General features: G+C 47.4%; 6 protein-coding genes, 3 long non-coding RNA genes and 1 pseudogene across 37 annotated transcripts; 4 read left to right on the top strand and 6 right to left on the bottom strand.

Annotated features, from left to right (window-relative positions):
* The first annotated feature begins 10,453 nt into the window (after positions 1–10,453).
* Bin3 (bridging integrator 3) lies at positions 10,454–50,371 on the top strand. Of its 3 annotated transcripts, none has more exons than XM_013114048.3 (10): positions 10,502–10,578; positions 13,522–13,601; positions 29,860–29,908; positions 35,601–35,641; positions 36,030–36,091; positions 41,293–41,429; positions 41,908–41,948; positions 46,921–47,062; positions 47,212–47,346; positions 49,608–50,371. In XM_013114048.3, exons 5-10 carry the CDS (start codon positions 36,064–36,066, stop codon positions 49,752–49,754), a joined length of 630 nt encoding a protein of 209 aa, XP_012969502.1. In that variant the 5' UTR covers positions 10,502–10,578; positions 13,522–13,601; positions 29,860–29,908; positions 35,601–35,641; positions 36,030–36,063; the 3' UTR covers positions 49,755–50,371. The 3 variants fall into 3 exon arrangements, with proteins under 3 accessions (XP_005071069.1, XP_012969502.1, XP_021083377.1); XM_021227718.2 differs by lacking the exon at positions 13,522–13,601 and adding an exon at positions 27,885–28,134 and having other exon boundaries at positions 10,527–10,578; XM_005071012.4 differs by lacking the exon at positions 13,522–13,601 and having other exon boundaries at positions 10,454–10,578.
* A 214-nt stretch (positions 50,372–50,585) lies between these two features.
* Positions 50,586–65,439, bottom strand: Ccar2 (cell cycle and apoptosis regulator 2). Of its 2 annotated transcripts, none has more exons than XM_005071011.4 (21): positions 65,394–65,439; positions 64,459–64,549; positions 64,178–64,269; positions 63,693–63,784; positions 63,378–63,492; positions 63,090–63,219; positions 62,813–62,909; positions 58,381–58,500; positions 55,951–56,173; positions 55,763–55,876; positions 55,295–55,458; positions 54,738–54,909; positions 54,296–54,523; positions 53,987–54,205; positions 53,257–53,401; positions 52,844–52,926; positions 52,367–52,513; positions 52,146–52,257; positions 51,880–52,068; positions 51,553–51,758; positions 50,586–51,366 (listed from the first exon to the last, which is right to left on the bottom strand). In XM_005071011.4, exons 2-21 carry the CDS (start codon positions 64,514–64,516, stop codon positions 51,322–51,324), a joined length of 2,751 nt encoding a protein of 916 aa, XP_005071068.1. In that variant the 5' UTR covers positions 64,517–64,549; positions 65,394–65,439; the 3' UTR covers positions 50,586–51,321. The 2 variants fall into 2 exon arrangements, with proteins under 2 accessions (XP_005071068.1, XP_012969501.1); XM_013114047.3 differs by having other exon boundaries at positions 52,844–52,923.
* CUNH8orf58 (chromosome unknown C8orf58 homolog) lies at positions 64,512–74,387 on the bottom strand. Of its 7 annotated transcripts, XR_005873402.1 has the most exons (8): positions 70,625–74,387; positions 68,773–69,221; positions 68,282–68,422; positions 68,034–68,139; positions 67,814–67,925; positions 67,499–67,605; positions 66,773–67,003; positions 64,512–64,549 (listed from the first exon to the last, which is right to left on the bottom strand). XR_005873402.1 is itself a non-coding variant. In XM_040736601.1 (7 exons), exons 2-7 carry the CDS (start codon positions 69,106–69,108, stop codon positions 66,849–66,851), a joined length of 957 nt encoding a protein of 318 aa, XP_040592535.1. In that variant the 5' UTR covers positions 69,109–70,267; positions 70,625–74,387; the 3' UTR covers positions 66,161–66,848. The 7 variants fall into 7 exon arrangements, 6 of the variants coding, with proteins under 6 accessions (XP_040592535.1, XP_021083374.1, XP_021083375.1 ...); XM_040736601.1 differs by lacking the exon at positions 64,512–64,549 and having other exon boundaries at positions 66,161–67,003; positions 68,773–70,267; XM_021227715.2 differs by lacking the exon at positions 64,512–64,549 and having other exon boundaries at positions 66,161–67,003.
* Positions 74,388–75,039: 652 nt separating this feature from the next.
* On the bottom strand, positions 75,040–88,381 carry Pdlim2 (PDZ and LIM domain 2). 11 transcript variants are annotated; one of them, XR_005873302.1, is made up of 11 exons: positions 87,341–87,491; positions 85,894–85,988; positions 84,977–85,128; positions 82,998–83,067; positions 82,741–82,892; positions 82,497–82,575; positions 80,564–80,645; positions 78,586–78,693; positions 78,314–78,441; positions 76,736–76,841; positions 75,458–75,599 (listed from the first exon to the last, which is right to left on the bottom strand). XR_005873302.1 is itself a non-coding variant. In XM_040735905.1 (10 exons), exons 2-10 carry the CDS (start codon positions 85,984–85,986, stop codon positions 75,422–75,424), a joined length of 1,158 nt encoding a protein of 385 aa, XP_040591839.1. In that variant the 5' UTR covers positions 85,987–85,988; positions 88,232–88,381; the 3' UTR covers positions 75,040–75,421. The 11 variants fall into 11 exon arrangements, 7 of the variants coding, with proteins under 7 accessions (XP_040591839.1, XP_040591658.1, XP_040591696.1 ...); XR_005873304.1 differs by having other exon boundaries at positions 78,314–78,438; XM_040735905.1 differs by lacking the exons at positions 80,564–80,645; positions 87,341–87,491 and adding an exon at positions 88,232–88,381 and having other exon boundaries at positions 75,040–75,599; positions 78,611–78,693; positions 82,380–82,575.
* Positions 88,382–91,075: 2,694 nt separating this feature from the next.
* Positions 91,076–123,662, bottom strand: Sorbs3 (sorbin and SH3 domain containing 3). Of its 6 annotated transcripts, XM_040735226.1 has the most exons (23): positions 123,508–123,662; positions 122,865–122,948; positions 118,713–118,862; positions 114,526–114,670; positions 114,180–114,297; positions 112,654–112,847; positions 110,108–110,171; positions 106,414–106,452; positions 105,904–105,997; positions 103,610–103,700; positions 103,364–103,450; positions 103,213–103,266; positions 102,511–102,597; positions 101,987–102,048; positions 101,334–101,476; positions 101,064–101,116; positions 100,921–100,967; positions 100,631–100,745; positions 96,761–96,886; positions 94,443–94,751; positions 93,594–93,697; positions 93,310–93,416; positions 91,076–91,809 (listed from the first exon to the last, which is right to left on the bottom strand). In XM_040735226.1, the coding sequence occupies exons 3-23, from the start codon at positions 118,817–118,819 to the stop codon at positions 91,748–91,750; spliced, it is 2,208 nt and encodes a 735-aa protein (XP_040591160.1). In that variant the 5' UTR covers positions 118,820–118,862; positions 122,865–122,948; positions 123,508–123,662; the 3' UTR covers positions 91,076–91,747. The 6 variants fall into 6 exon arrangements, with proteins under 6 accessions (XP_040591160.1, XP_040591201.1, XP_040591225.1 ...); XM_040735267.1 differs by having other exon boundaries at positions 100,921–100,964; positions 122,865–123,662; XM_040735291.1 differs by having other exon boundaries at positions 114,180–114,252; positions 122,865–123,662.
* LOC121136205 lies at positions 118,806–121,076 on the top strand. Its single transcript, XR_005873346.1, has 3 exons — positions 118,806–118,944; positions 119,924–120,090; positions 120,919–121,076. It is a non-coding gene; the product is annotated as an uncharacterized LOC121136205 (long non-coding RNA).
* On the top strand, positions 123,654–133,195 carry LOC121136195. Its single transcript, XR_005873332.1, has 4 exons — positions 123,654–124,275; positions 124,348–124,627; positions 128,011–128,125; positions 132,647–133,195. It is a non-coding gene; the product is annotated as an uncharacterized LOC121136195 (long non-coding RNA).
* On the bottom strand, positions 128,136–198,312 carry Ppp3cc (protein phosphatase 3 catalytic subunit gamma). Of its 5 annotated transcripts, none has more exons than XR_005873160.1 (15): positions 197,966–198,267; positions 173,970–174,167; positions 173,278–173,402; positions 164,150–164,261; positions 156,803–156,948; positions 154,676–154,815; positions 149,304–149,381; positions 148,955–149,049; positions 146,172–146,297; positions 144,728–144,799; positions 134,204–134,285; positions 133,551–133,648; positions 130,334–130,363; positions 128,940–129,255; positions 128,136–128,243 (listed from the first exon to the last, which is right to left on the bottom strand). XR_005873160.1 is itself a non-coding variant. In XM_013114098.3 (14 exons), exons 1-14 carry the CDS (start codon positions 198,012–198,014, stop codon positions 129,086–129,088), a joined length of 1,521 nt encoding a protein of 506 aa, XP_012969552.1. In that variant the 5' UTR covers positions 198,015–198,267; the 3' UTR covers positions 128,732–129,085. The 5 variants fall into 5 exon arrangements, 3 of the variants coding, with proteins under 3 accessions (XP_012969552.1, XP_012969554.1, XP_012969555.1); XR_001196532.3 differs by lacking the exon at positions 128,136–128,243 and adding an exon at positions 128,300–128,593; XM_013114098.3 differs by lacking the exon at positions 128,136–128,243 and having other exon boundaries at positions 128,732–129,255.
* LOC101842063 lies at positions 183,715–185,747 on the bottom strand (annotated as a pseudogene).
* Positions 191,938–192,807, top strand: LOC110341043. The gene is made up of 2 exons (XR_002382929.2): positions 191,938–192,174; positions 192,482–192,807. It is a non-coding gene; the product is annotated as an uncharacterized LOC110341043 (long non-coding RNA).
* Positions 198,313–203,754: the final 5,442 nt, after the last annotated feature.

The raw sequence follows: 203,754 nt of genomic DNA, 5'->3' as shown, positions 1-203,754 counted from the left end.
TGGTAACAATCCTGCTTATCTGTGGAAATGCATCTTCTGGGTTTTAGGGCACCGAAATTTCCAACCAATGAGAAGATGTCTCATGTGACAGGTCTGTGCCCCTGTGCTCTACTGCCTCAGGAGTTGGGAAACCTGCCTTCTCCTCCTGGCTCAGACACTGGGACAAAGATGTATGACATTTTCAGAGTCACTGTCCTTCTCTGGGTCTTGAAGTTCCCATCAGAAAAGCTACCATAGCAATTAACCCATTGAGCCCCATCTTCAGAAGTCCTAGGACTATCGCACCATACCCAAAACCCACCATCCTATCTCTTATCTAGAGCTAAGCCCAGGCTCAGAAAAATCAGACAATGCCCAAACTTAAGCATCCCTCTTCCTGCTGTTCAGGATGGGTGGCTCAGGGACTCCCCTGGCTTCCTGGGGCTCTGAGTCCTGGGGCCTGGCTACCTGACTTTGGATCCTTTTGGCCTAAGGCAGTGTTCTGGTCTGTGCTTGCTTCTTGGAATATGTTTATAATCTTATTTTTTCTCTTACATCTTCTTGAAAATATATAGAAACGGACATGGAATATAGTGTCTAATCTAAGGTCCCTTTCACACTCAGGCCAGAAATATCCAATAGCGTGCCCCGTTCAAACCAGCCTCATATCCCTGGACCAGAGGGCCCAAGTGGGAACATCTACCCTGATGAGGGAACAGCAAAGACCCTCTGTCTCAGGGCCATCCTCCACCCCCTGCTGCTGAGAACGCTCTGATTTGGTTGTGAACCCCAAAGCAACCATCAGAGACTCTGCCTCTCACAAAGGTCTGGGAACCTCGATGCTTCTCATCCCCAAAGTCCAAGTGTGCTCCTCCCAAAGGCAGCTGCCAGGAACCAGTGCTCCCTCCCTGCTGGCACACCCTCATGCCCTTATCTCCAGCATCAGCCACTCATTCCATCCTTACTCTGCTGTGGCGTCTGCTAGGTTACCCAACCTCCCTAGGTCAAGCCAGTGTCGGACAGGTTGAGTCATTATCTCCTCCTCCTCCCAGCCCTTCCAGGTTCTAGGGTTGGGCTGGTTCAGCAGGCTTCAACCTTCTGTGTCTCCAGCTTCCAAGCCTGGGAGCCTCCCAGGACCAGTCTTCCTGACAGTCAGCCTCATTTGGTTTTTCCCTGGAACAGCCCCTTTCACCATTCAGACCATCCAAAAACACACCTAAATTTGTTCACTATCTCCTCACCCACCCCTTTCTTTGATAAGTCATGGAAACTTGGACCTGTCCATAAACCTCAGCCTCGGATGACACATCTATAAAATGGGGATAATTGCACTTCTGCCTCAGGGCAGGACACTGGGTCAGCTAAGTTCCCAGGATCTTCTTGCACTCTTATATGGATACTAGTCTGTGCACCCCACCCCCCTTGAATATTTTAATCCATGAACACTTAGGAGTCCTAATTCAATGCATCTTTTTGTTTTTGTTTTTTGTTTTGCCTTTTGAGACGGGGTTTATCTGTGTAGCCCTGGCTGTCCTGGAACTCAAAAGATCTGCCTACTTCTGCCTTCCTAGTGCTGGGATTAAAGGCGTGTGCCCTCCCTGCCTAGCTTCGATGTGTCTTTATTATCCATGCTGCAAGCTGCTCCTTTCCATGCACATCCTATTCTCAGGGCGCCTGTGGGAACCTCAGCAAGTGTGACACCCACCAAATAGGCCTTCAAACAAAACTCCCACAAATCCAGGGCCCTGCTTCCTTCTCCACCAGCCCTGTCCTGCCTAGGGAAAGGCACACATTAGACAGTGAAGCCCAAGTCCTCTCTGGGGACAAGACACTGGACTTTGCCTGTGCTCACACAGAACCCTGGAGATGGCGAGGCCCTCCGCAATCCCCTCTGTGTGCATCCCGGGCTATGTGTGCATCTCAGCCCTGCGCATACATGCACTCAGCAGCTCCTGCTCTTCCTCCCCCTCTCGCCTCTCTCTGCACTGTGCCTCTAAGACACACCCTCCCAACCCACCAATCCCACCCCTGCCACTGTGCTCTTACAGGCCTAGGCTCCAGAACCTGCATTGACTTCCCCCGCCCCAAAGGGTGGGCCCCTGGAGAACCACAAAACAGAAATGCCTCTTTCTCTGACACCCCTTATACATAGGGTCTTTGCTGGCTTTTCCCTCATCCGTCTACTGCCGCCCCCCACCTCCCTTTCCTTGGATGGGGGGAGGGGAGCAGCCTAAAACCCCCACAACCCAACCACCTCTCCCCAGCATCTGCTGAGAGGGACAAGAAGGAAGAACTGTGGGTTCTTTTCCATGCGACTCCTAGATTCTGTACCAAAATGCAGGGTGTGCTCCTGTTTGCATTTTTTTCTTTCCTTTCTGAAAATAACCATGAAACTATCATTTCCTCCCACTGCCTTTTTTTCCTATCTTATTTGGATTAGCAGGGCTGCTAGGAGAGGTGGTTGGGAGCCACTGACAGCCTCCTGCTTCGGCCTTGGTCTCCAAAACTTTTTGGTGGCACTTGGGGAGGTACACCTGTTGGGCAGAGTCGCTGGAGTGGAAGAGATAAGAGTATCGATGCCAGTCACCGTGGGTCTCTGCTACCCTCTCAATGATGTTTGGGGAACCACAGTCAGTCCTGCCTGGTCTCCAACTTGTCAAGTATAGGGACAGCCCCTAGCCTGCTTGCCTGCAGCCAGTCTCAAGTCATAGGGTCCAAGAGTTGAGGCCCTCCCTTAGATCACAGGCAGGGAAGCCACCATGGGTGCAGACTCTTCAAATAGGAAGGGTCAATACGTGGGAACCTGTGCTTACACGGGGAGAAATGGAGGGCATGTTATGAGGGGACTTCTCTTCTTCATTTTTGTCTCTCCCAGTGTCCCCTGTCTAATGCCATTCTAGTGATCCATGCTGCTCACCAAGAAGCAGGTCTGAAGAGAAACCAGCTTCGGGACAGGTCCCCCAAAGGAACCTCTCCAGCCTCACCTGATGGCCATCAGGGCCGTTCTACTAATGCTCACAGGGTTCTCCCAACTCCCCTGTCCTCCATGCGGAGGTGCCAACCTGGCAGAATCCCAGGCCTCTCTGACAGCTTAGGGAAACACGGTGTAAGGACAAGGAGCAAGAACATTTTGCAGAAGGCAGAACAAATGAAAACTGGGGGGGGTGGCGCCGGGCGGTGGTGGCGCACGCCATTAATCCCAGCACTCGGGAGGCAGAGGCAGGCGGATCTCTGTGAGTTCGAGGCCAGGCTGGACCGACAGCCTCCAAAACAATACAGAGAAACCCTGTCTCGAAAAACCAAAAAAAAAAAAAAAAAGAAAGAAAGAAAACTGGTGGGGGGGGGGTGGCATGCCAGACCTCCCTGAGATAAGCCCAGTCCTACAAGATGCTCCATGCAGCCACTGTCCCATCCCCCAGTACCCTGGATGCTGTGGCTTTGTGACTTTGCCTCTGACTGAAAGGTGCCCCGGAACTGGGCAGTTAGGGTCCCACACAAGATAAAGGAGGGTCCAGGCCAAAAGAGGACTTATTGGGGACTGGGGTGTCTTGGCTTGGCCCTCCCAAAGTGGGAGACTGCGAGTCCTCAGCACCCTCCTCACCCTGGCTTTGACTTTCTTCCTCCATGCTGGACATCGCCCATGGCGACCCCTTCCTGATCAGTGCGGTGGGTGAGCCAGACAGGTAACAGCTGGCCGGGCTCAGCGGTACGACTGGCTACTGATCTCCCGGAGTGGGACCTTTTCCACCTGTCTCTCAGCCAAGGCACCACTCCTCCACCTTGACCACACTGGTTGGCATGTGCCTTGTCTGGTTGCTTAGGACCAGTGAGTCTCATTGACAGCTCCTCCCTTTCTCTGATTGTTCTAGACCACCCAAAAGGACAGAGGCCTGGAGATGGAACACACCCCCCACCTCCACAACCCTTCCCGACACATCTACACCCCATGCCCTATAGCCCTGCCCCTTCCTTTCCTGTAGGACCCTTCTCCTCCCCCACTCCCAGCACCAGACTGGGTTGCTGGGCTATTTGAGGCACTGCTGGCCCTGTGGTGTAATCAGTACCCAGGGATAATTGCCACCTGTCCTGCCAGTGTCTGGGGGCTGTCTCGTCCACGGCAACAGCAGGCAGACATGGGGCAGTCAAGCCTGGAGCAAGGTCAGGTTAGGGCAGTCCTGCCCACATCCTGGTCAGCTTGCCACTCAGGGGGCCTGCAAGGATTCCCTAGGAAACCCATATGCCTCTGGGAGCTGTGCTCACCTGGGACTCTCAATGGCTTCATCTAAGAGGAAATGGTGCCCCCGGCAGAGACAAAAGTCTCAGAATTAATTCGTTCTACCACTATCAGCCCAAGCCATGAGCTGTCTTCGGTTATCCACAATCTGACCAATGGGAGGTACAGACACCAAGCAAGAAAAACTCTACCCTGCCTCTCAGCTTTCTTTCTTCAGGATGTCAGCAAGGCTTAGTGAGATGGTGTTTGCAAGCGAATCTTCCATAAATGCTACTTGCTATTTTTTTATCAAAAGGTGATTTAGACAGCCTAGGTTTAAATGCATGCCCTTCTCATGGTCAAAGTCTATAACCTTGGGATAACTAGTTCAACCTCAGTTTCTCCATCTATAAAAAAGAACATAGAGAATTGCCTTGCTGAACTGCTAGGCAGGGTACATTATCTAATACATGCAAATGCATTCTTTACCTGGTTCTACCAAGACTCTCCACTAGAACTTATGGCTTTTGGAAACTACAGAGGGCACAGCAGCGGTGGGAAGCCTCTTAAACCAATCAAAAGCTACACAGAAAACTCAGAAAAGCAAAACCAAGAGAGATTCCTGGACACTGCCTGGCAGCTGTGGCCCAGGAGTTGATTGACAGTTTACAGGCCTCTTCCCTCCAGGACGCAGATCTCAACCTGTGGGTCAAGACCCCTTTGCAGGTCAAATGACCCTTTCAACGAGGGCTGCATATCAGATATCCTGCATAGCAGAATACATTACAATTCATAACAGTAGCAAAATTACAGTTATGAAGTAGCAATGAAATGATTTTATGGCTGGGGTCACCACAACATGAGGAACTGTATTAAAGGGTTGCAGTATTCGGAAGGTTGAGAGCCACTGGTCTAAGTGAACCCTATTCACTCCAAAAAGTGAGCACCTAACACTTGTGAATGTGAAATGTGCAAAAACCGATCCATACTAACAGTGAGGCGTAGCTGAAACCCCCGCTCCTGGGAGGAATGGAACTAAGGTCCTGTCTGTGCCTTTTTCAGTATGTTTAGCATTTCAAATGGTGTATATCCCGGGACTTGAAATTCTTCACACAAATATCCACAGCCCTACTGTGCGAAAGGCCACTCAGAACAGTTTCTCTTCAGAATAGGAGGAATGAGCTACAAATCTATGCCAAGAGGCCAGGATCCCTAGAGTCAGCCCATCCCTGACAAAAGGCCCTCCCTGAAAAGCCCAAAGATGCTCCCCTGGGCCAATAGGCCAGAGCAGGAGAACGTGCTAGCCCTCCAACTTCACAGCACCCACATTCAGGTAAGACCAGCCCAACACAGCATATCCCACTCCTTGGGGACAGAGAAGGGATATGGGTGCTGGCACTAATATGGTGAACCCCAAATTCCAAACTCTTCAGGGACTCCACCCAGGGACAGTTGTTAGCCTCACTATGTATGGCCTTAACAGCATCCCCACTAGGGTCCCCACCGGAGGAGCCATGTCTTTAGTGGTTTACCTACACCTCCCCTTCCCAGCGTACTCAGGACCTACGGGGAAACAGGTCACCCAAGGCCAGCTGGCCATGGCTTAATGCCCTCTGCTAAGCTGTCTCCAGTGAGCACCTGCTACCCTGGGGTGGGATCTACCGCGGGGGTCTCCCCAGCCCTCCTCCAGCACCTCACACCCCAACGCCTGGGCAGTGCACAGGCCAGAGGGGATTGTTTTGCATCCTGTTATACTCTCTCTCACACTCACTCATCTCTTCCACGGGCCTGTGAGCTAATTGGAGAGAAGGAGGGGGAGGAGGGGGACGCTGCTCGCCTTCCCCGTTATCTGCAGCAATCCTGGGTGACTAATGCTCCCAGTTGGTGAAAAGGCAGTGTAATCAAAACATTTTTTTTTTAGTCCTTAAAGTTAGTCATTCTTCCAGAGTGGAGGAGAGGGTGGGGGGAGCGCACAGCCATCGCCATGAAATGCAAGCTGAGAGATGGGACCAAAGCCATGTGCTCTGGCGGCTCCCTGCAGACCTAGGGTCTGGGGCCTCCTCCTTGGGGCCCTAGGCTAAGCTTCCTTCACACTCTTGCTTGCCTGTCTCCTTGACATCTGGATTATGCCCCCCCCCCCCCAGGTCTTCCAGGCTGAGTCAGGAGGTGCCCTTTGCTCTCCCCTGCCAGGTGCTGCCATCTGCTGGTGCCAGCTTTCCAAAGGGCAGGAAGCATACATGTTAAAGTGTCCTTTGTCGGGCCTGTCTGGTCACGTGCTGTCCCTTCCGAACTGGTGCTGCTTCTGGCCCATTTGCTGGCTTGAGATCCCACTGCACCCCGACAGAACTAAAGACAGAGGTGGCAGGAACTATGGCAGTCAATGAGGAGAGGTGATGTACTCCAGTGATTGAAAAAGAGAATCAGAGCTAGGTTGCCCTGGTTGGGATCTCTCTCTCCTTCATCACGACATGGCTGCACTTCATACCTATATGCATGACATACAAAAAATGAAAACAGTGACAGTACCACCTACCTTATAGGGTTGTTGTTGCCACCTACCTTATAGGGTTGTTGTAAGGATTAAATATTAATTGCCTAGAATAGTGCAAGGCATGGTGTGCACAGTTGACTATTGACTATTTGTCAAAATAACAAATAAGATGGCACACATACCATCTTATCCCCTTTGCTCATTCATGGCAGGCATTACTAATCAATCACAGAATGCCTTCACAAATGGAAGAGTGAGTCCCCAGATTCCTCAATATAGTATTCTAGATAGCTAATAGGCAGTCTAAATTGACATCCTTGATTTAGTCTGGACGCTTCACATTGTACCCAACACCCTTGACTGTTGCCAAGATAATAATAGGTTGCTCTTTACAAATGGACAGCAAAGCATTGTCAAGGAAATGAAGCCTGTAGGAAGAAACAAGTAACTCTCAACCCACTTGGAGGCAGAACCAAGGCCCAGCAGGTGTTCCTAGTCCTGACTGCTGCTTGCTATCCTAGCTTCAGATATGACACTTCACCCTGACCTCTAAGAAGTCCACGTGGGCTTCCCACCCTCCACAAACTCTTACTTTGACATCTTCCTCTTCTGCCACTCTGACTTGGCATCCCATGTCATTGACTCTTGATTTCTCAGGGAACTCTGACTTGGTGGTACCCCCTAGGCAGGTGCAAAGCTGGGAGAGTACTAGCTGGCATTGGTGGCACACGCCTTTAATCCCAGCACTCCGGAGGCAGAGGCAGGCAGATCTCTTTGAGTTCAAGGCCAGCCTGGTCTACTGATCGAGTTCCGGGACAGCCTCCAAAACAACACAGAGAAACCCTGTTTAAAAAAAAAAAACACTGGGAGAGCCCGGCAGGCCTGGGTACTGGTCTGCTTCTGGGACCTCCTTGAGGCTGACATAGTAAAAGAGTTGGGCCAGCCATAAACTTCGAATGGAAAAGGCCGGGACAAAGCAGGATGTAACATGTCCCGAGACAAGGCCCCATAGAGAGCATTTGTATGTTCTGAGTTAAAGACTCCTGGTAGATATAAATCAGCTCTTCTATAGCTTTGTTCATTAAATAGACCTGTGCCACCTGACATCTGGGGAAGAAGCAATAATTACAAGGCTTGCAACCAGGGGCATCGCCTCTCCACTCTGAGTTTCTACTTATAAGCCCACTCTCCTCCTTCCCCCCTCCTCTGAATAGGCAGGATCAACCCATATTGTATTGTCCTTTGGTTCTAGAAAGGCAAGACATAGGTTCGAACCCTGCAGGCCAAGCTTTCCTCCACAGTGTATGCACGCATTCTGATGCACAGCTAACCAAGGATAACCACTCACAGGCATGTCCACAGAAGGAAGCTTCAAGACGTCCAGACAGGAAGAAGTCTCAATGTCCACCCTTAGCCCTGCTTGCTGAGAAGAAAGAAGGCCATGTTAAGCTCAGAGACTTCCAGATAATTTCCTCCTGGGAAGCCAGCATTATCCGCAGTAACCTAGAAGGCCTTGCTGATTATGCTAGAACTCCTAGGCTGGTGGTAAACAAACAACCCCAGTTAGGTCACAGGCTGAATCCTTTTCTCCCAGAAGATCCGTATTTAGCTTCAATCTTAGGCATCAATGACTGCTCAGTGCCACTCATTTCTCTGGGCTTGCCTCTCTGTTCAGATACTGTCTCCTCTGTCCTATTTGCCAAGAGTCTCTAGAACAATGATTCTCAACCTTCTGGGGGTGGAGGGGTGAACAGATCCTTTCATAGAGGTCATATACCCTGGGTATCAGATATTTATGTTATGATTCAAACAGTAGCAAAATTATAGTTAGTGAAGTTGTAACTAAAATAACTTTGTGGTTCGGGGTCACCGTAACATGAGAAACTGTACTAAGGGGTCACAGTATTAGGGAGGTTGAGAACCACTGCTCTAGAATCAATGTAACAGTGAACTTGGAAACTGATTGAGGGAGACTTAAGCAGCGTTCTCCGTCTACCCCTCCTGTAGATGAGGGGCTAACGACCAGGGAGTGAATGCGACTTTTGTGAAATTGGTCATGATGCCAAAGAGGGAAATAGAGCCTTAGATTCTCCTGGCTCTCTGAGTTCAGATCTCATCCATTCTTATCCTGCAAAATGTGTCTGCTACTCCAACCCACATCCCCCCAACATACTTCCCTTGGTATACAGCAGTGGCCTAGGCTAAAACTTTGGAAAATACTTATCACTATGGGCAATGTCTGAGGGAGGCTGAGTATGCGGAAGGGAGGAAATGCGGCTGAACCATCCATATGCGCTGGAACGTCATAAACCCATACTACCCCCTCCCATTCATCTCCCACTGTACAAAAGGCACTAAGGAACAAGACTTCCCCCACCCAAGCTCTCTGCCCGAGATGCTCTTCAAGGAATCCTGGCCTCCTCTTCAAGACTGTTCCTGCACTCATGCTTGCTCATTTCCTGAAAATGGCATGGTGATGGAGCTGATCTGTGTGATGCTTCTTGGGACCCACCTCCCACTGGGAAGCCTTTTAAAACTAATCTATGAACCATCCTTGGTCCTCCTACCCTGGGGCTCTGTGTCCTAGGAATTTGGAACACATTGTGTATACTTTTAAGTCACAGGAGCTTAGCTGCTCCCCCGGCTGCACCTGCAACCATTAAGGTCCATTTGAAGAAAGCGAATTCCTAGAGAGAAGGTCAGGGGGTAGGATTAAACATGGCTCTCTCTCTCTCTCTCTCTCACTGCTTGCTTTTCTCTCTTCTAAAACAGGTACTTGGGCAGAGAAATACAGTTCAGTGCAGAGCTCCAGGCAGTTTGTGTTACTCTGAATTCTGAGGCCAAAGACAAACCAACTGCTTGCTTAGCTCTTATTCTTGTACAAACCCATGTACAAGATACTGTACATGGGTTTGTACAAGATAGGGAGTTTTAGGGCTCCCTAACAGGCTGCCCAGAATCTTTTTCTAGCTCTATCTATTGTTGTTGTTGTTACCTCTCTCGGTAACCAGTAGCTCCAAAAGGGCAGGGGACAAGGTCAATACTACTTTTGCAAGGTTGTATTCCCCAGGTTAGCACCGTATTTGGCACATTTTTGTTAAACGAAGGAATAGAATTTAGGACCTTTCCTAACATTGTTGCAGAGTTCTCCACACCCTCCTCTTTTGTTGTTGTTTTGTTTGGTGGGTTTTAGTGTATTGTTTTGTCTTGAGACAAGGACTGATTATGAAGCCTAGATGGGCCTTGCATTTGCTACGTGCGTAGCTTAGACTAGCCTCGAACTCATGACCCCTCTCTGCCTCAACCTCCACAGTGTTGTGAATAAAAGTACATTTCATCACACTGGTGCTCTCTGCGTTTTCCCTTATTGAATAACTTCGTAGAACTGTCCACTCTCGAAAGCACCTACTCTGCTTCTATTTGAGCCCTGAACCATCTTGGGGGGGAGTGGGGCGGGGACCTGCTTGTTATTGTTACAGGTGATGCATATGAGATATGCAATATTTATTTTATAGATGCGAAAGAATATAAAGAGCAAACGCAAGCTTCTCTCTCACTGTGTCTCCTCAATCTCCTTACACAATAGTTTCTGCTTGTGTCTCTGGGTAAGAAACCCCATTTCAGACAGAGAAACTGCGAGGACTAGCCGGTGAAGGCTCTACATAGACAGCCTCACGGCACGACCAGGGCGCAACAGTATCCTGCAAAGGAAACTCCGCCTAAAACAGTAAACAAAGGGTTAACCCTTAGGCCCGGCTCCTTCCCGCCTCTTCCGGACAGAGGGGGCGGGTCCTACATCACTTCCTGGAGACTGACCGAATCCGGAAGTGATCCTGGAGTACGGAGTTTCTGCAGAGGACCCCGACCGCAGGCGTGGGTTTGGGACCATGAGCTGGTGAGTGAGGCCGGGAGGCGTCGGCTGGAGCCAGGGCGGCCCGACAGCCCCGCTCCTTAGAGGTTCCGGGAACCTCCTCGATTGTCCTCCCGGAGTCTCCATCTCTCGGCCGAACTCCGGGAAGGCAGGCTGGAGTTTCTCCTAGCCTGGGACCCTCGCGTCTGGTCCTGTTGCCTGCTCTCTCTCCTTCCAGCTCCTTGGTGTGAGCTGTCTCTCTTCCCTCTTCCCTCACTTAGCCATTGAGTTGGAGTCAGTGTCTTCCTTCGCTCCCGTGAGCATCTCTCCACCGCGACTGCCCGCTCCAGAGTTGTGTCCCTCACTGAGGCTATCGAGGCACAGTTTTCTGATCAAAGGGGGGAAAAAATCCATCTGCTTTCAGACAACTGAAATAGTACCACCATAACTGTCCTCAAAAGACAAAATTCTTTTTAAGAATTTAAAAGTTGGTTCTCACATGGAAGGGGCCAGAATCAACCACGCACGCCCCCTTAATGTGTGATTGGAGTGTTTAAATCTTTCCAGGGTTATGACCGACTTGCCGGCCCTCTAAAACAGACATAGTTCGCTTAAATTTTATGGGGATCATCAAACCAAGGGGCTTAGAGCTAAAGTATCATAGTAGCAAGTGGTGAGGGGCTCGCGGTGGTTACTTCCCAATGCTTGTTGTAGAAGGTTCTCTTTTCCCAAAAGCCTTATTTATTTGTTGCTCTGGGGTTTTTTTTTATGTTCACAAGAAAAAAAGCTATGGATTTTCTGTCTTCCTAGGGCTTCTTTAATGGCTGTCCACGTCAAGGACTTTACCATTAGCCCAAGAGCCTGTGTGTCCACAGTACTCCGTCCGTCCCGCAAACTCCAACTGCTTATAATGCATTGGTATGACTAAAGTGGCTCTCCGAGAAGTACGAGATGAATCAGCCCTCTTTAGAGCCCGAGGACCATTAATGTAGGGGCCAGACTTGCTCAGAACCCAGGCTGTTATGCAAAATAAGTGCATGATAATCAGCCATGAATGGATGAAATTAGCTAGTCACCCTCTGGGAAGGCTTTCACGCTTGGCCACAAGCAGCTCCTGTCAGTCAATGTCAAGGATAGCTCTGTATTGTACAGTATAGACCGTTTCTGCCCCTTCCTCCGCCTGCTTCTCAGACTGAGATTAATTAGTGGACAAATGTCAGGCAATTGGAGAAAGCAGGGAAGGGACACCCCCTGCAATGCTCCAATAAGCCCCAGCAGGAGCTGCTCATTTCCCCTCAACCTGTAATTCCAAGAAGCCAACAGAGGGCTAGGACCCCCAAAACCTAACTTCCCCATCTTGTTATAGCTTGGCTACTGACAGGTCAGGGAGCACTTCTGCAATTCCCTTTCCTAAAGGAATTGTTTCTCCGAAGCCTCAGTCTGAGCCCCCAGCCATCTTGTTTTGTGCACTTGAATCTTTGAATCTCTCTTGCTTAATTTCTTTCCTGAAGTAGAAAGCAGAAAGTACATGTGCTTTTTGTTGTTGTTGTTGTTTAGCCTGGCATGTATACCTTAAACACACACACACACACACACACACAGAATGAGTTGTTTTTGTTTTTGTTTTCCTCTTCACTAATTGGGAAGAGAATAGAGCAGAGACAACTAGCAGCCTAGATTCTCTGGATGAGTTGACACAAGTTGTTTTCACCTATCTTTCAGAATGTTTCTTTTTCTGAAAAAACAAACCAGCATCCTATTCCCTGAGTTCCATTAGGCTGGAGAGAATTGAAGCTGGCAGCAGCTAACAGGAGCTGAGGTTTTCATGAACTAATTCACCAGTACAGGCACATCTTAGTGCCTCGTCCGATTGAGGGTCACCACCAAAAGGGTGGCTTTGTCCCTGGAAGCTGAGATTCTTTTCTCTTCCTGTGTAGAAGGCTTCTACGTCATCTCTTGCGTGGACCCTGACCCCGTCTCCCAGAGAGGGGACCAACACCAGCGCCTGGGCACACAATCGCACTCAGTTCCTAGCTCAATGGCTGGCAGAGGAACGAGGGTTGGGTCCTTCTGATTCACTCCTAGCCTGGTTTCCCTGCTCCCAGAATGAATCCATCCATTCATCTGAGATTGGAATTTTCACTAGGGGAAGAGACCAGAGTGACGTAGAGTCATCATGGGAGGCCGATGCCCAAGGTCAAGTTCACCAAGTACAGGGACTCTGCCAAGCATCGTCAAATAAGGCCTAAGGCTACGATGGCCCATGGTACCCAAAGGGTATCCATTGTTCTGGGCTAGGCTGTCCTTTCAAAATGTCACAGTGAGAAATGTCTAATATTGATACCCTTTGCACACTGTGGACTTTGCATGAAGAGTAAGAGGCCTTTGTTTTCTGCTTCCTGTGTGCAGACAGCCTGCCTACCCCCTGTTTACTTAGTACCTGCACTACCACCCACCCACCCATTAGCCTCCCAGCAAGACTTAGGACCAGTGATCTGTCCTAGTAAGAAGAAAGTATTGGATATTTGCCTCTCAAGGGAAAATCAAATGCTGCCCCCCCCCCACTTCTTCCCCACCCCTGCTCCACCAGATTCTGTCTAAGTGTGTTCAGTATGGTATGCAGAGAAAATTAAGAACAATTAAGAGTAGTTGCCAGGCGTGGTGCCACATGGTCTTTAATCCAAGCACTAGGGAAGCAGAGGCAAGTGGATCTTTGTGAGTCCGAGGCCAGCCTGGTCTACATTGTAAATTCCAGGCCAACCAGGAATACACAGTGAGACCCTGTATCCAAAACAAATAAGAACAGTGGCTGTAATTAAGCTGTCTCCAGGAGTTGTAGCTCTCCCTGGATCCACATACCACGTTAATCTGGGGGGGGGGGGGGGGGGTGTTGCTGAAGGTATCTAGTCATTTGAGAAGGAAGTATAGAGGTTAAATTGGACTAGGAAGTTGAGTGCTGTGTTCAAGCCCAGGTTTCATTGTTCACAGGGTCTTTCCAGGTCCTGTTTACTCCCTCTGTGACTTGATATAGATCATCACAGAAGATGCTCTGCCGCAGGCGTCTGCTGGTAAGCATGAAGACTGTGCAGACACAACAGCTCCTGCTCGTTCGCCTTCCTCTTAGATATTGCTGTTCCTCAAACTCAGTCTCCCTCTCCAGGCAGGGAAGAGGGTCTCAGAGGTTAGGTGTCAGTAAACGTCTCTTCCTCTAAGACCTCTTCAGTTCTGGTGGGTCTATGCAGCTGTATAGTGTGATACACACAGATGGTACTCAGCTGATGTAAACACTGACAATGCACAAAGGTGCTGAACATTGAGGGGCATTTGGAAGACTAAGAGTCCGCACTTTCCTTCACCAAGCGCCTTGGAAATCCTAGAGAGCACATGTGAGGATGATGTCAGGAACGATTCTAAGCTGCTCTTAATTGAACTTTGACCTACCGAGTGCCTGCTGTTTCCATGGGGACCTGAGAACGAGATCCAGGTGACAAGAAGAGTGTGGGAAAGGTGATTGGCAAGGGTACATGGGGAGTGTTTGGTAGGGACAGTCAGTAGGGAGACCAATGCAGTCAAAAATGGCTGGGCAGAGACTTCTCTGGTGGGAATTGGCACTCTAGTTGGGAGACACATTTTGTACTCCTGTCAATGCCCTGCTGAGGAACTGAAATTGAGCCTGGCCTTTGGAAAATTGAAGGCTTTTAAGCAGGGAGGTAGTATAGCAAAAGCAATGATTCAAATTATCGTGGCTACAGCCTACAGGGTAGCTCAGAAAGGAGAAAGAATGAAGCCATGAAAGCCTCCTTGTATGATGTCTTCTCAACAGTTTTGTCACAATTTACAGTTAAAAATACACTCGTGTGTGTGTGTGTGTGTGCATGTGTGTGTGTGTGCATGTGTGTGTGTGCATGTGTGTGTGCATGTGTGTGTGTGCATGTGTGTGTGTGCATGTGTGTGTGCATGTGTGTGTGTGTGTGCGCGTGTGTGTGTGTGTGTGTGTGCATGTGTGTGTGTGTTGGCCAGAGGTCACTCTTGTATGTTGTTCCTCAGTTGCCCCTCCACCTTGTTTTTGTTTTTGTGAGACAAAGTCTCGCTGGCCTGGCAGTCACTGATAAGGCTAGGCTGACTGACCAGCAAGCCTCCAGGTTCCACCTCCACCTGTCTCCACCACACTGGATTCCCAGCACTGGTCACCTTACCTGGCATTTTATACGTGTGCTGGGATTTAAGCTCAGGTCCTCATGCTTGCAAGGCTATCTCCTGCACCCTAGAAATATCTTTGACCTCTTTTTTTGTCTCTCTCTCACACATACTTGCACACGCACATGCACACATATGTATGTGCACACATACATATACATTCATTCACAATAAAAGTTTCATATAGTATATGTGAACTCTATATATATGTATATGTGTGTATGTATATGTATATTATATATATACATATATATTATATATATTTCAGCATCTTTTTTTGTTTGTTTGCTTACTTTGTTTTGTTTCTTTTTTGGTTTTTGAAACAGGGTTTCTCTGTGTATCTTTGGAGCCTGTTCTGGAACTCTTTCTGTAGACAAGGCTGGCCTTAAACTCACAGAGAACCACCTGCCTCTGGCTCCCAAGTGCTGGGATTAAAGGTGTGCACCACCGCCCAGCCTTCTCTTTCATGTTTTAAAGAATGAGTCATCTCCACTGATACTTGTGGCTCCTTTTTATAAATATAAATATATATATGATGTATGTATACATGTATACATACATATATATGAGAGAGTGTGAGTCTATGTGTGTGTATGAAACAATGTGTCACAGTTCAAATTGATATGTGCCCTAGATTAGAAACCTAGCACCCCAAAAAGAAATTTGATAGGTATTTTACATGGATTCCAGTTTGAAAACTGACTGTGCAGCAATATGGCCACAAATATTCAGACTACTAACTAGCACTTGTGACTTCAGCAACCTAAATATAGGTGTTTATTTGACTGGTTTTGCTTGGTTATAAGACCTTAACTAAAAATAAAAATTTTAAAGGGGGGGGGTGGGTGGGGATGTAATTCAGTGGTGGAGCACTTGCCAAAGACTCTGGGTTCAGTCTCCAATGCCTAAAAAGAGACAGAGACAGGAGGAGGAGCGGGGAAAGAGGAGAGAGGAGAAATGCAGCAGGGCAGCTATAAAAAACACCTACTCATACTGTCACTTTCCAGAAGTGGGAGCCTCGCCAGATTCTGGCAAACAGGTTAGATCAACAGTGCCATCTCGCAGCCATCAGAGGGGCAAGAGGTATCTGAGGGTGAGGAGTCGTGGGAAATCACTGGGCTGTTGGGGGCTGGAGGGGTAAATTAGACTCTGTGGCATCTGGTACAATGGGAAGAGCCAGAGCAGCCTGGACCCCAGATGAAACACATACCAGAAGCCAGCTTTGTCACTATAGAGGACCAGCCACTTAAATATATGGACATAGTGGAGTCACATGTTGGATGAGCCAGGTAGCCAGGTGTAGTGTGGCACACACATGCAATCCCAGCACTTGGAACACTGAGGCATTGAGTTTGAGGCCACCCTGGGCTACAGATTGAGAGCAAGGTATAGGTCTCTATATGAACATGGATGTGTTTCAGAAATATACTGCAGAGTGTAAAAGCCGACAACTGAATGACATTTGCTGCTTATGTAAAGTTTAGACCAAGAAAAAGATACTAGGTTTTGCTTTTGGGCACATGTAGTGAAAATGTGAGAAAGAAAATAAGAAATCCTGGATTCAGAATGGTGGCTCTTCTAGGGTAACAAAACGGACAGTAATGAGGTGGGCTCCTTGGGAGCTCCCGTGGTGACTGTAGTTGGGCACCTGCCCTTTCCTACCCTTGTGCCTTGCCAATTAGAATGAGAAGAGGTGATAGCCTGTCTGTCAAACATTAGAAGCTTCGTAGACAGTCGTCACCAGATACCTTGAATCTTCTGTCTTCTCTTTTCCTGGCCTTTAAGCACCTCTTGACTGCTGGGACAAATCCTTTCACTGTTTAGGGAGACCTCTCCCTCCCCACTGGGTTATAAACTGAGGGATAACTTGGCTCTGGTTTTGGTACAGTCTGCTCCAGGACAGCTGCTTGCCTCAAGAACAACACAATTTTAAGTTTTCTGGCCCCTCCTTGGGTGTTTTTATTTCCGTGTGCAGCCCTCCCTCTAGGCCTCAGTTTATGCTTGATCACAGTAGCAAATCTCTCCACACCAATGACTGCGTGTCAGGAGCTGTTTCAAGCATTAAAAATCCTTAGCTCCCTCAGCAACCCTGGAGTAGATGCTTGCCCTATTTTATAGGTAAGGAAACTGAGGAAGTTGAGGTAACTTGTGTGAATGTCACAGCTGATGGACACAGCCAGGATTTGAACCCCAGGCCTCCTCCAGTGCTGTTCCTGTGAATTACAGGAGTAGAGAGCTTCATGTGAGTCGCTGTATCAGAAGCACCTAGAATCTGACCATAGTAGATGCTTAATAAACGCTCACTTTAACTAGCATTCATCCCTGTTTGCATGGCCTAACTCAATGTGATTCAGTCTCCTCTTTAGAAGGCAGCTTGGGAGTGACCGGAAGGAGGGATCACAGCTGAGCCCGTGAATTGTCCTGGTCCCAAGTCAGCCAAGTCACAGAGTCATGGTTTTTATCTTTAATTGTGCACATGCCCTCTTCGAATGAATAGCAGGTCAGGGGTCCTGTGCCATGTTCTCTAGTTTGGGATACAGCTGATTCATGTCAAGCTTACCAAGGGAGGAGGTTGTGGTCATAGACCCCAAGGTGGAGAATTTTAGCCCAGATTGTTACCCTCTGAGGGTGTCCTTCCTGCCCTTTCTCAGACTGACCTTTCTCTGGCCCTCAGCATAGTAACTAGAAAAGATAGATCCATTGAGCACCTGTCCCAACAGTGCCACGTGACCTGATAAACCCTGCCTGGCCCTGCCCCAGGCCCTGGTCCTCTACTTTTCTGAGTGTTAATGTGGCAGTAGCCTTGTGGGTCTCAAAACCAAAGCAGACAGGACTCCAGAAACAGCCTATGAAGGATGGGGGCAGGGCCAGGGCCTGAAGAAGCTGCTGCCTCACGCCCACCTTCCTCTCTTACTGAGACAGTGACTCAGGCCCAGACCACTCCCTGGGGAGCCAGGGTTTCAGCCACTATCAACCACCGCCCACTCTTGCTCAGCCCTCCTGTCTTCTCACCCCCACCCCCAGCTCTGTGTCTGTGTGTCTCTTGCCCAGCTGGACATCAAAAGGTACATAATGGGGGAGCCTGAATCATTCTGGGGGTTCTCTCCACCACCAGGCCTAGATTTCCATTTACTAGAAACAAATTTTGGAAAGCCAGGTGAAGCCAAGAGAGTTTGAACTCCCAGCTGTTGCGTACAATGAGCATAGGGGATGCGCCCAAGAAGGCAGGAATTGAGTGATATGCCGGGGTGCCCAGGGGATCCCCACCCAACCACCATCTGGGTCAGCCTGTTGTCTCTACCCCTGCAGTAGAGGCGGGTGAGGAAACAAGATTGAGAAACATAACAAATGGAGAATGCAAAAGAGCCGTTTTGTAAATAGATGTTACACAAGAGCAGGAACTTTTTTGGAAGGTTCCACTGAGACAGAATTAGCCAACTGGTATCATGCGGCTAATAGAGATATTTACTGTTTGAAAGAAGTATATTTGTAGCTTTGGAGAACATCCTGTTGACTTTTCTTTATTGTGAAAAAAAAATCCTTTCCCTCTGTACACAGGGAACTTTTTTTTGTTTTGCTTTTTGTTTTCTTTCTGAGGTGAAGCATGTTAGAGGTTGAGGACTGTCTTTTCCATTTTGTTAGTGAGACCAAAATATCCCTTCTCCTGGCCTCTGGTGCTTGTGTTTATAGAGTGGCTAGCAGAACTGAGAAGTGACTGTCATGCCAGAGAGAGAGCCACAAGCTTCTTGATTTCTCCCAGAGCATAGAGATTCCCTGGGGGAGGAGCCTTACTCTTCTCTCTGGGCTACTGCTTGCCCCTCTGGCCCCCAGGGGAGAACGTGGGAAAAGCTGGGACAAGAGGGACAAGAAGCCCCTTCGGCCTGCTGTGACCCAGCTGCACCCAGGCTGCCCCTCGCGTGCTGCCTCCCCAGAGCAGCCGTTTCTCTTAGCCTGACTCTGCCGCAGGGATGGAGAGGCAGAGAGCATGGTAAAATGTAGCTGGGCTGCAGTTTCCTTTCTCCTGTCCCCTCCTTGTCATCATCCACTGTCCACTGGGAGTGTGCCCCGTGTCACTGCCAAGGAATATCCTGTCTGCCCCGGTTCCTAGCCATTTCTTGGGCACAATGGGGTCATATCCAACAACCCAGGACACTCCTCTTCCTCTGTAGCATCCTCTACAGCTCTTTATGATGCCTTGCATTAGGGACTGGAGAGATGACTCAGTGGTTAAGAGCAGTTGCTGCTCTTGCAGAGGACCTGAGTTCAATTCCCAGCACTTAAATGGTGCCTAACCACAATCTGTAACTCCACTTCCAGGTATTTGACACCCTCTTCCGGCCTCTGCAGGCACATGGTGTTCATGCATACATGCAGGCATAACACTCATACATAAAATTATATATATATATATATGTGTGTGTATGTGTGTGTGTATAATATATATATATACATATATATATATATTTGACTCAAGCTCTGATAACTTCTCCAGGCTTTACTTCTGAGGCCAAAGGCCAACTCTCATCTGCAGCTGGCTGGTGGCATTCCTTGTCCATTTGGTTCTGGTCTCACATCATATTAGAAGCCCAAAGGGCACTATCTTTTTTGGTCTTTATATACCTTTGTCTAAGAGTGCGGTGGTGGGGGGAGTTGTTTGTGTGTTTTCAGGAACCCTAAATCACAGTGTAGTATTTTGCAGGACCCAAGCTTGGGACAGTACATTCCTTTTACTCATTCATTTAATCATTCATCACTATGGGATGAAATAAAGCTCCATGTGGTCACAGCATAGGTTTTCCTTTTTTGTCCTGATGTCCCCAGAACCTAGCACTGCACTTGGCATGAAAGGCAGTCCTTAGTAGCGATGCATTAAATGCCCACCAAAGGGCTGAGGATTTGCACTATGCCTAAAACAGTACTTGCCAGGGTTACAGAGGAGGAAAGCACTCAGTCCCTGTCCTTGATAAGCTATGTGTTATAATCAGAAAGCAAGTCATAGACACATAGAGGCTAATTAGCCTGTGCCCTTTACCAAGCGAACACTTCAGTAATGACAGGATGGTTCAGTATTAGGAAACATATTTGCTCATTTTATCACTTTGGTACGTCATAGGAGAGTAAACTGCTCACCCAGATGCATGCTGCCAAGACAGTGGCTTGCCAAAAATGTAATCTTTGTGCGTTCTGGTAATCTAGCAACAGAAAGCTATTTCCTTTTTTGCAGGCTTTCTGACTGAAAACAGTGACTCCCTTCAGATTTCATAGTGAAAGATCAAATGCAAAGCCATCTTATTCTTACAAAGAAAAAAAAGACCACTTCTAGCTAACATAGTAACTAGACATGAAGTAGGTATAAGTATTGGTAAAGAAAAGGAACATTTTATCATTATTTCCCTATATCTATTTAGAAAAACTAATTGGCTTCTTTTCCACAGTTGAGCCTCTTAGGCTATATGGGTTAAGTATGTAGGTATGGTGAGTGGTTACAACGTAAATTATACAGCAAGATAAAATTAAAAAAATCCTATGGGGGGCATTAACCACCATGAAACATACCTAATACATGTGGAATAAAAGTTTCACATTTAAATATTACTTAGGGTGCTTAATAGCCAAAGAAATAAATGTAGAAGCCCTATTTAAGGAAGAAAGGGAGGGGGAGAAAGAGAAAGGAAGGGAGGAAAGAAAAAGAAACAAAGAATTGAGTCTTAAGACTAAAGGGCTCAGTAAAATAACTTGAATGAGCAGGTGGAAATATTGCTGCGCTAAGTGTTAACTTAGTGTCTATGGATATAGGTTCTTCACACACTTAGAGTCCTGTGAGTGTGATGTATTTCTAATGATATTAAATATATTTATAGGGTATTTATAGGGTTTTAGTGTGGAGGGAGAGCATAGCAGATGATTCATCTTGAATAATAAAACAAAAATAGCCCTAAATATTACCTCGGAAAGACATGCAACAAGAAGAAAATAATTTTGCTTGATTTTTTTGTTGTTGTTTTTTGGGTTTTTTTGTTTGTTTGTTTTTTGTTTTTTTTTTCGAGACAGGGTTTCTCTGTATTGTTTTGGAGGCTGTCAGTCCAGCCCTGCCTCAAACTCACAGAGATTCGCCTGCCTCTGCCTCCCGAGTGCTGGGATTAAAGGCGTGCGCCACTACCGCCCGGCCAATTTTACTTGATGTTTAAGAGGTTTTTGTAACCGTAAATAGTTAAGCCCATGTTATTTGTCTGTAATATGGAATAGTAGAAATATTTAGCACGAATACATGATTTTTTTCAAGTCATGCATGGTGGTACATGCCTGTAATCCCAGGATTTAGGAGGCTGAAGCGGGAGATTGCTGTGAATTTAATATCAGCTTGTGCTATAGAATGAGTTCCAAGCTGTTGTGGGCTACAGAGTAAGAACCTATCTGGGAAAAAAAATCATACCAACACACACCAAAAAAAGATTATATAGTACATGTTCAAGAATGTGTGTCAGGGCCAGAGACCCTAGCTGTTGTCCCCAGGTGTCTGTGCCCTGTCTTTTGAGGAAGGTTCTCACCGGTCTGGAACTCCAAGTAGGCTGAGCTGATTGGCTAGCCCCACTGTCTCCATCTCTGGGGTTATAAATTATAAGTGTGTGCCAGCACAGCCAGTTTTATGAAAAGATAAATTTTAACTCCTGTTAAACCAACTGTCTAGTCACACACTTAAAATAAATTCTAAATGGATACAAGATTTAAGAGTGAAAAATAAGCCACTAAAATTCATATGGAAAGAAAAGGGACACAGAATAATTAAAATAATCTTGAGAAGAACAGAGTGGGAAGGCTCACATTTCCCACTCTTAAAGCTTACTCCAAAGCTGCAGTCAGTTGGGCCAATAGACTAATGGAGTGGAATTGAGGAATATACCTTTGCATTTGTGACCAGTTGGTATTTTCACAAGGATGTCAAGACAACAGAAAGATGAGTCTTTTCAACAAACCGCTGAGATAACGAGACAGCATTTGCAGAGGACGAGATGCATCATCCCATATACAAAAATAAACTCATAATTGATCAAAGACCTATAATGTGAGAGCCCAACTCTAAAACTTGCATATATTTATTTATTCCTATAAGAAAATGTAGGCCAGGCAGTGATGGCACACGCCTTAGGCAGGCGGATCTCTGTGAGTTCAAGGTCAGCCTGGTCTACAGAGCGAGTTCCAGGACAGTCTCCAAAACAATACAGAGAAACCCTGTCTTGAAAAACAAACAAACAAAAAAGAAAACGTAGGATTAAATTCTTTTTTTGGTTTTTTTGGGGGTTTTTTTTTTTTTTTTGGTTTTTTCGAGACAGGGTTTCTCTGTAGCTTTGGAGGCTATACTGGAACTCACTCTGTAGACCAGGCTGGCCTCGAACTCACAGAGATCCGCCTGCCTCTGCCTCCCGAGTGCTGGGATTAAAGGCGTGTGCCACCAACGCCCGGCTGTAGGATTAAATTCTTACAGTACTGAATTTGACAAAAGATTCTTAGACCTGACACCAAACAAGCGTGAACATCAGAAGAAGAAAAAAAAAAGAAAACATACAGAAAGATGTCTGGCATCTTGAGGGAGATGCAAATCACAGCCACAATGAAATACTGCCTCACACCCACCTGTACAGGTGGAAAAGAGCCAGACCTGAAACTAGTATTGGGCAATAATACCAAGAAACATGCCACCCTCCTTTACAGAGCCCCACCAGCTGAAACTGGCATTGGGCAATAATACCAAGAACCATGCCACCCTCCGTTACAGAACCCCAGCAGCTCAGAGCCTAGTAACTCTAAGTACCTGTGAAGTGGGGTGAAACTGGACCCAAGGCCAGGGTTGGATGAAGTATAGAGCCCAGTCATCTCCCTCCTTCCTTCCGCTTTATTCTCTCCTAGCAGAAGGACGAAGGGTCTGCCTCCGACAGAGAACTCTACATTAGGGGATGTAAAGGTGGATTACTCTGTAAAACTAACAAAACTTCACCTCAGTAACTCTCAATTGCCTGCCCTAGCCTTGTGGTCACGTGGGCCTGTTTTTCTAAACTGAAAGCATGTCTACCATAATTAATTTTTATTGTTTGTTGTTCGTATTTTTTATTATCCTTGATGTCACTCAGCTTTGGCATCACCTGGTCCTTTTTTAGGGTGGGACTGGGAGATGAGGTTATAATGTTTTACCCGCCATTTGTAAAGGCAGTTTGGGACATTTTTAATAAAACAAATGAGAAATGACTAGCTCTGACTTATACAAAAAGTACCTTTTAAATCACCTGTGGATTTATTTTTAAATTAAAGGAGAAACTGAGGATCATAGCTCACTGGTAGAATGCTTGCCTGGTAAGCTTGGGTTCAATTCCCAGCATTACAAAAAGTGAGGGGAAATTGGATTTAAAAATGAGTATGATAAAGGTAAGGTGAGCAATTACATCAATGGAAATCAAACACTATAACAAAGTATTTTCAGTTCGTACCCAATACTAGTCATCAGTAAGGAGACAAAGTCAGCTTTAAATATTAACGATAATTGTTTGAGAATCCATTTCATGAACAGGAGCAATTTACATGAACACGTCGATAAGACAGGAATTTCTGGTGGGTTTAATGTGAAAGACGCAACAAAGATAACAACTCATGACATGTCACCTACAAGGATATCAGTGACAAAATAGTTACTGTCACTAACTCAGAGAGCACTCAGATTAATATGGTATAATAAATCTTGAACTGTGCCCTGAAATCTTAGCTTATTTATAAAAGAAATAATGAGATTTTCCTAAATTTTACATAAGTCTTAAAATTTATATTTATGTGTTGCCAGTTAGCGGGGAAACATGATTTCTTCCTAAATTGTAAGTAGTAGGAAACAAATGTCAATCAGCTCTACTAGAGAAAAAACTGAATTCTCTTTTTCCTTTGAGGAAGTGATACTGATTCTTATGTGAAAAGACAAAGACCATGTAGCCAAAACAGTAGGAATAAAAATACAAAGGTGTATCAAGCTACACGGTTATTCTTCATGTCAAATAGCCTACATATCAGATATTTACATGAAATAATTTAAAGTGGGAGTCACCATAACACGAGGAACTATATTAAAGGGGCTCAGCATTAGAAAGGTTGAGAACCACTGTTCTACATGATCAACCAATGCCTTGTGTGCCAGAGTTTTCTTTTGTTCCCAAGTCATATATGTGAGACATCCAAGGAAAGCATTTTAAGCCAATGCTTTTAAGCCAAGGCATAAAGACTGGAAAGGAAGAACTTTAAGCTGTCATTACAATCCCCAGAGAGGAACCAGCTGGGAATCAGTGAACCACAAAGGACAGTCCAGAAAGTCAAACTCTGAATCAAAAGATGCACCAGTCAAGAAAAAACCAGGCTTCAGCCTCAGCCTGTAGTGCATTGAGGTATTAGTGACTAGGCACTTTTTAAGTTATTGTTAACTGTTGAATTTCTTTTGCAAAATTCACTAAATTAAAACCATCTCATTGGGATTAAAGTCGTGAAATTTAAGAAAAACCTGATAGCAAAAAGAAAAAAAATGCAGACAATTCTCTACAGGTATTAGAAGATAAAATTAAACCACACTACGCCTTTAATTCCAGCAGTCAGGAGGCAGAGGAAGATATAGATCTCTGTGAGTCAAGGCCAGGCTGGTCTACAAAGCAAGTTCCAGAACAGCCAGGACTGTTACACAGAGAAACCCTGTCTAAAACCAAAACTGAAGAAGAAGGAGGGGGAGGAAGAGGAGGAAGAAAAAGAAGAGAAGGAGGAGGAGGGAGAGGAAGGAGGATAAAATTAAAACAAAAAAGGTTGAAAAGCAAAAAAATCAGAGACCAAGAGTGGTAGATCAGCTGCAAGTTGCATCCACAGAGGTCAGAAGGAAACATAATGTGCAGGGGAATCGAGCCGATCAAGTCTTAGAGATTGCCAAACTGAGACTGCGCAGTGAGAAGCCAACGCGGTGGATGAAAACAAGCAGGAGGTACACTGTGATGAAACACCAAGACAAACCTACCATCCTTTGGACTTGCTTAAAGAAATGAAAAACGGACCATATAACAAGCGTAGAAATCAGGGTGGCTTCAGGCTTCATGGAGACTTCATACTGGGACATTAGAAGACAAAAAAGTAGTCCCTTTGAAATTCAAAGAAATTTTGACCAGGTATGTGACATTTGCCTGTAATCCCAGCCCCAAAGAATTCGACAAGAGGGTCATACCGGGAGAGTAGAGAAACCCTGACTGAAAGCACTGCTCACATGGCTCAGCAGGCACAGGCTCTTAGCCTCTATACCAGACAACCTAAGTTCAGTCCCTGGGACCCACACAGTAGAAAGAGAACTTTGGCAAGTTTTCCTCTGACCTCCACACGTGCACATATCCATAATAATTAATTAAATGCAACCGATGATGAAAACTATATTGGCATTTTACATGAAAACCAATTATAGTAAATGCTGGTGAGAGTGTAAGCTTGTGGAAGTCAGTATGGAGGCTCCACAAAAAACTGAAACTAGAACTACCACACCCGAGCCAGCTACCCCCCTCTTGGGTCACTGTACAAAAGTGATGCCTGCACACCCGTGTAAATAGCTGTCCTAGTCACAAAACCCAGGAAATGCAACCAACCTGTGATTCTACCAACAAATAAATGGATAATGAAAATGTGGGATATATACACAAAGGAATTTTTGCAGCCATGAAGAAAAATGAAATCATGACATTTGCAGGCAAAAAAAAAGTTGCAACTGGAAGTCATTATGTTAAGGAAAATAAGCCAGTCTCCAAAAGACAAATTCCATGTGTGTTTTTCCTCGTGCAGAAACTAAATTTGAAAGGATGAGTGTATGTGTAAGTATCACAAAATTAGAAAGGGATCATGGAAGAGAAAGGCGATAAGGGAAGTGGGGAGAGTGAATGGGGTGCTGGAGCCCACCTAACAGGATCGCTGAAGGAAAGACTGACTAGGTGAGGGCACAGTGGGGGTGAGCAAATGAAACCTAAGTATTTTGTCACAGATGTATGAAGATGCTGTAATGAAACCCATTACTTTGCTACTAACCTGATGATTTTTAAATACTAGATTTAAAAACTAGTATTTAAAAATCTAGTAGTATGTTCATGCTACATACTTCCTTTATTTAAAAGGTTATATCAGTGCACATGCATATGTACATATGTACATAGACAGTTAAAAGAAGCACTACATAACATATATACATATGCATGTCTGTGCAGATGTGTGTCCATATAGTAATTCAGCATCTTGCTGCCTGGTTTGGCCTTTGTAGTGAATTCAGGTGTTCCTCATCATTTGTATTTTTCCATGTCTTCCAAGTTTCTGATACTAATCAGGTGCTATTTTTGTAGTTAAGAAAAAAACTAAAGGGCTGGTGTTTGGGGTTTTTGGTTGCTGTTGTTTGGTTGCTCTTTTTTTTTCTTTTCTTAATTCTCCCTTATTTGAAGAATTACAGCAAGCACAAAGAAGAAAACAGTAGCCACGTTCTCATAACAAGGACTGAGGCTGCCAGCACTTGTTATTTGCCTCAGCTGTTTTTCTTTCAGCCATATATATATATATATATATATATATATATATAAACTAATATATATGTGTATATATATATGTGTGTGTGTGTATATATATATATATATATATATATCACCACTGAAACACTGGTCATAAAGATGGAGATGATGCCGGCAAGGAATCTTCTTCTCTCTCATCCTTCCTTGGATTTTCAGTGAACCTTTCTAAGTAAGCAAAGCTCTAGATTTAAGAGCTCCTCATCGTTAGCCAGGAGGTGGGAATGCTCAGTGGTGTGGCCATATGCCCATTTCCCTTATGATCCAAGTGATCCTGACAACGTAATTCCCAGTTTGGGATAGGAAATAAGGAGTATAGATTCAGAGAAACTAAGAAACAGCCATGTGTTGGCTGCATAGGAAAGAACAACAAAGAAAAGCCTAGAGTGCATTGTCGGGCACATTGGGATTGAAGTTTCTCCTCCAAGCCAGGGCCCAGAGCAGGAAAGGTACAAGATGAGCCAGAGTTCTCGTGTGTTTAGAGGAAGCACCACATGACTCAGGCATGTGCTCACACTGATGGGAATATGTCAGAGGGTCACAGGAACCAACTGCAAAGCTGTCGGTGGCCAGACTGAAGCAGCTCTTACTATCAAAAGAAAGCAGTGCTGGATTATGACCCCGAGTATAAAATATCCACGAGGCCATGCTGAATAGATGAGTAAAATAAATAGTGGCTCCCTAGTGGAAAGGAGGGGGCTGGGAGACCATAGTGGGAGGACCTTTGAAGTCCTTCCTTCCTTCCTCAGCCTGTGGCTCAGTCGGGGGCAGCAGGGGTATCATGTCTGCAGTGTGTCTGTGAGGAGATGTGACAATTATGGCTCTCTCCTTTTTTAGAGATTTGTTTTCATTTATGTTATGTGTTTGTATGGCACATGTGTGTGGGTGCCTGCCAGGGCCAGAGGAAGGCATCAGATCCCCAGAGCTGGAATTGTAGGTGGCAGTAAGCTGCCCCATGTGGGTGGTGGGAAACGAATTCAGTTCTTTGAAAGAGCCATCAGTACTCTTAACCCACCGAGCCATCTCTCCAGTCCCCAAAACCCAACGGGTGTGGGGGAGCCATTCCAGCTATAAAATGACTGACCAGTGCCCCTTAATAGGGGGGCATCAAAACCAAGGGGAGTGTAGACATTGTCACACCAAGAGGCAGTTAAGGCGTAATGTAGTGTGGTAACCCGCATGGGATCCTAGTTCTGGAAGGGCATTAAGGAGAAACTAAGGTAACTAAACAAAGCACAGACTTTGATATGCCATTCCGGGTTCATTAATCATGACTAATGTACCATACTGATAGAAGACGTTCGCAAGGGAGAACAGGGCAGGGGGCGTAGTAATTATGATACTTCACAATTTTTCTGAAAATACAGAATAAAATGTTTACATAAAGGTGTCGTAGCAGGTGGACGTGTCTTTGGAGCTAGGAAGTCGAAAAATAACGCGAATAGTCTGATGAAATCGTGTCTGACCATCAGTAACTGCAGAGGAGACTGGCTCATCTGTGAATAAACCCTTTGTGTTAAAACACCTGGCTCCACACAGGCTCTCCTGCATTTTCAGCCTCTTAGGAGCCATCAGCCCCAACTGATCCCACAGACTTTGAGACTCTGGGCATGAGTACCTAGAACAGTCCTGAAGAGAACACTGAACTGTGAGCAGCAGAGAGAAGCTCGGGCCCTGGTAAAGCAATACAAGGACGCTAGACCTGTCATTGAACCTTCCAAGATCCGTTTCCTCTGGCAGCATGAGAGGGTGAAAGGGGGAAAAACCCTTCTGATGCATCCTGCGCTAAAAGGCCTGTGGTTCCAAGGTGAGCGTTAGAGAGGCCGTGGCCTTGCAGATGACAGCCACCAACTCTTAGCTTCTCTGGCTGAGGTCTGTCATGCCAGTGGGGGCCAGTCTGAGGGTTCTTCAGGATCCTTAGCCCACTCCCCCACATTCTTGGGGTATAGCTGCCTTGTCGGTAAGCAAGAGGGCCATCTAGTCCAGCTGGTTTCAGAGAGACTTGTCTGTTCAATGGCAGAGCCTGCGTCTCCTTCCTGGTTATCGCTTGTCTCATTGCAGCTTCTTTCCCACAGAACCCGAGTGTGTGTGGCCTCCAGAGTAGTCCTCGGGGGAACTTGTTCCTCAGCCATCAACTCCAGTTCCCAGTCTTAGGGAAAGTGATGGCGACTGGGACACAAAACCCAGCTCCACCTGAGCTCTTTCCTCTTTAGGTCTGAGAAACTGAAATGACACCCTCAGCCCCCATCCCTCCCCCTACCCCCACCAGTTTTCAGTTCCACAACAAACCTCTTCCCATCTGACTATGACACAGCCCAAGACACGTTGCTTTCAGCCAGACCCCAAAGGGTTAACTCTCCAAATTATGGGGCTGGGTTAACAATAAACAGGATGTCCTCCAGAAATTAAATTTAAACCACCATGACTCAGGCCAGCCCATCCCCTCAACCAGATCGCTGTCTGGGGGTTATTATCGGTGGTTAATTATACCGTTGGGGTTAGCAGCAGTGTTGGTCAACTTGGGCCAGGTGGAGGCGAGTGCGGGAGAATGACTAAAAGGAAGGATGGGAACAGAGCCCAAGGGTTGTCAGAACAGCATTGGCACCATGGGCCCCGAAGCCTAGAGAGAGTACTGAGAGGCTGTCTTTGGGGTTCTTCCCAGAGCTGGTCCTAGATTCACTTCTGGCCTGGGGACAGGGCAGGTAGGAGAGACACATTATGATTTCCGTCACCACTGGGATGAACAGTGTTGATGTTCTCCCCTGGCCACTGACATGGACTAACAGGGTCCATGTTGTCAGGACCTGGAAGAATGCGTCAATCGATCCACTCACTACTGAGAGAGCAAGAAAGGGCGAGGGCAGCAGCCAGTGGCGTAGAGCAGCCTGCTGGAGTAGAAGCTGGGCTGCGCCTTCACTTCCCAGTCCCAGTCCCATGGTCTCCCTTGTGTCTTAACTTCTTCCAAATTAACGTGAGAACTGGTAAGCAAGCTTCTTAGCAAGTTCAAGGCAGGCTTGGGCAGAGTCTTTACCAAGCCCGCCACGTTTCATCCTGTCTGTTTTTTAACCAGTTAAAAATGCTCCTGGATTTGTCATTCTCGGCATCCCCAGAATCCCTACAAGATACGCCGTAGTCCCTGTGGGGAAGCTGAGTACCTCTTCCAGAAGAGGAGGGGTGTTTGTGGGCTTTCTTAAAGAACATGTTTCCAAGAATGATAGCCATTATAGGGAGCCATGGTTCTCACTTAGCAGTTTCTCAAAGCAAGATTTGCAGAGCCTCAAGGTGTCTCCCTTCCCCCACTTTTGTGGTGTGCTTAAGTGACAGACCACTAATAGGAATGACATTCTTGGCAGGCAGGAGTGACCAAGAGCCTACATGGAGCATGATCTCTCCCAGAACCAAACTGGGTACTAGTGGCTTACATGCTCCCACGAGGACTGGGGGACCAAGTGTTAATCCACTCCGTGCACCTTCTCCTGCCGCCCAGCCTTCCCCGTTTCTCACAGTATCCCTCTGTGTCTCCCTCTTACAGGATTCCGTTTAAGATCGGGCAGCCCAAGAAACAGATTATTCCCAAAACCGTGAGTAACTCAGTTCTTACGCCTGAGATTCGATTGTGCCTCATGTCACCTCTGCATGGAACCTCACCCTTCTGGGTTTTCTCTCTCTCAGTTCTGGAGATTGTGAACTAGGACTCATGCACACTAGACAAGTGCTCTGTCAGTAAGCTAATTCCCAGGCCAGGACCTAAGCATTGACCGTGCACATTAGGGAGCTGGAAGGTCAGCTCCCTGGATCTTGCTCTCAGTCATGTGGTTCTAGAACCAGAGGCCTCCTGTCCTGGGTCCTGTTGGTTGCTTCCCCAGCTTTGGACAGGTGTAAGTGCTCTGCATCTGAACAGTCCTATTCCTGGGAGAACTCTAGAGCATAGACTACTCCCCACATATACATACCATGATAGTGCCCGAGGCCGGCCTTTCTGGCCACCTCAACTACATAAAAGACGAGGCAGCTTCTCCAGGTGGCCCACACTGTTTGCACAGACTGATGTAGCTACCAGGATCCAGTCGTTCTGTGCAATGTTAACACCTACCCACCTCTGAACCCAAGATGTTTATCCCTGTTTTATGTCTAAAATGGGAAAGGAAAAGTCACAAATCCTGCAACATTAGAGCTAGAAGCCAGTAGACCTCATCTGGCCCACTGTCTGCTTTTTCTGTCTACAGTGGAGATGTTGCTAGATTTGAACCACCCCTCACCCCCAACTCCCCAACCCCTCACCCCCACCCCAAGAACTGCAGTTTGGGTCTATGGCTCTGGTCACTTCTCCATCTATACTTTGTGGACTCCTGCTATGCAGCCACATCCATCCAGAGTAGCCTCTTCAACCCCTCACACACAAGTAAGGCTTTGGGGGGGCTTTGGTTTTCTTTTTAAGTTTTACTTATTTTATGTTCATTGGTGTTTTCCATCATGTGTGTCTGTGTGAGTATGTCAGGTCCCCTGCAACTGGAGTCACAGACAGTTGTGAGCTGTCATGTGGGTGCTGGGTATTGAACCTGGATCCTCTGGAAGAGCAGCCAGTGCTCTTAACCCCTGAGCCATCTCTCCAGCCCCCAAGGCCTTGGTTTTTAGCATGAGTAAAGCCATATTCATCACGACGGCCAAGGTCCAGGACTATCTTTACATTAGAGTGTTGTGCCCCTCCCACACCCCACCTCACCCCCCCACCCCCACCCCCACGCATCATCTGAGCCCCTGCCAAGCTCTTTGTCACCCTCCTTCCCTCCCCTGCTCCGCCACCAGTACTAAAGGAAAGATCCCTCTTTGGCTTGGCAGGAAGTCCAGTTCATCTGACCCATGCCTCTGTCTTCGGGAAGTCCAAAGTTAGGTCACAGAAAAGGAGCTGGGCTCAACTTAAAAGAGTCACCCTCTGCCTCGTGCAAAGGCTGGCTATAGCAGACTCAGTGTCCCCTCCATGAAAGTCTAGATGAGCAGATGCTGCTCCAAGAAGCGCAGGGCGTGGCTGTGAGCCTCCAGAGAGTAATCCCAGCAGATCCAAAAGACAAGTCGTTTTGAAAAGGGTCTCTTTTTTTTTTTTATTCCCACTCTGTTCACCACTGCAAACAAGAAGACAAAAATCCCTCCCTACACCAGGACTTTCATCTTTCTTGGATGGGGCTTTGATCCCCAGAGCAGGATGGGCTACAATGCTCTTTCCAGCTCCTTGCCAGAGTCTGTTGGAGGAAGGGCCTTGGTTCCCAGGGGGAGGGGCTAAAGAGGAGGAATTCTTTGTCTTGGTTTATGGTTCCCGGGAGGTGGGTGTGTCAGGGTAGGGGATCCCAGACCGTTTCCTCTGAGGAATAGCAAAGATTCCCAGGAAGTACAGACCCGCCCCACCATAGCTTCCCTTGTCTCTTCCCTATGCTGCCTGTGTCCTTGCTGGGGACCTGTCATCCTTTAGTCTCTGGTGTCCCCTCCCCCAAATCGAGCAAGTATCCAGTAGTTGTTAAGGAGTCAGGCTAGAGACTGACTCCCTAGATTCCTGCCTGGCTCTACCCCTGTGTTTTCTGTGACTTTTGGCACATGCCTTAGCCTTGTCACGCCTTAGCTTTCACGTGTAAGGTAAGGGTATTCCCAGTACCTTTGCCACGTGCATAGGAAGAGCCTCACACAAGCCAGTGCATATAAGGGTCTGGTCTGTGAGGAACCCTTGCTGGCAGCTGGTTTGATTTCCTCCAAAGTCATCAAGAATTCAGCCTGTCCCAGCAGCTCCACTCCCCGGTGCAGTGAAGCTGTGGGCTAGGCCTTTGATCTTTCACCAACAATGAAAGCTGAGGGATGCCTCAGAATGGAGTTTTCATCTGCTCAGACTATTTCCCTCAGCTCCAGGGGTGCTTAGGACTGGGTAGCAAGACCCTGCTTTTTCTAGATCGGTTCTTGCTCACCTCTCTACCCCTAGCACAGGCCTGGGCTGTGCAGATGTCTCCAAATCTTTGGCAGCCGTCCCTGGACGTTGGTGACGCACTCTGGGATAGGAATAGATGTGGCCGCCCAGTTATTGAAAGTCATAGCACCCCTGTCATGGGAAGAAATGTTCATGTTATCTTTAGTGAGTTTCGGGAGGTTTTTGGCTCAGGGTGCCCAGCTGCCAGCCACAAAGAAAACTTTGTCCTTGCTCTCACTGCTTGCCTGTGTTCAGGTTACCAGCATGCAAACATGCATTCCGTGATTGTTGAGGCTGTGACAGGAATGGCGTGTTCTCTATAAGGACTGACCGTTAACACTGTGACAAGAACCACAATTCATACCTCCTGTTCCAACTTCTGTTAGTCTCCTCTGGAGCCTCAGAGTATCTTAGCATAGAGAAAGATAACAGACACAAAAATACACACATCACATACAGACACATGCACATACACACCACACACATACAGATACACACACACGCATACACATATAGTACCACATATATGTATGCACACACACCACATATAGACATATACACCAAAGACATACCTACAGACACACATACACACGCGCACACACACACACACACACACACTCCATCTTAGAGGACAGGGGAGTTCTTGGAGATAGTTTCCCATGCCCTCCATGCAAGGGTTCCCTAGGTCTTGTGCCCATAGGAAAACACAAGCCAAGGTTCCTAGCCAGGTAGGTACATAGCAAAACCAGGGCAAAGACAAGTAGCCACACTGAGCCTCTTCAATGGTACGACGATTTCAGACTTCATCCTCTCTAAACCCCCTTAGCCCTGGAGCATATTGACGGGGAGGTGCTGTCCACCCATAACATCCTTGTATGGATCTCAGAATTCTTTCTCTGCCTCACTTTGACCCGACATGCCTTCACCCTGGCATCAGAGCCCCAGCCCTGCCTGCGGCCTCCTTTTCCCCTTTACCAGGAATTTGAGTTTGGAAGGAACTCAGCTTGTTCACTCACTTAGCAAATGCTGAGCTCTTGCTGGGCAGGCTAGCCTAGGCATTGCCCTTGCACCCTGGGCCCAGGAGAATGTGGGGAGCATCATCTGGGGCTTGATTCTCCCTAGGCTACCCTTCAGCAGCCTGGCCCAGCCCGATCCCCTGACAGTCCATGCACATGTGTTTACACTTGCATTGTTGACTGGCCTCCAGTTGCCTTTTGGCAGAGGCATCAAGCATTCAAAAATGTTCAGATCTTTTCCACTTGGCTTTTTCCCTCAGAAGACATGCACCTTGGAATGTAACTCCAGTGTGTCCCTTTATTCTATCAGCCATAATGTGAGGGCCTGGAATTCTGGCCTGACCCCAAGTGGTTCTGTCTTCTGGGGAGAAAGATGAGAGGGACCCATGAACCTCACCCTGGCTCTTTGGAGAGGTGGTGTTTCCAAGTTCCTGTGGAGTGGCTTTGAGTGACATCTGCATGTGGCCACCCCAGCAACCTTCTGCTCCCAGAGACTGTGAGGCTCTGCTCCCCCTGAACAATCCCACCTGGCTGGGAACTTGAAGGCCTCTTTGTACAAGCCCAAGCAGTCCCCATCCAGGCAGACCAGGTGCTCTCTGACATCCCACACATCAGCACACTTAGGCATTGCAAAAGAGACGGCTGGGAGCCAAAAGCAGCAGCACAGGGGCTCAGCCCCCACCACCCCAGAAGAGCAAGCGGCTAGGTGTGTCTCCAGGAGAGTTTGATTCTGACCAAGAAATACTTAGTTTTCATTTTATCCTTTTGGAAGTAAATGCTAATCTGAAGAAAAATAAGACACTCAGGAGCCACATCCTTCGGGCTATGAAGGCACGGCTATGTGGTACTGCCCAGCATGAGATTCCATACTCAGCCACAGTGGGGCTTACTGGGCTGCCACTTCCCAAGTACTTTTGGCTGCTGCTCTCTGCATCTCTGTCTGCATCTCCAGGCTGCTGTGGCCCTCCCATGCCCAGCGAGCAGGAAAAAAACATGGATGTGCATTCTGTAATCGACACTATGGGCTGGGCACCTAGCAGTGTATTACCTTCCCCCAAGCAACTGAGCCACTGAGGCTAGAGTAATGACCAAGTTGAAGTCACTCTGCTCAAAGATACTAGAAGCTAGTGATTTCAGAGTTTATCTCTCACTTACCCCTGTTCACTCCTCTCAACCGCCTTCCTGCACCACATGCTAGAGAAATAACCAGGCTAATCCAACCTTTTGATCTTGTGACATGGCATTGCCATCTACAGAGTTCCCTTTCAAAAACCACACAATCAAGTCACTGTTCCCCATCTGAAGTGCAGGCCAGCATGATGGCTCGGTAAAAGCACTTGCTATGTAGGCTTGACAGCCTCCTATCAACAGAACCCACAGTGGAAAGAGAATCAATTCCTAAAAGTTGTCCTCTGACCTCCATGGACACACTATGCCTACGTAGGCCTCACATGTACATCATAAACACAGTAATGTCAGCAATAATAAATTGGGGGATGTGTTTGTTTGAGGCAGGGTTTTTCTATGTAACAGTCCTGGCTGTCCTGAAACTCGCTTTGCAGACCAGGCTGGCCTCACACTCACAGAGATCTGCCTGCCTCAGCCTCTCTGGTGCTGGGATGAAAAGCGTGCGCCACCACCACCTGGCTAAATTTTTTTAATTACAAACCGTTTCATAACTCTGTGCCAGGCTACATTCTTAGCTAACCTTGCATGTGGGCCATGGGTTGGACACCCCTGGAAATGCACACCTTGACGGCTCAGGGGTAGGGCCCCTTCATTCTAAAGCAAGCTCCCACCTGATAACCCACATAAGGTCTTTTTTGATATACCAGATACCCAACAGCAGATTAGCAGGGTCTATGAGAAACCCGTGGCTGAGAAGGGCAGTCACTTGCTCAGGCACACGGCAGAACCCTGCTACTTCAGACTCGCCTCTTCTTGGTGCTCTGTTGACTCCTAGGTGGGGTCTCGTCACGTCAGATCACCTTGACTGCCATCAGAGTTGGGATGAGGAAAGGGCACCAGCAGTATCTCACCCTGGGGTGACAGAGCCAGGCACAATCCGCTGAGACTTGCCAGCTTGCCTGGTTGGCCTGTCTGGGAGGAGAGGCCTTCTCCCTAAGTCAAACACTTCATTAGTTTGGGAACACAGGGACACTGTTGTTAATGATCTGCCGGAGCGTGTATGGACTGGACAGTGCTGTTGCTGCAGGCTGGGGGGAGGGTGTGGAGCGAGTTTCAGTAAGCTGGGAGGTTTTTTCCACCATGTTGTCATTGCCCCATTGATGGAGCTCTCTTTCCTTACAGGTGGAGAGAGATTTTGAGAGGGAGTATGGAAAGCTGCAACAGTGAGTGTCAAACTCCAGAAGGGTGAGATGGGAGATTGCTGGGGCATGTGCTTCCTGCCAGGTCTACTTGCCCTATCTCCTCCCGGCCGGGTCAGGCTCAGCCAGGGAGCCTGTGTGCCCTCTGCCCATACACAGCTACAAACCGAAGACAGCTCCAACAGGAGACAGGCCGTAGGAAGGTCATTAGTGCACAGGCTCTGGGTGGTCTGCGCCCTGCAGAGCCTCGGATGGCGAGGTGGTCTGTGATAGGTGTTGCCAGAGAGCGACTTCCTCCCCTGCTAGGCTCACCTGAGGCAGAGAAGTGGGGTGGCAGAGAGGTGAGGGGGCGGCAGAGAAGTGGGGCCCCAGTGCCGTGAGGCTAGCTGCCCACCTACTCCTTGCTTTTCAGGCTGGAAGAGCAAACCAAGCGCTTGCAGAAGGACATGAAGAAAAGCACCGATGCTGACCTGGGTAAGTGGCCCACCCTGTGTCTGTTGAGGCAGTGGAGCACAGATGCCCTGTTTCCTCAGGAGTCACTGTGCTCAGAAAACACCATGCCCTGAACCTAAGAAGAGACCTGAGAGACGCCATTCTCTCGGACCACATCGCCACTTCCCACAGGGTCCTGCCACTCTCCTGCTTAGTTGGGTGTGGGAACAGATGCTGTGTTAGGATGGTGTTGCAGCCAACAGAAGCCTCTTCGGCAAGTCCTTCCCCTGCCTCAGTGTCAGGGCCAGAGATAAAAGGCAGTGCGGCCTTCCTAGCAGAAGTGGACAGCATGGCCCTCCCCTGGCAACAGCAGCTGAGCAGCAGAGTCGGCACATAGAGCCAGGAAAACTTCACAGGAAGGCCTCTGGTGAGGGACCAGCAGGTGCCAGCAGACAGTCAGGACTAGGGAGGACTCTTGGCTGAAGAGACTTTGTTCAGGAAGAGCTAGGCCTAGGGGCCCAGTGACTAAGGCAGCTTGGGTCAGGGAACGTCAACAGGCTGTGTCACTGAGTGACAGAGAACATTCATTCCTCCTTACTGACCCCACCAAGCACCTGCCTAACAGTCTCTAACCCAACACTGCCTCAACCTCATCGTGCCTTGTCTGGGAAATACCCGCATTGCTGGTCCTCAGCCCCGTGGTTTGCCATGATGGTAGAGCTGTGTACCTGAGCCCTGAGAGCAGCATCATTGCTAGCATGCTCTATCAAGAGTAACGGTACTGCCGACAACAGCAACAGCAGAAGTAGCCACAGCAAGGCTTCTGCCGAGTGAACCTCGACAGCTTCTCCACATTCCAAGGAGAGGGATGTCTGCTTGTCAGTTTATGATAGGGACTTCAGAGAGACAGGTTTGATCAGGGCAACCCACCATCTCCCACTTGACAAATCCTGGTTGAGAACCTACTTGCTCCAGGCAGGCATCTCAGTGCTAGGGATTCAACAGAGTCAAGACAGGAGCATCCATGCTAGGAGAGAAGACATGCAAGAAATCAGTAACCGTGTAGTATAGCACCAGGCAACGACCAACGCAAAGAAGGACCATAAAGGGATGGGGAGTACCTGGTGCCGCTTTAGGTGGGCTGAGCAGGGAATCCCCTCTCAGGAGGTGCCCCTGTGCTAAAGGATGAGGGGGACTGCTCTGTCGATGTGCCTGGGAGAGCATCCTAGCAAAGGCCCTGGGTTGTGATCACTGACCCAAAGGCAGAAGTAGAACTGAGGACCCACCTGGCTTGTTCAGCTACATGGTATCATGGTGTCTTTGGTAGTCAGTGAGTGCTTGAAGAGCCTCAGAGGACGGCCACCTACTGCATGTCTTCATAACTTAAGACTGGCAAGGCATGTGAAATGTCCATCTTCTGTTTGTTTGTTTGTTTTTTGAGACAGGGATTCTCTGTGTAGCCCTGGCTGTCCTAGAACTCATTCTGCAGACAAGTCTAGCTATGAACTCACAGAAAGTTGCCTACCTCTGCCTCCCGAGTGCTGGGATTAAAGGCGTGCACCACCTCCACTTGGCTAAATGTCTTTAAAAGGAGGAAATCCCTTTGCCAGTCACCTGTCTTGAAGCAGAAGTTTTTTGTCTTTGTTTTTAAACCTCTTATTCTCTTATTTTTAAGTGGTTGTGTGTGTGTGTGTGTGTGTGTGTGTGTGTGTGTGTGTGTGTGTGTGTGTGTGTGTGTGTTCATGTGGGTATGTATGCACATTATTGCAGGTACCTTGGAGGCCAGAATAAGATGTCTGAACGCCTGGAGCTGGAGTTGCAGGCAGTTGTGAAGCCCCTTTGTGGGTGCTGGGAGCTGCACTTGGGTTCTCTGGAAGAGCAGCAGATGTTCTTAACCCGCTGAGCCATCTCTCCAGCCCACCTGCCCATTGGCTTGTTTTTCTGGCTGCTCTAAGCTAGGAAGCAGTCGTGTGGGGGGAAGGTCCTTCCCTGGAGCAGCCAGTCCTATCTCAGTGTCTGACTGGCTGCCCAGGAGTAGAACCCAGATTCGGGTAGCACAGCCGTGTCCAGATGTCATTTAAAAGAAAACCCTTGACAGACCCACAACCTTGGGGTTGCCCCATTTTCCAGGTACTAGGACCCAGCTGGTTACTTACCCCTTCTTCATTCCTTCAATAGACACTTTGAACAGCTTCTGATCAGAGAGAGAAATGTCTTCTGGGAGCAGCTGCCACTGCCAAAACCCTGGCAGAACCACCCTCCCATGTTTGGAAGGCCAGGCTTCTTGGTCTCTGCCTCAAAGCTTCCCTGCCAACCCCAAGGATGTGGGCTGGTCTGAACATGACTCCCACCTCACTTCTGACTCCCCCTGTCTCCAGAGTAGGCATGTCCTGAGCCAGCGGTCAGGTTTGGGAGCTGGTCTGTTCGATGTATTTTGGGTCTCACTTACATTGAGGGCCTTTGCATTACTCCCTACTGCCTCCCAGCAAGGGAGTCACTGGTACCTGCTTCCCAGACAGCTGAGGTATCAGAGTAGAAATGGAGTGCAAGATTTTGCTTTCATAGTGAGACATCACAACCAAGTGATGGCTTCAAGAGCCAGTGAGGAAGAGGCTTTGGCTGCAGTAAGTTTATTATCCAACAGTAAAATTGGGACTGAGGAGCAGTTCCTGAAGCCAAGAGTCACCAGTGGGCTGGTGATAGCATAGGATGCCAGGCCTGACCTTAGCATTCTGGGGCCCAGAACAAGGCCTGGAAATGTCTCTGATACATTGTGACACTGGTCCAGCGGGAGTAGGAGCATACTTAACCCCCACAGTTAAGGAGAATGAGCTGTGCCTTTTGTGACTTCAGATTCTCCCAAGTTCCCAGGATAGCTCCAAAATCCTCGCTGATGCTCTGAAAAGAGGATCTTAAAATTATGTGACTAAGGGGTTTCAGAGTGGTCAGTTTCTGAGACTCGAGGGACTTCATTCAGAAGCTGTATTGGGACCTCGAAATACAAGGGAAGGTACAAAAATCTTAAGATTTTCTCTAAGATTCAAAGGCTAGGTAGGTCACGTGGGCCATGGACCCACCACCACCGACTGTTAGCGAGAATGGGCCTGTGGGATTGGAGTTCAGGCCTGGTCGTGCCCATACAGTGGCCTAAGCTAGTGCAACACATTGGCTTTGTGTGGTTTCAGCAGGCAGGAGCCCAAGAATGTGAGGGTGTAGGTAGAGGAAAAGGTAGGAGGGAAGAAAGGCCACTATCTGGTGACTGTTGGGATTTTTGTTTTTCATCAAAAACTGGAGAAGACATTGTCAGAAATGTTTGCAGTTCTGTACAGATTTTTACCATCTTTTGACTGTGCTGTTTGAGATCACTTCATAAATGTTTCTTCCTCCTCCATTGCCTTAGCATTTCTGGCAAGTGTGCCTTTCCAGTCCCCTCCCACAAGTGGCCCTCTTCGCTCGGTGACTGGGCAGGCTAGTAGGCACAGCCTCTTATGGAAGGACCTGGGTACCACAGGGACCTCTGGCAGGGCCTGGGCTTCTGCTCTCTCATATTGGAATGACAAGGCCCTCTTCAGGGAGCCTGCATTGGACGTGGGCTGTCCATCCACTCATGGGATGGCAAGGAAGGTTCCACTTGTAATCAGCTGGGAGGTGGCCCCCCGTCAGCCATTCTAAGTTCTGTAACACTAATATGGTGGTTTGATGGTCAGCATCTTTGTTTTTCTTTCTTAGTGATTAGTACAGTTAAAATCAGTAGCATCCTAAAGCTGTAACACTCAAGTAATAATAAACAAAATAAATCCCAGCCAAGTATGGTAGTGCATGTCCGAGACAGAGGATCACTGCAGATTGGAGGCCCATCTGGGCTACATAGTACGGCCAGCCTAGCCTTGAGCACACTGTGCAGTCTAAAACAACGGTAACAAAGCACCATCTTCTATTGCTCCTCAGCCTTTTGGCCAAGATCATGTGCAAAATTTGTCTTCTGCTCTAATACTCAGCCAGGTGTGTTCAGAAACCAGTGTGGACAGTGTTGAGCCAGCCTGGTCCTTCTCTAGGCCCTCCCCTCTGCCTACCCCTCTACAATGTCATGTGCAAATAATGGAAAGCTAAAAATGAGCCCTAGATCATGAGCCTCAAAGGTAACAACAGGCTCCCATCCTCTTCGGTGTTGCCTGTGACTTCTGGACAGCCTGCAGCACCTCAAGCATTCACCTGCTGTCCAGTCCTGATAAGTGGGCTACCTTGGGGGTACGGTAGGGTTCATGAGAGAGTCCAAATGGGCTTCCCACCTACAATACAGGTTCTTGTATTCTGGGTGATACAGTACTTTATGGCTAAGAAGTGTGGGAAACACCAAGGAGCATGTCACGTGGCTTTTCAGAACCTCAATGTTCCGGCAGTCAGACCCCTAGGCCGGAGGAGGTCAAGGAACACTAAGGAGACCATCTGGAAACTCACAGAACTTTTATTTATTTATTTATTTATTTATTTATTTATTTATTTTTAATTTTAAATAGCTTGTTTTACATGTCAATCCCAGTTCCCTCTCCCTCCCCCTCCTCCCACACACCCCCACCAACCCCCCCATCCTCCCATCCTATTGCCAATTCCTTCCGCATAGGGGATATCTAGAGTCTGTCATTTCACTCAGGGTAGGGTCCAGGCACTTCCCTAAGAGTCCAGGCAGAGAGAGCAACCCTCTTTGTGTTATGGACACACGATGTCTGTTAGTATTCGAGGGATAAACACTGATCCACTGCTCAGGACCCCATAGGTAGCCCAGGCCTCCTCACTGACTCTCACATTCAGGGGGTCTGGATCGGTCCCATGCTGGCCTCCCAGCTGTCGGTCTGGGGTCCAAGAGCTCTCCCCTGTTCAGATCAGCTGTCTCTGCTGGTTTTGCCAGCCCATTCTTTGCCAATTTGCTCTTCACTCCTCTCTCTCTGTCGCTGGGTTCCTTGGGTTCTGTTCAGTATTTAACTGTGGGTGTTTGCCTCTGCTTCCATCAGTCACTGGATGAAGGCTCCAGGATGGTTATAGACATCAAGTTCACTATCAGGAATAGGCATTCGAGGTGGTCTCTCCACTATTGCTTAGCTTGCCAATTGGTGTCATCCGTTTAGATCACTAGAGGTCACAATGGTGCCTGATCTGTCTTCTAATCTATGATTCCCACTTCCCCCTATTCTACCACCCCCCCCCCCAGTCCACCTTCCTCACAGAACTTTTAACCTCTTTAACAGCCATGTCCAAATCTGCTGTGAAGATATCCCTGGACCTACTCTCCAACCCGCTGTGTGAACAGGACCAGGACTTTCTGGACATGGTGACAGCCCTAGACACAGCTATGAAGCGCATGGATGCCTTCAACCAGGAGAAGGTGATTAGGTCTTGCTGCCAGTTGCCAGTGCTCACCCCTTTCCCCGTGGCCCTACCTAGATAGGTGCAGTGCCCATAGGTTGTAAGTGGTGATGCTGGGCTCCAGCTTTCCCAAACCAGGCTGGTCAGTTGCCCACGTGTCCTCTGTGAGGCCTGCATTGGGGGCCACAGTGAAGCCAGGATGAGCTCATGGCAGCTGTGCTCTACAGGGCTCTCTGCCCACCCATCCCTCCACACTGAGTAAAAGCCATTACAAACCTATGCCAGTAGAGCTGACAGGAAAAGCCTGGCCTGAGACCAGACCCCGCCCTAGGCCTCTCCACCTCCTCTGGCCGCAGAATATGGATACTGTGTTTCCTCTCCCACCCCAACCCCCTCTTGTCCAGCTCTCGGGATTCTGGCTTCTGAGGAACCTGGGGCCTCCTCTTGGAGAAGAGTCTAGATCTCCCAGTTTAGATGTCATCTACTTCTTTTGACAGGTGAACCAGATCCAAAAGACAGTGATTGAACCCCTGAAAAAGTAAGTAAGTTTATCCAAGGAAATGGGCCTCAGGGCACTTGTGGGAAACACTGACCTGTGAGCCACTTGGAAACCAAGGAGCATGTCCCCAGCATGTCCCCAGCTTCCCATGACAAGGAACAGCAGGGACACCAGCCATGCATCATGTCCCATGGTTGAGGCTCCCAGCTGTTCCAGAACACCAGCACTGCCTCGTCAGTCTGAGAGGAAGGGAGCTTCTTATGTCTGGTGCCAGACACTGCCCTGGTGGTCTTTCGGCCCCTTCCTCTTTGCCTCTGGTTGTGTCCCGTGAGGCCCCATGCTGGCTGATTTCACCTAGCAGAGATCCCGGCCAGCACTCAGCAGACATGAGCAAGGCCTTTCATCTCACAGCCGGCCTGGGATGCAGCTGCCTGCAGTGCTCTGCTTTGGAAGCGTGGGGGTGGCCGCACATGGGGAAGGGCACAGCAGTAGCAGCAGCCACCGCATCCTGCTTGGGAAGGTCCCCTCACTCATGACCTGTGAGAGCAAGGAGTTCTGTGGGACTCCGCCTTTGGTCCTGCAGGCCCTGGTCAAGGGTCAGACAGGCTTGTCCTGTTGGTCCCCGGGGGAGGAGGTTGGCCCAAACCTTGCCTTGAAGCTCCTGAGTGCTTCCTCTCGGCTGGCCTCTCCCAGCCTGCGCTGACCTAGAAAGGCTGCTGCTCTGCACCAGCAGCTGTACTTTATTACCTCTTCTGCGGTGGTCCCTGGCAGTTGCCTTGCCAGGGCTGGGCAATGAGCCTCTGCTTCATGTTCATTACCGAGGTCAAGCTGGAGGGAGATGAAGAGCCGTTTTTGATCCTACAGTCTTTGGGTGTTGGGGAGTGCTGTTATTCCTTCCCCGTTCGGGTCTGGGTGTGGGCTTAGGAAAAGCCCTCCTAGCCTTGTCTGCACTTCCTCCCAAGCCTGGCCCTGCAGACCACCTGCAGCGGCCGTAAGGCCAAGCCTGGCCCGTGCCCACCACCCCAGCCTCATCAGCTTGGGCTCTCAAAACCCTGCCTCCTAGTCAGAGTCCATCCCCAAACCACAGGACCCGCATGGGGACCTGAGTACAGAAGGAGCCGTTCATTTGGTGTGGTCTCCAAGGCAGGTTCAGAGCTGGGTGGAAGGATCTCAGAGGGGCAAGCCTCTGGGCACAGAGAAGTCTGCTGTGCCAGAAATACAGGGGACCCAGAGGCAGCCACAGGCACCCAGGGTTGGCAGAGTTTGGCAGCACTGCCAGCTCAGAGAACTAGGGGGTTGACTACCTTCTCGATTTCACAACCAACGAGGCGGCATTGAAATCGGATCCCTGGCTTCTGCAGCCAAGTAGAGAGAAACCCCGGCTGCTTCCCACCATGCTAGCAGCCCACCACCTGCCAGGAAGGTGGGGGCGTGGTGGAGGGGGCGGCCACCATCTCCGCCATGGATCCGCTGACCTCTGTGTGAGCCTCAGGCCTGGCTGGCTCCTGCAGCCCACAACCAGCATACAATCCCCCACGACCACAGAAACCACCACTGCCTGTTCCCTCCTCCCCACTTGCTTCCATGTGCCAGGAGAGACGCTCCCAGGGACCCCAGCACCGGAAACAGGAAACTGCAGCTTTCCTGTCCTCTAATGAAGATCATGGTCACCCTGTGGCCCCCAGTACTCCCCCACAGGAGGGCTCGGTCTCTAATCCCCCAGTCCCCGGGTTGTTCACATGTCGGATAGGGATGCTTTCAATTTCCCTTTCCTGGTGGGTGGAAGATCCCGGCTGTGTGGGCACAGATGAAGAATGGCAGGCATTCCCCACCAGGCCGGCTGCTCCCAGCCCACCTCCCAGCCGGCCTCTTTCCCTCCCCACTCTCTCCTCACCCCACGCTTTACCTCCTTGGGGAGCAAGCTTGGTGTTGAACCCTATGCCAGGCAAGAAAAGGGTACCTCCTAAGTTGAGCTCCCTGAAGCCCTGGTGCAGACCTAGGCCCACCCCCCATCTTTGATGATCAGTATAAATCAGTCCTAGCACCTACAGACTGGGAACTGGGGCAAGTGAGCCCAGGGTATGTGTGCTGCCATATTGAGCAGGGGCAGTGTCCCAGCCACCCCCACTGGCCCAAGTAGGTCCAATTCCTTGGTGTGGTAGAGTCAATCCCTTGAAGCAGGGTTAGTTGAACTAAGTGTGTTTGAGGATGTAAGATTTGAGCAGGGCCAGGGAACGGAATATGGCCGGTCTCTTGCCACTAATTTATCAAGGGGCAGCTGAGACTAGCGGAGGACCTGGCTTCTCCATCATGTGTCTTTAGAGCAGACCAGAGAAGTATGTTTTGTGCCTTGAGAGCCAAGAGGTCAGCAGGAGTCCTGTGAGGTCCCGTGAGCATATCTGGGAAGGTCCCAGCACAGGGGACCAGCCTGTATCTGTCTCCACCAGCACCCTAGGTAGTTCACCTCTTGAGTAGATCCTGCTGTCTGGCCACTGGCAAGATCTGTCCTAGCCTGAAAAGTAGGAAATGCGAAAGTGAAGCTTGGTGGGACAGTGAGCAGGAATTCTGTCCTCCATCACCTTAGGCTAGGCACTCCTTCCTATGAGTGACATTAATAGCCCCCTCAGATGAGAAGAACATGACACCTGTCCCTTGTCTCAGGGACTCCCAGTCCTAGGTCCAAAGCTACCCAGATTTCCCCTTGTTGGTGACCCATGTACAATAGCCTGAGCTACTAATCAAGCTCGGGTTCTCAAAGTTGGACTGAGAAGCACTGCTGTAGGAGACAGATCTGAGGAAGACATGCAAGTCACCAGCGACGGGCGCCTCCAGCAGGGCAGCAGGATCAATTGCACCTGCAGAGGGCGGTGGTCTTGGTTCCTGCGGGCTCCTGAGGAGGAACCCATGCTATTAAGTAGTGATGTGTGGACACCACACACCCCTGGTCTGTGGTAGCCTTGGTCTCCCAGCTCTGCACTTTGACCTCTACTTGCAATGTGTGTCCTTCATGAGCTGGCCAGGTCTTGAAGTATTGGTATTAATCTTCCTGGTGTGTGGGACTTGGTCTTGAAGAGGACAGCAATGGAAAGGCACTGGCTGTGGGCTACTGTCCGAGTTGTGCCGAGACTAGCACGTATCCAGGGCCACACGACCAACTAGCATTGCACCGAAGTTATTTCACACCTGCAGGATGCCCCTCACACGTGCTTTGTCTCTTGTGATGCCTACCCCCTGCCCCCAGAGGAGAGTTCCAGTGAGCAAAGAGATTGTGTGGCCTGGGCAGGAAAGAACTCCACCTCTGCCTCCTGTCTGTCCCTCACTCTTACCCTGTCTCTGACCCTGGCCCTGGGGCCACCCAAGCAGCAGGCTACTTCTGACGGCCGGATCAGGCTGCTAGGGTGCTTTGTTCTCTTGGGATAGAGGGAGGGCAGGGTGGTAGGTTCTCAGGCCCAGGGCACCTGTTCCCTTGGGCCACACACTGCTCAGCTGCCCAGGAAGGGAGAGGGGCTCCGGAGCAGCTGAAAGGCCAGGCACAGCTGCCTTGACCTAGGCAATGTGACTGGCTCCTCCCGGTGGGACCTGGTGGTGCCTGGTCCCCACATCCGTGCTGCGCAGAGCCCCATGGGTTCACGTCTTCTCACCGTTAAGGCACCTTGTCAAGTCTTGGTTTGATTACTCTACAGAAGGCCCTGTGCCTGCAGCTTCAGAGAAATTTTGATAGCCTTGGCTCATTAGTGTTTTCAGGAAAGTGAGCCTGCTTAGAAGGTTAAGTCACAGGAACTGGTTTCAGCGGCCTTTGATGAAGCCCTTTGTTTCACCGTGACCTGCTCCCTGAGTCTGTTGCTTGTGTGGGGCACCCTGTTGCCTGGTCAGGCTTACACTCTCTCTTCTCCAGCAGGAGCATTCATTACTGTCATCAGTGTGTCCCTGACTTCTCAGCTCTGCTCTCGGCCACTGACTGGGGTCCCAGTGAGAAGATCCCCATCCCCCTGACTTCTGTTTGCCTGCTTTGTCACCCTCCCTGGGCTGCTCTCGGATAAACTGACTCTTCTGGTCCTGGGTCACCAGCTGTGTCTCTCCACTGAGTAACTTAGAGACACTGAATCTCTTGGTTGCTTGTTGATACCATACTAGGCTGTCAGAGCTCCTGGCTGGTACTGTGAGCACCTTGTGGTATGGTAGGAAAGCCTTGTACAGCGCCCACGTCAGCCACGGTCCCTCGAGGCTCTGCATACCCCATTTTCTCACTTGCAGGGTCCAACTCCATCTGTATCCACAACTAATGTTTACTCTTGCCTGGGCCCCCAAAAGTGGCTCTCTTGGGCCTGTCCAAGATAAAATAGGCCTTCATGGGGGAAAAGTGGCCCTAGTGGCAATAGTTACACTCAAATGCCAGAACATTTGAAGTTCATCCCTCTCTGAAGGACCAGTCCTGTGAGTGGTCACGCCATGCTCCTTTTCAGTCGTGTTGGGTAGGAGGGGCCTGGGCTATCTTCCTAAAATGTGGTTTTCCCTCTGTTTTTTTAGTGGGAGAACCATAGCATTTGTGTTTCTCCGCCGTGGGAAGGAACCCTTAGCCAGCATCTCATTTCGTCACCTGTCAGTGGCACTGTGCTGTGGTAGGGAAGGTACTGCTCGCCAGTACCTTGGACACTCATGGTCCCTTCTGGGTTGTCGATACCTGGTTGTGGCCTTGCCGCCTGTTTATTTCGTTTTCTCTTTTAGTCTATTCAGGAGTAACCCAGCCCTGCCATTCTCTGCGATGGGGCTCAGGCTGTGTAGGGAGACAGGACAAGAAGCATTCTTGTTCACAGGGCACCATTGGGGTCTAGGGAGAGCCCTCAGTGCTGTGTGCTGCCCCCATGTCATCCTCCCAGCCGAGGGCCCACGGCTTCAGAGCCCTTATGGATCTGGCACATAGTAGGTGTGTCATCCATGTTTTGGAGTAAGTCGTGACTGTCAGATACACCCCACGTGACAAGCCTGTTTCCAACCAGGCTGTGCCCAACAGGTTTGGCAGCGTGTTCCCGAGCCTCAACATGGCAGTGAAACGGCGGGAGCAGGCCTTGCAAGACTACAGGAGGCTGCAGGCCAAGGTGGAGAAGTACGAGGAAAAGGAGAAGACTGGCCCAGTGCTGGCCAAGCTCCACCAGGTACAGAGGGAGAAGGCAGGAGGGGAGCACCAGCAGTCACGGTAAACAGCCATTGGCCTCACTTGGGGACCAGCAGACCCAGGACACTAGCTGTTCCCACACCCTGCCCCCTTCAGTGACAGCCCTGACACCAGGGTCTTGTTCCCCAGGCCCGAGAAGAGCTTCGGCCTGTACGGGAAGACTTTGAGGCCAAGAACAAACAGCTCCTGGACGAGATGCCGCGGTTCTATGGCAGCCGACTTGACTACTTCCAGCCCAGCTTTGAGTCCCTGATCCGGGCACAGGTGAGGAGAGGCTTTCCCCTTGGGAAATAATCTTTGTAGGAACACAGACAGCAGCACCTCCCAGCGTGAGAATTCATGCAGTGCCCCAGTCAGCCCTGGTGCCCAGCACTGATATTGTGCTGGGATTTCTCTTGGGCATCCTCCACTGCCAAATTCACTTAATCCCAGCCCTGTGATGGGCAAGGTTCCTTTTTGTTTAACCCATAACCCCTTGAGTTCTTCTTCCTACATTCAAGCAGGCAGAGCCCAGGCTGCATCTTTAGCCACCACTTTAGCTGGGCAGGTCTTTTGCAGAGGTGGTTGGGAGGCCAGTAGAGTGAATGCCTAAGGACCCGACAGGAGACTTCCATTAGCAGGAGTCCACAGGAGCCCTAACTGAGCTTCCTAGGGAGGGTCCTGGACCAGCTCTGAGATGCTGGCCATGCGGTATAGTGCTCCCCCTAGTGGAAAGACAGTGAAGTGCAGGATGGTATGGGAGTGGCAGCCAGAGTTAGTACATAGGCCAGCGCCCAGTGTCTCCTGCCACTGCGATGGAGGACCCAACTGGAATGGTCCTCCTGCCTTCCCTTCCCCATTCATCTTTAGGCAGATTTTAGCTAGGATTGTTCTCCCCACTGGCAAGGTGGGAGAGGCAGTGGTACCGGAGCCAGGAGCAGGAAGGTCTTCTCCATATGGACTCCCCCTGATCACAGGTGCTGGCTCCCATTCAGGACCCCAGTACTCGCTGGTCCCCAAGCTAAAGGTTTCCTGTCCCCCAAGCTCTGCCTGCCCTGCTTGTCTTACCTGGGCCTCTGGTGCCCTCCAGTGGACATCATTTCCTTCTCGCTTCCTTAGTCACAAATGCCCTGAGTGACGCCCGATCCATACTTCCCATCCTTCATTTTTGAAAGACACCCAAAGCCATGGGCTAGAATGCTTGACATCAAGAATTCCAGGCAAGGTTTGTATTGGAGCCTAAGACTTGCCAATGGCCCATGTTTTCAGTCTGGTGCTCTCTAGGGAGTGAGACTGAGGCAACAAAAGGGGGCGAGGGTGTTCTACTGCTGTCCCTGCCGGCGAGGACCGCCTTCCAGCTGTTCATCCTTGGTTTGGATAAGGAGTGAATTTAGAGGGGAGATGTTAGCCATGGCACCTGTTTCCGCTTGCAGTGACACGTGTGTTCACTATCTCCACCCCAGAACCTTAGAAGAAGCCGCAGGGTGCCCAGGCAGTGGGGTAACCCTGTAACCAAGCAGCAGGGTATCCAGGGTTGTTTACCTCCTCCCCTGTGCCAGCATCCTCCTCACCCACCCGGCTGCTGCTCCTATTAGTCACTGGAGAAGTGAGCATCCCGGTGACTCACCAGGCGGCATGGCCCAGGCAAGAAATGGGGGCCCCCAGCACTTGGCCCAGTGGAACCCAGCTGCGGTTTCTGGAGAGACTTCCTGGAACCCCACTTCCCACTGGCTGCACAGCCACCCTCTGGGTCACCGTCTTCCAGTTTTTCAGATGGAAGGAGAATCCTAGAGACAGTCTCAAATTTGAGGTGCTTGAAGAATAGGATGTGGAACGCTTGGATGAGTGAGCTCTATCATGTCAAGAAGTGGAAACTGAGGCAGAAATGGCCTCTGTAGAAGTCATTATCTACCATCTGGAGGAACTCCTCCTCTCTCAGACCTGCCTCCAACCTGTCACCCTGTCACTCACACCGCATCACTGGTGCTTTTCATCTAGGCAGCCTAACCTGGTTGTGAGAATGAGCAGAAGTGGGAAGGGGTGGAGTCTGGGAAGCTATCACCTCCCTTGACTTCTATAACCAGCTCTCAAGGCTTGTGGAACCAATGTCTGCCATGTCCTTTTTCCATGACCAAAAGCCCCTGGCCCCTCCCAGCTTAGGAAAGCAGTAAACCCAGGCCTGCCCTTGGCCACCCTCAAATGCACAGTCCCCCTTCCATACTAGCTATTTTGGGGGAGCCAGGCGTTTAAAGGGCAGCACTTCCTTCATAACCATATCCCCCCTACTACAAACTTTTCTCTACAGTAGATGTTCTCCAAAGCCTCAGCTGTGGTTCGCCCATCCCTAGGCTGCAGGTGATAGGGTGAGATCTGGGAGGTGGTGATGGGGCAAATGAGGACCCCCGTTCCCACCCCCTTCATCAAGAAGCAACCCACAGACCCCGGAACATGGTCCTGCTTGCACTTCCTGGCTGCTTCACTGAGCGGGTGCTATGTAGCACTGAAATCCGGTTTCTTCCTGCAATTCTTGCCTCCTGTTCCCGCAGGTTGTATACTACTCAGAAATGCATAAGATCTTTGGAGACCTCACCCAGCAGCTTGACCAACCAGGCCACTCAGATGAGCAGCGAGAGCGGGAAAACGAGGCCAAACTAAGTGAGCTCCGCGCCCTCTCCATTGTGGCTGATGACTGAGCCTGTCCCTCAGGAGTCCTCAGACTCCTTGGGATACAGATGACATCTCTACCGTCTTTGCTCTTAGCAGGCATGGACTCATGGGCCTCCCAGTGGAGACAGGTGATCACTAGTCTGCCTTGCCAGTCCTCTGACTTAATGTCTCCATTGCCTTGGGTCGTCGCAGGCTGTTTCCCCTGCCCAATGCTAATAAGCAAGGTAGAAAAACCCAGGGGCCTTTTTACTCCCAGAACCGTCCAGAGTGTGCTACAGTGTCTGGCCAACAGGAGCCTCAGCCTTTAGAAGGAGGCCTTAGCTCTGACTACCTCCAGAGGACTCCCACCATCCCCTCCCCTTGTGATTCTTCAGACTGTTGGGTGAGACACTGCCCTGCGGAGCAGAACTCTGGTCCCTCTGCTGCAGCAGGCCACTCATGCCAACCCGACCAAAGCTGGTCCCCTGCAGGTCCAGCTAGGGACAAGCCCCCGGTATTTCGCTTTCCCTGGTAGATGGACTCTGTTCCTAGCTCTCCACTGTACAGAATGTCACCCGTTGATCCCCAGGCCTCAAAGCAAGGCTTACGTCTCACCTATGTTGTTGGAATTTTATTTTCAAGTAAAGTTTCCAGTAAAATATCAGTGTGCTGTAACTGATATCTTGGAGGAGTCACCACAGCTTTGCCAGAGCCCTGCCAACTTGGCAGAAGGCCTTCACTCAATCACAGCCTGTGGCAGCTCACTGCCTGCCTGCCTTCTAGAGCCTTCTGGAGCCTTCTGGAGAGAACTGAGGGTTGGCAAGCAGGGAGAACACAGGCAGCTTGGAAAAAGAGGAGAGTTACAAGGACACACTTGGTTTGTTTTTGACTTTGGTTTATTTAAAAAACAAAAAGCCAAAAAAAAAAAAAAAACCAACAAACAACTTTATATACAAAGTCAAACTGAAACCACGGATTATGGAAAGAGGCAAGAATTATGGGAAACGGAAGAGGGCTGGGCCAGAGCCAATACCACATTCTGAACACAAGAGCTAGAGAAAGAAGTGCTGGTTCTTCTGGCAAGTTGGGGGTGGCTGGAACACAGTGTTCTATTGGCACCCTTGACCCAACACCAAGTGGTTCCTAGCATGGGCTCCACCACCTAACGGATACTGGCACCTACAGGACTCGTGCTGTCTAGAAGGAGGACATTCTTGGCTGTGCCAGGCTCTACACCCGTTCCTTGCATTTGTTGGCATCAGACCTTATTCCGGGCTGGAAAAGCCTTTTCCTCCTGTCTTGCTCTAAAGTGGACGAGGACAGGAGACAGCACAAGACTACAAGGGCCCTGGGAGAAATTTCCAAGGTTGAGGGCAAAATGACATTCTAGGGGTGCAAAAGATGTTGTATTTAGTTGTAGCTGGAACTGGGGTTTCTTACACATCCATCCACATAGCACAAACCCCATTCTGATAGCTTGATCACCCCTGCAGAGGCCGAGCACAGAACTCAGCCACCTCTGCTGTGGCTCCCAGGCCCTGCTCCAGCTGCTTTCTGGTACCAAAAAGGCTCTAATGTCATCAGGCTCCATCGCAGACCTCACTAGACAGCCACTCAGTTGCTAGGTGCTGGCTCCTCTTTCTCTACCCAGCTGTCAGCCTGTGAGGATGTAACAACGGTGAGGATGAGGCTTCTCCCCACATCCTGTCAGTAGAGTACAGAGTCTCCTAACGTCCCAGTGGATGAGGGGCCACCACGGCGAGGAAGGACCAGCTACCTCCCAGGCCTCTCCACACAGAAGCTAGCTCTGCTCTGAACCAAAAGGAACTGGTTCAGCCATCCTACCTTTTCAACCATCCGCTGCATCTCAAGGTGCAGTGGGGTCAGGCGCCTGCGGAAGTCCTGCAGCTGCCGCTGAAGCTGGTTCTTCTGTCGTTCCGCTGTCCGGGCTGTCTCCTCTGCCTCCACCAGCCGGGTCCGCAACTCCTGCATCTCTGCCGCCAGTGTCTTATTCGTCACTTCAGTGGCTGAGAAACGGTTATGGCTCTCCTCTGAAAGGTAAGGGAGGCCATGGCCGAAAGGGTCTGCTCAGTTGACTGGAGCGTGAAACAAAAGCCGGAGGCCTAAGGGGTGGCGTCCCCTCAGTCCCTGTGCCACCTGCCCTGCACTCACCAAGCTTCAGTTCCAGTGTGTGAATCTTGTTCTCCAGGTATAGGCGGCCGCTGTCTTGCTGCTCTGCACGCTGTAGCAGACTCCCCACGTTGATGAGACTGCCATTGTGTGGCACCAGGCCTTTGTGCTCGGTGGGGGCAGCCCCTGGCTTTGTGTTCTTCCCCGAAGGGGGCAGTAGATCTAGGTTTCCTAGAGGAGACATCCATGATCTTAGGAGAGAGTAGCCCACCATGGACTCCCTACAGGCCACAGAGCCCAAGACATACCAAAGAGCACCTCTTCCGGAAGCCCGTCATCCAGCGCATCAGTGCGGCTATACTGAAGACTCCGGTACTGGCAGATGCTCTGTGTTACCACCCTACTAACCAGCTGCTTGGCCTACAGAAAACACAGCAGGTCACCTACTGGCCACACACTTGCCTCAGGGAGACCAGAAGCCAGCAAGAGCTCTGGAAAGGCCCTCCAGGACAGGTGGGTCAGTAACTACCTGCTCAGCACTGAGCCGGATCCCCAGTGTGAGGAGGGCCCGCTCCAAGTCTCGCCGGTGCAAGTAGCCACACCAGTTGGCATCAAAAAACACAAAAGCCAGAAGGCAGTCCAGGGGCAGCACAGCTGAGGGATCCAGCTCTTTAGGCTGCAAAGAAAGCAGAGAAACAGGCTTTACAGACAGTTCTCAAGGCTACAGGCACGGTACATACACAGCCTCTCATAGCCAGGAGCTAGGCTGGCAGCAACAGGTAGACCTCATAATAGAGACCAGGGCTGTGGGCACATTCCCAGAAGATGGTATGTTCCCTGATCAGACCCCTCTGTGACCCACCCTGACAGAGAGAGTGAAGTGCCCTCCCCTGAGTCAAGACCCACAGTTGGTCTCTTGTTTAGGGAAGAGGTCACTGGTAGGCATCCCTCACCCAACAAGAGCCAGACTTGCCAGCACAAGGCACGGAAGGAGATGGGGTCTCACCATGTCCTGAAGAGATGAATATTCCATCTCTGACTGGTTTGAGGCCACAGAGCGAACCTCCGTTTCCTCCAGCTTTGCTCCTGCTACAGAAATCCCAAGCTCAACATGTAGCAAGGATGATGGTCTACACTCCTAAGAGCAGTGGTTCTCAACCTGTGGGTCGCAACCCCTTTGGAGGGTTGAACGACCCTTTCACAGAGGTCGCCTAAGACCATTGGAAAACACAGATATTTACGATTCATAACAGTAGCAAAACTAGTTATGAAGTAGCAATGAAAATAATTTTATGGTTGGGGGGTCACCACAACATGAGGAACTGTATTAAAGGATCGTAGCATTAGGAGGCCTGAGAACCACTGCCTAAAAGGGAACTACCACAGCCAGCCCCAGAGAGCCACTGCCCCCAGACACACCAAACTCCTCCTCTCCATCATCCCTCAGAAGCAGCAGGTCTGGGTCCAAGGCCATCTCACAGAGGTCATCAGCTGCCTCACCCCGGGGCTTTTCCTCCTCTTCTCCCCCTGAAGAGGGCCGTTTGGGCAGAAGCCCATCCTCCTTCTAGAGAAGCAGACCAAGGTGATGAGGGAGAGGCAGGAATCTTGTGATGCTAACAGCAGCAGTTGCTAACACTCAGGCATCAACTGTATGCTGGGTGCTGTGTGATCCACCATGTGCTCATGGGTACTGAACCATGGCAGGATTCAGATCTCAGGGGCACATCTAGATCCCTGGGGCATTTCTCAGCAGTCAGCCTTTGTTCTGGAAGCAATTATCTGGATAAGAAGCCAAGCTACATTTTAGAGATGGTTAAAGACCAGTTTGTCCACCTAATCAGCCAACCCTAAGCAGTCTGGCTGGCATTTCTATGCTGCCATGGCTTATCAGCCACACTTCCCTCCCTCTTCTGGGCCACTTCCCTCACTCTGGTTATGCCACCACTTCCTAGCTCTGTGGCCACATGCAGGGTTTCACCTTTCTGAGCCTCAACCCATCCCCAACTTTCAAAGAATGGGTAACATAAAGGAGCAAAGCAACTGGAAGTGAGCAGTGCCCAGAATGATGCCTGACACACGAGGGGCCAAGTCACACTAAGCCTTGTAATGTGTGGGCCTCAGGCCACCCAAGGCTGAGAACGGTACTCACCAGGGGGTTGTCTGACTCGGCAGCTGTGCCCTCATTCTGTACCTCGTCCTTGGACGCCTTCGCCACCTCCTCTTTGACCACATCCTCCTTGGTTGCCTCCTCCTTCTCAGGTTCAGGGGGAGATACAACTTTTTCTGGAAGGCTCAGCAGCATCTTATAAATCCTATAGCCAAAGTCCCTCTGCAGCATTTCTAGAAACAGCTCGGCCAGCACCATTACCTGTTGGAAGAGGTGCAGGGACCATGGCGTCAGGGAAAGGACGAGGATGCGTGACCCTGTCATCACACTCATGGCCTCTCCTGCACTTGCCTCGAAAGAGATCCTTTCTTTTGGCCTCCGATCCTCCAGAATCCCATGGAGAGACAGGTTGACACAGCCAGGACGTGCCATCACAGCAGGCTCTAGAGGAGGTGGAGGAGCCTCTGGGACATCAGTGTCCACGTCTTGTTGTGCGGTGGCCTCTGAAGTCTCTATGTTCTGTTTAGAAGTGTCTGCTTGCTCTGATGCATCAGGGGCCTGTTCAGTGGGCTCTGTTTCCTGTGACAATAGCTCAGGTGTGAACTTCTGGACCCTGAGATCAAGGCGCCTACTTTTGAGATAGCTCATGTAGCTAAGGCTAACCTCAAATTCACTATAAAGATGAGAACAACTTTGTCCTCTGGATCTCCCTGCCTCCACCTCCCCAGTGCTAGAGTTAGAGGCTTATACCACCATGCCCAGCTTCCTGAATTTCCCTAAGGCCCAGCCTTACCCCCAATGTCTCCTGGGGTTGGGTCACTGCCTCTGTGGCTTTCTGCTGGCACAGTGCCTCCCATTCCTCCAAAGTGGGCATGATGCTCCACACGTCTGGCAGGTACACCACTACTGTGTGTAACCGCCGGGGTGGTCCCGGCTGTAAGTACTGAAACTCTGCAAATCGCCACCTGTTCACAGCAAAAGAAAAAGTCCCCAACTGTGACATTCACGGGGTCCCACTCACAGACAAATACCTCTGTTCCAATCAGCACTCCATGCGCACATGCTGCATGCCAAGCCATGAGTACAAACATAAAACCACATGCCAAGCCTTAGTGGTTAGGCAACAGGGAGGCGAGGTAAGCAGACAGCACATAGGAGCACTAGGCATTCAGGAGTACTGGGCGTGGCTTGGGGGTGAGCTGCCCTCAGCACTCTCAGCCTTGGGCACTCAGTCGTCTATGAGAAGTTAGGGGTAGGCAGGCATGAGCTTTGGCAGGAGAGAACCCAGAGGGCAGAAGCCAGACTCCTGACACCCCACAGCGAGCTGGCCACAAGGGGAAGGCCACTCACCATTTGGTGCAGGTGCTCAAGTCAATGCCAGTCTGGGCTTGTGCACAGCGGATGGCTGTGCGCACCAGCACCTGCGGGTCTGCCTGGGGGTCGAGGCCATCCAGGGAAGGAGACCACTCACCCCCAACCAGCACTGCCTCTTCTTCTTTCCGGCCCAGCAAAAACTGCAGAGAGATTGGGGATAACGAGAATGGCCTGGGTCTCCCATAGTGAGGCATGGCTACTGCCCATCAGGAATTTAGACAGCAAGGAGAAGTTAAGGCCACCACCTGGGGCTCTAAAGCCATTCACTCAAACCAGCCACCTCCCTTCTCTTCAGAGGGAGCATCTCTGAATGATCCTGTGTAAAGTGAGGGGCCCTTCAGCTCTGAAACACCGAGTTTCCATGTTAATGCTCAGAAGCCTAGCTGCTAAAAACGTGGAGACTGACCAGCCAGCACATCCTGCCTCATGTAAGCCGGTTCTTACCTTTAGCTGCTTCAGAGGATGCTCTGGCGTCTCCCGGGGCTCAGCCATGTCATCCACAAACAGCATGCAGCAACGATAGAACTCCTCCAGGCCCGGGGAGGAGAGCAGCAGCACCTATGCAGAGGACAAGGTGCTTAGCCACACTCTGTCCCAGCAAGGGGACGGTCACAGGAGCACAGGCAACTGACCTTGGAACTGTAAGTGGGGTCACTGTCCACAGGGCTGGGCTCAGCACCAGTGTCTGGAGCTGCCTCCTTCTCTGAAGAGACCTGAATCCGACTTGGGTGGTGGAGGGAAAAGGGCTGGCTCAGAGGGAAGGCTGACAGCCAACTCAAGTGAACGGAAAGAAAATCCGAGGGGACCAGGAGGCTGCGGTAACGTCGCTGGAGTTCTAGGAAGTCACAGACAGGACTGCAGGAAGATAGCAAGGGAATCCACTGAGCAAACATCAAAGAGAGACAGCTCAGGTTAGGTGCACCTGCTGTTCGTACAGTAGGTTTGGCTCCCAAAACCTAGAGGGAAGCTCACAACTGTAACTCCAATTCCAGGGGATCTGACCCCTCCTGACTTCCATGAGCACCAAGGACATATGTGGTACACTTACATACATGTAGGCAAAACACTCATACACATAAACATTTTTTTTTAAATTAACAAAACTGCAAGGCCAGCAGGATGGTTTAGGGTGGGTAAAGGCATGTGCTGTGCAAGCCTGTTCTTCCTTGAAAGCCACGGGAAGGTGGACGGAGAGAACCGACTTCACAAAGTTATCCTGATTCACACGTGTGCACTGGCAGGCATGTATGCCACTCCATCGTACATCGACACAATGAATGAATGAATGAATGAATGAATGAACGGACAATCGAACAAAACTGCAAAAGACTACAATAGCATTTTATTCTGTTTGATAAATGAAGACCCTAATAAGACAGCTCCCAAGGGGTAAGAATGGACCCTGTATGACCACCTGATTCATGAACTTCCTATAGCAGAGAAGTCAAACTGGGAAAGGAAAAAAAAAATCGCACTGCATGATACAGAGATGGTCATGGTCTTTTATTTTGTAAGGTTTTATTTTAATTATGTATATCTATGTATAGGTATGTACACATCTGCTTAGGCTCCCACAGAGGCCAGAGGCATCAGAGTAGAGTCTTCTAGAGCTGGAGGTACAAGCATACAAGCACTCACATGGGTACTGGGAGCTAAACTCATGTCCTCTGTGAGATGAGTATAGACTCTTAACCACTGGGCCATCGCTCAGTTATTAAGACATGGTAATGGTCTTAATAAACAATTCACTAATCAGTAATAAAAAGCTCACCTGCCTAGGAGAAAACTGTGAAACCTGACATGACAAGTCTGTCCCAGGAAAATAAACCCATGCAACATAAAAGCCTATGAAGAGGGTCCTGCAAGACAACTGGACAGGGAAAGACACAAAATCTGCCACCTGAGCTCAGCCCCTCAACCCTCTGACCTCTATAAAGAAGCCACACAATGAACACATACACAAAAAGTAATAAATGTAAAACATTTTTTTAAAGAGTGTCAAACTCTTTTCTAATTAGAAATGCAAATCAAAGTCAAGTGGTGGTGGTGCATGCCTTTAATCCCAGCACTTGGGAGGCAGAGACAGGTGGATCTCTGTGAGCTCGAGGCCAGCTTGGTCTACAAAGAGAGTTCCAGAATAGCCAGGGCTACACAGAGAAACTCTGTCTTGAGGGAAAAAGAAAGAAATGCATATCAGAACAGCATTTTTATCACTGAAATTATAAGGATATTATTACGAAGACTGGGCTGTGGTGGCACACAGCCTTAATCCCAGCTCTTAGGAGGCAGAAGCAGGCAGGTCTCTGAGTTCAAGGCCAGCCTGTTCTACAGAAAGAGTTCCAGGACAGTCAATGTTGTTACACAGAGAAACCCTGTCTTCAAAAACAAACAAACAAAAAAAAAAAATCAAACAAGCAAGCAAAAAAAGAAAGAAAGAAAAAGTATATGAAAACAGTGTTGGCGAAAGGCACAGGAAACAAGGGCTTTGTGCCCCACTGGTGACAGTGTAAGTGGACATAGCCTCTGAAAGAGAAGTGACGGTAGCTATGGAAGTTGAAAACCAGGCCATGAATGGTGCTATGTGCCTTTAATTCAAAAAGAACAAAAACAAAAGTGGTGGCATGGCGGCTCACATCTGCAGTGCCAGGGGAAACAGGCAGCTCCTGGACAACTGAGCCTGCCAGGAAAGTCCCAAGCCAGTGGCCCTGTGTCCAAAACAAAAGCTAGATAGCACCTGAGAAATGACATCTGAAGTGGTCCTCTGGCCTCCATCCATGCACCCAAACATGTATGTGCACCTACACACATGAGCAAATGTGCAGACACACAGGAACAAGACTGACTAATATGCATTAACCCAGAACCTTCTCAGAGATACATGAAGTGAAAGGCAAGCAGCAAGCCATGTGTGGCAGTTTCCCATGGGTTGGCTGGTTGGTTGGTTAGTTTTTGAAGAGACCACTGGACTACACATATTCTCATGCACCCTAGTAGACCACACCTCATTTACGCTGAAGCCATGGCTTGTGCAACTCTAAGGCCCTTCCCCAGCCTTCGCTCACCTGTCCACAGTATAAGCAGTGAGATGAACTCGGTAAGGAGGCAGCTCATGCCGAGGTTTCTTAGCACCCCAAGGCTCTCCACCAGCCCGCTGTTTGCGTTTCTTCGAGTCATAGTCATCGCTGGAGGTTGATCCATCACCAGAAACAAGAAACCGTTTTGTTACACATGTATTCAATTACATAAAGAACTAGAAAATACCTGACTCCTCAAGGTTAAGAAGTAAATATAACCAGCCTGGTCTATAGAGTGAGTGAGTTCTGGGACAGCCAGAGCTACACAGAGAAACCCTGTCTGGAGGGGGGGAGGTGGACTAGCAAAAATAGAAATGGATACAAGTAGTGTATAGCTCAGTGGCAGAACATTGAAGTTGAGCAAGTCCAGCACATGCATACAAGAAGCCATGCTAGCAAATATGTGACACATTACTAGAGACACTAAAAATAGGTATGAAAAAAAAACAGCTTTAAAATAATGAAAAGAAAACCAAGGAGAAGGACACTTGCCGAGGAGCTTGGTGACCTAAATTTGATCCCAGAACCCCCAGGGTGGGAGGAAAGACCCAATCTCTGCAAGTTGTCTGATCTCCACACATAAAAACTCAAAACGAATAAATAAATGGAAAAATTTTAACAGTTTAAATACTGGGGCTAGAGGCATGCTCCAGAACCCTTACCTGTTGAGCACCTATAGGCTCTGTGTTTTAGGGTTCTTACTACATTTTATGCATGTGCACACACAAGCATGCCACAATACACATGTTAGAACTGTTTCTCTCCTTCAACTATTTGGGTCCCAAGGATCAAATTCAGGTCATCAAGTTTGGTGACAGGTGGGTTTCCCTGCTGAGCAATCTCTCCAGACCATGTTTTAGGATTTTTAAGACAGTCTCCTACTCTGTAGCCCAGGCTGGTTTCAAACTTGATAGGTAGCCCAGGCTAGCCTTGAACTCATGGCCATCAGTTCTCTTACCTGTGCCTCCTAGATGTTGGGAATAAATGTATGTACCACCATACCTGACTTAAAATAATATTTTATTTTATTTTGGTTTGTCAACACAGGGTTTCTGTTTAGTCCTGGCTGTCCTGAAACTTACTTTGTAGGTCAGGATGGCCTCAAATTCACAGAGATTCACTTGTCTCTGCCTCCCAAGTGTTGATATTAAAGGTGGCACTATGACACCTAACTCTAATTTTTTATAATAAAAATAAGTATTTTTAATTGCATAAAAAGAAGAGGGAAAACCCACCTTTTGCTCCAGTAATTCCATCCTTAAAATACTATCCCAAGAAAATTTGGGGGGAAGGGTGCAATGTTATACAAAAATATCATGGAGTACATGCATTCCCACTGACAACTGAATTTAGTGGCTACAATAATGATTCAGTCACTAAGGCGGTCACAAAAATGCTGCTTCAAGAGTCCTAGATCTCAGTGCTGCAGGCACTAGTAAGCTACACTTGTTCAAGTAAACAATCCACCCACAGCACGTAAGCAATCCTAAGTAATGTAATAAGCCAAAGAAAGCTATAAAAGTAGAATCGGGATAGACAGTTATTTTTCTATGGGGGTGAAGCTCCCCAGTAGGTTGCCCATGCTCTAGTGGATAGTCTCACACTGGTAAGTAGTATGCTTGTGATACATTGTATGCATATATGAAACTGCCAGAAGAAATTTAGGATAGTCTAAAAAAAATGGGAAGTTAGGGTTCAGGGCAGGGAGCGGCTAATGGATGTGATCAATATGCATTTTAGCTATGTGAAGTGTGAAAGAACTAACTTTAAAGAAGATCATGCTAAGCCGGGCGTTGGTGGTGCACACCTTTAATCCCAGCACTTGGGAGGCAGAGGCAGGCAGATCTCTGTGAGTTCGAGACCAGCCTGGTCTAGAAGAGCTAGTTCCAGGACAGCCTCCAAAGCCGCAGAGAAACCCTGTCTCAAAAAAACCAAAGGAAAAAAAAAAAAAGATCATGCTACAATATGGGAAAATAGCTAGACACACACATACAAACACCTTGAACTCCGAGGTGAAAATCACAGACCATGCACTTGTGTGCAGAAACTAGAAGGAGTCCAGGGAAGGTGAAACAGGAACCATTTTCCCATGCAAAGATCACTTCAAACTCTCTAATATCTCCCTGTCAACAACAGGGAGGCTTCAAAGAAGGCTAGACCTGTACCTCAGTGCTACTAATGTACTTTTCTTTGGTTCTGAGACAAGGTTTTATGTAGCTGGGGCTGGCCTTGCACTCCTAACCATCTGTGACTGCAGAGCCAGCAGGAAACACATTAGTAGCGGAAGCTGCAGAATCCTGGCCTGTCTGGCCCTCAGCTGCTCATGAGAACAGTCCAATGGCAACATTATTCCCTGTATCCCAGAGCTGGGAGTTTAACATAAAGCCAGGCTTCTGGGCAAACCACCCATATGGTCAGATCCTTTATAAATTGGCCGTTTTCCTCAGTGACTAATTCCTGATGCCCCTCTTTCTACTTGGCACATTCTCACTTCTGACAGGCGGTGGAGTCCCCTCCCAGGAAGACACCTCCTTCTCCAAAATCTGCAACCCTGAAGCACCTTAGCCAAAGAAATGCCCTGCAGGTGGTGCACCAGGGCCTGGCAGTCAAATGCAATCGCCAGCACACAGCTGGAATTTAAACTGAAAGCAGCAAGCCCACAGTCATTGGTTTCCAACCAGGTCACACAAACCCTCAGAGTCCACACTACCATTCTGTACTAAAGGCTTTCATGAGCTCACAGAATGGCGAAGGGGAAGGTCCTTGCAAACTGAAGACCAGGAAGATGCACTAGACAAGCGATATAGTTGTACGTGATGGAGAAGGGAACAAAGGGTTTCAGTAGAGAAGATGATGTGGAGAACAATCCTAGACAACGCTGTATAGACTCCAGAGCAGCTTTTCCCAGAGAACAAATGCTGGCTTCCGCAGGGACTGGCTACATCACCTCCCGTGTCCTCAGCTATGCCATGTTTATTCCAGGTGTTTGCCACTCTGACTGCTTTTCAGCTCTTACCAGCATGAGAGGGACAGGGTGGTACCCTTCCTGTACTACCGTATTTCAAAGAAAATCACAGCATGAGGGAACTTTCTACAGTGATCTTACTGAGGACAGGATGCCATGAGATCAAAAATGAATAGTCAAATTCCAGGTAGTGGTGGCGGTGGCGCATACCTTTAATCCCAGCACTCAGGAGGCAGAGGCAGGTAGATCTCTGAGTTCGAGGCCAGCCTGGTCTACAGATTGAGTTCTAGGACAGCCTCCAAATCAATACAGAGAAACCCTGTCTCGAAAAACCAAAAAAAAAAAAAAAAAAAAGGAAGCTGAGCAAAAACTCTCAAGGACAGTAAAACACAAAGGCGATGTGAACTTAAGACACACTGAGCATGCTCCTGGAAACTCCCCAAACTTGCAGATGGTAAAAGGGACCACAGGACATCTCAAGTGCCTGAATCATCAGCGCTTGTTCCACCATAAGGCCAAGAAAGCTATACACCCAGGACAAAGCCTGAACTTCGGAATATGCTGCAGCCTGTATATTGTAACACTGTTACACAAAATATACTTCAAAGAAGCCATGTTTAAATTAGGAACTAAAACATTCTGCAACATTCCTTTCTTTGATGTTTCTATTTTCTTGTAACAATTCTTGCATCTCTATGTTAAAGACTGGAAACAAAAGGGAAATTATTTTTTTAAGTATCTGGAGCCAAGGCAATGGATCAGTGGGTAAAGTTGCTTGCTATATATGAGGATCCCCAACACCCATGTCAAAGCTGGGTAGTGGTGACACAGCCTGTAATTCCAGCACTGGAAAGGGCAGACAGGAGGATTGCTAGACCTTGCTGGTCAGTCAGCCTAGCCAAAATGGCAAGCTCCAGTGAGATGGTCTCTAACACAAACAAAAACCAACAGAGTACATTGACGGCCAGGCTCCTTACTCCACATATACCTGCCCACATCTTCATACAAATTCATAGAAAACACACGCACATAGTATGTCAAACCAAAAATACTTTTAAAACATGAATGCATAAGCAAGCTAGGTGGTGCACACCTACAAGGCCAGCACATAGGATGTAGAAGGAAGAGGATCAGGAGTTCAAGACCAGCCTGAGCTACATAAGACCTGTTTCAAAATAAGGCATCTCAGTCAGGCAGGTGTGGGTAAATACCCTATTATCCCAGCACTAGTCAGGCAAGCAAAACAATGAAAACAAAGTGGCAATTTGGAATATAAACTGCACTAAACTCAGCTTTGCTGAGGTAGTGTATAAAGTTGCTGCATGTGTGTATACGTTCCATTGTGTCTGCCTTCCAAAGAAAAGGGACTGTTAGGCTCTGTCTATGCACAGATAAAGGATGTTAGTGTCAACAGCTGTCAAGGTGGACCTCTCTCCCACCTGATCATCCTCTTACCTTCGGCTCTGGTCCAGTCTTCCGTGAGGACCCCGAGCAGGAAATCTGTTCAGGTGGCTCAGGTGAAGTGTATGGGATGTCTGGAAGAGACTCAGAGCTGAAGAAAGGAAATGGCCGGTGACTCAAAAGCCCTAAAACCCATGCAGCTTCCTCCTCCTCTTCCTGGGTCCAGAAGTACCCCTTTCTGTCCTGAGAGCATCTGTGTTAAAGTAACAAGTCCTTTCTTCCAAAATATCCCACAAAGCCACACCCCAGCATGCATGCCACCTGTACTCACGCTTCTGAGGGAAAAGCGGGGGAATTCGGTGAGGCTGAAAGATCAACTGGGGCTGAGCTCCCAGGATCCCCTGCTTCTGGCCCAGAGCTGCCACATGCAGAAGGGGGGGTGCTGGAGACTTCAGCAAGGGCTAAAGGAAAATAGCCAAGAAGTTTAGGGGATCCCAGCCTCGATACCATGGAGCCATCCTGTCCCCTCAACAAAAGGCAGGATTATGCCCAAAAGTCGGGGTACAGGACTCCCTTGTCTCCCGCCCCTTTTCAATGCACATGCAAAAGAGGTTAATACCTGGTTGGAGAGCGTCTGCACCTTGACAGCATTCCAGGGGACTGCCTGGCCTGGGTTATATGCAGCCTTCACCAGCACCTTCTCACCCAGCTGGGGTAGGCGGCCCTTCACCACACTGCCAGCACACAAACCAGGAGGCCCCGTCAGCAGGGCCCTGGGACAAGCCACCCTGACTGCCCCAGGAAGCCCTTCCCATCGAGATTTCTCACCTTGCCGTAAAATAACAAAGCAATGGCTCTAAAGAGGGGACCCACCAGCGTGGAGACAGAACTGAATCCAACAAACACTCCCAGAAGAGACGAGCCTCAAGCCTACCTTAGCTGAAAAAAGACTTCTTCGTCTACCACCCCGAAGTAGTCGTGCAAGCTGGTAACAATGCCGGTGAAGACCCGCTGCTTCTCCCCGCCCTGCAAGACAGGACAGTTGTTCAAAAGCACAGGGAGCCACAGCAATAAAACTGTTCTCTGCCATTAGGGCCTCGAGGCACAAGGGCCCTGGCTCATGGTGTTACAGGAAACTTCCCATAGGGAAAGAAGCTAATTCTTCATACTTCTGGGATATCCAGTTCTTTAATCCCAGAAGGCACCAGGAGATCTCTCTGGGGTCAGATACTAAAAACTCCCCAGTCTAAAAGATGTCTATGTTCCCCAACACTGGTTCACTATCAGGAAAAACAAAACAAAACAAAAAAACCCACAGATGCTGACCACTGTAACACAAGAAGCAACACACACCAGATAGCCAAACACACTAGGGTGGCCCCAAGGAGAAACTCACTCTAGAAAGGGGACCCAACATACCTGAAGGTGCCTGGCATTTTGGGACAGGTCCGTGGCTACAGGAGGAGTAAGCAAACCAGGAGGAGGACCCAAAAGAGATGTTGAAGCCGAGCCTAGGAGACAGAGAGCAACCTCCAGAAACTGCACCTCACCACCCTAAGCATTAGTGACAGCCAGAGGATCCTGTAAACCTAAAGGTCAAAGTGGCTCCAACCAGCTCCTCAGACATTCAGGGAAAACACCCAAGAACAATATTTTTGAAAACTGAGTCCAGAATACAGCCGGATAAGGAAGGTAAGCACCTGAGAAGTTTCGTCCCCCTGGAAGTGGGCTGATCCTCTGGCGCTTAAACTGGGACATTGGGAATGCTGTCCTTTCAAGGTCCTGGGAAACCTTCAATCAAAAAAAAAAATTAAGACGTTAACAGCTCAAATGGAAAGTTTCCATCAATTACCTGAAAAATCTTAATGAAGTAAAGCTTTTAAGGTGAGGAGGTGAGTCCTAAAATGGAGGAATGGGGAGGATGTAGAGGAAATGAAATGGGTAATTACGCTACTCCAGTTTGACCTCACAATAATGGTGGGTGCTAGGGACATGCTGGTCTACAGACAACGACACTGGAGCTTTGAGATCAGGAGACTTGCCCAAGGCAACAAAACCAGGTAGTGACAGAGCAGGACTCACACCCAAGTCTCCCAACAACTTAGCACTCTTTCACTATGCCACTGGCACCCTTAGGCTGGCGGAGTGAGGGGCTGGAAGAGCTCCGATGACATTCATTCATTCAAACACATCCGCCAAAACACTCCACGCAGGGCCCGGAAAAAATGGAGGTGCGAGTAGCGGGGAGATGATGCGGGCCCTCTCCCCGGAAGCCCGCCCGTCCTCTCCCACCGGCTGGTAGGAAGGGAGCTGTCCAGCCGGCCTTCGCCAAGCGGCCTGCAAGCCGCTCCCTCCTCCTAGGTCCCGACCCTCGGCTCCGGCCTCCGCAGCCACCTGCGCAGAGCCTTCCGGGCCGAGCCACCGAGAGGCCACCGTGGGAGGACCACGGCGCGTGGTTTCTCCTCCTCCCGCCCGCCCCCAGGGCCCAGGCCGTTGCCAGGGAGACGGAGCTTGCAGTCCGGAGGGGGGCTCGGCCCTTTCGGAGACTGGCACATCTCCGCCGATCGGACCCCTGCAGCCTCACCACCCAAGAGAGACGCAGAGGCTGAGGCTCAGCGGGAGGCCCCCAACCCACCTGCGGGCCAGGGCCACGACACCAGGGGGACAAAGACACCCGGAACCACCGCAGCCGCTGCTGCCACCACCACCGGAAACGCCTCTCCGGAAGAGCGACCACTGGTCGGAAGCTGCCACTCTCCCGGATATGGTACCTCCCTCTTCTCCATCGACCTCTCCCTTCCCCCACGCCAGCCAGCCATCCTGCTCCAACTGTGGAACGGAAGTGCGCCTTCCCAGATCTGATAATGCATTTGGAAGCCGAGCTCAGTGGTGTCCTCGCTCTAGTGTCCCATTAGAAAAGTAGGCTTCAGAACATTGGTTCCTGGATTCAAGGCGACTGGAACTGGACCCCTCCCTCAAATACAAGGAAGGGACTACTACTCACACACCTGCTGCACTCTGCCAATCCCCCAAACTACAGCAACAAAAGAAGCAGCGCCTCCATTAACTGGAGGAGGAGCGTGCCTACTCGGGGGCTATTTCTAGCAGGCATTCTTCTGTCTGACTTTAGCCAATGACCTACATCCCTATTCCTGTCCTTCTATTGACAGCACCACCAGCAAGGGGCAATCGGATCAGAAATCTATGCCCAATTTCTCAAATATGAAATGTGCTACATCTCAATGAAATGACTTAGCAAACTCTTGCTGGAAATCTCATTATTTACACACCAACTAGCAGTTGCCACCCTCCCTTAACCCCTGACCTTCCTCCCATCATTCCACTCCTGTCTGCCTCCAGCAGCACACTGTTTCTATTCATTTAACAGTCACAGCACACACAGAGAGTTTAATGTCACTTTATCCTCCTAACAAGCTCATGAGGTAGGTAAGGCAGGCATCATCCCCAGTAGGAAGCTATGGCTCACAAATTGAGAGACGTTGCCATGGTCTAGATTCCAGGAGAGAACACAGCAACTTAGAATTGACCTTGAAAGTTATTTGCTATTCTCTACATTGTGCTTTATCTTCTCCCACATTGCCCACTCAGTTTTCAGAGGCTGAGTCCCCAAGGCAGTGTCGTTCTCTGTCCCAGGGCTGCCGTCTCGGGTGTGAGGAAGAAATTAGAAATCCATACTGGAATGGAGATCAGTGCCATCCTTCCACAGTTACAAAGCACCAACCCTTTGGATGCATGATTCCATCAGATGACTGAATCCAGGCAGTCAGTAGTCCAACAAAGATTGCATGAACACACACCTGCAACACGCTGGCACATTACCTTACTAAGCATGTTCTGTGAGCACCTTATAAATGAGTCCATTCACACTGCCTGAGCCCAGAGATTTCTGACAAGGAGGAAGAACCCTGGAAGCTGACCGGAACTGCACTTGAGGGTCTCTCAGGGAACCAGGGCTCCTTGCCCATGCTGCTTAGAGAAGGGCTTGGCCCTCACCTTGAAGTGGAGTGAGCACAGATAGCTTTTCCTGGCAGTGCAGAGACACAGCAGTAAGCCAAAAGGTGATGGGGCTTCATGGCAAATCCCTTCCACCCAAAGTCACCAGGCATGCCAACAGGTCATACAGAAAGGTTTTTTGCTCGTGGTTTCTTAACCACCAGTGTTGGTATAAAGGTCTTCCGGTGGGAGTGGCATTGAATCCTTTCAGACAGGTTCCTGAACTCCATCCTACAAAAAGGCAAAGCAGAAGTTAGACTAGGAAGAAGCATCCAGGACTACAAGCATTGCTTACTTCCTGGGGAGAAGATAGGATTGTCAAAGTGGCACTTGTTCTGCCTAAAGAACAAGCCTCCAGACATGACACACTTCACAGAGTAAAATAATTTACCTCTGTGCCTACCTCAGCATCCCCTAATCTCAGTGTTAAGGAGTGAGGGCTTGGAGGTGAATATAAAGATATGCCCCATTAAAAAAAAAAGATGCCCTGTAATCTGGTTGTGGCTTTGGGAAAGCCAATGTCCCTAACTTCATCTAGTCTTCAGTCTTCTTACCGTCAAATGGGGCATCTTAACTACTTTTGTTATTTGGAGCAGCTTCTCCAACACTTTGTCTCACAAATTCCATAGGGACTAAGATGACAGCTGTCAGGACAGAACAACATCAACATTCTGGTCCATCAGACTCTCCCCCACTGCCTTAACCTGGACTAGGCACAAGGCTCACCTGGGTCCAGAACCATCAGGAGGAGCAGGAGGCTCAGGGAGTCGAGGGCTCCTCCAACGGATGCGGTTGAGCAGCACCTTGACCTTGTCCCAGTGGGAGAGATCCTGCTGAACAGAGAATAGGTCATCATACAAAGCATCTGAACACTATATATTCTTAACAATGCTCCCAGGGACTTCACTGCCAGAGCAAGTCACCTGCTCCAAACAGGAACCCTGCCATTTCCCTAGAGTTCTGATTTGGGGCACTTACCCATCCCCATGCTCATCTACCCTGCGCCATTCTACCTCCTGCTCCAAATATAGCCATCATTACCTTGTGTCCCTGCGAGCATGGAAGGGTGTGGGTTGAGTCCAGCAAGGCCTCTGGCACCCCCACCTCTGGGAGTGAAGCTGCCTCTGCACCTTCAGAAAGAGAACCACATCACCTGGGGCCAGAAACAAACAGGAAGCAATCCTGCTAAGCTACAGTTCAGCGGGTCTGCCGGCGGGACCCTGGGCAGGCAGAATGTGGAGAAAGACACATTACCCCTTACCTGGGTCCCTTGTCCGATTTGGCTGCTCTCTGTGCCCTTGCACCCTATTGTCCGGGGTATGTGAAGATGATGACAGAGCCAGAGCCAATTCTTCCTCCTCGGGATCCTGGGACGGGAGAGATGGGGCAATCCGAGACTCATTAGAAACCTGGGGCTGTTCAAAAGGCGTCCATGCTTCCCAGAGTTCCACCTTTTCCCCTGCCTCCCTCACTACCTGACCTGGCCACCTGCACCTGTCCACCACTCACCCTAGATGGTCTCTGGGTCTGCAACTGCAGGTACAGCTGCTGGAGCCTTGCCATCTGCTCCAGCACAAGGCACAGGTGTTCCAGGTAACGTAAACCCTGCCCTGGAAGGCAGGTCAATGCTCCAGACTCCATATCACCCACCTGTGGGACATGTTAACAGGAAGACTTCTAGAATCAGCCAAGACTCCCATTCTGGGGGTCAGGCTATGCTGAACCAACAAAATGGGATGGCATGCAAGCTGAGAAAGACACACTTGGCTGACTTCCCTGGTGCCCGGTTGAGCATAGCACCCATACCTGTCTGCTTCCTCTGTGGGGGTGGCTACATACCACCGGGTTCAGGGTGAGGCAAGGAGCAGTGACACAACCATCAATTAAGGGCAAGGAATGCCCCACCTCGAAAGAGCTCCAGGGGAGATGGGGTGAGGGTCCCCACAAGCCCCAAAGCAGGGCATTCTCCACCCCAGTCTTCAGCCAAGATGCATACTCACCACCTTTGCCTCTTCAAGCCCAGCCTCGAGCTCAGTGTCTGCCTCAGTGGACTCCAGTTCCCCTGCAAAGATGGGAACGCCACCTACAGGCTTGCTCAGCAGCTGCATGGGGCGCCGCTGTCCAGACAGGCTGGGAAACTCTAGAGACCTCTCCAGCACCTGGTCCAGCTTCCTTCGGGCCAGCAGCCTGTCTAGCTGGGCAGAAGGCAGCTCAGGGCTCCCCATGGGCTCAAGGTTCAGAGAATCTTGAGAAAGTCCTGATAAGGTAGCCAAAGGGCTATCCCCAACCACCATCTCCATGCCCGAGTCCTGGGAAGCCAATTTCAGAAGTGGCATCTGTCCCTCCCCAAAGTCCGGTGAGCATCCGTGGGTTTTATCTGGTATCCGTCTGTAGGTGCAGATGACTCCTGGCACCACACAACCTTGTGCCAGGTCTTCAAAGGCTCCATCTGTAGGGAGAGTCGGTATTAAGCTGGGCAAGCTGCCCTCATCACCCCCAGCATTCCTAGAAGTTGGCAGTATTTTTCTGAGGACTTGAGGTGTGTCCTGTACCAGTGGTGAGCAAGGACACAAACCATCCACAGTCCCATTGGGAAAAGGCTCTACCCCTGCTTGGAAGAGTGGGGTTCTTACAACAAGAGTTGTCAACAGACAGGAACCAACACTTTGGGCATCTGGGAGGCAAAGTTCTTGCAAGCTGTGACAATCAGCAATGCAGATGACTTAATAGGTCCTTAATTAGGATCTACCTGAAATGTCTTGGATATGAGAGGAAGAAAGAGCAAGGTGAAGGTGGGGGCCAGACAGTGCCATCTGGAGCTTAACCCATCAGGAAGCAGGATGAGTTGTCTCCTGGAGTTTATGGGGACAATGATAAAAATGACGGCAGCTAGGGCTAGGATGTGACACACTGACAGCTTTCAAAGCATGCACAAGGCACTGGGCTCCACACTGTACAACAAAAACAACAATGACAGCAACTATAATCACTTGGGACTTGTGTCTTTTTAGAAAGGAGGGTCGTGTGACAGAAAGGAAAAAACAGGGTTGGATCGTTGCTTCAGTATTTTAAGGCATTGCTTTTCCGAAGACGGGTGCTGGATTCCCAGCATCCACATGGACCTTCACAACTCCAGTTCCAAGGGATCTGGTTCCCTCTTCTGATCCCCCTGGCCATTCCACGCAGGTAAAACACACAAAAGTCCAAATTCTTTAAGAAAAAAAAACTTTTAAGATACAAATAAGTGAAAACAAGGAAGCCGACTTTTGTTTTGTTTTTGAAACAGTGTTTTACTCTGTAGCTCGAACCGCCGTAAAACCTCCTCCTGCCTCGGCCCCCCAAGTGCTAGGATTATAGACATGAGCCTCCACATTCTTCTGGCTGCCACCTATTTATCAGCATCTTTATACCTGGCCGCACTGTGGTCTGGGTGATCTCCTGGAATCCGGCAGAAGTTAGGGCTGCTTTGGCGGGAAAAGGATGCCAGCCCGTCCCCTGTGGGTCAGGAAGCGGACGAGGAAGCCTATACCATGCAACCTTCCCCAGGAAATGGGTTTGTGCCCGCTGAAGGGCTTCCAGAATTGCTGGTTGGGGCAACCGTATCGAAGTCACCCCACCTCGGGTAGGAGAAGTCTGCACACTGGAAATTAGGGGGGAAGGAGCCCATGGACCAGTAGGATGAGGGTAGTGAGTGATTAACCTGAAAGTCCAGGAGGAGCTGCACTGTCCCCAGCCTATTCACTGACTGGACTCCCTCAAAGCAAGGAAGCGAGGGGGCGCGGCCGGTGGGCACCGCCCGTGCGGGGCCAGAGAACAGGAGGCGACCCCAAGGTGGGAGACAACGCGACTCACCCCGGTTGCCAAGTCGTTCCACCGCAAAGACGCGGCGCCGGCTCAGCATGGTTCGTCCCCGACTAGACGTGGCAACCGCTGCAACACCCAAGCGATCCCGGGCGTCCCCAAATCCCTAGTTTCGCCGAGCGGCTCAGCCTGATGTCCCCGCCCAGTTGGGCGAGGTTCCGGGACACGCCCCGTGAGGGCGGGCCGGGGCGGGGCACGGCACGCAGGTGGAGGGCGCTGACCAGGACAACTTCAGTCCAGGGACTCCCTTCCCCCGCCATCGTGTCCGCACCCCTGGCTGCAGAATGACCCCAATCCAGTGCTCCTGGAGGAGCGCGTCCCCACTCGAGGGCTGCGCGGGATAACACCCCCACTCGTGCCGGCTGCGTTCCTGATGCAGCTTGAAAGCTGCTAGCGCGGGAGCTGCACTTGACAACAGCACGGAAGGAAACGGAACCCCACTGTGCTGGCGGGGGGGAAGAAAGCTGACTAGTACTGCATCCGGCCTCCCAGCTGTGTGGCTTGAGGGCAGGTCCCTCAGCCTGTCAGAAAGGGGGAAGGGTTCTGCGCCCTGGGAAAATTTACAGAGCACTCATTACAAGGCGCTCTGAGTTCAGAGCTACTTATGAGCTCTTAACCAGCTCAAGAGTCTGTCTTATCCGGGTGCTACTGCAAGGTTGCAGGGGTGTGGGGACTGGGTCTGCAGGGTGTGGGCAATAGGTGAGCCTGCAGCTGCCTGGAGGCTGACCCTAGCAGCCATCACCTTTGACCTGGTCCCATTCCACCCCAACCCCAAAGCCCAGGCAGCAGCTGATGGCCAACCACCAGGTGACCAGATGATGCTGGGGGCTTCTGGACACTGCCTTTCTCAGAAGCCAATAAGGGCTGGAAAATCACAGCTGGCTTCAAATCCCCTAGAGGCAGACAAGGGTGTACTTGGGAGGAGAGGCTAGAGAAGGCTGCCGGCCTCTTTCCTAGACCCCATCCTCAACTGCTCTCCACTGGTCCTTCATCAGACAGTCACCAACAATGGAAGTTCAGTACTATAAAGTCAGGAAACTGAGGCACCCAACATGCAAGAGGAGAGCCGGAATTGCAGTTTTCTGCCATCTTCAGGCCTTGATGTTTCAGCCAAGTCCTTTTCCTGCAGCCTGAGTTCCCAGGGCTGCTGGCTGCCCCACCCCCATACCCGGCCTTCAGATATAACGAGGGAAACAGGATGCTGGGCCAGGCAGTCCTGCTTTCTCCAGGTTCAAGAAGAGCTTGCCAAGCCAGGTGGCTTCCCCCTCCAAGGTGAAACTGTAGGGAAGAAGGGAGACCCTTTGCCTGATCTCGCCCTGAATTTGGAAAATGTGAGGCCCAGATTCCAAGCAGTCTCCCTGGCGACTAGGACAGGAATGCATCTAGAAACAGGAAGCCAAGCCAGCAGGAATGCAGCGTCTCAGCACAAAGAGCCCACACACACCCCACTAAGTACACTCCCCAACAAATACTTCCCTCCCAGATAGGGCCCCACCCCCTTGGGCAAGGCTGGGCCAGGTCTGAGCAGTCACAGCCTTCATGGGAACTGGGCCTATGTGGTGGGCTGGCTGTGGCTCCTCAAACTCAGAACCCTGCCAGTTCTTCGTTTTCCAAAGGGCTGTGCATCCCTGCATGACCCGCCCCAAGCTGTGTCTCTCTTCTCTGCCACCGCAACCTGGAAAATCATGTCCCTTGGAGTGAACCGCAAGAAGCATCCCAGCTCAACTGCTTGTGGCAGCAGGAAGCAAGCCGCCCATGGCCTTGGTCCTTCTGCCTTTGGTGGGGAAGCCCCAATTTCCAGAAGCTGGCTTCCCAAAAACTCAGCACTGAGCTTGACACAAAGTACAAGTGAAGCCGGGCATTGGTGGCTCACACCTTTAATCCCAGCACTCAGGAAGCAGAGGCAGGTGAATCTCTGGGAGTTCGAGGCCAGCCTAGTTTACAAAGCAAGTTCCAGGGCAGGCTCCAAAGCCACAGAGAAACCCTGTCTCCAAAAAAACAAAAAACAAACAAACAAAAAAAAAAGGATAAGGCCCCAAAGACAAGTTCTGGTTTGGTTCCGTTCCCAACTCCCTCCCCTTCCCACATTCAAACAACAGGTAACAGTGATAACTTGTCTCTGAGCTGTGAGAACACATCCTTAATGCATTCAGAAATACTACAGAGCAGTGGTTTTCAACCTGTGGGTCACAACCCCTCCGAGGGTCAAATGATCTTTTCACAGGGGTCACATATCAGGTATCCTGCACATCAGATATTTTCATAGCAGTAGGAAAATTAGTTATAAAGTAGCAACAATAATTCTATGGTTGGGGGTCACCACAACATGAGGGACTGTATTAAAGGGTCACAGTATCAGGAAGGTTGAGAACCGCTGACCTAGAGTCTTAACTATTATTATCCATCTGTGTGACTTTGAACTTTGATGTCTCTCCCAACTCTGTTTGAAGGGAGGCTCATTAGATGCTTGGGCCACTTCTAACAAATCAGAAATATGGAGTGCAGTTGAGCCAAGGGGGTGTGCAGGTCAGAGAGAATGGGAACTCACCACTAGTTGACTTAGGGTGAGGAGAAGAGAAGTAAACACCAGAACTGCCCTGGGTCCTCCTCCTCTCCTTGTGGCACATTTTGGCCCATGCTGGTTTGTTGCAGGTGGGGGTTTAACCATAGCAGTTACCCAACTCACCCTTCCCAACCTGTCACTCATTGAGCAGTTTCCAAGTCTCAAGGTGAAGTTCATACCACACCTGGTATCCAGACACTCTTGACCCTAGTGTGGTTCCCCAGTAGCCACTGCTCTAAGCTGAGCATTCTGCTGGCAGTCACCATCTCTCAACACATGTGGCCACAGCGGCCCCTTGTGTGTTTCAAGACAGCCTTAGCAGCTACTGTATTTCTTGATGCCAGCCCCATAGCTGCTGCTTCAACATTATCTCCAGAGAGTGGGAAAAAAAGTGTTTAATTCTCTGCCTGCCCGCTGTGCCAAAGCCCAAATTCTAACGAATTCCTTGTCTGTGAGCAGTTTCCTTGCTGTCGAATCATTGAACACTAGATGGCGCCAAAGAGATTACCACCTCTGTAACCAGCAGTTGAGCCGACCGACTCTGCCAGCCAGCCAGCCTTGATCTTTTCCATAAAAATATAGGCTCATCTTCAGGTAGCCATCCAGGCAAAAGGTGAGATGATTATATAAAGGTATAAATTATATCCACCGGTGTCTAAGAAGGCAACCCAATCTTTGCCAAGATTCCCTTCCCAAAGAGCCAGATAGCAGAGACTGCCGTCAAGACCCTCCACAGCCAGCTTTGATCCCCTTTGGAAAAAAAAAGGTCTAGATGCCTCCCCCAGAACACACACCACCACCTGAAGATGACCTGAAGTGTCTCCTGAGATTGAAATTAAAGGTGACTGATAGATGAGACCAAAAATTAAGGGCTTGCAGGGGACCACTGCTCCCCACCTCCTCTCTGCTCAAATGCACCCACACAGGGCAGATGTTGTGATCCAGGCACACCTGTTGTGCGGCCTTCAAGTCAATGAAGGCAGCAGAAGGGGTGCAGGTATGAGCAGAGCAGCCTTGCCCAAAGACTGCTGGTGGGTAGTACCTCCGGGGTGAGTCCTCTGTTAGATTGTGTCAAGTCACAGCCCTTCCCGGGCAGGGCCACCATGGAGGCCTGGTTCCAGGTTATCCCTCGTTGGTGGGCCACTGTTCCAAATGGAGCCAGCAGTCTAAGGGGTCAAGCTCCCCCCACCCCCTGCCGGCCCCCACCCCCGCCCGGCCTGCTCATCTGTGTATACTGGCAGTTAGTGAGGCTGGCGGCCCCAACACTGAGTGAAGATCAAGTTCCCAGCCCAGCTCCACCCACAGCTGAGTTTGCAGACTGTTCGACTGTCTTCTGTGTCTCTCCTAGCTTCTGAGAAGAAACCCCTTCCGGCCAAGCATGAGCAACCATCTTTGAAAGAGTTACGCTGCTGGGGAGTCACACCTTTAATCCCAGCACTTGGGAGGCAGAGGCAGAGGCAGGCGGATCTCTGTGAGTTCGAGACCAGCCTGGTCTACAAGAGCTAGGTTCAGGACAGGCTCCAAAGCTACACAGAGAAACCCTGTCTTGAAAAACTTTTTCAAAAAAAAGAGTTAAGGAAGCATACCGCCCCCAACTTGAGGAAGCAAGCCACCGAATGTGGTCGGGCACACACTGTAGTCCAAGTCCATTGTTGCTGGAAGACAGAACTGTACATTTGAGGTGCCTGGGAGACTGTCTCAAAGGTACAAAAAAAAGAAAAAGAAGCAGGCCTCTGCAATGGGGTGCATAGTAGATGGGACTTAAGGAAGGGGAAACAGGAAGGTACCCGTAAATACGGACTTTCTCCCTGGAACAGGGAAAGAAGGAAAATAAGGACACTGCTTCATTTTATCCACACGTATATAGAGTTCATATGTCAAAACTTTACACCGTGAGTATCATTAACCTCAGGCCCACCTTGCCCTTCCAGATACTTCTATCTGTGCCCAACCCTGTACGCAAACCTGTCAAACAGAGTGGCCACTTCAGACCGCAGTGCAGTACCTGGCCTGCAGGAGAAAGGCCAGAGAGAGTGGAACTGTCCCCAGCACTTGCAGTCTGAGACTAGTCCCAACCAACCCTTGGCTTCTCCCAGTGAGGACAGAGGGACCTCCCCACCCTTAGTTCGTATAAGCCGTCACCTGCCATCACCCCCTGCCATGCTTGCTCTCAGTCTGGTCATGTCTGCAGAGGCTGAGAGCGGACAGGCTGAGTGCCCAGAGGCTCAGGCCCGGGAACTGAGAGTGCCAGGCACGGAGTAGCGCTGGCGGGCGTGCTTCTCACAGTACAGCTCATTGCCCACCCAGAAGTGGCCCCGCATCTTCAGGTTCAGCCCACAGTCTGCACAGGTGTAGCAGCCAGGGTGTCGGTACCTCCCCTCCTGGATGCGGACAGCCTGGTTCCTGCGGAAAGGGGAAGCCATTAGAGTCAGAACACAGGCAGGATAGTTAGGAGGCCCTGGCATGAGGCCACCATTCCCAGGAAACCTGCCAGTCAGAACCTCAGACACAAATACCTCAGGCACCTGACTCGAAAGCCTCTCTCAAGTATTTCACTTTACCCCCAATCAAGAACTACAAAAAAAAAAAAAAAAGGGCCCGACTGATGGCTCATCAGGTGAAAACACTTGCCACAGAAGCCTGGCAACCTGAGTTATCACCTCATAATCGACAGTGGAAGGAGAGAACCAGCTCCCCAAAGCTGTCTTCTAACCTTGACATGTGTACCGTGGTTACTGCCACACTCGTACATACATTCATAATTTTTGACTAAAAGTAACATGAGCTAAACTCATGCCTGTGATCACAGTCTTAGGTAGGCAAGAGTATTTAGTTTGAGGCAGACCCTGTCTCACAGACTGACACACCCGCACACGCCCCCTGGGCAGTGGCTCTCAGAAACTGGCCCTGAATGTAGAACTCATAGCGTCAGCATTACGTCAGCATTACGTCAGCATTACAGCATTACGAGGCAGTGAGATCAGAACGGATACCCTGGGGCTGTTTGTGTGCTCTGTGCTTTACAAGCCCTCCAGGGACAGGGATGCAGGCTTCCGGGAGAGTTTCCCACCTACTTCCCTCAGAATACAGGACACCATCCTGTCCTGCAAATGAGAAAGCTGCAGCCAGCAAAGGCCAAGGAATTGGCCCAAAGTAAGTCACCTGACTAAGCGTTGGCAGTTATAGGGGGAGGCGTACCAGCATTTTTTTTAACCAGAGAGAAGGGCTGCATTATAATGCCACCCACTGAGAAATGAACCCAGGGGCAGGAGAGGGAGAGCTTTTCCAAGAGGAGGGTCGGACGAGCCTCATCCGGGGGCAAATCTCCAGAGGCTTGGGGAATATGTAGGAAAAACCAAAAGTGGTAACTTTTTCATTGCTCTGGGGAGAGGGGAGAAAGTGAGGGTGGGCAGGAAGCAACCAAGTATTCATTCTGAACACGAAGCCACTTGACCATGCTTCTCTCTATGGTCCCCAGCTTTGTCTGAAAGCCCCATGCTCCCCAAGGCACGCTCATCACCCAGCCCTCCGACACTCACGAGATGTTGGCACTGCACTTCTCACAGGTGTGGAGCTTGGGTGGGGTGGCTGAGCCCAAGGAGGCCTGGGGACTCAGCGAGCTGGGCACAAAGGCAGGTGTGCCACCTGGGAGGGGCAGGAGACAGACAGACGCATGAGAGCTGCTTGTCCACCCGCAGAGGTATCCAGCTGCGCTTGGTGGCATTTTATGACATTCCTCAGATCCTCCCTGGGTCACTCCCATACTTGTTGCAAAAGGCGCACTTTCACACGGCCCTCTAACGTACCAGTGGGTAGGCAAAAGGGTAAAGGAGGAAGGTGACCAGGGAAGACCCTGGGTAAAGGCTGATGAGGGGTATGAGCCCTGTCCTTCTAAAGCAACCTGGAAATGTCTGTGCCCAGTGTTTTTCATAAACAGGTAGGTGTTCTCTTTCTGTGAGCCAGTCATGATGATATAAACAGACAGTCCTAGGTCATAACAACATCACAGTGCCTTTGTACAGCCCTTTCAAAGGGCTTTTATTAAATGTGTCATTGCATCTGAGCCAGCTGAAACACAGGCACTGGGCAGCTGTTGTCCAAGCTTCAGCTGAGAGTCTGAGGCACCCATGAAGTGACCCTCTGTTGTACTCTCCCCACCCACCATGACTACCAAACTCCCTGTGGCCTCTCCCTTGGTCTGTGGTGACCTCAGAGTCAGGATGGGAAGGATCTGTCCAAAACTCTTACTCAGCCCCCTATGTTCCAGCAAACAGCTGTGTAGCACTACACATAGCATTTGGAACCGGCTACCAGGAACGGGCCATTCTGTAACTCTCAGCCCTATCCTGCCAGACTCATCCTCTCCATCCTCCCTGTGGGCCAGAGAGTGTTCCCGTCTGCTACTACAAACAAAGTGCCTCGCTCCTGGTTTCCTGAAGGACAGCATCCCTCTTCTCTATCCACTCCCGTGAGCCATATCCCCAATAATTGGAGCTCCTCAGGGGTTGAAGTCGGGTTATGCCTCGATCCATCTGCTCCACTGGATAAACACATCGGTGCGTTTCCAGCGAGCACATGGGCAGCTGGCAGGAGCCTGCTTTGTGTCGCTCAGCTCACAATGCTATCTTGCCTGGCATGATAGCTGATGGCAGAGCGTTCTTTGTTCTGGCTCCCAAGGCCCTTGCCTCAGCAACTTGCTCTCCGTGACACCACCCCATGCTGCCAGGCCAAGCCATTTTCTCTTAACCCAAAGCTCTTTGGTCGCTAGCCTCCACATTCCATAATGCTCCCAGCCAGGCCACTGCCTTAAGGATGTTGGAGTCTTGGATCTTGTTTCAAGGCCAAATCAAATCTCTCTTCTTCCAAGAAGTTGTCCCTGGAGACCCAGCCTAGAGTCACTCCCTTGTCCTGGCTCTGGCTGGTACCACGCAGCACCTTCTAGGGGTACCTTGTACACCCACGCAGAAAATAAACTTCTTTAAAGCAATGTGGGCCTGGCATCTGCTCCCTTAATCCCTAGTTCTGCTATGGGATCTTAAACTACTTCCTCAGTCTGTTTGGCCTCGCTGCAGGGAGTCCGAGGGGCCTTACTTCATCCCAGAGCGTAGAGGCCTCACCTCTCTCCTCAGCCTCCAGGGCTTCCTGCAAGAGCCGAAAGGAGCTGGACTGCCTCGGGGCAGCTCTTCTCTGGCGGTTCTCCTGCAGCATCTTGAACACTTCTGAGTCCTCTTCCAGGTCCAAGCTGCTGTAGAAGAGACAGCTAGGAATGAGGACCCTGTGCCAGAGGGTTGGGACACACCCCATGCAGAGGAGTGTGGAAGGATGCAGGCGCGGAGACTCCCATCCCTGTTAAGGAAGCCAGTCCCCTCCAAACCCTCCAGGAGCTCACCCAACTCTGTAAGACCTTCTGGTACCTGAACCTGGGGCTGGAGGACCGAGGTCCTGGGGAATGTAGCGGCACCCTCACTGCTGAGTTGCTTGGGCTTCTGTGGCCGGTCTGTGGGAGGAGAGCAGAGGGGAGGAGTCAGGCCTAGCCCGCAGTGGCCAGCACGTCCTGTGCATTACCAGATGCTGCTCCCATGATCAACGCTAGGGGGCGCTTGGCCTCCGGTGACCTTGCCTTCAGAGCCAGACACCACCAGGAAGGATGGGGAGAGAGACCACAGCCCAGATGCAGGGATGCTTCAGTTACCCTTGGGGATCCCACGAGGAACAGAACAAGGACATCAGATGGGACACTCCACATAGAGACCCTTTAGATACGTTCCTCACTCTCAGATCATGCTACCTGTCCACAGAGATGTGGCCCACCTCCTATTCCACAGAAGAAACAGAAAAGAAGCAAGCAAGCCTGGAAGCCAATCATTTCGCAATAAGGCCATGAAGATATAAATGTATAAAGGGTTAAGCCCTCCTGGAGCCAGGATGGAGCTGGGCAGGCTCTCAGTGCCCTTCATGTGGCTCTCCTAACAGGGACAGGCTCTAAGCTACCCGCTGCTCCTTCCTGCTACTTTTTAAGTCTGGGCCCACCCTAGCCCTACTGCTACCTCCCAAGCATTATGAGAAAGCTACACTCTACAAGTATTCTCGATTCGTGCATTTGCTATGGACACTGAAACCCCGGCTTCCAACTTCACTGTCCATTCTGAAAGCCTGTTTCCATCTTTGTTTGTTTGTTTGTGTTTGTTTGTTTTTTGGTTTTTTTTTGTTTTGTTTTTTGGTTTTATGAGACAGGGTTTCTCTATATTGTTTTGGAGGCTGTCGGTCCAGCCTGGCCTCGAACTCACAGAGATCCGCCTGCCTCTGCCTCCCGAGTGCTGGGATTAAAGCTTTTTTTGGGTTTTTTAAGATAGGGTTTTTCTGTGTCTTTGGAACTAGCTCTTGTAGACCAAGCTGGTCTTGAACTCAGAGATCCACCTGCCTCTGCTTCCCACATGCTGGGATTAAAGGCATGTACCACCACCGCCTGGCGGCCTGTTTCCATCTTGCCCCATTTTGATCCCCCAATGGGATCTGGAGGAGTCTGAGAAGGGAGCATTAGCAGCTCGTCAGGCTGGGGAACCTGGACTGGGTTAGAGATCCTGGAGTGTTCTTCTAACTGAAATATATCTCCAGTCTTTTGGGTTTCCTTCACTACCATGCTTTAGGACACAGGGCTGGCCCAAGCTTCCTGTGGGTCTGAGGCAAGACTCCATACCCAGGCTCCTAGATGGTTTTTCAGGGCTAAAGAAGGCTTGTGATTACTTTCTCGGAGCCTCAAGAGCAATGCTATGTCTCCAAGCAGGCCAGCATGCCCTGCATTGGACAACAGTCTAGGGGAACAGGAGAGGACTGAATCCTTCCTGCCTAGGCTTCTTCTGGGGCCAAATTCTCATTCCCAGCAAGAAGAGAAGTGTGTTTTTCTTTCTTTCTTTCTTTCTTTTGTTTTTTGTTTGTTTGTTTTTGTTTTTCGAGACAGGGTTTCTCTGTGGCTTTGGAGGCTGTCCTGGAACTCGCTTGGTAGTCCAGGCTGGTCTCAAACTTACAGAGATCCGCCTGCCTCTGCCTCCCGAGTTCTGGGATTAAAGGCATGCGCCACCAACCCCCGGCTGAGAAGTGTGTTTTTCACCTTGTGAACCTGCAGCTTCCAGAACGTCACCTGAGAGGCTAGAGGTATCCTACATCCCAGCTCTTGAGCCTCGGTCAGTCAAGAGCTCATGACCAAAATCAGAGTATCTCTGTTCCCTCCAGCCCACAGCTCTTTCTGGGCAGCCAATAGCATCACCTGCCTTTGCCTCCCCTGTCTCTCCTAGTCAAATGAGAACCCTACTTTCACAGAAGGGATATTTCCTCTCCAAATCTAACAAGCTACTTCCTCATTATCTTACCTTCATGGGTATGCCTCCAGTAAAGCCCTCCAGATGTGCCATGAGACACACAGCAATGTTCACGTGAGTACCAGAGGTGGGCCTGAGAACCGGGAGAAATTCTGTAGGAACCTAATCACAGCAAATGTGCTTCTAGCCTATGGAGCCGCTAAGAAGCTAAAGTGCAGTGTGAGACTAAAGCGCTGTGTGACTCAAGAGGGAAGTGTGGACCCCATGACTCCTGCATCTATCAGCACAGCCTGGGGGGCTAGGAGTTCTGGGTTTTTCCCATGAAGGCATCCCTGAGGGCCCCGAGGGTGCTTGACAAGCAGCAGCTGGCTGAGAGGGAAGGATGAGAGTTCCTCAGGGTCAATCCAGCCCGAGTCTGAAGACCAGAGAGGAAGAGGGCCCTGCTCTGAGTAACACAGCGGCAATGGGACCAGCCAGAGCCTGCCTACCACCTGACCCAGCTCCTTGTTTTAGCACACAAGCTTGTCAAAACACAAGGTCCTGTTCTGAACCCCCATTCCCTCTCTGCAGCAGGTCCAGACTGGGGCCTGGGAATCTGCATTTTCCCATAGGAATTCTCAGAGACTGCTGCTGGCTTGAGAATCACCTCCCAGACCACCAACTCCCATCCCTGGTGTAGGTGGGACCCTACAGGAAGACCTGCCCCTGAGCACCCATGGTCTGCTGGGCCGACAGCCCCTAGGAAATTCTATGGCTAGAAGGCAGGCTTCCACTAGCCCTAGAGTTCAAGGTCCTTTCCAGCTTGGCTCAAAACCTGCCAGGCCTTGCTGGGACCCGTCTCCCCTGCTCCTAGAATTTCAGGTCACTGTATTATCGCTCTCTAATCGAAACCCTACCCCCCAGCCTCCCTCCACTGTCCAGCAAAATTCCTAGCGGATCCTTCCCAGGCCACCCAACCTACTTTTCTCTCTCCCTTTCCAGAATGCCTCCTGCTTTTGTAATTAATCCCACACTGTTTCATACTTAATTGTTTCAAAATTGTTCGGCATGTTTGCCTTATCTCAACAGCCACATCTTAAATTCCTTAAAGATGGGTCTGTGGCCACAGCACCCACCCAGCTGGCCCTGGGGTAGGCATGCAGCCTATCACCACAAGCCCTGCCCCTTCCTTCTCCAGAACCCCCCACACACTTCCTTGTCATCTCCTTACCACCCCCAAAGACCCTGCTCTTTGGAATGCAGAACCCTCTACCCCCAAAAGCCTCGCTCTTTGGAATGTAGAACCAACCCAGAAGTAAGATTCCAGCAGCTGGGCCTTGTCCCCTTCACCCAAAAGGCAGGACATACCCCCTGGCCACTCTGTCCCCAGCAGCTGAGAGCCAGGACTGTTGTCCCTCTCACTATTTCACTGCCTTGCCCTGCCCTTGGGGAGGACAAATACCACCTGGGGGTTAAGCTGTCTACAGTGGTCACAGGGATGTTGGGGATGTGTGGGGGAGGGGTCCTGCAGAGGAAAAAGACTGAAGACTGGCCAAGGGTAGCAAGATGGGACAGAAACACAGTCCCTCAGAGGCTCTCTGGGCTGAGTGGAAGGAGATCAAGCACTGGGGGTGGTTGTTGGGGGCTTGTGACAGAGAGGAATGTCTTTCGGAGATGCAGCCAGCACCGAGAGGGACTCATCCCAACAACAGCAGCAAAACTATTTAAGCCACAGCCCAAGAGAAACACACCGAGAAGGGAGGAAGCCAGCTGGGAGGAGGGGGCTTGAGCGACAAGAGAAACTCCTTTACAAGAAGGGAAGGAAAGTCAAAGAATGCATAGTGGCCCCAGTGCTAGCTAGCCTCTCTGGCTCAGGAGTGCCATGTACCTGCCACAGGGGAATGCTCCCACAGGCTGTTCGGGTATTGCCAGCTGCTGTTAGTGCCAGAGGCGCCAATGGCAGCCGGTAGCATGGGCGCCATCTCCTTCCCTCAAGAAGCCTCACCTGTTGGCTGGTGGGGTGGCCCGGGTAGGGCAAGTGGTGAGGAGCATCAGGGCCTGGTGAATGTGTCAAACTCTGGAAACTGAAATGGGGGGAGGGAGTGATGTGGGTGTAGAACCCACACAGTCTGCCCCAGGGAGGAAGGCAGGTGTGTCCAGGGTTCCCTACACATAACAGCTGAGGCTCTGAAGGCCCAGGCCCACACCTGGTGGCCCATTTGGCCACCGCACCCAACCACTGAGCTCACCTACAGCCAGTCGCATCCTCTCCAGAAACAGCAAATGGACTGGTGGGGCGTGGTGTAGAGAAAGGGCTGCCTGGCCTGGGACTGAGGGAGGTCTGGCTGAAATAGCCAGGGGCCTTCGAGGACTGGCTGGCATGGTGTGTCCTCAGGGAGCCCTGTGGAGAAAGGGGCCAAGGGAAAGAGTTGGCATGACCCTGCTGCCTGTACCCCTCAGGGTACTTGGGGGTACTGGTAGCTCCAGGCTCGATGGACCAGCTTACCTGGAATCTAGCTGCCACCACTTCCAAGGAGCCCTCTCCATTGGTCTGCCCAGGAGAGGCAGGTTGGGACCTGAGGGACAAGAGAGACTGTGATAGAGTCCTAGACATTCCCGTCCTGAACACTGTTCCCAGGCCTGGTTCTCAAGACCAGCCAAGTATCCAGGACACTTGACATTGGACTCTTTGTTAAGTTCAAAACAAATGACTCCCACCAACCACCACAGTCCTCTCCTCAGCCCTGTAATGGAACGACAGTCTCAGCAAAATGCTTAACCTCAACCTATCAGACATGCCTGTGACCCATATCCCTAGTTTCTCCCATTTCATTTAGTCACCAGACAGCCACCTGCTTGAGATCAATTGTGAGGAAGATGGCTAATTCCATACAAACAACTCTTTGTCTTCTAAACTGTGGAGAAACTGAAGCCATAGAAGGAAAGTGAGTTGTCCCAAGTCCCAAAGCCCATCACTGGCTGTACCAGACACCTACTTTCCCCCCGCTGATAGGCTTGTCCCTACCAGCTGCTCTACTAAGGGCCAGGAGCCTTTGGGAAGGTCACTCGGAATCCCTTTCCCAGACTCCTCCCCCAGCAAAACAAGGGGTGGGATCAGGCTTCCCTTCCCTTCCAGACAGGCATCTGGAGGACTTGGAAACTAGGGATAGGAAAGCTCAGCATCCAACCTCCAACCAACAGCAGCAGCCAGAGAGGCTCCTCAGACCCAAGTGGAACTGGCAGGAGCCTAGAGTGGGAGGTCATTGGAGACCAGAGGTGAAGGTGAGGGAGAGGACCCCTTCATCATTACTGTATTCCTGGGCCTCTGATCACTTCTAGCAAGGTTGGCAAGCGGGAGCCTTTGTCTCCCAGGACCAGGGGCAGTGGTACAAGGTCAGGTTGAGGGTGTGCCTGCCTCACAACTTCTGATTGCTTCCTGGAGAGGTAGGAGGAGAGTTGAGGAGAGGTCTTGGCCAAAGAATGAAGACACTCGAGCCTTGGCTTGCCTGGTGCTGAGCTGTCCATGCCCACATCCCCAGTGGCCAGGTTCCTCCAAGAAGGACCTAACAGTAAGCAATGGTGTCAGCTGATCTCCCCCGATTGCAGCCTCCTGTGGATTTTGGTCCCATTCCCAGATGCCATGAAGCCCTCTCCACCCTCCTCCTCTGGGTCTCTCTCCTGCAAACACTCAGGGACAGAATGGCATGAAGAGGGACAGTATCATGCGAGCCTGCCTCTGCAGTATAACCTACCAGCAGGGCCCATGGGTGAGGAGGAGGGCGGGCAGTGGGGCAGAGGCAGAGAGAGAAGCAGAAGACATCCAACTCCTTTCCTGACCTGCCCAGAGAGCCTCGGTCCAAGGAATCTCCCATCATTCCTGAACTATGACTCACTGTGATGTTCCACCCTGAGTAGCCACCTGTCCGTCGTATTACCCCCCACCCCGTTCCCCACCACATATTCAATACTCCTCATGGGTGTAGGGACCTGTGTTCAATGGCAAAGCCCAAAACAGTGATGGGAAGCTCTGTTCCCATCTCTACGTGACTCTACAAAAAAGCCGTCTCTCAGAGACAAGGGCACTGGAGACTCAGCCTAGGGTACACCTTGCCCTGAAGTTTCCTCTCTTCAACCACTTCATGCCCACACCCTGCACCATTCCACACTCCTGGGAACCAGTCAAACCCGGGCTTCCAGGTAGCTGGTGCCAGCTTGCCCCACCTCGCCTGTGGCTGCATGCCCAGCCTGGCGCCCACCTTTACCAGATAGTCACCGGGACACCTTCCTTTTCCCTACCACAGGTCCAGAGCTGAGGACGTCCCACATGCCAAACTAGCCTTGGAAAGCTGGCGTGGGCTACACTTGGGCTGTAGGCTGGGTTGAGGGCAGCTGCCTGGCTGGCAGTGGACAAGAGGAGGAGGGAGAAAGGTGACAGAGGAGGAGGGAGCAAGGTGACAGGAGCAGCCAGTGGAGGTGAAGGCCTACCGGTCCAGCTGCAGTCGCAGGGGTGAGGCACTCTGGCGGATCTTGCTCTGAGCCTCAGCATGCAGCATGCTCTCTGCACTCTCTCCATTGATGGCCACAATGATGTCGCCAGGCCGGAGATCAGCTGCCTCAGCCTTGCCCCGCTCTGTTACCTAGAGGGGTGACAAGCCAGATGCTGGCTGATGAGTCTCTGGTACCCAGTCCCCACCCTGGATAGAAGTGGAGCACAAGGGGCCTCCTTCTGCTGCCCCCAAAATGCAAAAGCAGAACTATACGTCTACCAACTTGTCCTCTGCCTTTCCCATCTGCCAGCTTGCCAGCTGATCCTTCACAGGCTTGAGTGGCACCTCTCCCCTCCAACACACACACACACACACACACACACACACACACACACACACACGTATCCAAACACAGGCCTCCCAAGGAATGTGATGGCAGAATGTCAGGAGCTGGGCTTGGGAATACTTCTGGACAGAGAACTCTGCCCTGCAAATCACACCTTACAGGTGGCTGGCTAAATACTTCCCTGACTATGAATGTTCTCCATCCAGGACCTTGGCCTGAGCCTGGGTGGAAAAGAAACTACCAACCTTCTAAGAGCTTGCAGAAGCGTTCATCCTATATAACCACCCCAACTGGCTGCCAACAGCTGTGAGTTTCAAGACTGCAGGGCAAAGGGCAGGTCCTGTCCTTGCTCTCCTTTCTTTACTTCCTAATGGCCTTCCTGAAGGAGACCTCATATACCCATGGCAACAGGGCACAACTATCCCCCCCCCCCAGCCAACATTGGCCAGAGCAAGCCTAAGGCTCCAGAACAAATTGGGGAAAGTACCCGTGGGGAACAAGGTACCCCTCGTTTTCAGGGGGTAGCTAACTCCTTATCTCAAAAAACAACACAAAAAACCAGCCCATACCTTGGTCACAATGATGGGTGTGTGGAAATCTCTGCCTCCGCTAATGCGGAAGCCCCAAGGTGCCGGCCCCACCACATCCACAGTCAGCGGCATGCCTGGAGAGAAGAGCGGGAGGTGGGACCCACTTCCACGGCACACCCCAAAGAAAAGGGAGAAGCTGGGTGACAGGTCTCGGAGCTACCCAGCAGGGCCTGCGCCTGGGTGGTGGTGGTGGTAGAGGAAGTCACTAAGTCCCTCCCTCTCCGGAGAGTTTCACTTCCCCCACCCTGGGAGGCCTTGATTCTGAGTTCCCCCTTCTGGGGTCTTCGGATCTAGGAGATCCCTAAGAGAGGCAGCAGTCCCTGGCTCGCCGCCAGCCTTCCATACAAGTGCTTGGTGGAGAATGGTGGGAAGGAATTAGCAGGTGGTAGGAGTTATTTGCACCCCGACTCCCTTCACTACCTCAAGGGCTTGTTTCCTGTCCCCAAAACTAAGAGCACAGAGCTACTTCCTGCACGCTCTGTGTAGAGCAGGGCTTTCCACACAGGAGGATACCAAGCCTCGGGGTGGCCCCTCCAGACTGCAAGAAGTTGGCCAGGCCTGGGGCTGGCAGGTATCAGACCAAGAACTTCAGAGGGGCAATTTGGCTGCCTGCCCAGCCCTGACAAGTGGGTTCCGATGAGCAAGAGGAAGCTTGCTACCTCCTCTAGGGGCCTGCTGCCCTCTGAACAGCCTGAGCTAGGAGGCCAGAGCTCATCTGCCAAAGGAGGCACACCCACACCACCCTGGTCCTGGCCAGCAGGGCAAGTTCATGATGCTGCCAGTTTGGCCACAAGCTTCCCATCCACAGCCCCCTCTGCCCCACAAGGGAGTGTCCTTGTGGACCAGGCCCTCCTAGGATTTCCTGAACCTCTAGGTCTGGAGCCAGGAGCAAACCCAGGCAGGAAGCTGCAATGCCAGGCTGGGCACCACCCAGCCCAGCACCCATCCTGAGGCTGTCCCTGGGGAGATAGGGGAGTCAGCAAGTACTGTCCAGTATCTCAAGAACATCAAGGCCTAGTAAAGGGGGTTATCCAAACCAGTTCCACTGTCCTGTCCCCAGGCAACTGTCTTTCCCTTTCACCCAGGCCCTGCCACCTTGCCGCAGACTCATCGCTGAAGTCGGCAACCGCGCTGAGATTCTCAGACCTTTGAGCCGCCGGCCAGTGGACCCAGGGCTGGGAGTGCTGCGGTAATTGCCTAGCGCGTCAGCACAGTTCACAAGCCTTCTTCCCACCACGGCCAAAGTACCCCGGAGGCCCCGGACTGGAGGATGAGAGTCCGGGTCAAAGGCGAATCCAAGCCACCCGGTACCCAGGCCGAAGGGAGGCTTCAGGGAAGAGGAGCTTTGGACCGAGGGTAGGGTCCGCAGAGACGGAGATCCCCGAGGGCGGTGGCCCGCGGAGGGTGCAGGTGGGCGCGCGCTCACCTGGCTGCCGCCCGCCTGTCCGGCTGGGTGGCCAAGCCCGCCGGGAAAGGGAAGGAGGGAGGGGAAAAACGGAGGGAGTGAGGACGAGGAGCCGCCGCTGTTCCACCGCAGCCGTCTGTCCGACTCTAGGGAGAGCTCGCCCGGGGCTCCGGGACCTGCCTCCGCCCATGTGATCCCGGGGCCGCCCCTGCCGCCGCCCCTGGCCCGGGAAGCCGCCGCCTCTTTGCTGCCGAGCCGGGGCGCCGCCACCTGGCTCTTGCGGGGGAGCTGGGCGTGGGGGGGAGGGCAGTAGACTCTCCCTGAGCCGCCTCTAGGCTGAGACCCTTCCGAGGTGCCGGCATCTCCGGACTGTCCTTGAGTACAGGGAGCGATTCAAATAATAGACCCTCACCACCATAAACAGGCATTTCGTACCACCCCACAATAAGAAAGGGGACTGCGGCATCGAGGGCTCTATCAGGCGACCGCTGGCTTGGTGGATCTGTCTGTGGTCCGTCCAACTCCTCCGCCCACTCCTGGCTCCGATGTTGGCGCAACTGCCTACCCGATACCCACAAACTCCAAACCTGAGCCATCCCTCCACCCTCCTATCTGTTCCCGGGCAGACAGACGCCCCACCGATGGCTGTCTACTGCCAGGGTAGTGACTTAGCCTCAGATACCTCGCAAGCCAAGCCTGCCCTAAGCAGGAAGGCATGCCCAGACCCAGAGAAGAGCGCTTGGCAGGGTCACCAGGCTGTCATGGACTAGCTCCAACCATCACCAAGGACCCTGTCTGTCCCACCCCTTCCACCAGGCTCCAGGACTCAGAAAAACGGAGCAAGGGAGAAGGGGGCAGGTGCAGGTCCAGGAAAGAGGAGCCATCTGGCCAGAGGGGCCCCCAGAGCTATACCTTGCAACCCTTGCCCTGGGGAGTTCGGGGCCCACGCAGCTGCCTCCTGCCTCTTCAGTTGCTCTTACAACTTGGCACACCGAGGAGCACACCTGTGGACACAGCTGTAACCTGCCTGCCTCAGGTGTGAGTCATTCTCTCCGAGTTCCCCAAGAGGATTGCCCTCGCCACTCTCACCATCCTCCTCACCCACACAGCGCTCTGCGTGTGGGTCATAGTCCCCGCAGTGCCCATTCTGCCAGCCTGTCTCCAGTCACCTCCCGGGCCCCACCTCCTACAGCTACCTCTTGGGCAGGTAAATGGCTCTACCGCAGACGATCCAAGGGGCCATCTCTCTGCTGCACCTGCTCTCCCTCCCCAGCCTTTTATCTTTGTTTGTTTTGGTACTGGGGATTGAGCATGGGGCCCTAGCCCTGGATGTACCCCCCATTTAAGCTCCACCCTCAGCCCCTGGAAACCTCTTGAGCAGGTGGCCTCAGAGCAAGCCCTGCCTTGGGGTCACAGTGCCACAGCTGCCTTGAATTGTGTGATGTTGGGCAGTGCGCTGTTTAGGTTTTTGTTTTTGTTTTTTTTTTGTTTTTGTTTTTTTGTCAATGCGACACAAACTAGAGTTATCTATTAAGAGGGAACCTCAACCAGGAAATTGTTCCCCCAGACTGCCCTGTTAGCTTGTCTGTGAAGGCATTTTCTTGGTGACTGATTGATGCTGGAGGGCCCAGCCCAGTGTGAGTGGTTCCATACGGACTGAGCAGGTGGCCCTTCGTGGTGTAAGTAGAGCAGGCTGTGCAGGCCATGCAGCGCAAACCATTAAGCAGTGTTCCTCCATGACATCTGCTTCGGTTCCTGCCTCGAGCCCCTTTGATGATGGACTGTGATGTGGAACTATAGGCTGAAATAAACCCTTTCTCCCAGAGCTGCTTGTGCTCGAGTTCTATCACAGCAATAGAAACCTTATGACTGTTTCATCACAGCAACAGAGAAAGACAACCAGGACAGGCAGTTTCCACAGCTCGTTGGGGCTCCAGTTTCTCTGTCTTACCCCCTGCTATGCAGATGGTTTCCCATAGGAGAAGTTCAAGGATTACGAAGCATAAAAGTTGAAGGATGCGGTAGGGAGGGGAGTCAACAGAAAAGAATTCACTTCATTCCATCCAATCAATGATTCAAACAATATTCATCAGCAAGTCTTTATTGAGCGCAGGCTACACAGGTTCATCTGCAGGCCTCCCTGCTCCGGATGGAGTATCCACAAATCCACCTACCAAGTCAGCTGACCAAGGGGCATGGCCCTGGCATGCAGCAAGGACCTGCCCTGCTCTAGATGGTTCTGGGTACGGGGGGCAAGTCACATCCTTCACCTGTTGCATGGGTGGGCCACTCCAGGAGCTTCAGATTCTCTTCAGCAGGCCAAGGTGTCAAAGTGGCTGTCTCAAAGGCCTGCCTAGTGACTGTGAGAGCTTCCAGGGCCCTCATCAAAAAGAAGGTTTGTTTTCTGCCCAGGGAAAGAGTTTCAACCCTGAGATGTTTCACGACGGCAGCAAAGAACATAAAACAAGCTGGGATAAAGGATGAAAAGCAGGCTAGCTGAGCTCTAGAGAGTCATCATTTCTAGGCAATGGGCGGGACTTGCCAACCTAGACCCAGGACAAGATGAGCCCTGGGTGCAGCAACTGAATGGAGGAGGGCATAAGGGCACGCAGGTCTCGTTCTGCAAGCAGCTGTTTAACCACCCTGGCTAGAGTCCAAGCCACACCCAGGCTCAAGGAACCATCCAGGGCCAGGCGGCTGCCCTATGCACTTGGGCTTTCCCCTATCCTGACAAACCAGGCACATCACTCTTCATGTCAGTCACCAACTCTACCCACTTGCCCCGGGGAAGGACACCTCAAGTGACAGGCCAAGGAGATGGGAGTACCAGGGGGAGAGCCAGGAAGAACACAGAAGCAGCCCAACCCTAGGCCACCCCAAAGTCATCCCTACGTGACTGTCCTCCGCCGGGGGCCTGTGGACAGGGACTGCCACGGCACATGGTAGATCTGACGAGGGTCAGCTGACTCCAGCCTCCAGGAAGGAGGCGGCCTCTGAATTTCTGAGCTCCTCCCCTATCGAACAGGTGTACTGGTTAGGATGGGTGACACAGGCGACGTCTTACTGCCTGCTCAACAGTCAGCTACAGCCTAAGAATGGAACTTCCAATCAGTGGGTGTGGTTGGCTGTGGTGGAGGCTGAAGCAGGAGATTTACCTCCAATTCCAGGCCAACCTGGGTCACAGAGTCAGACTCTGACTCAGCGAGAAAGAGAATGGCGTTTTCCTTTTCTGGAGGAAAGGCCAGGTCCAAGCTGTGCTGATGTCCCCAGAGGCCACCAAGCCTTGGGTGAGAAGTTCCTTTGGCTACCTCTGCCACGCCCATTCCTGGCTTCTCTAAACCGAATGCTCAAAAACTTGAACCCAGAGAAGAAAAACATGAGAGTTTGGTGTGGAAACGGAGCATTAGTGGGGAACGGTTAGAAATGTCATCAAGTTCAGCAACCGCGTGGTAACAGCGCCAGCATCGAGAACACGTATCAGTCCCCAGCTCTGGACTCTCCCGTCAGGCCCTGCCCTGTCCCTGCTGCCCTAGCCCTCTGCCCCTTGGTCAGACACTTGGTCCTTGGAACTGTTGCACTCTGTCTGTCAGCTCTGCTGAGACAGGCGACAATGGTGACTTTACTCCTTTCCTCCATACAGGCGGCCCAGCTACCTCGGGGCACAACCCACGACAGACAGAAAACCCACAATCCTAAATGGGCAGAGTCCTCCCCATCCCCTTACACGCCCCCAAAGGAAAATGATTCAGACATGTCCCTGGTATCCATGTTTATTTTACATTCTCTTCCAGAGGGCACCTAGATACCGGGAAGAGCTGGAAATTAGGGCAGCAAGCATGTTTCCCTGTAGATCTGTCTTCTGATAGGTCAAGGGCAGTTGTGGGCCTTAGTCGGGAGGGCCCAGAGTGTATGTGGAGGCCCTACCCAGGGGCTCAGTAGCCCCTTGAGGCAAGGCCTCTCACTGGGCCTTGAAGGCTGACAAAGTGTTCCCTTGCTTCTAGGCCCAGCTGGAGGCAGGCAAGCCGGTGAGAAATGGGAGGAGGCCTTTGGTCTCCACAGGGTAGGAAGCCGGTCCTTATTAGAGGAACCCCATGGGGGTGAAGCGAGAGCCAGTCTTCATTAGGGGAAACGCTGGGGAGGTGGGGGTCTAGGGGTCTGGTCTCAATAAGGCCTGGAGACAGCCTCCACATCAGAGCAGATGTCTGTATTTGCGGGTGGTGAGGGGGGCTGTCAAAGGAATGCCTGTGACTCGCGGGTGGCAATCAGTCCAGGGGACTTCGAGGGGGCTCAGAGGGAAGGTTGCTAGGGTTTCTGCAGATGCTGGGAGCACAGGTCCTGGGGGGAGGATGTGGGGGGGCCTCTCTCACTCCCATAATGCTACTGCTCCTCACCCCATTCTCGTTGGCTCCAAATTGCCATGGAGACCACTCACACCGGGGCTACATAATTTCCAGGGAATGTCCCAAATTTCTGAGTTCTCCGGGAGACACCTGAAAAAGGAGACAGGTTACACGGGTTAGGGAGCGCCCTCCTCTGACAGTACCTGGAACTGCAAGTGGAATCAGGTTCTGGGGGGCGGGGGTCACGGGACGGGGACGACGTGATTTCCTCTCCTCATTCCTGCCCCCTAGCGGCACAAGCTTAGATATGCAAAGCTGCACCTGTAAACCAGTCATTGAAGACAACTTTGCACATAGCACTAACTCCATGCTTCATCGAGAAAACGAGGAACCGGGAAAATGAATCACAGATCTATGGGGTGGAGCACTGCGATCTAGGAGAATACCTAGAGATGGGCGCTGAGCTGCCTAGGGGGGCGCTGGGACGGTAAACCAGGCTTCTTGGCCTGCTAAGACCCCCAGAGAAGCATGTGACCTGGGGTGAGGGAGGGGATGTACTTGAAGTGCACTAGTACGAAGGGGCTGGGCCTCCCATTTTCTTTCTTTTTTAACTAACCTACACGTAAGCGGCCACATGTGGCTACTGAATACTGTACCAGATGGCACAGGTCCAAGCCGTTCCCCATGGCATTATGGCTTCTACCACAGAAAGGGTGCTTTTTCTTCTTACCTATACAAGTCTACAAAACTTCATTCATGGTATAAAAGAAATGCAAAAGCCAAAGTGCACGAGTAAAATGAGAAGCGAGGGCCGCTAGCCTCTGTGGCGTGAGAAGCATGGCTGGCATTGAGCCACTGGGAATCATTAGAAAGAGGATCTATTATCGAGGGTCTTTTCCTATGACACCCCTGCCCAGGCTATGCTTCAACCCTCTGGGCAAAGTCTGCTTGCTAGGAGGCAAGGCTTCTAGCTGTTCATTTCTCTCCCTGGCCTGTCCTTCCTTTCTTTCTTTCTTCCTTTCTTTCTTTCTTCCTTTCTTTCTTTTTTTTTTTTGGTTTTTCGAGACAGGGTTTCTCTGTATTGTTTTTTGGACCATGTCCTGGAACTTGCTTGGTAGCCCAGGCTGGTCTCGAACTCACAGAGATCCGCCTGCCTCTGCCTCCCGAGTGCTGGGATTAAAGGCGTGCGCCACCACCGCCCGGCTTCTGGCCTGTCCTTTCTAGCCAAGAGTATACACGGCTTGCACACCCTGGGGGGTCTAGTGAGTGGGCCACCTGTCACCAGACAAGGTCAACATGTGGCTTTGGGTCTTAGTCCTTGAAGTGCAATGTCTTGGGGCATAGAGAAGGGCTGAGACATTATATTGTTTCCCAGGTTGTGGGAGCGGGCGGGGACAGGGTAGGAGACCCTGAATGCCACACCTGCTTGAGGAAGCCGTAGTATGCGGAGAGAAGGAACGGGGGTCCTGACCCAAATGTGACGGAGCACACACTGAGGCAGTTTTCCCCGGGCCTCGCTTCTCTTCAGGACAGAAGGTAGGTGGGGGTGTTGGCTATGAATCTTAACTGACTTGGCACTGCTATTCAAGTCTCCAGGGAGACCCTAAGATTCTTCTTTCTGGCCTGCCCGCCCCTCCACGGGCTACATACCCACAAACCAGCCATCATCACATTGTTGCATGACATCCACGCGGTCCCCCTCACGAAGTTCCAGCTCATCCTCATTCTGGGGCCTGTACTGGTACATTGCACGGTACCTGTGGGAGATGGCAGCATAGCAGAGGCCTTAGACTCCTTCCCAAACCCGCTGGTAGTTCTGTCAACAGTTGTCACTCCGGGTACCCTCTCCCCATCACCTAAACACCAAAGACGAGTTTTACTTAGGAGTTCCCCCAACCGATAGGTGAAGGCAAGCATCCTGAGCTGGTACTCACGGAGTCCAGTGTATCTCTGTGGTGCTTGGGGAGGAGGCCCCCACGTCTACGGGACGGCTGGTGCCTCGAGGGTGGGACAGGGCTGGTCCAGGAGTGCTGAGATTCTGGGGGTTCATGGGAAGAAAGGAGAGCCATAAAGAGAAGGTGTGAGGGAGGAGGAGGAGTCTTGAGTCCCACAGAGGCCGACGAGCAGTTTCCATGCCGTTTCATCAAACCCTCAGACCCAGGAGGGTGGGCTCTGACTAGCTCGCTTCAGTGGCACTGGGCTGTGGGCCCAGGCGCCAAGCAGGGTGAGTGGCTGGACTTGTGAGCACCAGGACATAGCAGGTCCAAGGAGGAGCCAGGAGCAGCTGTACCTGCTCAGAGAGGCACGCTGCGTGAACATGTGGACCCTGGGCCAAGTACACAATAAAGGACTGCCAAGCGCCTTTGCTGGGACCTAAGAACTAATCTCATCCAGTGGGATCTGTTAGCTTTTCTGCACAGGGAGACTCAAACCCAGAGAGTACAGGCCACTTGCTTGTGGGCCGCACCACAAACAACACCCTGGTACCTGGCACTACTTGCCGAAGACATACATGGAAAAAGTGGCATCTTGGAGGCTCAGGAGGTCTGGCCCTGTTACCCCAGTCGGCTGGTGCGCTATCTAGAGCCAGGTCCTGCCCATGCCTTCCTGAGCAGGACAATCAGAGATTAGAGCAACCTCAGGGGGATTCGGGTCAAATCAAGATTCGGCCCTGCTAGGCTCTGCCCGGCCCTCCACTGTTTGTTCAGAGGCTGTCCAGGAAGGATTACCAATGTGGACCAGTGAGAGGATAAGGAAGCGGTGTGAGACTCGGGCCACCTCACCTGGGTTTGGGATCTGGGCTCCTGGCGGGTGATGGGGAAGGAGAAGCCAGAGCGGCGAGGGGAGGACCGACCTCCCCAGTCAGTGGAGTCCACTTGCACTGAAGGGGAGCTGGGGTGACTGGGTAGGCGAGCCGTGGCTGTCAGATGAGGTGATGTGGGAAGCTGGGGGCTATCGTCACAGAGCCGCAGCCGGGGCTCCCTGTTTATCTGCACATAGCTGGCCGGGAAGATGCCTTGGCGTCCTGTGCCGGTGATGCGCCCCTCGTACCAATGCTCATTCACCTTGCGGATCAGGCAGATGTGTTCCCCCTGAGGGTTAGAGAGGAATTTGTGTCAGCTGGGATTCCTTGGGCATCACATACCTGAGGGTGGCTTACCAGGGTTATCTCCTTCAGACCTAACACTTTACATGATTGCGGGACCAGGCTCAGAAAGGGTCAGCAGGTTACTCAAGGTCACAAAGCTAAAAATGAAGGAGTCTGGAAAAATGGAAGACTAAGCTCTTCTCGTAGCAGGCAGACTGGGCTTTGATCAGGTTTTACCCCTGGTGGGTTCATAATGCTACAACCCATACCTCCAATCACAGTGGGGACCTTGGCTAATTACATAGATACAAACCCCAAAGCCAAGTCCAAGCTGTGTGGCCTTGGGCAAACTGTTCTGCCCCTCTGAGCTTGCTTTCCTCATGTGTTAAGTGGGATAACCAACTACTATTGTTACTATGAGACACAGAATCAAGGGTACAGATCTTAACATGCCGCCACAACTCGGTCCTGGCCCTGACTCACGTGTCCTGTGACCTCTCCCATGGCAGAAGGCTTTCTCAGGTCACATACTAATGGAGGCTGGGGGTAGAGCTGCCACCACTTAGCAGGCTACTCGCAGGAAGGTGCCCCCACCCTCCAGTCCTCTCCTGCCCAACCACCCAGCCCACCTCCTTCCCTGTCCATCTCTGGAACCAGTTTTTCTGTAGCCCCCCCCCCAATTCAACCAGAAGGCCAGTTCCTCATCTCATAGAAACTTCTTACTTTCTTCACCATAACCCAGCACAAAACACACACGTCGGTGACATCCCAGAAGCCACATACACAAATGTATATGCATATATAAGGGCCTCATGATACAGTACGCTCTACACACAATATTTCTATTGCTTTCAAAATGTAGATTATGATCCTCATGGCCTGCAGTTAATAAAAACACAGTGCTAGGGTCAGGCATGATGGCTCATACCTGTAATCCTAGTATTTGAACAGCTGAGGCAGGAGGACTACAGTGAGTTCCAGGCTATCCTGGTAGGCCAGCCTGGATGACAGAGTGAGACACTATTCATAACGTTCCTTCAAAAATGGAATAAATTGGCTGAGCCATGACACAGGCCTATAATCCCAGCTACTTGGGAGGCTGAGGCAAGAACGTCAAAAGTTCAAGGCCTTGGGCTGGAGACAAGCTCGGTGGTTAAGAGTATCTGATGCTCTTGCAGGGGACTGGACTCCATTCCCAGCACCCACACAGGGGCTCACAACCTTCGGTTACTCCTATTTCAGGGGATTTGGTGCTTGCTTCTGACCTGCATCACACACACACACACACACACACACACACACACACACACACACACGCAGGCAAACCACTCATACATATAGAAAAAAGTCCAAGGCCTACCTAGGCTATTGAGTGAGTTCAAGACTAGCCTGGGATATAGAGTGAGTTCAGGGTTAGCCTGAACTATAGAATGAGTTCAAGGCCACCCTGGGCAACTAAACAATACCTGTCTCAAAACTAAAAGTAAAATGAGGGCCAGGCAGTGGTGGCACACACCGAGAGGCAGAGGCAGGCGGACCTCTGTGAGGTTGAAGCTATCCTGGTCTATATGGTGAGTTTCTGGATAACCAGGGCCACACAGAGAAATAGTCTAAAAAAAAAAAAAAAAAAAAGAAACCCACAAGGGTTGTAATAGAGAACTTGCCTTGTGTGGACAGGGCCCTCAGTTCAGTCACTAGTACTGGGGTTAAAAAGAAAAAACAACAACAACAACAAAAAAGCAAAAACAAAAAAACAAAAAACCAAGAATAACCTATTCAAGAGATTAGAAAAACCAAAATTCTGGGTATAGTTGACAATTTTTAAAAACTGTTCATTTCATTTTAGCCAGGCGGTGGTGGTGCACACTTTTAATCCTAGCACTTGGGAGGATCTCTGTGAGTTTGAAGCCAGCCTGGTCCAGCACAGCCAGGGCTGCACGGAGAAGCCCTTCTTTCTGCAGGATCGCCTTTGTTTTCCTGTGTCCCACTCTACCACACCCCGCCTGGCCTCACCTTCCGGAAGGACAGCTCCACCTCCAGTTCTCCCTTGAAGGTGTACTGGGCCACAGCATCTCCGTACTCCAGCACCTGGTATGTGGGCGGTTTGATGGGCTTGGGGATTTCGTCTGCAGGCAGCACCTGCCGGGAGGTCGTGAGAAAAGCTTAGACCACATATTAACCGGATGCAAACCTGTGCTCCTGGAAGAGGGAGCACACAGAGGGCACCATGGACAAGGCTGCCCCCAGTGAGACGTCATACCCAGACCCTGACAGCCTTGGAGGCGGCAGTGTGAGGACAGGCTCTGTGACGTGCGCCATCCGAGCAGGCTTCCGGTGGAGACTTCACATGCAGTGATGCGTGATAAGACAGGCAGAGAGGACGGCGAATGCACAGATAGAAGCCAGTCTAACTATAGCCTTAAGCTGGGCCACACAAGCAAATGAAAGTGATACAGGGTGGTGGCTGGAATAAGAATACCCCCCATAGCCTCATACAGCTCAATGATTAGTCACCAGGGAGTGACACTATTAGAAAAGATTAGAAGGATTAGATGATGTGGCTTTGTTGGAGGAGGAAGGTTTCCAAAGCCCAAGCCAGGCCCAGTGATATTTCCTCTTCTCTGTCTCTGTCTCTCTGTCCCTCTCTCTCTCTCTCTCTGCCTGTCGTCACTCGGGGTATACTTCTCTGCTACTGCTCCAGCGCCAAACATGCCACCATGCTCCCTGCTGCGATGACAATGAACTCTAAAATTGTCCCCCCCGAGACAGGGTTTCTCTGTGGCTTTGGAGGCTGTCCTGTAACTAGCTCTTGTAGACCAGGCTGGCCTCGAACTCACAGAGATCCGCCTGCCTCTGCCTCCCAAGTGCTGGGATTAAAGGCGTGCGCCACCAATGCCCGGCGACCTCTAAAGTTGTAAGCAAGACCCCGATGCTTTCTTTCATAAAAGTTGCCTTGGTGATGGTGTCTCTTTACAACAATGGAACAGTGACTGAGATACACAGTCCAGGGGTCTCATTCAGGTTTGTTTTCTCTGCCAGCTAAAGAATTAAAAGGAAGGAAAAATCTTGAGCGCAACAGGCAGCAGCAGAGAGATCTCAGGATCACAGACAGATCCGGCAGTTGGAGAAAGGTGTTTACTGGGGGTGAGGAAGCACACACATGCAGCAGACACACAGGAGAAGACTTTCTGCAAAGCGGAGGGGGAACTCAGGAAGCAAAAAATTCCAGTCTCTTCTGAGGGCTGGGGTTTTTAAAGCCTCTGAAGGCCCTTCCTCCCGATTTAGGGTTGGTCTGTTGGAAGAAAGAGGACAGTTGACTGGCCCACAACTGTTGTGTAACACACATCCCGATCAGGCATGAACATGTTGAGTCAGTCCATTAGTAGGGGGTCTGCTGGTAGGACACGAGGGCTTATAAGGCCTTTGTTTGAAGTTTCCAGGCTTTCATGGACCTTCTACCTGTCTGCCTGCCTACGTGGAAATCAGTCTAACCCCTAGGCTCTCAAAGGGTTCTGAGCAGCAGAGTAATTTGTTTTGAAACTGAAAATTTATGTATTTATTATTATTATTACTTTATTATTACTTGTTTGTTTTCTCAAGAGAGGGTCTCACTGTATAGCTTTAGCTGTTCTAGGACTCACTCTATAGACAAGGATGGCCTCAAACTCACAGAGTTATACCTATTTCTGCCTCCCAAGTGCTGGGATTAAAGGGATGTGCCACTAAGCTTGGCTCAGTTTGTCCCATCTCTTACTACTGTTGAGTGCCAAGTGGTCCTTGGTTCAACTGTCTTAGTCCTCTTCCCCTTCGGTCCCACCAGAGCTCTGAGTCCCCATGCTTTCTTGGTTGACCCTATTCATAAAAATCAGTAAGCTAATCGACCATCTTCCATTGAGCTGTAGATGACTGATGGACTAGATGGCTGTCTATACTGACTAAAACTTCAGTGAAAACAGAGAGATTAATGTATGGGTAGGTCGCCGGGCGGTGGTGGCGCACGCCTTTAATCCCAGCACTCGGGAGGCAGAGGTAGGCAGATCTCTGTGAGTTTGAGGCCAGCCTGGTCTACAGAGTGAGTTCCAGGACAGCCTCCAAAACAATACAGAGAAACCCTGTCTCGAAAACCCCCCCACAAACAAAACAAATGTATGGGTAGGTCAATCTGTAACGCCTGTTAAAGCGAGAGCCCAGATTACAACAGCTTGCCCAGTTATCAAAGGAAAATCACAAGGAAATGAGAAAACAGTACATTAAACAACAATAATAACAGTAATAATAATAAGCACAATTTGGTCAGGATTGATGGCACACATCATTGATCCCAAGTACTTGGGAGGCAGAGGCAGACAGATCTGTGAGCTCAAGACCAGCCTGGTCTACATAGTGAGTTCCACACCATCCAAGACTAAATAATAAGATCCTTGGCTCAAACGAAACGAAACCAAGAAAGCTACAATTTGTGCAATGCAGCTAAAACAGTATTTAGATGGAAATTTATAGTATCAAATACTACTATTATCAATCACTAACATGAGTCAGAAAGATCATCATCCATTTGAGGCCAGCCTGGGCTACCTAGAGAGTTCCAGGTCAGCCTGGGCTGCTATGCAACTCTTGTCACAGGAAAAGAGAAAAAAGAAGAAAGGCTAAACTTGCGCTCTGACAAACTAAACAAGGAAGGTAAAAAAAAAAAAAAAAAACCAAAAGAATAAAGATGGAATTGAAAACAAAAATAATAGGGAAAAAGTAATAAAAGCTAGTTGAAAAGTCTGAGGAAATAAATATGCAGCCAGAATAAAAGAATACACAATTCCAATACCAGGAATGACAAGCCAGTCATTACAGACATTCCTAATGTTAAAGAGAGAATGGGGCCAGGGAGAAGGTAGCAGAAGCCCGATGGCCTGAGCTTAGATCCCTAGAGCCCATGTAGAAGTCAGACGAAGAGCCGAGCAAACAGGAGACCCTGGCTCAAGGTGGAAGGCGAGGACGGACACCCCAGGTTTGTCCTCCGACCTCCAGATGTGCACCATGGCATGTTTGTGCCTTTACATAAAAGTACATTCGCACGCATAGAAGAATACTTTTGTTGGTTTTTGGATTTCTCTGTATAACAGTCCTAGCTGTCCTAGAACTGACTTTGTAGACCAGGCTGGCCTTGAACTCACAGAGAGCCACCTGCCTCTGCCTCCCAAGTGCAAAAATAAGTATTTTTAAAATATAAGGGAATACTATGGACAACTTTATGCCAGAGGTTTAGTCTGATACACAGATACTAAAAATAACCTATAGGTCTTAGCTTGCATTTAGAATATGACTCAACACAGAATCTCCATCTATAAAGTGAGATAATTATCACTGCCCAAGCAGCATGAGGAGCAAACAGGTAACACACCTGAAAGAAGGGACACATTTACAGGCGAACTGCCACTCACACATTCTAGCTGGCTGAGATCAGTATAGAAAGACAGGCTTCATAGTTAAAATCTGGGACAACAATGAGACAGTGCCTTCTGGGCAAGGAGCTCTTCACCTTCCCCTGGCCTGGGAGACAGATGGAGTAGTCCTGAACCAGGTGATGTGTGCAGGCCAAAGACATTCAAGAGAGACAGCCTGGGGCCGGGGTGGTGGTGCATGCCTTTAATCCCAGCACTCGGGAGGCAGAGGCAGGTGGATCTCTGTGAGTTCAAAGCCGGGCTGGACCGACAGCCTCTAAAACAATACAGAGAAATCCTGTCTCGTAAAACCAAAAAAATTAAAAAATTAAAAAAAAAGAGAGCCAGCCTGGACCCTCAAAGTCTGCCAAGAAACCTGGATCTGTCATCTAAGTCTCTCTCAAGCCACAGAGCCTCCCAGCCCGCTTGCCCTATCTCGCTCTCTCACCTCCACATAATTGGCCGGGAAGATGCCCAGGCGGCCATGGTGTTCCCCCTCCAGCCAGTTCTTGTCCACTTCTTTATGGATGTAGACAATGTCACCCTTCTGCAGAGTCAGCTCCCTGCAGGTGAGAGCAGTGTGCGCGGGCACCAGGTTCCTGAGCCTTCCTTCTTCAGACCCTGCCCTGCCCACCACTCCCCCTCCAGCCTCCTGCCCACTAAAGCCCTACCCTTCCCTACAGGCTCCCAGTGCAGGCTGCCCAGGCTGGAAGCAGAAGAGCTGAGAAGGCCACTTACTTGGGGGACTGGGCCTGGAAGTCAAACTTGAGCCGGGCAGCCTTCTTCTGGGAAAGGGAGACGGCAGGACAGAGTGGGTTACCTCAGCCAGACGGGGTCCTGCCCAGACACTCCCTGACCCCTGGCCCTGGGGACTCTCTTACCTTCTTCTCCTCCTTCCTCGCAGGGCTGCTACCCCTTTCAGAGGCACTAGGCTCTGTGGAGAAGCACCACCTCAGCTTGAGGAGGCCATGTCTGGGGGGTCGGGTTGGGATGCGTTATGCTCCCCCACCCAGGTCAGGCACAGGGAAGCAAGGACTCTGTGACCTTCCTGGCCCCCGCCCTCCCTTTCCTGGGGCAGCACATAATTGTAAAAGAACTTCCTGAGCAGGTAGAAGGCTGTTCAGTGCCAACAAAAACAGAGTTTGTCTTACCTCGGGCTGAGGAAGGGTAGACAAAATCTCTACGTCCCAGGAAGGGGCTTCCTCCTCCATCTGCCATTCTGTGGGGGCTCAGGGATCGGGAAGAACCGAAGTAAGGTGCATGCGGGGAGCTGGGCCTCCAGGCTGAGGCAGTGCTGCGGGGACAGAACAGTGAGTCACCTGTCTGGAACTCCCTATCCCTCAGGGCTAGTCCTCATACCTTACTGACCGCCCAGGCCCTCCCGCTCCCCTTCCTCCTGTCGGTCCCCTGCCTCCCAAGGCGTCTTCCCAGGTCGGGGACTCTCAACAGGATGTCCTACTTCCCGTGCAGCAGAGGGCCGGGAAGGGTGAGGCCTTGGGTTAGGAGAGGAGAAGGCCGCCCAAGGAACAAGGGAAGTGTCGGGGCTCGGGTCCCACTCCCGCCACCGCCGCCACCCCCACCCCCAGTGTCCTCGGCTTGGGGCAGGTGGCCCTCGGGGAATGAACAAGCCCCTACAGAGCTGCGGTTGGGACGCCCCTAGGCCACTTTCCCGATCTTCAGGCCCCTCCTCTGAGGTTCGCCCGTCCCCCATCGTGGGCAGGGCCATCGCCCCCTCGCCGGCTCGCGCCACGTCCCCTCCGCGGGGAACAGACCCTCTGCTCCCGCCTGCGTCTCTGCCACTCACCGGGCGGAGGGCCGCTGCTCTGGGGCTGGCTGCTCAGGGGACCGTCGTGGTGCCTGCGAGTTCTGCACGGGGGACACCGGACGTGATCAGAGCTTGGGACCCCGGGCCAGGGCAGCAGAGGCCAGTGCTGCCACCTCCTCCGGAAAAGTTCGCGGCTTGGGAGGGAAGGAGGCCAGGGAGGGGCGGGACGCGGGGTCCTAGAGGCGCCCGCGAGGCTTTGCGCAGGGAGGAGGCACAGAGGAAGGAGGCTGGCCCGGGAAGCCAGGGCCGGGTCGGGTCTGGGGGTCCCTGGGGCTGCGACTAGGGGTGTGGCCATGCGGGGTGGGGGTTGGGGGTAAGAACTGATTCGGAGCTGGCCGGGAAGGGTTCTTAGGGGTCACTTAGAAAGTCGACGCCCAGTGTTTTGAAGATCTGGCAAGGCTGAAGTCCGCCCAAAGCCGCCCGTTCTAGTTCTGCCTGCTTTCCTCTGTCCCCCGCTGCTACGGCTAAAGCCTTTCCTCTTGAGGCCCTCTGGAGGCTGGTACCTTGGGGGATGGCAGACGGGTCTCAATGGCCCGCAGGTCCTTGTCCAGCTCTGCGCTCAGCTTGGCCAGTTCTCTCTCTAGCAGGACCTGGGGGATAAGATTCTCTTGGGACGCGCACTGTGTTGGAGGCTGGTCAGAGGTTAGAAGTGAGAGGCTGGCCCAGGCAGCCCTCGGGGAGGGGACCAGGAGCGGTTTCAATGCCTGTAGGCATGCTTCAAGAGTAGTGGGAAGAAGTCACTGGAGTCGCCAACCCAAGATTCCAGTCTTTCCTGGCCTTTTTAGTTTTGAGGGATGTGGGGGGAGTATGGTTTGTTTAAGAACCTGAGGGCCTACCAAATTCCTTTCTATCAGCTTCTATGACCTTCCATGGCCTGGCTTCACTGCACCCACCCATCATCATACTGCTCATTCCAGTAAGTTGAGCCTTTACACACACACACACACACACACACACACACACACACACACACCACACACACGCGCGCGCACGTGCACACACGATTCTGTGTGTGTTTATTAATCACCTACCGCATGCAGGCACTGCCCTTGGGGCTAGGGATAGAGATGAAAATGTATGAGACTAGGGCAGGTTAGAGCCTTGGATCCATGGCTTTTGTCCATGGCTAAGACCACAACCCCCAGAGTTATCCTTTTTTACTCTGACCCTGGCACCTTTCCCTCATCCCCTCTAGCAGTACTCACCTCAATGGGCTGTGCAGGTTTCTCAACAGGGTCATCCACCAGTGGTTTCTTGGGCTGCAGGGTGGGGAGGGTACATCAAAGAGGATGACCTCACTTGGAACAGCTAAGGGGTGTGTCCAGTTCTAGAGGACCCTACCAACAATCCTCTCACCTTATGCCCAGTTTCTAGTTCTTGCAGAAACTGGTTCCAGGAGTCTTCTGTCCAGACATTCTCTACTTTCTCTTGATGTCTGGGTACCTGCGTGGACATGAGTGGCCATCAGCTTGAGTGGAGGGACACAAGGGTTGGGGCTACAGTCTTCCCTGATGCCCATGGGTCCCCTAAATATGCAAGCCGTAATCAGGAAATTATCTGAGCTATGTTGGCGGATGGGTATTGGCCAGCAGGAATGTCTACCTGATTTGGGTGTTGGAGCCCTGAAGAGGATGATCCAAAATTATAGTTAAAGGTGTTTCTAGATGTCTCTTCTGAATGGTTCCAGTTTCTTCTGAAGAAAGAGAAAATACTACCTTCAGCTTCCTCTTAGAAAACTGAGTCATAGGTGAGGATGTAAACAAAGAAGGGGCTGTACCCCTCCTCTCTACCACTGTCCCCATGTCCACAGAAGGAGTCTACCTGCCCCCTTGCTGAGGAATTAGTGCTGTAGAGCAGTCCGTGTGAGTTACAGGTTTAAATCCAGCCTCATCACCTAGTATCTGTGTGACCTAAGAGCTGTGGCAAGCTGTATGGAGCCTTGGGCTCAACACCAGTAAAATGGGAGTGACATGCAGGAATATGTGCAGGGTGTCAAGTGAAAGGCCTACATAAACTTTGCTCCATGGGTGGCCAGGGCCTCTCTTGTAGCCTTGGGCAAAAGTATCCTGTATTTGTGTTTGGTATGTTGTGTACTAGAGCAGCTAGCTTTCAGGCTGCCATAGCCAAGCAGTCGGATAAGCCATTGCTGTTTAGTAATCCTTCTATATACTGTGTAGATGTGTTGCTCTCATTGTTAATAAAAAGCTGATTGGCCAAGGCTAGGCAAGATTTTTAGGGGCAAGAGAATGCTGGAAGGAGAAGGAAGAGGAGGAGGAGGAGGAAGAGGAGGAGAAGGAGGAGGAAGAGGAGGAGGAGGAAGAGAAGGAGGGGGAAGAGGAGAAGGAGGAGGAGTCCTCAGGAGTCCAGAGGAGATGTGGGAAGAAGATGAACTTGCTGTGTTGAAAAAGGTACCGAGGGACTGGAGAGATGGTGCAGAGGTTAAGAGCACTGGCTGCTCTTCTAGAGGACCTGAGTTCAATTCCCAGCAACCACATGGTGGCTCACAACCATCTACATGCCAGAACACTGTACACATAATAAATAGATAAATCTTTAAAAAAATACAAGTTAAAAAAAAAGAAAAAGGTACCACTGTATACAGCAGAGCATAGATAAGAAATATGGGTTAATTTAAAATGTAAGAGCTGGTTAGTAACAAGCCTGAGCTATTGGCTGAGCATTTATAATTAATAATGAGTCTCTGTGTGGTTATTTGGGAATTGGCTGGCAGGACAGAATAATGAGTCTCTGTGTATTTGGGAACTGGCTGGCAGAACAGAAAAGTCTGCCTACAAACCACAGCCCAGGATAATTTAAGACTACACACAATTCCAAGGAGAACCTGTGGGCGTCTCTGTCCAGAAGACCTGGGCAAGTTGTTTCGGGTCTCTGGACCTCAGGTTATATAGGATGTGGATTCAGTGATGAAGCCTCTGTGGCCACCTCAGTCACTGAAATGTCCTGCTGCCTCCTCTGTCCTCTAGGATTTCTTTCCCGGCTGACTTTCATGTCCCAGCCTCTGGTTTTAGTCTGAAAGTTAGTTACCCATGGGACAACTGAATAGAGTTTATCAAATGATGGCATGTCTGACCACAGGGAGAGGATTCGTTGCCTGTAATGATGACACTGTCCTCATTTCAATAATAAAAAAGGTGATCATGAGAATGGAATGTGCTGTTTGCAGTAGAAGGAAGCTCCCACCATACGGGAACCTGTGTGTTAGAATGTTTGCAGACTTGCTGGATGCCAACCACAATGCAAGATGCACACACTGTTCACTCGGTCCTCACAATCTCCCCCACTACTCCCACTTACAAGATGGAGACCTGAGGCTCAAGGTTGACTACTTTCCTGATGTCAAAGGCCGCAGGTCAGTGATGGCTATGCTAGTGAACTGAATTGTGTCCTGTAAAAAGGCACACACAGCTAGTGGACTTAACCACAGAGCAGAGTTCCAGGTCCCCTAGTGGAGCAGAGTTCCGACAGCACCTGAGCACTCAGCCCAGGGGAAGGAGTTTCTTCCTGTCCCTCTCTGGAGGGCACCTCTCAGCCACAGTCTAGTAGAAACCTGGGCTCGTTTATGTTGTTGGCCTTCTCTCAGGTTTTAAAGTGGAAGATCACATGTCCAACCTGCCCTTAACAGCTTCCATCCTGGACACACACATAACTCATGGTCTCTGGTTCTACGAGGGTCTGGTCCCTGATGCACAATAGGAGTGGCTCTGTTCCTGGCTATCTTTGGCCCTTGTGAGTTGGAATATCTGCAGTGGTGGAGACCCTCTGAACCCCTGTAGAACCCAGTGGAGGAGTAGAGACCCTTTCCTGCCTGCTCCCAGGTTGTGCCAACTTTGGCCACGAGGGGGCACTAGTCTCTACTTTGCTTGCCCACAGCTCACCCGCTGGACGTCACTGCTGGGCCAGACCTGGAGCCAGGTTTTTGCTGGGGCCCTGGATGCCTGGGGTCTGCGGAAGATGCACGTGAGGAAACCACTGGAGGTGAAAGAAGACAGACAAGGACTAGGGTTGGGCAATTGTTCGAGGCTGTGGGTACCTACCTCCATCCTAACACCTGGATCACTGGCTCACAGGAATAGAGATGGGCTCCTGGCTAGTACATGGACTTTGCACCAAGAGCTTTACAATACAAACTCTTCAAAACAGTTTGGGGCGGGTGGTATCCCAGTTCCACAGATAAGAAAAGAGAGGTCCAGGGAAGTCTGGTCAGCAGATGACAAAACAAGGGCTTTCTGGGCAGTGAAGGAAGTCTTAGTCACCTCTTACCAGGGGATTTAGTGTTCCCGGAAGTGGCCCTTAAAATCTCCCTGTATGGAACCACACCACCTGGGAAGCCCCCAAGCCCAGGCTACAAGTCACCAGACGCAGACCAGTGAACCCATATCTCTCACCTTTGGGTGGGTCTTCCAAGGTCCAGTCCAGCTGCAGGTCTGGAGAACGGAAAGGGCTAGGTCACCACAGAGTGAGGACAGGGCGCTCCAGGAACCTGCCTAGCTGCTCCCAGCCTCCCTTCTGCCTGGAGCAGGGGCTGAGGGCTGAGTCAGGGCCTGAAGAATGTCCCGAGGGAGGGAAGGAATTAGGAGGGCAGCTTTGGGAGGGCTTGAAATGCCTGCCTCTGGCAGACTTTGGGCCAGGGAGAGCCAAATGGGCGGCAACCACACCCTCTAGCTCCTCCTGTTTTATTCACACACACACCCTCTCCTGACCTCTGTAGGCTTGCCCTGGCCATGCCAGCTTGTGGGAGCTGTGTCTCCTCTCGGTTTCCCTTCCCTACTTGCACCTCCTTCTAAAATACCTTCTCAGTTTGCCCAGAACCACACCTCCCAGTGTTCAGGGCATTCAGGGTTGGGGTGAGGGAGGCTAAGGCGTTCTAAAACCTTTCTCAGGAGCCTGGCTTCACCTCCCCCTGCTGCTGGGGTGTCTGCTTTCCCTGGCAGCAGCTACACCACACACCTCCAGTCCCCACCCTCCTTCCCAACAGCCTGCTGCTCCCCACGGCTGCCTCAACCACTCTGACCAAGCACGGAGGGGCTCCCCTGCAAGCAGCCTGTGGCCAGCTCCAAAGCTGTCTAACTCGACTCAGTGGCAGCACTGGTCACTGCTCTTCCTTCTGAAACTCCTTTCTCTCATCTGGTTGCGGGGAGACTATTGTCTCTCCTCTGTCTCTGGGAGCACCTGCAGGCTCTAAGGCTGCTCTCCTCTCATCCCTGAGGCCTCTCGAAACCACATGCCTGGGGGGGCTCAGTCCTAAGGACGGTCTCTCCGTTTCCCTATGTGATCTTGGCTAGTCTTAAGACTTTCAGATACATTCAGCCTTGTCTCCACGGGGTCCACATCCATGGATTCAACCAGGCCCACTCTGAAAACATCTATGCTGTACATGGACTTATTTCTTGTCATTGTCCCCAAAACAACACAGTATAGTGTGTGTATAGCTACTGATGCAGCATCTACTTTGTATTAAATATAAGTAACCTAGAGGCAGTTGAAGGTCTGTAAGAGGCTATATGCAGGTAGATGCAAATATGAATACTTATACCTACATTTTATTATTTTTTTCTATTTATTTTATATATTAGTATGTGTGTCTGTGAACCACATGTGTGTCTGGTTCCCCATGGAGGTCAGAAGAGGGTACCAGATCGCCTGGAACTGGAGTCACAGAGTTGTGAGCTACCATGTAGAGTCCAGGAATTGAACCTGGGTCTTTTAGAAGAGCAGTCACTTAACTGCTGATCTCGCCAGTCCCTTCGGGTTTTTTTGTTTGTTCTTTTTTTTTCTTAGAAACATGGGGGGGGGGCACATGCATGCCACAGCATGTGTGTGAGGTCAGAGGGTCAGGATTCTCTCCTTCCACTATGTGGGTTCTGAAGATGGTTGGGGTTCTCTCCTTCCACTATGTGGGTTCTGAAGATGGTCAGGGTTCTCTCCTTCCACCATGTGGGTTCTGAAGATGGTCAGGCATGGAAGCCTTTACCCACTGAGTCATCTTGCAACCCGTTTTTAGATTTTCCTTGAGATAGGACCTCACACCACAGCCTGGTTGGCCTAGAACTCGTGACAATGTTCTTGCCTTAGCTTCCCTGAATGAGCCACCATAGAGCCCTATATCCATAGCTTTGAATATGACACTTTATACACAGGGTCTCAATGCCTGGAGGGCAAGGATAAGGATGGTGCTGCCTATTCCCACAATTGTAGTTCATAGCTAGGCTAAGGCTACACATTAGAATTGCCTCGAGGACTGGAACCAGCATCTCTTTTGAGAGTCCCAGGTATTTCCACATGCAGCAGAGACCTTGCCCTTGAACTGGCCTTGGACATTAAGTTGCCTGCTCCACTTGAGTGTGACATGCCTTGAAAACCAAAAGCCTCTATTTTTTGTTTTGTTTTCTGAGACAAGGACTCATTATGTAGCTCTGACTGTCCTGGAACTTACTGTGTAGACCAGGCTGTCTATGTCTCCTGAGTGCTGGGACTAAAGCCATATGCCACCACACCAAGCTCCAAATGCCTCTTAAACTGCTCCCTCTTCCTTCTCATTAAAAAAATTACAACACCGAGCCGGGCATTGGTGGTGCACACCTTTAATCCCAGCACTCGGAAGGCAGAGGCAGGTGGATCTCTGTGAGTTCGAGACCAGCCTGGTCTACAGAGCGAGTTCCAGGACAGCCTCCAAAACAATACAGAGAAACCGTGTCTCAATCCCCCACCCCCCAATTACAACACCAAAGGCAGGCACACTCCCGTGATCCTGAGGCAGGAAGACTGAGAGCTCTAGGCTAACCCCAGCTACATAGCAAGCCCAAGGCTAGCCTGGAATACTCAAGACCCCGTCTGAAAAATAAAAAGGAAACTAAACAGCAGCTTCATCCTTCAGCATGCTCAGGTTTAAATACACTCTTGAGGCTGTTCTTTCATGCCCTATCCCACCATCAGCAAATTCCAAGACTCTGCCAGGGATACCCTGGATTCCCCACCCCATCCCACTGCTCACTGCCCTGCCCTGGTCACTGCTAGGTATAGACTGGATCAAAGCAGTTCTCATCATTGCCTTTTCCCTCCCATCATGCCAATCAGGGGAATTGGTCCCCTTGCTCCTACCATCTCTTCTGAGTCTGGCAGTGTGCACTAGAATGGAGATCCTTCCAGCCCCCATTGTCTGAACTCGTCATTCTGCTGCTCAGAACTGCCCAGGGGTTCCAGGTTTCTTGTCCGGTAAAAGCCAAAGTCCTTTTGGGGATACCCTAACCCTTACAAGGTCTGACCCTATCACCTCCGTTGGCATCTCCTACACTAATCCCCTCTCACTCGTCCAGGGATGGGCCAGATGTGCTTTTCCCCCTGGGTCTTCGGGGCTCCCTCTGCTGGTACACTCCTCACTCTCCTTTCTGGGCTTAGCTCAAGAGCCTCCTTCCCTGCCTGTGCTGGGTGAGGTCTCAGCCTCGCTGCTCTGGCTGCTCCCAGCCTTCTTTGGTTTTATTCTAGCCCTTTCCACCGTCTGCTTATTGTGCATCTTCCTGGAACAGTGCTCCATAGGTCCTGAGAGACAGGCAAGAACTGTCCCAATGTCCCGATTGCCTGTAGAGAGCTCACAGGCCGCTCAGGCTTTCAGAAGACACCAGTGTTTCACGTGGACCTCCGTGGCTGGTACTGCAGCCTAACCAGAAACCCCGAGGGATTTCAGGAAGCCCCCAGATGACATCAGGAAACTTCAGCTAGTCACAGTCCACCCAAGGATGCTCTGGAGGCCGCTGTTGGCCTCAAGCATTGGTGAAACAGAAACTCCCTCCCTCTGTCTCTCCCTCGTCTTCTTCCTTTCTCCCCCACCTTTCTTTTTTAGATTTTTGAGATAGAGTCTCATTTTGTAGCCTAGGCTAGCCACAAATTTGTGATCCCCCTGCCTCTGCCTCCTTGAGTGCTGGAGTAACAGGCAGCAACTTCTTTTTTGGGGGGTGGATATTTTCAGGATCACTCACCTTAGAGCTTGTAGACAGAAGAATCTCATGAGCAAAGAAATCCCTCTTTCCCTCCCACAAATTCCATATCGTTGGGAGTCTACTGGGCCTTGGGAAGGTGTCTAACCTGGCATTTTCCGGTGAATTTGCTGGAACATTCTCCGATACCAGTCTCTGGGGCTGTCAACACTCTGAGATCAGAAAAGTAAAATCAGGCCTCCCTGCTCACCCATCCTTCCCAAGGACAAACCATGAGGGCTTTCCCAATGAGATCTTTCTCTGGGCATCTCAAAATCCATATCAACAGCTGGGGTCTGGGGAATGTCTCTGATGGTGGTGTGTGTGTGTGTGTGCCTGTGTGTGTGTGTGTGTGTGCAAGTGCATACCCCTGTGCTTGTAGATGTGGTCTATTGCTCTCCACATTTTTTTTACATTTCTTTCCTTTATTATTGGGGGTGGGATGCGTACATGCCACACTCATATGTGGAAGCCATAGAACAATTTACAGGAATAGGTTCTCTCCTGCTATTGTACAGGTCTGCGGATCAAACTCAGGTCGTCAGGAATGATGGCAAGTGCCTTTATCAACTTGAACCATTTCACCAACTCTCTACCTAATTTATTTTTATTCATTTATTTTTTAAAGATTTTTTATGTATATGTATTTTATGTATATGAGTATTTTACTTGCATCCTCAGAGGTCAGAAGAGAGCGTTGGATTCCCTGCAACCAGAGTTGTGAACTACCTACCATGTGGGTGATCTGGAGAGCAAACCCTGTTGAGGACTGGGAAGCAAACCTTGGTCCTCTGCAAGAACAAGTGTTTGTAACCACTAGCAGTCTCTCCTGTCCTTTATTTTACTTTCTTTTTTTTTTTTTTTTTTTTTTTTTTTTTTTTGGTTTTTCGAGACAGGGTTTCTCTGTGGCTTTGGAGGCTGTCCTGGAACTCGCGTGGTAGTCCAGGCTGGTCTCGAACTCACAGAGATCCTCCTGCCTCTGCCTCCCGAGTGCTGGGATTAAAGGCATGCGCCACCAACGACCGGCTTATTTTACTTTCGAGACAATGTTTCACACGGAACTCACTCTGTAGACTGGGCTGACCTTGAACTCACAGAGATCCTCCTGCCTCTGCCTCCTGAGTGCTGGGATTAAAGACACCTGGTTCAGGGTCTCTCACTGAACCTGGAGCACATTGTTTCCTGTAGCCTGGCTAGCCAAGATACCGTTGGGATCTGCTTGTCACCCTGCCCTCAGCTTTGGGACTACAGATACATGGTAGGACCTAGCTTTAGTAGAGTTACTTGGCTATCGTTCTACCCACTGAGCTTTCTCTCCAGATCCTTTTGTGGCAACTTCATGTGGCATGTTGTATGTAGAAGAACTCTTATTACTGCATAGGATGTGTCCCTCTACTGTGAGTCGTGGAGTGGGCCACCATGTGGTTGCTGGGAATTGAACTCGGGACCTTTGGAAGAACAGTCAGTGCTCTTAACCTCTGAGCCATCTCTCCCACGAGACGTAGAGTGATTTACATTTTTCTTGTGATTTTATACATCTTGTGTGCATGCACAGCCATGCACATGAATACATGTTTGTGTGGGTGTAGGTGTGGTTGTGTGTGTGTGTGTGTGTGTGTGTGTGTGTGTGTGTGTGTGTACATATAGAGGCCATGGGTCAACTCAGCTGTTATTCCTCAGGCACTGTCCACTTGTTTATTTAGTTTTTGAGACAGGGTTTCACTGTGTAGCCCTAGCTAGAACTCACTCTGAGGCCTTGAACTCAGAGATTTGCCTGCCTCTGCCTCCCACATGCTGGAATTAAAGGTGCCCGCTTGTTTTCTCAAGACAGTCTCTCTCAATGGCCTGGAACTCTCCAAGTATGCTAAAGTGGCTGTCCAGTGAACCCCAGAGATCCTCCTGTACCCACCCCTCCCAGTACTGGGATCATAAGCATGTGCTACCAAGCCCACTTTTTAAAAAAATTACTTTAATTTTTAGATTCAATTAAAAATTTTAATTTCAAATAATTTAATTTAAAATTTAAATAGTAAGTATTATAAGTAATAAAATACTTATATTTTAAATAATTTATTTATTTTTAATTCCAGGGACTAGAATTCAGACCCTCATGCTTATGTGGCAAGCACTATACTGGCTGAGCTCTCTCCTCAGTCTTGTTTCTATATTCCTGATGCTTCTACAGCGATCATGTTTCTACACAAGGAAACAAAAGCAACACTGCAGGGAGAGAAGGCATTTTACCCACCACATCTTACAAAGCAGGCAGGGACTATAAAAGAATATGGCTGGTCCCAAGATATGATGGCAATGGGGATGGTCAGGGCCGCAGGAGTCCTGGTAGAATACAGCATCCCTTCCTACCTGCATTGGCATGAGGCAGTCTTGCTCAGGACTCGCTCAGCCAGTAGATAGATAGCTATTCTGTGGGTGCTCTGCCAGGCCATTGAGACATAAAACTAAGCCACCCCTGCTAGGTTCAGCCCTTAAAGTGGTAGCTTTGCAAGTTTAAGATCTGTACCATATAACACCTGACTCAGACCCACAAGGTGTGGGCGTGGCCTTCATGCCTCCTCACCTCTATTATTCTCATAGAAAGGGACTTAGGAGGGTCCCTGGGCCCCCTCTATCTGTGGCCCCCAGCCCTGGACTCACAGATCGGGGGGCAATGGGCATGCCGCTCTCATCCACGGGCCCGATTCCCTCGTACTTCACCCAGCGCTTGTCCCGTCGCTTGTTGTCCTTGGTCCATGTGGCTGACCAATTCTGGGCGTGCTGGGGCGCAGGTTGCTTTGGGCTCGCAGAGGGCCGGTTCCCAGGGCCTGGCCAGGTCTGATACCATGCTGGGTCTGTGAGAGGTATAGACGGATATTAGCTGAAAGGCAGGGGTCCCCGCCTGACCTTCAGTTTCAACCCCTCCTTAGCTGGCTGTATGATGCCAACTCCACAAACCTCCCCCATTCCCAGCAGCGCCCCAGCTTCCACTTGTTTGGTTCTTAAAAATGATTTTTAAAAGGATTTTGTTTGGAGCAAAGGATTTTTTTTAATCGATCCCCACCCAATTCTGTTTTCCTTGGACTGTCCCGAGAGTTTGCATAAGGAGGACTGGGAATCATTACTTCTAATAAACGCTGGGGACATCCCAGCTAGGGTGTGGTGACACAATGGTTCTGGTTTGCAGGACGGTTGGTGGGGGAATGGGATTGGACGGACTCAGACTTAAATTCTGACTCCAGCTCTGCTATCTACTGGCTGTTTAAGTTGAGGCTCATCAATCGCCCTCATGGGACCTCAGTTTCTATTTGTATAAAAGGAGAGTGATTTCAGCAAAGATGTAGAGACTTCTAGTCTGTGTAACTGTACCCAGCACGTACAGACAATGACCCTCAGGGAGGTCAGGAACTCATTCCCCAGGCATGTAGTCTGTGTCCCCAACTCCCCCTCCCCAGAACACTTCATTTCTAATGGCATAAGTACTTCAGGGCCAGAAGGCCAAGGGTGTAGACCTCAGTGCAACCTCATCTACTCTGAGCATCTCTGAGACTGTATCCTCCCTGGGAATACGCCCATAATCAGCTGGGACATTGCTTGGATGTGGATGGATCAGACGAGGTGAGGCTTATGAAATGTCTGTAGAGCATTGCCCTGCTGTAAGTGTTCAATAATCACTTGTTAAATGACGGAGGCCCTTTGCACAGTATCTGACTCAGGGGAATGAATGCTCAATAAAGGATGCCATCTCTCTCAGGGCCGAATTGTACTGAGGAATCCCCAGAAGCTCAGAGACCTTAGGGCCCAGATGGCAGGCTCTAAAGCTGCACCCCCCATGTCCTTTTGTACTGAGTATCTGGAGGGGACAGTCCCTCTTCGTTCTTAGGATAGCACTTCTCACCCTCCCATTTGAATCATTGGCCCTGTTACAGTTCCCTTGACCCCTAAGGCCATGGCTCCCTGGACACATCCTTCCCTTGTCCAGAGGGAGGGAAGGGCTGTGTCAGCCTTTTCTCTCTTCAAGGTTTCTCAGGATAAGCACGCTCACCCATAGAACACTAAGCTGGATTCACAGTTCCCAGGGGGACCATCTCACGGCCTTGAAAGATCCATTCCCTTCCATCTGGCATAGGGATTTGCCTCATCCCCTGCATAAGGTTCCCAGAGCAGATCTTCCCAAGCAGACCCACCTGGATGCTGGAAACCATCTCTCCTGGGTGGGGAATAGCCATTGCACACAGTCCTGGGCGCAGGGTCATGGAACTGGAAATTAAGGGTGTTGGAGCCACCATTACGGATCACGGGCACCTGTGGAGAGGGGCCAGGAGTGGCAAGCTCAGGGCCCAGAGGTGCCACTCTAGTGGGAAGGGACGGCAGCCAGGGCATAGCCATGGTCCGGCCTCCTGGGGAAGCCATGGAGGCTGTCTGGAGCCTTCTCTCCTTACCCTTTCTGTCCTCTGCTCCCTCGCCTGGCCTGCTAGTGTCCCCATCAACTGCTGGCCCACCAGTGTACCCTTTTCCTTGCCGTTCACTCACCCTTGTCCCCCGGGGGGATGAGCCCACATGTGCTCGGAGGTGGCCAGGAATGAAATCGTCCAGGCTGAGTCCAGCAGGGAGGCCTTGCATGCTTGGGTCAAGGTTGGAAGACGCAGGATGTGCCAGCTGCTCCTTCGCGTGTACCCTGCAGGGCAGGAGGAAGGAAGGGAAAGCCTTGCTGGGCTGGACTGCCTGGGTCCTCTTGATTCAGCCCACGGGTGGGGGAGGAAGGTAGGTTGTGGGAGGGGATTATGGCCAGCTGGGTGGGAGCTCAAGGGCCCAGGAAACAGGCAGCTTTGGGCACCAGCCTGCAGGCTGCCAGTGCGGACTCCCAGAGGCACAATAGACTGCTTGTTAGGCCCAGGGCAGGAGCTCTGGGTGGGAGTGGGGGAGGGGAAACCAGGCAAGGAGGAGGATAGGGAGGCTGGCCAGGGGCAGGCCTGCGCCTGCTGACCACCCCTCCTAGCAGAGAGCCAGTTCCCCTAGAGGGAAGGCACAGGGGAGCTGGGGCAGCTAGCAGAGAGAACCTGGGCACACGGGACTTCGGTTCCATTTTTTTTCTGTCACCCTCACGCCCTGGGTAGCATCTGCTTGCTCATGGGCACAAGGGCAGCCAACATCAAGGCCACCTACCTGCTGACCATGGGAAGCAGCCAGCAGTGCCTCCATCACTACCAGGGCCAAGGAGAGCATGGGAAGCATTGCCAGGCAGGGCAGCCACTCCTGGGATCGTGGGCTACCTGCTGGCCTCCTGTACAGATCACAGCTCCAGAAGACTCAGGGCCAGGGGTAGATGGACAGAAAGCAACGACACAGATGACAACACAAGAGGTCCTTTGCCTGCCCTGGAGTAGTGCTGAGTTCTGGAGGCTGCTCTCTTGCACGCTGACAAACACTCCCATACCCATCCTCCCTGGCTGACAGCATCACACCCGACAAGCCAGTAGGCTGCTCTGCCTCACTCAAGGGTCAGCACAAGGGAGCAGGAGTGCAGAGCACCTGGGAGACGGGGGTGAGCAAAGGGAGACCCCAAGGTGGGTACAAGAGGACAAAGAGGTCATGGTTCAAGGGCCCCAAAGAGCTTTGGTGTCCAGAGAGCTGCGGGACACAGTCTGTGCCTCTTCATCTTCCGTCTGAATGGGGCCCTAGTGGACTAAAGTCACATCACCGTTTGGACTGGGCCAAGTCAGGCTTGTATGTGCTTGTGGAGTTTGTGACAGCTTCAAGCAAGGACACCAGAAACCTCAGGAGGTGTCCTGGATGTGGTAGAATTCGTTCAGTGCTGTGACTGTGACTTGCGGGGTGGGGAGGGGTGGGGTGGGTGGGGAGCAGGGTGGATCATGTGAGCAGCATGGAAGTTAAGATGAAAAGAGTGTCAGCTGGAGCATGTGCAGCATGCAGTCATATGAGTTAGAGTTGTGGGGGACGGAGGAGATGGAGATGGAGATGGATAACAGAGGCCTGTGGTTCCTTGTCCTTCATACGCAGTTCCTGCTCGGGCATTGGCAAGGATACAAAGGAGGCGAGGGGGAGCACCCTCTGGGCTGCCTTTGTGGAGATTTCTTCTGACATCTGAGCAGCCTTTCGGGGACCCAGCCAACCCCTGGGTTTGTGGGGAGGGGAGGTTGAGTCTGGAAGAGGTGCAGCCCACCAGCTGGATCCAATTAGAGTGCTTACCAAAAGGCCAAACATACAAACACACCCCAGTTCTGGTTGCTTGGCCTTCCTCCGAGGGAAAGTGAGGCAGGACTGAAGAGCAAGGAGGCCGGGCAGACAGACTAGTGCAGCGCGCCCCTCCCCCGCTCAGCTGATGGCATGAGGTCAGGTTGCACCCATCAGCTGACAGGCTTTCCTTCCCTAATGTTAGTGTCCCACCCAGTGTCCTCTCTAGGGATGATGGTTAGACCCTCATCACCACCTGTTTTCAGGAGCTGTAAACCCTGGGATACCTCAATCTGCTCCTCTCCCACTCGGCTCCATGTAAAAGCACTCCTAAGAATACACAGGGATAGGACAGGACTAGAAGATGGTCCTGGTTTTCCTCCCAGCAGGCCTGCTTGTAGACATTAGGCAGAACATAAGGAGACAGAGGCCTCCTGGAGAACTGGTCTCTATCTAGCATAGATCATGGTGAGTTCCAGAATTCAAGCAGCCCCTGCACCCAAACAGCTCTCTCCAAAGGGCTGGAATAATGAAGTATGTTAGGTAGGCTCCTTCCTACTTCAGAGTGAGGCCCCAAAGGTGAGGACTTTGCCCTCTGCTTTTCCAGGTCTTATCAAACTACAGTTCCCCACAGACAGGGCCAGGGTTTTTCAAGTTCATCCTTTTCTGGACTGTGGACAGTGAAACTTCACACAACCTCAGAGACTGGGACCCTGGGGGAGGGGCTCTATGCCTTCGCTCCTGTCCATCCCAAGCTGCATCTTGCCTCTTTGGGGGCCACTTTCCCGCACCTACCTTCCCCGGGCGAGCAGGTGGGCGGGCTTGGGGCCGCCCAGGAGGGCAGGAGCATCCCAGCCGGCTCCTGCCTGGCGCTGCTGCGGAAAGCCCTCAGGGAAAGAGGGCAGGGAGAAGTGCCGGCTGTCGCGGCCCTCGTGACCCGTCAGGACGCCCAAAGAGGAAGAGGGAGCTGAAGAGGCGCGCACGGAGCCAGGGCCCTGAGAGTAGTGCAGCTGGAGGAGTTTGGGTCTCGGATCTGGACTGTGAGCCCCGGCTGTGCTGGGGTGGAGTGGAGGGGAGGCTACTCCCTCCCTCACTCCCGCAAGTGCCCTCCATCCGGCAGTGCGCCACGGGGACGCTGTGGCCCCTTGCCCAAGGGGCCGGGCCGGCTAGGAGGCGGCGCCGGGTGGGGCCACCGAGGGTCCCAGGGGAGCCCACTGGGTTTCCCAGATGCCTTCCCTGGCCCCCACCACAAAGCTGGCGTCGGAAGGGGGCGGGCAGGCTGGTGGGGGCCACTCAAAGTTTCCAACGACATTTCCAGGGTGTGGGAAGCGAGCTGTTCTGCAGAGCCAGGACAGAGGGCAGGAGTGATAGTGCCAGAGCCCGGGTGGAGCCAGCATTAGATACGCAGCCCTCAGCCTGAAAGAGGCAGGAGACAGGCCTGGAGGCAGACAGGCTGGGACCGAGATAAGGGAACCCCACAGGCAGGGTGGCCTAGAAGCGATGGCGGCGCCCACTTGACTTTGTGTCTGTCTAAGCGCGCGACCAGGCGTTTGCAAACAAACACGCTTGCCCTGGCAAACGTGACGCCGCTCACCAACGTGCAAAGTTTGGGGAGGAAATTGTCCTAAGAGAGCCAGCGGCTCCCTGGACATGCTGCAGCCCTAAAGAGGAGAAGGGTGGGGTCCCCTGGGTGGGGATGAGGTTGGGAGGGTCTTGGTGTTCCCATTCACCGTATGTTTTGATCCTGCTTTTCCGCTGTTCCTGCGGTGCTGACGCTGACGCGGATCCCAAGGACACCGCCCACTGGCTGCCCATTCTCTCTGACCCTCTCTCCTCCCCCTCCTCCTGCCACGGCAAATGTTTACCGCCGATGGAGAAAACCCTGTAGTACTTCTAGCCCGTGACTCACTCCTGGGATACCCAAGTCCCCAATAAACCAACCAGTAAAAATGGCTTCTGGACCACTTCAGCTAGGTGCTGGGTATGGTCAGTGATAACTACTGCAGTTTGATTGTTACCTGAGTTTTAGTGGTTTTCAAGCACACAGCAACCCCTAGCGCTCTCTGCTCTTATTAGCTCCACATTTCCCCTATTATGGGGAAAGAGCTGTATGTGCTGTCCTTAAACAAGACCGATCCCCTAGGAAACCTAGACCAAGGAACAGCTCAAGAGATGAACGTGCCACAGGGCTCCCGTGGGTGGGGATCTTAAGGTGTTTCGAAGGCTGCTAACGGGGTCCAACTCCCAGTGGTGAGGTGCTGTAACAAAGGCAGGTATTGCACAGTGCAGGAGAGCTAAATGAGATGTCCTATGCGGTCTCTAGAGAATATCCACCTGCCTTCTTAAGGAAGCTGAAGGGAGAGGGTTGGGGGTGGGTTACGAGGCACGACCTTTGATGTGGAGCAGTAGAATACTGCCCCCCTGAAGCTGGAGTTATCCATCCATCCACCCCAGGGAAGCGGCCTCTTCCTCCCTGTGGGATTAAAAGTGCTGCCCATTCATTTCCCTCTTCCAAGTTTTCCCACCTGTCAGGGTCCTTGGGACTAAGAAGGGCTGCATCGCTTTCTCTGTCTTCCTTGTTCTCCAGAGACGACGGAGCTGAAGATCTTCCAAGTCCAGGAATCCTGGCCATCCCCCTCAGCAGCAGCGAACTTCTTAGGCTCTAGGGCTCTGACCTGGACTCCAAGATAAATATTTAATGTAGAAGGTGCTGCTGAGCTGCCAATGGTCCGAGCTTCCTGTTTCTCACAAGAGGAGGTACAGCCATGGGTGAAGACTGAGGACTAGCTACCAGTCCCATCTCTATGGGAATGGGGCGTCTGGTAAACAGCCTTAGAGGACGCCCGTGGGGAGGGAAGGGGGTGGTGTACAAAGAGCTGGGCTTTGTGCTCAGTGCCTCAGCTTGACCTGGCCACTCAGGCCTAGGCTGCCTCAGCACCTCTCAGGTTGGAGCCTGGCTGCCTGCATACTCAAGTATTTGGATAGCCGCACAAAACACAGGATGCAGGTCAGAGAAATCCAAGGAAACTTGTATGATGCCCCCCTTTTCTGTCCATATTTAAGAATTCCTCCTCTTTTAAGAAGACTAAGGAGAAAAATGTAGCTAGGTTCCCCTCATTTCCCTACTCCTCCCCCTAGCTCACTGCTGCCTGCCTGACTCACACAGCTGGGCAGCTTCCAGCGGCCTATCAGAGCCAGGTAGCACTGTCCCAGAGTACAGCCCTGGTCAGCATGCTGTCCTCTGTCTCCTGCATGCCCTCCTGTCTAAAAGGGACCTCCTTCCCTATTAGTCGGCTGCCTGAACACCTCTGGCAAGGCCTTGGGTCAAGGACGGGATGAGGGGTGGGGGGAGGGGGGGTTGTTCCACAGCCACCTGAGCCCATGTAAACACACTTACGTAACTGGTCTGTTTTTCCTAGCTATCTGATTCCAGTCACTGGGAGCCCCACCCAGCCCCAGGCAGCCAATTCTGTTCAATGCACATCCCTCCACCCCTGCCCAGCACTCTGTCCAATGCCACCAACTCAAAGCACCATTAGTCAAGTGACTACCAATTAGTGCTGTGGAGAGTCTACCATTGGGATGAGTCACAGTGACATCTCTGCTGCAGGTCCCTCCTCCAGGTTAGCTAGAAAAGCACCTGCTAGTTCCCTGGGGCCATCGCCAGTCCATTCTTCAGGCAGGCCCTCACATCCATTTTGGTTTGTGCTTCTAAAGGAGCGTTTTCTTTCTACAGACCGGATGGGAGTAGGCAAGGACAGGCAGACTGCTCCAGAGGGGACCACGCGCGGAACCCAGCAGTGAGGGCCTGGGGCCAGGTCACCGTGGTTATGCTAGCACAGAGCTGGACTCGGTTTCACCCCTGGGGCCATCTCCCGACTCCAGCTCCTGCTGTGCTGCCAAGTAAGCTCTATCAATGGCCCCACATATGCCAACCACTCATAGGAACAGGGACAAACAAGGCAGGAAGGTGAAGTGACCCACTTTGGGCCTCCAAGGACTGTCTTGCACACTGGCCTATCTGGAAGTCTGTGTTGTTTGTTTGTTTTGATTCAGTCATGGCAAAGTGAAGGAATTCTGAGTGAAAAAAACAAAACAAATGAACAACAAAAAACACAGTGTAGGTCAAGGATTTTCAATGTCAGGCCTGGCAGCCAGGACAGGTATGGAAAAGTCTAGGAAGGAAAAGGCTGAGGGTTTCAGGCCTGCCTTGCACGAATGTTTTCATAGCACACATATAAGAGGCATCTCATGGCTCTCAATATCTAAACAGCAAAGGCTGTGGAAAGCAGCAGTCCTTGCCCAGCTTATCCAGCCTGTCCTCCAGGAGGCCTGGACACTGACTGACATCACATCCACCATGCGTTCCTTTTCATGGGTGAACAAGCAGATGCCATAGGCAGGCAGGATGCCTCTGAGAAGGGCCAAGCTAGACAGACTTCCTTCAGTTCTTAAAAAGATGAAAAGAACAAGTTGTCAGCTCTTGAGAAAGCAGACTTTACAGAGGAGGACAAATGAGTGGTGACCTCAGAGGGAACACAAGCCAAGTCAGCTCAGCCACAGACAAGGGCATAGAACCAGGGGCTGGAAAATTAGGTCTGCTTCAGCCTTCCTTTCCAGCTCAGGTAAACTGAGATAACGGAGAGAGAGGGCTGACTGGCTGGCCAGAGGGTACCATGAAGTAGAGCGCTGGTCTCCAAACAAAGACTAACCTGTCTTTCTGCCTCCTAGCATTGGATGATGAACTGTCTCCACTGCATCGGCATTAAGACTTAATTTATCCTGAAGTGACCAACCCACTGTCAAGTAAGCAGATTTTTAATAGAATCTTAAGAGTTGTGACCTTTAAAAAAAGCAAAGAAGGAAGGAAGGAAGGAAGGAAAGGAGGAGGAGGAGGAGGAGGAGGAGGAGGAGGAGGAGGAAGAAGAAGAAGAAGAAGAAGAAGAAGAAGAAGAAGAAGAAGAAGAAGAAGAAGAAGAAGAAGAAGAAGAAGAAGAAGAAGTAGTCATCTAACTACCCATAGCAGACATCAAAGTCGGGATTAGATTCTGATCTAGCAGGGGTCAGTGTGACTCAGTGTTTCATCTTCTTTCCTAGGCTCTTAAGCAGCTTCCCACGACTCTGTAAATAAGGGCAAACATTACCTCATCTCACTGGGGCTTTAGCTGAGGGATAAGGCCACTGTTAGCTCAGGATGTCACTGGGGTAACAGAACATAAAATGTATGCTTGGCTTTTGTGCAGTTAAAAATAGGGGCTCATTTTTCTGATCTGAAAATTGCACACTGTGGCTGTATTTGATGTCAATGTTGCAATCTGGATCCAGCAGACCTAGATTTAGCCTTTCCACCTCTGTTGTCACAATCTGTCCAAGTCCCTCTCCAGGGCCCCACAGCCTTTCCCTATCTCCAGCCCCAAGCTGTTCAGTGATGCTTATCTGCTCTTGGACATTCACAGCCCCTTGGGATCTATGTACTTTTCAGAGGACTCCAAGGCTGGTCTGGTCCTTCCTTCTAAGCTTGGTATCACAACTTTCCATCAACTCCCTTCTGGCTTCTGACTTTTCTCAGACTGGAATCCACCCATGTCTATGGTTTAGATCATATGCAAACTTATTAAATGACAATGACATATGTTTTCTGGGTTGTCATTTTTTCTTTTTCAAATGTCAAGGAGGGGTCTTTGCTGGAGAGGTCCCAGAAGAATGAGGGATTAGAGCAGAAGTTAGTGGTGGACATAATTCCAGGAGGGGGCAAGAGGTAAAGGAAGGGGGTTCATGTGGGGAAAAGCAGAAACTCAGAAGAGGCCATTAGAGAGTTAACTATGCGGGGGTGGGGGGAGGGAGGAGATCCTCTCTTAGGAAGGGACTTCATTGGCATTGTTAGAGATCAGACCAGACATCAGAAATCAGGCTTTCTCTCGTGTCTGGACTTATTACCTGGGTCAGAGCCAAATGATAAGTGCTTCTACTAAGAAATCAAGGAAATAAAGACACAAGGAGTCAATTAAATTATCCTTCAATTTTTAAGGGCATTTTCTTCTTTTAATCTTAAAGATGACTTCCAATATAGTAAGAAAGTTCTTACAAAGCTTTTATTATTCACAGACTTATTAATGTCTCCTGTTGATAAGTAACATTTCCACAACTGTCTTTAATGTAACAGAAAGCACGAGAACACAGGTAACCTCTAAGCACAAGCAAATAGTTCATCCTTCAAGAGAATCAACAGCTAGACTGGCATGTGTGACTGCCTCATCACCTAGGCAGAAGACCAGGACCCGAGCAACCCTGGAGAGGGTTGGGTGACACTCCTATTAGGAAGGAGAGCTATGGGTTAGAGTGCCATGAGTAAGGAACATGAGGCGCTCCTGATGGCATCTTTATAAAAGTTCGGAGACAAATGAAAATACATTTTCTTGTTTTAAATGTAGGTTTTCATTATGTAGCCCTGGTGACCCTGGAATTCACTGTGGGATCAGGCTGACCTCAAATCTGCCGTGATCCTCTTGCTTCATCGAACGCCCATCCCGAATCTCATCACCACAAATCACAATGTCTGGTTGCCTGCTTCTAATCGTGTGCACTTCACGCCGATATGCCCCCAAACCAAAAGGACACGGGGCGGGATAGTTGGAGCACTGTGGAAAGGGAGTGAAGGGAATGTGACAGGGACTTACAGGCAGGCAGAGGGAGTGGCTCTACTTCCGAGCTGCACCGAGGGATGGTCATGTCCACGTCGTCGCTGCTTGATCTGAAACCACCTAGACTTGGCATACAAGTGTAGACGATGCATAACCCTGGCTCAAACAAAGGTGTTATTTAGCACGTCTTGTCACGGTTGCTGAGGCGTGAGGCCAAGGCCTCCCAGGAGGGAATGTGCTCCCAGGATCATCTTTACCTTTGTGACTGCATAGATGAAGGCAGCTAACACTGACCCCATTCACTTTGGCTGGCTAGATAGGGGCAGGACAGCTCCCAAGTCCCAATGTCATGTAGTTCCCCGCTCTCAAACTCAATGGCACAGAGCTCTATTGTTAACACAGCTCACTGCTGGCATCCAAGATAAAAGCATTGTCCTTGTCCTTTGGCTGACCAGCTTTCTTGTTCTTTCTTACGGCTTTCCTATGAGCTTCTGACCATGACAAGAACTGAAAGGGATTCCTCCGTGTGACCCTAACCCTCCTCCTCAAGTCTCCCTGGCCCATCCTGGCTGCTTTTTAAACCAGTCTAATCGACTACAGGAAAGATGGGGTAACTGTCAGATGAAGTCAAACCCCATGGTTAAATCCACAAGCATTCTAGCAAACTGGAGCCTCATACCCAACACTGAGCTCTACGTCCACTCTTCCTCTGGAATTGTTTTCTGCCTGGAGAGGGAAAACTGAAAGCAAGAAACCTGGGTTCCACCGTTACCATAACAACTAGGTTAAATACTGGGGTTCTAGAATGCTACATCAACAAATCTTTACTGGTTAGGAAATCATCTTCAATACAAACATTGGGCAGAAAAACCAGATGATCACTAATATGAAGGAAACTGAATTGTCAGTGTGGGGCAGGATTTTCCTAAACTAGTATAACTGAGTGGTCACTCAGATGGGCCAGCATAGACTTAATTATCTGGAATGTGAACTTTACAGATATTTATAGATATGATACAGGCAACACTTGGGAGATCAGCTAGAAGATTTACATAAGGCAGAGGGAAGGAATTTGGGCTTCCTCATTTGAAGTCTGGAGAACTCTTGCACATCAAGGAGGAAGCCCAGCTGCATCTCACATGACTTAGAATATTTTTCTTATATACACCAGCTGCCTCGGACTTTGTGTTCGAAAGCCACATGGAGAAATACAACTAAGGGATCATGCCAAGGTTGAAAGGGCCTCAAAGCTACTCCATTTTCAGAGACCCTACCTTTGCTCCTTAATGTCACCAAGTGAGTCTTCTACTAACCAAACCAACAGGGCTTTTTCCTTTCCCATTCTGAAATGTCAGGAAATCTCTCCTAAGTTATCAGAAAAGAAGTGTTCTCTAGTGAGAGAAACTTGCTTCATTGAATAGCAAGCTATTCTGGAAGAAGAGAAAAGGTAATTACAAAGGAAAGTGGTAGGTGGGAACAATGCTGGCATTCCCTGACAGTCTGACGCCTCTATTCCTAGGCAAGGAGCCAACCAAGCATCCACCTCCATTATTGAGTAACAAGCTATGTATGCTTTGATGGTTAAAATCCAGTGACAAGAGAGGTACCTGTCATCTTGAGATTTCAAAGACAACTGAAGCTATTTACACTGTACCACACGACTAAGGAGCCCCCAGCACATGTGGACACATACCATGGATGTGTTATTATTCTGATTTTGATCAGAACACGGATTAAAAAGGGATGTTCCCTTTGTACCAGATAAATTTTCAAATTCCCATTTAAAAATTTAGTCTTTGGTAAGTGTAAAGTTTCATATGTATGTATTTAGCCACAGCTGGGAAGCGCTGTCTGTGTGGAGTATTTTAAACCGGTGCTTCAGAAGTTTGCAAAGGAGTGCTCTGCCATTCCTGGAAAACTGCTTTAAGAAGTGGGTTACTGTAATTTTTCTGAATGGGAGAAGTATCTGAAAAAGAACGTCCCTATAGACCTAACGTGAAAACTGAACAAGAGGGTAGTGTGTTTGGCATCTTTAGAATATAAGGGAAAGAAGAGCTTTGAAAACCCAAACACTGTAGAACTTTGTCAGCAGTTAAAATAGAGTTGTGGCCCTAAGCAAAAATAGCCGTCCAAGGGCAAACCTAAGGCAGGCATCCAGGAGGAACATTTGTTCAGATTATATTTGAAAAAATGTTAAAAACTTCTAATAAAGTTTAAAGTGAAGGAACAGCAGCTACGCCGGGCGGTGGTGGTGCTCGCCTTTAATCCCAGCACTCGGGAGGCAGAGGCAGGCGGATCTCTGAGTTTGAGGCCAGGCTGGACCGACAGCCTCCAAAGCAATACAGAGAAACCCTGTCTCGTAAAACCAAAAAAAAAAAAAAAAAAAAAAAAAAAAAAAAGAAACAGCAGCTATTACAACATATTCCTAAGGCTGTCCAAATGGGCCTGGGAACTGTTTGTGATTCCTGGGATTTGCAGAACTTCTCCCTGTTCCTGCTCACAGGGTCCTTAGTAGTGAGGGGACTCCACTAGTGGACTGTGCGCCATGATATGGTCTAGTGTAGGACTGACTTTTGTGGGTGGCTTTCAAAAGAAAGGATCTTTTCTACCACTGGGATTTGGGGAGAGAAAAGTATAAGGCACAAAGAGACAGTCTGAGAAGACAGCTCAGGCCTTCTCGTCCCTTCTCTGACTCCTCAGGACAGTTAAGATCCTGTCTTCTTCCACAATGCCCTCTCTCTGCTTCCCATCAAGACAGGGGCTAAACTCACTCTTCCTCTACTTTTTTTTTTTTTTGAGACAGGGCTTCCCTGTGCAGCCCTGGTCGTCCTGGAACTCACTCTGTAGACCAGGCTGGTCTGGAATTCAGAGATCCACCTGCCTTTGCCTCCCGAGTGCTGGGATTAAAGGCATGCACCACCATGACTGGCTGAGATAAACATTTTTAAATAATTTTATTCTTTTAAAGAATGTGTATATATGTGTGTGTACAGTGCCCATAGAAGCCAGGTGAGAGTATCAAATCTCCTGGAGCTGCAGCTATAGGCAATTTTGAGCCAGATGGCAAGGGTGCTGGGAACTAAACCTGGGTCCTAGGAAGAGCAGCCAGTGCTCTGAACCACTGAGCCATCTCTCCAGGCCCCTTTGTTCTTTTTCTTTCTTGTTTGTTTGTTTTTCAAGACAAGATTTCTTTGTGTAACCCTGGCTATCCTGGAACTCCAGACGAGGCTGGCCTTGAACTCACAGAGATCCACCTGCCTCTGCCTCCCGAGTGCTGGGATTAAAGGCATGTGCCAACAACGTCCAGCCTAAAAATTATTTTATTAAATTTTTTATATTTATGTATTTTGTGTATGCATGAAATAGTACACATGGAGACTAGAGAATAACTATCCAAAGTTGGTTGTCTCTTCCCCAGTGGGTTCCAGATCTGGTCATCAGGGTTAACGACAAGTGTCTTTCCCCTCTGAGCCATCTTCCTAGCCCTTAATTATTATTATTATTAGTGTTCATGAGTGCAAGCATGCTCACACCATGGCTCGTGTGTGTGGAAACCAGAGGACAACTTTCATGAGTCAGTTCTCTTCTCCCACCATGGGCTCTAGGGGTCATTAGGCTTATGTGGCAGGTGCTTTTCCCTGAGAGTCATCCCCACTGGCTCTTGTCCTTGGAACGCATTAGGTAGATAAGGATGACCTTGAACTTACTTTTGCCTCCACGTCCCCAGAGCTGAGATTGTGGGACTCACACTTGGCTCTCTTTTATGAACAAAGCAATCGACGTAGAAAGACTAAAATTCCCAGGAATGCTTTGCTCTCTGTCATGAACAAACTGCAAAATGTTAGCAAAGGTATTTATAAAAAAAAAAAACAGATGGGGACTAGAGGGATGGCTCAGTGGTTTAGAGTACTCATTACTCTCACAGAGAACCGGGTTCAATTCCAGCACCCAGAAGATGGCTCACACATCTGTAACTCTGGTCCAAGGCTTCAGATACTTTTCTTTTGACCTGTTTGTGCATCAAGTACACATATGCCATACCTGCATATATCCAGTCAAAACACTCATAAAAAAACCCACAGATAAACAAACCTCTCATTTTCCTCATTAAAATCACAATTTTTAAAAAGTAGAAGTCAGGGTTGTTTTTATGCTTTCCTCAAACCTTGCTATATTATAGTCTGTGATGCTTGCTTTAAAGCTAGACTCCCAGGACCCACAAGCCATCAGAGTTGTACAAACCTGCACTTTGCAAGCTTTGATCAAGGGTGCCCAGAACCCAACGGTCGTTATAAAGCTATGGGTGAGGGCTGTGACATGGCGCCTAGGATCAGACTGAGCCAAAAGTGGAGCCCAAGCAGCCCCAAATCGGCTACTAGTTCAGACATTTCTTAAAAAGCTAAAAGAGCCCAACAAGCTAGTCAGGAGTATGTTACACACCCGTAATGCCTGCACTTGGGAGGTAGAGGCAGGAGGATCAGGAGGTCAAGGACAGCCTCAGCTACATAATAAGTCTGGGGCTGGCCTGGGCTACACAATACCCTGTCTCAGGAATTAAAACCAAAGTCAGGTGGGGAGGTACATTCCCTAGTACTCACAAGGCAGAGGCAGGTGGAGTTCTGTGAGTTTCAGGACAGTCAGGCACACACAGTGAGACTCCATGTCAAAAATATAAAAATCTAGCCGGGCGGTGGTGGCGCACGCCTTTAATCCCAGCACTCGGGAGGCAGAGGCAGGCGGATTTCTGTGAGTTCGAGGCCGGGCTGGATTGATAGCCTCCAAAACAATACAGAGAAACCCTGTCTCGTAAAAACCAAAAAATAAAAAAATAAAATAAATAAATAAAAATTTAAGGGGCAATTATATGTGAACCTCTAATTTTGGATTCCAAATTATGCTACTCAAGGTTCCACAAAGTTCAGCCTAATGACCACTGAGAGATGAAGACCCAGTGACTAGAAGACTGTTTTCTCCTTAACTCTAGGAGACCAGAAGCTTTCACTCAGATGATCCCTTTAACAAGGTTCAATTTACAAGAACCCCAATCCCACCATCTAGTAAGTTCCTTTAGACATATAGCAAGTGACAGCATGCTGGGAGGTCACAGATGGACAAGGACAGATCTCGATGCTGCATGTCCTGAGGACCTGCAGAAAATACTCAAGTGTGACTTCCTTTGCAGATGGCTTCATCCGGGATTTAAAAATGGAACAAAAGAATCTGGGAACAGTTGACACTTTGAAAATCTTCCTTAACCTTCCGAGGGGACTTTAAGCAACTCTAAGAAAACCCTCAGTGTGAGTATTATTTCTATTTTTTTACTATACACGTTTATTTCTGTGTGTTCCGCAGTGCTTGTGCGACGCTCAGAGGGCAACTTCTGTGAGCTGGTTCTCTCCTTCCACCATGTGGATCCTGGGGATCAAACTCAAGTCGTCAGGCTTAGTCATCTCACTAGCCCACCCTCATTCTTTCTTTTTTAGGAGGAACTTTATTAGAACACATGAAAATGTATCGATGAATGGAGGTGTAGCTGAGTGGCAGAGTACCTCCATAGCATGTGTGAGGCATGGGTTCAATCCCATGTATCGCAAACAAACAAACAAACAAACAACCCCACAATCATGGAACTGAAGAGTCAAAGATAAATTACTGTGGGAGCCAGTCCCACCTGGATCTTAAAATCACTAGGATTAAGTTGTTCTCTTGGAAGTTCAAGTTTCCCCCAGAACAGAAGCAGTTTTAGCCACTGACAACGAGGTTTTCTTCATTGGTGCCAAGCAGAAAGGGGAAAAAGTGAAAAGACACATTGGAGTTAGCCAAGTTACAAGTCTTAAAAAAAGAAATCACCTCCCCAAATTAGAGAAGGAAGGGCTAACTAGAACCTGAGTCAGAACCCAGAGTTGAGGTTTTCTTCAAGTCCCTTTTTATTAGGGGAAAGTCTCCTTTATAGCACAAGATTCCAACACACACACACACACACACACACACACACACACACACACACACACACACATCCACTTCTAAAATTTGGACAAGGGGAGGGGAACAAAACAGAAGTACTTTCTATATATATTGAACATAAATTAAAAGAATTTATAAAATGGTCACCTTTCTTACAGAATAAATGCGACTGAATTACAGATGCACCTCCAAGTTAAGTTGTTTGAGTTGTTTCTGTTCCATTTCCACTAATAAATAAATACCATTTGATTGCATGGTTGGGACTCATCTGTGCTGCACGGGGCTCTGAGTCATTACAGGGCTTTCTTTCCGTGGTCGCCCCTTCGTGCAGCATGCGAGTGGACCATCTTCACCGGCCCGTCAGGATGCCCACCCTCTTTTCGGGGTGGCATTCGCTCATTAATTCTGTCTAGACCTCGGGCTTCTTCAAAACTTTGGATCTTGTGTGGATACCCTTTGATGGCTGCAGAAAAACAAGAGAGGGGTAGGGAGTGCTCATGGAGGTGACAAAGTCAACAGCTTAGACCAAGTTTCCGAGCACACAGCAATCTCCTAAGAACACACAGGAAGGTGGCACAGAGCACATATCTGGTGACAGGCAACGTGATTAATTAGCCTTGCTTCCATACAGCTCAAAGTGTGGTAGAAACTGTCACAAGAGTAAAAATTCTGGCAGAAATAATCTTGACAAAAAGGATTAGTTCTTAATTGGCCTCCGCACACCGGAACTGTTTAAGAGAAACCCGTTCGATTCTAGGAAAAGGTAACACCAGGAGGGCACAGCACAGCACTGCACACAGATCACTGCTTTCAGCACACGCATCACCCTGACCACACACAAGTGACAAGAGATTTATCTGCTCAAGACAGCTTTCTATGTTCACAGCCAAGAGCTGAACACTAGATTAAAAGCCATCAGCACAGCTTCTAGATACTGCCCATCTGATTCAGCTGTGAAATTTCTTTCTTGTGGCATTGGGGATTGAACCCCGGGCCTCACACACCCTAGGCAAACATTCTGCCACTGAACTACAAATCCAGCCAGATTCAATTTTGTATTGTCAAAGAATGAATTACCTCTTGGATCACTTTATCTAATAAAAGTGAATCTACCATACAGGTTTATCAATTCCAATGGTATTATTTAAATACGTCTCTATAGAAACAAAGATGCCTTAGTCTGAATGCCTTAGGGCAACTTCAGAAATGAAGCATCTAAATTCTGTCTGCTCTTGCCTCCACGCCTGCTAAGCTTTTGAGTCACTGGGCAGCAAAGCATGTCTATCTGCCTCTCTTAATAAGGAGCAAACTACTTAAACCATTCAACGACGGTCATGCCAGCTGCACAGGCTTCAGTCATTACATAAAACTGACAGACTCAGAAAGGACACAGAGTGTGATGGTCATCTGAGAAGCAGGGTGACATGTGGCTATGCTGAGTGTCACCCTCTCCTTTGATGTCACAGTTTAGAAATGCTGACGAAGCTTTGAGACTGGTGCACAGACACAGGGGCATTCCAACAGAGTGATAATGGCCATACCTTCCCGTGCCTCTGCTGCTTGTACTGTGGCTGAAAGAAGGCAGGAGCATTGGCACGCACAAACGAAGACAGAGAGAGTGAGTGAACCAACAGCAATGCTGCCAGGACAGACATCCCAGGGTCCCCCTGCCAGCCAGCCACCCGTCATTAAAGTCGGTTCTGAGTTAAGAAGAAATTAGGGGATTCCTGCAAAGAGCCGGAGGAGGGTGTGCACATGAGGCGGCCCGGATTAATGTTTCTAACATTTCTGGTGGCATGGGAATGCTGCTCTCTTCATGAGAAATGGCCAGCTGCTAGTTTGTGTCTTGTGATCGCACATCAAAATGACTTGTCAAATCAGATAATTTAACATCACAACTGTGTTTGAGTTTATAACTGCTCAGATCGTATCAGAAGAGCTGTTGCTGGGTCCTAATTAAAAAATCCTGCTTCTTTACTGTTCTCAAATGACTGATGTATAACCCATCTGCCTTTAACCACTTAATAAACAACAGCAATAGGGCAGCTCCTTGAATAGCTCTGGAATTTGGAAAGGAAGAAAAATAGGTTTTAAGTGAGGCATTACTTCTGATCTAGTGGTGAAGGACACTGATTTGAACTCAAACTCATGTACCCATCTGAGATGAGAGCTATGCAGGAGAGCAGGTCAATTACTAAGAAAGCCATTTTCCCCTTCTCAGTGACAGAAATGGAAATAATTTAAAACTGAGCACCAGCAGGGAAACTTCCTCCTGCCATTCTCTTTCAGACTGTAATGCACAGAAAGGTTCTGGGTACAGCAAGAAAGATCCCACTGGCATCCTGCCAACTCCTCTAATGGCAAGGGAGGAAGGCCACTCAGCAGTAAGACTACTGTGTGGCTTTTCCCATCACTAGGAGAAGGGGGAGAGCTGCAAAGCTACTGACCCTCCTAGCAACCCAAGTGCTTGTGTTTGCTGCCTGGAAGGGTCCTGTCAAAACCACTGCCACATCCTCCCTAACCTCAGATGGGCCTGGTAAGCTACATAAGGCAGTGACAGCACCTTCTCACAGAGCAGGGCACTGCACATGCAGCTGTGAGGAAGTGGGAGCCAAACCTTTGTCTAAAATTCTATGGGCAGTGCTGGTCTATTCAGCGTTTGAATTTGTGTGGTAAAGTATATACCAGGATCACATTTCAAAGAAAAGTAGTTTGCACTCATTTCATGTGTATGAGTGTTTTGCCTGTATTTATGGAGGTCAGAAGAGGGTGTTACATCCCCTGGAACAGGAGTTAAGTATGACTGTGAGTCATAGAGTCAGTGCTGGGGACTGCATCCAGATCCCCTGCAAGGACAACGGGTGCTTTAACTGCTGCGCAATCTCTCCAGCCCCTTAAATGTTCTATTACGTGTGTGTGTGTGTGTGTGTGTGTGTGTGTGTGTGTGTGTGTGTGTTACATTCATGAGCATGTGTGTGTGTGTGTTACATTCATGAGCATGTGTGTGTGTGTTACATTCATAAGCATGTGTGTGTGTGTTACATTCATGAGCATGTGTGTATGTGTGTTACATTCATGATCATGTGTGTGTGTGTGTGTGCGCGCGCGCGCGCGTGTGTGTGTGTTACATTCATGAGCATGTCACAGCACACATGGAGTTGAAAGCGTGTAGGCGTCAGTCAGTTCTCTCCTTCTGCACTCAGGTCATCAGGTCTGGCAGTAAATACCTTTTGTTACCCACTAAGTCATCTCACAGGCCCCTAACCCAATGGTTGCAAGATTTTTATTTTTATATATACAGTGTACATATCCACCTCCTTCTACCTTCATGGCCTCTCGATTTTTGCTTAATAACTCAATGAATCTATTTAGTGCTGTCCCTCATGAACATGGCTGTGAAGCCATCCATTGAAGGAAGCATGGTCAACCTAAGACCATACTCCTAAAGAAATGTGCAGGGTTTTGTTTTTGAAAGATACTTGCCTACTTCTGCTTTATTTTCTAATTAGTCATGTGAAATTTTCTGTGAACAGCTCTGATGAGGGTATTTTGGGGTAATGGAAGTAGCATGGGTGAGAGAGAGACAGAGACAGAGAGAAATGACTATATAGCTTCCTTACTTTTGAAAATTTATTGATCCACCAAGTTGTGTTAATCTAAACTTTTCAGGTTTTTGCTAGATCTTAAATCTTAAACCAAGGGCAACAAGAGAATTTTATAGATATGTTAACTTGGTATATACATGTTTGTTCACACCTTTTTGGACTTGGTCCCAACATATTTTATGCTTCTTCATTCCTGGTTTGAATCGGTGTTTTAATCAACTTAGGATTGTTTATATGTTATTTTTTCAGGAATGTCACTGACTTTCAGAGCTCACGCTGTGATGTCCAGTGGACGCGCAGCAGCCCACTCTATCAATGCAGTACAACTTATTCGCTACCAACAGGCAGAGGAGTTGCTTCTGATTTGGGGCTACCATGGTAAAACCACAGTAAACATCCTTATGCATCCCCTCTGATAGACATGCGTGTTAATTCCTCTTCCATTTTCTTGGTGTGGCGTCACATGTGTGGGTACAAATGTGTTTAACTTCACTGGCCATCACCTGGCCAAAGTGGTTGAATCTATTTATAAATCCACTAGCCTGGATCTAGTCCGGTCCTCCATAGACATGCCAAATACTGGATCTTGTCAGGTTTTTTATTTCAGCTATGCTATGGGTACGCAGTAGTATTTCACTACATTTTAGTATTCATCTTCCAGATGGCTAACTATGTTAAGCATCTTTGTAGATGTTTGCTAGCCATCTTGAAATCCTCTTTGGTGATATAAACTGAAAAAAAATCATTGAGCTATATTTGAAATTTCTTTTTTCTTATTATTTGTTGTCTATCCTGAAACAAAGCCTTGTCAGACATAGATAGTACAGAAATCTTCTCTGTGGCTTGCCTTTTCCTTCTCTTATGTATTTTCATAAGGATAATTTGACTTTAATAAACTTTTTTTTTAAGGTCAGTACTTTCTGTTTCTCATTAAAGACTCTGACTACTCCAATGCCTATTCTCCATACTTTTTTTTTTAGCTTGTTTTCACTTTTGCATTTAAATTACAATGTACCTTGAAATATTTTTTGGTGTACAGGTAAGAATAAAGGTTATGATTCATCTTCCCTTAGATAAATATCCATTGCTCTAGTACCAGGTCCTACACAAAGTCACTGATTGCTGGTAATGGGAGGGGCATCTTCATACTCACCAGTCTCAATGGTCTGCCGTCCTCCAGAGAGGACCCCCAAGGGGAGTGTGCCTGTGGGAGTGAGGCCCTTGAGGGTTAGCACACTCTCACTCTCCTCCCTGCAAAGGAACGGAAGCCCTGGTTAATGCCAGGGAGCCTCAGCACAGCCAAGTAGTGACATCATAAGGAGAGAGACAGATGAAGACAGGTCCCCTACCCGCATCTGACCCAGGCTTTCTGCAAACGCTTCAGATACAGTTAGCCTGTCCTTTTCCAACCAGAGGCACTAGTAGCCAGGCACTGTTCCCTACACTTTATCCCATTTGACTCAGCTAACAACATGTGAGCTAGGTCCTATCATAATTTCTATTTTATAGTCAAGGAAACTTGAGACCCAGAGATTCAACCCAAGGCAAACACAGCTAAGGAAAGCCAGAATTTGAACATGGGGAAACTGGCTCTAAAATCCATACTATAAACGTCTATATCTATGCCAGTACTAATGAGTGTTTTCCAAACTGTTACTTTCCTATGGAAGTCTGGTTCAACCTACACTCGACTAGAAGCCTTGCAGTTCCAGCACCAGATTGCAACCTTAAAAACACTACTCTAGAGCTAACTTCTAACCTACTTTGCAGATGCCTTCATCCCACAATGTAACAACAGAACCTTACCGAAGAACCGAAAAGACCCGTGCCATTTTCCCAATGGCTCTGACTTTATTCCTGATGATCTCTTTTCGAACTGAAGTGCCTCCTTAGAAAATACAAAGAACAAGTGAGTTAAAGGGATGTCGTTAACAGGACAGCTTTTTCAAATGCAGGATAGAGTGTCTTTTGTATTTAAATTAAAAGGAAACAACAACAAAAGAATCAAAATCTGATTTTTAAAGAACAATAACCTGGCAGGGGTGGGGTGCCCAGTACTCAGGAGGCAGAGGCAGGCCATCTCTATGAGTCCAAGGCCAGCCTGGTTGACAGAGTCCCAGGGCAGCTGAGGCCACACAGAGAAACCCTGGCTTGAAAAATCAAAACAACAACAACAAAATCCCAGGAAGTTGTAAGGAACAATAGGAAAGAAGAGAAGAAATGAATTAAAGAATGAATGAAGGGGCCACAAAAGACCCTGGGTCATCTATGGGGGGCAGGGAGTTTTGGAGGTCCAAAATGCTGAACACAGTGAGGGATGAAAGAGACAAAAACAAAGCTCACAACGACAAGCTGCTGCAAGCCGTGATCTCTTTTGAGAACGCTACAGGCCACCTTTGGATGCAGGGTCTGGTCTGCCAAAGGGAGCAGCTGTCCTGGACTCAGGAAGGGCTGCTTTCTTTCTCTGATTTCCAATACTCACGCCAGCAGTTTCTTTGGAATACTGCTAACGACTGGGCCACACAGATGACAAGGATGGGTAAGGCATCGTAATAAGCATATTGAAAAGTTAATGTAAGACTTGATGGTCTTTTCTTACTTAAGATTTAGAACAAACATGAAAGGTAAGATCCAGGCATACACCAGGAGATGGCATCCAAAAGGCAGACAAAGATACATAGGCTTTCCTTCCTCTCAATGCTGCTGGATCAAACAACAGGTTCACAGAAAACAACCGTTCCCGCTGAGAGGGAGGGTGGAAAGTCATGTGAAACTGCTCTACCACTGATTCAAAACCACTAGCCAATCAATGGCGGCAGAGCAGACAGCTAGAATTTAGCTCATAGCACATTTCTGTTGGATACCTTTCAGACAGCTTGAAATGTAGTGATCTTCAGGGAGAAGAAACACCAAGAAACAAGGAGATGAAGACAGACACATGGGAGGAGGGTGCGAGTTTACATGAAAGAGAAAAAAATCTGAGTGAAGTTATGGAGAGGAGCAGGCTGTTAGCCGACCAGCTCGGAGACTGCCTGCTCCGTGAGCGCTGCAGACGGACTCCCTTTTCTGTCCTTTCTTCCATGTCGTAACAATTTAACCTTTCATATCAATTCCCATCTACTATCATCTCATCCCCCTCATCATAAAAATAACACAAAGATACTGTTTGTGAGGCAGCACAAAGAACAAAAACAATGGACAAGAACGGTTTACAGATCTCTCAACAGCAACACTGCACTGCTGTCTGACTTGCCAGCACATCTCACTTTTCAGGAGACATTTTCTTTTTAAGCTTTCAGGACGTCACGTTGCTTTCTGTGGCTTTTGTCTCATAAAGACTTTGCTGAGGAACTTGATGATCCTTGGTGTTCACTTATGATTAAGTGGGAGGAGGGAGTTAAAAACTTCTAGAGCTGGGATGGGCAACAAATGGCTCTAAGCATTGTATGCTGGGCCTGTTAGGGAAATGAGTTCTTGTTTGGGCATTTACACACCACGACTCTTTTGGTTTTGGAGATCAGCCTCCAGACTTCAAATTAACAGCTTTATTTTACTTGGGTAAACTCAGTGTCCCTACCTGTTCCTCTATTCTCAGTTCTAGCAACTGGTACTGACATTCAGCAACCCCCAATCACTAATTAGGGCTTTAGTGTTCCCAAATAAACTAAATGAATATACGAATGCATTTTAAAGATAATCTGTTACCTTCTTCCATTACTAGCCTTAACATTTGATGTTCCTACAGCAGGAAAAGAGATTTGGCTTTGTTTTTCTTTTAATTAACATTTTAAGTTACCATACAAAGTACCACACAAAGGTCTCATTCTGGCATTTCCATACATGTGTTGTCATGTGTCTTCTAGTTTGCCTCCCTCCCCACTGTTCTCCTCCAATGAATTTGTTTTCTCAGCTCCCAAAAGTTCTATCTCCCTTTTTTGCATGTAACTTTTTACCTTTTTACTATGAAGCACAATGGGTTTCCTGCATTTATACAAAGCAAACTAGCCACTGCACGATTTGTTAAGCACATGCCTATAAAACTAATCACCCAGGCTGTCACCCGCAGTCTCTTTTGTCTAAAGGACACCACTCTTTTGCTTTTCACTGAGAATTTTTTTCTTCCTGCTCTTTGAAAGTCTTACTATGTATGAATACATATATATGCACTATAGGTTTTATTGTCTCTTTTGTCTAAAGGACACCACTCTTTTGCTTTTCACTGAGATTTTTTTCTTCCTGCTCTTTGAAAGTCTTACTATGTATGAATACATATATATGCATTATAGGTTTTATTGTTTTTTTTTAAGGCTGTATCTTCTCTTTGTATGCACACTCAGCAAGAGAAGGTCAGAAGACAAACTCCAGGAGTGGTTTCTTTTCTTCTATTTTGTGGGTTACCTGCTGCCTCAGGCCTGGCAGCAGGTATCTTAACCTATAGGGTCATCTCACTGTCCAGATTCAGGTTTGGGATTTCATATAATTGGACAATTAAGAATTGGGGGGGTCTGGCTTATTTTATTCAACATTATATTTGTAAGACTCATTCACAACTTCACTATGGTCCATTTTTATTATCACATACAGTGCCACTGTAGCACTATGTCACAATTTTATTGTCTTGTTTCGTTTTGTTTTTTGAGAGAGTCTCTTTACATAGATAGCCCTGACTGTTCCAGAACTAAGTAGACGAGGCTGGCCTCCAATTTAAAGAGATCTGCCTGCCTCTGCCTCCAAAGTGTTGGGATTAGAGGTATGTGGCACCATCAACTATACCACAGTTTATCACCTGTGCTGCAATAATCATTTGGGTTGCTTCTACCTTTTGGGCACAGCATGTGAGACTCTTGTATGTGTCCCAGGACATCTGTCTTTGCTGCACATATGCACATGTTTCTGGTATGTTTCTAGGATATTAGAATGCCCAGCTCTAGAGCATGTGTATGCTTAACTTTAGGTAACAGTTTAGCACCACCTATTAAAGTGAGATCTACCAAATTATACTTGTGTGTGTGAGCATTTCCATTACTGCACATGATAGCTAACACTGGATATGGCTCATGTTTAATTCTGGCCAATCTAGTAAGTATGAAGTATTATCTGTGGTGGTTGGAAACAAAATGGCCCCCCAATGAGTGGCACTACTGGGAGGTGTGGGTTTTGTTGGAGTAGGTGTGGCTTTGTTTGAGGAAGTGTGTCACTGTGGGGGTGGGCTTTGAGGTCTCATATATGCCCAAGTCATGTCCAGTATCTCAGACAACTTCCTGTAGCCTGAAAGATGAAGAACTGTCGGCTCCTTTTCCAGCACCATGACTTCCTGCACATCACCATGTCCCTCCATGAAAATGGATGGGACCACCAGGCGGTGGTGGCACACGCCTTTAATCCCAGCACTCGGGAGGCAGAGGCAGGCGATCTCTGTGAGTTTGAGGCCAGGCTGGATCGACAGCCTCCAAAACAATACAGAGAAACCTTGTCTCGTAAAACCAAAAAAAAAAAAAAAAGGAAAATGGACGGGACCTCTGAAGCTGTACACCACCCCACTAAATGTTTTCCTTCCTAAGAATGGCCATGGTCATGGTCTCTTCACAGAAATAGAAACCCTAACTAGGACATATCTCATTATATTTTTTAAAGATTTATGTTCTGTCTGCATGTATTCCTTCAGGCCAGAAGAGGGCACCAGATCTTATTACAGATGACTGTGAGCCACCATGTGGTTGCTAGGAATTGAACTCAGGAACTCTGTAAGACCAGCTAGTGTTCTTAGCTTCCAGTCCCCCATTATGATTTTAATTTGCATTTTAATGATTACTAATGTGATGTGCCTATTCACACCCCATCATCTTAATTGGTAGTAATTTAGTCTTTTGTCAGTAGGCCATTTGTTGGTTTATTGCAAATATCCTGTCCTTCTGGGCAGCTTGCCTTTTCACATTCTGAACAGTCTTTGAGTAAACAAAAACTCATTTATTTATTTATTTATTTATTTATTTATTTATTTATTTATTATGTGGTGTTCTGTCTGCACGTATCCCTGCCCATCAGAAGAGGGCACCAGATCTCATTATAGATGGTTGTGAGCCACCATGTGGTTGCTGGGAATGAACTCAGGACCTCTGGAAGAGCAGCCAGTGATCTTAACCTCTAAGCTGTCTCTCCAGCCCTTTATTTTATTTTTAAAGGATAGTTCTGTTTTACGAGCATGAGTATTACCTGCACATATGTAAATGTACCACATGAATGCAGCACCTCAGATAAGAGAGAGCCTCTGGAACCAGAGTCAGATCCGGTGGTGACAGCAACCACATGGGTGCAAGAGCTTCGAGTGTTCTTAATCTCCAAGTCATCTCTTGATCTGGCCTTTAACTTATTAATGGTTTTCTGGATGGCTAGTGGTTTATTATGTTTTTTCCTTTTTTGTTTTGTTTTTGCATCCTAAAGGATTTTTCCAATTCAGTGTTATCAAGTTAATTCTATAGTATAAACACTACAACTGTTATTGTTTTGCATTTCGTTTTTTAAAACTTTTGTTGTTTGTTAAAACAGGGGATTTCTGTGAAGCTCAGGTTAACCTCAAATTCACTACATAACCCAGGCTGGCCTCAACCTATGGGTCTCTTGCCACAGTCCTGAGTGCTGGGATGACAGGTGTTCATCACCACCTTGTTCTTATTTGTCTGTCTGTTGCTGGGATGGTAGCAAAGCTAGAGAAGCATCCGGGAACTTAGAGACGCTAGAAAAGCACTACACTACAGAGTCACAGCATATATGAATGGAATATAAAGCCACAAAAGTATTTTGGATCCTACAAAATAAATTCCACATAGATTTTTTCAAAAGTGGGTGTCCACTAAGTATTTATTTTAAATACCATTATTAGCCAGATGTGGTGGCACACACCTTTAATTCCGGAGTTGGTGGATCTCTGTGAGTTCAAGGCCAGTCAGAGCTACACAGTGAGACTCTGTCTTACAAAAACAAAACAAAACAAAAAGCCATTCTACAACACCACCTCTGATAAAAATCAAGTATACATGTGGTTTAATTCTCTATTCTCTTTCAATGTTTATCTACCCTTGAAATAATCATCTTAATTACTGTAACTTTACAGTAAATCTTGGCATTTATAGAGCCAGCCCTCCTATGATATTCTTTAAGCCTTTAGTCATTTCTCTATGAAGTTTAGAATTAATCAAGGCTAGATGGTTGTGCTGCTAGTTTTATGTCAACTTTACCTAAGCTGGAGCCATCAGAGAGGATGGAGCCTCAATTGAGAAAATGCCTCCCAAAGATCAGGCTGTAGGAATTATCTCAATTAGTGACTGATGGGGAAGAGCCCTGCCTATTGTGGGTGGTGCCATCCCTGGGTTGGTGGTCCTAGGTTCCATTAGAAAGCAGGCTGAGCAGGCCAGTAAGCAGCACTCAGCACTCCTCCATGGCCTCTGCAGGTTTCTGCCCTGCGTTAGCTCCTGTCCTCACTTCCTTTGATGGTGAACTGTGATGCGGAAGCATAGGCTGAATAAACCCTTTCCTCCCCAAGTTTCTTTGGTCCTGGTATTTCCTCACAGCAATTACAACTCTGAGACAAGGTGGTACCAGAATAGTGGGATATTGCTGTGACAGACCTGACCATGTTTTTAGGAAGATTGTAGAAGGACTTTGGAACGTTGGGCTAGAAAAGCCATTGAGTGTTGAGATCTCAGTGAGATGTCCTGTAGGAGCTTGGAAGATAAGAATGTTGAGAGCAGAGGAGAGGATGGCGGCCTGGCTTGTGACATTGCAGAGGGAAGCGAAGACTCTACCAGGCCTTTGTGTTGTAAATCTATGACGGCTGGTCAGCTGGAACTGAAGAATCAGCTGTGATTATCAAGAGACCAGAAACACTAAAGTAAAACCTTTGTGTTACCAGGACAATTGATGCTGGTCAGCTGGGATAGAAGAATCAGCTGTGATTAATAATAGACCAGCAAAGCCCGGCACTGGTGGTGCACCCCTTTAATCCCAGCACTCAGGAGACAGAGGCAGGAAGACCTTTGTTAGTTTGAGGCCAGTTGGGTCTACAGAGCTAGTTCCAGGGCAGCCAGGCTACACAAGAAATCCTGTCTGGAAAAACTAAAGAGACAGAGAGACCATCATCACTGAGATGAAATCTTGCGGGAAGTGTTTCCTGAGAGTCAGCACACAGGAGTTGTGTTCCAAACACGGACAAGGTTGGACCTGGCACTGGCGGTCAAACTTGGTAGTGTAAGCGTCGCCCAGGTGGTACTGGTTTTGAAGGCAGAAAGGGATCATGGAGAGCAGCTGGGACTTGGCACTGTGAGAGACCAGGAGAGCCCATTGGTGAAGGTGCAGCCTCCGTGGCAGTTGAAAGCCCAGAACTGAAGGGGTCATGAAGAAAACTTGAGGCTTGGCACCATGAAAAGAGCCTAGGAGAGGCCATTGGTGAAAGTGCAGCCCAGTTGCAGCAGAAGAGCCCAGTGTTTGAGATGCAAGTACCATGGGGTGACCACGAAGAGCAGCAGCAGCAGAGCAGAGTCTGGCAGAGCTTAGAAGACCAAGTTGTGTTTGCTGCAGAGGCCAGAGTTGAGAAGTGACCCGAGCCCTTTGGAGGAGCCCAGATCATGAGTGAATCCCAGACGCTGGGTGTTGGGTTATTTATACTGTTGGAGTTTGGTCTTGCTTGGTTCAGATTATGACTGTGCCCTGGTTCTTCTGTCTTGAAGCCAGAAGGTATTTAATTTAGTTTTGATTTTTACAGGAGCCTACAGCTGAAAGACTTTGAACTTTTGAAAGATAATTTGGATTTTTAGAGAGATTGGGTATTTTAAAGAGACTTTAGTTTTATTGCATTTGAATTTATAAATACTGTGAGATTTTTAAAGCTATGTTTTATATTGTGATGTTGATATTCCATCTTGGGAATGAGAAAGAAAAGGTTCTAATTGAAAGTGATGTGTTTGTGTGTCAAGTTATCAAGAGGTCAGTTGCACTGGCTGGTGGAACGTCAACTTGACACAAGCTAGAGTCCTCAGGGAGGAAGGAGACTCAAGTAGGAAAATGCCTCTATCAGATTGGGCTGTAAGAAAACCAGTGGGGCATTTTCTTAGTGATTGATGGGGGGAGGACCCAGACTATTGTGGGTGGTGCCACCCTGGGCTGGTGGTCCTGGGTTCTATAGGAAAGCAGGCGGAGCAAGCTTTAAGGAGTAAGTCAGTAAGCAGCTCCTCTCCATGGCCTCTGCATCAGTTTCTGCCTCCAGGTTCCTGACAATGAACCGGGACTTGGAAGCACAGGCTGAATGCGCCCTTTCCCCCCCCCCCCCCCTTGTTTCTTTGGTCCTGTTTCATCACAGCAATAGTCACCCTAGGACGGTGGTGCTTCTGCTGCTCTCCAGCCTTTGCGCTTTATCAACAAACCTGCTTTCTTAAAGTGTGACCACATGAACATTCTCTTCTTCTAGTTATTGGTCTCCATTCCATTTTTTCTGTAACTTAAAAGTTACATAACAAACTTCTTTCTTTTTGTTTTTTGATTTTTGAAACAGGGCTCTTGCTGTCCTGGAATTCACTCTGTAGACCAGGCTGGCCTTGAACCTAGAGATCTACCTGCTTCTGCCTCCCAAGCTGAGCCTACAGTGTGTGCCACCACTGCCTAGCTAACAAACTATTTTCTTACTGCTGAACCTCGAGATATAGCTTAGAAAAGTATGTGTCCTTCTAGTTTATCCTTTCTCTTGCAGATTCCTTCTTCAAGGTCCTAAACTAACGAGTAGAAACGTATGATCATGTACATCCTCTTTGGGAAGTCCTAAAACCCATTTATTTTTATTTTATTTTTTTTTAGCTTAGCTACACAAGGCAATAAAAACTTTTTACCCCTCCTTTGAAATTCATGAGTGTTCTCAAGAAAGAAATGGTCTCAAACACAGGTTTACCTGTCTGCATTTTTCTATTCTTCTTCTTTTTCTTTTTTTTTTTGGTTTTTACGAGACAGAGTTTCTCTGTATTGTTTTTGGAGGCTGTCGGTCCAGCCCGGCCTCGAACTCACAGAGATCCGCCTGCCTCTGCATCCCGAGTGCTGGGATTAAAGGCATGTGCCACCACCGCCCAGTGCATTTTTCTATTCTTATCTTGTAATTCTTTACTATTTTTTCTTCTCATATGGATTTAAAACTATTCAAGCCAGGCGGTGGTGGTGAATACCTTTAATCCCAGCACTTGGGAGGCTGAGGCAGGTGGATCTCCGAGTTTGAGGCCAGCCTGGTCCAGGATGACCAAGGCTACACAAAGGAACCGTTTCAAAAAACCAACTAGCTTTTCCAGCGGTCTTAACAGGCATGGCTGAAGCAGAAACCCTTAGATTGGATTACTTATTTAAAACCCAAGTTATGAGTAGTGAGATGGGCTCCGTGGGTAAGGGCTCTTGCCACAAGGCTGGACTTCCTGAGTCAGATCCCCAGAGCCTAGAAGAGAGCACCAACTGCACACCACACAGCCCTGTGTGGAAGTCAGAGAGTGACTTTCGGGAACTAGTTCTCTTCTGCCATGTAGGTCCTAGGATGGCGCTCACATCATCAGGCCTCTTAGCAAGGCCCTTTACCAGCAAGCCACCTCACCAGCTCAACAAGTTCTTAGTGCATATCATGGAGTTTATAGTCATTTACATTTCTAATTAGACTTGCATATGAACTTAATTAGATCCATTTATTTTTTAAAACAATTTCGCCTTCCCTAACTTAAGTTCTTTTTAAATCTTCTAAACTTTCTCAAAAGGTCTGGCTCCATTCAACAACCTCCAATTCAGAAAATGAACTCACACAAGCTCTATTCCATCTACTCACAACCTTGCACCTAGAACCTAATAAAAATATGCTTGGGATCTCCTCTAGATTCCCCACGGGAGCTCTGTATTCTATACCATCCAATATTTTATGTAACAGTTAAGTGAATTGCTGTGGCACAGGTCTACAGGATGTGAACTGGAGGTTTGTGATCAAATGGCTGCATTTCCAGAATCTCCTGTACCCTCAGAAGAGTGAGAGCCTGTCTTTCTGATCAAACCACTGGCAACACACTGGAAGCACCTGGCTACAAATTAGTTAAAACAATTCGTCTAAAGGCAACAAACTAATCCATAGTGATAGAAATCAGGGGAAAAGCACTTAGCTAACAAATAACTGTACAAAGACACAATACAAAGATCTCTTACACATGAATATGGGAAGCAAAGCAGAACTAGAAACATTGACACTCACAAAACAGAAAAACAGTCAATAAACACAAGAGAATGTGCTTATTAGTTATCCTAAAGTATAAATTTTAATAAAAATATTTTGTTTGGGACGAAAAAGAACAAATTAAAAATTAGGGCTGGGGCTATGGCTCTGTTAAGTGCTTGTTTGCACAATGACTGGGTTCTAGTCTTGACAATGCAAGTGTGTGTGTGTGTGTGTGTGTGTGTGTGTACAGTACTGGAAAAACCATGTGAGTTCACTATGTATCACACACAGAGATACAAATTAGTACTAACTGACATGCACATGCAGTTTCCAGACATTTAACCTATAAAGAAGAAAATGTTACTCTCAGATTTTCTAATATTGCATTACTTCTATACCATGTATAAGTATCTACATTATATTTCTTGTTTGTCTCCCTTATAATACAATAAATTTATTAAGAACAAAGGCATAAACAGTATTTGGCACACATCAAACATATAACAAAGACTGATTGTTGATAGAATGTGCAAAAATTTATCTAAAAGAATTTGAATTATTTTTTTCCTCTGACAAGTTTTCTCTGTGTAGCCCTTGCTGTCATGGAACTTGCTCTGAAGACCAGGCTGGTCTTCAACTCAGAGTTCTGCCTGCCTCTGCCTCCTGAGTGCTGGTATCAAAGGCGTGCGCCACCACTGCCTGACAAAAAATTGTAGTTTTAAAAGCTCAAGTTGAGGGGGAAAACCCTAATATCCAGCAGCATGTGATCACTTAGCACAATGAATGAACACAGACAACTATGTAACTATGAGAAACTGGACGACAAAGGAAAATGAGAACTAGAGATGAAGACATTGCACCATCATGTCACCTCATTTTTGTAAGTGACAAAAAATGAGAAGAAAAATTCTACGCAAAGACAAAGACATTAGCAGAAATCTGAGATGACAGAATAATAGTAACTATTTTCTTCCTATTTATGGTTTCCTACAGTTATCAAACTTTTTCTACAATGAACATAATTCTTTTCTAGTTAAGACCAAAAAAAGACCTGAAAGTAAATGAAATCCCAATCAAAGCTCATTAGTTTCCTGTTTGAGTAAGATGCTTACCTTCCGCTTCATCGTCTGACATCAGCTCATCATCAGAGCATATGTTGAGAATATTGACCAACATCTCTGTGACTGTGTAACAAAATAATGTAAAATGCACACGGTTAGTAGAGCACTTCCAAAGGTACATAAGCAAGAATGCACTAAGTAAACACTGACAGAAATGAATTATCATATCATAAATAGCTATAAAGGCAGAGCTTCAGGTTCAGTGAGAGCTTAGTCCATACTTGTTCTGGTTAGATGAGAATTTGAGAATTCTATCACAGAATTACTTGATTTTATTAGATGACTGTTCAGAACCTTGGGCTCAGGCTTGCACATAAAATTCCTTCCAATTTTACAAAGAAGTTATAACAGGCGTACATCCAACAGACTTGTTTTATGTTTGCACTGCTCACTTGTGTAACTGTTTCATGTCTACACTGCTCACTTGTGTAACTGTTTCATGTCTACACTGCTCACTTGTGTAACTGTTTCATGTCTACACTGCTCACTTGTGTAACTGTGTTTCATGTCTACACTTCTCACTTGTGTAACTGTGTTTCATGTCTACACTGCTCACTTGTGTAACTGTGTTTCATGTCTACACTGCTCACTTGTGTAACTGTTTCATGTCTACACTGCTCACTTGTGTAACTGTGTTTCATGTCTACACTGCTCACTTGTGTAACTGTGTTTCATGTCTACACTGCTCACTTGTGTAACTGTGTTTCATGTCTACACTGCTCACTTGTGTAACTGTTTCATGTCTACACTGCTCACTTGTGTAACTGTCTTTTATGTCTACACTGCTCACTTGTGTAACTGTTTCATGTCTACACTGCTCACTTGTGTAACTGTGTTTCATGTCTACACTGCTCACTTGTGTAACTGTGTTTCATGTCTACACTGCTCACTTGTGTAACTGTGTTTCATGTCTACACTGCTCACTTGTGTAACTGTTTCATGTCTACACTGCTCACTTGTGTAACTGTTTCATGTCTGTACCATGCACTTGTGCAGCTGTACATATAAAACTCTAATTAAACAAATCCTGTCTAAATCTCTTTAGCACTGATCATTCATAAAGAAACAGAATAGTGGTCACATTACTTTAATATCATGATCATACAGAACAGTTGCTTTAAATGGTATTTTGGATAAGGAAAATGCAATAGACGAATATTTAAGAACAGACTAATGTCATTTAAAAATCTGTGTAGAGGGCTCAGTGAATCCAGGTGTTCTGTGCAAACCTGGTGAGCAGAATTCAATCTTTGAAACTCACGTAAAGGTGAGAGGAGAGAACCAGCTTCACAAGCTGTCCTCTGCCCCCTACACAAAATCTTTGTAGAGAACAAAGTCAGCACACACTTCTGATAAACTTTGGGAATGTAAAGGTGTTTTGTGGCTGGTCAGGACAGAGCTATTGGTGCTTAGATGCACACTGGGGTTCTCTTACCTTTTTCTCCAACGAAAGGCAAAGACCACGTGAAAACATCCATGAAATTTGGGAGCCAGTAGGGGTGTGGAGAGCAGTTAAACTGCCTGATGTTCATAACATTGTTTTCATATTTCAACACTGCAGCTAAAAAGTAAAAAGCAAGACAGTTGGGCACAGAAAAACAGCTGTGAACTGATTACAGACTTTTCAATAACTTATTTTCCATTTGTACATTCAGGACAGGGTCAAGATGGCTTGACAAGTTTAAAGAATTCTGCAGGGTTCATTCTCTTAGGGATTATTAAAAAGGACAAAGTTACCTGAAGAGTTCACATGATCAAAGCACGGAAGACGATGTGCTCTGAAACACCAAAGGTTTGCTGTACACTAACTAGCTATTAAATACACCTAAGGTTCAACAAAGAAAAACTTACCATAATTCCCATTTACTGGCCAAACAGTTGTAACCACAGCATGCCTCTAGGGGCAAATGTCACCCATTGAATGGACATAGACTATTTAGCTAGTCATGAACCACAGTCAAAGTTTCTCATAAACTCTCCAGGAATTTATCAATTCACAGTGGGAGGGGGCTATAAATTGGTAAACATGGAACAATTTCTAATTAATGTTTAAGGGTAGAGTATACAGTCCTCACAGTGGGTTTTAAAAATACCAGTTTCTGCAGGGTAGTGGTGGTGGTGGCACTTTTGAGTCCAGCACTTGGGAGGCAGAGGCAGAGGTAGGCAGATCTCTGCGAGTTCAAGGCCAGCCTGGTCTACAAAATGAGTTCCAGGACAGTCAGGACTGTTACACAGAGAAACCCTGTCTTGAAAATCCAAATCAACAAAATTCAACAATAGAAAGAACTAGGAAAAAACCATCCAGAGTGAGGCAACCTAGACCCTGAAAGACAAACATAGCATGTACTCACTATATATAGTATGTGTCACCAGACACAAAGCAAAAGATACCCAGCCTACAATCCACAACCCCAGAGAAGTTAGAACCCTCTTCCAGAAACAGAAGCAAATGCAGAAATCCTAATCATTGGGCCAAGCTTCTGGAGTACAATCGAAGTGAGGGAGGAACAATAATAAGAACAAAGGACTCAAGACCAAGATGGGGAAAACCACAGAATCAGTTGACCTGAGCTAGTGAGAGATCATTGACTCTGGTATGACAAATGGGGAACCTGAGTAAGACCAAACTAGACTCCCTTAATATAGGTGACAATGGTGCGGCAGGGACAATATATGAGGCCACTGGAAATGGGTTCAGGATCTAACTCTAATGTACAAACTGACTTAATGGAGCCCATTCTATATGGAGAGACACCTTGCTCAGCCTAGACACAGGGGGGTGGGGAGTGGAAAGGTGCCTTGGTCCTGCCTCAATGAGATGATGGGACAGACTTGGTAGACTTCCTAGGGTAGGCTTTACCCCCTCTAAGGAGCACATGGGAGGTGGGGGGTGTAGACCAGTCTGGCCCTAAATTCAGAGATCCACCTGTCTCCTTCACACAGGAGCCCACGCAAATGAACACACATAAACATGAAAAGTAATAAGTAAATGTAAGACATTTTAAAAAGAGGGTCAAACTCACTTCTAATTAGAAATGTCCATCAGTGAAATTATAAGGAAAAGGTATATGAAGGTCTGGGGTGGTGGCATGTGCCCTTAGTCCCAGCACTCAGGAGGCAGAGGCAGACAGATTTCTGAGTTTGAGGCCACCATGGTCTACAGAGTGAGTTCTAGGACAGCCAGGGGTACTCAGAGAAACTCTGTCTTGAAGACAAAACAAAAACAAACAAACAAAGAAACAACAAATGAGGAGCCATGAATAATGATAGACGTCTAAATCCCAGCACTGGGGAGGCCAAAGCAGGGTGGTGAGTTTGATGCTGGCCTGGGCCATACAGTGAGACTCCATTTTAAAATATCAAACAAACAAAACAAATGGTGACTTTGTTTTTTGTTTTTGTTTTTCGAGACAGGGTTTCTCTGTATTATTTTGGAGCCTGTCCTGGAACTGGCTCCATAGATCAGGCTGGCCTCAAACTGACAAACTTTGCCTCCCGAGTGCTGGAATTAAAGGCATGTGCCACCAACATCCGGCTACAAATGGTGACTTTTTTGAGGTAATATTACAGACTTATGTTAACTGTTCTAACATAACTCTGAAGTTATTTATTAGTTTTACATGTTGACTCAGTCATACTATCTACTATGACCACTACAGGCTACAGATCCAATCTCTTAGGAGATGAAGACCAAGCAGTAGCTCACACTCTAAATGTATTGACCTTTGTTCCAGTAAGATCTCTTCATATAGAAATAGTAGTGCATGCCTGTAACCCATCACTTGGGAGACTGAAGCATGAAGACCCCAAGTTCAAAACCAACCTAAACTACATAGCCAAACCCAGTTTGGACACAAAACAAACGAGGAGAGGGGTGGGGTGAGAGAGGGGAAATGTCAAGGTCTGTGGAGGAAGAGCAGAGTCAGATAAGGAAACTGAAGCTAAGCGCTTTTCCAAGCGAAACATATGCTTTACCACAGAGCCATATCCCTTACCCACGACCTTTTATCTGACTGAAATTTTGTACTTTTAAAAACAGGTGTTCAGTATACAGCCCAGTGTAGAGTGAGTGCTTTCCAGATACACGGCCTTGGGTTCAATCCACAGAGCCAAAAAATAAAAATAGATAAGTAAACACAATAATAAAGATAAACACAAAGTTAAACTAGAGCTCACAGTTACTAACAAATTCACATTCAAATTGCTGGGCTTCTTTACCTTTATTGTTATAAACATCGAGGTAATTAGGGGCAGAGAAAATTGTAATGAGTGATGGAAAGCCCGTTGCTTGGCTCTTCCTATACATTCGGTACCTGGAAAAGAGAGGAGAGCTCCTGTACCTTTTTTTGTTTGTTTTTTGAGACAAGGTTTCTCTGTATTGTTCTGGAGGCTGTCCTGGAACTCGCTCTGTAGACCAGGCTGCCTCAAACTCACAGAGATCCGCCTGCCTCTGCCTCCCGAGTGCTGGGATTAAAGGCGTGCGCCGCCAACGCCCAGTCGAGTTCATGCATCTTTACACTAAACTAAAATTTCTGCAGGTATATGTGAGAGTTTCAGTGCAACTTACCCAGCATCCTGGGCTTCATGGGCTCTGATTATTGATAATAAATTGTTGTTCTGTAAAAATTCACAAACCGCAGGGTAACTGAAAAAGAAAATGAGAACACACAAGTCCAATATTACAGCAGCTATGCTTTAATAGGAGTAAAGGGAAAACCCAATCTGAGTTGTTTTAAGACTACAGAAACTACAGACTACTGAATTTTTAAAGATTTATTTTATGTGTATGAGAGTTTTGCCTGCTTGTATGTGTATCACATGAGAGTCTGGTGCCTGCAGAGGCCAAAGGAGGGTGGCAGATACCCTGAAGCTGGATGTACAATTATGAGCCACCATGTGGGTGCTGGGAACTGAACCCAGGACCTCTGGAAGAACAGTCAGTGCTCTGAACTACAGAGCCATCTCACCAGCCCACCACTGAACTTTTATTAAAAACTCAGAAACCAGTGATTCCCATTTCAATAATACATATTACTATCAAATCTGATGATACTTTAGACTAGAAACAGTTTCTCCATCTTTTAATTTATTTTATCTTAACACTAATGATACAACTTTAAAACTAACAATACAATCAAAACTTTTCTTGATACTTTGATATGAAAACATACCACAACAGCATGTGTGCATGTATTTGTATGCAGTAAGTGCTACAAAATGAGTGTAGACCTTCTTTAATCATCAAACCTTTATAAAAGTAAAAGAATCCACTTACAGCTTTATATGTAATAGCAACGCCAAGATAATACTATGCACGGCTATTTTAGGAGTAGATAAAAATATTATAGACCACCACATTCTTTTTTAAAGATTTGAGTATTTTATGTATATGAGTGCTTTACTTGCATGTATGCCTACATGACAGAAGAGGGCATGGGATCCCACTATGGATGGTTGCAAGTTTCCATGTGCTGCTGGGAATTGAACTCAGGACCTCTGGAAGAGCAGCCAGTGTTCTTAACTGCTGAACCACCTCTTCAGCCCTAGACCACCACATTCTAATAATATCCACATATACTCCTAAAATAGTCTATTTTACTTATCTAGACAACAAATAGGAAGTACTAGAGAATATAAAATTATCTGGAGAATGTACAGATATTAATTACTTACCTTTTTTTAAATATTTGTTTCCTGATTGGGACAGTGCTTGCCTAGCATATACAGAGTCCTGGGTTCAAACCCCTTAGCCATATACTAGGGATGCTACACACACTTGTAATTCCAGTACTTTGAAGGTGAAAGAGAAGAATCACAAGTTCATGGTATCTTTTCCTACATAGCAAGTTTGAGGCCATGCATGGGATCCTGTCTGAAAAAAAGGGGGCAACTTTGTTTTTCACTATGCTCAATGTTTAATTTTCAGATCAACATTATCACCATTGCAAAACAAGAACTCCCTGCCCTTGACTGCCACAGAAACAATGATCTGTCAGCCACTCAAGACTATGAAGTACATGGAGGCCCTAGGAATGAGGTAGGAGGTTGCAAAATCCGGGTAAAGCCTAATATCGAGGAGTCATGCCATGAGGCATTGTTCCTATGTGCTATATGGACTTTAAGATTCACAATATTTTCCATCAACCACTTATGTGTTTCAGATGTTCTCCCTGTATAAGGACATTTTATATAAATATACTATGGAGTTATTAGCTTTGAACTCATAGTGACACAACTCATTCCTGACAAATCTAGCACAGACCTATTTTCTCTGTAAGTGACATTATAGCTCACTTGTGCTCAAAAACACTGGGCAGCACCTTGGCACTATGCTTAAGTACCACTCACTGTCAACCCTGAAATAAATGGCTGATAAAAAGTGCTAAAACAGTAACAGAATGCAAGATCAGGGCTGGAGAGAGTTCAGTGATTGAGAGAACCTCCTGTACTTGCAGAAGACCTGGATTTGATTCTCAGCACCCACATCCATACTTCCAGTTGCAGGGGATCTGATGCCCTCTTCTGGCCCCCATAGACACCAGGCAGACATGGTGCACAAACATACATGTAAGTAAACACTCATACATATAAAACAGAAGAAATGAAGATTGGAAAAAAGCCAGAGCACGACTTCTAACTTGAGCTGCAAGCCTGTAAGGGGTGACTGGGACATTTTCTGTTGTTCTGCACAGTGAGTGTCCACGAATGTCTGCAGGAGCTCCATGAGGATTGACTGGGTAACCATGAACTCAGGTGAGTGTGAGGATTCACTGAAATTCCCAAGCTGCGTTTCAGAAGGAGGATTTCTGGGTGGAAGGCCTATATAGTATAAGAGGTGCTGGTGAGTGACCACAGGAACTGTACCAAATGACATTTAGCCAACAATGCCAAGTTCTTAAGCAATGTCAAAAAAAAAAAAAAAAAGGAAACGTTCAATTGTTTCACTAAATAAGTCACTAGAAAGGTTGGCAGAGAAGAATACAAAAAATTATTTTTAAATTGTTTAAAGGTGCCCAGCACTCGGGAGGCAGAAGCAGGCAGATCTCTGTGAGTTCGAACAGCCTGGTCTACAGAGTGAGTTCCAGGACAGCTAAGGCTACATAGAGAAACATTGTCTCAAAAAAATGTATAAAGGCAAATGAATTAAGTTTTCTTTTTTTGTATGCTTACTTCATTTTATTAATGTATTATCTCAGCCAATCAGAAACTGTTTTAGGGAACTAAAAATGCATTATTTGTTATGATAAAACACTGGAATTAAAAATAATTTACATTTCAAACTTCCCTATTTTCTTCTCTTTTCTATTTTTTGCTTGGCAAACCACATCAAAAGTTCCCATGTGAGCTTTAGAACAATAGCTAACTTCCAGGAAATGCTAGGCTTAGATCACAGTGGATCACAATGTTCTGTTCATTTTTTATTTTTGTCTATATCAGAAGTTCCAAAATGTGAGTAGCTTTTCAATATATAATAGGATCCCCTGGCCCAGATCTTTTGAATCAGAATCTCTGTGGAAAAAGTAAAGTTACCTACTTATTTTTTTTTTTTGAGACAGGGTCCCTCTATGTAGTTCTTGGCTGGTGTGGTACTCACTATGTAGATCACACTCTAACTCCCAGAGATCTGCATGTCTCTGTCTCTCAAGCACTGGTGTTAAAGGTATATGCTACTATGCCCACTCATTATCTAGAAACACTCAGGGGTAAAAAATACTTCCTGTCCTTGCAGACGACCCAAGTTTGGTTTGCAGTCCCCACAGATGGCGCATAATTGTCTGTAACTCCAGCTCCAGGGAATCTGATGCCTTCTTGTCTCCACAGGCACCAGGACCCCCCCCCCCCCGTGGTACACACACACACACGGGGGGGGGGGAGACATAAAATCTTTAGGCAGTGTCTAGATGATAATCAGGAACAAATAATAGATCATTTAAAGCTGATAACATCAAGACATTGGAAGGCAGCTGTGTTCACTATATACACTTCTTATGGTCTAATGTCTAAGAAAGCATTATGCTTTTGCTTTTAAGGAAATGAACAAGTGCTCACCCAAAACCTGTGAGGCCCTGGGTTTGATCTCAAGCACCAAAAAGGAAGAGGTGAGGGAGACATTAAAAAAAGAAAGAGAGAGAAATAAGAGCAGAATGATTGAGATCAAACAGAAATCTCTATACTACATGGTTAAGACCTGAACCACTTGAGAATAATTTCATGCTGGGTGGTGGTGGTGCATGCCTTTAATCCCAGCAGTCAGGAGGCAGAGGCAGGTAGATCTCTGTGAGGAGGCCAGCCTAGTCTACAGAGTGAGTTCTAAGATAGCCAAGGCTATACAGAGACCCACCCCCCCAACAAAAAGAAATTAATTCCATAAAGGCTGGCCTAGAAAGATGATTCAGTGGGTAAGAACAATTCCTGCTCTTTCAGAGGACCTGGGTTCAGTTTTTAGCACACATCTGGCTGCCAGCCCCACAACCACATTTCTAGGGGATCTAATACCTTCTTCTGACCTCAGAGGACACCAGGCACACAGGCAGTACACAGACGGACATGCAGACACAACACTTACATACAAAATCTTTTTAAAAATACTACTGACATTAAATCGACAGACTACATCACCACAGGAACAAATTGGTACTCTGTAAATAGTGCAACAAGCCTCTTGTTCATATTTTTTATAATGCTACATGTGTAACATCAATGATTGTACCTAATGTATCTGTGCAAGTGCACTCTCTAATGCTTTCCTAAGTAGATCTTAAAATGATTGTAAACTTTATCACTGTTTTGACCTTCAAATTGTAACTATAAATCACCCTTGTAGCAAAGAAAGGCTGGTGGTAGAATGCTAAGGCCCAGATCGGGGGATGGGCAGGTGACAGAGAGGCGCTATGTCAGTGGGGGTCCTAGGAATGGTAACAGTGGCAGTAGGCATTCTGGCTTCATGCTGAGTTCAAAGTGCCTTAGCCCATGGCAATCCCGATAGCCATAAAGCCTTATTACAAATGATTTTAAAGTTGGGGCGCTCTTATGACGGGCAACTTGTGGGGAAGACCCACTCCCACCTAACAGGGGTTCAAGGTCCCCCAAAGACGGGCCAGGGAGGGTGACCCTACTTGACCTAAGACAGGAGTGCCTCATTTAAAAATAAAAAGGGGTGAATTGTGGGGACACCAGACCTTGAGCAGAAACCCACTTCCCCTTCGGCCTGGGAGCAATTACTGGAAACAATTCAGTGCTTTAAAGCTTCATAGGGCTCAGATAAGGGCTTGCTCACTGAAATACCATGACTGTCACACCCCCTAGGGCTAGATGCCTCTTCCTGTCCCTGCCCCCTGTGGTGTCTCCCCGATTCTGGGACCGGAGATTAAACCACCAGCCAGGAGGGTGAGAAGTGGAAAGAATGGTATGTAAATGGATGGCAAAAGTCCTTAAAAAGGGAAGCTCTTTTTTCTTGGAGAGACTTCTCCTGAGACTTCTCCTGAGATTTTCTCCTAAGACTTCTCCTGAGAGCTCTCCTAAGCGGACTGGGGTCTCCTCCTAAGCTGACTTGGGAAAGATAAAGTTTTCTTAAAGCAACCGACCGGTCTCTGTGTCATCTATCCCTACCACCTCGCTACATTCTCGGATGCAGGCCGCACAGCAGGTGCGACACTTTTTAAAAATATTTAAGGTCAGAAAGTGGATCACTGGTTAAGAGTGTATACTCCTCCTGCAGAAGACCCAAGTTAGTTTGCAGCACCCACACTGGTGGTTCACAACTGCCTATTATCCCAGCTCTAGGAGCTCTTATGCCTCAACCTCTCTCTACAGGTATCTGTACTCAGGTGCATATATCCACAGACATACACACATACATAATTAAAAGCAGTAGAAATAAAGTTTAAAAATGAAAATCCCCACTTGTTCCATCGCCTTCGCCTTTGAGGATCAGCTTACCTGAAGAAGTAGGAGCAGCCGCGGACAGTGTTGTGGGTATAGTGCTCCAGAGTCTTCTCACTGCCATACTCCTCTAAGGGATCAGACCAGAGCAGGTCACACACTGGCCCAAAAGCAGGGGGTTCGGCAAACCTATCTAACTAGAAGACACACAGAGCCAAAAGGGGGAAAAAAATCAGAAAGCAGGCAGGTCAAAAGTCCCCTTCTACTTACGGAAATGCCTCAGAGATGAGGCAGTGAGTCCAGAAGGATTATCCTGTGAGAAAATGAGCGTTCTGTAACAAAAGTTCATAACTCTCCTTTCTCTATCATCTGAGAATCCTGTAGAAAGAGGCCTCTCCTTCTGTGCTAATCCAGTGCAGCATTCATCCAACTCAAATGTGAAATCAGCTGCCACAAACTCCTGGAGACTAATCTAACGCTAGTTTCAGTTTTCTATGGGAAAGAGTGTTACAGGAATACTTGGCCACGACTCTTCCACTGCTCACTTTATTCCAATGGAAATGTTTTCTTTACTAAAGGCTTTTTATTCTTTCCATTCTATGCGGTGGCAACACTTTAATATTTGTTATTAACTTACATTTGATAAAACACATGAAGAGGGCGCCTGCTGAGAGGGGAGCTTTTTTTTATCACAATCGATTCATAACCGTTGAATGCAAGTCTACTAAAGGAGAAAGTCTAGGTGCTTAAAAGACAGCAAAAAAGCCAGCACACGGGTGGACCTCTTACTGGGGAGCTTGTGTCTGTGGGAACTGAGGGGACAGGAAGGTGAGGCGGCACCATGAGCTACAGTGCAAGTGCACAGGGTTGCTCCTCATCCCCAGCTGTGAAGTTACAGGGTCTCGAGTCAGTCACCGGGTACGGCAAATGGGGCAACCATGCCACACAACCCAGGTGTTAAAGTCAATGCCATTTCAGAGTGGGCAGAGCTCCACACTAATTCAAGCTGCCTCATTTTACAAAGAGAATGTACTCAAAGGTTAAAGGACCTATCCAAGGACACGTTCATGTTCCTTGCACAGGGGAATGATGGAGGATGTCCTTCTGTATGCTGTGAATACATGCTTCTCTTATTGGTTGATGAATAAAGCTATTTCGGTCAATGAACAGACAGGATTTAGCCAGGCGACAAATCCAAACAGGGATACAGAAAGGAGACGGTTGAGTGAGAGATGCCATGTAGCTGCCAAGGAAGATACCTGGTATCAGTGGTGAGTCAAGACCACATGGAGATACACAGATTAATAGAAATGGGTAAGCTAGCCAATAAGAAGCCTGAGCCATAGGTCAAACAGTTTATAATTAATATAAGCCTCTATGTTTATCTGGAACTAAATGGTTGTGAAACCAAAGCCCAGGAGGGACAGAAACTTCTACACTGGAACATAATTTAAAGTTTCCAAGTTAGGCATGGGGGCATATGCTGAATAATTCTAGCATTTTAGTGGATGAGGCAGGAGAACTGTCTTGAGTTCAAGACTAGCCTGGGCTTTTACAGAGAGATCCTGTTTAAAATAAACAAATAATTTTTAGAATGTTCCACAGTTATACTATAAGAATACTATACTTTTAGTCATTAAGATTTAATTTTAGGGGGTTGGAGAGATGGCTCAGTGGCTAAAAGCACTTACTGCTCTTCCAGAGGACTGGGGTTCAATTCCCAGCACCCACATGGCAGCTCACAACTGTCTGAAACTACAAGTCTGACACCCTCACACAGACATACATGTCCGAAGAACACGAATGCAAATAAAATAAATTTTAAAAAATGATTTAATTTTAAGGCCAGGTGGTGGTGCACACCTTTAATCCCAGCACAAAAACAGAGGCAGGTGGATCTCTAAATTGAAGCCTAGCCTAGTCTACAGAACAAGTTTCAGGACAGCCAAGGCTACACAGAGAAAACTTGTCTCAAAACAAAACAAAAAATTAATTTTAAAAAGAGAAAGAAGAAATAGATGTATCTAAAGTGTTAATAACAGCTATCCAACAATGATAAGATCATGGATAAGTTCTGTTTTTCTACTTCTGATTGTATTTTCTTTTAATTTCAGATAGTAAATGTTATATGTAAGAACAAAAATTTAACAACATACCCTTCGAAATCAACGAAAGATTACTTACTTTCCTTATGTCATCTAAACAAGTAATTTCAGGTGACATTCCTCCGTGTACACAGAGAAACTGCTGGTTTAGGAGAGCAGCGAGAGGAAGACAGTCGAATGTGTTCATACATGCTTCATACACCAGTTCCGAATACTTAATCCGGCCTGCCAAAAGAGGACAAAGTCAGAGGACAAACAGTGTCATAACTACAAGACCTGGAGTCAGAAGGTGAAGCCAGCTTGGAAGCCACTGTTTTCAGGAGTCTGAAGAGCCTTCCGTGAGAAGATGTCTTTTAAGAGACGCGGACCACGGCTAACACAACTCCCTTCCCTTTCTAAAGACAAGAATGCCCTTCAATTAACTTTCTAGTTCTGTTGCCCTGGAAACCTGAAAAGGCAGCTGACTGCCAACTGTCAATTATCAGGCAGCATTATATCACCTGGGGGAGGCTACAGCGTTGGGCTCCTCTAAGGGTCCTTCTAGGATTCTCAAATTGCCAGTAAAGCTTTACAAAGGATGCTGGCATTCTGATCGTGGAGCTTCTAGCCCATGTGGAACTGTCTCCACAGTACTGAAAACTATTTCTGTATCAGAAACTTTTCTGCTCATTTTGTTTATTCTTTTAAAAAGATTTATTACTTTTATACGTATGAATATTTTGCCTGTTGTATGCACGTATATGTGCTGAGTGCATGCCAGTGCCTCAGGAGGCCAGAAGAGGAAACCGGAGTTAAGGAGAGTTGTGACCTGCTATGTGGGTGCTAGGAACTGAACCTTGGTCTTCTGCAAGAACAGCTCTTGGCCACTGAATTATTTCTCCAGCTCCTTTTTTGTTCATTATTTTAAAGATGTGGAAGTAAATTAGTATTATTCTAGTTTATGTAAAAATGTTTGGATTATTGAACTGTTTTGTATTTTGAGACAGGGTGAAAGGCATGTGACTCTTAGCCTGGGCCAGAGTGCAGTGTCTAGACAGCTGGAAAGACTGGAGGTCCTTAAAGGAAAGTATAAAACCAAGAGACATGTGAAGTGAGAAACCTTCCAATCGTGAAAATTCAGGGTTTCTCTTTGTGGCTGATACTGTGTGATTGGAGTTTGGGCTTAAGGGAATCTGTGGGTTCTAGTCACACTACCATTATGGCAGGTAAAACCTTTTATTTTTATTTTATAGCATATGCTACCTTATTATGAGCTCAGAGTTTGTAAGAACCATATTTGTACCTTTTTTTTTTTTTTTGGCTTATTTTGAGGCAGGGTTTCTTCCCCAGAGGGACTGGACTGGTGACAGTATCTATAATTCTATTTTGTCATACTTTCTGACTTTCTCTAATGAATACAGATGTGTAGTGAGTATACATATGTATAGTGACCATCATATGTATCAGTGAGCTAAGGGCCTGACCCAGCATGATGGTCAAATAAATGATCTGTAACCTAACTCTCAGTTTGGACCTCAGATCTGTTAGCTTTTAACTTGGAACCTTGCTTTGGATGACAATCCTTAGAAGTCATGAGACTGTGAGGACTGAAGTACAGTCAGATGTGTGTAAAGTAAGTGCACTCAGATGTGTGTAGTGTGTTCACACAGTGGTTGTAACTGTGTGACTGGAGTGCACTGGATGTGTGTAGTGTGTTCACACAGTGGTTGTAACTGTGTGACTGAAGTGCACTGGATGTGTGTAGTGTGTTCACACAGTGGTTGTAACTGAGAGTGTTGACTAACCATCTTCACAGAATCCCTATGAAGTAGGTACCATTTCTATGTTCATGTAAAAGCCAAGGAAGGCAGCTAGAGAGCTGGTGGTTCCGCTGTTAAGCGTACTGGATGCCCTGCCATAAAACCTGAGTTCAAGCTGGGCGGGGTGGCGCACGCCTTTAGTTCCAGCACTCGGGAGACAGAGGCAGGTGGATCTCTGTGAGTTCCAGGCCAGTCTGGTCTACAGAGCAAGTTCCAGGACATCTAGGGCTGTTACATGGAAAAACTCTCTCTGGGGTGGGGGTTGGGGAAGAAAACCACAGTTCAATTCCATCCTCAACACCCACATGACAGCTCACAACTGTCTGTAACACCAGGTTAATGAAAACAGCTCTGGGGTCAGACGCCATTAGAAAGGAAATTAACAGGAAGGAACCAAATTTTATATACAATGAAAACAAAAAGTCTCATAGTCCAATTTGACCTTAACTCACTTCTTAATTGCTGGGATTACAGGCATACATCACCTATGGCCAGCAATAAAACAACATTTTAAAAGAATTCTAGGAAAAGTTCTGAGGGTCAGCATCATTTATAAGAAACCACAACCTGTCTAGCCATCAAACATATATTTTCTTAATTTTTATTTGCATTCACTGAAGATTCCCCGTCTCTGTCTTCCCCCTCTCTGTATCCTCCCATCTCACTAGAGATCGACTTGCCCCTGCCTCCTGTGCTACAATTAAAGGTGTGTGTCTCGCTGAGTCAACTGAATTTTCCAGCATAGCTAAAAAATCCTGAGGGTAAGGCAAAATTTTGTGGTTCTTTTAAGAGCAGCTTAGTAATTAAAAAGAAAAACAAACTAACCAGGCCAATCGGCTACTCTAAATAATGCTGCAGAGAACAGTACTTGTTCTTTAAAAATCTGTTATAATAGTACTGTTTTTATTAGAAAATTGCAAAAGTTTCTAGAACTTGTCAATAAGCCAAGAAAAAAAAAAAACAGTTCATGAAACAACAAACTAATCCACTTGAGAATTCTTGACCCAAAACTATGAGATAAGAGCAATACACTAAGCTTCTTGCTTAGTACATAACAATAAGAAGACGGTATGTAAGAAATTAACTGTTAGCCAGGCATGGTAGCACATGCTTGTGATCTCAGGAGGATGAGGCAGGAGGCTCAGTGAGAGTTTGAAGCCAGCAGGGAGTACACAGCAAACTCAAGGCAAGCCTGGGCAGCCTAACAAACCCGTCTTAAAAACACCTCTCCCACCGGGCGTTGGTGGCGCACACATTTACTCCCAGCACTCGGGAGGCAGAGGCAGGCAGATCTCTGTGAGTTCGAGGCCAGCCTGGTCTACAGAGCGAGTGCCAGGACAGCCTCCAAAACAATACAGAGAAACCCTATCTGAAAAAAACCAAAACCAAACCAAACCAAACCAAACCACCTCTCCCACCTGAGCAGTGCTGGTGCACGCCTTTAATCCCAGCACTTGGGAGGCAGTGACAGGTGGATGTCTGTAAGTTCAGTGTCAGCCTGGTCTACAGAGTGAGTAACAGGACAAGCAGGGCTAAACCTGGCCTGCCTCAAAACAAAATTAAATCTTCGAGTGAATGTGATGCAGGCCTAGTGACACAGGTCTGTAATCCCAGCCAGCTAGGAGTTTAAATACAAGGCCAACCTGGGGAACTTAGACTCTGTCTCAAAGTAAAAAGTAAAAATAGAACTGTCTAAATCACACACACTCACATTGATATGAGACAAGAAAAGCTTCCGTCCACCCTCCTTAAAAACAGTAACAAGCTTGCAGTTGCACACTCTGCAACTGATGTCTCCCAGCATTAATTATACAGCTCTGATTCTAACAGTCACAATGGCCATAGGCAAGATCAGCTTATCAGTGAACACCCATGCAACACACACATGCTCTTTCCTTATACAGGAGTCGCATTTATATTTGTACTTTAGTGTGTATGCTTGCTCCAAGATTTACTTGCATCTTCCATGCAGCATTAGAATGAAATGGGAGATACTACACAGGAGACTAGTAACTGGCCTCAAGTATAGCTAGAAGCACACTGAAAGCAAACAGAGACACAAAGTAAGAAACTCTGGGCAAAATAGGATGATTAAAGCATTTCCTGAGCCTATTGTTCTAGCTTCTATAAATAGAACCAATTATGCTGACCGAAAAAGAAATCTACTTCACTCTCCAGCACCAAAACCCACAAAAGAACAAACCAAAACTTTTGTTTAAAAGGGGAGGATAGGTGGGAAAATTACAGTAAATGTCTCTCCAAACCAAACAAAAAGCCTGAGCCTGGGCAATACAGAGGACCCTCTATCAAAACCTAAATCACCACACCCACTTCACTCAAAACAGGGCATCCACAGACAATTTTCTTGCCGCTCACTTAATTCTGAGTACAAGTAGCTGACTTCCATCATGCACATTCCAGGGCCTTTATTGGCTGTTTTATACATATTTAATTTTCTAGGCAAGAACTACAAAGTACTTCAAAATCTTAAAAGTAGATGAAGGTGACAGAGAGTAGGAGGTTTTCAGACACTGGCAGAGTTATTTTTATTTCTCTCACATTGTGTGTGCACATGCACATACATACATACATACATAGATACATAATGTCACAAATGTGGAGGTCAGAGGACAGCTCTCAAGGAATCCATTCTGCTTCCTGGGCACTGAACTCAGGTCACCAGGCTCAGGAGCAAGTGCGCAACCATCTCACTGGCCCCGCAGTCATTCTTAACCAACAGCATACAGCAGAGTTACTAGGAGTGCTTCAAAAACATACTTATGAGCCAGTGAGATGGCTGAGGGGACACACTGAATTCAACCCTCGAGACTCACACAGGGAGGGAATCGACTCAAGGGCCTCTCCACACAAGCCAGGACATGCTCACCCCACATACACACACAAAATAAAAACAAGTGTTAAAAAATATTTACTTATAGCCGGGCAGTGGTGGCGCACGCCTTTAATCCCAGCACTCGGGAGGCAGAGGCAGGTGGATCTCTGTGAGTTTGAGACTAGCCTGGTCTACAAGAGCTAGTTCCAGGACAGCCTTCAAAGCCACAGAGAAACCCTGTCTCGAACCCCCCCAGATGTATTTATGGTGTTGAGGTCAGGGTCTTTCACGTGTTCTACCATTGAAGCATCCCCCAGCCTTAAAACACAAAGACAAAAATGACAACAGCAGCCTCCAGGAGCCAGAAGTGGCGGCATACATCTAGTGGAGAGGCTACAGGACCTATGAGGTTTGAGGACAGCCTTGTCTCTCTAGGGAGTTTGAGGCAAGGACTACGTAGCAGGATCACACCTTTAAGAAAACAAAACAGCCGGGCAGTGGTGGCGCATGCCTTTAATCCTAGCACTAGGAAGAAAGAGGCAGGCCGATCTCTGTGAGTTCGAGGCCGGGCTGGACTGAGAGCCTCCAAAACAATACAGAGAAACCCTGTCTCGTAAAACAAAACAAAACAAGGGGCTGGAGAGATGGCTCAGAGGTTAAGAGCATTAACTGCTCTTCCAGAGGTCCTGAGTTCAATTCCCAGCAACCACATAGTGGCTCACAGTCATCTAAAATGAGATAGGGTGCCCTCTTCTAGTGTGCATGCAAACATGCAGACAGAACACTGTATACATAACAAATCTTTAAAAAGAAAACAAAACAAATAAAAAACCCTTCAGATACTTGGTCCCCAATCAAGTAATTTTAAAATTAGCAGCTTCAAAAAAAAAAATCACAAGAGTAGTACATAATGGTGACAAAAAGATAATTCAAATAGTACTAGAGAGTAAAATAAGACCTTCTGACCCAGCAAAAACCACAGAAGTAAACCCTGATGCCAATTTCTTCTGCACATAGTGTGCGCCATCAGCAAATGGTTTCTCTCAGCTAACAGCCTCTGAACATCTCTCTAGATAGCGCATATAGATCCCTTAATATTTAAACAGTGGTCTAGCATTGCTTTAAAAATATTTTGGGGGCTAGAAAGATAACTCAGCAGGTAAAGTACTTGTGTAAGCCTAAGGACCTGAGTTTAATCATAGGAACCCACATAAAGGTAGAAGGAAAGATTGGACTCCACAAAAATACTCTTCTGACAGCTACACTCCCAGGCCCCATCTCTAATACTAACATAATATATTTAATTGGCCTTTTATTGACAATTATCTTTTATTGTTATAATCAACACTGAAATGAACATCCTCAAAAAACATCTGCTGGGTGGTGGTGGCACACGCCTTTAATCCCAGCACTTGGGAGGCAGAGACAGGTGGATCTCTATGAGTTTGAGGCCAGCCTGGTCTACAGAGTTGCGGGACAGATAAGGCTACATAGAGAAACCCTGTCTTGAACTCCCATCCCATAAAAGCAGCAAGTATCTTACTGGTTTTCATCCATCCACCTATGTTGGGCAAACTGTAACACGACTCCCGTGACTTCCACTTGGTATAATGAGTCTGTGGAAACTCTGCCTACGATGAGCCTCTCACTGTTACACTTCACTGGATGGTAAAGGGGAGATTCTCCTGGATGGACATGGCCTAAGCACACAGACCTTTAGAGAGCAGAGGTTTCCTCCATAAGTCAGAGACTCATGCAGGCTGGGCCAGAAGAAAGCCAACATCTACACTAGGAACTACCTATGGGAACAGTGTGTCAAAAGCCTGGAAGCAGTCTAGCTGGAAAAATAAAGAGCAAGGGCTCAAAACAACTAGTGACCTCACAGGAAGACTCTCACAATCCTCACAATCCCATGACCTCAGCTGAGCAAAGCGTACGAGAATCCAGACTTCTGCCCATGCTAAATGTGACATGACACATGTGTGAGCTCACTAAACTCCTGACAGAGCTTTAGCAGCAGTGTGCAGGCTGCAGGACACACTTTGACAAGTCAAAATTCTGAGGGAATGTGGACCTGCAATCTTCACAAATATTGCAAAGTTGTTGTCTAAACACTTGACAACACTCAAAAAACTCCCAAGAGTAAATCTAATTTCCTGGTCAGTATCTGATGGTGTGTTTATTTCAGTTAAGTTTCTAGGGCTGGAATGATCCGAAGATCCTTTAATTGCAACAGACTTTAGTGTCTGATCAAATTTTTGGTTTCTTTGTGTTTTGTTTTTTGAGAGAGGGTTTCATGTAGCCCAAACTGACCTTGAATTCACCATGTAGCCAAGGCTGGCCTTGAATTCCTAATCCTCTTGTGTTGGGATTACAGACATGACCACTAAACCTGGCTTACTACTTCTTTTAATAACTCTGACCTTTCCTTTCAGGCTCTCTTGAGAGGAAGGCTGCCATTATAACCACCCCCATGCCCAATACAGAACACTACTGGCAACAAGACTCAATATGACATATGGAGACCAATCTATCAGTAAAGTGATGCATGGACGATGAATAAGCAGTGCAGGAGTACCTAAGTTTTCGTTTTCTTCTAGGCAGAGTCTTACTCTATAGCCCAAGCTGGCTTCAAGCTTTCGGTGGATCTTCTGCTTCAGCCTTCCACATAATGGAGTTTCAGGCAAGAGCCACCAAACCTGACTTAATTTTCTTTTTCATTTTGAAGGTATGATCTTAACTGAGCATGGCAGCACATGAGATAACTAAACATCCCCTAAAGATGTATACTTACATTCCTGTTTGAAGGTGAAGTACTCTGTAAGATGCCTGCATTCATGATTTCCTCGAAGCAGAAACAATGTTTTAGGATGGTTAATCTTTAAACTCCATAAATACAGCACACACTAGGAGACACAATTAAAGGATAACGTTCTTCATGACCGTGACAATACATAAAGACGATTTAACTAAATCAAAATGATGTACTATATGGTATATCTCACTGTAAGCCCCCCAAATTGAAAAATGTAATCTTCTAGTTTTTGCATGTTACCCTTAAATTTGATGGAATAAATAGCCTTACATAAAAACTCTCCCAAGTATCTATATACTGAGAACTCTCTGGGCAAAGCTATTCACATACATATTATAGTCCTAAAATCTGCATCATTATATTATAATGGAAAAACATTAGAACCAGAAACAAGGCAAGCATATTAACTATCTGATGCTGTTCAATGTTACAATAGAGGTGTTAGCCAATATAATTAGACAAATGAAATCAAGTAAAAGCTTCAGAATGGGTGAAAGAAAAATTAAAAGTATCATTATGTGCAGAAGATATAATTTTATAACTGAAAAAACAACCCCAGAAAAACCAATAATAAAAGCAGCCTAAATAGAAGGATTTAGTCAAACAGGATATAAAATCAATACATACATGAACAAGCTTTTATATAAAAGTATGAAATAGGGACCAAGGTATAAAAGTTACATTTAGAACGGCAACAAAAAGCTAGCGGTACAGCTCAGTTGGTAGAGTGTCTGCTTAGCACACACAAGGTTCTGCATTCTAACCCCAGCACCCACACACAAAACATAATGTCCCACACCCATAACACTAGCACTTGAGAGGCGGAAGCAGAAGAATCTGTAAGGAACCAGTAGGTCCAGGTCAACCTTGGCTACACAGTAAGTTGAAGCAGCTTAGGCTACGTGACACACTGATTCAAAAATCAAAAGCACAATGTTCTGAGCCACACATGGTAGTATAGGCCTGTCATCTCTGTACTCAGGCAAAAGAATAATGGATTCAATGCTAGGTTAGACTACATAAGGAGTTCTAGACCAGCCTGGTGACATAATAAAAACTAAGCTCATTCAAAATAAAATAAAGAACCTGTGTCCTACCAGATGCTACAGTACACCAGTGATTTATCACAGTCCAGAGACAGATGCAAGCTCATATGAACATCTGTACACAACGAAGGTGGCATCTCAAGTCACCACGTGAAAGCTGTGCATGGCAGCTCATGCCTGGAATCCCAGTGCTGAGTAGGCTAAAGCAGGAGGACTGCCTTGAATTGGAGGCTAGCCTGTGCTACAGTATAAAATCTTGTCTCATAAAAACGGAAAAAAATGAAATGTAAGATCACTGGGGTAACTATTTTAAAAACATAAAGTTAGCTCTAATGTTACATAGCACCTAACAAGTGACTAATGAACAAGTGATCTAAGAATTGAAAAGAAGTTCTAGAAGGATGCATGGCTGAAGCAGAGAAATTTTAATGATAAGAGATCCAAAGGCAAGAAAAGATAGATGTATTTCACTATGTAAAAAGGAAGGTTCAGTGGGGCTGGAAAGATGGCAGTAAAAGCACTCATTGCTCTTCCAGAGGACCTGGGCTAAGTTCCCAGCACCCATAGGGTGATTGACAACCATCTGTAACTCCAGTTATAGGTTATCTGTTGCCCTCTTCTGACCTCTGGGTACCAGGCACATACATGGTGCACACATATGCATGCTGGTCAACATTAATATACATAAAATAAATAGACCTGAAACAAGCAAAGAACTTGCATGGTAAAGAGAATGCAGCAAAAACTAGCAAAACTACATTATTTACCTAACTCTTGACCCATTTTTAAGTCATGTATTTCCACCAATATGAAAATACATACACATGCTACAGCATTGTCAAAGCACAATATTGGCAATAACTTATAACATGAAAAATAAAAACCCAGAAACTGATATTGGGGTTCAAGCTTCAAGCTGAAGATCAGAAAAGCAAAGCAGTCAGTCACTAGCTCTTACCTCTATCTCAGGTTTAAAGGGCTTTCCTCTCCTCAGCGTGGCTGGAGAATAAATCTCCCCACCAAGCCTCAGACTACAATCCTGTCTCCACCAAGCCTCAGACTGCAATCCTGTCTCCACCACGTCTCAGACTGCAATCCTGTCTCCACCAAGTCTCAGACTGCAATCCTGTCTCCACCAAGCCTCAGACTACAATCCTGTCTCCACCAAGCCTCAGACTGCAATCCTGTCTCCACCACGTCTCAGACTGCAATCCTGTCTTCACCAAGTCTCAGATTGCAATCCTGTCTCCACCAAGTCTCAGACTGCAATTGCAGACTGCTGCCTCTTCCTTTTATACCTCTCAAATCCTGGAATTTAAAGACGTATGATCCCAAGTGCCGAGATCACCTTTGTGTGAGCTGTTTCTCTTTAGGAGTGGATCAATTTCATGTAGCTCAGTGTGGCCTTGAACTAACAGAGATCCATTTGCTTGCCTCTTGAGTCCTGGGATTAAAGGTGTATGCCACCATCGCCTGGTTCAATGGCTAGCTAGTATGGCTGCTGGGATTAAAGGTGTGTATCACCATTGTCTGGCTCTATGCTTGTGGTTAGCTTTGCTTTCTGTGCCCACAGGCAAGCTTTAGTAAATCATAAATATTACTACAATAACCCCCACACACACTAAGCAACACCATGACACTATAAAAAAAAGAATGAGAAAGAACTGTGTAAACTGTTTTGTCTGTTACTGGTATCTCTTATCCATATTACAGATTGATTATCAAATTCCAAAATCTGAAATACTCCAAAATCTGAAACTGTGAGTGCCAACACAATACTCTAAGAGGTAACTTTGGAGTATTTCAGATTACTTTTGGATGAGGGATGCTCCACTGGTAAAGTCTATGCAAATGCTTTAATACCTGAAAACATCTGCAATAGGAAACACATCTGGTCTCAAGCATTCAGACACAAGGACTCAACTATACTATGATCCCTAACCGAGGTCTCTACATTGACTCATGCAGTCAGTTCACCACATTGTCAGAGTAATTGTTCCAAGATGCAAACATGGCTTTGCTATCCTCTCAAAGTCTCCCGAGCCAGAATATATTTATATGTAATTTTTAGTATTGTAAGTCCTTCTTTTTGGACAAAACAAACAAATCTGGGAGGTGGTGGTGCACTCTGGAGGCAGAGGCAGGAAGATCTCTATGAGTTTGAGGCCAGCCTGGTCTACAGAGCAGTTCCACAGCCTCCAAAGTTACAGAGAAACTTTGTTTTGCAAAACCAATAGATAAATAAATAAATAAATCTATTTAAGGAAAAGTCCAACATGCTATTAAAGATTGATTAAAGTAAAGTAAAGTAAAGTAAAATGGGTAAGAGAGCTTGCTGTGTAAATCTGGTGACTTGAGTTCAATTCTGAGAACTTATGTGGAAGGACATAACAAATGCCACAAAGTCATCCTCTGACCTCTATATGTGCACTATAGCATGCACACTCACTCACCTCATCCCCATACAGTAATATCTTTCTTAAAGATATATTCAACAAGACACTAACTTTAGCAATGTACAGAACAAATGGAAAATAAGCTTGTGCCATTTTCAGTACAGGGGTACATAATCTAACTAGCTGGGCTTAACTCAATGGGTTAAAGACTCTGCTGCCTACCCCAGCAACTAGAGTTCAATTCTTGGGACTCCTACAAGTTGTCCTTTGACCTCTATAGGCATGCATGTAAACACACACACACACACACACACACACACACACACAGGGAAATAACTACAAAGCCATTTGACATTCTCAACAAATGGTGGGGAGAAACAGATGTTTGGTGATGGTTTCAGCACTGTCAGAGAACCAGGTCCTCTCCTGCTACTCACATTCTGAGTCACCAAAGGTCTGCATTCACTCTTAGTCCCACCTCACAGTCCTCAGTCAGGACCACCCACCCTGGAAATGACAGGGTGGAATAGATGTCCAAAAGCTTTAACCTGCACCCACAGCACAGAAGGCAAACACAGAGGAAGCAGTAGTTCAAAGTCACCTTGGCTTCACAGTGAGTCAAGGCCAGTCTGGGCTTTCTGAGATTCTGCATCAAACAAAGTAAAACAACCTCAAAGTTTTAACTTTTCCAGAGCCTTTTCATAGAAAGATATGCATAAGACAGACAAGCAAACAGAAATAATAGTGCCAGAGAGCTGTCTATATGATAGTGGGCAGAAGAGGCCATGTTTCTCCTTAGGCTAACCAAAGGTAGCAGGAAATGGATTTGTCTTAACAAGTTCAGACCAATCAGAAGTTGCTCCCTGGCCTGGGATAAAAGTCTGTCTTTCTTAAGTCTGAAATTCCCCTTGCAATCCTAGTCCTTCTTTCTGGAACAAAACAGGGGTTTTGTTACTAACGAAGAAGGAGAGAAAGGTGCTAAGCAACTTTCTACAAGCGTATTTATCCAACACTAAAAATAAATTATGGTGTCTATGCCATTAATTATGCATTGTAGAAAAAATTAATGACAAAAAAGCTTTTAATATGACGTTGAATGGAAAAAGACTACAAAAGGAATACCCATGGTAGTCCTAATTTTCTTTTTAAAAATGCATACAAGGTACTGGACACTCAGGTCAGTAGTTAAGAGCCCTTACTTCTCTTGCAGAAGACTCAGATTCAGTTCCCAGTCTCCCTCCCAATGTTGGCTTATAGCCAACTCTAACTCTAGTCCCAGGGATCTGACTCCCTCTTCTGGCTTCTGTGTGCATTTGCACACACGTGGTACACATACATACATGCAGGTAAAATACCCATACTCATAAAATAAGTTAAATCTAAAAAGAAGGACTTACAATATTAAAAAGTACATATAAGATAAAAAGAGTACTGTTCAGTAGTACAGCAGATAGCCATAGTATGTGAGGGACTGGATTTCTTCTCCACCTCCAGAAGAAAAATGAAAAATAAAGACAGTGGCTAGAGAGACATTCAGCAGGTCAGAGTACATACTGCTCTTAGAGGAACTGAGTTCACTATTCGACTCCCTCATCTTGCTGCTCAAAACTGCCTCTAACTCTAGATCGAAGGAAATAGGAAACCTTCTTCTACCCCACAGGCACTTGTATACAAGTGGCATACTCTATCTCTTCCCCTCCCCATCCTTCTCCCCCCCATTAAATTTTTTTAAATAAATTAAAACATTTTAAGTTATGTGTTCATGTGCATCAGAGTATGGCATGTGTGTATGAGGTATCAGAATTCTTGGAGCTGGAGTTAACAGCAGTTGTGAGTACCTGCTGTGGGTGCTGGGAACAGAAACCAGGTCTTCTGCGAGAGGAGTGTAAGCTCTTAACCACTAAGCCATCTTTCTAGCCCCTAAAATGAAAATTGTAAAGACAGTGTCCTAACGATAAAATCCACAGGGTGGTTTATGCTTATACTCCCAGCACCTGGGATGTGGAGACGGGCACATCGGGAGGCCAAGGTTAGCTTTAGCATAACAAATTTGGACTTTGGCTACATAAGAAGCTATCTCTAAAAACTGTAAGGGGGTGGTGACGAGAGAGATGGCTCAGCAGTTAAGAGCATTTATAGTTCTTGTAGAGGACCTGGGTTTAGTTTCTATGACCCACAGATGGGGGTTCACATCCTCCTATAACACCAGCTCCAGGGATCTGATGCTATCTTCTGACCTCCTTGGGCACAAATACATTCAGGCAAAATATTTATACACATAAAATAAAAGTAAATAGATTCTTTTTTTTTTTTTTTTTTACGAGACAGGGTTTCTCTGTATTGTTTTGGAGACTGTTGGTCCAGCCTGGCCTCGAACTCACAAAAATCCGCCTGCCTCTGCCTCCCGAGTGCTGGGATTAAAGGTGTGCACTACCACCGCCTGGCTAGTAAATAGATTCTTAAAAACAAAAAGAATTAAATCACCACTGTACCTAAAACTTTCAATTCATTTATGTTTTTTTTAAAGTCAAGTTAAAAAACAAAACAAAACAAATAAAAGCTCTCTGTGAGTTTGAGGCCAGCCTGGTCTACAGAGCAAGTTCCAGGACAGCCTCCAAAACAATACAGAGAAACCCTGTCTCAAACCCCCAAAAAAAACCCAAATAAAAACTAAAATTTATTAATATTTATTTACTTAACAAACTGGGTGCCTATTATGCATCAGGAGACTAGGCTAGCTCTTTAAGACTTATCTTAATTTTAATTACGTGTGTATGTGTATGCCTATGTATAAGTACATGCACACAGGACAGGTGCCCAAACAAGAGTTATTTGGATCCTCTGGAGCTGGAGTAACAGGCAGTTGTGAGCTGCATGATATGTGTGTTGAGAACCAAACTTGGGTCCTCTGCAAGAACAGCGAATGCTTTTCCCCACTAAACCATCTTACTGGTCCCCTGGGAAGGTCTGAATACGAAGATTACTACTGCTAATTACAGGAATACTTTACTTACAGGAATACTTGTGTATACAGAAAGACCCATCTTTTGCTAGCTCTGCCAGAGACTATGACTCTATTCTTTCTGTGTGAACGTGGGAACGGAACGCAGGAACTCATTTAAGTGTTCTACTGCTGAGTGACACCCTCCCCCTGAATCTTAGTCCTGATTTCATCTCTACAGCCTGCTAGAAAGTCGGCACTCAGGAAATTATTGATAAAGGAGGGGAAAAACGTAACAAAATTTCCTGAAAATGGTATATAGGTACAAAGCTCATTGTGGATTTTAAAATGTAATTTAGTAATTGTATCAATGAATTGAAACTATTTTAAAACCAGGAACTAGAGCCAGAGTATGGCATATGCCTGTAATTCCAGCTATTTGGGAGGCTGAGGCAGAAATTCAAGACCACCTAGTCTACATAGAAAGTTCCAAGACAATCAAGACTACAAAGAGAAACCATATCGCAAAAGAAAGAAAAACCAACTTGGTGAACATAAATATACCTGCCTCCAAAGCAAAACAAAAGTCCAAGGGTTGGGGATATTGCTCAAGTAAAATTCAAACTTGGTTTAATTCCCAGAAGCTAAATAAAAATAAATCTTTAAAGTCTATTTTTAAATTATATAAGTGATAGTAATAAATAATTAGAAGATATTTTGTCACATTTAAGGTTTTATTTTTTCAATTGTGCGTTTATTTGTGTCTGTGTGCACATGAGACCAGCTGCTCATGGAGGCCAGAAACATCTCACCTTTCCTGGACTAAGAGTTAAAGATGATGGTGAGCCACAAGAAGATGTGGGTGCTAGGAATTGAACTCAGATCCTTTGCAAAAGCCGTCTGTGTTCTTAACAGCTGAGCTATCATCACTCCAGCTCTAATATTTATGTTTAATAAGTTGTTCTAGGGGATAGGGATGTAGCTCAGTTGATGGAGCATTTCCCTAGCATACACAAAGTCCAGGGTTTGATCTTCAGCACGACATAAACATCAAGGATCAGAGGGACACAGGAGGATCAGAAGTTCAAGGTCATTCTCAGTTTTATAGCAAGTTTAAGGCCAGCCTACGTCACATGAAACACTGCTTAAATAAAACAATGAATAAATAATTGAAAACATTCTGTATTCTTCCCTTTTGCCTCTTAAATCATTTTGTGCTAACAAACCCATAAAGAAATAAACCCAGTGTGACTTTTAACCACCCACCCTTTGGGCCACCACCTACTGAGACAATGTGCTGGTAATAGGGAAGGCTTTCAATGACAAAGTCTAGAAGCATGACCTCCACTCGTCTCAGTACCTAGTTAAGGACATTCATGAGTGCCAATAAGCAGGACAGGACACAGAAGTGAGGTGTACTTACTGTCTCAATCTATAGCATCAACCCTTGTCCTTCTCATTCTGACACTAAATGAATTTGAGGCAATAGCAGATAAAACTAAACTTTTTGGACTTAGAATGTCTACTCCTGCCCCTTTGCAGAGCTGAGAATTAAACTCAGGCCTTGTGCATGCTAGGCAAGCACTGTACCACTGAATTGCATCCCTAGCTCCCTACACTGCCATTTAATTCAAGAGGAAAATAAAAATATTTTGTTCTTCATTCTTCCTGGGACTTCAGAACTGACTCTTCTTTAAACACTGGGCAAAGCAGATGAGTTAATTTAAGAACAATGCTATGGGAAGAAGAAGAAAAACTTCTCTCTACCAGGAGCAAGCTAGTACAGTGACATTCTCATACTGTGAAGAGCACAGTCTAAAGACACCAAAAACACCATAGAATCTGTCATCTAGAGCTTTTTCTGAGACATATTACAAACTTGATTATGAAGACTTCCTCAAAAAGGTTTCCTTTACTTGTGAAGGTTATGGAGGTAAATCCACTGATAAAAGTCAAACATGAATGTTTTATAACTACATGGTATTCCAGTGTTTGAATTAGGTCCTAAAATTATCTTATGTTCACACACAAAAACATATATTTGTTTTAAATTCTACTCATGTTCTCTTCCTTCCTTCCTTTCTTTTTCTTTCTTCCTTCTTTTGAGACAGGGTTTCTCTGTAGCTTTGGAGTCTGTCCTGGAACTGGCTCTGTAGAGTAGGCTGGGCTCAAACTCATGGAGTTCCACCTGTCTCTGCCTCCTGAATGTTGGGATTAAAGGCATGTGCCACCACTGCCCAGCTCCCATCACTTATTTCTTAAAATATATAAAGAAACTGTCAGTTTTAATAACTCCACTTCATGTTTTGCCTTCCAACAAATGCTATTGTCTGTGATGTGCACAGGATCAGAAATCCTTCTGCAAAGGAGCTCCCTGATGCCGCATTCTCACAGGAAGTTAACCTTAAAGTCAACTGCAGTCTTACATTAAGGTTAGCTAATCCAGACACTGTTTAGAATGAAAAGCTATATGCCCAGACAGCATCTTCGAAAGACAAAAACTTAGCAGATACTTATTTTCAAAATTAGCTTAATACAGCCTTCCATAAGACAGGTTTTCTATGGGTTAAAAAAAGTTTTTTTTTTATTTTAAAAAATACTAAAACACTTCTCATTAGTTAAATTCCAACTGTAACAAAGTGGATAAATTCTGCCAGAGTTCAGATCTCAAATCTCTTCTATAAAGGAATGGAGAGCAGATCTTATTAGCCAGGTTAATTTTACCTCTATACTGAAATAGCCTCTGTCCACATAGTCACCCAGAAAGAGGTATCGAGTATTACTAGGTGATCCCCCAACTTCAAACAACTTCATCAGGTCAAAGAATTGTCCATGAATATCACCACACACTGGGTAAGAAAGACATGAGGTGAAAATTATAAATTAGAAGGAAAACAACATTAAAGCAACAGGGACCAAGTTTAACTTTTAATTTAATCACTTTGGCTTTTGACTGGACTTCTGTATAATTAGTTACCCAATCAGTACTAAACACCCCTACTAGCAATATGCAGTTAGTAGTGTACTTTAAAAAAAAATACTTATTTTTAAGTGTGCGTGCCTGCGCGCGCGCGCGCGTGTGTGTGTGTGTGTGTGTGTGTGTGTACATGAGTGTAGGTGTCCACAGAGGTCAGAGGTGTGGTATTCTCCCTATAGCCGAAGTTACAATGGTTGTGAACCACATAATACAGACATTTGGAACAAAAATCTGGTCCTCTGCAAGAGTAGTATGTGATCTTAACCACCAGGCTTGAGCCCCTAATGTTGTTTTTTAAGGAATAAAGTCTTTCTAACTAATCCCTAGATTGCTTCAAAATTCCTAGAAATATGTGTCACACTCATTTTTAGTTGGCTTTTTGTAGTCATTTTTCAAAATTAGTGCGTATCTAAGGTCACCATGGGAGTGCATGTCCTACCTGTGATTGGAGCGTCCACTTCCAGCATAGTCTTCTCCTGCCTTAGGATGGCAGCCCCGTCATTGATGATCTTTAAGGCCACCTCCTCTTCCACCCGGCCTTCTTTGACCAAATGGTTTTTCAAAACATCCATTTTAGGTTTCCCATTCTCAAATACTTCCTTCAAAGTTAGCCGTTGGGTTGGAGGAAAGGGGACAGCTAAAAAGACAAAAAATAATGTAAAATTCTTAAAGACACAGATAACAATCACAAATGTACTTTTTAAAATAAACTAAACCTAATAAGCAATCATAACCTCATAGTATTAAAATAATGTGAAAAATTCTAATACATTGTGTATCAGAATTGGTAATTCTAATTTTAGAAAGTCACAGTTCAAGTCATATCCCAAGTCTGCACATTCATGTCATATACACACATGCAAACCAAATGAATGAATGCAATAAATATGTGTGTTTTGATGAAGGAGATGACTAAAGATGTAGTTCAGCTGATGGAGTACTTCCCTTGAATTGTCAAAGCCCTGGGTTCAATCCCCAGTATCACATAAAACAGGCTTGGTGGCTCTCACTTGTAATCCCATCCATCACCTGGAACGTAGAGGCGGTTGGCACAGAAGTTCCTCAGATACAAAGAAAGTTCAAAGCTAAATTAGGGCAATATAAGGCCCTGTAGTCATTTAGTATTCATTTTCAATGTTTGTCCTAACATAACTTTCAACTATCACGCAAAACCTTTAGGCTGCATTAATTTATCAGGCTGTTGGCTTCCACCAACCCCAAAGCTAAGAATTTCATTAAGACAACATCTAAGACCTACAACTTTGTTATAAACTCCTAACTTGATGCCTTGATTTTTTACTGTTTTCTTTTGCAACTATAAAAAGTTCACGTAGCTCGGGGCAGTGGTGGCACATGCTTTCAGTCCCAGCACTCAGGAGGCAGAAGAAGGTGAATCTCTGCCAGTTCGAGGCCAGCCTGGTCTACAGAGCAAGTTCCAGGACAGCTTCCAAAACAATACAGAGAACCCCTGTCTCAACCCCCACCCAAAAGGGGCTAGATAGATGTCTCAGTGGTTATGAGCATTGGCTGTTCTTCCAGAAGACATGGGTTCAATTGCCAGCACTCACATGGCAGCTTACTGTCTGAAACTCCAGTTTCAGGGAATCTGATACCTTCACACCAATTAGTTAAATAAATTATTATTTACTATTATTTGGTTTTTCGAGACAGCGTTACAGAGTTAAACAAATACAACATAAAAGAATGCAACACATCTTTGCATCATTAAAACAAATGTTCCACAGCATACACAAATGCAGCACACTTTAAAGTAATATTCCACAACACAAGTCTCTAGTGATGAGCTGCACTCCCAGACCTACATTCTTTATTCTTTTTTTTTTTAGACCAGGCTGGTCTTGAACTCACAGAGATCCGGCTGCCTCTGCCTCCTGAGTGCTGGGATTAAAGGCGTGTGCCACCACCACCTGGTTCTTTGTTGTTCTTAATCATCTTTATTTACATGTAAATATACTTTGACCCATTTTGAAACTGGTTTTAACAAAACTGACTACAAAGAAATTAAAAGTTTTCTTTTGAAAACAGATACTTTTATTTATGAAAACTGTGTATCATAATTTAGCTAACATTTTCTTACTGTTAGATTATTTTAAAATGTTTTACTTATTGTTACTGATTACAATGCTATGAATATTCTCCTAAAATTTTTACTTATTGTTGCAGATTTATATTGCTATGAACATTCTTGGTTTGTTGCTGCTTCTGAAACAGCAGCTCTCTCTGTAGCCCGCCAGCCTTAAACTCTAGACAATCCTGTTTGAGTGTCCTAAGAGCTTGAGATTCTAGGCCTGGCCCACCACACCCTGCTAGCCTCCTTGCATATTTCTTCCCCAAAATCTTTGATGTGTTACCCTTTGATGGATATTTAGGAGCCAAATATACCAATTATCTAATGCAACCTAACAAAATGTTCAGGAACACAGTGACTTAAAACAACAACCCCTTACTGTCGCTCATAGCTATGGACTGTGAATTAGAAGATGCAGCAGAACTGACTGCCTGTCTGGAATCATCTGAATGCTGCTCTCACTCATCCAGCTGCCCGTCAGGTTGTTGATGAGAATACCTGCATGTGGCCTTTATGTGACTGAGTCCCAAGAACAAGCATCCAGAAAGAGCAAGCCAGAAGGAAGCTGTATGCTTCCTGCGTAGCCTCACATGCCACATCTGACCTTTCCCAACTCAGACTGTTCCAGTATTCTCAAGCCCACCCACGTTCAAGGGGAAGAGAGGTAGATTCCACCCACAGTTGGAGAGTGGTACAGTTCTGTGAAAGCCGAGCCAGGGCTGGTGCTAAGGCCATATACTGCAAGTAAAAGGACTGGGGTTGTGGTTCAGTGGTAGATGAGGCCCGAGCTTCAATCCCCAGTACTTCCTACCCCTGTAAGCGTTTCGGGCGGATCGGGTTAGGACAGGTATTCTGGCACTCGGGAGTCACAGAATACTGAGTGTTACACAGCTCAGGTGGAAAGGTATCCTGGAGTTCGGGAGCCAAGGACCACCACAGGTTGTAGGAAGCTTAGCAGCTTACAGCCTTGCCTCAGGGAAAGGTTTCCCCAGTGTATCAGCTCCTCTCTGGCAGGACAGGGTCTTCCAGCTGGGGATATTCGCCCAGTGTAGCAGTTTTGCTCAGCAGGAGGTTGCTACAGTTCAGCTCTGCTCTGGGAGAGTGGAGAGCGGAGAGCAGAGCAGAGAGCAGAGAGCGGAATATAACAACTCTGCTCTGCCGAGGGAAGGTTTCCCTGGCAGAAGTGTTACAGCCCTGATCGCTCTGCTCTGCCCAGGGTGGCCTCTGCTCTGCAGCCACGGTAAAAGAAGGTCTTCACCCAAAGCTCATTGAAGGGATTTATTGGGAGGGAAGAATCCAGGAGTGGCTGCCCTCTGCTAGAGTGGCAGAGGACAGCCCAGTAACGCGAACAGCAACAAGCTGAACAGACACAGAGTTTATATAGGGCTTCCAGGGTGGGGATTGGTCAGATTTTAGTGCTGAGCTCAGATTGGCTAGAGCTCTGCTCGAGGATTGGTTAGTTTTCTGCACAGGATTAGGGTCAGATTTGGCTCTGGTTTTCAGGGCCAAAGTGTGTTTCTTTCTCTGGTTCTTTTTAGCCCTTTTGGCTCCAATTTTAGGGCCAGGGTGCATTTCTTTAGTTCTAGTTGCAGAGCCAAAGTGTGTTTCTTTGGCTCTGCTCAGGATGTGTCTCTTTGACTGGTCCCTTTCCCCTACAATCCCTACTCCCAAAGGAGAGAAAACTAAATCCTTGAGATAAAATAAAAAAAAAAATTATAGCCTTTCAATAATTACAAATATATTTGGGTTTGGTTTAGTTTGGGGTTTTTTTTTTGGTATTTGTTAGTTTTGGGGGTCTCATGATATTATAGTCTTGGATAGCCTGGATCTCAATACACAGACCAGGCTAGCTTCAACCTTGCTTTGATTCTCTTGTCTGGCTGCACAGTGTAGGGATTACCAGCATGCCCAGCTTACAAATACACTCTCTTGTTAGAAGTGGTGGAGCCAGACTGACTGACGCACAGTCCTGAAGCATGCTGAGTATTATGTTGAGTATGCCCTACCATGAGCTGTACCCCCAGCCGCACACATACACAAGAAACTAACACTGGCTGCCTTTTTAAGTTAAAAGAGAAACCGCAACTTGTACTACACGATGACTCATAAAACAGAGAGTGAGCACACCAAACCAAAATGTGCATCACTGATTATCAAGACCCAGGGCAGAGCCTTCAAATCCATGTCTCAAGATAAGACAAATTAAGTCAAAAGCTGCAGGCACTAGGTTCAACCTAACACTGGCGCTTTGCTACTTTCTTGTAGCAACTCTAGTTTACTCTCACTAGTTCTTGCCCAGATTGCAAACTTCTGCCTAAAACTTGACGCCTGCTACTTACTAGTCTAGCAGTAGTACGCGATGAGTGCCTGTCCCTAATTCCCTCCCTTTTCCAGAGAATCAGTTTCCTCTGGATCTCCTTGTTGAAACATGTCAAATAAACCTACCACCTCGCCCCCATTTTTAAGAGTTTGAGAGAAAAATAACAGGGCAAGCAAACGGTCAATCTCTTGCCTCTTTTGCTCTCTTCCCTGTGGTTCATGATTCTAGACTGTCATAGGCCCCACACCTTCCTTTATTGTTGGCACTACCAAGTCCTTTCCCTGCCCATCACCAAATACAGACTAGTTACTCAGATACTTGGAAAGATAAACAATGCAAATGAAATTTTAAAAAATGGTGGACTGGTGAGATGGCCCAGCAGGCAAAGGTGCTTGAGGTACACGCCTGGTGATTGAGGCCTATCTCAGGGACACGCTTATAGGTGGTAGAAGACAGCTGCCTCTACACACATCGTGCTCACACACATAAGTAATATTAGCTTTACTATTTTTAAAATTACTTGGCTATCAGAGGAAGACTTCCCTAAACAAAACAAGAACAAATAAAAAGGAAGATCCAATTGATTATGGGGTATATGGAACATTATTTCAAACTAAATACAAATTCTTGTCTGAGTTTCTGTCTGGGACACCCAATGTGTCATCTCCAGAACCTTAAATGCCACTATGCTGCCTCTGCCAGCCAGATGACAGAATGAATCATTATCCAGGAAATGGGCCAGTACTTGAGGTCAAAACATCTATCATGAAAGGCTTGATAAGCATTTACAACCTACCAAGAAAGGGTACAGATCTCAAGTGGTAAATGCCCTGGTTTGACTAAAGAATGATCACAAGTAGAGACAGAAAGAAAACAGAAGCCACAGCTGCTTGAAATGCTAAGACTTGCATAAGAGACAAACCGAACTAAAGCAACCCCACTGTACAATGCAGACCACCTAAGCCAAGCACCGTTCCTCAGCATCAGCACCCTAGACCTCTCCCCTTCCTGCTGCTGTGACCCTCTAATACAGTTCCTCATGCTGTGCTGACCCCAACCATAAAACTATTTCGTTGCTACTTCGTAACTGTAGTTTTGGTACTGTTATTGAGTCATAATGTAAATATCTGATATGCAGATATCTGCTATGTGATCCTGTGAAAGCGTTGTGACCCACAGGTTGAAAACCACTGCCCTAGACACTCATGATTCTAGTCCACAAACTAATCTGCAACTTCGAGGGAGCTCATGAAGACTAAAGGCAAAACCACTCAAATTAGATTTTAACCACCCGCTGACCAGACTACTAACCTTACCTCAACTCTTCATACCTTTCTTTTACAGACTTTCTGACTCACATTACTTTCTACAATAAGCTAAATAACTAAAGCTTGTTTTTCATCACAACTGTGTTCCTGGTGTTCTGCAGTGTGAGCTTTACACTTCTTTTTTTTTGTTTGTTTGTTTTTTCGAGACTGTGTTTCTCTGTGGCTTTGGAGGCTGTCCTGGAACTCCCCTTGGTAGTCCAGGCTGGTCTCGAACTCACAGAGATCCACCTGTCTCTGCCTCCCGAGTGCTGGGATTAAAGGCGTGGGCCACCAACACCCGTCTTACTAAATACCTTTTAAAACTATATGAGATATAGTTATTAATAAGTCAAAAATAAATGCCTTTAGACTTGTATTTCATTCCATTATAAGTGAATCAACAGTAATACTACTAATATTCAATCTAGGCAAAGTACTACTGGGTATCAGAAGATTGAAAATTCACTGTTTCTATAAGCCTAGAAAATTATCAAGTAGCTCTAGGTGGTACTGAACTTGAGATTCTTATTGAAAGCAAACCACCAGTCTGTTTCAGTACCTTTTAAGCACAAGGTTTCAAGTCCAATTCTTATACCCCCTTAGAAAAGGTTAGTACACATAATCCCAGTGCAGGGGAGGCAGAGACAGGTGGGGCCCTGGAACATACTAACCCAGCCAGCAAAGCCTACTTGGTGATCTCAAGGCTACTCAGAGTCTGTCTCAAAAAGTAAAACCAAAGCTTCATGTGATGGTACACATCTTAAATCCCAGCACTGGGAAACAGAGGCAGGTGAATCTCTGAGTTTGAGGCCAGCCTGGTCTACAGAGTGAGTTCTAGAACAGCCAGGACATAGAGAAATGCTGCCTCAAAACAGTAATAATGATGATGATAACAATGTATGTGTGGGCCGGGAGGTGGTGGCGCACACCTTTGATCCCAGCACTCAGGAGGCAGAGGCAGGCAGATCTCTGTGAGTTCGAGACCGGCCTGGTCTACTGAGCGAGTTCCAGGACAGGCTCCAAAACAATACAGAGAAACCCTGTCTCAAAAAAACAAAAACAAAAACCTGTGTGTGTGTGTGTGTGTGTACATTCACAAGTAGTAAGATATTTTAACTGCTGAGCCATCTCTCCAGCTCCCAAAGAGTTCTTAAAATCACAGATATTATTATGGGCAGAGGATACAGCTCAGTGGCAGAACCCTTGCTTAGCATGTACAAGTCCCTGAGTTTGATCCTAGTACCACACAACACACACACACACACACACACACGCACGCACGCACACACGCACGCACGCATGCACGCACACACAGATGAATGTAAAACTATTTTGTTAATTAAGGAGCATTAAAAAACCCCACAAATCTCTTCAAATCCTACCAATTAAAATGATCACTGTTAATATAATATTATATGCATTATTATTTTTTACTTAAATATATTGTTTTATAGTCAGTTATGCTGTAGACATACTATTTTTAGTTTAGTAGTAAGCTACTCAAATTTCCTTGTGCAAATAAATATCCACAATCCTGTGATTTTCAGAGCTGGGGTCATCTCACTGGTCTACTGCTGTGAAATACTAAAGAGTTTGCTGCTGGTTTGCTTTGTTAATAAGACATAATGTGTCAACAAGCTAAAAGCTTATTTACTGACCAGTATAGCCTGCTCACTTATGAATAATCAATAAGGACTTTGGTATCTTTTGCCTACTTTTCATACTTACAGTTCTTTAAATATAGATGACTAAAAATATACACACATATTAAAGCTAGCTGGAACCCAGTCACACATATTATAAGTGTTTCCCTAAAACATGCCTTTTAAAAGACAGAATTACAGCCGGGCGTTGGTGGCGTACGCCTTTAATCCCAGCACTCGGGAGGCAGAGGCAGGCGGATCTCTGTGAGTTCGAGGCCAGCCTGGTCTACAAAGTGAGTTCCAGGACAGCTTCCAAAGCCACAGAGAAACCCTGTCTCGAAAAAAACCAAAAAAAAAAAAAAATCAAAAGACAGAATTACACTTGGGAGTCAGAGGCAGGTGGATCTCTGTGAGTTTGAGACCAGCCTGGTCTACAGATTGAGTTCCAGGACAGGTTCCAAAGCAACACACAGAAACCCTGTCTCTAAAAACAAAAACAAAATAAACAAAAAAAGAATTACAAACTAGACAGTATTCAAAGAACATCTTTTTTTTTTACATTACTAACATAAACACTCAATACCTAATAAATCTATTTCCAATCTAAAAGTCTGGGTAATAATGATAGCTGTTAAAAGTGAAGTTCTGGAATCTTTGGTAGATAATGTATGATATAGCATATGTCTATAATCTCAGCACTTGGGAAACGGAGGCAGGAGGATCTCCTCAAGTTTGAAGCCAACCCAGCCTATACAGCAAGTTCAAAGTCAACTACCTATGGAAGAGTCTATCTGAAAACAAAACAAAAAGACACAACCACAAATGTGAAATACACAAGTACAGAAGACACACAGAGTCTGTCAGCACAACGGTTAGTGCCACCACTTGTCAGTGGAAGACAGACTGTAAGCATGGGAAATTACACAGCGAGGAGAGAACTAATGATGGCTGGAGAAACACGAAGCTTTGGGTAGCACCAAATTTATTACATTGAAAGAAAAATCCGTTTAGCTGTCTTTCAACTCTTTTTTTTAATAGTAATTTAATTAATATTCAGAAACTTGTGAAATAAAAGGTCATGATGAGTAATTAAGAAATGTAGTACAATTATCAAAGGATCTCAACATTATTTCCCTTTATAAAAGTATCCCAATAAAACAAAATAGAAACACAAAAGTCAAATTAGATATTTTAGTTTTAATATCTTCCCTGAGTTTCTTTTTAAAACATCAAATTTAAATAAGGCCATTTAAAAACTGACCTGGAGGCTTACCCTCCATGCTGCCATGGGTAATGCATTTAGCATAAGAGGCTGCTGAAATGGCCCAGGGCTGAAAATGCCTGTGATCTGATCTGCCTGTGCCCCTGTCACAGGATCGCTTCAGCCACTGCAGCACAAGACCTTAAATCACACCATTTTATCTTGACCTGCCATTACGTAACACATGAGACTATATACCAAATGCAGACGGATAATTTCAATTAATAATCACTGTATTTCTAAATGGCTTTGGAAACTATACAGCAAATTTTGGCAATAATATAAAAATAATTATTTTTGCATGTGAAAAATCTTACACAAGCAAGAATTAGTAAGCAAATCACCTCAGTCCTCAAAATCTGCATCATAAAAAAATTAAAAATAAGAATTCACTAGACCCAATAAAACAAAGTAGAAAAGACATTATTATGAGGTGGCACTTGGGTACAGGTACTCCAGTTTCCAAACAGTAGCTGTCCCCCTAGCCATTAAACAAAATCAGCCCATATTAAGTTTCTATTGGCTCAATTTCAATCATATGCATATATGTATACGAGCATGCATGACTGTCAGCGATCAAGCACTCAATTCACACAGCCAAGTCTAATCAAATTATGAATAAAGGCTTACTTGGAATTAAAGTTTTTGTTTTCTACTTCCAATGCTCTAAGTTATTTGCTAGGCTTGTATTGTCAGACACTAGAAATTATCATTCACATTTTCTAGTCAAGTGTAAAAACAAGAAGGCTTCAGATAGTATCTTTTAGTCATTCTGGGGCCTCCCAAAGAGAGATGGCAAGGTCTGCAAACTTGTAACTTCCCTGGGTCATAATAAAGCTGCAAATAAATTTAGCAAATGCTAATGACCATGAACTGATAAAATGCAGTGGTAAAATGATTGTTCTAAACACCTAAGTACAGCATGTATTCACATTCCTATTGTGTACTAGATACACAAATGTCTCATTAAGTAAATGGGGGCTCCCTCCGAGGCAGAGAAAAACAAGGTATCTTGAGGCAGGAAAGCCCAGATTGGCCTTGAACTCAAGAATCCCCTGCCTCAGTTTCCCAAGTAGTTCTTTCTTTCTTTCTTTCTTTCTTTCTTTCTTTCATCCTTTCTCTTTCTTTCTTCCTTTCTTCCGGTTTTGTTTTGTTTTGGAGTTGTCCATTGGTCCCCAGAATCACGTGTGTGTGTGTGTGTGTGTGTGTGTGTGTGTGTGTGTGTGTGTGTGTGTGTGTGTGTGTGTGAGGGAGGGATCGGCCACACCTTCAGGCTTGACTGTACAGATTAGAACCCTATGGGGCACAATGAATTCAGATTTTTCATGATATAGTATAAAGCCCCGAGTCCTGTGTATATTACACATCCTTAGCCTAACATCTTGTAAACCCTTCAAGACGGGGAAATATCACTAACCTCCTGCCTCCTCCTACGTTAAAAAAAAAAAATCAGTCCTCATATAAAAAGAATCCCTATAAGTTGTATTACATGTAACCATCATGGTTCAATTATAGCAACTTTGTAACCTCAGAAATTCTCAAAGCTTGTACAGGTATACATACATAAGCAGGTGGTATCTACTTTATTTCATACCAACTGAGTAACAGATAGTACGGAAACCACTTCATGATCACTTTCAGTCTGGAGGACTCTGTCCTGGCAGCTACCATTCCAGTTCCACAGGGTACTGCCCAGTGAGGCAAGCTGTACAGTGTCCGGTCTTCTCAAAGCATTCCAGACCATGTCCATTTTCTTGAGTTGTAATGTCATGTTTTTTTCGCTTTTTGCTTCTTGAATTTTATCTCTTGTTGCACAGATGAGAACAGTCCTTCCACTGACAAATATATAACACTGTTTGCTCCAAGGTATTCTGCAAGATGTTCAAATTCTGGCTTATTGGCTATCAGCTCTTCTTTTGTGGGTATATTTAGTCCCATGAGGCAAGGATAGTTTATTGGTGGTGAGGCGACTCGAATGTGTACCTCTTTTGCCCCGGATTCTTTGAGGAGTTTTATGATGGGTGAGATAGTATTGCCTCTCACAATTAATCATCTATGAGAACAATTCTTTTGCCTTTGAAGTTGTCAGACAACACACCAAACTTTTTTGCAACACCAAGTTGCCTTAACCTCATGTTTGGCTGAATAAAGGTTCTTCCCATATACTGGTTTTTACACAGCACCTCCACATAGGGCAGACCACACTTAGCTGTATAGCCAAGAGCAGCAGGCATAGCTGACTCTGGAACCGTGCTAACCAAGTCTGCCTCCACAGGTGCTTCAATCACCAGTTGCTGACCACAGCGGTACCTTATGGTGTAAACCATTTGGTCTTCAAATATACTATCTGGTCTTGCAAACATATTCCAAAATACAAAAAGCCACTGGGTCTCCTTCAGACCTTGGAATTGTATCAAGTGTTCTGATACCATGTCTGGGTATTTCTACAATTTCTCCGGGCTTGACTTCATGGGAATATCTTGCACCAATAGATAAAAAGCTGCAAGATTCAGAAGATACCACCCAACCTTCAGTCTCTTAAGACTTTTTCTCTTTGTCATCGATATCAGAAACTGGAATAAGACGACTGATGCACAGAGGACGATTTCCTTACGGATCTTGCACTGCATAAATGACGTCTCTGTGCATTATAAGTAGGGAGTACGCCATGGGCGCTTCCTTCATTAACTTCTTAATTCTTGCTGCCTAGTCCGGGGTATCGTCTCGTTCCTGAGGAGGGGTATATGCATGTAACTGGGTAATCATTTCACTACCGGATAATGTGGACAGCCCAATGCCATGGCGCAGAAGCTTTTTCCTTAGGTGAGCTGCGTTTTCCAGTGCACCGTTGTGTGCCGCAGCTATTTTCCCACGAACAGTTTCAACAACAAATGGTTGGCAATTTTCCAGCTCACACTTTCCCATCGTGGCATATCTTGTATGTCCAAATCCAAGATTTGAGACATATAATTTCTTCAAATTGTCTTCAGTAAAAACATGATTTAAAAGACCCATTCCCTTATGCACCTTGAATGTAGGCACTGAACTCCCATCACTGGTCACAATGCCAGCACTCTCCTGACCCCGGGGGTGCTGCAGCCCCACGTGTGCCAGAGAGATCACATGCGGCACATCTAGCTACATGGGCCACTCTCCAGAAGCGATGCACCCGAACACGCCACATTCCTCACGGACCCCCGACTCCTCCAGTTCCATGGCGGCGCCGAAGCACGAGGAGGGACCTGCTGCCGCGGGGTGGTCCAAGCGCCAACCAGCTGCCCGCTGTGCTACAGTACACTTCAGAAGCTCCCGCTAAAGACTCCGTCCTTCAACTCTTGCACAAAAATTAAAAATAGATATACTAAAGGGGAGAAAAGAAAAAACTCCAGGCACAATTGTATACATTTTATTTTTTTTTAGATTTAGTTTATTTTACATGTATGAATATTTTGCCTGCAGGTATGCATACGTAATATGGGAGTCCCTGGTGCCCGAAAAGGTCAGACGACTTGGATCCCTGAAACTGGAGTTATGAATGGCTATGAGCCACCATGCCACTGCTGGGAATTAAACCTAGGTCCTCTCCAAGAGTGACCAGTGCTCTTAACCAGTGAGGCATCTCTCCAGCCCCCATAAGGATGTTTAAAATAAACTACTTTAAAAATATAATTTGTTATAAAGTAGTATAGCAAATAATATAAATACTATGTGCCAGGTGTGTGAATATAAAATATTCAACTTTTCGGTATCCATTTCAAAGTTTTAATTAATTTATTTATTTTTGGTTTCTGAAACAGAGTTTCTCTATATAGTCCTGGTTTGTTTTAACCATATATGGGAGGTGTATATGAATGCAGTCTCCTCAAAGGCACCATATATCCTGGAACTGGAGTGATAAAACAGTTGAAAACTGCCTACTGTGAGTGCTGGGAATTGAACCTGGGTCTTCTGGAAGAGCAGCCAGTGCTCTTAACCACTTGAGTCATCTCTCCAGCCCCCATTTCAATGAAAAACAAACAAACAAACAAACAAATCACAATGTTACTCTTCCTCCTTCCTCCCCACAGGTTAAATAGTACCTTAAAGTGGTAAATTCTTCTCATGTGTGTATAACTTTGTTACTAATGTGTATTTTGAATTTTTACACAAATATTTTTTATTTAAGTGGTACTATACTGTGTGTCCTTTTGCAACTTACATTTTTAGACTAACCAGAGCTTTCAATACTTCTCTGGAATGGGGCCAAGGCACCCTTGTTTTTCGTCATGGTTGTTACTACCTCCACAGGAAACCTAACTTTTAACCACCTGTCAGTTTCTGTTATATTACTTTACAGTGCTTCCAACTCAGAGGCAAAATCTTAATCAAACCAGACTTATAAATGACTCAAACTATAAAGCTGAATTTTTGCTGAGGAATGTTATTGTTGCTGCTCTAAAGGAGAAATATTATAAGTTTTGTGTTGCTGGTACTGTTGAATAGCATTTTATTATGTTACATATGTATGCTAGGCAAGCTGCCGACCACTGTGCTAGACTCCCAGCCCACTGAAACGCATCTTGATTGTGGTGGTCTGTAGGCAAGATGACATAAGTAAGCAAGGAATATAATGCACGCGCTCGCACGCGCACACACACACACACACACACACACACACACACACATGGGATCATTAAAAAAAAAAACCACCTCTGGATTTATGCCAATGCCACTCTGGTGTCTAGGGTCTAGTTGTGGTGGTATGTAAAGTTGACACTAAGGCAAAGTGGGACTTAGAAGGGTCTGGGAGTCATCTATACATTTTCTTGTAATATTTATGTATAATTACCAAAGTAAAAATTAGTTTTCAAGCTAAAGTACACCGAAAAAAATTCTACAACCTTTTTGTCATCAAATTCAAGCTGATGTGTTGCTATAATGTACATCTAGCACCTAAACAGTGTACATAGCATAAGCAAATAAAAGTAAAATCTAATTAGACCTGCATCAATGAGAAAAGGCCACACTGGAGATGACCACTTTAATCTTAAATAAAAGATAAATCGGAAAAGCAACTGCCTATAGGTGGCTATTTTTAGATAACCATATGTTCTTACCCATGGGACAGGAGGATTTGTCTAAACAGCTATCTCTGTTCACCACAAACAACTTTGCTTCATTTCTATTTTAAGCCAGCAAACCTGATTTGCATGCTTGTTTTCTAACCCACTCACCTACCTTTCCAGTCATGAACTATTTACAGAGGAGGTTCGCTTGAACACTGAAAATCATTGGTTCTTTTTAGGTTCTTGCATAGCTTACTGGAACAAGAAATTTATTTCAGTAACCTGACATGCACTCTTGGAAACCATTCCCTCTGTTCTGATGCTCACAGTACTCACTGTCAAAGAACAGCCAAGCAGCAGCCCTCCTGCAGCTAATCAATCAGTGTCAGTCAGCAGAAAGGCTAACTTTTTTTCTGGAAGGCATGGGAGTATTTTATGCACTTAGGAGACTAAGACAGGAAGATAATGCATTTGAGGCCAGCCTGGGCAACTTAATGAGACTCTGCCTCAAAAAGAAACAAAAAATAAAAGGAAAGACTAGAGAGATGACTCAATGGGTTAAGAATGCATATTGCTCCTGCAGAGGACCCAAGTCCAGGCATCTACAACCATCAACAATTCCAGCCTAGGGTCCATCACCCTCTCTGAACTTCAGTCACACACACACACACACTCTCTCTCTCTCTCTCTCTCTCTCTCTCTCTCTCTCTCTCTCTCTCTCTCTCTCTCTCTCTCTCACTCTCTCTCTCTCTCTCACTCACTCACTCGCGCATGCACACACACACACACACACAAATAAAACAAATACTTAAAAAGGAAAGCCACATTTGAGGGTTACAGGATATTAGGTAGGTGTAGATACTTAGATAAGGGTGTTTGCACTTCTAAGAACTGGGATTACTGTGAGTGATCTCCGATTTTTGTGATCAAATGCCTGTAGACACCTGTAGCACTTGAAAGGCAGAGGAGGCAGAAGGCAAGAGGATATCAAGTTCAAGGCCAGCATGAGATACATAGTAAGATCTTGTTTCAAAAAGCCAAAGACAAGAGTCAGCAAGATGGCTCAGCAGGTAAAGGTTCTAGCTAACAAGCCAGATGATCTGAGTTCTATCCTAGTAATCGACATGGTAGGAGAGAACCAATTCCTGAAAGATGGCCTCTGACCTCCAAAATCATGGCCCAGTCTTCCTGTGACCACCACCTAGCACCACCACTAGCAAATAAATACATAAACTAGTCAGGTGTTGGTGGCTCACTCCTTTAATCCCAGCACTCGGGAGGCAGAGGCAGGTGGATCTCTATGAGTTCAAGGCCAGCCTGGTCTACAGAGTGAGTTCCAGCAGCCTCCAAAACAATACAGAGAAACCCTGTCTCAAAAAACCAAAAAAGAATATATATATATATATATGCATGCTATGTAACACACATCAAAAGATCTCTCCTTTTTATCTCAAACTCTACAGCCTCCTGTCAACAGCTCTACAGTGACACCATGCTTTCCATAACAGTGTAGAATAGTCAAAGTAACCAACTGGAGACTGGGGGGCAGTTCAGTCAATAAAGTGCTTTGCTTGGAAAATCTCAGTTTGATTCCCCAGAACTTATGTAAAAACTCTGAGTATGACTGGCAATCCCAGCACTAGGGAAGCTTTCTAGGGCTCACAGGCCAAGCCAGTCTAGTCTGATAAATGGCAGGCCGGGGAGAGATCTTGCTCAAAGAAGGTTGATGGTATTTCTTTCTTTTTTTTAAGATTTATTTATTTATTTATTCATTACATATACAGTACTCTGTTTGCATGTTTGCCAGCACACCAGGAGAAGGCATCAGATATTATTATAGATGGTTATGAGCCACCATATGGTTGCTGGGAATTGAACTCAGACCCCTGGAAGAGCTGTCAATGCTCTTAACTTCTGAGTCATCTCTGCAGCCCCGGTTGATTGTATTTCTTTCTCAGGATACCTGAAATTGTGCTCTGGCCTCCACATGCATGTGAACCACATATAACATACAGCCCATAAACACATACAATAACACAATAAAAATAATAATAACCTTATGCGGGACAATGGTGGTACACACCTTTAAACCCAGCATTTGAGAGGCAGAGGCAGGTGGATCTCAGAGTTCCAGGTCAGCATGGTCCACAGAGCAAGTTCCAAGACAGCCAGGGCTAGAAAAAGAAACTCTGTGACCCCCCAAAAAATGCCCACACAAACAAACAAAACCAACAACAACAACAAACCAAGCCTAGTGGTGTACACGTTTAATCCCAGCAGAGGCAGGCATGTGCTCAAGCAAGGCCACACTGGTCTACAGATTGAGTTCCAAGACAGCTAGAGCTGTTACATAGAGAAACCCTGTTTCAAACAACAACAACAACAAAAATTAATAACAATAATAACAATGTTATTATAATAGCCATGCTTGTATGGCTACATCCACCTTTATTATGCCAACCTACCCCACTTCACTTTTAAAATTTTAAACAAAGCCTCGCTATTCATAAAGAAATACAAATTAAGTCTCATCTTTTTAACTACTGATCATAATCAAAGCTTAAAGGATTATCAATTTATAGGGTGTGGGAGCAAACCTTCCACACCAGATATGGTCTATTTATCATCCACCTTTCACAGGCATTAGTCACAGGCAGCTCCATGGTTCCAACACTCTGTCATATTGTGGGGAGGCTATTAAGTGCTATATTCTGTGAGCACACCCCAAGCTGCATTTAAGCTTCTAAATATAACCAAAAAATGTGTTCAACATAGTAAGGATTCATCAATACTTGTTTTTGAACAGACAGATTTCCAAAAGTCTATGTATACTATAAAAAAGGGCATTTTACCATTTTTCTCCATTTAAGTTTAAATCTTTGCAAAATGAAGGAGAAACGACAATATATTATTGTCTTTATTTCACATGCCAGTTTACCTAGAAAAGGCTTCCTGCAGAGTTCACCAACATTTACGATTAACACTCACCTCTGTGTTGGGGCCTCAAATATGCCGAGCGAGCTCCACCAATGAACTACTCCCCTAGCCGAAGATGAACTTAATGAATAACTGCTAGTATTTACTAAGTGCCAACAATGGGAACTGCGCTAAGCACGCCACATACACTATTCTTTAAATTCTGAGGTCACTGCTAGCTCCTATTTTAAACTACAGCAAGGAACAACAAATAACAAAAGTCATGCAGGTTGTGAGCAGAGTACCATTCTCTTCCCTATACTATTATCCAAAAACTAAGATTCTTATAGTTACACTTACACATTCCCTAGGGACCCAGCCATGTGCTAGACACCTCATTCAGTTTTAAGGATACACAATTGCCGGGCGGTGGTGGCGCACGCCTTTAATCCCAGCACTCGGGAGGCAGAGGCAGGCGGATCTCTGTGAGTTCAAGGCCGGGCTGGACCGATAGCCTCCAAAACAATACAGAGAAACCCTGTCTCGTAAAAACCAAAAAAAAAAAAAAAAAAAAAAAAAAAGGATACACAATTATTGCCCTTGAAAAAAACAGTTCAGTGTGAGTATTTGGGGAAGGAGGGTGGACCCAGGGTTCCATGCATACGAGGCAAGCGCTCTACCACTGAACTCCAGAGTGCTACATCCTGTGTGAAAACACTCCCAGTGTTCGTAAAACTGGGGCTAGAAAGAAAGCTAGGTGGCTAAGAGCACTTTTTGCTGTTGATGAGGACTTAGGTTCAGTTCCCAGCACCCACAGAGTGGCTCACAATGATCTGTGACTCCAGTTCCAAGGGATCCAACACCCTCTTCTGGACACACATGATGCACATACATACATGCAGACAATGCTCATACACTTAAAATAAAAGGAAATCTTTTTTTAAAAGTTTGTAAAGCAGTAAGATTATTAGTGGAAGTTCATAGGAAAAAATTGCTGCTGCTGCTGCTGGTGGTGGCGGTAAAAACAGCATCTAATACATATATACAACTTACTGCGTGCCTCCTACTGCACTTTGGAGAGTCTATTAATCTTCCCAGTTACCCTGTAAGTTCTTCATTATCGTTCTCTAGACAATCAAACTGCCCAACTGGTTTGCTCATGGCCATGCAGCCACCTCCTGAAAGGAAGAATCTGAATCCAGGTAAATCTGACTTTGAAGCTATGATCTAAAACCGTATTTTTTTTTTTTGTTTTTTTTAAGACAGGGTTTCTCTGTATTGCATTGGAGCCTATCCTAGAGCTCTCTCTGTAGACCAGGCTGGCCTCAAACTCACAGAGATCCACCAACCTCTGCCTCCTGAGTGCTGGGATTAAAGGCGAGTGCCACCAACGCCTGGTCTAAAACCGTATTTTTGTTTTGTTTTTTGAGACAGAGTTTCCCTGTGTAGCCTTGGCTGTCCTGGAACTAGCTCTGTAGACCAGACTGGTCTCAAACTCAGAGAGATTTTCCTCCCTCTGCCTCCAGAGTGCTGGGATTAAAGGTGTGTATCACCACTGCCAAGCCATTCTTCTTTACAGCCATCTAGCAGAGGAAAACATTATCAGAAGTCTTCTCAGTTCAATTTTGAAAAATAAATGGATGAGATAGGTTGTAGGACAAATTCTCCACAGAAGTAATGCCCAGCCACAGATGTAAAACACCCAGGGACCTACAAGCAGCAGTTGGTAGGTTGGAGATGTGAGATGTTGAAGAGGAAGTGGATAGAGAGGTTAGTGAGGTTTTGCATGCAGGAAGGTACTGTTCACCAACTCAGAACCTACCCTCCAGGCAGAAGGTACTCATGAAAGAGTCCAAGCCTGAGAAAAGTCCTTTACATCGGTCACAGGTCCTGGGGACAGCATGGAGAATAAACAGCTGGAGCAAAGGGCCACTCAATGGATAAGAAGATGTGAGAGGGATAAAGTATGTTACTCAGAAACCAGAAGTCCAGCTCATCTCATCTGGTGGGGCAGGCTCTGCAGTAAACAGGAGAGCTCCTCATTTGAGCCAGTTACTAACAGGGTAAGTGGTGTGGTAGCAGGACAGGAAGAAGCTTAGAAAGCCTTTCTTCTCTATTCACAGTGTTGGTGCCTATCCCTCAATCTTTCCCCTCACTTCAGCCTCTCTAGTAAAATAAAAAAATTACTGCTGCACATCATTTATTTATGTGATAGCTTAATAGTTTTATTATTGTAGATAAGGTTGATAAGCCTTTTTTAATACATCAAAAATAATTTTGCTATCCTCTTTTTTAAAATTTTACTTCATGCGTATGATTGTTGTGCCCGTGTGCATGTAAATGTACCACATGCGTGCCTGATGCCCACAGAGATCAGAAGCAGATGCCCTGAAACCGGAGTTACAGATGGTTGTGAGGTGTGATCCTTCCCATGCCATGTCCTCCTGTCTCCCACCGACCCACACGCCCCCCATGTGGGTGCTGAGAACCAAGCCTGGATCCTTGTAAGAGCAACAAGTGCTCTCGACTGCCGAGCCACCTCTCTGGCTTAAGAGAATCAGTCAGCTGCCCGGCACCTGATCTTCACTTCACTTCTATCTCCGACACTTCTGATTTACCTGCCTTTTCTTTCCTCTTTGGTTAAGTGCAGATGTTTCTCCATGCATTAAAACCTGATTGTACCATGAGGGCCCTAATGAGACTGTGAGACATGCTTTCATTTTCACTAGTCATTTGGTAGTTAAGTAGTTCCAAATAAGACAGTCCAAAATGACTACAAACTACACAACTAGCTGAATAATTCTCTTACAGATACACAACTTAAAAACTAATTTTTTGCCGGGCGGTGGTGGTGCACACCTTTAATCCCAGCACTGGGGAGGCAGAGGCAGGCGGATCTCTGTGAGTTCGAGGCCAGGCTGGACTGACAGCCTCCAAAACAATACAGAGAAACCCTGTCTCGTAAAACCAAAAAAAAAAAAAAAAAAAAAAAAAAAACCTAATTTTTTTCCCCAAAAATGTTACCCTAATGGAAAAGTACTCTATTTCTACTTAATATGGCCCAAGAAAGGGATTTAAGTATTTGTTACTCTGAGTCCTTAGTATTTCCCTCTTAACTCATCTGGCAACTTAGAGGCTTTCTAGTAAAATGTGACTGTAAGGTACTAGCCTGGGCATGTAGCTCAGTGCCACAGCACTTGTCCAGCATGTACAGAACTCAAGGCTCCATCTCCAGAACTGAAAACAAATGTGTGACAATATTGCCTTGTAGAAAGTTGTACCATCAAATGTCTAATACAAAACTTTGGTCACAACCAATAACATAAGCTAAGGAGAGGAGGAGCTTATCCCCTCTCAAGAAAGAATTAAGTGTTTAGGATGTCTTTTCATAGTCTTGAGTTCTATTCAGATGTCTGAATCTCAATAGCAACAACTTCAAGTGTCTTAAAGTTCGCAGTTATTGATTACAACTGCAAATCAAGCACAAAACAAACCCTGCTGGCAAAGCACAAGTACATACCATAAGTCTTACTTACAATGAAAATTCATATATGCAGTTTTTGTCAGGGCTGGTATTGTGCTACCCCCACTAAAAACTTAAGGTACCAATATAGGAGCAAAAAGACTTTCAAACCACGCTCATGTCAGCTACATCCTTCAGCTACAAGCATTTCCGTAAAACTACAATGTTTATGTTAAAATATGAAAGGTTTGTCTAAGGAACACTTTAATATGTGTGTCTTGTTTTCTTTTTTTTTTCTATTTATTTATTCATTTATTGGTTTTTTGAGACAGTAGCTTTAAAGCCTGTCCTGGAACTCGATCTGTAGACCAGGTGGGCCTCACAGAGATTCCCCTGCCTCTGCCTCCCAAGCACTGAGAATAAAGGCATTTGTCACCACTGCCAGGCTTTGTTTTCTTTTTAACTCAAAATTCCCAGGAGATGGAAATGCAGGAGAGTATTAAAAGCAGCTGTTTCAGGCATGAAGTTTTTGTTTTCTTCTCTTTCTGCCTTCCAAGTTTCATGATTAGCAGTGTTCAGGCTACATTTAAAAAACAAAAATCCCTCATGACATAAAAAAAGAAGATACCAAGAGGGGAAAAAAAAACCAAACACCTCCAAACAAAAAAAGAAAGTTAAGTTAGGCAGTGATGGCACACACCTTTAATCCCAGCACTCAGGAGGAAAGGATCGAGGAATTTGAGGCCAGCCTGGTCTACAAAGCTACACAGAGAAACCCTGTCTTGAAAAAACAAAACAAAAAACAAAACAAAAACAAAAACAAAACCCGAAAACTTGAAAATTGGGGAGAGGGTTCAAATGGAAATAATTTCATAACTTGGTTATTTGAATTCTTAGTTCTCTGCCCCAGATACTAGCAGCAAGACCCTAGTTCAGAACCTCTGCTTTAGAGGCTCATACAAGGATGACTTTCAAAGTGGAGAAACAAGTGAACACAGTTAGGGTACACTGTAGATAGCACTTAATAACACTTAATGAGTTAGTAAAATCCTAAGAGGTTTTAAACATAAAAGAGCTGCAGAAGAAAGCAGCCACCAGACAAATGCTGGACCAACGCTCGCCTCTTCATGATTATGGACAGGATTCCACTTGTTTCCTCTTGTTTAATCCTGTTACAATTTCATCTGCTTCCTAACCTTGGAAGTTTTCAACTGCTAATGAGTTCTCTACTAAGCACTCAGGTAGCTAGAGATCTAATATGAAGCTGGGAACAATGACATACACCTATAATCATCACAGCACTTAGGAGGGTGAGGCAGGAAGGCTTCAACAATTTGAAAGCCTTCCAGGGCTATACAGCAAGATCATGGGGCATGGGGACTGATTAATGAAACTGCTTTCTTGTTTCTTAGTATTATCTTACATTTTCACAATCATTTTGTCATTTATATGATGTAGGCTACACAAGAAAATTACTACAAATGAGGTTATTAACAGAAACAAGTGTCAAGAAAAAGCTTGTGTGACATCAAACATATTTGATTGGAGCCCTGGAAGGCAGAGGCCAGCCTGGTCCACACAGTGAGCTCCAGCCTTGGCTATACAGTGAGACCCTATCTCAATAAACAGAAAAATAAATAAAGTCATGATGACAGGCTGGGCAGGACTCTTCTGCTAAAGACTAAGGCTCATAACCAAAGGATAAAAATATTAAAATGAAACTCATTATTTCTGATACTAACCAAAAAAAAAAAAAAAAGCACTAGTACACACACACAAAAGACAACTCCCCAGACAAGGCCCAGCAGCAATAGGAAAGCAGGTTTTCTACCTCCTTCAGTCTCAGAAAGCTGCATTCAAAGGACACTTAAAATACAATCACGCCCACCCACCCACTCTTCTTCAAGATTTGCTCTCACAAAAGTAGACTTTCAAGTTAACAGGAAATAACACAACCAAAAATAATGGGTGTGGCATCACCTCCGATACAGCTTTGGAGCTGTGAATAAATGAAGACTGTTCAGGCAAAAGAGCATCAAATCAGGACCCGGAGCCCAATACAATAGGCTGTTCCTGCTCACACAGTGATGCCGGCCTTGCTGTTCTCTCCTTCCTAACAAAAGCAGGGTTTCAAATTGCCTAGACTTGCCTTGATCTCACTTTGTAGCTCAGAAAGGCCTTGAACTCCTGACCCTTTTGCCTCCACCTCCTGGTGCTGGGATTACTGGCATGTACCACCACACCTGGCCTCACCCCCAATTTTGTTAAAAGCAACTTCAACTATTTCAAACTCTAGAAGACCCAAGAAAAAAGCTACCCAGAAGCCAACACTGCTGAAGTCAAGTGTTTATGCTAAAGCTATTTCATTTATTTATTTTTGGTTTTTCTGAGACAGGGTTTCTCTGTGTAGCCCTCCCTAGCTGTCATGGAATTCACTCTGTAGGCCAGGCTGACCTCAAAACAATACAGATCTGCCTGCCCCTCCCTCCTGAGGGCTGGGATTAAAATTCTGCACCACCACAGATCCAGGACACCCAGTACTACATAGAGAGACCCTGTCTCAAAACAAAAAACAAAAAACCACAAGGTTTAAACTAAGTATGTAGTTTATACTTGTATTCCCATCATTTAAGACTGCTGTAGGAGAGTAACCATGAGTTTGGCTGGTTGCACAATAGAATGAAACTTGGCTTAATCCCTCATACAGAGAGACACGGCTCTTGAAAGTTTATAGCATGTGCTAATTTCTGCTAAAGAACAAGATTGTATCATATCCCACAGACTATAAAAATGGTATTCACGTAGCTGTAAACATACTAGCAATAAACAGCACTTCTGTTTAAGTGTAAAAAGTGGTGGTTTTAAAATGTCCTTTATAAACTATGGTGGAAATAACTGGTACAAAAAGAGAATAGACTGTGAGATTCTTGAAGGTCTAAGAGTGCCACTAAGCCTTGATCAGATGTCATTTATTCTGACTTGACACAGGATTCAGGTTTAACTGGTTTCTTTGCCTGTTTCAGCTAAGAAATAGGCCTATTTTGACAGGAGAGTACTAGGAAGAAAAGGCCGGATGAAACACTATAATGGTACAGTGTTGAGAACTCATCTTAACGTAAGAGGAAACTGCCAACACCCTTACACAGTCGACTGCACTGTACAGTTCAGTTCATAAGTTAAAGTACATAACGATGACCTTGCTCCATCAGAAAGGTTGTGTGAAGTGTTTTTTTGTATTTCTATGTATTAAAAGAGGCATATACCCCCTTATGGGTTAGATGCTATGAAGACTTACACTAAAATGGTCAGGACACTTTAGCTGTTAAAGGACTGTCAACCATTTTATGAGCAATTGACTTAAGTCCCCAATGATATCAAATCCTAAGGACAGAAGTCTCAAAAGTACCATATGTATTGTTCAGCAAGGCAGATAACCAACTTTTATGATATTAATACTGTCCTCTCTGTGAGCACTCAATAGGCTCCCCCCTTAAAAAATTTATCGTTACTAATCTGTTTTCTTCTCCTAATATCAAAATGAAATGGGGGAAGAAGGTATTTTAATATTTTTCTCCCTCTGTGATGAAAACCACCTTCCCAGAAACAGCTGGTCTAAGTGTATTACCTTCTTAGAAAACAGTGCTTTCAAACCAACTATTACTACGGAGAGACAGAGGAGGTCTTCTAGTCTGACAAAGAGGCTCATGAATCAGTGGTTATGTTTGACAGGTCCTATTGGCTAAAGGGCAGAAAATACACCATAAACCCCTGAAAGATTGAGACCACTTTTACATTTTCTTCTTATAATAACAATGGAAGTAAGATATAATGGTAGACATCTCAATCAGTTTATTATTCACCAAGTCCCTACAGCCAAAGTGAAAACAGGAGACCCACATGTCAAGAAATCTGTAAGCCCCTTTAGGCATCATTAAAAAAGATTTGTGTTACTAGCACTTGTTTCTTTTAGGAAAAGCAGTGACTTGTGATATCTAAAGAAAATGGGCCAAACGTGCACGGTATACCCGCCACACCCCTGAAAAAAAATTTTAAGGGTCAGACAAGGGACTGAGCTGAGCCTAAGAAAAGGCATGACTGGGGTAAGTCAAGGGAACTCCCTGCTCACACAACCCCAGACGGCATCCCTAGATAGGAGACGAGGAAAGGGGAATCAGGAGAGAGCGCCTGGATGCTGTGGGAGTGGATGGCGGGCGCGGTCGCTCTACCCACCTCCCGCTAGGTACCCGTCCAGCAGTCACCGAGGACGCCGGCGGACGGCCGCCCGGTCCTCCCCGCGCCCTGCAGCGCCTCCCGCCGCTGCCTCCATCCCCGCTCCTCGAGTCCCCGAGCCGTCGCCCGGCGAGGGCCGTTCCCCGCGGCGCGCTCGGCACCTTTGATGACGCGATCGGTCGTGGAGAGCTGAGGGTGACTCCCGGACATGGTCTCCTCCCGGCTCCGGCGGCCCGCACGACGCGAGCCGCCGCCTTCCTCCCCAGCGGGCTGCGCTCGGCGGGCCGGCAGCCACCGTGCCGGGCCCCGGAAGACGGGGCGTCCTCGGACGGCGGCGGCCGCAGCGCCGCTCCCTCCCTGCGGCGGCGCCCGCGGCTCGGCGGGGACGACCGCGTCGAGAGCGACGGCGACCGCGGCTGAGGGACACAACTCGGGAGACCGCCGCTGCGCGCGACCGGAGCCCCGCGTGCGCGCCTCCGCGCTCACAACTTCCCGGCGGCCCCGCGTGCCGCCGCCGCGGCGCTCTGCGCACGCGCGTCCCTCGCTTTCCGCTCTGGATCCTTGCTGCCCGCTGTCAGCCTGACGTTGGGCGGAATGCTCTTTGCTGGTCACCCCTACCCCGACCTGTAGCCTCTCAAACCGGCCCCTGGGGCTACGGAGGCAACTGCGATCTTGAGACCAGGCCGGCGTCTCCCCTCGTCAGAGAGAGCCCTTGTCTTCTCATGAACGCTTCCTTCCTTACTAGTTTGTCCCCAAAGAAATTATCCATTCTACCAGTTGCTCAGATTGCCCTCTCCCATTAACCAACTCCCCAAACCTTGAAACCCACTACATCGACTTTATATTTGGTGCATAGAACTTGTACCTGGTAGCCTAAAGACCTTCGCGAACTTCCTAGTTCCAGTCCAGCATTTGGGAGGGTGGGAGGAACTCTGTTTCCACTTCCAAGAGAAAGCTGTTACTGGCTTCTAGGTCCCTTGCCCAGACCTCCTTGATGAAGGAATTGACTATCTAGACGTATTTATTCCATCGTGCTACAATGACACCGCATCTGCCTCCCATCGTGTGCGTGTGCATGTGCTTGTGTGTGACTGCACGGGGTGTTTGCATTTGTGTGTGCTAGTGGGCTCGCCCATAGCAAGTGCAAGTGGAGGCTAGAGGTCGAAGTTGGGTGGTCTACAGTGGCCAGTGAGTAATAACATGTGACTGTGCAAATTTAAGTAGTTCAGTTTCCTCTGTGTGCTTGGTACACTTCAGGTGCTGGCTACTTTTTGGCTGTTGTAGGACATTTCTATCATCGCACAAAGCTGTTTTGTTTTGTTTGGGGGATTTCGTTTGTTTTGTTTTCTGAAATAGGTCTCAAGTCACTCAGATTGGCCTGGAAGGTGATGTGTAGCCAAGAATGATCCTGAACTACTGATCCTCCTGCCTCTGCCTCCTCTGCCTCCAGGGCTGGGATTATTGATATTTCCCACCCTGCCCGGCCATTGCAGAAAGTTCTATGGATAGCTTCTTTCCAATCCATTATAGGGTAAAGATGAGATCTCCCCTAGTATATAGATTTATACGCAGAAAGGAGGTCTGGAGATCTAGACTAGAATCAGACCCTACATTGCCTCTTGAAGTTTCCACCTAACATCTTTCACAGTAAGGCACACTTGAGGCAAGATTACTTGAGGGAATAATTAGAATATGGCTTTATTTTCACAGAACCTGGTTTCAGGTTTCCATAGTGAGAACAGTTGACATATTTTAAGAAAGTTCTCCATTAAAGAAACAAACAGGGTGCCATACCTCTGTCAGGCAGACTCTAGAGCACAGTGGATGCTAACATTCACAGGATTGCTGAAAACAAAAAGGTTTGGGAAACTACAAACCAAAGGAGAACAATAGATTATTCAGTAATAGCTATGGAAAAATTAATCAACTACTTAGATCTTTTGTTGTTACTTTTGAGACAGGGTTTCTCTGTGTAGTTCTGGGTGTCCTAGAACTCACTTTGTAGACCAGGCTAGCCTTGAACTCACAGAGATCCACCTGCCTCTGCCTCCCATGTGCTAGGATCAAGTCACCACACTGACTTACCTACTTGGATCTTAAATTAGAGACACTCCCCCCATTGCATCAAAATCAAGCATCCAGAAGGTGGAGGTGGGAAGATAGGATACTTATTGTGCAGTGCTTCCCCAGTAGACACTCAAGGTGGAGACTACATCCTGTGTTTAGGTTGTTCTTCTGACAGGAGCAAGATGGCACAGAGAACAGGCAAAGAGCGGAGCAACCTGAACTGGCTCTCTAGAATTCCCGGGAAAATGCAAGGAGAGAACCAACCCTACGGAGTTGTCCTCTGACCTTCACACGCATGCTCAGACACACACCCTACACACTAATCAATAATAAATAGATGCCCATGTAAAGGTGGAAGGAACGAACTGATTTTTTTAAAGCTGGCCTCTGACCTTCACATGCACTCACTGTCACCTGCACCATCCCCACACACACAGCAGGCACACACGTAAAACCCTATGACAATCAAAGAGCTTATCACACAGAAAGACCGAGTATTGGTCTAAGAAAACCTGTTTTCTTTTTTTTTTCTATTTTTAAAATAATTTTTGTTTTGATGCAGGGTTTCAGCTATTCTATTTTATTAATATTTTGGATTGCACTTATTTATTGTGCTTATGCATTTGTACATTCAAGTTTCAATGCACCCCTATGGAAGTCAGAGGATAACTTGCAGGAGCTGATTCTCCCTTTCCTTAGTGTTGACCCTGGGAGCTAAACTCAGGTCATCAGGCTTGTTAGCATGCGACTTATCCACTGAGCATCCCAAAGTCCTGACCTTAAATCTCTTGAGGGCTCTGTCTCTACCTCCTGAGTGCTGGGTGTGTCATCTCCCCAGCCTCCTTGTGCCACCGCCAAGTTTATATGGTTGTAGGACAGAGCCCAGAGCTTTATGTGTGCCAATTAAGCACTCCACCAAGCTACTTCCCCAGCCCTCAAGAAAACATGTGTGTCTGCTTTAAATATTGAGGTATAATTTGAACATAATACAAATTCACCCTTGTCTTAATAAGGGAGGGTATAATTACATGAAGAACATGAAATAAAAAAGAATCTATATAAAATTAAGAAATTATCTGGCAGCTGAGTGGTGGTGGCGAAAGCCTTTAATCCCAGCACTCAGGAGGCAGAGGCAGGCGGATCTCTGCAAGTTTGGGACCAGCCTGGTCTACAGAGCGAGTTCCAGGTCAGCCTTCAAAGCCACGGAGAAACCTTGTCTTGAAAAACCAAAAAACAAAACAAAACTAACAAAAATGACCCGGCATGAAAAATCTAGCACTAATGAGTGCCAGTATTTGCCGACACCTCTTTCTCCATGTGTTTTTTTGTTTGTTTGTTTTTTTGGTTTTTTACGAGACAGGGTTTCTTTGTATTGTTTCAGAGGCTATCGGTCCAGCCTGGCCTTGAACGCACAAAGATCTGCCTGCCTCTGCCTCCCGAGTGCTGGGATTAAAGGCATGCGCCACCACCGCCCGGCGTTCTTTCTCCATGTGTACATTTATCAACTCAAAATAAATTTATCAGGCCGTAATGCTGTACACCTTTAATCCTGGCACTTGGGAGGCAGAGGCAAGTGGACCTCTGTTAGTTCGAGGCCAGCCTGGTCCACAGAATGAGTTCCAGAACTGCCAGGGCTACACAAAGCAAAACCCTGTCTGGAAAAAAACAAAAACAGAAACAAAATAAACTCAGTCCAGTCAGATGTGGTGGTGCACACCTGTAGTCTTAGTTCTCAGGCAGACCGCCAGGAGTTCAAGGTCATCCTGACTACTTAGGAAAGTTGAAGCAAGCCTTGGCTATGTGAGATCCAGTCTCATATAGCAAAACAAAACAAGTCAGTAGTAGAGTGTTTAACTAGTATAACAAGCCCAGAGATGGAGCTAGAGCTCCATGTAAACAAACAATGGATCTAAGGATGTGGTCCAGTGATTACACAGGAGATCCTAGATTTCACACACACAAACACACATTCTCTGTCTCTGTCTCTGTCTCTGTCTCTCCTATATAAAACCAGCTCAGCATTCTTTGGGGCCTCGGATACTAGATCAGTATTTATCCCTGGCATCCAAATGGACTTTGGGAGCCCATTCCACATGGAGGGATTCTCTGACAGACTTTGGAGATCCCCCATGAATGGCCTCACCCTCCCTGGAGAGTGGAGTAGGGATTGGGTGGGGGGCTGGGGGCATTGGTGGGAGACGGGACGAGGGGAAGGAGAGGGAGCTGGGATTGACATGTGAAGCAAGCTTGTTTCTAATTTAAATAAATAATAAATAATGATAATAATAAAATAAAAACAGCTCAGTGATTTCAGATAAGGATTTCCTAAGCACAAAAGTAATTAAGTAATAAAAAATTACTCTATGTAACTACTTGAAAAAGATAAACATAATTAAAAGACATAAAACAAGAAGGTATTTACATCTCACCTGTCAGTGTCAAGAGTTCCCTGTTTAAAAAAAACAAAAAACGCCGGGCGTTGGTGGCGCATGCCTTTAATCCCAGCACTTGGGAGGCAGAGGCAGGTGGATCTCTGTGAGTTCGAGGCCAGCCTGGTCTACAAAGTGAGTTCCAGGACAGCCTCCAGAGCCACAGAGAAACCCTGTCTCGAAAAAACAAAAACAAAACAAAACAAAAAACCGCCAAAACACCACGCTACAATACAAATGTTGAAAAAGGTCATGGCGTGCTGGGCGTTGGTGGCGCATGCCTTTAATCCTAGCACTTAGGAGGCAGAGGCAGGCGGGATCTCTGTGAATTCGAGTCCCTGTCAACAAAACAAAAACAAATCAAGGCGAGAGCTGTATTTCCTGCACTTGGAAAACTGAGGAAGACAGCAAGTTCTAGGCTAGCAAATGTGCATACACCACACAGTATGTAGTGCTTTTCACATAAATCAGAGGCTATGCACTGCAAAACAACTGTGTAGCCCTTTTAGAAATATTTGTGAGAGAGTGGGGGGAAGTGGGTGGGGGGAGGTGCGGGAGAGATGGCTCAGCAGTTAAGAGCACTGACTGCACTTCCAGAGGACCCAGGTTCAATTCCCAACACCCACATGGCATCTCACAACTCTCTGTAACTCTAGTTTCAGGAGACTCAACACTCTCACACAAAACACCAATGCACATTTTAAAAAATCATCAGAAATATTTTACTAATTTCTGCAGTGTTCTTCCTTCTATGGCCCACACTTAGCTGAGATTCATGAATTCATATAAATAGAAACTGAAGCCAGGTTAGTTTTACAGGGCAGTAGAAACAGTGACTCTCTGTTCTTTCATTAAATTAAAGGAGTTCATAATCATTTATTTCTTAGAGGTCATTAATTAAGATTAATACAGTGTTAGGGAGGTCCTAGGGGAATACTTCAAGTCTCATAAGCCCTGAGATGGAAACCTAAATTTGAAGTAATTACTAGAAATCCAGTGAAACATGAATCCCTTTTGGTTTTTGGAAACAATGTTTCAATATGTAGCTTGGTCTACTCTCAAGTTCTTTTTTCCCTTTCTTTTTGCTCCTTCTTTTCTTTATTTTATCTTTTAAGATAGTATCTAGTGTAGCCCATGCTGAACTTCTATTGGATATGTACCTGGGAGTGATCTTGAACTCGTGATCCTCCTGCCTCCTTCTCCAAAGTTGTAGGCATACTCACTGTACCCAGCTCTCACTTTGATCTGGTGACCTTCCTGCTTCAGCCTCTAGGGCAGCGGTTCCCAACCTTCCTAATGCTTCACCCCTTGAATACAATTTCTTATGTTGTGGTGACACCCCCCAATATAAAGTTATTTTGTTGCTTCTTCACAGCTGTAATTTTGCTACTGTTACAAAATGTAATGCAGGATATCTGATACTTGACTCCTGCAAAAAGGTCATTCAACCCCTA

This window comes from Mesocricetus auratus, unplaced genomic scaffold (assembly GCF_017639785.1).
Source record: "Mesocricetus auratus isolate SY011 unplaced genomic scaffold, BCM_Maur_2.0 Super-Scaffold_2245, whole genome shotgun sequence".
Classification (NCBI taxonomy): Eukaryota; Metazoa; Chordata; class Mammalia; order Rodentia; family Cricetidae; genus Mesocricetus; species Mesocricetus auratus.
The sequence above is the reverse complement of the archived record's forward strand: the minus strand, read 5'-3'. Positions and strand labels throughout refer to the sequence as shown.

Bases quoted from the DNA above. Each gene is read 5' to 3' on its own strand.
- Pdlim2 (XM_040735867.1), bottom strand. The intron at 82,893-82,997 runs GTAAGCTGGTCC...CTTTCTCCACAG, and splicing joins TGGTGGCAGCTAGATTCCAG to GGCTCCCTGAGGACACACCA. The intron at 78,694-82,379 runs GTACATGGCACT...CTCCTCCCACAG, and splicing joins GGAGCATTCCCCTGTGGCAG to ACCGGCCACAGAAGCCCAAG.
- CUNH8orf58 (XM_021227715.2), bottom strand. From the start codon at position 70,673: ATGCTGAGCCGGCGCCGCGTCTTTGCGGTGGAACGACTTGGCAACCGG. The intron at 68,140-68,281 runs GTGAGTGGTGGA...CTCCCGTCCCAG, and splicing joins AGACCCAGAGACCATCTAGG to GATCCCGAGGAGGAAGAATT. The intron at 67,926-68,033 runs GTAAGGGGTAAT...TTCTGGCCCCAG, and splicing joins AAATCGGACAAGGGACCCAG to GTGATGTGGTTCTCTTTCTG.
- Bin3 (XM_005071012.4), top strand. The intron at 36,092-41,292 runs GTAAGTGGCCCA...CCTCTTTAACAG, and splicing joins AAGCACCGATGCTGACCTGG to CCATGTCCAAATCTGCTGTG. The intron at 47,347-49,607 runs GTGAGGAGAGGC...CTGTTCCCGCAG, and splicing joins AGTCCCTGATCCGGGCACAG to GTTGTATACTACTCAGAAAT.
- Ccar2 (XM_005071011.4), bottom strand. From the start codon at position 64,516: ATGTCCCAGTTTAAGCGCCAGAGGATCAGCCCACTTCCAGGGGGACGA. The intron at 55,459-55,762 runs GTAAGAACCGGC...ATCTCTCTGCAG, and splicing joins ATCCTCTGAAGCAGCTAAAG to TTTTTGCTGGGCCGGAAAGA. The intron at 54,524-54,737 runs GTAAGGCTGGGC...CTATTGTCACAG, and splicing joins AACCCCAGGAGACATTGGGG to GAAACAGAGCCCACTGAACA.
- Sorbs3 (XM_040735226.1), bottom strand. From the start codon at position 118,819: ATGGCCAGGATTCCTGGACTTGGAAGATCTTCAGCTCCGTCGTCTCTG. The intron at 106,453-110,107 runs GTTAGACACCTT...TCCGTTCTCCAG, and splicing joins AATTCACCGGAAAATGCCAG to ACCTGCAGCTGGACTGGACC. The intron at 103,267-103,363 runs GTGAGAGGATTG...CCCACCCTGCAG, and splicing joins AACTAGAAACTGGGCATAAG to CCCAAGAAACCACTGGTGGA.
- Ppp3cc (XM_013114098.3), bottom strand. From the start codon at position 198,014: ATGTCCGGGAGTCACCCTCAGCTCTCCACGACCGATCGCGTCATCAAA. The intron at 156,949-164,149 runs GTAAGTATACAT...CTCTTTTGGCAG, and splicing joins CTTCACCTTCAAACAGGAAT to GCCGGATTAAGTATTCGGAA. The intron at 146,298-148,954 runs GTAAAGAAGCCC...TTTACTTTTTAG, and splicing joins CGATGTTTATAACAATAAAG to CTGCAGTGTTGAAATATGAA.